Genomic DNA, 263,639 nt, shown 5'->3' with positions numbered 1-263,639 from the left:
GACATTTCTGTCCAATTGTAGCTATTACTCCATGATTTGTGCGAAGAGCATTGTGGGGGGACACAAAAAGTCAATGCAGCTGATGCATTTTAGTATGAAACCACCCGTCCAACAAGCGATGCATCCTTAGAGAAAGTAATCAGACGTAACCTTTTATGAATAATTATCCTGTTTGTTGAAGCGGCGTTCTAAAATCATGACACAATCCTCTAAAAAAATCAAATCCCTTAATAAGAATTGGGATTTCCAACTTTGGCACCAAGAAGCTTGTGTGTGTTTGTGTGTGTGTTAGAGTGTGAGCACTAGAGGACAGTGTTTACCAGACATTAAAATACGCCTGGCACCAAGCTAAAAGCCTGGCACCATTATTTGTTCAGTTCATAGACAGGGCAATGCAGTGGATGTTGACTTTTCCAGGATAAATAAACATATGTCTTGGCACAGCCAAACGCTACCAGAAGCCGTGGCAAGAGGACGCAGTTTATCCTGATAACAAAGGAGGAAATACCGAATAACTGAATTATCCTCACATGTTTGTTAAACAAAGTGCTAACTATTTTTTTTTCACTAGAACAGATGCTACTTAGTTGAAAAATTACACCTTTAAGCAAGAGCAGATTTCTTAGCCCAGAGACTTTTTTGGTGTTATGTGTAGAAACACTTGCAAACTATCAGTCGGGCCATTTAGAGCACTAAGCTGTATTGCTTCTTCACCAGCTTGTATAACCTGACACAAACTGCCTCCTCACACAGACGCAGAGCTTGTGTTCAGGGTGAGACATGAGTGGGTGAGACTTGGTTTATGACTGATGGATATATTTGTCATCTGAAATGTTATTAATAAATGCTTTATTTGTATAGCACTTAAGGGGCAGGGAGCACAAAGTGTTTTCCATAAAGGGCATAGAAAAAAAAACAGCAGCAAGGATGGTTTTTACAAATACCTGCAGTGGGAAATACACGCAGACAACAACAGAGAAGCTGTAAACGACACTTACAGATATATCACAAATGAGTTAATTGAGTAAAATGACTCAGAAAAAAAGGTGATAGCACAACAGAGCTGTGTCAGGGAGATGAGAAACAAGCAGAAACCAAGTAGGTAGACCAAATAGGAATAGTTCTTCAAACTGTACAAAAAATGCAGAACAGATTGACTCCTGTGGCTCATGTATCTACATTTTGAATAAACACATGCAGTAACACGTGTAAATCTCATCCCCTGGTGCCCTACACCCTCTCTACAATGTTCTTTCACTGATGTCAGCCTCTTCACATTTGGCGAGTTTTCTGCCTGTGATTCACTCTGCTAATCATGTTTTTGAAGGCAACAGTCTCCATGACATTATCGCTGTTACAAAGTGGGCACACCTTGTCACAGGCGCTGACAATGACACCTCCCCAGAGCTCGCATCTGTCATCACTCCTGCTGCGTAACCTCCACCAATCTCACATCAGTTTAGCCAAAAGATTTCAGCATCGCCCTGAAGGGGCTTGTTGCTCTGCTCCCTGATAATATTAAGAAGTCTTGCTACTCTGCACTTAAGTTGTTATCTCCTCAGGGAGAGCTGAGGTCTTACTCTTGGCTCAGTACGGCTTTCATTAAAAACATCACCACCATCTTGGGAATATGTTTATGGTCTGGATAATGGTATATTTTGGACTGTTATGTCAATATTATAATGACATGTGACTCCCACGCTGTGTTATTGCTATCATTTCTAATAGCAGCAGTGTTGTCAGCCTCATGGGGGCTCTTTGAACAAACACAAACTGCCAGCTGAGGTCAGATGGCTGAAGTAAGATTTTCATGCCACAGGCTGTGAAAGCTGCAGCTGCTCGTCTCAAACATAGAGGTGGAGTTTTATTTTGAGTGTGTGCAAAGTCTGAAAAGAAATGTGTGCTCCGGAGAGAGGGCTGCAGAGGAGCTGTAAGCTACAGAGAGGTCTGAAGGCCACAGAAGTTTAATTCTATGTGGTACATTCAATCATGATGAAGTGAAACTCTTGGGAGCTTTTTCTATTTCTCCATAATGGAGGATATAGGTACATGGGCTTGCTGTTTACTTTACCTGAGCTACTACACATGTCCTGGCGCTGTTCTATTTTTGAACGTTGTACTTTGGACAGTTTTTGCTTTTATTGATAGGACAAATGAGGAGAGACCATAGACTGTATAAAACATGGACGTAGTCTCACCGACGTCACCCGCATGTTTCTGAAACGGACAATGAAGCACATCGGCTATAGCGGCCACATTGGTAGTGGCAAGGGCTTCGCCTACAGCCATAGGGCACCGGCCGTCACGTGACCCTTAGCTGTGCCTCTTATTGGTGGCGCTTGCAATCTTAATATCCTTTGAACGGCCACATTAGTAAAAAATTCCCCCCCCGTACAGTGGGTGCCAGTGGTAAAATTAGCGACTTAGACAGGAGACATTCTTTGAACCAGACTGTAAATAGGTTAATTTCTGCTTTGAAAATGGCTTTTTTTGGCTTGGTGTGTATGTGACTTCCGCTACTTCCGGAGCCAGCCTCAAGCGAACACTCGAGAAACAGCAGATTTTAGCACTTCAGCATTGTCTCATATTCTCAAACCGGAGGTTGCTGCTTGGGAGAGACAGAAAATGTGGGGCGGAGAGAAAAGGGGAAGACATGCAGCTAATGTTTGAGACCATAGACTGTAAATAAAATGGAGGTCATCTTGCTCGGCCCCAAGTGAGGTCGCCACAAAAACTGCTCCCCCTGGTAGCTGGCTTCAGTATAGGTAAAAAAAAATCCAGCTCCCCAGCCATTCCAGATGGGCTGTGGTCAAACTTTAAAAAATTAATATACCTTGTGGAAATGTTTGTCACATCAGATTGTTGTGGTGGTTTGTAGATATTATTGAGCTGCCTTGTATTCAGATCCTCTTTTTTCCAAAATTTTCTGTTTAATTAGTTTTTAAAGTTAAGTTTTTAGAAACAAGGTTTTACGTCACATTAACGATGACTGACAGCTGCTATTCTTGTGTATTTTTCTCGGGCATTGGAAAATATATTGGGAAGGAGAACCAACAAGTGAAAAAATAATACTTATTTTGTCACCTGACTCCACTCAGATTCTCAGAGTCTCTCATAGCCTCTACTGCTCAGACTCTGGCTGCACAACGGCTGCCAATGGCAGCGCCTGTGACGGGGGTATTTTGGCTTCAAAACCTTATAATGCTAAATGGCGGTGCCATGCTGTGCACTTTATTTACAGTCAATGGTTGAGACTGGGAGTCAAACCAGCAAGTGTAACCAGCAATGCTAACATAGAAACAACACATTGGATACTCAAAATCGCTTGCAAACCTGTATATTTCTAGATATGTATTGAATTCCAAGGCCTTATTGTGCTGAATTGTGGGGATACACCTTTAAAACCACCATAAATTCAATAATTAAACTGCAAAAACAAGCTATACGTATTATCAATAAGGCTGACTATTATGCTCACGCGGAGCCATTGTTTCTAAATTCTCATGTTGTGAAATTTTCTAATCTGTTTTATTATAACATAATGCAATTCATGTTCAGAGCAAAATCAAAAATGCTCCCCGACTCAAAACAAAGGTTCTTTATAATTCAAGACAGTCCATATAATCTCAGAGGTGTCTGCAAATTAACTGTACAAAAAGCTAAAAATGGTATGAAAAGGAGACGTATCTGTATTATTGGAGTTAATTTCTGGAATGATGCCAGAATGGATTTAAAAATGTGCCATTTTGGGGGGGTTTAAGAAAGCGGTTTGTTAAGCTATTTTTGAAGCTTATAAGTGTGATTTATTATCTGTGTTGTCGTTTCTTTGCTTTTCTTGAGGTTGGTAGCCTACAACGCAGATAAGCAATCTGCCTTTGCCTTTCAGTCATTATTCAACACATGACTGTTGATTCTGTTATTTTGTGTGAAATGTCAATATTGTGCACAATATTTGGTGCTGAGCAAAGATCTTAGCTAATTTAGTGACAATGGAAGCACATCACACACACAGTGTGCAGCTCATTGTGTAAGCTAGTGAAACATTGATTTCACTGGAGAGACTTTCCAAACAAATCATCCCCTAAAACTACTGAGTTTTATTTTTGTCTTACTCTTTGATCACTTTGGAACTGAGATCAGCCAGTGATCTGTTATCATCTGTGTGTGTCAGTAAAGAGCAGAGTGTCCCTTTTTGGATCATGGAATGCAAAATTAAAATGAATCCTCACCTGGTAGTGCAGAAAAAAAAAGTCTTATTTTGCTATTTGTCCCATAAATACATATTTTAGCAGAGTAGCTTGAATTAAGAGTGACCATAACATTGCACACATGTCTTTGGACTGTGGGATGATTTGGTATGGGGAGAATCCATGTATGCATGAGAAGAATGTGGACACAGTGAAAAGGCCTGCCCAGGAACTTTCTTGCTAACCACTTCTCTACCCTGCAGTCTCTGTTGAAGGTGTGTTTTATTAAAGCCCCTACAGTGTATATTTTAAGTATTGATCGCCTTGGATGTTTTCACTTAGAAATTAAATTTTTGTGTTAAAAAAAAAATAAAAATCATATTTTGTTATGAAAGCAATAAAAGAGAAAAAAATCCAACAGGGTGAATACTTATCAGGCACTGTATAGATGTAAGCACCCAGTGTTAGTGGTTGAGGTAGAGGAGGCGGTAATGATAAAGGAACTTCCGCTTCATTTTGTGAGTTTGTACACTAATTCTAGGCCCCACCCCCACAGCACAGAAACCTCCTTGTAAAAATTCTGTACATGCCCCTGTGTCCTCAAAGAGTTGTAAAGTTAATCAAGCTCAGTGGTTTATTGTTAAATATAAAATTAAGAGTATTCCTCGGTGCCTGTAAGAAATTAACAGTTTTTCTGTGGCTTGCCTGGAGCTGTCAAAGTTGCAACCTCTGCAGTCTTTTCCGAGTTTTTTTTTTTTTTTAAATTGGATGCTGGAAACAATTCCAGCCTTATTCAACACTTACCAGGACAAGCAGTACAAAGAGGGGAAACATAGCAGGATGTTTGGTTTATATTAGCCTAAATGATACATGGTGGGTCAGAGATTTGAAATATTAGTGTTCCACGTTCTCTGAACAATGTTCTGGTGGATCCATCAGATGATATTTTTGGTTATCCAAAAAGCAATTACATTTTCTTTACGCCTCCAAGATTCTGCAAGATGTGTTTTTTTTTCCTCTGTGGGCCTCTGGATCTTATTTGGGGGTTTTATTAAAGCTTTGTTATTTTGCAGAGCTATAAAGTCCAGAGCACTGGCTTCGTTAGAGAGGAGGAAGCTTGTATACAGATGATACTGTGGAGAACTTTTATTTTCTATAGCATTTATTCTGCAAGCAAGGGAAAGGGCATATATTGATTCAGGGTCTGTCTCTTGAAGTAGGGAGTTACGACAACAAGAACAAAAAAAAGTTGCTACAGTTTGTTGGAGAATTAGGGTTTAAGTTGACTCACAATGTAACACAAGATACACTGGGGAAAAAAAAAAAAAAAAAAGAAATCTTATGTTCTTTTCCTGTTTTCAGAAAATGTGTTTTTGGACTTAATGTGAGACACATTCACCTGATCAGTCCAGAAAAATGTCTCGTTTCAAATTATTAAAAGACAAAATGAGGTCTGAATTGCTTGGAACAATTTAAAAAGCATCTGCCAATTTAACAAGAGAAAAGTTACTTGTATTAAGACATTAGTCTAGTCTCAAGAAACTTGATGAGCAAATTTTCCTTGTTCCATCTGCAGATTGTTTTTACTTGTTACAAGCAATTTAGTCCTCATTTTCTCCTTAATTAACTTGAACAAGATGTTTTTCAGGACCGATCAGGTAAATGTGGCTCATATTAAGTATAAAAAGACATTTTCCTCTGAAAATAAGAGAAAAACACTTGATAAGATTTTCGTTTTTTGCAGGGTATAACATGAGAGCACCATTGTCACCTGCAGTTGTGTGGTTGTCGATGAGCTATAAGATGCTTTAAAGCCAATTAACAATGATCCAATTCTATAATATTTTGATGGATGTCTCAGAATGGTGTCTCTCTTTCACTGCGTAATGCTGTTTCTATGGCTCCTTGTGTACAGACCAGTGTTATAAAATCAATACTCTGTGTGTATTATTGTGTGAATGTCAACTGAATCCTATCTCAGAGCACCAAATACCACAGTGGCTTCACTGGGGCAGCTTTTGCTTCTGTAATATTTTGGGATTATTCTCTGCTCTCCAGAAAGTAGATCACAAATCCATAAACCCTGCCAGCAGCACCTCATTGCGGTGAGGCTTCTTTCAACCAGGCAGAATAAGCCCACCCGAACCCAAACCACAACAATGATGTTGTATCAGGGGTGGGCTCGCCTGCAGGACCGTGGGTGAGAAAAGCTGCTGGATGCACCAAATTGACTGGAGAACTGGCATTGATGAAAGCCTGGCAGTCAGAGAAGTACTCATAGAAAGATGTGCACACTTTCTGCTGAAATATTGACCTGAAAATGTTTTCTGCACCATGAATCTCAGACTAGAAACAATCAACAAAAAAATACTTTTTTGGGCCATATGGAAAAAAACTTCCTGCTGTCACATTATTTGCCATTTGTGATGTAACATATTTTTCACACAAACAACAGTTCACATAAATATGATGGGGTAAGTAGAAGAAAACCCAGAAAATTATATCCAAGTCTGCACTGATATGCTCGATAGAGTTTTATGTTTCAGCTCAATGGTTAAAACTGCAGTTTAACTGTTTTTCTCGCTGCTCTATAAACCTCATTTCCAGTTGCAGCAGGCAGCTTTTTCAATGAAAAGCTCCTCAATAATACTACCTGCCCAGCACAGCAGGCAGACAAAGATAGCTCAGGGAACATTGTTAGAAAGATCAAACAGCTGAAAAGCTGGAAATTTATTTCAACACGAGATTTTTTTTAATAATTCAGAGCTCAGAGGAGAGTGAATATTGGACAAACAAAGCACGGGGACAGAAATGAATGCTACTGACAAGCCCTGAACAGTAAGAATAGCCTAACACTGGCAAAAACAGCCGTATCAAACAGATTAGTAAAGTCTGTCTCGCAAACTGATTTCATTCAGTCAAGTTACCTCATATTGTGTTTGGGCAAACCTTATTACTCCTACAGATTAACTCTACCTTCAGAAATGAAGGAGTGATGGCACTATGTCTTAAACCCACTATTGTCAGAGCCTTTAGTTAGATAGTGGGGAGGTAGCGGGGCTGAAAGTTTGAGTGCAGCAGATGTGCAGGGGCAGCTTTGGCAAAGCAGAGGCAGGGACTGGAAATCGTGCAGCTTAAATAGAGCAACTGATTTGGAGGGAACTTTGTCAGGTGATTATGAGAATGATTCATGAAGGTGAATGTGAAGTAGTGCTGCTCAAGTTTCCTGCATAAACTTCCTCACAAGCCATAAATAGTGCTCATTTCTGAGGTGGCTCACAGAGGCAGACAACATGATTAGCTTAGTCTTGATAAATGCTGATTCAGATTCCTTACTATAAAAATCTGTAATATAGGTGGAGCAGGTGTATAGGATGCTGTCTGTTTCAGAGATTTTTCAAGAGGAGGTTTAAATGCTCTTCCTAGGATTTCCATTGTAAAGTGAACTTCTGGCTGCATATTTGTTGTATTGCGTTAAAAACGTCTATTTCCTTTGAATGTGTAACTTTGACCCAATGAGGGTCATGTCAGAATTTATGAAAAGAAAAGAAGAGAAGTTGAGACAGACCTTTAGCTTCTTTGTTAACAGCTACAATGACCATTGAGTCAAGGCAAAACTGCTATGAAAAAAAACGAGTTATCAAAATTTTTTATACCTGTACAGTGTGTGCCAATAAAGAAATGAGCTATTCAGACCTTGAGATGGTTGCCAATAACTGGTTCCTGCTAAGAACACAACAGAAATGGTCTGATCCATTAACATCATAAGCCTCCATGTTTAAAGATTCCTTTGTTGATTCTTGATATTATGCCATAGTGGCCATCCTTACATCGATGTCACATGATTTGTCTGAAGTCAGTCATGCTCATTAGTCAGCCGCAGATTTTCCAAGACAGTGGTGGAGAAATGGAAGTGATCAAAAGCTTGGCTTCTCTTCACCAAAAAGAATGCCAACAACACAAAGTGCAATATGTGCAACGATACTATATCATGCAAGGGCAACAGCACCAAAATGTTAAAACATTTGTCAGTGCACAGCAATAAATACCAAGAGTGTCATGTCATATTCATTTACTTATAAACTCAATAAAATATTTTTGACACCTTGAAAACCTGTATAGTAAACTTTTTGAAAACAGAAGATTCACAGGAATAGGGGAATTGATAGAGAACTGGATTGATAAGCAGATTCGGTGAAGGCATTGCTATTACTAATCTTATCAATACCCATCCCTATTCGGACCCAACTAATTCTTTGAACCAGGCTTTAAACCTGTTTATTTTTTTCTGTGAAGATCTCATTTTTTTGAATGGGTGTGTATGTCGCTTCTTGTGCTTCTTCAGCCAGCCTCGAGTGGACACTCAGGGAACTGCAGCACCAGCTTCATATTTAAGGACAGACAGTTGCTGCTTGTTCATAAGAAAAAAAAATATGAAAGAAAATAAATAATATTAAGAAAAATAAAATAAAACACATCACACTAATAAAACCGCCCAAGTGACTGCCTGTTGTGGCAGCTCTCTTCCTTATCTGTTTCTCGTAATATTTTCTTTGTACGGTTCACTTGTTGGTCATGGACACCAAACTGTTTTTTTCTTTAGTGATATTTTTACTATTTTTGCTCCTGTGTTTGTCTGGAGATCCTATACGGTCAGCTGTTGGCAGCCTGTAGCATGTCAGAAGCATGCAAAGCCTGATGTTTCCCCAAAAGGTGAGGACGATGTCCTGGTACTCTAGTGTGAGGTAAGAAGTGACAACATCAACCTGTCCTTCCATCCATCGTTATTGGGAATGTAAACTCTATCTCCAATAAGCTGGACAAGCTAGCCATGCTAAGGCTGAGTAGCATTATGCTATTCACAGACATGGCTAACAGAGCTAACACTAGACACAACCGAAAAGAAGTGAAGAGCTTCACCTGCTGTGAGCTGACAGGATAGACAGAACAAACTGCTGAAGAAGCTCAGTCCTGGACCCTGTGGAGGTGGAGGCTGGCTGACTAGAGAATGATGGACAAGCTGTCATGATCTATTTTGTTATGGACCTTTTTACACTGTATAGTTTATGACTTTTGTTATCTTGTATTCCTGCTGTGACTTCTGAATTTCCCCTCAGGGATAGATAGAGTATATTCTTTTCTATTCTATCCTATTCTATCCTATTCTAATGAGCAAATAAATGAATAAATAATGAGTGACCAAATCGTCCTCCAGATATGAAATTTTTACTGTGAAATGGGTTGACTTATACATAACAGCATACAAACTGGAAACATAGGAAAAATGCACATGCAATGTCATGATAACACACATTCTTCACACTTACAGTGACATTTAAATTTATTAATACTCATTTTGTTCATTTCACATAGAATTAGACTCTGAATGTTCACTGGTAATTTAAAGTCAATGGGCCTGTTGTATTCTCGCTGCCTCCCAGATGTGCCCTCCTTGTTTATGGTGCCATGCTGTGTAACGTGTTTTCAAGGGAGTAACAGATGCAATTTTCCCCACATTCAGGGCTGATTGGATAAACATTAACTTGGAAGGCAATACATTATCTTTTGATCGTCCAACTCAGTAATTGTGTCTGATAGCACAGCAGGCTATCAGCTTTAAATATCCATTAGTCTGCCTGGCACCAAGCATTGTCTTTGTAACTTTTACAAGCAATTCAATTTCCACAGAAGCCATGTAGGAGTCATTTATTTTTCAGTGAGGAGACAACAGACATGGTGAAACAACCAGGAGGGGGCACTGTTGATCTTACCTGTGACGTAGAGCTTCCCTACTTGTGGAGCCTTGTCGGCCTATTTTTACTTCTTGTGAAAATTTTATGTCTTTCTGTACAGATCAGTGCTATTCTCTTGTTCCACCCATTTGACCCAGAAATGTAGATACATCCAACAAAACGGGTGTCATGTCAGAAAATAATGTACAGCCTGAGTTGTGCCCAGCACATAGACACAGTCTCTTTGTATCTTTTTTGCACAGAGCATCCTATGTAACTAGGAAAACATCCCGTAAGTGATCTATCAAATGCTGCAATTGATGATTTCCTCACATAAAGGATAGAGGATGCCATGAAGACTCTGCTCCTTAAGCATCTCTGTTCCCTCCCTCTCTCCTTTTCCTGCCAACAGATCCTTGATAATTGAGCAACAGAAAATAGCACTGTGAAAGAGCAGCAGTGAAGTAGCTTTAAACATTCAGCAGCCAAGAACAAAGTCATTCTTCATGCCTGGTCTTATAGGCTCTGTATCCTTTGCAGGAAGAAGGCCACTGACCCCCCCACCCCACCCTTAAGGAGCTGTAGCCATGGAAACCTCACAGTTTATCAAGGTTCTTGGCGGTACAGGGGACTGTCAACTGTAGTTGCACACACACACTTAATATGTACATGTCATTTACAATAGCATGCAAACACTAAATACATGTATGCATTGTTGGGGGAAAAACATGCGCAAGGCCAGTACTCTCATTCTGAATCTGTATCAGATGTCAAGGGAAAGCTTGAACATATGTTCATGAAGAATAAATAATCTTAACAGGCAGATCATATTCTAGTTAGCAGACGTATACACACTAAGGTGAGCATATGGCAGGGCGACAGGGTGATTAGAGATTAGCTGCATGACTGGAGGCTTGTGAGTTTGATCCCTGCATAGTCAGAATTCACCCTGCGTAAGTCATTCAGCCAAACCAAAACAAGATGAAATAAACAGTTTCTCACCATAGCAATGGTTAACTCATTAAAACACAGATTTCCTTTAATGTAATATAAGTACAAAAACTTTTAAGTTTTATCAAACCTGGTTCGTTATTTTTCTGGTCTCACAGATATTTCATTGCTGTTTCTGTTTCTTGTATAGACTTTGTACAAATAAGCAAATCTGCAGCTCAGCCTTTTAAAATACCCACCAGCACCATAAGACTTTAAACCAATGCTACAAGAGATGCCAGCTTTCTACCATATATATGATATATGTATATATATATATATATATATATATATATATATATATATATATATATATATATAGTGATTTGTCAAAATTGATCCACAATGGTCACCAGCTTTAACTGGCAAGAAGGACACATCGCATTTTAAATCGATCCATGGAAAAGAGTTCTGGCACATTTTGCCTGATGACACTGAGGTAAAATCAATTGTTTTCTTGCAGCATACTAGTAAACACTAAAGAGAGTGCATTGGTTTGCATTAGCATGGTTAATGGGACCACTTTTCAATGTGGATATTTATCGATATTAAAACCAGTCCATCAACCAAGGCAACAAAAGTAAATGTTGTGGGCGCACAAGCAGCAACCAAAACCATAAGCAGTGGTGATGATAACCTTTATTTGAAAAACCAAAAATCCTATTCCACTTTCATGTCTCAACAGCATCAGGTTTACATCAAACCAACATCAGTGGCCATATCATTAAAGTATCCTTTCACAAACAGTTGCTCCTAGTGATGAAATTCTTAGAAACTTCTTAAAATCTTAATATTTTCTTGGAATTTGTCTATAAAGTTAAGATGAGAGGCTGGGTAAAGTCAAAATTATTCATACAGCATCTTAGCCCTTAAGAGAGCCCCTAAGTGAAAAACTGTAAGAAGGAGAGAGGAGGACTTTTAAGAGGCTCAAGAGATTTTCAAGCAGATGAGAAAACAGCAGAAGGATAGTAAAATAGGTAAAATACTCTCCAAATAATAAATGTCATTGAGTTAGTTAAATGCTATGAACAGAATTATGCAGTTATTATTATATTTGTTCTCACATTTTTCAGCCACTACCACAACACTAGGATACCGCCCAATGAAAGTGAAGAAGTTTGATAACAGTCTCACTTGGGATTCCTTCTCCCTCAAGGTCAGCCTGTTGTTCTTAATGATGGAACAAAACCAAGAGAGCTCAGAATAACATCAAAAGCTACAAAATGATTAAAACACATTTTTAAAGGGCTAATACACAGCTTATATGTCTCTCTCTGATCATCAATCTGAGCAACCACACATCATGTGCAGTTCAAAAAAAGTAGTTTTTTTTTTATTTTCTTTTGACATCAGCCCTATTCCTGATGTTCACCTCACTCATTCAACAGGTTGTTACATAAACCTGAGTGTTCATTTCTGAAGTCCTCCCAAAGTCAGCTTCTGATATCAACCTAACATCAGGTGTTGAAATCAACCCAACGTCAAGCCATGAGGTCACCCTAATGTAAGATTTAAAGGTCCTCCAAATGCAACATTTTGATACCAATCCAACATTTGGTTTTCAGGACTGCACATCAACAGATTTTGATATCACCCATGCATCCATCAAGTTTTAAGGTCCTTCGACACTTAGCTTCCTGACATGTCCAAGATAATGATGTTATCTCAGCACTACATATAAACGTCTAGGTCAGGGGTTAACTTTGTCCCATTGTCTCAGATTAACATTACCAGCCAGTGTCAAGTTAAATAGCAATCTAACATCAGATGTTGACATTAACCTTACAGCAGGATGTGACGACACTTATGATCTGTGTATTGAGGTCCACCCAAAAATAATTATTGACATTCACATATAACTAAATGTTGACACCAGCCAAACATCAGGTTCTAACATCCTCCACACCAGGTTTTAAGGTCATTCCAAGGTCAGCTTTCTATGTCAACCAAATGTCAACATTTGCTTCAACTTAAGGTTTTGATATAACCACAGTGTCACCCCACAGGTAGGTTTAGAAATATCCCTCACTGTTTTTATTATCATTTCATGCACCCGTTTATAGTACTTTGAGTTGTGCTTAAAAGATTCAGCCAGTTTTACAATGTATTATTATTATTATTATTATTATTATTATTATTATTATTATTATCATTATTATTATTATCATTATTATTATTATCAATGGGCTCTGAGGTCCCCGTAATGTCACTTTTTGTCACCCAAACATCAGGTAAGTGCATCGAACCGACATTGGGTTTTGTCATCAACCCCACATCAGCCAGAGATATCATCAGGACATTGGGTTTTTACGTTTAACCAGCATCATGTGCTTTAATACTTTTGATATCAGGTCACCCCAATACCAAAGCTTGTGGTCAACTTGTAAATATGAATGAAGCGAGATGAGTCAGCTGGTTTTCAGGGCTAAAGCTACTTAGTAAAGCTGATGTTTACAGTGTTCACCAGAAGTGACCATATGATGCAGCTCTTGCACTGTGTACTACTTGTCTCTCTTTTTTCTCTCTCTTTTGTCTCTCTATCTACCACCCCCCCCCCCCCACACACACACACACACACACACATACACACACACACACACACACACACACACACACACACACACACACACACACATACACACACACACGCACACATACACACACACACACACACACACACGCACACACTCACATAATCTGACTCAACAGATTTAGCTAAACTGAGCCTTGAACACATAACAGTGGTAACAGGTATGCTGAAAGTGATAGCAGAGTTCATCTTTCACTTATTGAACAGCTCATCTCGGTGATGTGGTGAAATGTTAGCTCAGAAAATACACTCAGGGATATATTTTGAAACCTGTGTGAAGTATCTCTCTTCATCCCTGAAAGGTTTTTCAGGCTGAATGGTGTTTTCCCTTCCTTGTTGCTCGGTCTTGCATCAATTACCTATAACAGGAAACCAAGCTAAAGTGGGTTTTGTTGAAGGGCTGCACTCCTGCTTTTGATCTCACCACAGACATTGAATGGCATGTTGAATGAAATATAATTGCTCAAAATTGGAGTGTTTTAAGGCCTATAAGAGGATCTTAAGATTGTACAAAATGTTTTGCTGTTGACTCTTTGCCCATATGAGCTATTGAAATCTTTATTGGCATGTCATTGATTTTGCAGTCCTGCCAGATTGGAAGTTACTGTTGATAACTTACAGGTAATAGTTTATATCTGATATTTCAAGCTTAAGGAGCAGGCAATGTATACGGTATTTCAAAAATGCATTATAAAAAGCCAGAAAAAGTACTGTGAAATGATTAAGATACATTTGTCCTCTGCCAGTTAGCTTTACTTGAGTCGCTGGTAATGAGAAGCAGCATAAGAAATGATTGTGTCGACATGTTGAATAACTGTGAGAACTTAAAATTTGCAACTACCAAACAATTAGAGACACCTAGAGAGATGAGCCTAATCTTCACTGTGCTTGGCATTTTGCTGCAGGTCTGCTGCCATGTCTGCTCACAGAGACAGAGGATGATTAAAGAAGCTGCTGGGGAACAAATCAGAACCCGACAAGCTAACTGCAGCTGAACCACCTCACACATTCATAGGATTAAGGTGAAGAAATAAAAACACAGCAGAATTAAAAAGCCAAACACACAGGATCTGTTTTTATAAAAGACACAAATGTCATGATCTTGCACTATTACTTTGGCTCAGATAAAATGTGCTAATAAACATTTTCAGCCAGCACTTGGTCAGTTGTTTCTGAACTTTGGCTTGTGCACTTGCTACCGTGGTCAACATAGGCAAACACAATGCAACATTTGGAGAAACAGGACACAAATTTAGGAAGGATGAAGCTTTAAAACACTTTCAAAAATCCAAAACAGATACAAAAACAGAACTATCCTTGACTCGGGGGAAGATAAATGATATGCAGAAAGTAACTCGAAGAGAAAATCTGAACCTGCAGAATGAAACGTTCAACAACTGCCACATTGAGATGAACAGCTCCAGAATCGAAAAAAAAAACAGATGCACTTTACATTTGCAATCCCATTGTTGATAATGTATAAGTCTTGTGTTGGAATTCAAAATCTGAAGGGCCTATAAGTTCTTTGCCTTTGTCAGCCATCATTTCACTCGCCATTTTGACTAGTTCATTCAGCTGCTTTTACCTCTGTTTGACTCGTCTGTTTACTTTTTGTGTGTAAATGTGCATTTGACTGGCTGCAGTGTAGGTTAGAAAATCTGTCTTTCCAGCAATTCCAGATGGGCTGTGGTCAAACTTTAAAAAATTAATTAACCTTGTAGAAATGTTTCTCACGTCCGATTGTTGTGGTGATTTGAAGATATCATTTGGCTGCCTTGTATTCAAGTCCTCTTTCTTCCGAAAAGTTTCGTTTTCATTAGTTATAGGAGGTTAAAAACAAGGTTTTACGTTAGGTTTAACGATAATTGACAGCTGCCGTTCTCGTGTATTTTTTGGGGGGACTGTAAAATATGTCGGGAGGTAGAGTCAGGAAGTGATTAGACTTTAGAGAGACAAAAAAAAAGATTATTGTCTTTGTCACCCAGCTCCACTCAGATTCTCCCAGAATCCCTCACAGTCTCTACTGCACAGACTCTGGCTGCATTTGCTACCAATGGCTGCACCTGTGACGGGCGTATTTTAGCTTCAAAACCGTGCAATGATAAATGGCAGAGCCACGCTGTCCACTCTATATACAGTCTATGGTCACAACTGTGCGTTGCCTGGTGCAAATCAGCCAGTGATAGTATGCTCCCACAGCAACTCTCAGAATATGATAATGGTAAACAAAAATGAGACAGGTTAAATACACCATTTTATAACCATTGCAGGCACTCAGACTTTAACAGTCAGTTTTTTTCTTTGGCTTCATTTGGCCTCAACAAGAGCGAAAATAGACTTCAAGTGAGACTCAAACCACTCAAAGTGATAGCTGAAATTCACACTGAAAATGCAACATTTCAATTCCTGGTGTCAAAGAGCATCTCAAGTCTTTACTGAACACAAACAGAGACATTTGGTTGGATAACTGTGGATTTGTTTGCACAGTACAGAAAAAAATAACACAAACAAACCTTAATAACAGAACTGATTTGCCGCTCCCCTGACTACCCATAAGCCCAAAGTTAACATGAATTGTATAAACATATAGCATGGAATATCACACACACTGAAGAACAAAGCATACAAATCAGTAAATTTCTCTGATTATAGTATGCACTGATGTTTAAGATTAATGGGCTTGATGCTAATAGACTTGGCTGAAAAGCTCTCTCTGCAGCTCTTCATTTACTATAATGCCTAAAGGCAAACATAATATGCATGCAGTGAATCCTGTTACATCTTCAGAGTAATGTGTGTATGCAAGCTTTAACTGAATAATTGAATGTTTACCTTCTAATCCACTTTTCTAATCCAAACATTCCATGGGCTGCATCCTTTGTGTGTTCACTTTCAAGCTTTTAGCACTTGCTGCTTTCATCATTTAAAGCACAGGATCTTGAGGTGGCGTGCAGAGAGATCTGTTGTTTGCATGCTGTTCAGGACATTGTTTCAGCAAAATGATAAATTAAACACACAGTGATGTAAATGCACATGACAAATAGTGCTAATGCCAGGCACTTTGTTTTGTTTTGTTTGTTTGTTTGTTTTTCAGATATTTCTTACTAGGAAGGCGACATTCATTGGGTGCATCACTTTGTCTGTGGCTGAGATGTCGCCATGTTGTAACATTTTTAACCAACATTCTTGGGCAAAAGGGAATATATTGCTTTTTTTTTTTTTTTAAACCACCACTAGTGTGCCCAAAAAAACATTTATACTGCATATCAAGGAGATCTATGACTTAAAAAAAAAAAAAAAAGGGTTGCTGTGACTCAGGGGTAGAGTTGTTGTCTGTAAATTGGGAGGTCAAGAGTTCAATTGCTCCAACAGTTGTTCAGTAGTGTGTGGATAAGAATTGATGTATTAACTTAAAACTGATGGTTCCCTACAATAACCGTCTCTGCCATCAGTGTGTGAAATGGTGTGGATGGGTGAAAGAGATCAGAAGTGTAAAGTGCTTTGGGTAGTCAGAAAGACTAGAAAAAGCGCTTTATAAGTACTAATCCACTTACCATTGTTACTGACATCAAAGGTCCCATGGAATTGTACAGATTTTAAAAGTGCAGAATAGCCACACGTTAGACACATGATGGTTTTTTTATGGTGCTCACCTGATGTTCATAGCTTAACAACTACTACTACTTACAATAATAATGGTAATAATAATAATAATAATAATAATAATAATAATAATAATAAAATTGACATTATCTTGCTTGCCTCGAAGTGAAGTCACCACAAAAAACGCTCCCCCTGGTGACTGGCTGCAGTATAGGTTAAAAATTCCATCTACTGAACCATCCAAGGTGGGCCTTGGTCAAACTTGAAAAATTGAAAGTGCCTGTGAGGAGTTTGAAAGTGATCCTGAAAAAGTATATTATAGATATATGCCTGATCATGATCCACACTTTAAAATGACATTATCAGCACAAATATAGGTTATTTAGGAATACTATGTAGCTCATACTTTGTAGCTCATACTGTGAGCTTCCTGGTTGGGTGGAGCAGGACTGGGTTGGTTCACGGCAGGTCGAAGTCTCTATGACAACACCACGCCAGCTGACAAAGTTTGGGCAGTGAGAAAAGAGATGTGTTTTCCTCAGATGAAAAGGATTTCTGTGATTAATTATGTAGTGATGATGGATCCTGGAGCCTTACTATTAGACAGTAAAGGGACAAAAGAGCAGAAAAAAGCCAAACAGGACAGTGATGGGAGCGCTGTATATACAGCCCACGCTTAAGGCCAAAGGGGCTATGTTGTTTATGATTATGTTTATTCCAACTATGATTCCAACCCACAGTCAGCAGGTATTCTGCAGTGGTCTGTTCAAATTTGAGTCTATCAATAAAATGAAGAATGAGGTTATGCTAGTTCTGCCTGGTAAATAGAATAGAATAGAATAGAATAGAATAGAATAGAATAGAATAGAATAGAATAAAAAAATACTTTATTCATCCCCGAGAGGAAATTCAGGAGTCACAGCAGCAATCAAGAAAACAAAAGTAAGAAAGTGTATGGAAAGGGCAAAAAGGTCCACAAGAAAATAGATGACGACAGCCCGTTCACCACTCTCCAGCCCAGCCAGTCTCCACCTCCACAGGGTCCAGGACTGAGCCTCCCCAGCTGTCTGTTCTGTCTCTGTCTCCTGGATCCTGTCTGCCCACAGCAGGCGAAGCTCCTCCAATGTGGCGCCGGCGTCTGATGTCAGCTCCGTCAGCCACGTCCGTGAACAGCACCATGCCACTCTGCCCTCCGGGAGCCACTCTGCCCTCCGGGAGCCCCTCTGCCGCTGGGCTAGAAGGCTAGCTCGTCCATCCCACCAGAGATAGATCCCACGTTCCCAACAACGATGGATGGAAGGACAGGTCCACGTCATCACCTTCCGGCTCACACCCAAGAACCAGCACGTCGTTCTCACCTCCTCCTCCTCACCTTGAGGGAAATCATCAAGCTTTACACTAGTTAGCATTGACATGCTACAGGCTGCTAGCAACTAGTTTCACATATAAACAATGCAGCCATGGTTACATGTAGGATCTCCAGACAAACACAGGAGAAAAGCAGTAAAAAAAAATCGCTGAAGCCACAAAAAGTTTGGTGTCTTAGACCAACAATGAACCATACAAAGTGAAGATCCACTCCAAATACAAAGATGACCAAAAAGAGACAAAAAAAATTACAAGAAACGGACAAAGACGAGAGAGCTACTGCAATAGGCAGCTACTTGGGCAGTGCCTAGCAAAGAAAAAAAATAAAAAATAAAAAAAATAAGCGCTGGCAGGAGGATTCACTAACATTACACATTACTGACACATCTCACAGTACCGGGCTGTCAGTGGCGCTACATTCTGACAGCTACTAAACTACTGTATGACCTGACAGTTTGCTTGTTGTCACGTTAGCCTACAGATACGTTGTAGCACCAGGCTGCTAGTAGTGGTATATGTAGCAGGCTACTGAAGTACTGCACAAACATACAATGCTTGCTTGTTGTTGTGTTTCAAACAACAGCGCTATGTAACTGTACTGATAAATATCTTACCTTGTTGTGTTGTGACGCCAGTAAAAAGTGGTTAAAAATTAGGTTTTGTGTCACTTATACCGATGATTGACAGCTGCCGCTCTTGGATATTTTTTTTTTCCGGGATTGTAAAATATGTCAGAACTGAGAGCCAAAAAGAGATTAGACTCTCAAAAGGTTTTTTTTTTTTTAATTCACTCTGCCCAACCCAGATTCTCTCATTGCCTCTACTACACAAACTCTGGCTGCCCATTAGCGACGCCTTTGACAAGGGTATTTTGGCTTGAAAACCATACAATGCTAAAAAATGGAGCCATGCAGTCCACTCTATATATGTTGATTTATGATCAAAATCAAATCAAATACAGGGGCTCTTGTATATTATGGGCTATAGCCTAGGCTTAATCCCCATTTGGTAACAGCTCTGATATTTAATCCCAGCTTTCATATTTACATATTCTACATCCCTTTTTCAGGTTGCTGGTAGAGGATGTTACGCCATACTTAATGCTAAAAATCAAGCAACTTGACTTTGTTCAACAGTTTCTTTCCAGTGATTAACAAAATCCTTACCTCATGAAGTACACTGAGACTGTCCTGTACTGGACAAGAAATACTTCCATGCATGTAGATATACTAATTTAAGGAATAGACTTGGAGCAGTATTTTTCTGGATCTGTGAATGTGTATTTATTTTAGGACTGTATACAACAACGCAGTTACGTCAGCATAAATGAACTGAATCAATAAATGAACTCCAGTGGTCCTTAAGGTGTCAAGGAATAAATACATAATTTGGTTACTATTTGATATTGAATTAAAAGCTAAACAAAAAAGATTTTTATATATATCCTCAAATGGAATTGTCTGTGATAAAGCAGTTGTCCTTTGAACACAATGTACTTTTCAATCATAACAGAATTGTGGTTGCATTCAGACATATTCTCTCAAACATTCAAACCTCATATCAAATACCATTCACTGCAACAACCTGCCCGATACCCACAGAAGAACAGATAGCACAATAAAAGAGAGAACACTATGAGATAGCCGCAAAGCGTGTAAAAGAAAGGTGTATTGTTGCCTTTGTAAGTTGTGAAATGATGTTTTATGTCACAGCTGAAAGTACTGGGTGTGATAAAGCTTGGCTATCAAGAGGCAGCTGGACTGACATTTACTGAATATAGTGGTAATTATTTCGGCCTATTTATAGATCTTCACGGGGTTTATAATACTGTTGATCATACTGTTCCCTGACGGAGATTACTTGGCTCTGAGTCCTCAGCTCAAGCTGCGGTTTGTAAATGATGACAGGCTCAGTTTGAGGTTTTTGCCTCATAGATTTCTATCTGTCATCAAAGGAACTGTAGGGCCCTGTGCTTGGAAACCTTTTTCCATCCATTCACAGTGTTGATCTTTATCATAAATGTGATAAATGTATATATTTGACAGTAAAGCGTCACAGTTATTTGGTCATGATAACAATGATGCTGAGGCCTTGAGAACTCTCTAAGCTTTAAATGGTGTATATAAGTTGCACTACTTCAGTTCAAACTTGGATACTTAATCTTTTATTTGGGGTGAAACAGAAGATATTCATGGATTTAAGGGAAGGGTTTGTTTTTTCCCCTTAGGCATCTTATTGTAACCACTTTTATTTTTTCATACAGAGTGCATTCTCATTTCCCACTATCTCACGCTTCCTAAAGTATGTGTTTATTCCTTGGATGCAGTATATATCCTGGAGCAGAGAAGATAACACACTCACTGTGAAACTTGAGCATTGCACCTTGTATGCCTCCAGTTTATAAATCTGTGGTTAAATTTAGCACTGAAAAGTGGAGAAAGTGTATGATGCATTCAAAATACAGTTAAAGTTGGTGTTTTTGGAGTTTTATTGTTGTTGCTGTTGTGGTGTGAAGTGGACATGGAAGACTCAGTGACTGTAGGGGTCAAACAAAAGTAGTCAGCTTTATACTGTGAAATGGCTAATAAGACCCCAACCCATCCACAGACATAAACATGTTGACACAGAATCAACACTTCCATGGCACCAGACTCTTATCGGCAATCCAAACATTTAAGTTCAAAGTCAAATGAGAAATTAAACTGAATTGTTAAAATACAAGCAGGACTTCTCCAGGAATATTAAAGTTGATCTGTCCTGATCCAGCTCTCCTTCTTAGATTTTTGCAGTTGACAGAACTTTCAGCATGGTTGCTGTTATCACTGCCACTAAATTGACCAGGTGACTTTATTGTGATCATTGTCCTAGAGATGTACTCACTAGCTCTGCTGCTGTTGATTGCAGGTCAGGATCCTTGCGCTGTCTCTGTGTTCTTTTTTTTTGCCTTTCTTGTTGCTCTGACATCTATTCCCAGTAGCTGTCTTTTTTCCACAACTCTCTCGACCAGTCTGAAAACAAAATGTGCCTGACTCTTTTGCATGGTCTGTTTTGATGTGATTTGTGTGATCTGATTCCTGGTGTCACTTTTACTGCTGTAGCTACTGAGGCTTTGATCAATGTTGTGGCAAAAAAAAGAGAAGAAAATTTAAAAAGCAATGACGTCGTATTTTTTTCTAAAGCTGTTCTCCCAAAGTGTGATGCAAATCTGTTTTTTTTTTTTTTTAAAACGCAGACAGATAAAATACTTTTGAGAAAATTTTACAAAAACAAAAAACAAAGAGTCTAGACCTCTGAAGACATGGTATAACCACCAGCGGTAGATGGCAGGGCATATTTGCAACAAACTTTTAGTATGACTGGATCTAAAGCCGCATCTCCCCCAAGCAAACCAGTTCAGTTCATCTCGGTATGGCACGACGAACCATCCCACTTTTTGGGACCCTTTCGGGTCCCAATGGGTGCCAAATTGAACCGATCCACTCTCGGAAGGTGGAGCAGACTGTTGATTGGTCAAAAGAATCGTCACTTACGCCGACAGCGGCTGTATTTCTCCTGGCGGCACACAGACTTCTCTGAAACAAAGCTTGATTGCACTTTGTATCAAAGAGCTACATGACAATCACAGAAAGGACGAAATGCTGCATGTCTTCTATCTATGCTCTTTGTTTATTTATTAGTGGGGTAAACTGTGTCGCGCTGCTACGGTGTCACGCTATTGTTTAACAGCTGCGGCTTTCGGCATCTGGCTTTCACGCTGCCTACCACGAGAGGGCACAGTTTGCCGTGGAAACGCAAACGGGATCAGGCTCAACTGTGTCAAACCGTGCCACACCGTACTGAACCAAACCAGACTAGTTGGTGGAAACACAGCTTAAGTGGGTGCAAATGTATGTTTTATTTAAGTGAAGAGCTCCAAAGTATGCTCCCTTGATTGTGCTGTAAGAGTGACAGGGTTTACTGGGTGATTCAGTTTTGGTGTGTGACAGTGTGTATGTCCTTTGGAGTACATATGTATGATGATGACACTCTGTCACAGAGATCTTCAACGTGAGCTGCAAATCACTTGTTTTATCCTGGATGATTTGATGGACATGTTAAAATGCAGAACTCTAGTCTTTGATGTACAAAACCAACAGCAGTATGAGTTGGATTTGTTGTTTCTTTTAAAAAGCACCCTGCAATTTTGTTAACTACTTGCGTTAACTGACTTTATTACAATTCAGTCTGTTTTCTGTCATTCTTATCTGTTGTTTGTCTGATGGTTGCTTGGTACTGTTAGCAGAACAACAGGTTCCCCACAGAGGGATGATAAAGATAGCCTTGATTCTTAAAGAAAATATCAAAATTACCTGTTATCTAAAGTAAAAATAACAAAGAACACTGAAATTGAACAGTAAATGTGAACACCTTGATCTAAAATATGCGAATGGTCAAAGACTGTGTCAGTAAAAGAAGCTTGTGTACATCTGCATACATTTCCATGTGATGTCAATGTCTGATTATGAACAGCAGAGTAATATAATTAAGTGGGAAGGTGGGAACAGCCTGTTTTTAACGTCATTATTTGAGACATTCTGTTTTCTCTTGTCAGCCCACCGTGTCCTTCATAGGCTTTGTTCCTCAGTCTAACCACTTTCATAGAAATCCACTCATAAAATTTCCATCTCTTCCAGAGGAGCTAACCTGCTAATCTCAGAGGAACATCCTTGAAAGAAGAAGGACTTAAGACTGGGTCAATGTCTTTATGAGGCAATAAAAAAGCAAATCCTAAATCAGAGCAGAAACTCCATAAATAGCAGTCACATGTTAGTGAAGTGCTCACAGTCAGCCTCCTGAGAGTTTAATATTTACTATTTTAACCTTTGCACCACTGACCTCTAGTAAACAAGACTCATTCCCCTCAAGGGAGAAAAACTAATCAGTGGTAGGCGATGAATCACGTTTGATTCTAGCTGAAATTTTTCATGTATATGGATACGTTTGTGAGTTATTTTATTTTACACCTGGCAGCCTGCAAGCATAATTCTGTATCTTGTACACACTTGTGCAGCACACCACCCCCTTTTTGTTCTCTGTGAATTAATACTCATTGTTTCACTGCTGATCTATAGAGACAGATTCTAAAGAGTCCCTTCCTTTGATCCAGAGTTTTCATTATGATGCAACATGGAAATTTCCATGCAACCTCTGAGATCTGAACAGATTTCATAAGGAGGGAATTGCCAGGAGGAGGAGAAAAATGTGATTATTTCGACCAATTTCTGGGTTGCTCTGTGACGGGTTGCTGAAGTGCTCGTGGGCACAAAAGGATGAGGATGGTTGTGCAGCAAACTTGATTTGCACATTTCTATCACATGATAGTTAATGCAACACAAAGTTGAAGCCTGGTTGAGGACTGATGAATAAGACTACATCCATCAAACATCCAATGCATCCAATATTCAAATGTATTCGCTAAGAAGATTATGCTTCTCAGTCTCTTGGAATATTTTATGCTTGACAGTGGAACTTGATTGATTCATGAGACATATCTACATAAAACTAGGCAGTGAGTTTAAATGTTCGGGATTCCCTTAGCTTGTTTTGCTACTGTCACAACTTTATCTTGTGGACCAGGTGGTTGCGGCAGAAAGAAACACATTTGAAAAGCCAAGACAAAGATTTAATTTCAATATAATACAGCTTCAACAGAAACAATTAATTAAATGAGCTGAGTCACAAGGAAGTCTCCTCAAATGTGACCCTACTCACAACTACTTCATCTGGAGTCACACTGACTGAGCTGCCTGAAGTACTCTTCAGAGTGGAGGAGCAGCAAGCTTCGGGACAAACCTTGTAAACTAACACAAACTGTGTCATACCATGGTTTCACATGTAAGGGATAATGTATCATAAGCAGGTTGTCAGGATGGGGAGCAGTCCTGCTCACCCTCAGTGGGTTGCTCTATCCTGGCCACCTGCTCATTATAAATTAGCTCCACTTATTTCATTGCTACTTCTTCAGTACATCAATACTTAGAATACTGAGCATCAATTTACGGAGCAGGTGGCCTAATAGTGTAGCTCCCACTCTGTGAGTTTCACACCACACCAAATAAAGAAATAAAGAAAGAAACAAAAAAGGAATACATTCAAACTAATAGTCCCTTGGGTGGTAGCAGTCAAATGGGCGGCCTGTGTCAAAAGGCTGTGGTCCTGGAAGCAAGAGGTCCAGCTTCAATCACAGCCTGTAACCTTTTGTTGCATTTCTCCCCCCCAAGACTCGCTTATACTCTCCTTCACTTTCCACATTCCTATCTCTCTCAATAAAGGCCTAGAAAGCTTAGAAATAAACTTGTCAGTTTGACAGTCAAAATTGCATCCTCAGAAACAGTTAACTCCATGGCCTTCACAAATTGAGCTTACTTAGCAGTTATTACTCACATCACTCTGAAAAATTTCACTGATGGTGATGTAAAAGGAGGTCAAGACGACCGCATGAATCAGAGCCGCACCTCATTTTCTCTTTGTCAGTCTGTCATTCTCTCATTCATTTGTCCTTATACATAGTCATGCCCTTTATGTTAAGCTATGTGTGCCATCATTGATTTTTGTTGATTTCTGTGTCATATATATATATATATATATATATATATATATATATATATATATATATATATATATATATATATATATATATATATATATATATATATATATATATATATAATTTTTTTTTTTTTTTTTTTTTTTTTTTAAACAACTTGTGACTTCTTTCCAGCACAGTAAACAGTGATGCCTGATCAACATGCCTTTCTGCATGTTGATGTGAACACAGGAAGTCCTACTGTCTGTAGGCAACTCCCTCTCTTTCTCAGAGCAATAGTCTGAAATACTATATTGATTCCCGAGGGGAAATAACATTTCAGTTGCACCCCTTCCAAGAAACATAAGACAGTGACATTTAACATGGGGAGTACAGTAGCAGGAGAAGTGGGGGGCAGCCAGCGTGCCCATGCAGTTTTATTATAAGTGAAACAAATAAATAGATGTAGTTGTGTAAATGTATAAATATATCTCACTCCAGTGAAAAAAAATCTGTTTTTTTTTTTTCTTGTAGCATTATTTATGAATGTAATGATGTCTAATGCGGTCCTTGTAAGTATTTGTTGCATTACAATGACACAAAACTATTTCTCTGTTGGAAAAGGAATGATTGCATCCTTCATAAAATGCATCTTGCAGTTGTCATCTACTCCACACAAGGTTAATTTGGACATCACCTAGAGAAGAGGACCCTCCATGTAATTGGAGTGGATGTAGGGAATAGTTTGAGGAAATGAACAGAATAATCGACCTTAAAAAGAGAGCTTCTTGCTAAAAACACACTGTCCCAGCAAACTGGATGAAAAAGACAAACTCAGAACTGAATTGTTGTACCATACTTGATGTAATTCTACATGGCTGTAAATTATGAACATTCAATTATGTGACTGTGGCCATCACACCCACATTCAAAATTACTGCATGCAGTAACCACACATTACCTTCCTCCTATAACACCTTCTTCATGAGAGCAAAAAATAAAGCTGAAAGAATTTTGGTGTACTTGTGTCCTTCAGTAAGTGTTCTCCCCGCAAGGCTGGATATTTAGAGGATGAAAAAGTGAGCAGAAATGGATTAATTACCGCGGTCACTTTCCACTTGCAGCCCAGGGGACTCGCCGTAGGACTCAAAGATCCACCGAGTCTCCCACTGCTCCCTCCATCTGCCGTGTCACACCCACAGCTCATCCAACACAGAGGCGGATTAGGACTACCCGGCCTGGCTCAGGATGCTCGGAAACTCTTGGAGAAAAAAACAAAGGTGAGGGTTAAGGGTGACACACATAGAGGTGGAGGTTAAAGTGGCTTGACAAGAGCTTTGAAGCCCACTGTTGTGAGTGTGTGTTCGCTGCACCACAGGGTTTGCTGTATCTTTGTCACTAAGCTACCTACCAAGGAGGGAATGTCAGCATGGCAAAGCAATGTCCTCCTGCCTCTCTGAGCCTTGTCATTCACACACTGGGCTGTTTTTTTCCTCCACTGATAACACACTTCATCTCCCTTGTTGTTTGCTTCTACAAGGCTTTTCAGCACATCTCTGAGGAGAGCTGAACATATTGATGGACATTCACGAGTTCCCGCTCTGATGCTTCCTCTGTCCTGCATTGGCACTGACCTGGATTGAGAGAAGAGCACCTGGCAATGTGACCAAAGCTGTCACAAAGCAGCACATCATAGCCCTGTCATGCTCCAAAGCTGCATGAAATCCTCAGAAGAACACAATCACTACTTTGTAAGTGACTGCATTTTACAGTTCAGCAGTTAAAGGACACTTAGTTTCCCGTGACTCTTTTTTTCCTTAATGCTACACTATGACTTTGCCTGGTGTGTTTTGCTTAAATTAGAATTGATGCATGGATTAATTTCCCCTTTTTGTGTATCTTGAATGTGCATGGTTGGATTTAAGCTCAAGTACGTCTAGTAACATTCGAAACTGAACAAATTACCACGGTCTGCATTTCAGTTCTGCTACACATACACCCACATACACCACAGATACTGCTCATGCTAAGCATACTTTGCACACTATACATACTACCAGCACTACCCCTGCCATACATACTTTGCCTGACTGGACAGCTCCATGTTTGCTGAGTGATGATTTCATCAATAACACATTATTGTGGGAATGAGCAGCACAAATAATGTAGAATAAATGTGCTAAATCTATGTTTTGACTTGTGAAACCACTGGAGATAAAGGATCAAACATAAAGAAAAGCCCGCTCATGGTTCATGCTGCATGTTGCTGGGCGCCGCCCTGTTGGCTATGCATGGCTGCCTTTTGCAGCAGCTCTCTCTTCTTTATCCGTTTCTTGTCATTTTTTTCATCTCTGATCATTACTTTGTATGGCTCATTTGTTGGTCATGGACACCAAACTTTTTGTGGCTTCAGTGATTTTTTATTACTTTTTCTCAAGTGTTTGTCTGTTTACATGTGAACTCAGCTGTTAGCAGCCTGTAGCATGTCAATGCTAACTGGTGTAAGGCCTGATGTCTTCCCACAAGGTGAGGAGAAGGAGGTGAGGACGACGTGCTGGTTCTCAGGTGAGAGCTAAGAATTGACGACGTGGACCTGTCCTTCCATCCATCGTTATTGGGAACGTAAGATGGACGAGCTAGCTATGCTAATCCAGCAACAGAGGGAATACCAGATACCAGAGGGCAGAGAAGCATCATGCTATTCACAGGCATGGCTAACGGAGCTAACATCAGACACCAACACCACATTGGAAGAGCTTCACCTGCTGTGAGCAGACAGGATCTAGGAGACAGAGATGGAGCATGACTGAAGAAGCTCAGTCCTGGACCCTGTGGAGGTGGAGGCTGGCTGAACTGGAGAATGATGGACCAGCTGTCATCATCTGTTTTCTTATGGACCTTTTTGCACTTTCTATACACATTCTTACTTTTGTTTTCTTGATTGCTGCTGTGACTTCAATTTCGTTGTACTTGTTACAATGACAATAAAGTTTGATTCTAATAATGTGGAGAACTGAGAGACCAAATGGATCTGTATTTTGGTATGATGTCCTAACAACTCTGATGAAAATGAGCGGTGGAGCAATTTTTTGTATTGGAACAGATTTGACCACACCTCAACTTTAACCTGCCCACAGAACCCCGCTAAGACTTGTTGTTGCTTTGTGGTGGTATGCTTCTCCATCTGAGTACCATCCCAGAAGTAGTGTTTTTGGTGTTGGTGTTTTCCACTGTGAGGGGATGGTTTTGAAGAGCGCTCTCCTCAGCTTATCTTTTCAACATGTGACTGTAGAGGTCATGCTGATCATTAAAAACAGTACTGTATGGTCAGATGTTTAACATAGAATCTGGTAAGGACATCATTTATATAAATAAGAAAAGTTGAAAGAAAAGGTGATAATATAACATTTTTTCTGTTGCAGCTCAGCCTGCTTTTAGAGATGAAAAAGAACAAAAGGTCATGGTGCAAGTTTTAAGAAGAGGACTTCTGAGTGACTGTGATGAATCACCACACTATTAAACCCCTACAGATATGCTGTTTAATACACTCATTTTCTGCTGAGGGATGGTAAAATCATACTTAATGTACTTTTAACAGCTACATATGCTCAGTATATAAGACTGTGTGGGAGGGAAAATGGAGGAAACAGATTTCTTTGTTTCTGTCTCCAAGGGCGAGAAAAGAATGACTTTTGTAGCAGATCAATATAAACTCAGACGTGAATTTCATGGTATTTTACCCACTGCAAAGGTAAAATACTCCACTGTGTCCTCACTGTGAGCTGAAGGCCTCCTCTTTTAGAGAGGTCTCAAAATGGAGCCTCCAGGCAGACTTTGTCAATCGAGCGGTTTGAGTGTTGCCCTCTCTGCAGGCAGAAATCAACTCTGACACACTCGGGCTCCAGCACTCGCCCGGCTCCCCGACGAGTGTTTGTGGCAGACGACAAAAGCTTTTAGATCACTGGGATATTTATTACAGAAAAGGACACTGCAGGTTTTTCTATCTAGATACCAGCCGATGGTTTCACTGTGATGCTGCAGTCTCTAGCTTTGCAGTTTTTGGACCAAGGACCAAGTCGTAAACTATCATTAGGCATACAAATTATACAAAGTTTTCGTCATAAAGAAACTTTCAAAACTGAATGCAAATTTAAGGACAGTAAGTGTCAAGATTACAAAATTGTTGCATGGTAAATAATGTCATCTGTTGTACAAATTACTATGTTTCTATTGTGGATGCTTAATGGGCCTATTGAAGCCAACTTACAGTGATAGGCAGTTGGCTTCATGGAGCCTATTAATTCCTGATTAAAGAAACTTTAAAGGGCACTATCCCACTCATATCATGACCAGTTGTTATGAAATAAAAGTGCATCTTACTTTTTATGCATTTTGCAAAAGAAATACTACATTTTTCGTAATCCGTTTCCATCAACATGCCTGAGGATTTTTGTTACCATTCCAGCCTGAAACATGAAACAGATCTCGAACAAAGGCTATGACTTCACTACGCATTTTTATCAACCTGTGGTCATTTAATTTTTGGGAATTAATTTCCTCCAGAATCAAGTATTGTAACTATCATCTTCAAATAAATAATCTGAAAGTTATGTCCAGACAAGCCAAACCAACTGCCACATAAGCCAGACATATAGTCTTAATGTGACTCACTATTAAATATTATACTGCAGTAAAACTGTGGTAAATCATCTCAAGAGGCAGCTTGTTTTGGTGGAAGGATTTAGTAAAAGCTCTTCAGGGACTGTAAACACAAACGCATCAATATCCATGAAAAAAATATGGATATTGATACGTTTATGTGGAGCTGAACCTTCTCCAGCTTTGAAATGTGTTTTCAAAATAAGCCTCAGAAGACCTGAAAGTAGTTTTGAGTGATCATAGGGTGAAGCGGATAATGCTGTCTCAGCTATCATAAAAATGTGTTGGGTTTGTTGTGTTGGAGAAAATATGTCTGTTGGAGTGCACAGCAGCAGTCACACTGGAGCTATAATGTGAGATATTATGCAGCAAGTGAAAAGATGTCTCCAAATGCTCATCACTGTGAAGTTTGAAACCGTTTCACTTAGAAAGACTCTGCACTGCATCAGATTGCATATTCCACCTCAGCTGACAAATATTGCTTGTGTTTAAGTGGTGGAGGTGAGGTGATATGTTGGGAAAGAGATCTTCTTCTAAAAATATTACAATCCCTGACACACAAAGAGAAGAGAAAGAAGAGAAGGGCAAGGACGGCTGCAGAAACACAGGGAGATAAGAAGCTGTCTTTGGTATAACAGTACACTGTTAACATCCATATCATCCTCACAGCCAACCCAAAGAGATAAAATGCCATTACAGTTTCTATCTGTTCTGCATAAATAGAGCAATGTCACAATGTGCTGTGTGGCTGTTTTCTACAGAAACACTGGGCAGAGCAGTTCCTCCCTCCTCTACAGCCTGTGTGTGTTCATCTCAGGGAGCACTCACCTTTTTATGCTGCAGCTGCAGGAGGAAACTGAACCTGTATTTTTCCCGTGCATGCACCCTGTGGCAGTGTTAAATTCGATGTTTCCACCCTGTCTGTGAAGGAGCGCTGTTTGTTTTGAAAGATTGGGTCGAGACAGGTGCAGCGTTAGATCTCCCTCTTGCTTAAAAAAGAGGATCCTAAACCCCTGGATAAATGATCTGTACCTGCAGAGCTGTGCTTTCTGCATAAACACAACCCCCCTGTCAGACTTTTTTTTTGTACAGTCCCAATCTTGTGCTTGTCAAGCTTGACACAGTTTGATTAAACTTGTCAACACTCTTCTTCTCCTCTGCTCGGCTTCCGACCGGCAGTGGCAGACGCAATCACCCCGGGATGCACCGGCAGGCTGCCACTCACCTCGGGTCAGTCTCATAGCACTGTGCTTTGTTCCTCCTCTGCCATACAGCTAACCTCAGCAGCACTGGAAATACAGTATTATCATATTATTTATGAGGGCCAGCCTTCTGGGATGCACCTCAAGCAGGAATACCAATCTAGCTCTCCTGCTGTCCTGCAACTGGGCCCTGAGCACACACACTTCTGAGTCTTATCTTTAAGTTGAGGTTCAGTGGTTGTTATTTACTTGCTAGTTGAGCAGATGTTGCACACACAATGTAGATTAGGTGAAAATGCAACTCTAAGGGGAACCAGTAATGTAAGACAAGCCTGTTTCTTGTGTTTGAGATTGTCTTGGGTCTCCTGATTCATGGTTAGTTTGCCTTAATATGAGGATTTGGTTTAATACGCCTGTGCTCCACTGCAGCTCCCAGGTGGAAACACAAGGATGTGATCCGCTGCCTGTCTCTGCTACAGACAATCTGCCAGTCTGTTCACTGGGATGTGAAACACAGAGCTTACCCCACTGTTTGGACTGACAGATTAGATTGTTAGCAGAAAGTCATTATTTCCAGAAGGCACACTAATCTGCAGAGGCTGTTCAAGTGTGAGACCTTAACTTACCCTCCAGCCACAAGATATTGTTTCAGAATTCACATTTTTGAATGAAGCAAACAAATGAGATTGAAATGACGTCACCATCTGAATCACATCTTGATGAGCATGACTCAGGTAACTCTGTTAGTCATCTAATATCCCCTGGCTTTTTGTGTGGCAGAGCCTTGGGCTACATCTGATTTTTTTGTGCTTAAACAAGTGATCATCAGACCATTTCATGGTTTCTCTTTTCTCAAAATACTTTCATGTCGAGCCTATTGCAATCCATCAGTGCTAATTAAAGATACAGCCTGTTTAAAATCTGCTATGTTAAAACATTATAAATGCTTCTCTTTGAATCGCATCTGTCTCAGCAAGATTGGCTGTTTGAAACTTCTCAATGACCCACAGTATTGTGCAGCTAATCAGAAAAATATCCCAAGTTTTCAAACATTCAGAGTTTCCTCTGTTTTCGCCTTTGTGAGAACTCATTATGGCTCTGCATGTTTCCTTAACTAACCCGTCGGAGAGAAATTTCACCTAATAAATCTGCCTGGCATACTGCGCCCGTATCTCTCAAAGAGTGATTGCACATGCTCCTGGAGGAAAAAAGGCTTTCAGAGTGTTTCTTTGCATGACAAAGAATAGGCCGAATCTGAAACATTTACACGGCTGGACAGTGGAAAATGAAATGGGGCTCTTTTTTGTTTCTTAGCATAATTCACCACGTCTTTCAAGAAACCTGTACGCAGGCATGATGGATGAATAATACTTTTGCTGGGTGGAACACTACCATTTAGCAATTAAACTCAACATAGCTGAACAACTTTAATGAGAGAAAGATTGAGATAAACCTTTAACAAATCTGTTCTCCCCAACAATCTTCACTCCAGCTCCTCAGCCCGATTGTAACAAGCGTATAACATATGCAGGCAGGCTGCATTCATGCCACCCAGGACTGATAAATATGTTGCAGACACATTGCAGAAATTGCCTCATCCTCCTGTGAGCATTTTCTCCTACTGTCCTAAACTGCAAAATACAGAGAAGCAAAAGGTTGCAGAGCGGGGAGTGGCATCTTGGGAACACACTGGCCTCAGCAGCATGTCTCTTTTCATGCCTCATTCATTCACTTTATCACCTCATTAGACGAATGTGAAGGTGTGGGGGAGAAGCCTTGTCACCCTCCGACGGAAAGGGAGGAGCTGTACTCCATCTTCCCCTCCTCCCTTGGCCCAGTAGCTCCCCCCAGTCTCCCCCTTCGCTTGCTAGCTGCATGTGTGGATAACATTGCTCCAGGGAGAAAGATGTAAACTGCCATTTGAGCACACTTCATCAGGTGACGCGCAGAACACCAAGGTATCACAATATGAGAGTCAGGTACGTGGGGAAACACAAGGACACAGGTCAAAACACAAGACTCTGCATGTATAAATATACAAGCATACTATTTTACTTTTCACCTTCCCTGTGCACATGATGTCTGTAGCATTACAGGAGAGATCCTCGAGTTCTCTGTGAGCCCAATTTTAGAATTTCTTTGATATAACCATACTGCCTCATTTTATGCTTTTAAATCATTGATTTTAAGAGACACTATAACAACATTTAGTCCTTGCCTATGACAGTACTTCAACTTGAGAGTCGATCTAATACTAGAAACTCCTTAAAAGCAGAAGGATTCAAAAAATACCACCATAAGGGGAATACATTAATTGGTGGAATTAACTTTGAAAATATTACACTCTGATAAGGTTGTGAGGGAAAAACCCTGCACACCCAAAATAGAATTTGTCCACATCTATACGACTATTTAATTTGACACGTGAATTACCCCAGTTATTTGTGACACTTGTTTACAGTATATCCACCCAAAGGCTAATGTTGAAAAACCCACCAGAGCTAACCGCTGTAAACCTGGGAAGTCCTTATGTAACTTCTACCAGTATGTGACCTGTCCAGCACATCTCAAAAACCACTGGATCAGTGAAAGGAGCCCATAAATCCCACACACATATATATCTATACTTTTTTTCTTTCAAAAGTGTAATCTTTTCTTGGCTCTCCCTTGCATCATATTTACAGACCCGATAAATTACACAGGAATGGCCGCTATCAACCATTGCTAAACCTGGCATAAAACCCAGTTTTTATTGTCTAGCGTTCTAATGTCTAACAACGATTAAAAACTGAATCTTTCAGAAAAAAAGAGGACTTAAACACGACACATACCATTAACATCTACATATCACCACAGTTTATGAATGTGAGAAACATTTCTATGAGGTGTATGTATGTTTTAAAGTTTGACCACAGCTCATCTGGAATGACTAGGCAGATGGATTTTTTTTTTTTTTTCTTTTACCTTAATTGCAGCCAGTCACCAGCGGGAGTAGTTTTTGTGGAGACCTCACTTCAAGCTGAGCAAGATGATGTACATTATTTTTACAGTCTATGGTTGAATATAATTTTTTGTTCTAGTGGAAATAAATTGGTATTGAACATCTGTGTATCATTATAATAATCTCACAAAAACTGGTGAACTGGCATCGTATTTTTGTTGTATAAGACAATTGTTTTCTTTGACAGAATAATGCCTGCAACCTATATACTGGGATACCAGTCTCAATACAAGTAGCTGCCCAGTATTGGTATTGGAATAACTTGCGTTTTTATTCGTAACACAGTGGCATCATTAAAACTCCCTCAACACTGAAACACTACAACACTAAAATGTGTTTCTCTTAAATAACTAAATGATCATTTGGAATGAAAAAAGGTCAAATGTAAAGATTAATGCTTACAGTTCATCAACCATAAGCTTCTTTAACCAAAACAACATTAAGCCCCTGATGGCACATTCCCAGTAATCATCAACATATACACTGGCATGCTCCGTGTGTGTCTATAATCTAGTTCAAAACATCTGTCTTAACACTGCAAAGTTCCCCTGCTGCCAGATCAGCTCACAGCTGAACGATAGCAGTTGTGAGAATCACATGGAGGGGATAAATTGCACCCACTCCCTGGTTTACAAGAGAACATCGGTCAGAGCTGCCCTGGATACATAACCCAGATGAAACCATGCATATAACACACTCTTACACACTCTTATACTCCAAAGTAGAAAACCCTGCAATTTGTCATTTTTGGGTGCAGAACTGGAATAAGTTTGTACCAAGCAGAAATTACATTTATCACAAGTAGAATCCACTTTGATTTGGGAAAGGTGAGAGGACAAAGCACCGTCTTCACTGTATCCCAGCGTTAGTGTGAAGAATACAAATGGAGTTTTTCATTTTATGTGTCAGGCTCTCACACGGTCAGGAGAGACAGCGCTGTAATGTTTGACTTCTTAGGAGCTCTATCATTATGCTCTGCCTTTTTATTGATTTCCTCTGGCCTTGTGTTGACTTGAATCCCTCTACGACAAATTGCCTTCATATTATTGGGATATAGCCCCGGCACAGGCCACTTCACAATTATTTATTAGATGTGTACTGGGTTTAGATTGCTTTTTTTTCTAGAGAATGAACAATAAGTATATTTGATGAAAGAAGATCCTCTTTCATGTCTGAGTGGTAGCCTCTATGTACCTCAGGCTTTATGTACAAATGAATACACTTACATTAAATGCTGCAAGGTAAGCGCTCCTGTAGGAGTGTATTATATTTATTTGCTATTTCCTGAATAGAGAGAATGTATTAGGGTTTTTAGCATAAGTGTTTTCAGATCTGGTGGCGCTACATTTGCATTTATTGAGTACATTTTTTTATTTTTGTAGCATTAAAGCATCATGCACCAACTATGTCACAATACTTCTCCAAATACTTTAATGCCAACTTTATGAAACTATAAAACCTCAGTTCTCTTTGAAATTTCTGACCTCAAAACCAGATAAGCTGCCTGAAAGTTGTGGTTTGAAAATGCAACACATTTTGAATTGCTTTGGGCTTTCACAGGTTTGTATATATATATATATATATATATATATATATATATATATAAAACAGTCTGTCAGTCTGAATGTCAGCGTGTACTGTATGGATTTTTGGGTGCGTATTGATGTGACACTCATTAAATGTTTAACCTCCTGATCTGCCAAACAGCAATAAAGATATAGAAATGTGTTGACAGGCTACTTTGAATTCATAAACTGTCAAGGCACAGGCATGCCTCAGTGAAGCCTTCCCTTTCAAAGCAATTACACTGAAGCATAACTCGATCTCGAAGAAGATTTCTTTGAATAATTCATCATGTGAAACCATGTTTGGCTTGTAGAGAGGATAAATATCTTTGAGTATGAGAGATGAACACATGTTAAAGGTTGACCACAAGAAGGAACTCGTCCATACTGTTTGTCTCCTTGCTACTGTGGACGATAATTTGCTGCTTTAGCAATCCATTTTTTATTTTCTTATCTCTTTCTTTATCCTTTTACCTCAATTTCATCTCTGTAATTTAACATTATTTGGTCATTGATTTTTACTGACAGTCAAATTAAGTTTCTTTTCCTTGAGACAAAGCTGCCACTGAATTGTTTTATTTAATCATAAAAGTAAATTATCCAAGTATGATGTGAGAAACAACAACAACACTGCAGCTAATGAAAATACAATGATTTACTCATGTGCACCCGCACGTTCTGCGTGTGAAATCCACTCTCACAGTTTCAGTCTCTGCAACATCAGTCGGCATATAAAGCCAGTTGTAGTTCAGACAAAACTGTTTACATTTCTCTTAAAGAAAACATCTCTAAAGGAAAACAAGATGTGTCTGTAAAGGAGACCAAAAGGAAAGAAGCAGAGCAGAGTCACTTTACAAAAGTGGGGACCTGGCTTAAATTTGATTTAACAAAATTCAGGAAAAAAAGTTGAAAGTGAGAGTTATCCCCTGTTCCATGTGTTGCTGTGCTGACCCCTGACCTTTCCGCATACCTGACTAAGGGAAAACTAAAATACATATGAGTAGGCTCAAGTGTTAAAATTGTTTGCCATGATAATTTTTTGTCCCAGGTTCATTTGCCAACCTTGTCCGAGGAGAATCAGAAGAAGATTGGGGGTGATATTACACTAGCTGAGATTCAACAAGCTATAAAACAACTGAGGTCTGGGAAGTCACCAGGAGATGATGGCTTCCCAACTGACTTCTATAAGGAATTTTCAGATATTATAGCACCAAAATTACTTGTAGTTTTTCAAGATGCACTTCAAAAAGGCAGTATGCCACAAAGCATGCATTCCGCAGTGATAACACTAATACACAAAAAGGGTAAGAATCCACAGAAATGTGGAAGCTATCGCCCTGTCTCATTAATAAATGTAGATGCCAAAATATTAGCCAAAGTATTGGCTACAAGGTTGGAGACATACTTACCCAATCTAATTCACCCAGATCAAGTAGGTTTTATTAAAGGACGATGTTCAGCTGATAACGTACGGAGGTTGTTACATTTGATATGGCAGACAAGGAATGACACTGAACCCACTTTTGCTTTTTCCCTGGATGCGGAGAAAGCGTTTGATAGGGTAGAGTGGAGGTATTTACTCAGGACATTACACAGGTTTGGATTAGGCTCCTCATTTATAAACTGGTTTAAACTACTGTATTATAATCCCCGGGCATCAGTATTAACAAACGGGAAGAAGTCCCTGTCTTTTCCCCTATTCAGGGGTACGAGACAGGGATGTCCCCTGAGTCCACTAATATTTGCCCTGGCATTAGAGCCCTTAGCCGCTGCTATTAGGAAGAATATGAATATTAGAGGTATATATGCAGGAAAGACGGAACATAAACTACTTTTATATGCTGACGATATATTGTTACTGACTAGAAATCCTGAAACAGCTGTACCTCATATTCTAACACTGATTGACTCTTTCTCACTTGTATCCGGATATAGAATAAATTGGGGTAAGTCAGAAGCAATGCCCCTGTCTAGGTTGTGTCCACCTGATATTAGAAAAAAATGGAAATTTGAATGGCGTCCTCTAGGTTTAATCTATTTGGGCATTAAAGTTACCCCAGGCTTAAAAAATATCATGATAGAAAATCTCCTCCCCCTTATACAGAAAATTGAAAATACATTACAAAGCTGGACCAAACTTGGTTTATCTTTGCTAGGTAAAATAAATATCTTAAAAATGATAACTGTGCCACAAATTAATTATATTACATACCTAATACCTCTAAGTTTCCCTTCTTCCCTATTGAAGAGGTTCAATAGGTCAATAGACAAGTTTTTGTGGGCAGGCAAAAGACCTCTTTTTAATAGAGCAAAATTACACGCAGCTAAAGAGGATGGAGGCATGAGTTTGCCAAGGATAGACTGGTATCACTATGCTTTCTCTCTCAGTCAGCTATCCAAAATAAATATTGGAGAGGATAAAACTCCAAATTGGGTTTTAATTGAAAGTGAACTCACTAACCCCATACCAGTTCAGGTTTTTATCTCACAAACAGGGGGTGAAATCCCCTTTAAGAACCCTCTATTGGAGTTTGCGAGGGAAACCTGGAAAACATCACACCAGATCTTAAAGGAAGAACCATCCTTCACCAAGAAGTCTTCTCTTTGGCATAACAATTTATTGAAAGTGGATAAAAAAACTATTTTTTGGAGGACATGGGTGGAGGTTGGGATAATTTTTATTGAGGATGTTTTTGAGCATGATAATCTTATGTCCTTTGAGCAGGTGATGATCAAATACAAAATCCCTAAAAAAGACTTCTGGAAATACCTACAATTAAGAAGCTGTATCCTGTCCTTACAAAAAAACCTCCCACTAATATCTCGTACAACAATACAAGAGCTCTTCTTGAGCAATCAGCTGGTTGGTGCAAGGGCATCTAAATTCTATAGTCTTATGAGACAATGTCACCCACCAAAGCTTGAGGGCCTCAAAAGAGCATGGGAAGGCGATCTTGGAGGGGAGATAGTTGAAGATGTGTGGAAGGAAGTTGCATGCTCCTGGTATAAAACATCACGTGAGATACAAACTAGATTGATCACATACAAAGTCATTCACAGAAGTTATTGGACCCCTCTAAGATGGCTAAACTAAAATTGAGGGAATCTGATGTGTGTTGGAGATGTGGAAATAATAGAGGTACACTCATACATATGTTATACGAATGCCAGAGGACACATATTTTATGGGAAAATTTAATTCTACTCCTTAATAAAATATTCAGAACAAATTTGGTTCAGAGCCCTGCACTTTGTATACTGGGTATAATCACAGAAGGGGTGGATTTATCGACCCAACAGATTATGTGGTGTAGACTAGCCCTTATCACAGGCTGTAGGATTATCCTAAGGCATTGGAAAACAAAAACTGTCATCCCATTTAATGAATGGCTGACAGAAATAATCAAAATAGCTAGTTATGAGCAATTAAGTTTTAAACTGAATAATAGACAAGATGTATTTTCGAAAGTATGGGGCCCTTTTGTGAGCATGGTGCTAAATGGCTGAGGGAAAGTAGTTATTACAGTCACATATATGTGTTTGTATATGTTCATGTGTGTGTGCAGTTAGGTATGTATGTGTATGTACGTGTATATGAACGGTGTGTGAATGACTAAGATGCTTCTATAATTTGGGGGACTCCTAAACCAAATATGATGGGATATTGTGAAGTAGAGATTATGAATGCCATTGCCAAGATGTGAACTGATAAGATGGGATGAACACTAATGGTACTTGCCCTGTAAATGCTTGTCTTTATTTATTTACTTTTTTTTTCTTTCTTTCTTTTAAACTTTATTTATTGTATTTTATTATCTTTTTTGCTCTTTTTGTGTTCTCCCCTTTTTTTTTACTGTCTGTGTTTTGTATTGTTGTTCAAAAACAATAAAAAGTGAGTTGCAAAAAAAAAAAAATGTTTGCCATGGGTCACTGAGGCCTTAAATTTTGTGGCATAGGTACAGTTATGGTGACTCAAATATATGCATACATGTAGAAACAAAATTTAAAATGGCATTTCTTTTTCTTTCTACACAACACATGATTCTGACTCCTCATCTGTGAACCATTTCTGAAGCTGTTAAGCTACAGTTGGCAATGACTGTAGCTGGATTACAGCATTTCAAATGACAGAAATTTTTAATTGGAGTGGAGTGATTCTTAAATGGGGGTTCAGTAACCCCGGGGGCATGTGGAAGTACTGCAAGGGGTAACATGACTTTTTTTTTTTCCTTCACAACAAATTGAAATTTATCAAAAACAACTTTATCAACAGTATTACATTGTTTTTTCGATGTCAGATTAAATAGGGCACTTTTTCCAAATTGAGCGCGTTCATTCATGAAATAAACTGTTTGCGTAACTGCTTGGGCCAGATGGCCACTGTCTGTTGACATCAGTTGTTAAGTGAGTGGGCAAAAAAACAAAAGTACAGGTGTTTTAACTCCTTTTACTGTGATCCATCTTGATGTTTTTTGTTTGACAAAAATATATCAGTGTGCTCCTTGGGCCATCAAAGTTACCAGCTGCCTGAATCTTTAATTATCTCTGAAAAATACTGCACAACTAAAGTATAGAATTCGCATCTTCTTTCATTTTAATGTAATTATGACACTGCTAAACCACAAGTATATATTTATTCATGTTATTTTCCTTTATTATTTCATGATATTTTGGCTATACTAGGGGTTACTTTACTGAAATTGTCGTTGAAAAAGGGTACACAGGCAAAACAAGTCTGAGAGCCCCAAATGGCGTAATGAAGTTCGATCTGGAAAATGAAGATAAAATTGGAGACATTGACTTGTTAAACTGGCTTTGACCTCCTCACCAGAAAAATGCATGACCAGTCATGTGATCTTAACCTGCAAGGAGGACCAAAGGCTGATGGTCTGCCAGTCTGCCAAAATTAACCACACTCTGCTAAGCACTTGGAAGTCTTTAACCCACATATTGCGATCCAGTCTGAAGCTGTGTGAAATAAGTAGTGTGCAGTTTTGACTGTTTTCTGAGTGTTTGATTATCTGTCTCACAACAGGGTAAATTGTATTTGAACACCTCAGAAATTAATTGTTTTAAAACACCCAAGCTTTAGACGTTACGGTGAAGCCTCAACAAAATTACATGTCTTTTATTTTTCTCATTTATTTATTTATTTATTTATTTTTTGTCAAGTTAGAAAGACTTAACAGTGATTGACATACAAACATAATAGTAGAATTTGTTCTCATTACAATTTACTATAACAGATATTTACTTAAAGCTATTTCTTACTCTTCATTTTAAACCCATCACAGCAGTCTGACTCGGCTCCTGTCATATTTTCCGAAAAGTAGCTGGGTAATTTCAAGGGTGTCTTTGTGAGCCTGACAGGGTTCAAAAATATTTATGAAATTGTGAATAATGTTATATGATGAGAAAAAGGTGTCCAATTAAACACCAAACAGGTTCAATTAAAGATATAATTGCCTTAGGCAACAAAAAAAGCTGACAGTTGGCAGAGAAAGACTTGAAATAATGGCACAAAGAAGCGGCGTGAGCATTCAGATAAGAAGGCGCCTTATTTAAGCAGTATTGTGTGATCAAACAGCAAAGCTGTAGTTACTTTTTCAGCTGAAGAAAATTGGCTTTTGACTTTTATAAAAAATCTGGTGACAGGAAAAAACTTTTGGCAAAGCTAGAAAATAAAGAAAAATGGTTTAATCCTAAATGTGGTAACACTTAATACAAAGAGGGCTGATACTCTTGAAGAGTTATTTATGGCACGAATTTGCAGCCTTTTGATTTACAAGCAAATGGAAGAACAATTAGTCCTAATGGAAAAACTGTGTTCCAGATCACCTTAGAGTTTAATTTCACATTATGGTTTAAAACCACTCAGAAGTGCTTCTGAAGGAACAATTAAAAAAAAAAAACCTATGAAAGGTGTGCCTGTCAAAGTTATGTACTTTAAAACTGAAGACCTGTATGCTAAGTGGGAATGTGTACTTTGTATTACAATAATAGAACACCATAATAACCAACACTGCTAATGCATTTCTTCATTGAGTGGATGATTTTATACCAAAGAAAAAAAAGATGTTTTTGAAGTTTGTTTCTGACATCCTATGAGAGCTGCATGTATCTTAAAGTTGCTCTTCATTAACAATATAAAAAAATGATCTTAAATGAAAGATACTTTTTGTTCTGTTTCAACATTTTAACCCTATGACCCTCATGATCTACTTCCAGGTGCCTGTATCTCTATTTATGTTAAAGTCTATAACTTTGGTAGCGTACAATATTTCTTGAACCCAATTAAAACCACTCTAATTAGAGATTCCGCTGGAAGTTTTGTTTCAGATCAGAGTGGACAAATGTTTTCATGTTATTGTGTTTACAAAACTCATCTTCATTCTGATCAGGCAATAGGCGTAATGCACAGAAGAGCATGATGTTTATCCAGTTAAAAATCAGGTTTAATGTAAACTTCCAGTTACTGTAGAATGCCGAGGCCACTGTATAATACCAGTGAATGCTTGTTGTCAAAACATCTAAAATGTTTTTGTTGTTGTTGTTGTTGTTGTTGCTGTTGCTGTTGTTGTTGCTGTGTGGTTAATGTTAATGGTTATGTTGATGTTTTTAATTGCAGACTGATTTTTTTTTTTATTTGCAGAACGCGACGACATGTGGTTGTACATCAGTATCCTTTCAAAGACGGAATGACAGCTCTTTCAACCATCTTCACACCACTGTTCTGTGGTGCAGGAGAGAGAGAAAATGAATCTCTTGTGAGAAAGTTATGCATATATGTTTGTGTGTTCAGTGATGAAAGTTGATATTCTGCTGGAAAAAAAAACAAAGTTGCATCAGTGTATGTTCACCATTAGCATATGAATGCTATTTCCAATGTACATGAGCATCAAGCTAACTCCAAGTGCTCTATATCATTTTTGGGATATTTAACGCTTTATAATATGTTAAATAGATTACAAATGAATCTCTTGTGTGAGAGTATTACACTTGTTTGTGTGTTCAGCGATAAAATGTAGAATTTTGCTTGAAAAATCAAAGTTTTATCGTTTATCACTGGCATATCAATTCAGTTTCCCTTCGTAAGTTAGCGTTGCTCCAGGTTTTTATATCGAAGCTCCCAATGTACCAAAATGGGATAAAACCTACATCTAGTACCACTACTGCAATCCCACTTTCACCATGAGCTTCATCAATGTCTGAACTCACCACCTGTCTGGAGGAGATAAAGGCATGCATGGAGCACAGCTTCCTCCAGCTCAATAGCTCTAAGACCGAAGCCATCATGGTCAGCACACCCCACCAGACTAAATCATCACCCATAATCAGCATCTTCTTTTACGGCTCCAACATCCCCATCATCAGTCACCAATCTTGGAGTAAAAATGGACCCCCAGCTCACACTTGAATCACACATCAACCATCTCTGCAAGACCTCATTCAACCACCTCCGCAATCCCGTCCTATCCCTACCAGATGCTGAAAAACTGGTCCATGCCTTTTTCTCCGCCAGACAGGACTACAGTAACGCACTTCTCATTGGGATCCCTAACAAGAGCCAGCAGAGATTCCAATACATTCACAACTCTGCAGCTAGGATCCTGATGAGGTGCGAAAACATGATCACATCACCCCCATTCTTCAATCACTCCACTGGCTCCCCGTCTCCACCAGGATTGAGTATAAGGTTTCCCTCCTCACATGCCAATGCATACATGGTCGGTGACCGGAAATGCCAAAGCAACATCACTCTAATGCGGAAGTGATCTGTGCATAGAGCCTATTATTTCTATTATTTGCAATCATGAAAACAGGACTTATGTCTAGATGTGATTTTTCTTCTGCTTTGAGTTGAGGTCTTATTGCTCAAAACTGATTGTACACTGGCAAGATAATTGCAAACTGCATGAAAACAGAAATCTGTGCAGACATAGCAACAGGAACAATAAAATAGTGACACCCACAAGCTTTTTCTTTTTCGAGCCACCAATAAGAAAATCTTGGTTATATCAGATTTAAAAAGTTGAGCTTGTGTTGCAGGAGTGATGGTTTCAATCATTTGACAACCATATTAATCTCATCATCTCCTGTCAAGCTTTGTATCCTGCCGATATGTTCACTCAGGATGCTTCAATCAAATTCTTTAAGGATTAAGCCTCATCTACTATCAGTGATCAGGGATTAGTGATATAATCTGGTGTTGAATCACACCCAAAGACAGATGGAACGATTAGTTAACTACACTCAAACAGGTCTACAGCAATATTTTCCCCAGCACACAAACATTATTATACTTCCCAGTCAAATGGCCGTAGTTTCACACAGGTTGAACCACAAATCCATGCACTCTGCAGTGTTATTTCTCCTTGAGTGGCAGGCCACATAGAGCAGGGACATCCCTCAGGAGATAGAGAGCATTTCATTTCACACTGGCACGTTCACCTCTATCCTCACCATCCCGCAGAGAGTTCTTAGGGTTGTCAACCATGGGGAAATGAAAGAGGAACTCAAGCTTGTTCTGGAGTCAAAACAACGTAAAAACCACATTTGTGACCACAAAGCAAAGCTGGTAACAAAATCGCTTGGATCTCTTCAGTTTGGATAGTTCATGTTGTATTCCAATGTCCCAGTTCTGTCTCTTGCATCATTTTGGAACAAAATAGCCTGGAATTTTATCACCCTCAAGTAAAGGGTAAACACAGGGGGTATAAAAGACGGCTTCTGCTATATCGGAGGTATAAAACTGTAATAGCTTGTTTCAGTCCCCTTTGTATTTAGATGCAAAAGGTGAACAATACACAGTGGCTTTGTTTGTCTTTGACCAAGTCAGGGTCAGCCATCCAATAAAGCACACATGGGGGCTGGTAGCAGTCAAATAAATTGGATTTTATATGCTTGCCATGAATATAAGGCCCATCCAATCCTGAGTCTATACTCTGCAGTTTTTAGAGCGCTCACGGTACCCCCAGGCTTTTCATCTCCAGCAAAGCTTTGCAGTATCACCTCTCATTATTTCTTCCTGAATCTTCCAATCTAACCAATTCTAGGTAAAATATGACACATCCGTTGTTCTCCCGAGGTTGAATGTGCGGGGTATACTGAGACAGAGTAAAGAAAAGTCAAAGCATTAGGTGTTTTCTTTCTGTGCTATTTATTCACATCATTAGTTCTTTTCGTATTCCCCTTCAACATGCATTCATCTGTTAATGAGCAAGGAAGCTAAAGGTTCTCTTTGTGTCTGGGTACAAGGCTATAGCTTTTCTTTTCAATTATAGACTTTTGTTTATCATATCTGTTAGCATATTGAGTTGTTTATTTAAATCTCCTTTCAGAAACTTTAGTTATTCATTCTGATATATATATCAAAGGCTTTATAGACATTGGTCACAGTTTTTCAAGTGCAACTCAAAGTGTTAGGAATTTGTGATGCTCCCTAAAATGTGACTAAAACAGCAGGGCTTTCAAATCATTTACATCATTAATTAATTCAAAATAATGTAAGAAATCATATTAATTGTTGAAACTGAAAAGCATGCATTGTGAAAAAAATATGATCACATTAAGTACCATGCTGCCAAAACATTTTTAAAATAAAGTTAGCACAGGTGCATGTTTGCCATTTAGCTGTATCACCTCTTCTTTTAACAAAAGTCTGTAAAGGTTTGGTAGCTGAGGAGACTACTTCATGAAAGTTGAAACAAAAATGTTGTCCACATTATCTGGGCCTCCTTTGTGTTGAGACTCTTCTACTACCGAGTAATGCTGCTGTATGTTTTGCAGGAGTATGCAAGATCTTTGAAAAGTGGGATTGTCTACATGAACAAAATCTTTGTACATCATTCAGAGTCAAGGGTGCAGACTTCTCATGTACTATCCCTATCCAAAAAAGAAAAGAAAAGATACATTTGTGTCTTCCTTATTTATATACATTTTCTCATCGCGTTATACAGTTTTAACCAGTGTTTCAGGATGCAACAATGAACTGTGTTCACAGTAGTTTTGAGACCATGCAATGATTTCCACTACAGTCATGTTTTTTATGCACTGCTGACTAAAAGACATCTGTTTAAAGATGATGAAACCTCAAATTGTGTGCAATTTCACAGAGGAAAATAGTGTTTTGAAATTGTGTGCTTGTACAGCCATAAGCTATAAGTATCTTTACCTCTGAGTTACTCTGGAATGCCCATTTTATAACCAGTTATGTCATTAACCTGTATCAAATTATTCTTGTAATGTGGGAGATGTTATTTCTGTTTGTTTTTTGTTTTTTTTTTCACTTATCGCTCTTGAAGCATTGAACACAGTTGTCAGCATTTGGGTTGGGATTTGTGGCCCTGCTTTAATATTGTCTTTATATTATTTTCAATAAAATGTAAGTTTTAAGTGATTTCCCAAACCATCAAAATCAGTTATCATCATATGACAGTGTCATAAGTTTTGGTTGAATTGGGTGAATGAATGAAGAAGAAAAAGCAAAAGCAGACCCATGCAGTTAAGAATTGTGCTACGCTTGCTTCCCCTTCTCTTTTTTTAAAAGCACTCAGAGGAGTTCTGCTTTATTCTGATATGATTAGCTATTGTTTAAAAGCACACAAGCTCATCCAGTAATCAAACGTTCTTGTTTTTGAAGCACATAGACAAACTCCATTGTCTCTCGTATTGGTAAAACACAAAAAAGGTCTAATGATCTACACAAAGATCTTAATGAGAAGCTTCTCTGATGTCCTCTTTGGTATGCATACGGCAGTGCAGGTAGTTAGAGCGGGGGCTCTGGAGGTGCGGTAGGTAATCTATTTCTCTGTGCTAGAAGGTCAGACAGATTAAACCCTGCTATGAAGATCCCAGTTTTCTATGACAGCTGTCTGCAGGGGAGCTGCATGCCTCTAAAACTCAACCCTCAATGAGATGTAAAATGAACTTCCTGTATTCTGGTGTGAAGGTCATGCTTTTGTACCAAGAAGAACAGCCTCTTGACAATCCCTCATTGAAACCAATTCATTTTCTGAGCTTCAAAGGGGTGAAACTGAATCCAAAAGGCTGGGCTGTATAACCAGCCAAAGGTCAGTGAAGCGTACATTTGCATGTAACAATCAGTTAGGATTAGATCTGGTCCAAAACTTGCAAAATCAAGACTTTTGGTCATCCATTCTATCTGGCATAAAATGACATCTTCATAAAAGTGAATTTCAATACCATGTTTCTTGCATTTCTAGTTTTACCCTTAGCTCTGCAATGAAAAGAAATATCTTTTACTCTCTGTGACTAAAAGAGAAAAAAATCTCCCTCTGGTTATAGTTTTTTTTCTTGCACTCCTTTCACTCAGTGCACATCCTGTATTTAAACGCAGACCTCCATATTGCCATCATTTTTCATTCATAAATCCCAGGCAGCACTGATATTCATTGACATGCGTAGAAATATGAATATATTCTGATGGTTTGTAAGTATAGATCCAACATTTTCTATATTATTTTCAAGAGCTGGAGTCGTCTTCTGTGACCTTTGCTGGTTTGTGATTCAAGCTTGATACCCTCCTTTAAAAAAGGCTCAATATGAAGTGATTATGTTTAATGACCTGGGTTGTTGTTTGGAATAGCTTTAAAGGTCACATCCAACTTGGCTTTGAGATTAATTCCCAATAAATTAAATGTCCTGGTGACATTTTGGTTCTTTCTCTGCAAAATTCAAAATACAACTCATAAACTCAAGACATAATTTAACTATGTTGAAAGAAATGAAAGAAATGGGGGAAAAAATGCTCAGTAACAGGTTAATGTTTCTAATGGCTTGCTGTGTGAAATATATGAGCCTAATTGGTCAATTCTCCACCACACGGTGGTCAGTCTTCCACAGCAAAAAAAATAAAAAAATAAAAAAAAATAAAATAAAAAAATCAATTTCTCCCATTAAATAGGTAAAAAGAAAATAAGTCCTACTCATTTCAACTGTGCTTATTGACACTGTTGCAGAAACATTTGTTTCTGTTAGCATTCTTAGTTGGTAAACGTTAGTCTCTGTTTCAGGCAGGGATAAAATGATACAGATGTGAAAGCAGCCTGAGGTTAAAAAAAAACCTCAACCACCTGTGACAGAGGAAGAAGAAGAAGAAGAAGAAGAAGAAGAAGAAGAAGAAAGAAAGCCAAAACATGACTGAAACGTCAACATCAATACTATTCAGGCAGCTCTGTTAACCTGACGTTCTGTTTAACGGACATGGTCAGTTCAATGTGAATCATAATAAACACAGATATATTAATGTTTTAACCTGACTGTGGATTGAAATATTCAGTGAAATGCTTCTTGCTCATCCTGTTGGGATTAAGGTTCTCAATTGTTCATCATACATAACACTTTAGACAGTATTGACTCTGTTTAACTAAAAATAATCAAATAGTGAGGAGAGAAATATCAGCTTAAAGAAGGGCAACCACATGTGCTGCCAAGATATTGTCGAATCTTCTTTCTTGTGATTCTGGCAAAGATGGCATGAGAAGGACTGGACTATTTTTTGCACCACAGGTAACACAATTTTGAAAAACAAACTTTCAAGTTCTACTAGCCTTTAATTTTAGGCTGCTTTAAACACTTGATTTCTCTTGGCTAATTAATATGTTCTGAGGTCTGCTCTTTCTTTGTAGCAGACCTTTGCAAATGAAAATGAACCATTTGCAGTGACACAGCTTTGATTGCAGACTCTAGAGGACTGTGTAACTGATTAAACCAGGAGAAGGAAGTCGGGTAAAATGACATTTTGTTTACTGAGGGAAGAGATGAGAGAAAAGACTGAATAAGATGAAGAGGAGGTTTAAAAATACAGAATGCCTGTGGCAGATAAAGACAGAGAAACTGATTAAATTTAAGACACATGAAGAAAACACTGACCACATCCCAGATAAGACAGTGTTCAAAAACCAGAGACAGACGAACAAAAGTTCAAAACAAAATGCTTTGGGCCACTTCTTATAAGCGGGTGTTAACTTTCACTAATATGAGCAACTGCCAGAAGCAAACTGGTCACACATCATTTCAAATCGATGCTTGGTAGAGAGTATCGGCACATCTGCAAAGTACCTGCTTGAGAGAAGAGGTAAAACTGTAAGATTCTTGGATCATATTGGTAAACAATGTGGCTAAAATGTTAGCTTTTGTTAGCATGCTAATCTAGCAGGCTAAACAACATGGGCATTTTACAAGGAGAAACATCAAGTTACAAAAATGAAGCCTGTGCAGAAGTTCTAAAAGTTGCTGTTCATCGAGGGTCTGCATAAGGTTGGCTGCCGAAAGACCAGAAACCATCTACACAACAAGCTGAAAAAAACATACTTTTACAGCATTATAAAGTCCAGCCTGGTTCAAAAACTGTCTGAAGTGCAAATTTTGCTATCAGCACACATTGTACGGGGATACATTTTTTTCTAACTCAGTGGTTTAGAAGATATTGGGATCATCTGATTGTCCAATCAGACACACAGCTCAGCTCATGTGACTGGCAGGTGCCATATTGCTGTTAGAAAGGAAGCTGGGAAGCCAGCTTCATATATATCCAATATGGCTGCATCCACCAGTTGGCTTCATTTCACTGTTTCAGGAAAGGAGATCGAGGAGACTATGTCCATACTTTATACAGTATGTGGTATTTCCATATTGGATCCTATCTGGCAATCCTAGCAACAGTAGCAGAGCAGGTGAGACCGACTTTAGGTAATCAAGCACTACAATGAAACTTCAACCATTAGCAGTGGTGATGATAGCAGCAGAGCTGAAAAATGTGACATTGCCCTGCAGAACTTACTGAAGTGACATCTCAGGAAACTATGATCCAAAGTTTAAAGGATGAATGCCTTTCTTTCCTCTAACTCAGCTCAAAGCAGCTTCATAAGGGACTAAAATAGTTCTTTTGTGTTTGAATCAAACACAGCTGAACCACTTTTTTTTTCTTTTTCTTTTTCCCTCCTAGCACCTCAGGAGTCACTTTAAGTAAGTTGTGATTTTCAGTTGACCTCATATCAACCTTTTGTCAAACATATTGTATTCTCCACAAGTGTCTTGGGTTGAACACCCTCTTACTCACCAGAGGAGAAATTGCAACACACTTTATTTGTAACTTGTACTTAAGAATGTGTCTTGGAAGAAACAGCGGTTCAAAGTGTTTAATCTTGGCAGAAGCACAAAACATTTATCTGGTGTAAGAAAAACTTTTTGGTATATACAGAGGGGGGCTTTGCCATGCTAGCTCAGACAATCAAAGAAAACAAACAGGAGCTGCTGGTTTGCCTGTGGCTGCTGTTAGAGCAGAACACACAAAAAGAAAAACCTTGGGAGCAGGAAGACAGGGAAACACTTTACTTTCCCAGACACTGATGCTTCTTAGATGGTTTACACTTGCTTTACTCTGCTCACACAGGTATTTCTTCAACAAGTTTAAGTGTTTAAGATGGGATAAATCAAACAAAAGTAATGTTTGATATAAAAAAAATCAGCCTGCAAAGTAGTGTTGCTATTTGAAAGAGGAGCATCAATTATTCTTAAAGTTGGATGTTTTAGTCAGGATGTGGTGGAGGCCCAAGTTTAGTTATTTAGGAGAATGAAAAGTGGACTTTGGATACGTCAGGAGCAAAAAGGACTACAAAGGAGTTTAGGCGCCACCCAGAGCAGGCTGGAAGGAGGCCTTAGAAGGCCCTCAAGGAAAAAATAAAATTAAAACATTTTGGTCTTGGCTTATGGCTAAATTACAACAGTTTTGTATGCAGTTGATCTCCACACCTGATAGGCTGTTGAGCTGATAGGTTTCCAATCTAGTCAATGTGTTTATGTCTGCTTGCTTCACTCTGTTGCATTCCAGCTCTGGTTCTTGGCAATCCAGAGCCCTCAAGAGCAGATATGCACGAGTTATATTTTTTTGCAGGATGCTGGAGCGCAATACATCAACCATCTTGGAGCAAAATGAGTGGAGCAGGGAGTCAGTCAGTGGAGGAAAAAAAGAACAACAAAAAACATCCAGTTTATTAGAAAAAAATGAAACCCACTCTACATTGATGCCAGGTTGTATTTCACTTAACTACAACAAATACTCATAATGAGCATAGCCGGGCGTAAAGTCAACAGGTTGGATGTAGTTAGAGGCCAAAAAAGACAACGTAAACATTGATAAGGAAACACACAACTGCTAAAAAAAGCTCCTTGCCCTTCCACGTGTCGTGGAGTGCCAATGTCTGGGGTGGAAAGAGCACACCTTCCCTTTCTTCCAGGAGCATACATAAAGAGCCAAGTAGAGAGAGCAGAACTAGCAACTAGCAGGAACAGGGCGGGTGTCACTGGCATTGGTAAAATCACAGAGCATGAAAGAAGGTGCTGGGTTGTAGGTGGGTTTCAAAGCGTTTTGCAGGAGAAGCTGCACAAACAGGTTAAGAGGCATGGATAAGCTTGGCTTTCATCTGATAACAGCATCAATGTTCTGTGGGGTGAGCTTCACTTTATGGTTTGCTAATGCTTGACTTTAGCAGTTATCACAGGAAATCTTCTGTCTTTTGACCCACTTTAAAGCTACACCTCAGCCAACTGGAGATGGACTGGACACAGATCCAGAGGAAGTCCAGTGTTGGTGTTCCCCACAGGTAGCAAAATGCTTAATGTTTGCATCACATGTTGGTATCACCTGCTGACAAATGAATAAAAGAGCCAATTGGCATTGCTTTCCTCTGGGGGGACATGTTTAACCATGTGTTGGATGGTACATAAACATAATTTCATGACATCTGGTCCATTTTTGTTCCCTTAAACTTTTATGTTTAGTCATTGTTATTTATTTAGTGGCAATGAAATAATAAGTGTAAAGAAAAGTGTTATGTTATATTCCTAGAAATAACACATTTGGCCGTTTATGACCAGTAAATAACCAGTTTAGTGTTATGACAGTTTCATGTGGCTTCATCCTCTGCTGGTTCCCAGAGTCTCATTATTATGTAGCCTAAAGCATACTCGATACACAGCGGACCACTCTGCATCCAGCCAACTGGGCACTCAACTGTTTCAGACAGCTGCTCCACATTTAAGCAATGAGAATGAACAAGAATCTCCACCATGTCCTATAAAGATGTCAGTAAAGTCTCAGCTCTGCCTATCCTCCACATATTTTGTGACAAGATGAACTTTTCACTCCCTCCCTCTTTTAATTTCGTTTGTCTGCCTGAGCTGTGAATCCTCATGAAAGTTCACGGTAAACGTCGCTCCCTGAGCTCAAAGATCAGTAACTTGCTATATTTAATGATTCAGGAGAGCTTTTGAGCCATCTACCATGTATGAAATGCTGTAGGTGTTGTCTGAAAGTACAAATCAGTTGTGACTCATGAGGGTTGAAGGTTTTGTCTCACATGGGCAGTGCAGGAAAGCAAAGCAAAGGAAGGCTCAAAATAAATCACAGCTGCAGGGCTACATATATCAAACTCTATAGTTCATTCAAAATGTGTTTTGTCCACTCTATGTTGTGCATTTGGACTATGACAGTATGGTACAGTTTGAGGAATATAATACATTACTCTCTACTCAGACAAGTGGCAGTAGTTGAACTGTACCATAATGGAATTTCTTATGTGAAGAACCCAGGGCAAAAGAATGTGTTTTTTCCCTAAGAAAGTCAGACCAGCCTATTTATAAAGCTGAATGTCATAGCTGAGATGCCAGAGTTCTTGAATTTGCTTAAGATAAACTCAGGTGTTCAGAGCACTTTTTCTGTAGTTCTCTGCTGCCATGCAATCGCTGTAATGCATGAACTGTCAGAAAGCTGAAATCTGTGGTGTTGTGCAGTGCCTTCTAAGACTTTGACACATTTTATTCTCTTTAATTGAAATGTCAGCCAAATATAATTAATTTCTTCTCTGTGCATGACTTTGTCTGGTGGTTTTAATTCTATTAAATGAATTTGGCCCCGCTGGAGTCTTATCAACATTGGTTTTTGAAGGCATCAGTGCGGGAAGGAAGTCACTGCGGCGCAACCTCTTGACCAAGAGTGGCTGCTGATAAAAAGTTGTGGAATAGCTTTAGTACTCCCAATGTCACCTCCATGAAGAAATGTAGATCGTAATCTTCATATAGCTATTTGCAGCATGTCCAAGTTGTCTTTATAGCAGTGCTCTGAATTCAGATGCACAAAAAATTCAAATTCACATTTTCCAGCCTTATCATCCATGCAGTGAACTGAGTGGGTGGGTATGTTATGGTAATGTAGTGCTGCATTAATTTTCTGCCTAAATGTAGCCTGGGGGGTGGGGGGTGGGGGTGGGGGGGGGGGGGGGGGGGGGGGGGGGGGGGGGTCAGGCAGAAGCAGGTGGATGCAGAGGTGGAAAAACACCAAAATCAACAGGAGGAGCTCTCTTCGAAAATACCAAATCCAGTACAAAGCCAAATGGTTGATAAAATAAACCATAAATATGATCAAAAGTGACAACATCTACTGTTGTGGTGATAAATATGCAAATGTAGCCTGCACATTGTTATTGAAAACCAAAGCAAGTACTGCTTCTTTGTTTGTCTGATGCTGGGATTGATTTTCATGTTTATTGTAACCAACAACAGAGCTGTTGACGTGTCTGGCTGTAACTTTTGACATCTTAGAGAATAACTGCGATAGCACAAATATGATCATTTTAATTTCTTGGGAAATAGTTTGGTATGCATACCTATGCACACCACTGATGTTTCATCATCACTGGAGCAAATTGAGATCACCTAGGTAAAGATGTTTTCTCTGTAGGTCAGTTACACACACACTGCATAGGCTTTTGCAGGCTGAGGGACAGGGGGAGGAATTAGCATACCTGTATAGGAATGGAATATGTGCTTGATTGTATGGGACCTCAAAACAACTCTCGTTTTTTTAGTATGTTAATAAACGTGATTCCTTTGAATGTGGGATGGATTATCATTATATTTCTGCCACAGATCCCCCTTTATGTCCCGGGCTACAGAGATGCATTCAGTAAAATTGCACAGCAATGGTATTTAGGTGTTTGTTATGATCGATTGGCACACTTCCCGGCAGGATGTCATCCATTATCATAATAGCCAACCAAATCACCATTACAGAAAAATGGCCATGCACTTACCTGCTTTAGGAAACAATAAGCTTCAATACATGGCATTACTCATGTTAAATTAGTTCCATAAACTGAGGCTGATGTAGTGTGTTAAGCTGAACAAAACACTGCAACACCATGCAATAAGGCAGCACATGATGAAAAGGGTATCTCTGATTCAAGTTAATCATTCACTCAGCGGAGTCAAAATAAGGCAGCATATGCTTCAGCAGGCTTTCCCACAACATTAGCAGACAATAAAGACAATAACCACAGTTTGAATGCTGCAGCTAGTCTCCATAACCACTAAAAGTGACACACAAATAAGGCCATTCTTCTCAGTTTTATGCTTTGCTTTTAAAGATGCCGATAACACTGTGAAGTATATTTAAACCTCCAAGGGAAACGTCCACCTCCTGAGAAAAACTTATCAGTTTTTTTCTGTCCCTTTATTCCTTCCCTATTAAAGCAAATTGCATGCATTGATTTCAATGTAGCTGTGAACGACAACTGGTTATGAAAACAGTGTAGAAACATTCGAGGTATCCATTGCTTTAAAAATAGCTCAGACGTGATAGTCCAGTGGCTGATCTCTATCATCATGTTCATAATTCTTGAGGTTATTATGAGTTGAATATTAGAGGCTGCCACACTTCTCCTACCCCCCTCTCTGCACTGGGTACTAGCACTAAATGGAGTCACAGTAATTATGGCTTTCATGCATGGGAAGGTTCATTTTCTGAGGTAACTTGAAGGGCTCAGGGAGAAGAGGAAAAAAAACCGATGTGACTGACAAGGAAAGGATGGAAGAAATGTCACTGTTTTAGCCCAAACCCCTCTGACACAGAAGCCGAATAGAACTATTGATGGTATTATCACAGCTATTAACAGCAGAGGGAGCTTCAGTTGTGCAAATTATGTTTGTGTTTTTGTGAAGATGAACTTTTCACACCCTCTCGTTTGATGCAGCTTGTCATGGAACATTGCTTGTTGACTCATTCCCGACACAGAGAAACGTCCCTTGTAACCTCTGGAAAGTAGCTTCCTGGCTCTCAGTCACGGCTAGGCCTGCAAACAGAAATTTGTCCCAGCTTCTCCTCTTTCCTTCCCCTTTGATAAACAGAATGTATTTTTAGAGGACTAAAGCTGTTGTTTCTGGTGTAAACCAAAAGGAAATGTAATAGTCTGAAGTTGGTTTCTGTGTGAAAAGTGAGGCAAAGTGTTGGTGGGTTGGGAGATGCTCAGCCTTTTTAATTTCAACAGAGTAGCTCCAGACATCACGTCCTGATAACATCACACCCTGCAACCCTGGCTCTATGGCCTCTGTGTTTGGATTCAAAGATAATATGTTATAAAAGTATTTTGGCCCTCTGAAACAAACAAACAAACAACAACAACAACAAAAACAAACAAACAATAAAAGCAGATATGGAGAGTGTGTAGAATTGAGGGAAAAGAATTAGGAAACTTTTGTATACAATTTATAATCCAAGCTGGGAAAAACTTGTAATCTGTGGAAACAAAATATTCCGCAAAGTAAAACATTGAGGCTGTCATAAGGTTAATGGAGTGTGTTGTGTTTTTATATACATACAGAAAATTCATCATACAATGACAATGATAATAATCTTTCTTTGTTTTTTGTTTGTTTCATTTTTTTCTTCTTTTGTTGGTCCAGCTCTCTGACAGGTAGTTTGAAAGATGAAGTAAAGAAAAAGGGTAAGGTGCAGCAGTAAGTGGGCACTGGCAGTGTCTTTTTCAATCATTATGCTAGAGTTTACCACCATACTCAGTCTCTACAATTTTCTCCATCACTCACAGCTAGACAGCGGTATTTCCAACAATTGTTGATAATGCATTCCTCTCTTTTAGAGTGCTAAGCAGATAGCAGTCTTCCTCTTTTGTTTTATTTACAAAACAACTTTTCATATGCACTGAGAGCCACAAAGTCAATGGACATATTTATATTTAAGAATAGATATTTACGTGAACTTAAGTATTAAGTATTCAAAATAATAACAAGTCCCATCTGAAAAAACTGTGATTCAGTTGTCTCAAATGTTGAACTGAAAATTAAGGTTTTCCAGGAAAAAAAGAAAAGAAAGAAGGGAGTATTTGCTGTTGTTGTTTCTACAATTCATGTGTCATGGCAAATAATTTAGTGGCACCACACCAGCAATTTACCTCAAAGAAATGCATGTCATTTCCATGGCTACAGCTGTACAGTCAGTGAAGTATTATGTTGGCCATGTCAGATGGCTTAGAACGGCACAATGCCAAGGGTTAACTGCTGTAAAACAAACTTTGTAGGTCCTCTGTCTCTCTCTTTCTGTGTGCTTGTCTGTGCCCTTGTGACTATGTAGGATATTTGCCCCAATTTCTCTATCTTAATTAAATATCACTATAACATTCCCAAAACCTCCCAAAAGGCACTTTACGTAATGTTTCAAAGTGTTCTGACTTATAATCTGGGGTCTTTTCAAGAGTTTCCTGCGCGATACACCTGCGTCAAAGGCAGTGAGCTCCTTTTCCAAACGCCCTCGCACTCCTTCACTTTCTTATATGGGATAAATTGGGGTTGTTCTCCAGTCGATATCTTTAATTGGTCCTGGGTTGTATCAATACCTTCCGGTTTTACTGCTCCAGCACGAGCCACTGGGAACGGGTTGCCCGGGAAACGGCCGCATGGCAACAGGATCAGAGCCTGGGGGTTGTCTGCTTCTAGGTCTGCTCCCATTTTACATCGCATTTCCTCACTAGATGGTGTGCAAGCCACTGGAGAGTACACTTCCCCGCGCAGTGGGCTCTACATCCAGCTAAACAAACCTGGGAAACTATACGGAGGACCATTTCTTCACGGGGCTCCGAGGAGGGAAAGTGTGGAAATAAAAAGCGTCGCAGGTTTCTTTTCTTTTTTAGCGAACATTATACGCTCTTTTGGCCACAAGAAGACTTGGGAGAAGCGGCAACAAAACCCAGCTGTGATGGACATAATGATTGCGGTGCAGGATGCTTGTGTTTCTGGTCAGTGGCTTACTGCGATAATTCTCAGCCTGTGCTGCTTTCTGCCGTCCTGTTTGCCCGCTGGACAGACTGTGGACTATTCCTCGGTTGAAAGTGTGGTGAGCAGACAAGGCGACACGGCTCTGCTGAGGTAAAAACAAGCTAACACAACTTCACTTTCTCCCGCTCTCACTCACTTTCTGACGGAGTTCTCTGAAGCTAAACCGTCGGACACACGTCCTCTGAAAACAGTTTATCGTTTTAACATGTCTTAATGATACTTATACACACACAGCTTGCAATAAACACACAATAGGCCGTTTCCCTCCATCCCGTCCTCGTTTTTAGCCTGACAGGGGGGCTGGTCGGTGCAACGGGGGCTCGTACGACAAGTGCAGCTAACCGCAAAGTTCTGTAACACACTTCTACTATCCACAGACCACCGAAAACACTCTGTGTGATACTGTGTGGTGTGTTTAGTTGTGTAGCTGCTATAGTGGAAAGGTAGCGCTTGAATTACGACATTAGCACTGTGCATTATCTGTCATTCGCTTATGTTATATCCTTACATCATTTTCACTGTTTCAAAGGCTGCTGGTGCTTACAGGGGGTTTTGAGAAGAAACAGGGTGAAAGAGGGCTCTCTCAAATGCTTCTCTGCGAGTTTTGCTGAACGCACTATGTGATGTCGCAGTTTCAAAACGAGGCTGAAGAGTGTGTTTATGGTCGCGGGTGATCAAAACCGAGTTATTATGGCGGTGACGCTCTCTCCCCCCCTTTCCCCTTCCATCACGTAGGCTACGATGCCAGCTGCACAGGTAGAAGCCCATTAGGACGACATTAACAGACATGGGCGTGGTTTGGGCCAGTTTGAAACAGTAATGTGTGAATTACAGCAAACATAATAACTGCAGGCAAACAGTCAGAAGATGACTACTACCGCAAGTCTCAATATGAGCCCCCCTACCCTTTGTCAATAACAGCTTTCTTTAAGACTTCTGTGATTAGAATTTTTGTATTGCCCTTTTCATTTATTTGGGGAATTTCTAACTCTCTGTTGTTCACCAAAAACAGAAAACAGAAGATGCAAAATCTTTGGAGGGCTGTGATAAAATCTTGTTCTACCAATATCAAATATCCGCTTTGATAGCTCTGAGGGAACGCTGAGGGGGACGGCCCCATTTTAATATGAATTCTGTGGATGTTGACTCTGAGAGATGCTTGGTGTGGCCCTGAATACAGAGCAGCTAAAAGTGTCTAAAGTTCACCTCAGGTTAGCTTTTAGTCACCATTTCATACTTGATTTGTGGAGAGCTGGATTATTTCTGTGGCTAAAGGTCATGAAAAGTGGCTGTGCAGAGATGAGTGTCCAACTACGAGGGTGGTTAAAATGTGTCGGTGCTCTTCACAGAATTACCTCGGCAACAGCTAATGGGTGCTCACTGTTTATACTATGTTCCCCCTGCCCTAGAGGGCCATCTTGTCAAAGAGACTTACACCTCTGCCTGTCACATTACAGAGAAGTGTCTAATACCCTGGTGTCAATCTCCTTTGGCTGTGATCGGAGGCGGAAGCTTTGCCTGAAACCTGATGGTTTATTGGACGAGAGATTATCCTTGCGCGATGAATCAGCTCAATAAACAAGTCCCCACCCCCTTAATAAGGCAACGCTCTCCACCAGCAGGTCATCGCCTCTGAAAAGGCCAACTAGATATCATTGAAACGGATGGAGCAAACATATTCAAGATGCCTTCAATGCCAGGCTCTGAGAGTTGATGAATCTGTTATTCAGCACTTGCTGTCACCATTCATTGGCTTTTTTTTTCTTCTCACTTTTGTGAATGCGTGGTTATCACTTAGCTGTGCTTGCACCTGTTGACCTCACTTAGATTGTAAACCTCTTCACATGCTCAACTTTCCCTCCTGCGTTGCATTTCTAGGCGTATGTTATTGACAGGAAAGTGAGCAGACAAAAGCCCGCTCTGTCTTGTCAAGTCACGCCACAGTGTTTGCGGCTCTTTCTTTTTCTCCCTGTCTTCCTTCTCAACGATCATGAAAACCAGGCTCAAGTGCTATCTATAACACAGACTCAGTGCTGAAAACAGTGCCTGTTTGTTGACTTCCTCTGTTGTGAAGACTATTAGAGGGCAATTTTGCCGTGCCCGAAAGCTGATCCCCGGCTAAAAAATGTGAGCACTCTCAAATACTGACAAACCCAGAAGCACACAATTAGTCACTGCCTCTGGATTATGGAGTAGCTCCCAGGGGTGAGTGGACGCTGTCACATGTTCATTTCCCCCACCTCCTCATTTCTTCCCGCTGCATTACAGCTGCCCTAATTCATGTTGGACAGTGGGCCCACATCAATTAAATGATTCAAGCCTACTGAAGATGAGGAATGGTCCACATGTGTATCATCATCCTTTTAATCTTTCTTGATTACCTCGAAGCTCAGACAATCTCAGCCTCCTACAAAGGCCCCTTTTGTTTGAAATGAGCCGTGCTGCTGCTTCTGCTGCCATAGTGTCGTACATGAGTGAGCTCAAGTTATGCACATATGCTGCATTTTTTTACATACTGGCAGTCCATAGGGAGCGCTGTGTTTAGAGGAGCTACTGATCCGCTTCTTCCCCATTTTCTTTTACAGGTTTCTTGTCGTTTGGACGCGGTTGAATAAACCTTGACTCTTCCCAGTAAATGACTCATCTGGCTATGAATTTAAGGGGGACAGCCAGATGAAAAGACAGTTCCCCGTGCTGTCAGGAAACACAGGGTATCTGTGGCAGCCTCTTCCACACGGATAAGCAGCTGTAATCAACAGCAAAAGGCGAGTGTCTGTAAATTTAGTCAGAGCAGGCTGAGATCTTAAACACAGGCTGCTACCGTACACTTACCATTTGCTGTGCCATTCTTGAACCTTGTCTGTATTTCACTTTCTGTGCTTTGGCAATCAGCTCTTTCTTCCCAGTGAACTATGTATGATAGAGTGAGAGCTAAACAAAGTCATCATGCTTTTCAAGCTACATTTTATGACCTACGTAGACACAAAAAAAGAACCAGCCAGAAGAAAATAGAGTGAAGCAGCACACACAACACCAAGAGAAAGATTGTTGCTTATTTTTGTTATATACTTTGACAGTTGGCCCTCAGCCACAAAACAAAACCTGCACCACAGCTTCTTAGTCTCTGTAACGGTACAAAATTGACCTGTCACTTGTTCCAAAGTCCAGTATTCTTATAAATCTAAAATCATTACCTTGTGTCAACAAGGAGCTTGATGAAAATCTTTCCTGGCTGCACGTTTCTACTGGGGCTGTGCTTTGAAGCCTCATCCAGGACAAAAACGGTGCGATGGATCATCGTCCTCACCTGTATCATTATGGTGGCTCTGAAAGGTCTTGACATTTACCATAAGCACTTGTGCCAGAGACAACATCTAGCTTAAATGGCTTTGTGTCGCTGATTCCACCTTGGGTGCTCGTAGAAGAAAGTACGAAAGAATATTAAGCCCCTGTTCAAACTCCACAGGACACAATTTAAAAGAGGAATTGTTGACTTCCTTAACTCAGCTGAGAGACACTCACTTCATTTTCTGCATTTCATCACTTTTTTAATTAGGCCGCAGCCTTTTTTCGTCATAAAATATAACAACCCTGCTTCATCTCCAGCTGCTGGAGAAGGTGCGCTCCGAACACTAGCTGCCAACGATCAGCAGTTTCATGCGCTCATTTGGGGGGAAACCTGGTTTACTTCTTATGACGCATCTGTGGGCACACCTGACTCTGTCACTGTTAATTACACGCAAAAGTCCTCACGCCTGTTTGCCGCACCACATGTTTAATGCGATCAGTGTTACTGTCAGCGCAATGTTGCTCCCTTTCACAGTCCTTATGCTCACAATCATCCCAGCATCTCAAGGATCAAGTGTGAAGCACTCTCTGTGACCTCATTTTTTAGAAAGGGCGAGACACAGTCAGGGTGCGAAACAATGGATGTGGGGGAGGGGCTATTGTTAGGACGAGACTCCCAGATTAAACCGTCAAGGCCTAGATTTATCTGTTTGTAGCACTTTTCTTGAACAACATGCGTCCTACTGGCCAAAAAAAGCTTTACCAAAGTATTCACAGTTTCATTCTTAAAGCATCCATTCATAGTAGACACTCCTTAGCACAAATAGAAACGAGCCATCAAGGTGACATACCAGAGCAGCAGCTTAACAGACACTCATAGCAACCATCTCCTCAAGACCTCAGGTTAACCTCCAGTACAGCAGTCACTTCAAACTCAAGACTTTTTAAAAAAGTTCTCCCCAGCTTCTGAAAGGAAGTAGCTGAATCTTTTTTAGAGGAAAATGTGTCAAGTTTCAGAGCTGCCAAGGAAAATAAAGTAAAATGACCCCGTGGCCCAATTTAATAACAAGGCTTTTTGGAGAGCTTATCTGAAATTAATCATTATTCATCTCTCAATGAAAGGAAATGCTCTCAACCATATCAGGCTTTTTCTGCCAAGAGGTACAAGGTTAATACAGGAGGTTGAGACCTGTGAAATAAATCCAGTGTTTTCTAAATAGTTAGCTCTGAGATAGCCCCCCAAAAAAACAAACCTTCACAGGTAGAGAAAGCTACTTTTGTCTCAGCACCTTCTAAGATGCTGCCAGAGCTTTTTAGCTTCATGTCATGATTTGTGGCCTCATTTCATAGCTATGTACCAGGACTAAAACATATTAAAAGCCACATTTGCACACTGTAAACCATTTCCAAATGGATTACATTTATAGCTGTCATTTGTCTGCCAATTCAATCCATTGTACTTTGTGAAAATTAAGCATTTCTATTTCTAATAGATTTCAATTAGCACTAAAGTGATTGAGTGCCCCGGTGAATTAAAGCCTAAATGGAAATGCTTTCTCAAGGTAAATCCTTTGGTGAGTAATAGATGCTATGCTGGGTTTTAATGCATCTTTCTAATATTCTTAGAACCACTACCATTATAGGGGATGTGGAAAATGATTTGGGGTGGAAAATGGAGCTCTTTACCCGTTCCCAGCCCTGAGAAACCATATAATTGCAGTAATACTACAGGAGAATCTCAGAGGAGTGTTTTTGTGTTGTGAGAAAGCTGTAAGCCTCAAAATTAAACCTGGCAGAGAGTGACTGGAAAGGCAATAACAGGGCTCTGTATTTCCAGCAATTTGAAGGGAAGTTACTTGAAACTAAATTTTTAGAAAGCGTGTCTACTTTCTATGAAGATTTTTTTTTATCACTGAAAGTTGAGCATTTTTAGAATTTAATTTGAGCTGGATTCATTTTTTTGTCCCCTTGCTATTGACAAGTGGTATGAACACTTTCATCAGGTGTTTTTACAGATTCTCTAAGCAGACGATTCCAATGCAAATTGAATTTCGACAGACGGTATCAGAAGCACGCCTTCTTTTGCCTTTTCTTGTGTATTGATGCCATCTTATTGTGTAAAAGATTAAGCTTTTCTTGTTGAAAGCTCTTCCAGAGTAAATTTCTTTTACCCAGCTCCTTTGTTAAACAGCGTACTGCCGCTTCTTTTCCAAATCATATGCCAACACTTCCACTCTTTCATCACAGAGTGCCGAAATGATTCCTCAGAGCCCCTTCAATTAAAATCCTTAATCAATCAGTTAGCATCTCCTCTTGTTTCATGATAATTAGTTGTGCTTCTCCAACAACATTGCATAATCTCTTCTGTGCCTCCTTGGTTATATCCCAGTGAACGCTGCTCTGCCTCGCATGTCAGCAGGTTAGAGAGGAAACTTGCTGACATCAGAGTTTGAAGCCTGAGTGATGGTGGAGCTTTGAAACAAAGAGAGCAGGCGCAGGGGTGGTACATTTTGCTTGGTATGCTGAGCATGGAAAACACCTCAACCTTTAGTAAGCTTCTGGGGAACCAGAAATTTCCTGTTCAGAGATTTCTGCAGGAGGCATCATCATATATCCTGGAATTCAGCTCTGTGCGGTCCGAGTCAGTCAGTGAACTGATCACGCAGTAACAGTCTGATGCTTAATCTTTCGGTTTAGTCTATGAATGATTTTTTTCTTCACTGTGCAGCTTTTCTCTTACAAAGGGTGGTTGATGTCGTTATCTTTAATGCAGGACCCCTATGTGAGAGCATGGTTGGAGGCTGCAGGGACCACAGGTAAACATTAGGTTGATCCCATGGGTGTAATAAATCAGAAGTGTTGGCACCGTTATCTTCCCGATTCTCTTCAGTGAATTAAAACAGTCTGGTGGGACTTCAGCTGTTGTTCAGGGTATTTTCTTATCCTTTCATGAAATCTTGTAGCTTTGCTTATATCAGACTTGTGCTGTTCTGAGGGACTATGATCTGAAGCTACCAGGGCTGCAGCTATCGAATATTTTGGTATTCGAGTAATCTACTGAAAATCCCATTGGTTAATCAAGTAATCGGATAAAATACATTTTTGTTAAGTTAAAGAGAAGTTATTTTTCAAATGAATTTTTTTCTCTTTAAGAAATAGAATTTTCTGATACAGCATGTCAATAAGAGCACTTGCTTTGGTAGCTCCAAAATTTGTAAACACACTTTGACACATTTTTTGTGCTTTGTACATCTCATCAAATGTTGCGGACCCAAATGGCACCCGTTTCGTAGAATGACCCATTAGTATCCAAACTCCAGAAAGAAGCTAGATTTGTTGCTTGTTGCTATTTTGTATAAAAGGTTGCTTGAGGGGTCTGAAAACTCTCTTAATATGGCCTCAGCTCTATTTGAAATACCACTCTTTGATCTTTTTTAAAATGAAACGATTCCTCGAGGCGGAGAAAATTACTTGAGTATTTTTTGTAATCGAGTACCTCGAAACATTCGAGGAATCGTTTCAGCTCTAGAAGCTACCTTTTATGCTGACCTCACTTTACCTTTAGCTTTGCTGTCAAAGCTTCTGCAATCAAAGCAATACATAAACACAAACAGAATTTCATTGGCGTCTTTAAGCCTTCAACAAATTCAACACTCTTCTGAATATTTTAGTTTTGGTTATTCAAATCAAACACCATAATTTATTTCCAGTGCTTTATTCTGTAAGTCAGCACTTTTTTGCCAAATTAAGACAGATTTTTTTTTTTTGCTGTAATCTGTATTTTAGCACTTTTCTAAGCTTATTCATATGTTCACATTGGCTGCTTTCTCACAATTGATCAGAAACTCCAGCAGCTTAAGGAGCTACATACTGTCATAGTTCATTTGTCTCTATGTTGGCATGGCTAAAGCATTTTAATTGGAGTCACTCTGAGCAGGTTTTTGGGTTATTGTTTTTTCTCTCCCTCCCTCTGTCATCTGCATAATGAGTGTGTGGATTTCCGACCGCTGTAAATGTTTGTTGGAGCCGAGTAATTGGGGAGTCTGCATTGGTAATTATTAGTAAATGGAGAAAGAAGCAGTGGAGCAAATCAATATCACTGAGACTAGGAGACTGGTGCTACCTTTTGTTTCCAGGGGGATCAGGAGTTAAGGCAACACAAGTGTCAGGCTGCATGGAGATTCAGAAAAGCTTCCGTTTATATTACGCTTGGTGATTGTATGCTTCGTGTCATATATGTCTTAGCTGTACAAAGGACATATGGTCTAAAAGCTTTTCAATTAAATTAGTGGCTGATAAAAGACAGCCATAACTGCCCTGTTGGATACTTAGAGCTTAATTGTAGGTTTACTGCAACATATTAACCCCATGCTTTTTTGCGCAGATGGCACAAATGGTTTGTTACTGTAGGGTGATTCAATTAAAGTGAACAAAATCTGGTGTTGTCAGTGTAATTTAAAACACTCTCCTCTGCCCTTGACTTATTATAAGAACACAATACAGTCGTCAGTTACAGCAGGCCCTTCTCTCTCTGATTTAATATCATGTATACATTCCATAATTTAAACAGATAATGAATCTGCTGAAAGAATATCAAGGACACAAACTAAACATAGAAGCAGAAGAACTTTGACACTAATAGGCTGTCAAGCTTTATCCCAGCCACACCACGGCAGGGAGATAGGCTCAATCTGTGCTAATGTTAAACAGTGAATTCATCATCTGCCACTCATTAGGGACTAATTTTAGAGAGAGAGTGTGTGTGTGTGTGTGTGTGTGTGTGTGTGTGTGTGTGTGTGTGTGTGTGTGTGTGTGTGTGTGTGTGTGTGTGTGTGTATGTGTATGTGTGTGTGTGTGTGTGTGCGTGCGTGCGTGTGCGTGTGTAAGAGCGGGAGCTTTTAAGCTTTTCGTAATGGCACTTTGATTTCTCCACACTTCCCTCCTTCTCTCTGCTCCACCTTATCTCAACCTATCTGTCTCTCTCTGTGCAACTCCCTGCTCCTTAATTGAGTTTAAAAGTAAGCAGCCAAGGCAAATGTAATTGTGATCAGGTAGAAAAGGTAAGGCTGCCTTGTTCTCTACTAGCCCCACAGACTACCTCTCTCTGCCTTCAGTATTTAGTCTGCTCTAGAGCTGAAATATATATTGGTCTGGGATTTGACATCGTGATTTATGGGTGTGTAATAGTCAGATTGGGGACAAGAAGTCAGACATGGGACATGAAGTAGGGCAAATAACTCAAATGTGTCGTGCCTCTCCTTTTTTTTGCTGCTGTCACTGAGGGAAACTTGCTTGGCTGTGATTGACTAAACTCAGAAAATTCCCCTCATAACCAAGCACAAAATATTGAATATGTGTATACCCGGTGTTGCCTTGTCCTGGTTAAATAATTATTAACTATTTTTAAATGATAATTAGGCCTGTCACGATAACAAATTTTGCTAGACGATAATTTTCCTAAATATTGCCGATAAACAATATTATTGTCAATATTATTTTGATTTTTTTAAACATTTTTTCATTGATGTAATTATGATAAATGGGATAATGAAGTGAGTATACCATATCAAAAGCAAGAAACTTTAATTTCTTAAGAGTATTTAACTGTAATTAAAAGGTCAGGATCTTTTAAATAAAATAAATTAAACAAAAAATGTAATAAATTTAACAAACAAGAAAGAGAAAAAAAATACAATGAAAATGAAATGGACTCTCCTTTAGAAAAAAATACATGTCAATGAAAATAATTAATACTAATCAAAAACAATAAAAAATAGACCCTGTCTCTAAAGAAAAAACGAAACTAAAAAAAACAACAACAATAAAAACTATAGCTTAAATAAAAGGGAGTTTATACAGTTCCTGAATTGTTTGTAACATGTACTTTTTCCCAGTCAATCCGTACTGTCTGTCAAACATTTTTAACATTTCTGGCTTTTGACCCTATTGAAGAGCTGCATTTCTTTGGCAATGTAGCTGTCTTTGAACGCCCACCATTTGGCGCTTTTATTTCTATTTACTTTGCAGACCAAAAGCCTCAGTAAGAGCGGATTGTCAAAGAACAAGGCTCCGCTGCACCTCCCCTTCTTCTTCGTCGCCACTATTTTCAAACAAATGTGACATATCAGCTCGTTGGTGTTCATGAGCTCACACTTTATTCATTCTGATAAAAAACAAAATATTCCCACACTGGGACTGTGGCAGGCGGCTTAAGAACCGTTATCTTTTGTGCCATCGCTCACATTAGCGTGTGTTTCCTCCTTATCCCTCAGGACGCTTGCTTCAACTCTCTCCGTGTGTACGCGCGAGCAGCCCCGTCGCAAAAGATGCCAAAGATCACATTTTTGACAGATGCTCACGCCGCAATAAATCCGCTTAATCTGCTATAGAACCCATGCACCCCGATGTTAGGAAAGATAGACGTAGTGAGACATCTTCTCATTCAGCCTCTTTGGTCGACAGAGAGGAGGAAAACAAACATGCATGCACGTGTCAGTTTATCGAGGCTGGCAAACTTACCGAGGACGTTTCAATTTATTGTTGGGTTAATTGATTTATTGATTATCGTGACAGGCCTAATGATAATCAAATCTGAGAAATCTGTACATGTTTTAGGAATGTTGAAATGTTTGTTTGTTGACAGTTTGAGCTGGTAGGCAGTTCAGTCTGATATGGCACAGATAAAACAAGCTTCATTACTTGGTGCCATTGATGGATTTTGTGTAAATATGACTGTTGTATATCACAGACTCCAAATGTAATGCTTTGGAAAAGAGGTGTTTTTATTCCCTGTGGTCATTGCTGTGTAGTATAACACACATGGGAGAGTCTGTGCTGTTTTTGGAGGGAGTTTTGTTGCCAGAGCCATCTTTAAAATGCCATATCTATGAAAGTAAATCTTATGTTTGTTATCAGGACTGACATGCTAGAAGATGAGAACATTTTGAGCTTTGAAGCCCTGAGAGACTGAAGTTAGTTATACTATGATATTCATGGACATTACATTACTCCTCTACTGGTATTTCAAAGGCTTGGCAGCCTTAGCCACTCTGCTACTAATTTAGAAGCTTTTGGATCAAGAAAAGTGGAGAATATTTCTCCCCTGAGGTATTTTAACTATCCTCTTTAACTCCATCAAAGTTACAGAACAAGCTTTACAGAACAACATGGATTTAACCTCATCTAGATGTTTTTCCTTATTTCGCTCTGTTAGCATCATGAATGGTGGGATTACAGCGACAAGCTAATTAGCATACAATTTAAGAAGCTCTACGGACAAAATGTATGTGTTGTTGTTGTTGTACTGTACGAAGCTTCTTTACCTCTCATGTTGGAATTTGTTTTCTGTTTTTTTTTTTTTTGGATGTAACACACACTCGCACACAGTTTCATTTGACTGTATTCTGAGAGAACAGTGAGGTGCCATAATAGAACTTCCCTGGGGCATGCAATCAGTTTCCAGCTCCTAACACGTTCTTCAATATCTAAAAACAGCCAGTTGTCTTCGGTGAAAGTGCGCGGGCAATTTCTTTCTCTTTTTCAAACCTCAATCCAGGCACTGCCTTTGATTCCAACAAAATGCCCTCACTGCCTTCCTCTCTGGACTGTGTTTGTGTCACTTTCATTTCAGAATATTCACCCTGGTTTTTGCCAGAGTATTTGCAAATGGCTAGTCTTTTCAAAGCCTCTGGATGATCTTGTCATCTTCTTTTTTTTTTCTTTTCAGCCTCATGCAACAGGCTGAAAGAAAAGAAAAAAACACTGTGTATTTGTCAGGTGAGTTTCTGGCTGTTGTTTTCCATGTCTGGCATTAACAGCAGAGGTACATGTGGAAGCAGGTGCTGTACTGGATGACTTCAGTGGCATGTTCAGTCTCACTTAAGGGAATATCCAGGCCAGATGTTGTATTATGTTGTCTACATGCTGATGCCAGTGTAGCACTCTTTGAAAAGGCAGAGGCTGGAGGTAGTTCTAAAAACAGTTGCTTGAAAATACTGCTTAAACAATAAATTCTGGCTTTTTATCCAATTTTTCCAACACACGCCGACATGAAAACAACACCTGATAAACAACATTACCCCGACAGGCAGACGTGGCCATTCAGACATGATGAGGTTTACAGTCACAGTACAAGCCACTGATTTGTCTGATTTCTGCTCCACAGTATTGACTTTTGAGGGTTTTTTTGTCTAAAGAACAAAATGCTTCTCTTAGAGGGGCGGGGGTGTTTGATTTGATTGTGAGGACTGTTGGAGAAAAGCATCTTATGCATTCCTGTGATGGGGAAATGTTTTCGAGTAATGACAGATCCTTGGGAGAAAGATGTTCTGAGGAATCAGAAGTGTTTACAGCAGAGCACAACCAAGGTTCCTGTCCTTGTTCCCAGTACATGACAGAAATAGTGATTTCAGAAAAGGTTTCGAAGGTCTGTGACATGTTGGTGTCAAGACTTCACACACAGGGTTGTTCATGTTTTTGTTCGTGAGCATCCCAAGTAATGTGTAGAGACTGGAATACCAGCTCAGTGAGACATCATTTCAGATGTGCTTTGTCAATGACATGTTCCAGGGAAACTTGATCTGTATTCAACATTATATTATATTCAAAGCTCATAGTAGGGGGCAGTAGCATTTCTTTAAGCTGGTGTCTGCCAGCCACAAAATGTAGAGGAGATGAAGAGCAGCGGCAAAAGGAGGAGAGGAAGACTTGGAGACCAGTTAGCTAGTTTTTATTGCAGTGAGTGGTTTTAAGTGCAGCGCAAATCATTTTGAAGTAGAGCGCAGATAAATGGAAGGTGCTCTTACTGCACCCCAAAACATTTCCCTGCTACTTTGGGAGTCTTTTGGATTTCTTAAGAAAAAAAAAAAAATCAATACAAAACAGGGTGTAAGTGGATAATGTGTACGCAGACTTCCATGCAGTCACTGAAGACTGAAAGCTGTGTTAACAGACGTTTCTGTCACAGTACTGGTGGTGTGGATTAAACATACTTTTGATGATCATTAGAAATGGATTGCCGATTCAACACAGTATAATTTCGTAAAAGCCCTGAATCCGTCACTACACCGGAGTTTTGAGTTGATTCTAAAAACTAAACAGGATGGTTTGAAGAACCCCTTTATCAAAAGCTCTGGCTGCTGCAATAGACCAGGGTCAATGTGTATTAGCAGACTCACAGTATCATATTTCAGCACTGTGAAGCCATTCAGTTAAGTTTTGAATCTGCACCGTAAAGGATAAGTTCGGTTTATACAGCTTTTACATTGTTAATAGAATGAAGTAGAACAAAATACTCATCCAGAAGGCTTTCCTGATCCAAGCAGTGCTTCAGGAGATATTTTGATCCAAAATTGTGCAGCGGACGTCTGTATAATGGGATCCATCGGGGCATAGACAGCACTGCTCCTAAAACTGCATTAATCGTCCAAAAACTCATGTTTTTCACCAATATGCCATCATGGTCCGCTCCGGGTTAGTCCTCTGCGGCAGTCTGTGTCACTCCAGACAGTGCTGTGTGGCTGTACAAGACCTCTCCTTTCTTTGAGGGGCAAAGGTAAACAAAGTCTTCGCCAGTTCAGAGGTCATTACAGCCACACAGCGCTGTCTGGAGTGACACAGACTGCAGCAGAGGACTAACCCGGAGCGGACCATGATGGAATATTGGTGAAAAACATGAGTTTTTTGGTGATTAATGCAGTTTTAGGAGTAGTGCTGTCCATGCCCCGATGGATCCCATTATACGGACGTCCGCTGCACAATTTTGGATCAAAATATCTCCCGAAGCACGGCTTGGATCAGGAAAGCCTTCTGGGTGAGTATTTTGTTCTACTTCATTCTATAAACAATGTAAAAGCTTTATAAACCAAACTTATCCTTAATCAAAAATGCAGATGCATTCTGGGATGACTCAGATCCTGGCAACAGGCCAGCAGACAAAATTGTGTCTTTAGGTTCTGTGGCAGTTTGTACAGCTTTAAGTTGTTATTTATTGTGGAACCGAGGTTAGGTTTTTCAGCCCTTGTGAGGGGTAGGGTTTAGTAGTTGCTATGTCTGTTTAATCTCTTAAACTCCTTTGATGTTGCATATAGATTGTATCAAAATTTTTTGTTGCAGCATGGTGACAGTGCCGTCTTCCTGTGTGTTAACTTGGCTGCTTGCTTTCCTGGCTAAATTATTCCAAAGATAGATATATTTTTTTTTATCTCAGTTAATAATAGTGGGGATACTGTACACAACTTTATGAATAATTCATGCAAGCATTTCTTTGTAGAGATTAAAAACAGAATAATTCATGCTGTAAGCTTACATAAATGGTTTGAGAAACGGCTAATCAACACGCTGGACCGTCGAATCTAAAGCTATCTAAAGTTCTGAGTTTATCCTCAGAAGTGCCAGCTCCAGCCCAGATGAAAACCGACCACAAAAAAAATTCAAAGACTTCAAATCCATATTATCTCCACCTCCGCTTCGATTGAAACTCTTCTGATTTTCTCCTGGATGTGACACAACGCAGCCTCTCCTGGTTCACTCCGCCTCTGAGGAAGTGACAGGACCTAATTATACAGTCTTGGGGCCCAGTGACACTTAAACATTAACAATTACATAGGAATAAAAGCAGCAGATAAAAGAGGAGAGAATAATGAGGAGAAAGAGGGCACGAGAGAAAGAGAAAACAGAGAAGGGATTTAGAGGAATGTTGTAGGGTTTGCTGATAAAGCAGGCAAGAAATTGAGTTTGCAAGGAGCGAAATGACAGTAATGGCTCTTTCCACTTGTTTTGACATCGTAACCAGATTTAGAGGCACAACATGTATATTTATTCAGGGAGGTTTTTTACATAATGCTCATTGTGCTCGCCAATTGCACATATCAGTCAGGCGTCAGTGCACACCAACAATTCCCGGGCTGTAAGCTGAACCTTTGTCCTTCATTGAAACCCAGAGAACATGCAGCACACTGTTATTAGATGTCTTCCCAACCATATGGTTTGCACGCTTGGTAATTGCTTGCGCGTGCACTACAAACTATTGTGGATGGATTCATGATGTGAACATGCTCAGCTGTTTGCCAAAGCTCTCTAAAGGACACTGGCCTTCTGTTTACTCTGCTGTAACCCTCTGAGCCCTAAATGGATTAATGATCCTGAGGTCGTCAGTCAGTACACAAGGCACTGCTGATGTGTCCTTGAGAGTGGCACTTAATCTAAATAGTGTCAGTTAATATCCATCTTCATAAATGCATTATACACATATCATGGGTTATGTAAGTCACCCTCCATGAAGTCAGGAGAAACAAACAATGCCAGCCCCAGGTAGCACCTTGGCCTGGAACACAGTCCCGGGGAATATCAAGTGTCTGTAGTCTGGATTGCATTGCTTTGTCATTGTTTGGAGTCTCTTTCCTAATGTATTCTGTCACTGCGTTTTTTGCTGGTCGATATAAATAGTTCATCCTGTTCCAAAGGGATACTCATAGGTTCACTCAGCCTGTCAATATTTATGGCTCCCCGTACCCACCGTAGTGTCTGGCAAATGTGCAGTGCACAGTAAACAGGACCACGGGGTGCTGCTGACATGCTAGGGGGGCTTCTGGGCAGTGCTTAATCACAACAGTATAGCTCAAACACACTTCTCTGAGTGGGCGGTTTGCTGAGACCTGGACCCCACATACTCTGCGAGGGGAGTTTGCAGGGTTGCCCAATTAGTGCTGAAAAGTGTAGCAGTGCGTCAGCAGGGAAGTGCGCACCCGAGGAGGTGTGTCATCAATCATCACTCCAGCTCCAGGCCTGTTCCAAACCTTTTCCCAATCTGGCAGGAGCAGAAAGGAGGAGAGAGAATGACAGTGGCCAGCCAATTCCAGGAAAGACAACAGACTTTACTGGAACTGACTGCATTAAAGTAGCTCCGGGCATTAAGAAAAGGCAATTATTTCTTTAAAAGTGCTTTATTTTATTAGGTCAGGGAATTGTAAAACACAGTTTGAACTTAGCCACGGGATAAGTCTGGTAATATTTGGTTGCCTGAGGGCTACCTGCCAGGAGCACATGCTTGTCATGAAGATTAAGCCATGCAAGCCTAAGTAGGAACAGCAAACACACTTGTGTACAGTACTGTTCTAATTTTCTCCCACTCAGAAACTCATCTCTGTCTTCTTGTGGCATATCCCAAGATCTGATCAGCTGGTCACTTTTACACTCTGCAGTCATATAGGGGTGGGTACCGAATTAGGTACTTTTATTGGTACCGGCTGAATTCTGTCAAAAGTACCGGGTATCGATTCATGTAAAACCAAAAGGTACCATGTTTAGGCACCTAAATGCATCCTTGTGACTGTGAGGGAGTGGGAGAGTAGGTGATTTTCCATGCTGAACATGAACACAGCATTGCAAGGTTATATGTTGAAGAATAAATTTGTTAAATTGATTTTTTATTTATTTCATTATTAAACAAATTGATATTTTTTACCACATAAACACAAAAAGTACCGAAACTTGGTACCATTGAGTACTGGTACCGATTGCCAGGAACCAGGCATCGGTATCATATTGTTTCAAATGTGAGAGGTACCCATCCCTACAGTCGTATGATTGTGCCTTGTCTTATTTAAAGCCCCTCTAACAACCTGTTCTTTAATGAGATCTCAGAAACTCTCCACATGCAATGCTACAAGAACATCCCAAATATCAGCACAAGAGAACAGTACCCTACTGATTCAGGGAGTTATTCAGTTTTAATGAACACAGGTGGTTTCTCTTTGGTAGAGTGAGTTATGTCCTTGAAGGGTTGGAGATTTCATACATGGGAACTTTTATCCATGTAGAGGTGTTTGTTATTCAAGACAATGAATGAAGTATTGCTGCCTCTTTTTTTTTTATCATGAATGTGAATGTAATTTAAAAGCAAAAGTGCACATTTCAGTACTTTTAAATTTGAGGATAAAAATATTGGGAATATTGGGAAGCTGCAAATTACAAAGAGGAAGGGTTTCCTTTGTGTTATTATTTTTTTTGATACAAATAGATGTTAAGAAGAATATAGAAAATGACTAACTTGATTCGACCAACACAGAAAAAGAATTAATGGCACTGTTAAGACTTTATGAGTGAACTTGAAATATTGTGACATCTATATTTGCCATTTATATTCTACAATTAAAAGAGGGGTTGACTGGAATTGGTCATTTCAATTAACTGGTCAGATCGGATTTTCTAGAGAGAAGTTCGGTTTATATAGCTTTTACATTGTTTATAGAATGAAGTAGAACAAAATACTTACCCAGAAGGCTTTCCTGATCCAAGCAGTGCTTCGGGAGATATTTTGATCCAAAATCGTGCAGCGGACGTCCGTATAATGGGATCCAACAGGGCATAGACAGCGCCGCTCCTAAAACTGCATTAATCGTCCAAAAACTCATGTTTTTCACCAATATTCCATCATGGTCCGCTCTGGGTTAGTCCTCTGCTGCAGTCTGTGTCAGTCAAGACATCGCTGTGTGGCTGTAATGACTGCTGAACTGACAAAGACTTTGTTTACCTTTGCCCCTCAAAGAAAGGAGAAAGTGGAGTCAGCTCTCCAGAAAGTACAGCGCATGCGTGGAGGGGCAAAGGTAAACAAAGTCTTCGCCAGTTCAGAGGTCATTACAGCCACACAGCGCTGTCTGGAGTGACACAGACTGCAGCAGAGGACTAACCCGGAGCAGACCATGATGGAATATTGGTGAAAAACATGAGCTTTTGGATGATTAAGGCAGTTTTAGGAGTGGCGCTGTCTTTGCCCCGATGGATCCCATTATACGGACGTCCGCTGCATGATTTTGGATCTAAATATCTCCCGAAGCACTTCTTGGATCAGGAAGGCCTTCTGGGTGACTATGTTGTTCTACTTCATTCTATAAACAATGTAAAAACTGTATAAACCGAACTTATCCTTTAAAGAGCAAACAAAGCACATTATATCAACACATTATTTAAGTGTGATTCTTATAAGCTAAAGAAAGCTGGATGTGTAGAATAACATTCATATTTGTGGCAGATCATGGAAAATTCATTGTATTGTGTGTTTAGTCGTTAATTGCAGATACCTCAGATATGCCACGTTATAAGCCCAGACCTCTGTCAAGGATCGCACATTCAGCCTGTCAAATGTTTACACTGCCTCCCTTCCCTCTTGTCAGCCATTTATAACCCAACTGTTCCTCCTCGGTTTCATCGCTGACACATTGTGTGACACTGGCTGCGAGATTTGAAACGTTTCCAAAAATGGGTACTTAGCTCTGTATGGAGGGTATAATGATAATGACAGTTCATCATCATATAAAATGCCTCTCATTTAACCAGCCTTCACACTGCTTTGTCACAGTCTTGACAGTGTCAGTCCCTGCTAATGAAAGCTTAAAAAAATCCTCTCTGAATGTTATCTTTGGGGTATTTTATCATGTCGGAAACTTCTTAAAGCTCCATACTTTCAAATTAAAATTATGGATATACTTCTTGGTGTGTGTGTTCTTTTCTTCATTTTATGTCCTGTGCTCTATGGAAGGGAACGTCCATGTAGAAAATGCTTTAAGATTATCTCCCCTGTGGGAGCTGGAGAGTAATATAATATAGGATATAAGGGGAAGCTGCCCTCACACAGAGCAGCGAGACAAGGGGCTCAATAGAGAGAATATGGTTCCAGATAAAGCCTTTTTGGAATATTTGCATGCTCAAATTGGTATTTTTGGACGGTGGTTTTTGGAGGGTATCTCACGTGCAAACATGATGGGACTTGTGGTCCCACTGTCTGACATCCACCCTTCATAAAACAGTCATCAGCATTAGCCGGATTGTGTAATTAAGTTTTGCCCCTCCATTAGAGCAATATTTCATCACTCACAAATTATCCTCAACAACATTATCTTGATGTTAATGTCCATATGGCGCTGGCGATGGCTGTACCGCTCTCACTGGGTGCAGTTTAAAATGTTATTGCTCCGATGGAGATTTCTCTTGATTAGAGGATAGAAAATGATATGACACCATGATACCACTGAGCCAGGTTTTTAATGCCTCTGTGGTCAGGGTTCAGTATCTTTTAGCCGTGTTCAGAGAGATGGGCTTCATGGCAGCGTGTGCTCTTCATAAACCATTGACTCAGGTGAGAGAAGCATGCTTTTTTTTCTTTTTTCTTTTTTTTTCCTTTTTTATAGACAAAAAGCATCTGTGGGAGAAGAGAGCTGGGATCTTCTGGTAATAACCTCTTCTTTTAACCGACAGTCATGAAAGGCAGGGCTGACCTACATGCTGTAAGGAGGAATCTCACTTTCTTGTTAGTGTGTACTGGTGGGGAATTGAGGTCTTTTTTTGTCAGGAGGTGATACGTTGAAGCTGCAGACTATCTCGGCAAAGCCCAAGGAAAAAAAAAAAAAGAGAGAGCATTGGAGAGCACACACTCTGAGAGAAGACTTGTGTGTTTGTGCACCAGTATGATTGTGTAATGTTTGTGCACAAATGTGTGGGTGTGTGTATCAGTGTGCTTGTTGGAGTGTGTGCAGTGGTGAGTGAGAGGGGGAGGCATTTGGAGGGAGGCGTTGACTGACAGCCCTATCTCCCATAACACTATAGAGCTCCATACATCATTAATCCCTGACAAAAATGAACATTCTGCCCTATTCTTTGAGGGCTAAAAGACCATCCTCTCGGCTTTTCCTGCTGTAAGCCAGTGTGTGTGTGTGTGTGTGTGTGTGTGTGTGTGTCAGTGTGTCCATCCCACATTTTATGTGGGTGAGGATTCACCACCATCTTGAGGTTTCTGACCTGTGCGTTTGGTTCAGTGCTGTTATGATGGATGACATGGTTATCAGAATCTCGCCTTCAGGATGGGGGCTGTCCTATCTTGCTGTCAAGGTCAATGGTTACTAGGCTTATAACAGAGTGGCAACCCAGTGAGCGTGCCGAAACACACCCTATATTTCATCCAACATCCATCAAACCATTTGTCACATTCAGAATGAATGCTGTCGAAGAGAACAGACCCAAGTGAAGGCGAACAATTGGACTAAGAATGAAGATGTTGGCTTCCAACATTAGCTGAGCGTTATGATGATGATGATGATAAATGGACTTGTTTGTATATCCAGAAATAACTTGGTTATATATGTGTTTGGGTCTGTTCTGAATAACAGGCTTGACTGTGCATGTGTGTTGCAGTAAACCTGCGTCTTGGTTATGTCCTGATTAGGACGAATGTTCAGCGCGGGGATTAATCTCTTCTATCAGTCCACAGGGAGCTGATAACAGATTGCAGGCTTTCATACTAAAATAGCATATAGCTTCAAATGGGAAATCTGCTAATTCCATTAAAAAGTTGTGAGCGACTCATCTGTGAGACCAAAGGTGGCAGAACAGGATATTTCATAGCAATTATTTTGACATTGTAGCTCGTGTTGCTTTAGTCAACGAAAATTATGAATACATATCAACGTCAACGAACCTTTATCACGTGACTGAAACGGGAGAAGACGGGACGTGAATGGTGGTCATGTGACTAAAACTATAATTAAATATATAATGTAATATTGTTGACGAATAAAAACGGGACTAAATGTGGTTTACAAGATGAAAACTCTGCTAATATACGTCTTCATTTTCGTTAACCAAAACGAGATGGGACATAATGTCATTGCGTTATTTAGAATCACTTTTATCTTGTATTATTTCCATTTCCTGGGTCTAGGGATGGGTACCTTTCACATTTAAAACGATAAGGTACCGATGCCCGGTACCTGGCAATCGGTACCGGTACTCAACGGTAGCAACTTTCGGTACTTTTTTGTGTTTATGTGGTAAAAAATATCAATGTGTTTAATTATGAAATACAAAAAAAATTCAATTTAACAAATTTATTCTTCAATATATAACATATTTGCAATGCTGTGTTCATGTCCAGCATGGAAAATCACCTACTCTTCCACTCCCTCACAGTCACGAGGATGCATTTAGGTTCCTAAACATGGTACCTTTTGGTTTTACATGAATCGATACCCGGTACTTTTGACAGAATGCGGTCGGTACCTATAAAAGTACCTAATTAGGTACCCATCCCTACCTGGGTCGCAGTTCAGCGGCTGCATCAGGTCGCACTACGCAGACGCAGGCGACGTCACTTCCTCTATCCCCCCACTCGCGCGGCATTATGTGGAAGATGGAGCTACGGATAGTAAAGTATAACGACAACTGAAGAAACAAAGTTTAGTCTGACACAAATTCAAATCAGAGCATCTTCCGTGTCTGGAATTGAATGTATTCTTGAGTCTATAAGGTACGATATCCATGTTTGACTTTTGAAATGGATGAATTAGATAAAATTTTGGTTACATCTACTCCATACTGAGTACTTGTACTTTGGACTTTATTGTTGTTGCAAATTGTGATGAATAACAGACACTACATGCTTTGTTATAAATGAACAAAAGTGGGTTAAGTAGAATTGCATTGCTCAAAAGAGATGAGATTAAAGTACAATCTTCATTGACTAAAACTAGACTAAAATGTCATCAGTTTTCATTGACTACAACTATACAAAAATAATCATGGATAATTCTGACAACAATAAGACTAAAATGCTCAGACTTTTAGTCAACAGAAACTTGACTTGACTAAAAGGAGTATAAATGTGACTAAAACTAATAAAAACTAAAATAATAGTTTGACACAAAGACTAGACTAAAACTAAAATTAAAACAGGTCGCCAAAAACAACACAAATTGTAACAGGTAGAATGATTTTTTTTTCTTTAGTTTATATATGTAAGAACACAAAAACAAACAGTTCATTTAGCAGTTAGGAAAGAAAAAGTATTGAGAGAAGTGTAGACATACTTCTGCCTCACTTTGTCATTTAATACCTCTGTGCTTTTTGTTCTCTCAGAACACGCTCTTCCTTTGTTCCTTTTAACACAATTCTGCAAAGTAAGATTTTTCTCTGCTAACCTGCTGATGGCAATTTTGGTTGATTGCCTTCCAGAGAAGCTGCTCCAGCTACTTTGAATCTCATGGGCCAGTGGGATTGCTACCCATAATTCAGCAGTTTTCATTGTTTTCACTTTCAGTCTTTGGTACAAGCGATGGCCCTGCTATGCCAGAGCAGGAGTGCCCACAGCGGTCTTGTGAACGTGTTTTGTTACATACCAGGATTTGAGATGCATTGAAGAAAAAAAAGGGTATAAAATACTCATACTTTGGACCTCCTCTTCTTCATTGTGTTCTCCTCTTCACTTTTGTCAAGCAAACAGCCATCTTAAGACAAGAGCCATAACACCTCTTTTGACTCCAAATAGATATAGGAACATCAGGAACACAGGTATGGAGGATGTTTTCTGTGTGCCCATTGATCCTCAGTACCAAAGAAACTGAATACCACACTCCGCATAAAATTAAATTCACTAAATTACTTTTCATTTTACTGCTTCTATAAATGTGCCAGTGGTTGCCAGCTGGCACAGCTCCAATGTCACCAGATGTTTTTGAAACCATTGACTAAAAATCTACGGACTGAGAACGAGTTGCCAAAAACTTAATAACAGTGACAAAATAAGCTTTCTGGAATCAGTGCAGAGGCCATGCAGAGCAGGAGAAGAGGCAAAACATTTGTTCACTAATGACAATAACAATATCCACTATTCAGAACATGCCATCATGCAAGCGAGCAGCACGAGGCAGCAGAACCCAGCTGGGCTCGACTGATCAATACTGAGGAAATAAGCTGTTTCTGGCACAAAAAGAAAGAGACTTGCAGAGAGACATTTGGCAAAAGGGTATGAGTAAAATACAATCATGAAGATGGATTTATTGTTGGGAATAATTAAAAGATTGTGGTGATATCACAGCGTTCCAAGACGTAACAAAGAAGATCAAACCGTGTTTGATTTCTACAAGGTGGGAGTGAATATTCATTTCCCTAGGATTGTTTTGACTGACAGTTATTCTCGAGAACATAACCCAGTAAAGTTTCTGCACTTCCTGGTTTGCATCTCTTTGATGCAGCTCAGTGAACATTTGCATTTCTTTCCCCGGCTGCACCTGCTCAACCCTCGAAAACACTCAGAGGATGTTACAAATTGATGGCATAGAAAAAAAAGAAAAACTTCTCAAATCTCTAAACTAGTATTGAAAATGATTTCTCCTCAGGGTCTTTTAGAAAATGTAATACAAACTATATAATTGATTGTATTTTCAGTTTGCTGCTTCTTGCCAACAGCTTTACAGGTTTCTCTTAGAAATGGCCTTATTTGGTGAAATGCTTTTTTAGTCTTCAACATTTTTGATGCAGTACTTTTATTGACCACAAGTGAAATTTTTGGTGCTGCATGATTAAATGCAGTCACATTTCGAGAATGTTTAATTATGTAATCATACAAAAGGCTGCGATTTGTGATTCAAATGGCAAAATGTGTGTCTGTGTTTACAAACGTTACAATCTCATACGCCCATCAGCTGCTCTGAGTCCCTGTGTGTGTGCATCGTGGTTATGGCGGTTGAAGAGAACAAAACAGCGAAATCAAGAATGTCATTAAAATGTTCTTGTTTCTCTTCGACACTGAGCACCCTAACTGGCACGTTTTTTTCTGGTCAATATCAACATTTCAAAGAATCTAATTCAAACTAGACCTTTCATTGAAAATTCAAACTCATTTCCTTTTGTATACTTGTTTTCTATCTGGCACTTTTAAGGTGTTTACCTAAAATCTTTTACTGAAACGTTTATGAAACCAGGAAAGATTTTGGTTCACCTGCAGATTATTAATGATGACTGACACGTGTAAAAGATGCTGCCCCTTCAAAAAAATAATAGAGGGACGAAAAAAGCCATGAGTGGGTTTAACACAGCCGAGCGCTGTTTTAACCAATCAAATGAGCGCCTCTCCTCGCTTTTAAATGCGCTGCGGCCGAGGCGCAGCGTCTGATTGGTCTGACTGATTCCCAGCACCGCAGAAACAGTGTGCTGGAAAGACCCAATAGCGGAGACTGTCAGAGCCGCTGTCCCTGCAGCAGGAGAATGGACAGCGGGGCACATCGGAGGACACAAAGCGCGTCATCGTATGGGCCAGCTCCGGGGACAGATTTAATCTGTTCCTTTGTCATTTATAGGAGTACAAAATGAAGAGACAGTTACACAGCTGGCTTATCCATTCAGAATACTTTTGATCCACCTGCACTCCTGGTTTGTCATCGCCAAATAGCAGAACCTTTGGTGATATACTGTATACTCTCCCGGTGTCTCCGCCTCATCCTCCTTACAATAATGTACTCCATCTTTTTAGATCACATTAAAAATAATGACTAAAACAGAGAAATATGGGAAATCACGAGTAAATCCTGAGTGACATACATTTATTTTGTCTCTTTTTACTTCATCTTTTCTCTCCCTCTTTTCTTTCAATTAAATGAAATGAAGGAAGCCAGATATATACTCAGTATCAGATGTTAAGGCTGTTAATTGTTTGATTGTAAGATGTGCATCAAACTTCCAGCTGCCGTCGGGTTAACTTTCCATTATGACAAACGGCTTTAATCTGACATCAGATGCGATGGGACAATTAATATAGATATAAATGTATATGCTGGTTCAGACAGTTACATTAAATAGTGATTGCTGTGATTGTTTATCGCATTAAAATGTGCCTGACACTCTGGAAACCTGCCTCTGAGGCTTTGTTGACATGTGCGCACGTGCGCCTGTCACCAAATTACAGCTGTGGAGGGTGCGCTCTGCTTTGCGTCGAGGATAGACCAGGTTGGAGCTGGCAAGCTTTCAGCGCACTTTTTTTGCACGAAATAGTCACTGCGCCAACACGAATCTACTGTCACCTACCCCTGCTGCGCCGTCAACTCCCCCTGGCGCAATCACACCCATCTCTGTGCAGACGGCTTACCAAATCGTCAAATTAGCAGCACACGGCGCAGGGTGCGCCAGGCTTGCGCCCCCTGCGCTGCGCCACAAAATTAGAGCCCGATGAGCGGAGCCGCACCAGGAATCAGCAGGTTTGAGTTTTTTACAGCCCAACATGAATGAAGAGAGACTTATCAATGGAGTGGGGCTCAGCTGTCAGCCAGTTTACTTTGCTGATATGTATTTAAGATACTGGATAAACAGGCTGTAGCTAAAAAAAAAAAAAAAAAAAAAAAGAACTGATAAAAAATATACCAAACTATCAGCTGTTTACAGCATTATATCAGTTGTGTACAGGCATGTTGCAAAAAACAAACAAGAGTGCTATGTTGGCTATGGTGCACTGAAAATAGGACTGTTCCAGCTTTAGTTGTATCATGAAATGCAAAACATTTATGTGTTTTCATTTCAACTACTAATAATCTATACTTGTTCATTTATAACAAAACATGTAGTGTCTGTTATTCACCACAATTTGCAACAACAATAAAGTCCAAAATACACACAATTGCACAATTTTGCCAAATTGTCCGGCACTAGAAAATTGGTAGCTTTCTAAAATGCTCCCAACAGAGCATCTGAAGGGTTCTTAGATGCTGCTAACCTTTGCTGTTCTCTTTCAATTCCCTTAAATGGGTCTTCTGACAAAGTAACAAAAACAGTTGTATTGTACCAGGTAGTGTTGTGTTTGCAAGAACTAACAGCGAATGTAGCTCTTAATAGAGAACATAAAAGCTTCCGTTAATGTTGCCTCATTGATCTAGTATTTTGAAGCTTAGAGATACATAAAAGCAGTAATGGGCCGAGCCTCACAGTAAGTACATGTTTTCTTCTGTAGGTCTGCAGTCGTATGATAACTCCTGAGTGAAGTGTTTGAGGGGGAGAAGGTTTCCAGAGCAATAATAAAATGAATGACTTAACCTGAGCACACAAGCAGACAAACATGTATGGGACATGCAATGTCAAAATGGGAAGTGAAGGATTAAAATACCTTGAACCAGGACATCATACACAGTTGTTATCATGTACATTCTGCACTATAACAACAGTGTCATTGGTCAATGGACATTTACAAACAGTCACTGGAAAGACATCTGTGCTGTGCAGAACTTGGCATGTTCATGAAGCAACCAAAGCTCCTGACGATGGAGGCGAAAAACAGCCAGAGCTCTGTTCAGCCATGCTATGCTAAGCTGCGGGTAAAAATAGATTCCATTAAGTCTTGATTTCACACTGTGTTGATATGGCTGCTGCCAAATGTATAGGGTGAGTGCTTGCTAAATATTTCCTCCAAATAGGAGGGTGGCAAGACTGCCTCGGGGCTGTTGTGACACTTCAGCTGGGTGCTGTTTATGTTTTAATGCACAGAAGTTTGATTGTGTCGTCGCATTTTATCAGCGTATTATTTAAATAATTTATTGAATTAATACTTTCCATCCGTCCCAAGGTGTCCAAGCTGGAATTGGGAGCACGAAAAGCATTCTGTCCCATCAAACAGGAAGCGTGTCAATGCAAAAACCCATTAGAAGTGCCCTGCAGCACTTTCCTATTTAACACCGTTTCTTTAATGGGGTTATTCAGTAAACCTTGCAGCCATCTTCAACTAATTGCATGTTTTATAAACTGATAAGGAAAAATCACACAGGTTACTGGCTCCAGCCCATACCTCTTATTTAGATTCCCGCACTTCTGTACCATCCAATTTAAAAGCTTAGCTGACTTTACTTCTTATCAGCTATTTTACCTTCAGCTGGAATTAAATTCTCTCTAAACTGGGTTTGGGGGAGCAGCATTCAGGGAGAACATGACACTCCAGTGCTGTGATCCCAGTCATATGCATGATGAAAAGGAATGAGTCTGAATCACAGAATCAGTTTAGTGTCGTGTTTCTTGTCAGTGTTTGATGAGGTGAGCTTGTTGTATTGTCAGTTCATCCCCTCAAACCCTGCAGTGTAGAGTGTTGTTTGTGTGGATGCTCATTTGCTATTGGCTCATTTGAATGTGTGCAATGTCGGTAATGAGCAGGCAGAACTGCTGAAGCAGAATAATGCCCAGGGAAGGGATGAGATGGATTCTCTGCTGGGTGTTTCTCTTTTTGCCATTATTATCCCAGTTGCCAAGATGCTAAAGTCCTGGATGCTGCAGCAATTTACATTGGCTTAATGAACCTGTTCACTTAGACATGCATCCTCCTGCTATTTGCTTTCACTACTGGCACATGGGGGAAGAAGAAGGAGGCCCAAATCTATCACATGATGGGGTTAAGATAAGGACATCATGCTTTTTAATATGGTTTTAGCCAATTTGGTGCTGCTCACGGTGCATCTGTACATGCTTGAGCAACTTAATGCAGTGATTCCAAATAAGAGGAGAATTATTTTACACAAGTTTTAATAAGTCATGTCTTTAAGGAGATTAAGGGAAAGAGTAGCAGTTGATCAGGGCTCTGGTGGGTTATTGGATTAAACCAGATTTCATATTGTTTGTGCTGTGTATTTTAATCAGCTGTAAGATTATTGTAATTAATGCAAAACTTAATGCATCATTTAGTTTTGTACTGACTGCCAAGAAAACAAAACTTCATTTCTCAAGCCGCACACTGCAGTTAGTGTGGAGATGAGTTTCTACACAATCACACTCATTTCTTGTTCAACACAATAGTATTCTCATTAAGCTCCAACTAATTATGTTTAACAAGGTCACTCGGTGACAAGCAACTGTCACAAAAATGACAATGGGGATTTTGGGAAAAGTCCATGCCCTCATTCGAAATGCAATTATGTCATTTAGAGTGAAATTGTATAACTTTGCATTTCCCCAGAGATTTTTTTTTCTATGTTTGCCGTTCTGTTGTCAACATGAGCAACACATCCCACAGTCAGTTTGATTGCAGTTTCATACCAGATACTTTTCTCATAGACCAAACTATAGATCCATGGCTCCTTGCTGTTTCCACCCAGTTTGTTTCTTAAGTGCATCTTTCATTAGAATTAGATCAGATGTTGTTTTGTTTGTAAAGGTGCAGCCATTGTGTTAAAGGAATTAACTGAGCCTGATAGAGCTCAAATACAAATGGATATGTTTCCATATATCTCATGATCGTATAATGGTCTGGTAATATATTATAGCCTAGTCTGGTGGAATATGCAACAGGAGAGGTTTGAGGTGTTTCATCCACTCAGACATTAGGGCTGGGACAATATGCTATTCTGGTGATTTGATTTTATTATGATTTTTGGGGTGCTGATTCAATTTAAATTGCGATTCTTCAATATTTATGCTTTTTGCAATTTTTTTGTTTACTTTTTTTAACACTAACCTGGCACGCCAGACGAACAGTTTCATATATCCGCCATGGAATTATTTCACAAGTCCATCTGGGTAGCAGCTCTTCCGATTTGTTTTCAGAGGCGGGACTTAAAAAAAAAATCTGCTTCTGGCAATTGGACGACCGTTCTGATTAACACACTCACCACGGACCAATCCACATCAAGCCACGGTATGATGTAGCTTATGTGAGCCGATGCTTCTAAGAAACAATAGATGAACAACTACTGAATCACGAGAAACAGCTGTGGAATGAGTCAGAGCGAAACATTTCACCCTCTGCTGGGCAAAAGTTGTAACTTTTTTCCAAATTTTTTTTGTAAAAAAAAAATATATTTTTTTTTACAAATAATCCCAATTTTGATATTGTCAAACAAAAATATATCAATTTTTGTTTTTTTTCTCCCACCCCTATTGGACGTCCACCCACACTTAATTTGAAATGATCTCGTTAACAGAAAATTAAGATGTCTATTTAGTAACTTGAACCAATGTTAATGCACTTGAAAAAACCCAAAATCGTTTACTTTGACTACCAAGATTTTTATGATGAAGCACTATTTGCTCAGATTGAGACTCAACTGGGGAAGCGTCTCAGTAGCAGAGTTGGGCTGGTTGTTGACGTCATATGATCCGTTCCCCTCTTTATTTATGCATCTTCTTTAGGTTGACATCTCTCTTTAAAAAAACGAACACATGGTCAAAGCTGTGTAACCATGTCACAGAATTCATGTTTTCTGGTCAAGATCCAAAAAGAATACACAGGTAAGCAAAATATCAGCTTGACTTCCTTCTAAGCCCTCAGCGATTTCACTGAACATGTGGGGGAAGTCACCTGAACGAATGCCTGCTTCTCACAGATCCCTGGTCTACATGGATGCCTTCCACTACTCTTTGAAGTTAATTGAGTTTGAAAATGAAAACGATGAAAAACTCACCAAGGAAGCAGGGAACTTATATATATATTTATGTTTTCTGTTCATCATTTACCTCAAATTGTTTGCTTCAGCCTGCCTCGCACGCACCAACCACGGCTCTGGATTGTTTGACCGCCTCTTTAAAACTATACAGCAGTGTTGACACTCCTGGAGGAATTGGATTGTTTTTCACCCTGCTGACCACCACTTTAGTAAGTTAAGGGCAAACCGCCTCTGGGCCTCAGTTGAGTGAGGTAAATAAGTGCCTCTCAAAGCCATGTTGTGCCCCCTGTTGGTTGTCATCAGGATGTAACATTAAGACTCATGGTTTTGACTCTGTTGTGATGCTGTGCTTTCACTGAGTTCTCATAAAAACCCAGCTAGAAGCTCCACACTCTTTCCATTGATATCTTTAAGTACTGTTTTAATGTCTTACTCTTGCTGATGGAGACCTTACAGTGATCAAGGCAATCCTTGGATGAAGTGTTTGCTCTATCAATAAGATCGCTTACTCAAATCACTGTTATGAATCAGAGACCCTGTTCCTGAGACGAACCCTAAGCTGAGCATAATCCCTGCCAAATGGACCGGCGATTAGCTTAACCAAGGACTTTTTGGTCCCTGCCAACAAACAGGCTCTGCATTTAAATCAGAGCTGCATTCATTGAATTTCTTTATTCATCCAACCTGCTGCCGCCTCCTCTCATTCAGAGGGGCTAGCATGCATGCATATACAAGCACAAAGAAAATATGAGGGCTGAAAATTTCACAACATTATTCATTATTTACAGCACTGCTTTTGAGTAATATAAAGGGAAGTTTGGCTCTGAAATCAACTCAGTTTGATCTTGACAGTTTTAAAAAGGCACATACTTACATGAGGCTTCAGCACATCACTTCCATGCTTCATAACTGAGGGTCTGCATGAAGTGTTTCCTAATGGTCCAAGCTGAAAGAAGCATGCCACAACCATTCATGCTTGACGACTTAGTTCTTTCATCCATACTCTGAACTAGTAAATGGTGAAGTACTGCGCAAGTACAGCATGCAAGACCACCAGACAGATAGAAAAGGCTGTCCCCAAACCAAGCACGTGTAAGCACAAATAGGGCATGTAAAATATGACTGTGCCCAGAGGGGCCTCTCCTCTGCTCAATGTATTTATTCCAATATTTGCAGATGAGTGAAAGCAGTTAAGTGCTGTGGCAATTGCTTATTTCCCTTTGTCAGGATGATGAATGTGGTCGCACCTATCGGACTGTGCAGGGGTTCCAACGTCCTCTGACAATGAAGGATTGTCCATTTGTGCCATGGACAGAGCACATCAAAAAGGGTGGATAAAGCCCTGCAGGAAAGCAATAACAAACACCCCCTTGTTATTTTCATTGTTTGTGACCGGGCGATTTTAAGCATGGCATATTCGATGTCATGTGCATACATAAAAGAACTGACATCACCTGACATGACACGAAAACCTGTTCCCCATCAATCAGAAAGTAGTAAAGCTTTTTGGGAAGGATGATGCAAGAAACTGATGTTGATACACTCTATCTTCTTTTAAATTTGTCAGTTTTGAACACAACTGACAAAATATCATTCAAATATCAGTATGCTGATAGATTGTCAACAACTCTCAGTTTTCTTGACACTTCCCCATTTTCGCTGGTCCAAGATTTATTTATTCACACATAATAAAGCACTGGCATCAATGTCTTAATGCATGTTTACATCGTACTTTAGTCATCACATCTCCATGAAGCAAACATTCTTATCCCTAATACGGCAGAGCCTTCACTTTAAAATAGATGGTGTTTTTTTGGGTTCCTGCAAATCAGGCATTTCCCTTCTTCCCTGCAGCTATTTGAACTCTGAAATGTTTTGGGCTGTCAGCGAAGCCTTTTGTCAGAGACAGGCTGTTTGCCATTCAAATTATGGCAAATGTCTGCCTGTGTGTTAAAAAGGCTTAGCCACTGTTTCACCTCAGCTGTTATTGCCTGTAAAGATGCCAGTGCTGGCTCAGTGACTGCACAGGCGTCTGAATGAAGTGCCGTTGTTTTGTTTCTAGAAAACTGCACAACCACTTTGTATCTCAGTGATTCAAATAGTGCTGAATGGGTGCATCAGTATTCACATTGACTTTACAATGATTGAGCTGGGGCCACAGTCACCCCTTGTTTACTATGTAGAAAACTGTATTTAACCTCTGATAGTCTTATCTAAATACCCAACCATGGGCAGAAATAAACAGGATCTATTTTCTGTCCAATCCCACATTACCATGGTCTACATTATGCAGAAGGGAGAATTAGTGAGTGCGAGTCTGTCTCTGAAATTTCAACTAACTGCTCACCATTAAGTAAACTACTTAGTGGTTGTTGTGTCAGGAGTAGTGTGAACATTTAATTACTTCAGATAGTTAGTTTGCTTTCTCCCTTCAAAGCCAGACTCACTCTTGACCTCCCTGTAAACTACTGCCACAGTGACTACAGAACGAGCATGTCTGTCAAAGGCTATCATGATTTTACCAACCTAATACTGAGAAGGAAATGATGGTGGCTATCCACACAAATAATTAGTGTTATCATGGCACTTGATGCTGTGTTCAAACCAAATGTGAAAAAAATTGTCAGGGTGATATATTTAAAGTTGTTTGTTGATTGTTTTTGATTAATATTAATTATTTTCATTGACATGTATTTTTTTCTAAAAGAGAGTCCATTTCATTTTCATTGTATTTTTTTTCTCTTTCTTGTTTGTTAAATTTATTTTATTTTTTGTTTATTTATTTTTTTTTTTTTAAAAGATCCTGACCTTTTAAATACAGTCAAATACTCTTAAGAAATTAAAGTTTCTTGCTTTTGATATGGTGGACTCACTTTATTATCCCATTTATCATAATTACATCAATGAAAAAATGGAAAGAAAATCAAAATAATATTGACAATAATATCGTTTATCGGCAATAATATTTTGGAAAATTATCGTCTAGCAAAATCTGTTATCGTGACAGGCCTATATACATACATATATATGTACTGTTCGTACTTTTCAGAAACTGAATGTGTGAAAGAGTTACCCAAAGGAAGCTATTTAAAGCTTGTAGCAGGGGGCCCAATTTTCTACAAACAAGATACAGCAAAACATCAACATACAGACGGACATAACAAAAATATAGCAGACGATCCCAGATTAGTTATTACATCAGGATGGTAGGTGTGGTGGTACAATAAGTAAATTAATGATACATTGTAATTACTTTAAAAATTTGGCTCAACCATTGCTGTACATCAGCAGACCAGAGGTGTATCTTTAGAGATTCCCCCTCCTCTTGCAGATTCGTCTTTGGGAACTTGTCAATGAAGCAAGTTACTTGTGTGAATTAAGCGAGTGAACACGTTACATGTTCGTATATGCTCAAATTGCGTAATCACCATAGACTGTATAAAACATGGACGTAGTCTTGCGGACGTCACCCGTCTGTTTCTGAAACGGAAAATTGAGCACATTGACTATAGCAGCCATATTGGTAGTGGCAAGGGCTTCGCCTACAGCCATAGGGCACCGGCCGTCACGTGACCCTCAGCTGTGCCTCTTATTGGGGGAGCTTGCGATCTTAATATCCCCTGAACGGCCGTGTTAGAAAAAAATTCACCCCCCGTACAGTGGGAGCCGTAAGTAAAATTAGCGACCCAGATTGGAGACGTTTTTTGAACCAGGCTGTAAATAGATTAATTTCTGCTTTGAAAAAGGCTTTCTTTGGCTTGATGTGTATGTGACTTCCTCTACTTCCGGAGCCAGCCTCAAGCGCTGGCCTTAATCTTCACAGACATATAATCACACAGAGCTAGGCTCAGATGACTAAATGTGAGGCTGCCTTAACATTAGAACTGAACTTAAAATATTGTGTCCTGTTTTTGTCCACATGGCGGCCATCAGAGCGGTCACAACCAGTTGGGTGGTAGAAAACACACATGCTCAGAAAGCTCCAATGTAGCTGGTCTGCAGAGATATGGTTGTGACAGCTTTGCCTGTCTGGGGAATCTCTCTGCATTGAATTCCCACAAGTCTTCTGGCGTTGTATCTCATTACGGGAATAATGTCCTGTAAAAACTTCCTAACCTCTGTGGCCATAGCTGCAGCTGCTGAGTATAGCCTTCTCCAAAAACTGGTTGTGAAGACCTGACCGAGCTTTTCTGGTGTGCAACACCTTTGGCTAGCTGACTCTCATTGAAACATGCATGAAACTCAACACACTGGTCCGATGGCTCAATATGAGATGGGCTTACTTTTGATGACACTAGTTATCTCTACCTGATTATTACATTTCAAAGGCGCTGGATCAGGATCATGATTACTAACATACCACATGTGGTGATATTTTGACCACAGCTTGAGACAGGACAATACATATAACAAGTAACATTCAGGACTTTCTTTGTTCTTTTCTTTAAATAGAAATATACTTTGAGGGAAAAAAAAGAAAAGAGATAACAACACAGAAAAAAGCTCTTCAAGTTGTTTTTGAAGGTTATGTTAGAACAAATCTCCCTGTGGGACTCATTAATAATGCTGCTGATTCTCTAATATTAGGTGAAGGTAGCACAGATGTGGCCTCAACAGATGGTGTCTGTGTATTCTGCTGCAGTTAAACTAAAAATCATGAAGTTGGAGGCAGATTTGGATTACAGGTAATGATTGTTATGGCTTTACAAAACAGGTTCTTTGTTTCCATCTGATTCCTTCAACCTTAACCTTCTTCCATCGCGGTTTATAGAGCTGAGCTGTGGATTCAGACGACAGAGAAGGTAAAAAAAAATCACATATAAGGAGAGACATTCATGCCTTTGTTTTTCATGTTAGCTACAGTGCGTCAAAACAGTCATTTCAGGAACAACTCTTGCACAAACTGTGCATGTATTGAATGAATGTCCCAGAAAATTTTGTTTATTGAGCTCTAATGTTCTCTGAGAAAGTAAACGCCTGACCACTCCTGCAGTAGCAATGGTGGACAGAGCCTGCAATGGTTCTTGTTATGTGATTTCTTGGAACATGCAAGTCTTTCATGACATAATCTCGGCCCTAAATATCAAAATACAAAAAAACATGTTCTGAACAGTGGATTAATATATAATTTTATAAATAAACTTGTGGCATCAAGAACAACATATGTAAAATTAGCTGAAAAATAAGGCTTCCACTGTCAATTTTATTTTTGCAAACAACAACTTTCTGCTGTCTCTTTTTGCTATAGACAAACTGCCTAAAAAATTGAATTTTTATCTCTTTTTTTTATTACTGTTGCAACTGCAAGGCAGTTTGCACTAAGGTCAAAGTTTGTTTTAACGCACAAACCTAGATACAAAATGTGTGAACACTGTGAGCACAGCCTTCATCGTCTCTTCTGAAGAGCACTCTCACACAGTCTAGACGTTACATAAACAGGCTTGTTTGGGGTTTGTCTGCTTTGGCTTGTACTTTGAGCTCTTGTTATTGAGCACTGTAAACTCATCTGTAAAACCCAGCAGTCCCAAGCAAACAGGCGCTCAGTGACTCTACCCCACACCCAGTCCTGACCTCTCCCTCTGACTCCACTTCCTGCTCTCTCCCCGGCGCTCTGCCAAGCTTGACCTGTCACTTGGGTGGTGAGTAGTGTGGGTAAACTGTTTGGCAGCTGAATACCCTGCCCGGCACATACTGATGAAAGGAATCACCTCAGACGCACACTTCAAAGCACAACAAACGAGGTAGAGGACAAGACAGGAATGAAGATGAGTTCATTTACATAAAAGTGCGTTTCAAAGTGTGACGCTAATCAAAATCGTTTCTCTGTTTACAGAATATTCTTGCTTTTCTTCACAGCTCCTAAGGTTAACCTGTGGCACATTTTATTCCAGCTTCAATAAAATAACTCATTCTCAAAAAGTCCCAGCATGTTGACCCACTTTTTGAACTGTGAAGAACTGCTGTCATTTCCAACTAATGCAAAATGCTCCAACTGTCACTGTAGATTGAGGACTATAATTGGCCTTTCTCATGTGCCTGTGGTGTGTGCTTATGCTACACGTGTGGACGTATGTGTTTGAAGCAGTGAAAGTACAAGCTGCAGAGACAAGACAGGGAAAGGAGGGAGAGGGGAAGGCTGACAGGGAGAGGGGGATTAGGAGGACCTGGGCACAGATGGCTGTGGAAGGCAGATGTCCCTGCTGAGCTGTTCGGGGTAGTCCCTGCCAGCTCACAAACGCTAACAGAAGTACGCAGAGCAGATAGGCTACCTCTGAACGGGTGGCTAGATTTGGGAAAGCAGATGCTAAAAAATGCGCCCCATGCTCAAAAATGTCACTAGAACAAGTACAATACCGGAAAACAGCAACCCTCAGCGGGCTTGTGTGAAAATGTATAAATCCTCCAAAACATACATGAAACACTTTGGTTACAGTTTGAGGTGATGAAACTCCAGGTTTTCTCTCTGGTGATTCAACATAAAGTAAACCTTATCCAGAGGGGTTTCTCCTTTATGTCTTATACCCTCTATTCTGTCACATTTTATTGAAACAATTTATCATGAAAGTATACTTCTACAGGAAAACTTTTTGTCATTTACATAAAAGTCTTTGGGACTTGTTCAATGAATCTAAGTTCTGGAATCTGAAGTGTTAGTCACACCTTAGTCTAATAAAGTTTAGAGGTGAAGACAGAGAGGTTCACTTTTCTGAAACTACACTTATGGATTATCAGATGAACACATAAGTAGGGGTCACTTTCTATGGTATTTGTATTATAGTTGGTAATTTTTTTTTTTTTTGCAGCATAGAATTGTGCCTTTTTCAATATCATTCCTACATATTAAAACAGTTGTTGATGCATCAAGCTATTCATCATGATCTAACTCTAGTTTAATACCCTACTAGTAGTGGTGCAATGGATCACAAAACTCACGGATCGGCTCGTTCCTCGGATCAAGAGTCACGGATCAGATCATTTTTTGGATCAGCAAAAAGCAAAAAAATAAAAATAAATAAACAAGTTTTGTCCGTTTATTAAACACTTTAATTATTCAGTTAAATATATAAAAGTAGTGCACAAGGCATATCTTCTTTATAACATAGTTATTAATGAAAAACAATTTTAAAGTGCGATATAGAGGCATTAGGGCTGGACAATTAATCGGATTTTATTCGTGATTTCAATTTTGCCATCTGACAATCATAAAAACAATATAATCGAAGAAAAACAATTAATATGCCACACAGTGTAGATGTATGCAAGTTCAGGTGCTTCATAGCTCTTCTGTGTTTCATGTGCAGCCACAGCGAGTGTGTGTGACTTATGTGTATCAATAATACTGTATGTGCCACTTGCTGGTTCTTTAAAGTTGTGTTTGAATCAGTACTGAAGTTTTTGAATAAATGAATAATTGTGTATATTAATTGTGATTTCAATATCACTTAAAATAATCGGGATTCTTATTTTTACCATAATCGCCCAGCCCTAATAGGCATATCCCCTTCCTTTAAAATTTAACAATGGACCAAAAATCAACTTAAAGTGCAACAGCAACATAAAAAGGCATATCTCCTTTTAATATTGGTTGAAAGACCATTAATAAAGTAGAACTCAAAGGTAAACATTAGAAGACATCTTCCTTGAAACAAGGAGAGTGAAAGAACCTGAGCTTATAATTTCAGATTTTTTTTCAAAAAGACACGCCAGATATAAACAAACAGATATAAACAATATGGAAATGGATTGCAAAGTGAACTGCAGGTCGTCCTCGCTCTCATAATCACTCATATTTACGTTGTTATTGCATAATTCGTCCTGGAAGACTACCTGCGTTTGTTTATATCTGGCATGCCGCGCGTGGACTGATACACTAAGCGGCAAGAGCCTCATAGCCAGCTGTGGCTCGGCAGCGGAGGTAGCACCGTTTTACGACACAATGAGAACTAGAGCCTTATTTAGCTGTGTTTTTGTGTGAAAGTAATGTGCTGAAAATTCTCTAAATAAAGCGTGAATGCAGACCGATATCAGAGTTTTTCAGTGGGAGTCAGTTTATTTGTGTTTTTGGTCAAGTAAAATATGGCCCCGTCTAAGTGCAGAGGAAACTCTGCTCGTCTGCACTCTGCAGACGAGCAGGGCTCGTCTGCTCGTCTGCTCGTCTGCACTCTGCTGACGAGCAGGGAGGAGGTGTGCGGTATGTGCACCCTGGGCTTCTGCTGCACAAAAACACTGCTGTAGGGGTAATTTCTGCCCTAAACCTTGTGATAGGACCCAACTTGTTCCATCCCGGAGTATCACTTTAGGCACGGCACGGTGTGTATGGCCAGTGTGTCGTGGGGCGTTCAAGCTCCTCCTCTCCTCCGCTTGCCATGTCTGCACACCTCCCTATTCCGCTCGTCAAAAGATGTGTGCGGACGAGCACACAGCTTTTTTTTCAGAAATCAATCCGTGGGATACGTGTGTGCTGAAAAGATTACGTGGATCCGAACGGATCACAGATCAATGATGATCCGTTGCACCACTACCTACTAGTCTTATGAACTCCTGTAGCTCTCTTTCTCTTCCCTTCTATTCTCTTCTATTAATAACAAACAATAAGGTAAAGCAAACACAGGCATATAAACAGAAAGACGGTCTAAAATGTTTGTGTACATGTTGGACTTTCTTAATAACTCACCAGCATGTTATAACCAAGACATGAAGGCAGTCAGTGGCACGAAACTAATACACTACGAAAACTGAACTGGTGCATACAGATGTTTGAAGAATGTTATATTTTTTGGAAACTCTCTTAGCAAAGAAAACAAGGACCTAATCTGAGGAAAGTTTTCACGTCTCATCCTTGGGGGCAGTTTTGGCAACACTTCTCTAGCTGCAGTATGGAGATGTACTGTACATGTGAAAATCTTGGCAGCGTCCACCGGTCAGTCACAACCACATCCTCTCACTTCTGGCTATAATGCTGCTGACATGCTGGACCTGCTTTGCCCTTCAGATTTCAAAAACTATATCTGGTTTAGAAGGCTTTTATTTTCTTGTATTCTTGTGTTTTTCTTGTTTCCTCATGAGGCAGCTGTGGCTCAGTCGAAGAGTCAGTCATCTCTCAATTGAAAGGTTGGGGGTTCATCAGTCTCAATCAGCCTCTGCCATCTGTGTATGAATGTGGTGTGAATGGGTGAATGTGACATGTTTTATAAAAAGCACTCTGAGTGGTTTGAAGAACTTAGTCCATTTTTCGTTTGAACAGAAATCCATCTGAAAAGTGGCTCAATCTTTGAGATGAAAAGGGAATTGTCACTCAGTGTCATTCCATTTGGGCTGTGAGAACACAGAAGAGGAAGATTTTGCTGGTAAGGATGAACTGCCAGTGTTGAATAGCCTGCCAGAGTATATTTACCAACCATCTAACCATGTTTTAAAGTCATCTTTGAGGACATATCTGCTTCAATTGATAAGACAGCTGAAAAGAAACAGGATTCATGGGGAGCGCAGAGTAAGGGATGACAGTTTACCAGCTGTAATGAGTGACCTCTGAAAGGTGGCTGGGATCAGCCTTGGAGTTGGGGTTGGGGGTTGAGGCACCTTGAGGGACTTTGGAGTAGAGTCATTGCTTCTTTGCGTCAACAGGAGTCCGTTGAGTTGACTCAGATATTTGATGAGGATGCCTCCTGGATTTATCCCTTCAAGATGTTTTCCTTTCCCTGGAGAAATGTTTTGTCCCACCTTGTCCAGGAATGCTTTGGGAGTTGGAAAGCAAAGCGGAAGACAGCAGATGGAAGGAACAGGAAGCTTGAAGGTTGGGCTTGGAATAAACATTTTGAGTTGACTTTATCATCAGGTTGCACGGTGGTGCAACGGGTAGCGCTGCAGCCTCATAGCAAGAAGGTCACCGGTTCAATTCCCAGCTCGGCTGGTGGGCCTTCCTGTGTGTAGTTTGCATGTTCTCCCCCTTGCATGCATGGGTTCTCTCCTGGTACTCTGGCTTCCTCCCACAGTCCAAAAACATGCTCACCAGGTAAATTGAAAATTGCGCTCTAAATTGTCCCTAGGTGTATGTGTGTGCGTGAATGGTTGTCTGTCTCTGTGTCAGCCCTGTGATTGGCTGGCGACAAGTCCAGGGTGTACCCCGCCTCTTGCCCAATGATAGCTGGGATAGGCTCCAGCCACCCGCGACCCTGAATAGGATAAACAGTTAAGAAAATGGATGGTAGGCCTGTCACGATAACAAATTTTGCTAGTCGATAATTTTTCAAAATATTATTGCAGATAAACAATATTATTGTCAATATTATATTGTTTTTTTTCCCATTTTTTCATTGATGTAATTATGATAAATGGGATAATGAAGTGAGTACACCATATCAAAAGTAAGATACTTTAATTTCTTAAAAGTATTTAACTGTAATTAAAAGGTCAGGATCTTTTAAATAAAATAAAATAAATTAAACAAAAAAATATAATAAATTTAACAAACAAGAAAGAGAAAAAAATGCAATGAAAATGAAATGGACTCTACTTTAGAAAAAAATACATGTCAATGAAAATAATTAATACTAATCAAAAACAATAAAACATAGACCCTGTCTCTAAAGACAAAAACGAACCCCCCCCCCAAAAAAAAAAAAAAAAAAAGAAAAACCCAACAATAAAAAACTATAGCCTAAATAAAAGGGAGTTTATACAGTTCCTGAATTGTTTGTAACATGTACTTTTTCCCAGTCAATCCGTACTGTCTGTCAAACATTTTTAACACTTCTGGCTTCCAACCGTATTGAAGGGCTGCATTTCTTTGGCAAATGTGACATATCAGCTCGTTGGTGTTCATGAGCTCACACTTTGTTGCTTCTGATAAAAAACAAAATATTCCCACACTGGGACTGTGGCAGGCGGCTTAAGAACCATATCTTTCGGGCCATCGCTCATATTAGCGTGTTTCCTCCTTACCCCTCAGGACGCTCGCTTCAGCTCTCTCCGTGTGTACGCGCGAGCAGCTCCGTCTTCACCCCAAAAATCGTATTTTTCACAGATGCTCACTCCGCTATAGATCTGCTAAATCCGCTATAGAGCCTATGCACCCCGATGTTAGGAAAGATAGACGTAGTGAGCCATCCTCTCATTCAGCCTCTTTGGTCAAAAGAGAGGAGGAAAACAAACATGCATGCACGTGTCAGTTTATCAAGGCTGGCAAGCTTACCGAGGACGTTTTTATTTATTGTTCGGTTAATTGATTCATTGATTATTGTGACAGGCCTCGATGGATGGATTTAACATTCCATCATTTCAACTTTGAGATTTTGAGCTTCCATCTTGGGGATTTTTAGTTAGCTATTTGTAAACTCACTCTTGCTGAGTTGGATAAAACAGGGATGATTAAGTCTATGTGCTTCCAAGGAATGCATTCCCAGGTGATTCCCAACTCCCCTATAAGAGTGCAGCAGTGTAAATGACCAAATGATAAAATCCATCTCTCATCCATTGTTGATTTGGATCATAATCATTACCAACAGCGTAATTGATAGTAGAGGTAATCACAAGTTTAAGTCCCATGTGAATGGCCCCAGTCACAGAGGAGACAGACCCTGTTGGAAGTCATTTAGCGTTCTGTTTTCACTCCTCTTATTGTACCATATTTGAAATTAAATGAGGGATAATTAATAGGCTTCTAGGGCAATATAACAGCACCCTAAACTCCACATGTGCTTGTCTAAGGTTTTGTCAGCCGCCCACTTCAAGGCTCACTTTTATTTCTCAAGCTTTATTCACACTACACAGTCCTCCCAGGCTATTGCACATAACCCCCCCCCCCACCCCTCTTTTCCATAGGGGAGGAATTACACAGACATGTATTCATGCTGAATGTCAAATACCAGTCAGCTATTAACAAGTCACAATTGGTGCATCAGTAGGAAATTGTTAGATCTCACTGCTGTGAATGCCGGCCTTTGTTTTTGGGGGACAGCATTTGAGTTTCAAGAACGACCCAGAGGAGCCTCTTACTCTTTGTCTGACATTCTTTATAACTTTTCTGGACAATATTTTCTAAATTGTCAGTCTCTTGTCACGCTGGAACCACAGGGAGGTGGCACTGTGCAGTGTGGAAGCACAGGCTAAATTGATTTGGGAGACGCATTGTTGGTGGTCTTGGCATCCACAACTAATTTCACTCGCCTGGCAGACACCTAAGGGGACAGAGCATCACGCTGTTTCATTCCCTATTTGAGTACCCTCTCTTACATTGATGATACATACAGGTTATACCCATAGATCTACCCACTAGGAGAGCTCTGATAAAATAAAAACACAAGGTTAAATTCCTGTTGGTAGCAGGGTTAAAGGCTTGTTTCCTCTTCTGTTTTCAAACACGGTCCTCCTTGAATTTCACTCGGTGAGGTATCTTCTCTTTGATAGAAGTCTGATAATTGCTAGAAAAATGATCTAAAAAGACACAGTTGAAGGCCATCAATACTCCTTTCTCTGCTTACATATTGAGTGCACTGGCTCAAATCACACAGCTCACTCTGCCTTCAGAGCACACTTGCTGTAGCTCATATTACTTCTCAAACATTCCAAAGCACTTTTGTGAAATTAACAAAAAATGTAAACGCTTGCAGGAAACAAAATTGTGCATTCTTTGCACCGCAGGAGGCCCGGAGCGAACTAAAATAATAACCACAGTGATTTAAAATGTGCCTCTGGCCTGCAGCATGCTTTAGTTCCATGGAAGAAATGCAGACTCATTCATCTTCTGAGTGTTTATCACTGTGACTCATTGCTGTTGGAAGTTCAAATGAGAACTGTTTACCAGCAGATCAGCTCGAGCTATGAGCTCCTGGCCTTTGTTCATTTTTAAAAGAGCTGAATGTGAGAAAAATACCTACAAAAAGTTCTCTTCATGTAGTTATGATAACCACTATATGGTTATCTTCTGATGGGGGTTATAACTCAGTGATACAGAGTCTGTGGTCCAGTGAAGTGCTTTCTGACAGTTCTATTGGATAACTGCAGAATTTGCCTTAGGAAATGGATTTTCAGACAATACACTGTTTGTTAAACAGATAATGGCGCAGTGGACTGCTAAATGTTTGATCTTTCTTCGCCTCACTGGGTTTTGAATGTGACATTTAACAGAATCCGAGCCTCAGTTTTGATGTGAATGTATTATGCACAGCTCATTCACATATTTATAAGGGGGGAATTGTCCAGGGTGGAAAAATACTTGCCCATTATTTTCCAACAAAAAAGATACTCTTTATTCTCTCAGAACTCCAGCTTTTAACTTTTATTCAAGCACTAATTTCTATACCCAATCCACGTTTTTATGCACTCAAACTTGAACTTGCTCAGTCAATGTCAATTCTTGAAAAAAAGGATCAATAACGCAAATTAATCCGCAGATTACTCTTGTAGAGCTTTGAACGATTTTCTGTACATGAATTAGTTTGAGTGGAAGGAGAGCTGTTGACTTATGCTCAAATTGAAATGAACAAATGTAAATTCTCGCCCTTGTGTAGGGCAGATACGAGGGGAAAGAAAGAGCAGCACAAACATAACCTTTCACTATTGTTCATGCAGGAGAAATTACTTTTTCCAGGTTTCATATTGAGGACAACTTTGCTTCAGCTGCTTCCACGCATGTGAAACAAGACAAAAGCATTCAACCAAAGCCATTCACACAGGGGTCACTTCATTTGTATGCACTGGCGGGTAGGAGTGCAGGTGCACCTTAAGGAGACCCAAAGCTGGAGGGGACAAGGTGAGGCTGACAGGGTTGGCTGCAATAACTGCTGTGGCAACAACAAAGTGGGAGCATTGATTTTAGACGTGGTGAGGAGTCCCTCAGTCAGAGGTTCCTTACCAGCGTTAGTTCACGCAAAAATGACAGTGTCAGGGTTAAAAACTCTGAGCAGACTTTTATGGTAGAATAGAACCCAGACAGGGCAAGCAGGAGGTCTCATTTTACCCTCCTCCTTTGTTAAAACCTTCTCCAGCTTTTCAAAACAGGTTGCTACACAAGGCAACCACGACTCAAACAAAATATACCCACCTTAACTGGACATGCTTCTTTATTCGAGTTATCCCTCTAGAGCTGCATCTCAAGCAATGCTACTTTTTTAAAGCATGTGCTGCTATACAGGAACAATGGACCTCAGGCAGCTGTACTTGACCAATTAGAATCAAGTATTCAACACAGTTATGTAATAAAAGATAAAGGACTCAGTGAGCACTAATTCCCTCCACATGAACACAGATTTAGTAGTCTTTTAATGGCTGTGTGACACTTTTTATGCCGTCCTCTGCGTCTGTGATGTTAGGTGTTGGTTTCAGCGTTGGGTCTGTGTGGATTAAAGCTGGCAGGCTTCAGATGTGTCCCACTGGCCACAGTCGACAGGATTATTTTAGGGATTAAGAGCCTGCTGCTCCGTACCTTGGTTGCACAGCACTACAGTATGTCCTCTTTCTCCCTCATTCTGTGCAACAACCAGACACCTCACCCCTCAATAACCCAGCCTCCTCTGAGAAGACATGTTTGGGTTTGTTTATGTGAGAATTACAACTGAACACTTGATGATCCGCAGTTAAGGACAAGGATGTTACAAAAGATGTTTACTTGCTCTTTGTTTAAAATCTAATTTGGTCTCTATCTGAATCACAGTTGTAGGTGTTTGGTGCTTGGACTGATGCCATGCACTCACTGTTTTGGCTTATATCTGTTGGAATCTGCAAAGAGCAAAGAGCTGTGCACATTAATCAGAGAGAGTGGTGATCATTCCTCTCTAAATCAGCCACGGATCTTAACTTGGACACACAGGATCCTAAGACTGTGCTATGATGATGGTGAAAATAATGTTTTTGATGTTAATGAATTGTTGTGGTGTGCTTCCTCAAACATTCTATGAATAAAACATGTGACACATATTTTTTTTGAAGTATAAAGTAAAGGATGCAATTGCTCCAGATTAATGAACTCCAGAACCTAATGTATCAGATATGAAAAAAAACAGTACTGAGTAACACAAGACCTATCTGATGAGAATAGACTGTGAGCTGTATGTAGTTATTAATAGCAGCCTGATATTCATTATGAATGTGATATTTGACATGCCAAACACAGAAGATAGTCTTGTTTTGTAACACAACACTTCTTTGGTAAACTTAATGGGCTCTAATTTCGTAGACCAAGCGCAGGCGCACCTGCCCTGCGCCGGCCTTCGCCGTGCGGACAGGGTGTGACTGGCGCACTTTGCAAGTTTCCTGCAGTGCCAAGAGAGGCGCACTGAAGGCGCAGCGAGGGGCAGGGGTGCGCTTCCATGCCTCCCTCCGCGCAAATGGCAGAGAGGGAGGAGAAAAGCCGTGAGTGGGTTTAACACAGCGAGCGCTGTCTTCACCAATCAAATAAGCACCTCGCCTCGCCTTTAAATGCCCTGCGGCTGAGGCGCAGCGTCTGATTGGTCTGACTGATCCCCAGCACCGTGGAAACAGTGCTGGTAGCGGAGTTAAAAATAAAGACTAAAACAGAGCAATATGGGAAATCACGAGTTAATCCTGAGTGACAAACATTTATTTTGTCTCTTTTTTCTTTGTCTTCTCTCTCCCTCTTTTCTTTGAATTAAATGAAATGAGAGAAGCCAGATATATACTCAGTATCAGATGTTAAGGCTGTTTATTGTTTAATGGTAAGATGTGCATCAAACTTCCAGCTGCCGTCAGGTTAACTTTCCATTATGGCAAACGGCTTTAATCTGACATCAGATGTGATGGGAAAATTAATATAGATATAAATGCATATGCTGGTTCAGATGGTTATATTAAATAGTGATTGCTGTGATTGTTTATTGCATTAAAATGAGCCTGACACTCTGGAAACCTGCCTCTGAGGCTTTGTTGACATGTGCGCACATGTGCGCCTGTCACAAAATTACAGCTGCGGATGGTGCGCTCCGCTTTGCGCCGAGGATAGACCAGGTTGGAGCTGGCGAGCTTTCAGCGCACTTTTTTGGCACGAAATTGTCACTGCTCCAACATGAATCTGCTGACACCTCCCCCTGGTGCTGTCAACTCCCCCTGGCGCGCAGTCACACCCATCTCTGCGCAGACGGTCTACCAAATTGGCAAATTGGCACTGTGCTGCGCTGCGCCATGAAATTAGAGCCCAATAAGTCAAAGACTCCACATTTCAGCATACCTGTCTTATTTTGGCCCTTAGATGGCTTCATTTTTTAAATGATGAAACTTTTTAACAGGATAAAGCCTCACAGGTCAAGACATCCTTCACATTATTTCATGAAACTTAGCAGTATCCAAGCAGTTATTCATTATTAAAGTTTAGATTTACATTTAAGCTTTATTTTGTGCTCTGTATTGAATAAACCTACCTCCTGTTTGTTGATCTCTTTCCACATGTCACTATATATTCAAACTGGGCACTAAAATTCTTCACAGTGCAGTGTAACTTTTACTGTCTGATGTTTAGGTCAACAGTTATTGTGAAGAAGTTATTTTGCACTTTTTTTCAAATTAACATCAATCACTTTGAATAACATCATCAATCATTTTCCATGGAACTACATCAGAACAAGTGCAGGAAGTAGCTTATTGTATCAGTTTGACGGGAGTTGATCTTCAGTTTTTTTCAGATTAAGACCCGTTATCTTCTTTAGAAAAATGAGCAAACAAAAAGGACCTAATGAGCTTCAAAACTGTCAAAACCCGAGTTATTTTCTTTTCTTTGATGCTTTTTGAAGTGTTTTGAAAAAACAAGCACTTAAAATATTTCACCTTGTACTGAAGCACACTGTGATAAAATCATTTATCAGTTCATTGAAAAGCAGTTGGTCATGTTGTTTTTAATGACAGCCTATTGTAATCTTGGGGTGACAGTTATTTTCTGTTAATGATCCATTTTAAGGGCCAAGATGTACACAATGTCATAAATATTTATGCTTGGTGCAAAGTTTATCAGTTGTTGCTAAATATGAGTCATAGCCTTTTCGGGAACATTTTCTGTGTTTTTTGAGTTTTTCCTTAAAGGGGAATCCACTTAAATTAGTTCTTGAGCCTGTACTTGAGCATCTTTTCATAAGTTTAAGGACATGAAGGTGGCAAGCTCTCAAAGTTTGGCATTTCACCATAAAACAGGGAGTGGTATTTATCTCAGCTATTCATGCTCCAATCAGATCAAATGCACTGTGGATAACAGGAGTGCGAGTTCTGAACATAGTGATGTAATGACTTTTCATCTCAGTGATAGCGCCTCCTTGTGGCAGCAATTAATGCCATGTCGCCACAGGAGCAATACTTTTCATGTTTTTTTTTTTGTTTTTTTTTTCTGTTTTAGACCTCTAACAACTTCCTTGGTTTCATCAGTCTTGTTGCTCTGTCTTTTACAAATAAAGCAAAGGATTTAAGCCTTTCTAAAAGAAAAAAAAAAACATGACAGCAGAAAGGGCTCAGATTTTCACACTCGGATCCCACCCAGCCTCCATTCACCAGTGCTTCAACCTCCAGTCAGTCAGTGTGAAATGCATTTTCTCATTTGAGGATTCATTGGACAGTTGAGCTCTGCTGAGGGCACTGAGTCGTTGTGGAGGTTGTGGAGCGTGCAGTGATCCCAGCATCTCTTTCTTTGTGTGTGAAAACAGCTAAAATGGAATGAAACATCTGCCCCTGCCTTCGCGATTAAAGGCTTCTCCTCATACATTTTTATGGCCGTATCACACACTCTCATTATACTCTTCAAAACACTTATTTCAGTCAAGCCTGTTAAGTGGGTGCAGCTATTAACAGAAACACAAAAGCTTTGTCTTTAAGCAGATGTTCCACTACAATGATACTCGGCTGCAATTTTCTGGCTCAGTTCAATACAAAGTTAAATATTCCAGGTGGTCTGCTCAGAGGCTGGATCTTAATTTATGCTTCAGTTATAAAGTGTCATTCAACATGCTGCAGGACAAAATTAACACAGGGATAGGTTTTCTTTATTTAATGGATGGTCAAGTGTTGTTTTATTGGATGATCATAGAGGGGGACTGGGACTTGAGTTTTTCTCGGCCATTTGTTACCTCCTTTCAATTAGAAAAAAAAAGAAAGAAAAAAAAGCAATTTCTGTCTCCCAAACTAAAGAACAGCCTACCGCACTCTGAGTTGTATTTTAGAGAGCAACTTGAATACACTTGAACATATACTGTTCTTTTTATAACATGAAAACAAAAAAAAGTTCTGTCATATGCCACCAATTATGGATCCATCCCACCACTGTGTGTTGAAGATAAACTTACACTTTCTGCTTTTCTTTAACCTTTATTGCAGTTGTGTTTAATTCATCTGGGTGTTGCTGCTAGCTAGCTTGAACATCACCTGACTGTATCTTTATCAGGAATATGTATAGCTAGGCTAAGAAATTATAAATCATGTGTTGTGTCTAATCTGTAACACCAGGCACTGTTCTCACAATACTGCACTGATTTACTACCTGGATGTAAACAAACAGAGCTAACAGATGGCATTTTGGAGATGAAGTTGTACTGATACATAGGCTGTGTGGTTATATGGGGGTACAATGACTCAACTAAACAACATGTAACCTGCAGAGCCAAGTGGTGCTAGCTCTGCTAACTTAGCCACAATTTGCAATCCAATCTGTAATTGTGGTTTATCTACAGACTCTGTTACTCTCTCTGTGTCTAACCCTAATATGTGTTAAGTTTTAGCTAAGAGTACATTGGTTGTGATTTAAATGTATGGTTTAATACCGATGAACAACAATTGCTCTGGGGCATTAATAGTAGTGAAATAACCTACTTTATAAAAAACAATCATACCCCAAATAATACGTGTTGTTGTTTTTGCAAATGCTCAAATTTTAAAATGCAAAAAAAAGTGCTTTTCTTTTCTTTCTTTCTTTTTTTAATTTTTATTATTATTATTATTATTATTATTTATTTATTTATTTATTTGCCTTGATTTAATAGAACAGCTTGAGAGACACAAAATGCACAAGGAGAGACAGGGAGAGAGGGGTAAATGACATGCTTCAAGTTATGCCAGAACTGGAACTTGATCCTATAATCAGTGCAACGTGGGGCACACCTGCTTTGTCAATTTACTGTTGCTTAAAAAGAAATAAAACTGTTGATTGGAGGCAAGCCAAAGTTAAAGCTGTGTTTAATATCAGCAATGTCAAATATATTTTGCGTTAGAGTGTTCAAGTAGAAAGGTAAAATTGGTTTATTGTCCCTGAGACCTGACACTGTGGACCATTACATTTCTGTGGACCATTTCATTGAGGAGCACACTTGTCAAAAAGAATTGAGTATTTCTATGCATTGACTTAAATTTGGTGTCTAGCTGTAGAGCTGAAACGATTCCTGTAATGATTCGAGGTACTCGATTACAAAAAAATACTCGAGTAATTTCATTCAATTTCAAATCATTCAATTTTAAAAAGGATCAAAGAGTGGTATTTCAAATAGAGCTGAGGTCATATTAAGAGAGTTTTCAGACCCCTCAAGCTACCTCTTATACAAAATAGCAACTAGCTACAAATCTAGCTTCTTTTCTGGATTTTGGAGACTAATGGGTCATTCTACGAAACAGGTGCCATTTGGGTCCGCAACATTTGATGAGATGTACAAGGCACAAAAAATGTGTCAAAGTGTGTTTACAAATTTTGGAGCTACCAAAGCAAGTGCTCTTATTGACATGCTGAATCATAAAATTCTATACCTTAAAGAGAAAAAAAAATCATTTAACAAATAACTGCTCTTTAACTAAACAAAAATGTATTTTATCCGATTACTCGATTAATCGATGGGATTTTCTGTAGAATAATAAAATACTAAAATATTCGATAGCTGCAGCCCTACATAGCTGTGTTCTGAGAGTTCCCTGTCCTTCTGTGTGTCTATGAGGAATGGCTGAGGTGGGTAGAGCACACCTACTCTCTCTTTCATGTGCATCCATAAAAAAGCCAAGGCAGGGAGAGTATCAGCTAAGACCTCCAATGGTACGGAGCAGATCAGAGAGCGCAATTGCACAATACATTTCAGACACAAAATGAAAGGACGAGCTGAGCGGAGATGAGTAGCAAAGCTGTTTGCAGAGGAAACAGCAAGAGTCACCACGCTAAAGCAGTTTAAATAGAAAGCTAATGCTGTCCACCGTTCAGGTTTTCGTCTTGTGACTTAATTGCTGCATTTGATGGCTGTGCTCTTTTAGTCCTTTTCCTTTCAGATCTCTGTTATTGCACAATGACTGCTGGATCCATAAAAAGACAACAGCTTGTTAGGAAGTTCACCGAAACAACTCTCTAAGGCTGTTACATGCTTTAACCTGAATGAAGTGTGGTGGCAGTTTTTTTTGATCATGATAAAGGCAGTGGTGGTGGTGGGAAAAAAATAATCTTTGAAAATCAAAAGAAATCAAACTTTGAGGCTACATTTTATCAGCCGTATCCAAGAGAGATAAAAAGTAGAGTCAAAAAGCTTATGTGATATTTCCTTTTTAATGTGATATTAAGAACAGTGGGTCTTATGTGGGGTCTGTGTGGCTTAAAGTTTAAACCCCTTGTGTGTTTATTATATAACTCTTACATAACAAATCTGACACTATACAGGGACACATCCAGAAGTGTATTTATTTCTTTCTGCCAAGTTTAGAGAAAAAACTGCCAGGAACAGCTAGACTGTGAAACATTGAAATATGTTTGCTAGACGAGATCCGTGGAGTCTGTGCCAGGAACAATGTTTACAGTTCAGGGCCCCAAGAATACAATTTTATAAAGCAAATAAGTATCTGTGTCAGACTGACGCCCCGGTGTTAATTATGGCATCTCATCAAAGAGCTTCAATGAGTTTGGCTAAACGGATTACGATCGTCTACTCTTACCAGCTGCCATAGTCTAATTAATGGTTTGTCATCGTTCTCCATTCATGTGAAATTCTCAAACACTAGCTTATCACTTCTTTTTTTTGCACATTGTGCATCGTCACCAAGGTTTGAATTCAACTCTGTTATACGTGAGCCAAAAAACAAACAAGCAGCTTGCAGTGAGCCTGCTTTTTCTGCAGTCATCCGTCAGAAGAGGGGATAAATAAAAGCATCAATTAGTGCAGACCTGCTTCAAAGTGGATGCTCTGAGGTCTGTTGAATAATTAGCTGTTTTTTGTACAAGCCATGGGAAGTCTGCTTCCTGGCGGGCTTTTGGTGGTTTTAGACAAGGGGTTTGATGAAAGTAAACCCACCATAGGCGTTATTTTCGGTCTGGTGATGAACAAGAGACGCGTGGCGGAGGAAAATTCTTGCTGATAGTGTGCCATTCCTCTAGTTGATGATGGAACATATTGCTTTCAATGATACTGTGTTTTCAGTCTTACATTTATTAAGACAGAAATGTCAAAGCATGGATTTAAAAATAAGCTTAAATAATTTCCCCCTCTTAAGAAATGGAATTTAAAAATCTAAGACGAGGCAAATCTCATGAAGCTGATGACTTGAAAAAAAAAAGAAAACAAAGGATTATAATAAATTTAATCCTTCTTCTCACTGGCATTAAGCAGGATCTGTTCTGCCTTACATTCGACAGTAGAAGCAGTAAACAGTGAAGTAAAGTTAACATTGTGATGACACTGACAAGTATTACAAATAAGCAAAGTGAGAAATTATTTAAAGTAGACTGTGCTTTTAAAAATCTCAACATCCTTGAGGGATTTTTTTTTCTAAAACAGTCTGTGCTCCATCAAACTGGTATCACAGGCTGCCAAAATTACTTGGCCTTACAGCAGCCTGAATCTGTTGCACTTGGTTGTCCAACTCATGCCAGAATTCTGATGAGTTTCTGTGTAGTTTCTGTTCGGAGCAGCAGGGAGGAGAGGAAAGGAGGAAGTAACACCTGAGTGTAAATGTAAACTGGGCTTGCTTTGGCTCATGGCTTTGTGAGGAGATACACAGATACCTCATCTGTGCATGACTTCATGGCAGTCTTGTATAAAGTGCATGAAAGCAGTACTTGAGTAAAAGTATAGGTGTTTTATCAGAAAACTACTTTGGTAGAAGTTAGGGATGCACCATATTATCGGCACAATATTGGTATTTGCTGATAAAAGCTTAAACACGTTTATCGGTATCTGCAGATATGAAAATTTCTGCCAATATGCACAGCCGATAAGGTGCTATTCAGTTAAGATTATTATTTTCCATCTGAAAAATAAGCTCCTTAAATAAAATGTAGCACTTCATTTATTTGCACTGCAGAGCTCTGTGTCTGTCACCAGGTTGTTACAGTAGCTCTAAAATAATCAAATGCAACTTGGTTATGTTTAAAAATGCATTGTACATTTAAAGTTCATGTGATCTAAAGAAATTATTTTTCTGTATTTCAATACTGAATGTCTTGAGTTTGAAAAAATAATACATTTCTTATTTATGGTAAAATCAAATGTTTTTAGTCTTGTTTTATGTGTGTTTCTTAAACAAATAAGACCGTCACATTAAGAGTAACATATAAATTCCAGTACAGGATAGACTTAGCTTTCTTTACAGTGAAAAAAACAAACAAACTTGTGATTATCGGTATCGGCCAAAAGAGGTTTAGATATATCGGCATATCGGATATCGGCAAAAATCCAATATCGTGCATCCCTAGTAGAAGTTACACCACCTTTTAGAATATTACTTGAGTAAAAGTCTTGCAGTACCTGATTTTTATTGTACTTAAGTATCAAAAGAAATGTCTTGATATAAAATCTACTTGAGTATTAAGAGTATAAGTACAAGTTTTTTTTTTTTTTTTTTTTAAGTAAGCAGTTCGAATTTTGATTTTGAAATTTATTGTGGCTTCCTTACGGTAAAAAAGACAATGTCCAGGCACAGGAGAAAGAGGCTTGAACTTTGTTAATGATAGCCTGCACGAAAGCTTGCACACCACTGAATCTTTCACTCCAATGTACAAAACCATTTCATGCCAAAACAACCACTGGTGTGCAACCCCATCTTAGGCAGCACTACGGAGTTCACAGACTACGCCACTGTGGTTGACAAGCCCAACAGATGCTAACGGAGTAAAGTTAGCACCAGTGCCTGACGAAGAGGTGCTTCATAATGGCATCTATAATGTGACATGCCCAGACATACAGAATTTATTCTGTAGACTTGGCAGTTTGGTTGACAATAAACTGCCAAAATAAAAATAATATATATATATATATATATATATATATATATATATATATATATATATATATATATATATATATATATATATATATATATATATATATATTAGGGTTGTCACGATACTAAAATTTTCAACTCGATACCGATACTCAAGAAAATATTCGATACTTGATATTTTCGATACCACAAGGATGAAAAAGAAAGAACCTAATATTTAAAAGAAACATTTTTATTAACAAAAAAATACAAATATAACCTCTGTTGTAACATGTAACAATTAACATTACCACACACACAACAAACAGTTGTGTAAAAAGAAAGTTTTAGGCCTGAGGTAGTGCAAAAAATAAATGAAATAAAGACATTTTTACAAAATTTTGCCTGATTTATGCACTGTCCACTAAAAATAGCCCTGAGACCCAATTATGGGCCTCCAGCCACAGGTTGAGAACCACTGCAGTAGTAGATTGTACTTGAAGCTTGATCCTTAAAAGATTGCTCACATCATGAACAATATGTGACCCAGGGAACCTCAGGATGAATTTATCATTAAGAAAACAGTGAGTGAGTGAAAACAGCAGCTCAGATGGACTGATGAACAATGCTGCATTTTGATTCATCAAAAGGTTGACTCCTCTTTTTTAAGTCTCTGTGTTCATTTAAAATGTGCTCATGAGCTATCAAGACACTGTTTGAAATATAAAATCACACACAGTGACTGACGATCTCTCACTGTCTGCTGGGATGCGTGTCTATCTGCGCCTTTACGCACGCCGGCACAAAGAGGAGCGCGCGTACACGGAAAGTGAAAGTTTAAGTTACACAACCATCCTATAATTATGTTTTATAGTGGTTATATGGTATTTCTTGGGGGTTTCTAGTGGGTATTTTACACAACACGACCTCTGCGTCCTCTGTGCTCCTGTGCCTCTGACTTGAGCGTGAGAAATCGGAGGTGTGGCATGAGTGCGGGTGAAACCATCCAAATGTGTGAGTCTCACGGTGAATGCGTGACAGTTGGCAGCCCTGTTTATAATCATTAACGTTACCTCAGCCTTTAATCGCTCGTTGTGGCTAATGGCTGCTCTCCTGTGTGTGTGAGGAGGCAGAGAGAGAGGGACGCAGCGGCTCGGCATCGGGGGTGGGGGGGTAGTATCGATACTTTTGAAAGTGAGTATTGTATCCGGATACAACATTTTAGTATCGATACTTTTTTAAATATCGATACTTTTGACAACCCTAATATATATATAAATATATATATATATATATATATATATATATATATATATATAAGTGCTGGGCAAGTTAACACGTTATTTTCGCGTTAACCCGTCAATCTATTAACGCTGTTGAATATTTAATCGCACATTAGTGCATGTTGTTCACATGCTTTTATTTTGTAAATGTCTGTTGCTGACCGCGGAGGAACCAGAAGTGAAATTGGCGGAAAAACACGTTGAGTAACCAAAACAAGCATGGAGGAGAGGGGCAACGCCACGGAACTTAGAGGCACTCGCCGCTTAGTGTATCAGTCCACGAGTGCCAGATATAAACAAACACAGGTAGTCTGCCAGGACGAAGAGACAAGATGAGAACTAGAGCCTTATGTAGCGGTGTTTTTGTGTGAAAGTAACGCGCTGAAAATTCTCTAAATAAAGAGTGAATGCAGACCGATATTAGACTTTTTCGGTGGGAGTCCGTTTATTTGTGGTTTTGGTCAAGTAAAATATGGCCCCGTCTGAGTGCAGAGGAAACCGGCAGACGAGCAGGGAGGGGGTGTTTGGTGCGTGCGCTCTCGGCTTCTGCGGCTGAAAAACACTGCTGTAGGGGTAATTTCTGCCCTAAACCTTGTGATAGGACCCAACTTGTTCCATCCCGGAGTATCACTTTAATGCCCTGACAGTGGCAATAAGCTTTATTTTGTATTTATATTTTGTAAATTTGATTTGCACTAAATATGTTTTTTTATATATATATATATATATATATATATATATATATATCCTGAGATCCTTCAGCCAAACTGGCACTTTGGCCAGGCATGCATTCAAGCTCACAATGACTTTTGATCTCTTTTAAAAAAGTACTTTTTTTTTTTTTTTTTTACAGCTGCCTTTCACGCCTACATGGGGTAGATTTTTAGTTCTGAGAGGACAATTTCGGGTGAGAAAACAGAATAATCAATAGCCGCTACACTGCAGAAAACATTTTTTATGGCTACTCTGTTTTACTGCGAAATTATGATGAAATCCAAGCAAGTCGTTGACAAGTTGATCACATCACTGGTTGTGGCCCGGACACAGGAGCATTGTGCTTTGCTCTCTCGGCTGCCTCACAAAATATGTGTTAAGTTATTAGTCACTTGTGATTCAGGCAGTAAGCCTCATGAAACTTGAAAGCTGTTCCACACAGGGAGAAAATGCCTTCAAATTTGGTTTTATTTATGTCTTATTAATATGATTTACTGCAGCTCATGGCGGTGTGCTTTCAAATCCCTGGGAGCTAAATTTGCACTTGAAGCCCATGGATCTTATTGTCTGAAAATGATGGATAAATAATCTGTTTTTCTTGAATTATTTAAGATCCAGTGCATTCTTATTTTGTCCTCAAAAATGAGAGAAGAAAAGGAAGTGAAAGTTGCCTGGAGGCTCCTTCAGTTAATCTAGCCGGAGGGTAAGGAACACCGCGGCTCAGGTGGTCAATGGGCTAACTAACCGACAGGTCCGTGCGGACTCTCCAAAAGACCTGGACTTCTCTGTTTTGTTGCTTTTATTACTCTCCTTTCTCCATTGTTTGCCACTTATTTTTCACAATACCTCCAGGGCCGTGGCTTCTGTTGGGGCAGAGCAGCCAGCACTGGACCATTGTCCTCCAGCCACACTCCCGACAGACACTTTCCTGGCATGGAGGGTAAAGAGCTTTGAGGTTGGAGCCAAACTGATTTCCTCGGTGGCTTTGCGACTGGGGCTGGCGCTTTACATGGCAAGCTGAGAACAGCTAAAGAGCTAAACTTGATTGCCTCTTTTCCTGCTCATTATTACAGCGTTTGTCACAGAATATGATGTGATTGTGCTAAGTCCAAACAGAGCTAAAGTGATGTGTAACATCACTGCCAGATGAGAACGGTGATCCTGGCCTCATCATGCTGCACAGTTTACTGACCCATTACAATTAGCTCTGGAAGTGAATGGTGTTGGCCTCAGTAATGGTCACACAGGAAAAGAGTACCATCTATTCAGATTAAGCTGATAGCTGCCCATCAGAAAATTGTTCTGCCTTGACTGGATGTTGAATTTTGATCTCATGCTCACGAGTTGAGTGAGTCTTTCAACGTCATCGGTTTACTTTGCACCTCAGGTCTAATGTCTTCTCAGCAAGTATGTAATGAGTGACTCCGTCTGCTTCCTACATTTTTTTACCACAAGATATCACAATGATTTAACATCACACTGACAAGTATTTGATGCAGGAAACTTTGTTGAAAAATGAGCCTGAAGCATTTTAAAGAAATCTCTAGATGTTCATTAAGGATGTGTTCATCATCATCATAATATTAATAGAAGTGATTACAGCTTTAATCAACAGCTTGGGTATAATATGACAAAACCCACAATATAAGTCAGCATATAAGATGCTTGTTTGGGGGATTCTTCCAGGGGAAAATATGTAAACTGTTTGGCTTTGTAATGATTTCTATTGCTTTCAGCAAATTCCACAGTGTGCAGTTTCTGTGCAGCTGAGTTTCTTTCTTGTGACATCTGTTTACTCGGTGAAAACTGAATTAACTTAGCAAGTGTTTATGTCTTATTTTTGGTAAAAATGTCTGGTTAGACCTAATATAAGCCAGATTCACCTGACAAGTGCAGAAAAATGTCTCATTTTAAGATTTTCAAAGTCAAACATGATGACTAAATTCCTTATAGAGTGGGGTAAGAGAAATATACATGTCAGGCTTCATGTAATAAAAACAATGTCCTAAACAAGTTTAGTTCTCACCCAACTGGTGAACGTTTTTACAACCAGAATACAACAGAAGCTTCTCCAGCCAGGTGCAGCTCTGTTTGTTTTGACTGCTTACATCAACTCACGCTGGCTCCTTCAGTCCTGTTTGGGTTCCAACTAGGGCTGCAACTAACGATTATTTTTAATGTCGACTAATCTATCCATTTTTTTTTTTGGATTAGTCGATTAATCACGATTATTTTGAGTTTCAACCTAATTTGGCCTTTAAAATGTGCAGACCTTTATAATTCAACCTGTGTTGCATTTTCACTGCATTTACCCAGAGTTAGATTCTCACCTCTGATTGGTCAGCCCTGTGTCATGTTTGTTTGTTTGTTTGTCTTTATTTCATTCATGATGACATAAAAAAATATACGTACTTTACAAAAAAATAAATAAATCTCAAAATGAATGAAGTAGGTAACAGGGAAATGAAGTTGTTGTACGCAGTATTGGACAGACTGCTCATTACGTGTATCAATAATACTGTATGTGCCACTTGCTGGTTCTTTAAGGTTGTGTTTAAATCAGTACTGAAGTTTTTGAATAAATGAATAATTGTGTATATTAATTGTGATTTCAGTATCATTTAAAATAATCGGGATTCTTATTTTTACCATAATCGCCCAGCCCTAATATGACGTGTCGACTATTATAATTTGCGTCAATGAATTTTTATCATTGACGTAGTCGATTATGTCGACTAATCGTTGCAGCCCTAGCTCCAACCTGTTTCCTCCCGGCCTGGCTCTGCTCACTATGTTGGTTTGTTGTTGTAGTGAAGTTGTGTCATATAATCTGTGTTTGACATTGTTTTTTTAATATAAGCAAACTGTTCTCCATTAGGGGGCGATATGGGGGAAATATGTCAGGATTCTTCTTCATGGCAGGATCAGAATCTTAATTGCATCATGGTTGTTTTTCATTATGTTTTCAGAACTGTTTTGACCCGCAAACAACATTTTTTGGCCAAATGATGTATAAACCATGTATTTTCGATCCCAAAATTTCTTCTGCTCCAATTTTGCTGCTAGTTTCCTAAATTTTGATAAGTCTTATATAGGGCTGCAGCTATCGAATATTTTAGTATTTGAGTATTCTACTGAAAATCCCATCGATTAATCGAGTAATCGGATAAAATGTTTTTTTTTTTTAGTTAAAGAGCAGTTATTTTTTAAATGAAAATTTTTCTCTTTAAGAAATAGAATTTTCTGATAAAGCATGTCAATAAGAGCACTTGCTTTTGTAGCTCCAAAATTTGTAAACACACTTTGACACATTTTTTGTGCCTTGACATCTCATCAAATGTTGCGGACCCAAATGGCACCTGTTTCGTAGAATGACCCATTAGTCTCCAAAATCCAGAAAAGAAGCTAGATTTGTTGCTATTTTGTATAAGAGGTAGCTTGAGGGGTCTGAAAACTCTCTTAATATGACCTCAGCTCTATTTAAAATACCACTCTTTGATCTTTTTAAAAATTAAACGATTCCTCGAGGCGGAGAAAATTACTCGAGTAATTTTTGTAATCCAGTACCTCGAATCATTAGAGGAATCGTTTCAGCTCTAGTCTTATATCCCCTATGTGTAGTTTGAACTCATGAAGCACCTTTTCACATTCATTCAAACACAGTAGCTGTGACAGGTCTTGGTTTTCTGCAGAATACAGAGCTTGAGCTTTATACAAGTAGCCTATTCACAGTCCAGATGCAATTATGTGAGACGTTACAAGATGTACTTTGGTTTTGTTTGTGCACTTGACAGAAAATGAGATGCCCCTGGGCCTGACTCTGGATGTGTCTGATTTAAATAAATAAAGGTATTAAGGCAATCTTACCTAATTTCTTTTGCCCACTTAGATGGTCCAACAATAAAATAAGAGCTGTCCTCTGGCCAACTATTCCTAACACCATTTGCCATAAAAGAGTTTGCCAAATTAAGTCTTAAAAGAGTTGAAATGTTCAATTTCACTTTCAAAAAGCCTGGGGCAGCACTCATTTAAAATACGACCAAAGTGTGACACTTCAGTCTGTTTGCTTTCTGGTCTTGCACAAAAAAAAAATCCATATCAGCATGGTTTGTACACTTGACCTCAAAACCAACCAACTCTTGCTAAAACAGCTTAAACGTTCTCTAATACAAGGAACGACTCGTCTTTAAGAAAAAACACAACATGCCAATGTCTTTGAGACTTTTCTTCGTTTCATCCTACCTTATCATGACCCCATTGAGATCTAACTATAGCATCTCCTGTCTTTTCAGGTGCTACCTGTTGGATGGGATCTCTAAAGGAGCCTGGCTGAACCGCTCAAGTATTATATTCGCAGGAAATGACAAGTGGTCTGTGGATCCACGTGTGTCCATTGTGTCCAGTGTTGGGGACAAACATGAGTACAGCCTTCAGATACAGAAAGTGGATGTAACCGATGACGGTCAGTACACGTGTTCAATCCAGAGTGAGCGCAATCCACGGCCAAAGCTCCTCAACCTCATTGTAAAAGGTGAGTATGTACAGCTATTGTTGTTCACTGCTGGAGTTGAAACATGTTTGTGTCCTTTTCTTTGTGTGATGGATTTCAGCTGCCTGCACCTTCGTGTGGCATGCTGTCTTCTAAGTGGGTCAGGTGTTCTGAAAGATCCTTGCCGAGCTCTTTTCTTTCAGATGTATGTCCTCCTCTGCCTTTTTTAATCTCATATCTTGTTTGTTCCTTTTTATTACAAGTACCATTTAGCCCACATCATTTCCATAGCGACAGTATTCCTGTGTTGTTCACGCACCTAATGGTCACCGTTGTATCAGGCACCATCTGTGCTTCATGAAAAAATGTCTGTCATTCTGTTACACATGCTGCAAGAACAAGAGCTTGAGTCACTGTGCTTTGTGTAACATAATAAAACCGTATCTTTTCAGCAGAGACATTTCTTCTGTGGAGGCAAACTGACGTGGTGGGGTACATTGTGTGCCTGTAGGCTATGCAACACAAAGTAGAAGCTTGTTGGTGTGAAGGCTTGAGGCAAAGTAGTGTACCTTTAATCAAGTCTCCCTGGGTTTTGTCTCAGCAGATAACAAAATATAACTTGATTCTTAGGACTTTTTTTACTGGCTTTCTCTACTTATTGATATGCTGTTTGAGTCATTCTTTGATCAGCAGCTTTTAAAGGTTTGAATGTCAGCCTTTTACATAATAAAACTTCAATGGAGCCCTTGAGGGACTGTGTTAATTGGGCGTCATCTTGAGGATCTCCATTCCCGCCAAGGTCAATAGGTGTATTTGTGCTTCTCTGGGCATCAAGACGCCTGTTGTGACCACAAAGTGCAAATTGAAGGCAGTATCCTCATTTTAACCTGTTCAGCTAAATGGGTGGTGGCTCAGTTTGTAGACTGGAACATTTGACGGTGGATTAGTGACAGAAAAACACCGACACTGAAAATCCGTCTCCCTAATGCCATGTGCTCTCTCTCTCGATGTTTTTATTCATTTAACCTCGGTTTAAATCTCAAAGACTCATTAAGGCCATTCACTTAGTTTCAATTACACTGAGAACCCATTTGTAACAGAATAAATGCATTTACAACAAACAACAAAGAATAGACAAATAAATAAATAAATATAGTGAAAGTGAAGGTAAACAAGCAAAGAAGTGCAGAGCAATCAGGAGTAGTTACATTCATGAGCAAAGTGGTTTGAAATGATGGGTTTTAATCAACCTGTGGGAAAAAATTTGTTGAATTGTATCCATGTTCTGTAAAAAGAAGATGGAAAATGTCACAGCGACACAAAGTAAAGTCATAACATTTGGAGCTGACCATGTAATCAGATGGGAAACGAACTAATTTTCAGTGTGAATTTAAGACCTGAACCACACGTATATGGATATATTCCTAAACGCACATTTTTCTGTCCAATTGGGCCTCTCAACCACACGAACATCGCGATTTCATTTGATTTGATTTAAACGGAGATTTTTAAAAAAGGATAAAAAAGTGAAGAAATAAAAAAATATCCGGTTGAGTGGATCCATGTACCGGTGTTAAACGGAGCTGGTGTTGACGCGATGACATCAAGCGCCTAGCAACAAGTCACTGTGTTTGACTGCGCATGCTCATAACGTTCTTCTTCTATGGTTTTCACATTTTGCTAACCTGCCACTTATCGGCCAGGCATGGCATTGCAGGCTTCAGAGGCGATCGTTTTCAGTTTGGCCTCTTCGTACGGACAGAGATATTTCTGTGGTTTGGATGGAGATTTTTTTTTTTAAACCAGGACAAAGATATCTGATCAAAAAAATATCCATATACGTGTGGATCAGGCCTAAATAGGGATGTCTGGATCCCTAATACTGGATCAGGTTTGGATTGGCAATTGGCTGATTTCCTCACCCAGTTATTCAAGGTTAGCCATCATTGAGCACAGTTTGCTGCTGAACGCCAATGTGTCAGTATAACTGAGCACTCTTAGTTCACTCAACCCAACCTGGAAATTGTAATATAAATGTTGTGAATTGTGGTTCTGATTAAAAAAATTCTAAATTAATTAAAAAGATAAAAATAAATAATGAATATATCTCTGAGGAATTAGCTCTAATGATCTAAATTATGCTATCAAAGTTGGGTTTAGGTCTTGTTTGTTAGAATGCTCCAGTTAAAAATGGAAGAGTCTTTACTGATTCCGTCATTATTCTGCCTTAGTCTCCTTGCAGGTCTTGGCAACAAAGAAATTCAGAAAATTAATTTTATTTTTTCTTTATTTGCTTGGTTATATATAGAATTCTACACATCTTTATTATTCCAATAAAAGATATATCTACTTTGAGAACCACATTTCCAGCATAGTCCACTAGACATATGCTTAGGTTGGAGTATTAATGAGGTAAGTGAGTATCAGACAACCTGTCTTGTGTAAACATTCTTTATTACCTTCTGTTTTGAAGTTAATTATTCTGTTTGAATAAGTGTGAAAGCTTGCAGTCTCCTCCCACAGCTAACACCTTTCTTCTATCCTGAGCAGATATCAGACGTATTAAAAAGTACAAACCAAATTGCTCTTATTTTGTGTAAAGCTGTGTTTACAATCGATTTCAAAGGAACATAATGTAGCAGTATGCACACTTCCACCCAGGCACCACAGTATTAATAGAAGAGTTAGAGGTCAGACACACTGCTCGTAGAAGTGTGAGCTGTGATGAAGTGCTTGAGTGGAAAACAGCTCTCCAGCTGGTGTTGGCGATATGACATATGGAGTGTGTGTATGAAAATTTTCTTGAGAGGTGTTATAATACCTGCAGTTTGTTTGTTTGGTCGACACCATAATTGAAATTATTTATGTCTTATTTTCAGCCTTCTCAGGCACAAAAATACTAGTTTGTTATAAAAAAGGGAACGAGTCTGAGCAGCAGAGGCATGGTGTTCATAACTGTTAAGAAAACATTAAAACCATAAGCAATAAGCCAGAAAGCAGCTTGCCCTCGGCTCATTTTGTTATTCTAGATTCTCTAAGCTCCTGGCTTTCATACGTCAACATCAATCTTCTTGCCGCGAACTTATAAAACTGAGTGGGTGGAGGCTGGTGCTGCGGTGGGTTTCAGTGTGCCCTCAGTGCCTTTTGATTATTGTGGTTGTTTATGAGGTTGTCTATTAAACTGGCAGGCACTTGGCTTATATTAAGAGAGCAACTCAACTCACTCACCTTGGAAATAGTTAATGATCCTGTCCCATTATCAGAGGGTCACAGACTGAAGCCCCTTTGAACGGTGGAAATAATCCTTGGTTAAAATCCTTGAATAACTGCTTTGCTTTTTGATGAAAAAAACACATAGCTCAATGCCTTGAATATAAAAGCAGTTCTCTATCAGTGCTTGTCAGCTTGTCAGAGACCGGCACTGTTTTGTAGTTGAAGTGACTGTCTGTTAGTGTGAAGGTCAGATGGGCAATCTCTGCCACTGCCAATGTGTCCATCAATGTCCTAATGTCTTGTTTAAGTTCCCTCAAGCAAGCAACCCTGCTTTTGTACACTACGTTCTTTTCTGCCCTCATTTCCTCCTTGTGAGTGGTAATGCCTGTCTGTGAAAACCCACCCACCCAACCGAAACAAATCCTTAACATGAGTGTGTCAGGTGTAGATCTTCATGAAGAAACGGTAAGTGTTAAGGGTTTGATTGGCTTTATTGAAAAAGACAGTTTTCTTGATAAGTAATTTCTTAGTTCTTTGTGGAGAAGTTGGCATATTTTGAAAGGTTAGTAAATGAGAACATAAGGGAAAAAGTGAGCTGTGGTTTTATCTGGTAACAACAGTCATAGTCATTGGTTTTAGGAAAGAAAAGGTTGCAGCCCAGAGGAAAGGCCCAATCTGTGCATTTCACCTAATGTATTATGTTTATTATTATATTATAAATAATAAGTCTAAATGTAAGTCCTGGGACAGTGCCTGAATCCTTCTTGAATAGATTATTTTATGGTACTGGCCATGAAACTCTGTCCATGTCCACGTGTTTGTTCACTGTAATGTATTGCACTCCAGCTGTCCAAACCGGCCCATTGTCCTTCCATTAACACAGTGGAAGTCTTTCCTGATGTTCAGCCCTGAGAGAGACTCAATTGTGCAGTGACTGAGTTACAATTAATGACACAGCCAGCAGAGCTGCTTTGGCTTAAACTAACTGCCACTTTGCCTCTGCTTCAGCTGCATTTTACAGGTGCAGCCTGCCTGTAAACATACCTGTGATGAACGACAGGCAGCTGCCTGGAAGGCAGTAATGGTCACTACAGGACCTTCATGTTTTAGTAGATGTTGGCTTTTTGAAGAACATTCTGTAATGGGAATCCGACCAGGGGTGTTTCAGGTCATAGCAGCTCCTCATCACTGGCCATATGGCCACAATCAAACTGAAGCTAATGTGCCAGCTGTCAGCTCTATAATATGTTTTTGCAATGCCCAGAATTCCTGACGGATGTGACCTAGTGGTGACGATTTGGCAACAGTTTGATACACAAACACAAATTGTGCTGCAGTTCAAATACAGAACACATTGGCAGATTTAGCAAGAGATGCCCAACACGAGATGTTTTGGGGGTTTTATTGTCTAATTCAAAGAATGAGACAATGGATGGAGTAGGGCACTGGAAACGGAGAGCAGGGTGACATGAGGTAAAAGGCATTGGTTTGGATTTGAAACTGCTGCTTTGGACTTCCTTGTGAACTGCAGCTTCTGTAGACATACAGTTTAAATGCAAAGCTACACCGCTGTACTCAAGGAAGAAGTGATTCAATTTGGAGGTGATCCAGAACGCCATCTGGATCCAGGATTCTTTTTAAAGGATTCTTTATCATTGTGAGATAGGGCCGTATTCACTATATGTGTATATAACTCCACAATAAATGATCGAATTGCTTTGCAAAAGAATACAAGACAAGATCATGATACTTTCAAACAGGTGAAAAAAAACGATCCAGATCCTGGCAATATTCTGGGTACTAGGATCCAGAATATGAAATATGTACTAGGTCATCATAGTTGTCAACACTGTCAGGTAACAAATTACCGTAAACCTGCAACTAACACCAAATTGCAGCAGACAGTCTGCTGGGAGTATAACATTAAAGTAGGACTAAAGTGTTGCGTAGCAATCACAATATGCTTAGCAGAGGTCTGCACTCTGAGTGCTTTCTAGTTTTATCCCATGTATTGTGCTGTGAAGGACAGCAATCAAGGCCAGCTCTGGGATGCCCCCCAACTGAAAGTGTAGCATGTTTGATTTCTTGAAAACAGAGTGCTCTATACCAGGGGTTCCCAAACTTTACTCTGCCAAGGCCCGCCCAAACAGCATTAGCTTCTGGCAGGGGACCGCCATTGGAAACCAACAGGTACTGTCTCAGAATATATATAAAAATAATTAGAACAAAATAAAATTGTCAAATTTAAGAATATAGTCTCAAAGTTTTATTCACTTTTGAATATTTTTTACATTTATTTAGACTAGGAGAATTATTAACAAACAAAAGCTAGACTCACACGAGTAGGTAGTTGCAAAAAGGAGATAGCATTGCAGGGCTCTGTCAGCCAAGGTGGGATACTCATTTCTTACATGTAGTCAGCAGTTAGACAGTGAAAGCGCCTCAAGGTTCAGTTTAGATTTTTGGATAGCTTAAAAACAGGTGCAGAACGCCAGGTCGACACAGATCATGACATTGTCATGCTGAAGTTGCAGCTGTCAAACAAAGCACAGTTTGATAGAATTGGAAACTTGAGAATTACGGCACTTTACGTGTTATATGTTGTGGGTATTAGAATAAATTAATAAACAAAACAAAAATAAAAATTAAATTAAATAATAATTAGATCCTATTTTTCCCTTCCCTCCAATTTTCTGGTGCCCCCTGGCGGCCCCCACTTTGAAAAACATGGCTGTATACATCCAAAAGTCATGAGCAGAAATGGTAAAGCAGGAAAGGAATTATGAAGTCAGTGAGACAGGAAAAATTTGTTGAAATCATCAGCAATGTCCAAAGTGACTACCACAGCAGACTGAAATAAGGGCAGTGATGAGGAAATAGCAGACACACTTCAGCGGTCCAGTGAGCATCTGCTGTCAGCATTTCTTGGGTGCCGTTCAGCAAGTCCATCGTCAACGTGCCGGTCTTGTTGATAAGTGGGTACCACTGTGTAGCCTGTTGGTTAAGTCTTGGCACAACTTAATGGCTCTGTGGTCTCCTAATCTGACACAGTGACCATCAGATAAAAAGATTGTGCAGCTTGACCTCAATCCTGTTGGGATACTTACAGCTTTGTTTCACTTTCACATCCCAGGGTGCTGAAGCCAGGAGAACTATCAGACAGTACATCTAAGGCTGAAATAGTGATTGAAATGTTTTTAAAAGTATATAAAAAAGAATATTACTCATCCATAAAAGTGCTGTGCTTCTTTGACTGTTCGCGACTTCATCATCTGTAAGTAATCTTGGTTGTGTGATGATTGTGTCATCTTAATGTGTGACTGTTGAGTCAGAAGGCAAATGGGTCGCCAGCCGTTGAGACGGAGCTGTGATCTGAGTGTGAGCTGCAGGCAGAGAACTTTGAAACACAGATGAGTCACTCCAGCTGATAAATGCCAACGGCATCTTCTCTAACAGGGCGCCGGAGGTAGAGAAAAATTTTCTTCATTTAATCGCCGGCCGCTTTGTCCTCTCCTTATTTATGCACAACCGCAACACATGTGTGTCGTTATGACACCTCCAGAACTTCACACTGTATTATCCTTGTCAAAACTCCCTGCCTTATGAATGATTACCTGTCATCATGCGACTCTTGTGTGTACACATGCTGAAGCCCACTCACGGAGAACAGAGGGATTTCTTTACAGATGAGATGTAGCAGGGGAGCAGCTCTGTCATGTTGCAGAGGCTTCTGGAAACATGCTATTTTTTCTCCTCTGCTGAAAGGAAAAGTAAGACTTCTTTGGGAAAAAAAAAAGCCCAGACACTTTAATCTGGGCTTTTCAGTCCAAGCATACAACATTTATTAATGCTGCGACACGAATGTTACAGTTGAAGTAAAGGGATTTCATGGCGTTGGATCTTTTTGGCACTATTGCTTTGCTCGACGGTGCACCATGCCGAGTGAAAACAGAAAACGGGAGCAAGAAGGGATTACAGCATGTGCAGGGAAATATGCAATGGTCTCAACCCATTCCAGGTGCATGGTGGCGTCTTTGACGAGCTGATCCTTCAAGCAATTATGCTTATCTGAAATTTGTATTTATGTGACATGGCTTTTGTGGATTTGGTCATGGCATAACAGTCCTATCAAGCATCTCAGTATTTCACAGAAGTTAAATAAAGGCTCAGATGTAGGAACAGAGCTGTTGCGGGAAAGTTTTTGAAGAGAAGACGTAATCTCTTCCTTTGATGGCAGAGATGGAAATATACCCAGAACTTTGCTTCATAAATTCTTAAATGCATGAGTTCCTGATCAGTGCTCGACACTCACTGAAAGTTCTGAGGAAAATGTGCTTGCTGAAGTTCATTTTTGATTCTTTTCGTCCCTTTAATTGTCCTTTTTTGTATCAGCAAAAACCTGAACACTATAATACCAGTGAGAAGCAGGGACTCGTTTTTTTGCTGTTGAAGTCAAGAATAAAAGTCCCTTCTCTTTTCTGATCACGACTCTCTGGGCTTTTCCTCACTTTGTCACAACAGAACGCAACAGGAGATCCTAGTTAACAACTCGCTTCTTAACACATGAATAACACGTCGCTATATTTGGTGTGACAGGTTAGATGAGGCTGCGACTGCTCACTCAACTCAGATTAATTTAATCTCTGCATGACATTTGTCCCCATCAGAGGCTTTGGGTCACCTTAGCAAATTAGAAGTCTGCATCTGTGCCTCTCCCTCAAAAGCTTTCTTTGCCATTACACATCGCCTGTGAGAAGTGAAAAAGTGATGATGCACCAAGCTTCTGCACAGCTCAGAGTCAAATGAAGTAAAGAGCACAAGCCAAAAGACTGTTTCTCCCAAAGCACAACCTCAGATCTTGCAGTGGGTCTCTCACATAATCTCAGCCAAAAGCAATAACCATCTGGGCCATCAGGGTCTGTGGAATTACTAAGGGTCTGTGTTTTTCCTGTCAGGTACATTTGGCACCTGCTGAGCAGTTAAACCCTTCCTTTAAATACTCGACTTAACAAGATTAAACTGAATGGGCTCTGCCTTGTGGCTGTGCAGTGATTATTGAATACTGTGATATCAGTGACATCACCAACAACCCTCTGAACTACATCCATTATCCACTCCTGGTCCATATCAATCCAGCTTCTTCCTCCATGTTTTACCTCTCTACTGTACGCCTCTTCATCATCTCAAACACATATTCACCGACCTATTTACAGCTTATCCTGACCATTATCTGATGCAGGATGCAGAGGAATGAGAGATCAGTATCAGGCCCCAGTCGGCCCCTCTCCACATCACATGACTCCCCTCTTCCTCAGACGCCATTCTTCTCCCTCCCTCTCTCTTAATTAAGATTTTAGATGTGATAACGTATTAAATATGCACAGCACCTCACATCTAAGAATATCTTCCCTCAGCAAGGAAGGAGAAAAGAGGCACACTTTTCTCCTACAGTAACTGCTCGCATGAGCTTGGCAATGTGTTTCAAGCTTTTGGATAAAGTGTCGAGCTATAAAAGTCACTCAGGGAAATCTTATCTTGGTGATTGATTTGAATAAAAAGATAACTTTTCCTAACCTAAATCTACTGCTGAACTATCACAGGGCTGTGTATTATAGAAATAACCAGCAGGCTGTAGATTTGACGCTGTAAGGGCTTTTATTTAAGACTCTACATGACCCCCTCAGTGGGATGTAAGGTTAACATTTAAAAAAAATAGAAGGAGAGGCATAATCCTGTGTGTTATGAAAACTCTTTGGACATTAATATGGATCAGAGCGGATCTACAGTGAAAAACTCCTCACCCACGCCCATGGAGTGAGTCAGCCTGGGAAGAGTGTTTCTCAGCAAGAAGTGCAATTGCAAGGGTAAATCTCCAGGTCGCCGCTCCTCTCTTTGATGTCAGGGCAGAGATAGAGAATAATCACAGAGTACGGCATTAAACAGGCCCACAAATCACAGTTTATTCTCAATATGCTCCCATTCTTTCACTCTCATTAATTGCTGTGTGTGTTAAGAGAGATTTGATTTTCTCATGACCGCAGTCCAAAAAACACAGTCCTGTCAGAACGAACACCTTCTTAATTACATTTCTCTCTCGTTTCCCTCTTGACGATTAGCTTTATCAATATTAGAAAGTTTAAGCTTAATTGCAACCTGACACTACCTTGCCCTGTTTTCAATTAAAAACAGATTGCACCGTGTGAACATATCGGAAACACAATTTCTCTCCTAAACCCGAAGTTGAGTAGCTTAATCAGTTTGATATTTAGTCCTTCGTGTTTCATTGAAACTAAACATAGCAGGATATTTTGTCAATAGTGTCTGTAACTCTCTCAAAAATGAATGCTGCTATTAGCTCGGCAATTTACTGTAATAGAGCATAAGTGTGGTAAAAATGAACCACTCTGGAAGCCATTCTCCCACCTGAGTAGCCCTCACAGAAAATTAGACCACCACCCACTGGTGTATCGACTTTATTTTGTAACACAGATTATAAAGTGATTATCGTAGTTCACTCCGAGAGTTTGGGCTTGATCCCATTACCTGGAAATCCACACAGTGCGGTCCTTGTGCAACACATCTGGAGTTCCAGTGTAAACGATTGCAGAGTGCAGTTATTGACTGACCCCAGCAGTTCATCCCCTTTCACAAACGGCTTACAGTATATTATGAGATCTCTGCAGAGAAATATGTAAAGCAGTGTGGACAGGATGGCATGAATTTCATCGTCCTTTGATGCTGCTTTGAAGGATTAAATTAAAACTTTGGCCTTCATGGGAATTTAATACTTGCTGTGTACAAAGCGGAAAATTTTGGTCATCTATTCATACTAACCTCAGTGAGTAAAAGCAGGATATATTTAATAATTACTTTTGACTAAGCTGGTGTAAATACTCTGCACAGATTTGATTGAACTTTTTTTTTTTGATGATGGTGCAATGGATCATGGACGGTCAGTGATCTGATTGGAGCACCCCGCAGTTTGGACCGTGTGACCTACAGATTACATTACAGATTGATGTGTTGTTGCTTTGGTGTCCAACAAAGGAAGAGGGAGAGCTTGTGCATCTGATCTGGAGGGCCCCAACCTGCCGGATCTGAGATGCAGCTGATCGGATCTGATGCTGTAACAGAGTGGAGACTGACCAGAGATGCATCAGGTGTTCCTTAGCCATAAGTAGGGTGATATTTGGAGCCACATAAGGACTGGCTAAAAACACAAGTGGCCCCAGCACAGTCCACAGAACAAGTTTCCTCAATACTGCATGCAGACATTCATGGATGAAGGGATAAACTGACAAGACTGACAGCTGTGCTATTTACTGATATAAGCATACATACCACTTATGAGGGATAAAGCGTCATTCTGCAGCATCTGAGGGAGTGAGAACTTGAGTTGCTCATGGTAAAAGTCCCAGAGCGCATAACGAGCGGGATTATGAGAGTATTTTATTTATTGAGACACAGCAATACAGTTACGCTAATGTTTAAATTTGACTGATGTTATAAATTTGAACTATGTAAAAGGAAAGTTTTTTTTTTTTTTTTTTGTCAAACTAGACCAAACCCTGACCCTCAATCTGTGAACTTATCTGGGATTTGCAACCAGCTGCACCCCTACTTGTTTGAAAGTTTTCACCCCTCCTAATGCAATGTTGTGTTATTACTGTATGTGTGATAAGATGTTCCAGTGTGTGAGAAGAGTATTGTGAATCAGTGTAACCATCCCTCCTGGAACAACTGTGTACTTAGAGTCTCAGTGGAATAATAATGCATTAAAACAATGCAGCCTGGAAGTGGTAGTACAGGGACAGTGCAGAGAGAATATGAGTGTGTTTAAAGGAACAGATTTTCTATTATGGCCCCTGACATTTAGTTAGCTACTAATCACTGTCATGTGTGTGTTTGTGTGTGTGTGTGTGTGTGCGCTTGCAAATCTTAATCTCAGCTCACCTAAATGTGTCCTTTGTCAAGTGTTTTTGCATGTGCACGCTACATGCAAGCATGTTTATGCGCTTTTGTCTTTGTGCCCTCGCATTAATGTGAATCCTCATCACAGAGAGCTGATATTAGCCATGCTTAATTAAAATGAGCAAGGACAAAGGTCAGCCGCTCAGCTCACTCAGCTCTCCTCTCTGGAGAGGGAATAGATGCAACATGAATGGAGAATAACTTTTCATTTAGGTGGACTGGAGCAGTCTCCACAGGTTAAAACAGCTGAACATGAAGGTAGACCTTTTCGGTCACTGTGGCACATTTTTCCAGCACATGTGCTTTGACCAGCAAAGCTCAAAATGTCACTCTTTTCCCCTTTTTTTTGATCTCACATTCACAGTAATCTATTATGGAAAGCTTGATTGCTCTCTGCGTGACGGTTCTGGACCTGCTTCACTCACACAGAACAGCATTGTGATGTTTTTTTTTTCTTTTTTTGTACTCTTTGTGCTTTCAAATGCATGTTCACTATTGTACATGAAAATGGGCTGCAGATTATAGTAATGGGGTTGCTCCAAAGCAGAAAATGTGGACTTTGCTTCCTTAGAATTTTCTTGGAAACACTCCCACTAAAATTATGCTCCTTTTATTCCAGGCCTTTCTCTCTGTGGCTGGGCTTGTGTTTAGATAAATGGACCGGACATTTTTATCTGCTATCAATCACTTCAGTGAGAACAATCTTACATAAATCATAGATAATTTCAACTTCTCAAATAAGGAGCAGCTTTCTGTGAAATGATTAGATAACCTGACCTTTATTTGTAGTAGACCATCATTAAACCTCTTATGTCATCTCTACACCCGAGCTACTTGAATTTCACGTTGAAGCTGCTGCTGTTGTAGCGGTGCCCAGCTGGGCATTTTTGCTCAAACATGAAGACTTGAGAGTTGCTGTGTCTGAAAGTTGCTCCACACTTGTCTTGTTTCTTTAAGTCATTTTCCATCAGCACTTTTCTCAATGCCACATTTTTGTTCCACCCCATTGAATTCTGAGTTGCTACTTGAAAAAAAAAATGATGTTGAGCGGATAAAACTCTAAGTTAAGTAGGCAACAAGTCAGAAGACTTGAATCATGTGAATATGGATACTCACAATAATTCTTATGAGTCTATATTCATTAACCATAGACAGTAAAAAAAAAAAAAAATGGAGGTCATCTTGCTTGGCTCAAAGTGAAGTTGCTTCAAAAACTGCTCTCCCTGGTGACTAGCTACAGTATAGAAAGAAAAAAATCCATCTCTTCAGTCATTCCAGATGGTCTGTGGTCAAACTTGAATAAATTAATACACCTCGTAGAAATGTTTCTCACATCTGATTGTTGTGGTAATTTGAAGATATTATTGGGCTGCCTTGTATCCAGGTACTCTTTTTTTTTTTCTCGAAAAGTTTTGTTTTTATTAGCTGTAAGAGAATAAAAACGAGGCTTTACGTCACGTTCAATGATAATTGACAGGTATCGTTCTTGTGTATTTTTTGGGGGGGATTGTAAAATTTGTCAGGAGGTAGAGCCAAGAAGAGATTAGAGTCTCAAAAAAAAAAAAAAAAAGAAAATTGGGGTGCACTGATTACAGTTTTCTGGCTGATCACCAATCCCTCAACTTTAAAAAGCCTGACCTGCTGATACCAATTTGGGCCGATACTGATTTTTACTTTTTATTTTTTTATAACTGACATCATATACCTTCAATGTTCCAGTCTTATTTTATTAAAAATAATTGAACAATACCTTTGAAACAATAAAATCTTAATGTTTTAACTTGAACAACCAATAAAATGTCCTGAGTTTTAAATCTCAGTGCAAAAAGCAACAATGGCTGGCTGTCAGACATTTACCAGAGGTATATGAGATCAGTTTCATATAAGGATGGGCCAATCACCGATCTCTGATCACCGATCCCCCAAAATCAAGAAAATCGCCACCGATCTATCATCCAGCTGATCAATTGGTGCATGTTATATACACATATTTTTTTGTCACCCAGCTCCTCAGCCCTCCTCAGATTCTTTCTGAGTCCCTCTTAGCCTCTACTACACAGACTTTGGCTGCACAGCGGCTGCCAATGGCGGTGCCTGTGTCTGGGGTATTTTGGCCTCAAAACCCCACAATGGGAAATGGGGGAGCCACGCTGTCCTCTCTATATACAGTCAGTGTCTTTATCAGCAATACTTTTCATCAAATGTGTTAATAAAACCAATGAACCCTGCAGATATTTTATAGGGAAGTGCTGAGTAACTTGAATTTGAGTGCTGATCAAACATTCAAGTCTCAAGTTTTTGGTTAAAAACCAAAGTAAAAAGCATAAGGAAACTGAACAGTTACAAAATAGCTACAGAACAAAACACCTTATGCTGTAGTTTTTTCACATCTCCTGTACCTTTCTCAGCCGGACATCAGAGCTGGTTTCAACCTGACGCCGCACCCCTCTTGGGACTTCTATATTTCACGCTTCACCCCTTGCACCCCTGCCTGGTCATAATACCCCAGACATGTTTCAACGCTCGGCCTGGACAGCTGTTCTCTCATCATGTCTTCCAACCACCCAAAGTACCTCTACCTTAAAACACCCCAAAGCTCCTGAGGCACATTCTAGTAGCAGATGTGAAGTCAAAACATAAAATAGTACATATGCCAAGATGAGTGTATCATCTCGGTCTCTTTCTTTTGTCCCGTACTTACTTTTTCAAGGAACTTATCAGACACATTGTCAGCCCTGGGGACATTTTGGGAGTATTTTCATCTAGAAAATGGAGAAAAAAGTTATATGTGGGCTGACTGACTTGCAGTCACGCGCATTCACATTTAGTTAGGGATGGGCAAGTACTGGTATCAGGTATATGGCCGATACCAGCCTTTTTTCAAAGTACCGGTACTCGCAAAGGCTGCCATTACCAATATGTAAGAAAAAATCATACATCGATTAAGTTCTCCTTAGGGGTGGGTACCTTTCATTTTTAAAACGATACGGCACCAATGCCCAGTACCTGGCAATTGGAAACGGTACCCAATACTACCAATTTTCGGTACTGTTTTTGTGTTTATGTGGTAAACAATATCAATTTATTTAATAATAAAATCCAATTTCTTTCAGTTCAACATATTTGTTCTTCAATATATAACCTTAATATGCTGTGTTCATTTCCAGCATGGAAAGTTACCCACACTTCCACTCCCTCAAAGTCACAAGGATGCATATTGGTACCTAAACATGGTACCTTTTGATTTTATGTGAATCGGTAACTGGTACTTTTGACAGAATTTGGTCGGTACCTATAAAAGTACCTAATTTGGTACCCATCCCTAGACCTCCTCACCATTAGTTGGCCTTGCGTTGCTGCAGTTTAACACTACAGCAAATGCACGTCAGGTCCCGTTTACAACATAAACAAACCAGAGAGAATTCACAGTTTAACTGTTTTATTTTTCACTTTTGTTAATTCATTTAAACCAAATTTTAAACTCAGAGAGAGTTGTTTGTGTTTTATTTTGGACTTAATGGCAGAGTGACTGTGCTGTCTTTGTTCAAAATGATCTGTCACTGTTAATTGAAATTTCATGTATCAAAAGTACTACTGGTGATATCGATGCTCTGTATTGGTGAGTATACAAGAGGGAGCACTCGTAATGGTATCGGTCTGAAAAAGTGGCATCGAACATCCCTACATTTAGTCAGTCTGTCGTTTGCTGAATATACTGAACAGATGCCCTGGCACAAATCACTTACTGACTGAGAGTAAGAGAGAGACTCGAGCTCCTGTTCATTATGTTGAGTGAATGAAGTGTGACTGGTGACTCGCACATTTACCTGCAGTCCGTCAGCCATTCACCGGAGCTCCAGCACCAGTCCCTGTTTTCTTTCTGTGTTCTTTAGAATCAGTGAATGAGTGATATGTTCACTGAACATACCACCACCAGCCATTCTGAGTACGATCGTGGGCATAGCTCAGTGTTTGGTCGTGTTTCAGCTTATTAAATTTTGATTCACAGACAGAGCTGCAGAGAAGTACTGAGCCATTTAGTAAACAAATACTTTGACAAAATCACTTTGCTGAACTGATTCTACTGATTCAGTACACTGAAAAGAATCACCTTACCCATTGCTAACGTGCTCTCATTAGTGATAGAGAAGAAAAACAGATCATCCATCACTGACAGACCACAAGTCTTAGCCATAGCTTCATACAAACCATTAGTGCTTTGATCCATATCTGTTTCATTGTCTCTAAAAACATGTTTACTGCATGTTTTACAACAGTTAGCAGCTTCACCACCCACACACAGCCTTTATCTTCCTTGTTGTTGTCTTGTTTTCAGGGTATGAGAATTACAGTGTGGGGGTGTAACTTTTGATTAAGCTCAGGTCAGGCAGTGAACTGAAAACCAGAATAAAAATAGTGAAATTTATTAACGAGGGCTTTGGACATATTCAGAGTATTTGTTTGTACATGTTTTAAGTCACGTAAGGAAGAAAAGTTTACCATCAGATATGCATTTTGTTGAACTTGAAGTGTGTGTTGTCAGTATCAATCTGGGAACAATCTCAAGTCAGATTTTCCATCAGGTGTCAGGCCGTGGCTGTTCTCTTTCCCAAACAGTCTGTTCTTAGAGGTGTAAATCACAACAGAGACATGGGTTCTCTCGCTTCTCCTCCAGGCAGAATTTATCATACAATACAACCGTCATTAACAGTGGGAGAGCTGCAAAACAGACTTGCCAGGGGTGAAGCATTGGCAGGCATCTCGCCGTTACACTGGCCTTAATTGGGCAGATAAATATCACAGGCTGCACTCTCTGGCCCCACAGCACTGTTGCATACATCACCCTCAACACAGACTGACCATTCGCGGTGGGGGGGCCGCCCGCATGTCTCATCCCTGAAATTTATCTGGTGCCCAAAGTGCAATTAAAGAGTGCTGAGGGATCTCTTCCATCAGTGTGCCGCTTTGACTTGCAGCTGTATCAGAGCCCATTACAGTCATTTGACATCACACATAGGGTAGGACCCTCAGTTTGTGGAGCAGAGAGTCTTAAAGAGACAGCAGCTAAAACAAGGAGTTTCAGACAGGGCCTTACACAAAGGGTTTTTTTAAACACCAGTGTGATAAAAAATAGAGGCTGCTTGAACTATAAATCACAAAAAGCCACTACTGGGCCACCAGAGGGATGGTACAAAGCCTAAAAGAAAAAAGCAATACCCCCACTTTAAACAAACTGCAAGAAGTGACATCTGTATTCTGCAAAGTACATTTTAGGATTTTAATTATGAGTAATTTACTGAATAGTCATGAATTTGGCCTTTTAAACACCCTTAGTGGGCACTAATATGTCCATATTACCAGCACGTTGTTCTATCCAAATCTCCTCCCACCAGCCTGCAGGGACGATCATGAAGAGGAGCAGTTGATGTTGGCAACATGAGAGAATGTGGCAGCTTACACACACAAACGACAATACAAATGCTGCTCACTCGCATTCTTAATGTTTGTGGGAGTGCACAGATGCACACACCACACACATGCACATTTATTCACAAACAAAGGCTCTGAGAATAATCAAAAATCCTCTCCAGCACTTGAACCTTGAATTGTTTGGCAGCCAGTGCTATTTATCCCGGACTTGTGTGACTCACCAATGAGAGAAACAAACAAGGGGAGAGAAAGAAGAAGAGATAGTTTGAAAAACAGCGCACGGATAGGCCTTCAATCCACTGAGAATTTTTCTTCTCCTGATAAATCTAAATTATTTTTCCCCAGAGAAAATATGGCAACATATATCAGATATATGTCAATATTTCAAGGTAAAAGTTCAGTGTCGTTACAAATGGTTTTATGAAGGCAGGACATTGCTCATCCCCCTGATTATGATGGATCCTCAACAAGGCTAAAACAGGACATTCCTAAAGCCACTAATCTTTATGTATCAAGGGCAGTTTAGGAATTATGATCAGTGAAAGTTTCTATCTTTAAAATATTTTTTAAAAGGGTAGGTGATGGATTTTCTGGCAGGATTTTTTTTTTTTTTTTTTGATTATCAGAGTAAATGTGTTAATTATATGAGATCAATAGTACTATGAAGAAACCACATGTTCCTTCTTCTTCTGATTGTGTTGAATTGTAAATGAATGCAATTTTGCTCATCCTAGGTTTTGAAAGGACAGTGTAACATTACTAAATAGTTTGATGTTTTTTGGTGGGTAGGGCTAGGGATTGGTACCAAATTAGGTACCTTTGTTGGTTCTGACCTATTTCTGTCTGTAGAACCAAGTACCGATTCAGGTAAAAACAAAAGGTACCATGTTTAGGTACCTAAACGCATCCTTGTGACTGTTAGAAAGTGGAAGAGGAGGTGATTTTCTATGCTGGACATGAACACAGCACTGCAAGGTTATATGTTGAAGAACTAATTTGTAAAATAGAAATTTTCTATTTATTACCACATAAACACACAGAAAAGTACCGAAAATCTGTGTCGTTTAGTGCCGATACCAATTACCAGGTACCGGGCATCGGCACGGTTTCATTTCAAACGTGAAAGATACCCATCCCTAGGCGATGCTAAGCTGCAGGCAGAATTAGCAGACGCTAGCTAGCAGGTTGATTTTTTGTACTTTTTTTCTTATCCTCCAAAATGCTGGGTAATGATAATTAAAAAGATAATTCACCCCTTGTGCAATCAAATACAAATTATTTCTGCTGCAAAAACTGTCTTTTTTGAATTGGTGCATACATGGGTTGTGTCCGAAATCATTCACTCATTCCCTACTTACCACTCACTATATTGTGAGTGGACTATAGTACACACAATCACTAATATTATACTAAGCATATTCTTGGTAACAGTCAAATATTTTTACAGGTTATTTTTAAGGAAATAAACTATATATTCGTGCAGCAACTTATGCTGTGTCTGAGAAATACAAAGTTCAGTGAATCCATCGCCCACGATTGCCTGTTTAGCGGCTGACATCTGTGTTGTTTGTCTCTCTGCTCGAAGTTGTGAAACATGCCCCCCTTCAAGAGTTAAAAAGAAAGCTAAGTGTTGTTCTCTGACAGTTTTCTAATGTTGTTTCACGTTATCAGTAACCAGTAATCATGCCATCAACCATTTCTTCTGTTTGAACCGCAATGCATGATGGTATATAGTGCCCACATAGTGAGCATCGCCAATACACTACTTTTCAGAATGCATTGTGGGATACATTGAGTGGACTATATAGTGAATGACCGTGCTCACACAGATTTCGTACAGCACTACATAATGGCGTATTCACTATATAGTGCACTATATAGTGAATAGTGAACTCGGACACATCCATGGTGTCCAGTATTCTCAGTGGCAGACACTTGATGAGCTGCAGTTTCACAGCACTTTCACATCGACTTCATTTCTCACAGCTGGAGGTTACCCCTCGACTCCTGCTACCCTGTCTTGCTGATCTGTGCATCACTCCACTTTTGCTCCATTTTGCCTCAGGTGAATGCTGGGACGGTGATTACGTCAATCCAAACAGGTCCATAGCGGCTTACAATGGAGCTGCTTTTGTCTGACAGTGAACCAGTTAAAGTCAACATTGGTGCTGGTTTTGTACATTTTGATAACACATACATAAGTCTCAGATATACAGGAAACAAAATCAAGTTTATGACTCAGTGGCCACAGTTGCAAGTAGCTAGAAAATTCCACTGACGAAGCATTTCTTTTTACCAGCAGAATTATTCCATCACATTTTTGCATCACACATACACTCATTTCTGTCCAGTCAATGGAAATGTTGTGAAGAAAATGGGTTTTATACAACACCTGTAAAATAATTAACGTCTGAATGCAGCTCATTAAACCTTGATGCCTTGAACAGATATCGCTGCAGCAGGGAAGCTGATGTCAGTGTTGAGTGGTGATTATCTCGGAGTGTTCCTGTATGTGCATATGTTTGCATTAGTGTGTGTTTTTCAGCCTGTCCATGACATGCCGACAGAAAGGAAGCAAAATGCAGTTATAACTCTGCAGAATCTGCCCACATTTGGCACTTGGTGGGTGTTGATTTCAGATCCTGCATTTAAAGTGAATAATTTTAGCGACTTGCAGAAAATGAACTTCTTTTTTTTGTGAAAATAAGTAAGCACATCAGGCTGATGTGTTGGCACATCCTCCTGTAGCAGAGAGACGGGGAGCAAAGATCCAGGGGTACAACAACAAAGTCATCGTCATAGTGTTGCACTTTCACTCTGAAAAAATGTAGCTTGTTTGGGTGCTGCTGCACAACTTGGAAGTCTACAGCTAATCAATTTGATCAAGTAAACAGCAAAGCTACCAACAAGCTACTGAGTAATCTAGCTGCTTACTTGCACCACCACTTGTAGCACTGTTGCGTTACAGAGTTGCACTGAAAGCCTTTTGTCTGTCCTGGCCTGGTAAATATTCAGAGTGTAACAATGTGATGAGCACAGAGCTGTTAAAGAGCAGATTCCATCGCCCGCTGAGCCGAGCTCCTTCCTTCAGACTGGCTGTAGCGTGTGTCTGCTAGCTGCCAACTGCTCTCTCCACATTAATCACGACCCGGGTTCTGAAGTTTGAACTTTGACCTTTAGCGCTGCATCAAGGCCCAGCGACAGATGGAGATGGAGCTTTGTGTGCTCACATCAGATCATCCATTTCTCCCTCACTCACTCTCACACAGACACACACACACATCTGAAACACTCACACAAACACTCTCATCACACATGAGCTGAGAGCTGAGATGTGCAGAGGATCGGCCCATAGCAACAGTTGTTTGTTCACCGGCTGATATTTCGACGCCCTCTGACTGTCTCTTTTTTTTTCTCAGGAAACTAAGTGAGTATGTTCAGTCCGGCTGTGCTTATCAAAGACATTTTGTTGCCACACAGCTAATTTAAAATCAGCAATGGTTTATTAAAGAGCAAGCAGAGTGGCCCATGCAGAGGAATTTTGTTTATCATAGACAAGATGCTGCAGCTGAAAGACACTGATTAGTGTGAATAAATTAGAAACTATTGCAAGAAGTGGGTGATAGCTTATCTTTGAATTACATGCCCAGTGCAGCTCTCCCATTGAAGATTAATTGCCTCTCACAAGGTATTTTGAAAAGTTCATTTTCATCAATTGATTTCCCCTAATTCATGAATTCCCCAGAAGTGCATGAAATTGGCAACAAGCTCTCCATAATCACGCTTTCTGCATCGTTAACCTCTCTGGCAATTACTCATCATATGTATCAGTTGTGACATTTGCGGAAGCATGTTATTTTTGCACCATTAGGTCATGACAGGAATATTATCATAAACTAATGGTTAATTACAAGACGAACAAAAATGGTGCTCACAGTTTTCTTCCACTTTTTCTGCAATGAGCAGACCTTTTTTCCGAGCTTGTTCAGTTGTGAGACGTGTTCATCATTTCATCGTTTATCTGGCTGATCCCTTCACCATCTGCTAAGTCTATACACTAAAGCCGATCAGTACTCATACCTCTCTGAGCAGTCTCCACAAGCCGACTGAAGGTTCCACAAAAACAGCCTCGGTGATGCGAAAACAGGTTCACAAAAGACATCAACGACATCCGAACATTGTGAGGACCTTCTGGATGCTTCAGGAAGAATTGTCCTTTTTTTCCCTCTCTTCCTCCAAGGCTATCATCACCTCACCAGTATATTATTGTTACTACAGTATTGAGGTCATTTCTGTTTCAGTCAGAGCCTGGAATGCTGCCTTGAAGCCAAAGAAGTGGGCCAAAGAAATAAATTGAAAGAAGAATATAACTTCGAGGTTACAAGTAAAGTAATGGGCATGGAATTTACCAAAAGACTTCATGCCAGGTGCATTACAGCGATACAGTGGGGTGCAGGTTCTTATTAACACACAGCAACTGGAATAACAAGTAGGTCACACCTTCACACAGAACAGAATCCCACGTCAAAGATGACAATTTGCACTTATTGTACACACTTTTTTCAGAAAACAATCTGTGATGAAGCATTTGCAGTGTTTCATCACCCTGCACTGTTTCCACACCATCATCGGACCCTCAGGCAGATTCCTGCAGTACATTAATAGGGTAAATCACTGGATTCATCATACGTAATGATACCATTATGGCATAATGTTCATCGGCTAATGTGCGCTCGCCGGGAATCTATTTGTGTCTTTAGCCGTTTGCTGTCTGCCACAACTCCCAGAGTCTCAATTCTTTATTAACCTCCCCAAACATCTTAGCCACAAGGAGAGCTGGGAATATGAAGGGATGCCAAAAACAGACAAGCAATAAGGTCTGATGAGGTTTTATGCCTCGGCCCTCTGATTCTGGCACTTAGTCCAGCTCGTGTGCTGCTGCTGGGCTCAAATAAATGGAAAGAAAAAGAAAACATCCCCGAACATTTTTATTGCTTTTTATTATTGGCGTGTTGCTGTGTGTGGGGTGTGTATGTGTGTGTGTGTTTTTCAGTTGAGAATGATTGAGATTGATATGTTTAATAACACTGTGAGAGAGCAGCAGGTGATATTGGTGGAAAAGCGAGAGTGACTTTCAAAGTTTACGTGCTCAGAGTCAAGTGCTGTATGTTAACTGTTGAAAGCATTGACTGCAGGCAAGTTCAAGGACTGAAGCAGGCGCCATGCTGGAGCACATTTTGCATCCCAAAAAGCCAACTTTCACTTTCACTGTTCAGCATTTTTCTGTTATACAATAAAAGTCAGCTGAGGGCAATGACACGATGGTGTAGCAGCCATCTTTACAGAAAAAGCTCACTCACACACTTTGTGAAACAAAAACTCGCCACCAATGACAGATTTCTCTTTTAACTCGAGTGAACCTTCCCCAAAGTTAAGCACTACAAACTGTCTGCAGCTGCTTTATGACACCGCAAATTGAGGTAATCCCTTTGAGTAATATAATCTGTCACTGTTTATGTTTAGTTCCCATGTCTGACACCTAATTAACGGACTGGAAGTTGCTTCCTTTTTCTTGCTGCCTGCAGTGAGGAAAGGGATTTGAAAACCTTAAGGAATTGCTGTGTGGGTACTGTCTCATTACTGAGGTGTATATTACGCTCTGCAAACACAGGTATATTATTATCCATCTGTATCAATGTCATCTTGTGGCGAAGCTTTTGAGGAGATAACTGTTGTTTTCCAAGAAGTTGCACAAAGACCTCCTCAGGATTTTTGCTTAGCATGAAGAAAAGCTGGAAAGTAAAACTCAAGTCCACCCCTTATCCACTTTGAAAGACCAGCATGGTGTTGATAAAAGATTAAAGACAATCTGCTCTTCAATCAGTAGACATCTGTGTTTTAATAAGACCATAAATTGTGTTGCAATGTTCATGGCAGATGCAACACCTTCATCGATCTTTGCGATGTGTAATAAAGGATAATAGTGGAGGAATGGAGGACACAGATTACATCAAATTAAGGCGGATTTTCTCTCTTGTTCTCCCTCTTTTCCTCAGCTTTTACCGACTCCTCTACCTCCACAGCACCCATTCCCCTGTCCATTACATCAAGTGGCCCGGCTTCCCCTCTGCGCTCTAATTGGAGAGCTGGATGGCAGTAGGTTTAGCCAGTAATGGGGTCCTGCAATTGTGGAAGCAGAAGTCATCCTGGGGAGGCCTGTCAGGATTTGTAGAAGAGCCGGGTCTTGTGCATACCACTTTGCAGCACCAGGAGAAAACCCCCTTGCATTTTAATAGTGCAGCTGTAAGCATTTCTGTAATTCAAGGTGGCGTCATTAGAGGCTTATTTATTCACCAGAGGTGTCTGCCAGGAGGGAGATGACGCCTCCTAGATCAGCTGTGGCAGCTCACTCTCTGCAACCTCCTGCAGGGCTGAAGAAGGAGAAATTAGAGTGCGATGGGCAAACACGACAATCATAGCATCGTTACTGAATTAGCACATAAACAAAACAACAAGCTGGATGTTTATGGTGTTGGAGCACGGGGGAACAAAGATCTGCAGTTAAAGGGGCAGCCCGGTCACGACTCTGCCTGCTGATGGAAGTGGTGGAGGAGGTGTAAAAGGGATAATACTGGGCTCTCAAAGAGCAACAGCTGAGAAAAATGAAAGTAATGGACTCGGGAGGCTTTCAAGGTAATGTGTCAAACAAGAAATTTGCAAGTCTGGAGTCCCACAAAGTCTAAAATGCTTTTCCCGGCAGGGATGAACATCTCTGTGGATAATTTGCCCCTCAGACTTGACTAGTATCTCTAACTGGTCTAATTCTAACAAGCAGCTGCTTTTAGTCGCTTTCATTGAGCATCAGCATCACCAAAACATAATCGCCCTGACTGTTAACATTTAAAAAAATGATATTTGCAGCATTAAAGGAGCCCTTTCTATGACCCTTAACTTTGGATCCTCCTGTCTCTGTTTTGTGGGTTGACTGCCTCTTTGCATGGTTTTGGGTCAGCTCGCGCTCACTGTTACATAAGAGATGAAATCTGACACCTGATGTCCTGTGCTGCAGCACTGCTCCTGTTGCATAAAACAGACATTTGAGTTTATAAATTATGTTTTTGTTCATCTACCAGCTCAGCTTTGTTGAACTTGTTTTTATTTTCCCTATGGGAAGAAAATCCCCTCCCTGTCCACTTGCAAATGATCAGTGCCTCTAAAATGATCTATAAGTTATGAACTGCAATCCAGTCCCTGCTAAGCTTAGTTTAACATAAACCCTTAAATGAGGGGAAACATCCAGCGATGTTCTGTACACCACCAATAGATTCTGAGTTCCAGCTCCTCATTAGCATGTCATATTCCACTTGTTTGGTCAGCACAGACACTGAAGCATTGAAACAACAACTCCTGGTTCATATGTCTTTGTCCTGGAGTCAACAACTGAAAAAGTTTTTTGCTGGTTTCCTGGCAGTAACTCTGGACCTAGAAATGATCCCTTATGGAAATATTGTGAAGTTAACTTTGGTTTTTAAATTAAAAATTGCAGATTGGATTTTTTTCTGATGGACCACATACTTGAAAAAAACATGGACATTGTCTTCATGACAGCACTCATTAGATTGTGGTTGATGTCATTGGTTTCTCTGAAAAACAAACAAAAAAAGGTTAATTTACACTGTGCCATAAGGCGGAACATTGTACACAAGCAGGATATAGTATATCTGTATGTGCCTGAGTCTGAGGCTGCTTCTCAAAAGTAGGATCTCAGCTGACCCTTGGGCCCTCTTTCTCACCCTGAGGCAAATAAATACAATATTGACAAGTATCTCATACAACCTGCCTAAAGTCGACAGAAATATCCCTTTAATTGATTATTTCAAATGTTGCAGCTACTTTGTAACTCCATTTTCTGTCAAAGTGGCCCTGGAATTTCAAACAGATTTACGCTCCTGTTTGCCAAATGAAAACCCTCCTGAGCCCTGCACGTCAAGTGTCAATCCTGTTGCTCCTCAGCAGCAATGCTTACAATTGTTGGCTCTGTAGCCTAGCAACAAAACCCCCATTTAAATATAAGGGCTTGTTTAGGTTGATTTTTTTGAAAATGTAAATGAGGAACCACAGATGGCAGATTCTCAATGTTTATGTATTCGTCTAGAGTTCCCTAGAGGTCTTTTAACGTCCCGCTCTATAATGATGATGATAGTCGATGCTTCTTTCAAACAGTGAGCAGTGGTTTGGTGTTCTGTCTTTGTTTCTGCAACATATTAGAGTTGATCCCAAACAACTCTTTTTCTTACTGCTCAGATTTCTTGATCTGGGCTCATTTTTTTAGTATGAATCAAGCTTTTTCACTTGCAAAGATGTAATTGTGGAAAGTAAAAATCTCGTCACAGCTTTTATTTGCAGGTTTCATTGAATCTCACCACAACAGTGTTCAAAAGTGGAACAAAAGCTTTCTATCTGGTGAATAAATTACTGTTCACTTCTGATAAAAGTTTGCCTCATCACATCGACTCAAGTTTGACTGCTATCTATTGATCTTTTCTGCTGTTTCCCGAACCTGGTTGTTATTTTCTGCCAGGGCAAACAGTGTTATACAGTAATGCAGCTGAAGAACGGTAGCTGTGAGCTTAAGAAGAAGAAAAAAAGAAAAGAGAGGGCTCTTCATCTGAACCTTTGAAACCCCTTTCTGTCCCTGCCAGGGGGAGATAGGATCAGTAGACAACCCCAACATTTTCAATTTTGTGCTATCAGACACTGAGGAGATGTGTCAACAGTGGGGTCCTACAGCAAGTAAACACAGGAGTCTGACAAGCAATAACCTAGATTCAACATCACCTCAGGTCCTCTCCCACCCAAGGTCTGCCACTTTCATATCATTCAGATCCAGATCTGTTGATCAAAAACGACGCCTATCCCTCCTCAAAAAGGAACACTTCCTCCTGGTCAGTCCCCGTAGCATTAAGAAACATTCATGGGTCGGTGGTGGATTGATGAATCTAAGATGGGGTTTTTTTCCTTCAGCCATAAAGGATCTAGTATTAATGTCTATAATAACTCAGCATCTTTTTGACTATAGGCTGTTTGCTCATTTTATACATTGAGTGCACGAGTGCATTCAGCTTACTGCAGAGAGGAAGATAGCTGTCCAATGTCTGATTCTCTATCGCTGTGCATTTTTTAAACAGATGGACAACTTTCCAGGAAAAAAAGTTATGTGCATTTTCTCCGTTGTACAATATTTTAGAAAGGCAATGGGGTAAGTTGCATTAAAACCAAAACTAATTAGCCAATGCTGAGTACTGTCATTATTCTTACGGTTTGTTCTTAGCAAAATCCTCACAGTATTGTCACTTGCAACAGAGTGAGGAGGAGAAAACGAGGGCGGCTGCAGCAAAACTGGACAGAGCTGAGTGACAAAAGAAACCATGAGATTAAAAAAAAAGTGCTGGTGGCTCTTAAGAGCAAGTCAGAAAATTGTTGAATCCACTTTTCCTTTGTTAGTTTTTAGCAGGCATCAGGAGGGATCAGAGGGCAGAATAGTTTGAAGCCTCCAATGACCGAGAAGCCATTACTGTAAAGCACAGTCCACTGCAGCAACACTTCCTCTGAGATTCAAATCTTGCTGATTAAAATACTGTCTCATAAGCTTGTATTTGTATATGTGTGTGCGCATGTACCAGTGTGTGTGCTTAAATGACTCTGTGGGTGGCTGCATGTGTGTCTGTGTTTCAAGCAGCCTGAATACTCAAGCTTTTTAACATTGAAGCTCCGGGAGAATAAGTGCAGAGAAACTTGTCGATTATGATCGAAGTGATGTCCAGCAGGGACTGTTGATGAGCTTCCTTCAACAGAAACAAAAACAGCACTCTTCCTTCACTATAATTGCTTTTTTGGGGCTTACTTGCCACCAAACTGGTTCCAGACCAATGAATCACTGCCCACATCTCAATCTGTGCTGAGTGATTCAAAAAGGTCTTCTTTTGTTTTTATGGATTGCAGAGCCGATTAAAAACCTTTGTGGGTGGCACTAAGTGACTGTGGCAAGCTCTGTTAAAAAACATTAGAGCTTGTTATGGTCGACTGTTTAATCTCTGCTCATGAAAACATTTAACTGTGTCTGCGATAGCACACTGAATGTCTGGCTTTCACTGTATGGCTAACATTCACTGAAAACAAACATTTTAGCATCTCTTTTTTTTTTTAAGTGGAAGAAAATTTTCAGCTCAGAGTGGCAGCACATGATTCTTATTTAGTTAGTTAGCTTTCAAGCTCAAACAGCATGTTACGGTCTATCTGCTCGATGGGTACCAGTGATTTTATTTTTTTTTGCTTCAGTAAATCCCCTTTTTATGAAAATACTGTTTGAGTTTGTTGAGTTTACTCTTAGAGATTGCTGAAGTGTGACAGTAAGTCCCTCTTCCACCATGCACTGTAATAGAGATGAGTCATTATTTTAATAGTTGAGTAGTTGAACATTGATTTAAAAAAATAAAAATAAATAAAAGTAGAAAAGTAAAAATAAAACCACTTTTTTTCCATTATGCTTGCCAGAACCTGGCTGTAATGTGGCCACATCTGAAAGCTGTTTTCCAACTGCCAATTGTTAACAAAGCAAGAAGAAAGTATCAATGCAAACAACTGAAAGTCTGGCTCTGTAAGATTCAGAACCATTGAAAATGCTGAGACTTTGTCAGCTGTCAAAAAGTTCAGTGAGAAACTTTCTCAGAACAAAATTGAGGTCAAGCACAAACTTTTCAAGATCAAATTGGTTTACAACACATATGCAGAGAGAGCAAAACACCCAGCAGAAGCGAGGAGGGTTGATTATTCAGTTAATCGTTGAATAGGTCCCAGCCACTATGGAAAAGCATCCTTTTGAAACATGCTTTTATTCATCTGAAAAATGCTTTGTCATCACTGAAAACTAAGTCACTGTGTATTGTATTGATATCAACATATCTGGCATCAATATCAAGATGGAGTTTTGTCCATATCGTCCAGCCCTACTTGAAATCATAGATTGTATAAAACATGGACGTAGTCTCATCGATGTCACCTGTCTGTTTCTGAAATGGAAAATGAAGCACATCAGCTATAGCGGCCATATTGGTAGTGGCAGGGGCTTTGCCTGAGCTGTACCTCTGATTGGGCGAGCTTGCGATCTTAATATCCTCTGAACAGCCAAGTTTGAAAAAACTTCACCCCCCGAACAATGGGTGCTGTTAGTGAAATTAGCGACTCTGAGAGGTTTTTTGTTTTTTTGTACCAGGCTGTAAATAGGTTAACTTCTGCTTTGAAAACTGCTTTCTTTTGGCTTGGTGTGTATGTGACTTCCGCTACTTCCGGAGCCAGCCTCAAGTGAAGAGATTTTAGCACTTCCACATTGTCTCATATTCTTAGACCGGAGATTGCCGCTTGCTTGAAATACCCATTCCCACTCTCTGAGAGGTAACATCTGCCAGAAAGCCATGTTGGCTAAGTTAGAAACCAACAAAATCTCCCAGTGGTCAGAATATGAAATTTTCCTCATGTAAATGCACACATTGTGTGTGTGTGTGTTTTTTTTTTTTTAACTATAGGAAAACTGTAGCAAAATGACATCTTTAACCCAGTAGCAGCAAGACTGTAAAACTACTGCTAATGTAACTAGTAAACTTGCTAGCTGAAAAAAGCACGATACATTCCATTGTTGTGCATAAACGCACTCAGCTGACCAAGCTCATATTTATTGAACTGAACTCACATTTCAGGGGATTCCAGAAGTATCACAGTCGTAGACAATTAGAATGTTTTTTGGGTGGCCGAGGTCATATTTGGCACTGAGCAGGTGTTTAGTATGACTTATGCGTCTAGCAAGTCAGACGTTGTTAGTGGTACCTTTAAAGCCGGCTGTGTTTAACATTGTGACGGAGTTTTATGGACAAGTTTGGACAGATGTTTGTTGCACCTACAATATAATGAGAACATTTCTACTGCACTAGCTAGCCAAAACAATGTGTTACAATGGAAACAATACTTTCTATTAGCTCAAAACACAACTAACAGCAACAAATGCTTTTTTAAATTTGTTTGTTTTATTAAATGACAATTTTTCAGATATTTCAATCTATCAGTGCCATCACAGCATATGTGAATGCCTCAGAACACAGGGTCAAGTAATCTTCTTCATAGAAAGCAATATGTATATATTGCTTTCTATGAAGAAGATTACTTGATGTGCAGTATTTTTAAAGCAGAGATGTGTTCTCTTTATAGCCTTGCTCTTCTGACTCTACCTGAACATTGCAGCAGTTCAAGTGTTGACTGAAAATGTCATCAGAGCAGCTGGAAACTAGTGATTTAAAAGGGAGAGATCAAATCCTCCCCCCTACTGAGAGCATTTATCAAGACTTGCGGACCCAGACTGATTCATGGAGTCTGAATCTAAGGTGCTTCATATGATTTTACCCAAAGCAAGGGGTCATCTAAAAATAGCTTGTACTTTATCCTCTTGTTCCGAACTGGAACATAGGCCAGTCCTCTGGTAAGAAAATGACCATGCCTTACAACATCAGGATGAAGCAGAGGTTACAGATTTGAAATGCTAACCTTGTTTCTGTTTTCTCTTCACCCTCTTTTTTTTCTAGTTCCTCCCAAGATTTATGACATATCCTCTGACATCACGGTAAACGAGGGCAGCAACGTGTCACTCATCTGCACAGCCAGCGGGAAACCTGAGCCAACCATTTCCTGGAGACATATAACCCCATTAGGTGAGTTCACTCCACCTCTCTCAAAACCTATGCTAATGAACAAACAAATGGACAGACGGATGGAGGGATGGATGAATCGAGAAAGGAAATGAGAAAGCATGGACAGGATCAATAGGTGAGAGACTGAGTGTCAGGGAGAACTGGTAGTTATGTTGGAGGAGGAAGGGGGAGGAGCAGGAGATGGATGAGGTTGGATGGATTCATGGCAGGGGGAGGAGAGGGAATGGAGACGTATGATAATACATCCAAGTGAATGTGCAGAACAATGGATGCTGTGTGAGGTCATACAATACTGTTTCAATATTGTGCTGTGCATTCAAGAGAAGAAGCAATAACTAATACATATTTTATTTGTCAGTCACTTTCAACAAACAACTTTTAACCAAACAACAGTCTTTTCTACCTCTTGACTGCTAAAAAGATACAACTGTGACATATGTAGGCCTGGGCCTCGTTCATGTTTTGACATACTTATGATTAGCCAAACATATCTTGAAGTAGGAGATGCAAATATAATCATTTAGCGCGAGTGGTTTATTAAACCTGAAACTGTAAGTAGTCACTGTTTTTGCGTCTATATTTAGCACGTTTAAAAGGCAGGTGAAAACTTGCACATTATTACACACAAACGGATGCAGTCATTGTGGTGAAAGACAAAAAAGAGATCATCTTTCATGTGCGTATCAACATAGTTGGACCATTGTGACTGCAAGCGGGCTTTAACACGGTTCACCACATGCATGAGCACAAGCACACGTACAGCACGTAAAATCCATGACCGCTTCTCTTATCAATCATTTTAAACAGTAGCGAGGTGGTGTTAGAGGGTTGAGTCGGACCAAAACAACTTAACATAAGTCAAAAAGTCTCTAAAGTTGTAGCGGTGCTCTCTGTGTCTCATTGAGCTGACTCTGATGATATCGCGCTTCATGTAAACAGACACTTCACGATCACGAGTAAGGGCTTCACAAGTAGTGTGACCCCTGGCTGTACTCTCCAGCTGGGGAACGGTGCTATGGGGGTGCAATCATGCTTAAGTATGGCATGGTTTGGATGGCCAGTGTGACTGCACCCTTAGGCCCCATTTACACAACAACGTTTCATCTGAAAACGCTAAAACGCTGTGAAAAAAATCTGGGTTTGGACGGAAACGGACTGAAAACGCTGTAGTAAGCATGCCAGGCCTGTAGGTGGTGCTATAACTGTCTTGTCCAGAAGCCGCTTTTGGGAGATCTCCACCAAAGTAGAGTTGAGCCGATCATCTGGTGAATTGGGGAATACTAAGTTAAAAAGTGGAGCAAAAGATGCACATTTTGTTGAAAGACGGTCATCAGAAACAGCAGATAGAGCAGCACAAGCACAATACGGTAGTTCACGTGGATCATAACAACGGTACTGTTGTCCTGTTGCATGCGTGCTCGCGAGGTGGAGTGTGACGTCAGCGTCCACATCCACCAAAAATGCTGGCTTACTGTTTACACGGCAATGGTGTCGGGAGCGTTTTAGAAAAAACCCACTCTGGAGGTCGTTTTCAAAAGTTTGCGTTTTTGGTCAGCTATTTCCGTTGTAAACGCGAGGCTGAAAGGCAACAAAACTTTTGCGTTTCAGCCTAAAACTGTTGTCGTGTAAACGGCTCCTTAGATTGGCACTCTTCCATTTGAAAATTTGACTCTTTGTACAGTAAAGAAACATACATGAAACAACAGTCTGATCCATGGATTCTTTTGTTGATGAAGGTTGAAGTCCATGTGGGAACAAGATTTTTAGTTGCACATTTTTACCGAGGTTGATGAAAAGTGAAATGCTTACTAGCATTGAAATGACAGTTCCTATTACAGCAGGGAGCTAAACCATTGTGTATTATGTCATAGATGAGCAAAGGATGGCATTATCAATAGAATTTATATAGGTGTCTAATAGGAGGAGCAGACCTATATCATGAAAGTCTTTGAATACTGAGTCCTCTCTTTGAAAAGGCATTCCACAGCATTTAACTGTTGCTGCAAAGCCCCCACCCAGCCACTTCCAGTCCTCCCTCATTTTCATATTAATGGATTAAAGCCTGCTGAGCTTATCTGATAGCTGTGAGGATGACTGCATTTATCTTATGGCTGTCAAATCCTCCTCTCTGGTGGTTGGCCTGATTGCGTTCAGGGAGTTTTCAGAAGATGATCAAAAGAGCCGTCCTCAGAGTCCGAGTGGCAGTCAGTCATTCTACTTTGAAGTGTCCGGACTTTGAAGTATGCCAGGGAAGAAATGATACGCTGGTCAAATGAAAGGGCCCGGGACTAAATGTAATCACAGACTGTCTCCCAGCACATCAAAAAAAGAGATCCCATTTGCCATGGGATCTTTCAATTGGTAATTGTAGTGAGGGCGATTTGTCTAAAGGACGGGGTACAACTCAAAGGTTGTAAGAGGCTAATTACCTATTGATGGAATTCCATTAAAACTGTTGGATATGCTGAGCAGTGTGCTCTAATCCCACATGAATCTGCACAGTCAGTTTATGGAAATATTTACTCAAGTTATGAATAAAAGCAGACCTGCAACCTCCAACTGAAATGCTTGGACTAACAATAAAGCACACAAAAGATATTTATTGAACCTTTTGAGAAGGTCAAATGCCAAAGGTGTCTAGAAAAGTCATTCAACTTATATAATTTAACATGAAAATCTGTTTAAAAGTCAACATAAATTAAGTATATCGTACCAAGGTGCATAGCCCATCTGATAAAGTTGGTGTCCTACATACAGAAGCTACATATACAGTAAGGAAAGTAAGTATTGAATGCGTCAACTTTTTTCTCATCACATTTATTTCCAAAGATGCAATTCAAACAAAATTTCTACGAGACATTGGTATTAACTCAAATAATCCACACATGAAAAGAAATCACAATGTTCAGGTCCATAAATAACGATTATGTGGAATTAAGTGCGATAACACAGGAAAAAAGCATTGAACACGCTAACTGAAACTCATCTAATACTTAGTGGAGAAGCCTTTGTTTGCAATGACAGCTTCCAGATGCTTCTTGTATGTTTTAACTAATCGCCCACACTGCTCAGGTGTGATTTTGGCCCATTCTTTGGCACAGATTGTCTTTTAATCTTTAATATTCTTTAGTGCCCTCTGGTGAACCCTTTTCTTTAATTCTTTCCACAAATGTTCAATTGGATTTAAGTCAGGTGATTGACTAGGCTTTTCTAACAGAATGATTTTCTTTTTTTGAAACCATTTGAGAGTCAACTTTGCTGTGTGCTTTGAAACGTTGTCCTGCTGGAAGGTCCAGCCACGTCTCATCTTCATCATCCTGGTGGATGGCAGCAGATTCATATCAAGAATTTCTCGATACATGGCTCCATTCATTGCTCCATCAATTAGATGAAGTTTGCCAATACCATGAGGAATGGAGTCTTACAGGCTGAGCGTCCATAGAAGCCATGGCAGTGGAGTGCATTGCCTATTGTTTTCTCTGTAACAACTGTACTTGCTGCCTCCAAGTCTTTCTGGAGCACTTCCAGGGTGGTCCTTGGCTATATATATATATATATATATATATATATATATATATATACATTTTTTTTTTTTCTTCTGATAATTGCCCTGGCCTTTTAACCCCTAGTTTTAAAAAATTAAAAGGGCATTTTTTATTTAATATGTGTTGTGTTTACTTACATTGCTATAATTAGTGCATTGACTTCTGTTAAAGGCTCTACTGTATTTATAATGTATTCCATGCTTTAAGCATTTTTTATTAACATCATTCAATGAGTTTTCCTACTTTATTTCTTGAGTATATTATGTATCAAACCACGAGTTTTGCATAGCACAGTGGAGCTGTTTCTTCCAGTTATACTGGTTCTGTCATCACATCCACAACACTAAATATTGGCTCATATGTGTAAGAAGTAGCCTAATGGCTCTGGCAGTATTGACATGAAGCCAAGCAGGTGAAATGATTGTAAAGTGATGACATTTTGACATGGCAGCTTTTATTTGTTGGCACTTTTCTCTACAACACTCAGCCATTTTCAGCTGGTGGGGGGGTTCACAGTGTGGATAGTTCTGCTGCAGCAGTCAGTGAAGTTTGACAGAATGATAAATTGCCCTGACTGACTGTCAAGTTCCTATTCCCACTCTGACTGTTTTGTGTTTGCATTTTTTCTCTCTCCTTTCCCTTCCTGCCAACCAGCAAACTGCCAGTTAATAATAAACTTTGTGCATCCAGTGAAGTGTGGCCATAAACTGTTTATGGAGACTATAATTTGGCTCAGTATGTGTGCATATAAAGTCGATGCATATTCCTCAATTAGAGAGCGGTGCAGACTGAAGCAGGCACTTGCACCACACAGATCATCTTTGTTGACATGTTACGGGGCGAACAGCATATGTCTGAATCTCAGTGTGCTTTAAATATTACTGTAGTTTTATGTAGCGGTTTAATTATTAGTGTAAAAATTAGCTTGACAGTGAAGTTTCAGGAGCGTGGGGTGATTGCTCCGTGATAAGTGTGATTATGACTGGAAAGCTTGCTCAAGTCCTCTTATCTGCTGGGGAGATCTGAATGTGCAAAGAGAGTGTTTAATGTTCTCTCTACCCTTGAGCAAGGATTCAACCCCTGACTGTTCTAGTGCTGCGGCTCAGCTACCTGTTAAATGGAATTAATAGGGTACTGCTTAGTTTGTGTGTATCACTGCAATCATTTCCGACCCTGCAGCTCCTTCTCAAGGCTTTTGATGTCATTAGAATATGTTCTCACAGAACTCAAACTAAATAAAAGCTGGATTTTAACACAGAAATGCCATTAAAAGAAGTGCATTGGTAATACTCCTCAGCCGCTCTGTCAGTCTCAATTTGGCTCTTGACATGGCAACTTACTTTACTCTGAGGCTTAGAGTAACGGGGGTGACATGTCAGCTTTTCAGGCTTTTGCCTTGGTGTGAAGCACTGTGTTTTGCTTCCTCACCACTCTTCCATAGGTCATGGGAAGGGGGGAGGAATAGCCTCAAACGTAGTCTGTTGCAGTCTGCTGTGGTTGGGTGGATGGCTGGGCAGAATTGCTTTGATAAGCTCTTTCCATTGAGATTTGAATCCAGGGGATAGAAGTGTGACCTTTTGGAAAGGCTGACTAGAATACCAGAATACATATTTGATTGTTTCCTGTGATAGGACTCAGCTAAGACAGATTTTCCTCCTACTTCCCATGCAGCTACTGTACATATCAGGTGCATACTGTATTTTTGTTTTGGATTCTTGTTTAAAAACACGAGGCAAAGCTCTCCCCAAAAAATATCCCCAGGAAATAGACAGCAGCATCCTTTTGCTCTGACTATTCAAAACAGTGTGAGCACAGTAGCCTGGTCTTGAGCTTCACTTTCTTTGTGAAAGGTACAGAAAAATATTCAAACTTGACTTCATATTGCTGCTCTATACCCTGAGTTTTGCCTGCCAGGCTGCAGTTCTTGGAGTGTGGAAGCTCTTCAAGAGATGCCAGACAAATTTATGGCAGTGTGTTTCACCAGAGATCTCTCATTCACCAGGTTTCTTTTCTCACAGTCTGCAATGAACTGCTACATAGTTCAAGGGCTGACACTTTAGAATGCTTTGAGCACGATAGGAGGTGAAAGATGGAGAGTTAGGCACTGCATTTCAAATATCTGATATCAACAGCTGGAGCCGTTTCTAACACGTCCCCATTCAGCTGTTAAGCAGAGCATCGCGAGCTAAAGAGGTGCTCCATGGGCACATTGCTTTATTGGAGTATCTGTAATATGATGAATAGCAGACCTTTTTTACTCAAATGTGATATTGAGTTACTGCCACACTACACATTTTTAATGGCAGTCAGCAGCCATGAATGATGTCTTTCCAGGCAGCAACTTTTTTCTCACAACCACCCACCTTTGGAAGAGTATGTGAACAAATCTCTGTAGGAGACATTGAAAGAAACTTTGAATAAATGCACAGCTGTGGCCACGTCATCTTTTGATTGTCTTGATTAATCAATAAGTCTTGGTGAAGAAAATGTCAAAGAAAAGGAAAAAAAAATGTTCCTATGACAAATGCCGAGCGCCTGAGGTGACCTTTTCAAATGTTCCTGTTTTGCAAGAAAAAAGACAAGATAGAGTTGCCATCACACAAGCGGTTCATTTAAGGATTCATGTAACATAGGGGAAAAAAAAACGTAGAAATCTTCTGAGATGGACTGAAAAGGTTGTTTTATCATCAGACCACAATTAAGCTCTATTATTCACATCAACTTTGATCATCTTTCTCAAAAGAGAACGAGATTAAGTACTGACTAGTGTTTGTGCGTATTATGTGTTCAGAGAGGAAGAGATCACAGAGGCAGTCCATCTCAGTTTTGCAAAGCCTCCAACATTTGGGGAAGTGGGCAGTTAAAGGTCAGTTGTTGTGCTTGTTTGACTCTAGGTCATTTCTCTGAATTGGTTCACTATATCACAATAAAACCAACCTTGTAGATGTACTGAAAAATACACCTACATTTGGTAATGGCTCCATTTAGCTCCATGCTTGTATCTCATCAAACCACTGTGAATGCATAAGAGAAATGTGTGAAGATAAAGTCTTTTCTGTTCTAAAATTCACACACTGATAGCAGTGTGATAATATTCATGCACTGGCCAAACTCGACAGATTGACTCAATACCACGCACTGCGGATGCCAAGACACTTAATTACACAATAAGAACACATGAGGTAAAGTAAACTGAAAAATGTATTAATATCTGGGGCCAGACACCACTCAGTAAAGACAATACTTGAATGCAGAGAGTGTGATGTTTGATCATCTAGTGGTACTGATCAGGACTGGCTCCGTTAACGCCCCAATGAAGTTTTCAAAAAGGGGTATTAAGAGAAGTCCCTTCGGCCTACATGCATTAAAACTGGTCTGGTTATTTATCATAGGAATCCCTACAAAACATTTTTTTGCACTAACACAAAGCTATTTTAATTTTGAAAATATTTCATGCTTTTATTATTTTGCAGTGTCCATGTATGAACAGACTTCTCTGTGGGGCTGTGTACCATCATCTCCTAACTTGTTCAGCGTACTGCGGACACTTTAAGGAGTTAAATTTAGTAAAAGATTTACAATATATTTTAGGGTGTGGCTGTAGCTTGGGGTCAAACTTTGAAATAAACTAGGGCTGAACGATTTTGAAAAATAATGTAATTGTGATTTTTTTTGACCGATATTGCGATTGCGATTTAGCATTTAGCACTTCTACATTATTCATTTAACACAAGCAATACATCATTATGTAGTATGACCAACACGGCAAAGGATATTGTCAACATATAAACAAGTCTTTCCTGTAGGCCAGGCCTACATGTTATAAAATGAGATGAATTGATATGAATAACTTATCTCTTACTGTTAAAAACACAGTAGAATATTGCCTAAATGATTTAACTTCAAGCCTTGTAGACGTGTATTAAAATTATCAATAATTTCCACAAATAAAATCAGAGAAAGGAACAAAGCACTGCAGAACAAGAGGCCAGATATGAACAATAATCTTAAAAATAAATATCAATCTTCTCTTCTATGAATCTCACACTAAATAAAGTGAAGAACTGTAGATTAAAAACAAAGTTTTGGCTCAACCACTGAATTATGTATACTTATGGATTGCACTTTTTAAATGCACTTTAAAACGTATCTTTTTTTTTTTTTAATTGCAGCCTTTGCGTTTTGGAAATTGCATTGTATTACATTGCGATGTCGATTTAAATTCGATTAATTGTTCAGCCCTAAAATAAACCTACCAAAGCATTGAGACCATGAGGAATAGGACTGACCATTTTTGTGTTATCACAAGGGAATCAACTAAACAGTGCAGAAAAAAAACATTCTGGAAAATTGACACACCTAGTATTTGTTGTGCCTTGTATGACAGACATTTAAAATGTAAGTTTTAAGTTGTGCTTCAAAAGATATGAACTAACAAATTGTTCACTTCTTTCACCTGTGGTACCACAAATTGAAACCGATTGGTTCCTCACAGCTTGCAGCAAGTGTAAAATAATAATATGAATATAGAAAATGGTCTAACTTGAGCTTAATTAAATAAACTGTTTTGCAGTTCTTCTGAACCAACACATTAAAAAGCCTTTATTATTAGCTAAATTGAAACCCTTTTGGCTTTATGCTGCTCACAAGTGCATTTCTTTTTTTCTTTCTTTGTTTTTTTTTTTTTTTATCTCTGTCGTTTTTTCTCATGTTTTGTTTTTCACATAACTGTTTCAATCTGAGTTGTTGTACACATATGTAGATACTTAAAACATGAATTCTAAATAAAAAGAAAATTAAGAAAAAAAGCATTTAATATAAGCTACACATTAGGTGTTTTGATTCTTCAACCCCAGTCTCGAGAAAAATGAGAACTGTCTGTGTCAAACACAACCTTGCACCCTTTGTAACAGCATGAGGATTTGTATTTGAAGACTATCACTGGCTGGGTTCACAGATTGCCCCATCCCAATCCATCATAGACTTTTTAGGGGGCAAAGCAGGAGAAGGTAAATGTCAGGTTGAAGAGTCAGATATATGTGTTCACACATGCACCCCTACCAGAAATTTTCTAAAGTGCAGTGCATGAGAAAGGGGCTACAGTCACACAGGTCTCCCTCAGCCAAGCTAGATCCAGCACCTCAAATTTGTTTTCTCGCCTACCTAACATGTCTAAATATGTCCACACAGAAAATAGCAGTGAGGTAACTACAGGTTACTGAGTCCACAGCACATGCATTCAGACATAACTTCAGGCTCCCTTGGCCCAGCTCCCCTTCCTGGGTTTTTTAGCAGCCTCGGATTGACAGCCAGGGAGCAGGGTAGGGGTTATGTATCAACACTGTCTAACAGCCTCTTTTTCAGACCAGCTCTGCACATACTGTGATTCTACCCCTAGCTCTGGCCCACACCTTGAGTCAGGGCCAGAAGGCAGCAGCACACAATGTAGCAGCGTGGGTTGTTCTCCATTTTCAGGAGTTAAAGGGATAAATTGATGTAGAAAATGCTGCTCTGTGCTATAATGGATTCCTCAGCGATGCCTGCCCTATCTGTGTAGTGCAGCCCTGAAGGAAGCGTGCTCACAGCTCCCTAACACAATGTGGGAAATTGCTTACTGCAACGGGACTTAGCATGCATTGGCACTGAATGTGAAATTAACCTGGCTATGGTTTCTTTAATTTGCTTGGAGTGACATCTCCCTCAGATGAATTGCGCCTTTACCAGGTTGTCAGATTTCTCTCAGCGTGCTCTCTTACCCAGCATGATGTTAGGTCAACTAGCAGTTTTAGTATCCGAACACCAACTGTTGGACTTGTTTTATCTCACCAGTCCTTCCTCGCGTAAACCGTGATGCACTCTGTTTCTTGTTTACCACAGTGTCAAGGTTGAACACTCAACATATAATGTTCTTCAAAGTATATATCAAGGATGTGATTCTTGTTTAATGGTTTGTATGACCTTTGCAGAGCCCCCTTAGTGCTCCAATCAATAGGAATACCATTTGCAGCCAGGGCAGGGTGATGCAACTGGATCTTCTGCGAGGAAAATATATTGGCTTTCATTTATCAAGACTGTAGACTGTAGCCTAATAAGTTTTTCTTTTTTTTGTCCAATGGAAATTGGTCCATTTGTTGCAGATGTAATTGTATAAAACAGCAAGCCTACATCTACTCAGGAAGTGTTGATCATGAGATAGAATCCAGTTCAGACCAGCCATACAAAACGTATTACATGATAAGTAATCCCCTACTTATATTTGCAATGTCAGTTGTGTTAAAGAACAAAGAACAAGAAAGGAAAAAAACGGAGGCAGTCGGTGCCTGCTGGGAGTTTTGCTGGTTGGTGCACATCGACATTTAATGCTGACCTTGTTTGAAGATAAGAAAAAAAAAACAGTCAAGTGAAAAGTGTTAAGCCTTTCAAGACTCACAAAAATCTTATAGGAGGTTTTGATGTATTGTCATCATTCACATTAAGTATCCTTGTGTTTGATAACATTGAACTTAGTAGTTAAGGTTTTATTTTTTCATAACCAAGTCTTTCAGTTCTTCAGCTCTAAAATCTTTCCACGTTTTTCACTTTTTGCTAAGTGGTGAATCTTCGAGGTGTCTTTATTGCTGAAATGCAACAGAATTTGCCTCTGGAGTACAAATTATTTGGCAGTTAAAACAGAAACAGAATTAGTCTTGTCTCCATTTTCTCTCCAACTATAATCAAAGTTGCTCTGTGGGAAGTCGAGCCCTGACAGTGTGTGTCTGCTTGATTAACTTTTTCTTTTCTTTCTTTTTTTTTAAACTAATGATTTACTAATGCTCGATGTTGTAGCTAGTGGGTAATGAGTTCTTCTGATTTACTTGTTATGTAAACAAATTTAAACTGGGGTTGTATGAGTTCAAATAGGTTCATGTTTGGTGGGTTTGGTGGTAACATGAATTAGATCCCAATAGGATGGATACCTTGTGACCCCAATACCAAGTAAAGGGGCCTTGCCCCAGCTTAAAGGGATTCCACTTCACATGACCATTTGCTTTCTGCTAACATTACCGGGTGGCAAGGCAGCTAGGTTATTAGGAATTTTATTGTGGGATTATAATTTTCAAAGAACTTCTAGATTATATTTAAATGTGATTTTGGCACGTTTCATAAGTTTACTGTATGGATTTAGAGCTTTAAAGCCGTCCTTTCGGTTTGTTGAGTGGCGTTTAACCAGCTCCAAGATGTCATTAGAAGTTATTCTTATAGGAAAGACTTCCTTTTTGAGTCTTTTCAAACAGTAATATACATGTCACTGTCAGTGCTCCATTATTGTAATCTGATGCATGCCCGCCACCTGTGCATATTTCTTAAGCCTGTAAGATATAATAGTCACTATTACTCAGACTTGTGTCCCATGATTGTTCCAGTTGCACAGAGCTTTGCATTTGGTGTGTATGTTATTAGAACAAGCCTTTTTCACACCACAGTCAAGACTAGTAACAATCAAATTGTCAACTCTATGCAGAAATGGAGAGTGGGATATATCTTAGTGAACACTGTAGTAACAATTTGTTACTCATAGGTTATCCTTTACAGAAGCTTGTGATGCTTCCTGGAATACTAGGTCACATACTGGGTACTTTAATGTTGATTCTTATGTTTTATGTCTTGCTACTGCATACACACACCCAAAAATGTAGAAAATAATTTGATAACACTTCATTTTGATAGTCTGTCTATTGACACTCAACAAGCTATTAGCGGATAAGCAGTAGCATTTCAACTGCGTGTCGGTTGATGTTGAAATGTTACCGTAATTTTGTGTGCCTAGTGAGTATGTTTTGAAATTCAGATAAATGAGCTTCCCTTCTCTGGTATGCCCTTGTGCAAACTTGTCTGCATTTGGCTGTGTTGATATTTTATAGAGTTCGAACTGTTGTCAACTTTTTGTCTACTCAATTGGATAGTCCTAATCTACAAGATCTACAAATGCTTAGTTAAGAATGCCAGGTGGTACTCTGTTGATCATTGTCTATATATTGACAATCAACAGATAGTCAACGACCTAGTAATTAATATATTATCTACTGATAAACGGTTAATCTAATCAGTAGTTGACAACCAACAGAGTATCAACAGTCAGTCATTCAATGGGTGAGAAACGTTGGAGATCTTACTTCTGACAGATCCATTCAGAGTAGTAGATCATCAGCTTACAAGAAGTTGATGATCTACAGATAGTCAAGTGTCAATTAATAGCCTGTTTACAAAAAGTAAGAGGGGTGGACATTTTTTTGTAAAACGTCGTCAAACTTTGAAATGCACCTTATTGTCCACTGATAGTTGGTTGAATGTATGTTACTTGTCTGTTGAAAATTTACGTTGAACATCTACTGATAGCTAGTGTCAAAAAGTGGACTATCAAGAGAAAGTGTTGCCAATAATTTAACTACATCCAACTCACATTTTAGTAAATAAGCCACACTGTTTTTACTGTTGAATGTTTCTTGAAAGTGTAAGACTTGAGGCCACCCTCAAGAAAACATAGTGTGATCTATGGTGCCATAAAACTGTACATGAGGCAGGATGGCATGAGACCAGCTGCCTTGAAGGAAACAACTTCAGAGTAAATTGAGTCAAGCAGTATCAGGTGAAACAGATGTGTCCTGCAGAGTGAAGTTGTGTTGTGCCTGCAAAAACAACAATTCCAGTTTGGCTTTTGGGCCTCAAAATAAAAGTGCTGTCAAGGGGAAGTGAAAGAACCATTTACAGTACATAGTGCATGTTGGTGTGGATGGTGGTGTTTTAAGGTCTTTTCAACCACAGAAAACTTTTCTTTTTTACTGTGTTCAACAGTAAGCTGACAAACAGATGAACACGAGAAAAACGTGTGTCTGTTTGTCTTCAATATAAACAGACAAACTGTTCTCAGAACGAGTGGGAACATGAACTTCATTTAAGGTCAAAAGTTGTCATCTGTATTTAAATAATGGATTATTTTGGTGTCTATAAGAATCATACTTTATGGCATCAATTTGCCTTGAAAAGCAGCAGGAAAAATATAGACCACAAAAAGCACTGTTCAGATTTTAATGAACTATACTTCTTATAATTCAGTAAACTCCCTCTGGAAGGGCACTCAGAACAGGTCAGGTGGCGGACACAACTCTTCTCTTTTTCTTTCCACGTTTATTGGTCACAGACACAACAAACATAGTCTGTTATAATAAATAGACAAATAGGTAGTAAACCTGAAATATAAACACACAAGCTCAAAATGAATTTGAATAAATTAACCTTCATCTGTGAAACACAAATCCCCCCATTAAGAATAAAAAAAAAAAAACCTCACTCAATGACACATCATCCCAGTTCTGATGATGGATCCAACGAAAATGAGACTTAAAGATTAATAGCACATGGAAATAGCCCTGCCTGCCCCATGCATACAGCACATGATCAACAAGGAGCACAGACTATAATCCAGAACACTAGCATCTCATTGGATGGTACTTGTGAATTCCATTTAAAAGTTTTGTTTTTAACGCTCATTGTTTTTGGACAGTGATTGATTAAACAGGCCCTAATGCAACCAACATCATCCACTGGAAAAATAAGTGATTGATTGTGTTTCCAGAGATATTACTTTTCTAAACACAAGCAAGTCTGTTCTTCTCTTTAGAATTCACTGCATTACACTCAGCCATTTGCTAAATAATATTTGGAGCATCAAGCATGCTTTGCATCATGGGTCAGTGCTTTTGATTTCATTGCTCTAGTAAGAAAAAAAACTAAAGGACACACTGTGGATTTCCACATGCTGTGTTTCATAACGCCCCAACTACAGTTACATTCAGTTGAATTAAATCTACAGAGGACCCCAGAATAAAAACTCTTCCTGGTGGTGGTAGCTCTTTTTATATCCCATCTGAAGGGTAAATACTTTTCTTTGATGAATCACCTTCATAAAACAGATGTCAGAGAGTACAAGTCCATAAAAAATGAAACTAAAACTCATACGGTAATTCTGCTGCGTAAGGTGTATGATTGGTAGCATTGATCATTGTGTACAGTAAACAAGCTAGACACAGTGGAACCACTTATGCTCCACAGAGATCCATAAAAGCTTTGTTTGCATTATGTTGACAAGCATTAAAAGTAATATATCTGATATCAGAGTGGATATAAGAGTCTCTCGGACAGACATACCACATGCTGGTTGTTGCACTTACTCTGAATGCTGTCTGTGTTCACGTACATAAGGCAAGGAGACTAAATGTGAGGGGCTTTGAGGCTGCAATTGCAGAATACACCCATGAAATATTTGGACATTTCAGGGGTTTCCGCTATAAAAAAATGGCACCGGACAACGTGACTGGCAGGTTTTCAATTTACCGGGCAAGCGTTTGATTTCCTGGTCAAATACTATCTGAATTTATTGAGCTTAAATGCTGCAAAGTGTACCCCCGCAGCTTCCGCGAGGCTGGGTATACTTTTCAAAGGGCCCCTCCCTTGCCTGTCAAATTTTGTGCGGACTAAATTTCAATAGAGTGGTAGGGGAATTTATTCAAAGATATGCCCAAAGATCAGGACATATATATTAAGTCTACTCACCTGCAAAGCAAGCCTGCAAAAAAAATCTATTCCTGTTATTAAGTGGGGGTGTATTTTCGATAGATGTAATCTTTGTCACTATACGTGACAAAGCGATGTAAAAACATAAATAATTTGGTACTAGAAACATTTGTAAGTAAAGTTGTGTAACAACCTGAGTGGACTGATTCCAAAAACTGATTATAAAACCCTGCACTGTGCGTCAATGGGTAATGAGGAGTCAAGCAGTGGAGTCCCACGGACAGCTCCCGAATAATGACAGTTAGAATCCGCACCTCGACATTGACTATGACATTTGGGCTCTATAGTGTGATCTGTCACTGCATGAGTGAATAGCCTCATGGAAGTTATATTTTACAAGTCTTCACAGTATTTACTAACGAAATTTGTTAAGGCAACTAATTTGGTGCTTTTAAGGTCATGCCATTAAGTTTACATGGATCCTCACGTTTACATTAAGGGGCAGACTTAAAATGATACAACGTACTTATAAGAATAATATCTAAGCATGTCAATTTATAAAACTTTCTTTTAAAGCATTGGCTGTATCAAATAAAATGAGTGCCATCAACTGACTCAAATGGTTAACGAAAATTAATATTGCACAGCAGAAGCTTCCATTCGGTCCGAAACGACTTTTCCTTTTCTTCTCGGCAGGAGGCAAGACATCATCTGCTGCAGCCTCCGGGATTTCAGCCTCACCACCATCTTTCTCCTCTGAACTATTTTGTTTAGTAAAAAAGTCCATAAGTTTCGCCTGTTTCGACATGTGTCTCCCGCTGTATTGTTGTTGTTCTGCACGCTTTGTCGGAGTAAATGAAACCCGTGCTACAAGTTAAGTACCGCCTGAAAAAAAAAAAAAAAAAAAAAAGTTTTGTTCCACATAGACCAGGCCTATCCATAAAAGATAAGAGGGAATATTTTTCACCGGACATTTTGACTGGTGGAGTTGAAATATGTCGGACTTCGGCAGATTCGGCAGGTAATTACAGGATAACGGAAACCCAGCAGGGAACTCCAGGTGTAGCTTACCGGCATCACTTCCAACAAAACACTAAACTCACAAGTAACATAATGCATCAATTATTCTCTTATTTATACCAAGCTACACCCAATTTGTCTGTACCATGACATATAAATGTTTGATATTTCTACTAGAGAGTTTTAAATGTCAATGAAGATAACATTAAATACCAGTAACAATTCTTTCTCACTCTAAGCCATTCTCAAGGCTGTAATAGCTCATAATGTTGGAAGTGTGATATAAAGTCTAATCTACAGCTAAATAACAGATGATAATTTAAACAATTTGTATTAAACAAGACAGACTCTTTATCCTTCAAACACACATTTAATTTCACAGTGTTACTAAACCAAAAAGAGATTTTATTCTAGCAAACACAAACAGGACTGAGATCATATTATTTTCTGACAGTATTAATTTCTGAGCAGCATTGTTGCAAGAAAGACAGCTGGCCGATAAGATAAACACACACTTCTCTCTCTCCATGCGTCTTTGAAAACTCATTTCACTGTTATTTTGCACAGTATTGGAAAGATTAGATTGTATTCATTTCTTTTTTTCTATTTTCAGGAGTAGAAGTATTAGCTTTGAAGCCTTGCATAGCAGCAGACCTACCTACTCAGTGAAACAGATAATATCCAGTCCCTTTGCAGTTTTTGTAACTCTCTTTGAAGATGTGTTTTTCAAGGTGCAGGTCTCAGTAGGGCTGCTGATCAGGGGATGACCAGCACTGACGCTATGCCAATAACAGTTCATACATGAGGCAAACTGTATAAGTTTAATTCCAGATTAAATTTAGAGCTGAAAACAATCCCTCACTTGTACTTGATAGATGATGTCTGTTCCCTTCGAGGTCTCCAGCTAGACAGAGTGATTTTGACAGCAGCATGCTGTGCCTCTCAATCTAAACCTCTGTTGCTTCAAAAGATATGCATCAAAGCCGGATTTCCCTGGATACTTTTAACAAAAAAAAAAAGCTATGGATGTCTGTTTATGTATACATCACTTCTGGGAAGTCACAGACACAAGCTGGTGAATGACTGAGCGTGGCACCACATTAGCCTAGTCTGCATAAATCCCTGTTATTTTTGACACCAGCCTTACCCTGCACCATTTGATTGCTACACTGACACTGTGCTGCACATCTCCTCCCACATCAGTAGGATTAAGTATAAAAAAAGCTGTGTGCACCCAGTGAAAAAAAGTGCTTCTTCACTGGTGCAAAGCCCAGCCATGAGCCATGCTCTGCCACAAAAATAGAGCCCTTTGTGCTGTGTCTCCATCCCTGTGCTCTCTTGGCATATTAACGGTTCAGGTTTTCAGACCCATCCGGTGCTTGTTTATGGATCTGTTATTCAAACATTTTTCTTTCCTTTGCCATCAATATATCTTTGCCAAGCCTCTTGGACTCCATTGTTGCCACCACGACGGTTTGAGAAGAGACAGGAAAGCTCATTATCGACATTGCCTCCAGTTTCAAGTTTTTTTGACACCCTAGCTTGTAGATAAAAAAGCCACCAGGGTTGCAGAAGAAGGAAGAGGCATTTTATAAGCATTCAGCTCACTTTCTTGGGATATTGGCAGCACAGAATGGCCGTATTTTCACTCCTGAAGACAGGATTGTCTTGATTTTGGCTCCTCTTTTGTGAGATATTGCTGAGTCAGTGGCGGGTCTCTGTGGCTCTCTGAACAATATGTTTAGCTCCGTTTTTTCTTGATTGTGCACTCAGTTTGAACCCTATGCCTTTCAAAAGCATCCGCTCTCTTTCCCAAACTGCTTTTCCCCTTCTGAAAAGATGTATATAAATACATTACACACTGAGCACCACTGAGTTGAAATCTAATTCTGGTCAGGAAATCTGCCAGAGTCTCGCTAATACACATACAGCCAGCTGGGATCCTATAACCACTTATTATACAAGCACACCTTGTCAAATTTGTTTCATTTAAAGGATTCTCATTTGATATTCACCCATCCAGTTATGGTCCCCATCCATTAAACGCAAGAAATCTTGAATTGAAGACAGTTTTATGATCAACATGTCTATGATAAACACAGATGCCAAATGTGTTTGATCATCTGCAGGTGGCTTGTTGACTGTCATTAGCCACTTACGGTTTGCCATTTCAAGGCAGGGTATTTATGTCCCTGTCATGCCTCATCTGCAATGTGTGCAGAGCAAAGTGTGTGTGGAGCTCTAACTGTGTGTTTATGGAGGAAGTGCACCTTTACTTGCCCAAACAACTTAACGTCACATTTTTAGTCTCACAAAGTCTAGTCTCAAAAAGACAATTCAGAATTTTATCACTGCAAGTCCAAATGCTTATCCATTAGCCAGGGATGTAGCTCTAGTACTGAGATCATCCTATACTGCTGTACAACCTGGCCGTAAACAGGCTGACAGATGGCATATTGCATTGCTCTATGGTCTGGCAGTATTTTGATCTAGAAGCTGGGAATAAAGTTGTATGTAGGCTTTGCTGGACCTGGCCAGGCATGTGGACCAAAGGCTGGTAGTGCTGGCTCTGCTAATGTTAGTCATACTTGGCATACCAATTTGACTTTGCTAATGTGATTCATGCCCAACTTAGAGTGTCTCCTTCTTATTATTTTTATTTATTTACTTATTTTTGTTTTAACAGCTAGGAAGTTAGCCACCTAAGAAAAGACCTTTTTTTAACAATCGATGCATCTTGTGCTTCCATAATGCCGTAATACAAAGCAGGTCACACACTAAGACATATGCGCAGTAGCTGTGTACAAAAGGTAGCTGAATTTTGTTGTGGTATTTTTACTGTATTGCAGCCTTTAACTGCTATTCATTCACAACATATAACAAATGTCCCATTTGACTTGTGGTCCTGTTATGTAGTAGCCGCCTCAAACATAATTCTGAGCAGGTGAAAATTTAAAAGGAAATCTGCAGGTATTTGGAGTGAAACCCTGTTTGCCACAATTGCACATAAACTAATGTTATTATTTATGAATTCAGAATAGAATAGAATAAGAATAGAATAGAACAGAATAGAACTTTATTGTCTTTGTAACAAGTACAATGAAATTGCAGCAATCAAGAAAACAAAAGTAAGAAAGTGTATAAAAAGTGCAAAAAGGTCCATGAAAAAAATAGACGATGACAGCTTGTCCATCATTCTCCAGTTCAGCCAGCCTCCACCTCCACAGGGTCCAGGACTGAGCTTCTTCAGCGGTCTGTTCAGTCTATTTCTCCTAGATTCTGTCTGCTCACAGCAGGTGAAGCTCTTCCAATGTGGCGTTGGTGTCTGATGTTAGCTCTGATAGCCATGTCTGTGAATAGCATGATGCTACTCTGCCCTCTGGTATTCCCTCTGTTGCTGGGTGAGCACAGCTAGCTCTTCCATCATATTGGAGATGGATCTTGCATTCCCAATAACGATGGGTGGGAGGACAGGTCCATGTCGTCACTTCTTAGCTCACACCTGAGAACCAGCACGTCATCCTCACCTCCTTCTCCTCACCTTGTGAGAAGACATCAGGCCTTACACCAGTTAGCATTGACATGCTGCAGGCTGCTAACAGCTGAGTTCACATGTAAACAATGTAGCAATGGTTACATGTAGGATCTCCAGACAAACACAGGAGAAAAAGTAGTAAAAATATCACTGAAGCCACAAAAAGTTTGGTGTCCATGACCAACAAATGAGCCATCCAAAGTAATGAGCCACTCCAAATACAAAGATTACGAAAAAGAGATGAAAAAAATGCCAAGAAACGGACAAAGAAGAGAGAGCTGCTGCAAAAGGCAGCCATAGCCAACAGGGCGGCGCCTAGCAACCCTTGAATCCCTTAAATCTTTATTGTCATTGCACAGTGTACAACAAACGTGGTTTAGCAGGTAACATTAACATAGCTGTAAACTCAAAGTATGATGCAAACACGTTATTGACATCCTAGCAATAGTTGGCTGTACCATGATCTAACAATGTAAGTAATGTAAAATATAAGCTTTCTCCAACTTTTGAGTGATAATTAAAAGTGATGTAACAATAGCTTTTAATATCGCCCATTAAAAAGTCAAGCAGAATCAAGGCATAAGAACCCAGCTGCAACACAGCTTGGACAACAAATCAGCTCAAACATCAAGAAAACAAACAAAAGCAACCCACACAATGTATTAACCCCTCATTATAAGAACCCAACAACAAGCACTAAGACCAAAGGGAGGTAAAGAAAGTAAACATAATTAAAGCAATAAAAAATGAATAAGGGGCAGTTAAAGATGGGTGGAAGTGATGTGATGAAAGTCTCCTTCATTTATCTGATGGCCAACCAGAGAAAAAAAACTGTATTTGATCATTTCTCAGCAGTTTAGCCTCCTACATTGAGTAAGCATCAGAAGAAAATGGCTGCTAGGTGAATATGTTCAATGAGAACCCAACCCCCGCCCTGCATTCACTTCCCTGACATGCATTTATTCTGTCCTGATTATTCTAAATGAATTCTGCTTGACACCATACAAAATCTCCTCATTGTATTTTTTCCAGCTATCAGTTCACACCAGCAACACGTTTACAATAAGAATCTATCATCCGTCCCCTCTAACTATAGTATTACACTGTATGTTATTGTTTCTTTGTTGATTGGAGTGGACATGTGTGTTCATAATTGTGCTCCCTCCAGCTGTTCAGCTGCTCTACAACCCTGCTATTATGCCACTCATGGTGCTTTGCTGCTGTTGCTGCCTTTGGCACAGTTAGCTAACTATAAAGCACTGACATGAGCATTCAGCCATCCAATTTGTCTTTCTTCCTGGAAGTAGCTCCTCTTACTGCTTGGTGTGGAGTTGAGTAAATGATGAGTGGATGACTGGAAATACTGCATTATTTCATTTCCTGCCATTGTATCAATGAAAGTAGATCAATGCACTGCTGATCTGATGAACCTGGATATAATGCATCCTTTTCACAGGATTATGCCTGAGAGACAGTCCCATGATCGTGTCCTTTTCACACACAAACCAAACGCTGCAGAAAGCACTGTTTGTATTCTCTGTTTGTAAGAACTTTCTCTCCATTTTTCTCTTTCCAGCCAGGAAGTATGAGAGTGGAGAATATCTAAACATCACTGGAATCACAAGGGACCAGGCTGGGGACTATGAATGCAGCGCTTTAAATGACATCGCCTCTCCTGACACCAAAACAGTAAAAGTCACAGTCAACTGTAAGTGTGTCTCTTTCTTCTCTCTTTGCCACCATGTTTTTTTCAACAGTGGCCTGGCAGAAGGCATAAAAGATAACCTGGGGGGGCGCTTTCAATGACATCCGTGTCACATCCCTGGTGGTTCACCTAAAGAAAGAACACCTTTTAGAAGTTTAAGAAAGTATAAAGCCAGAGTTTGAGGTTTTTTTAATATTTAATGTGAGAATTCCCTTTTTGTCTGTGCATGTAGGTGATTAATTCACACTAAGGAAAGGTCTGACTGTTGGAAGCACTATTCCATTATGCAGGTAATGAGTCTTTCAAAAGTGTAAGGAGACAGTAATGAGAGACCGGGGCATTAATGAATGATACCCGGCTTTAGCTGTGGTGGACACATGGAAATCAGCCGTTATAAGTATGAGCAGGAATAGCTGCTTGACAATTATTACCTCTTTCCTGTCTTCTTCAAAGTGCTTCCTCTATTTCAATGTTATTCATGGAGGTTTCTGCATTGATGTTGTACACTAAATCTCACTTTTGGCAAAGCTGATCAGGCAGCCAGCGACGGAGACAGAAAGAAGAAAGAAGGCTCTCCCTGGCCCAGTTTACTGACTCATATCCTGCAAGCTAATCAAGCAGGTTTTCTAATTCTAGTTTTAAGAGTTGTTTTATTCTCAACACAACTTTGAATCCAATAATACTTAAACTGCATTTTCACCTCCCTGTGTTAAGACAGCTCTCATTCTGACTTCATTATTAAGCAAAAATCTCATGGCCATTATTTCTGTGTAATGCTTGACTCTAATGAGCTGGGTCTGAGTGAAGTTTGAGAGGCGAGCTATTTATAGCTCTACTGGGACATGGGTTTAAGAATGAAAAGTGCTTTGACAACTTGCAATGTCTTTATGTTACAGAACAAAGGAGATATTCACAATGATTTATAAGGCCTGTCATGGTCAGACGCTGCGTTTTAAAGCAGCACAGCAGGGGTTAGGGGGGTTTAGTGTCCGTACAGACAGAATTGATTTGAGGACTTTCCTTTGCTGTCAGACAAAGTCACAACTGTTTGAGCACTGGTCCGATACTTTGAGTGCTGTAGTGTGTGGAGTGTAAAGAGAGAATTTGCGAGTTGCCCGGAGTTATCTGAAGCTGACAGAGCTGCTCAAGTCTCCCTGTCATTGACCCTTTCCCTGATCCTTTATGTTGACCTGCACTTCCACAGTAGAAGAGCTCAGATAGCTTCATACTCTCCTTTAATAATGTTTCAAATTGGTTTATGGAGTCTCATGCCATGTTTTACATAATCCTGTAAGTATAGCTGAGATTCAGTTGCTCATATAAAGGAGATAACTGTAATTTTTTTCCTCATTACTTCTGCATTCTGGAGTGGAAATTGAGTTTCTATATTGCACAAAACATAATTGCAATCCATCACAAGCCCTTCCTGGAAGTGCTATGGGTTATGAAGACTGAAGTACAGAAAGTTGGATGGATATTTTTATCAAAAGCAGCAGCAGAACCCTAAGAGAACACACTGGAGTGAGACTGTAATGCAGTTGATAACCACTGAAAGACCATTATCTCCAAAGTGTTTCTTTTTTAGGAACTCAGTGAAACGGCCTATTATGTGGTCTTGGACAATAAAAACCTTCAGTACAGATTGAGAGGATTTTTTAAAATGTGAGAGAAGGTTCATGTATAATTAATTTTTTGGAAATTCTTATACTTTTCAAAATCTTTACCATACATTTGTAGACAGTGTTTTATCAGAAAGTTCAAAGCTAGCCCCAGCTGGCTTGAAATCTCCCTTGTTTCAGTACTGTGACACATAAATGTCCTCTTTGTGACAAGTCTTTATTTAAATCTGTCTGCAGCAATTAGCTGAGCTGAGCTGACGGGGTAGACTGTGTCTCCACAAAGTGTAAATCTCACAGCTTCCTCCCCATTCATTCATAAATATTTCAAATCTTCTGACAGCCGCTTTGAGCTATGGCTAACATGTAGCTCCATGGCGTCGGACTTTTCTGGCCTCACAAGCACCTCACACATGAAGGGTCCTGTGTTTTATTGCATCTGCTTAGCATTCAAAGTGCTGCGCAACTATGAGACCCGCATAAACAAAAAGCGTAGCTGACATTAAAGCAGCATAGAGACGCTTTAGCTGTCGAAACCTTCCAGTAGCAGCGAGTGGTAGCTGTTTCACAATCATAACTTCAGGATCTTTGTCACGTAGCTTTGTATAGTCAGCGTTACAGCCCCTTATACAATTTGCTGCTTGTGTGATTTATAGGAGTGATGTCCCGTTTCTTCTTGCATGGAAACTTGAATTACGTGTACTCATGTAAAAAATGAAAAGGTGGAAACAAATGAATTAAAGTTGACCTTTGAAGCGCCTGAAATGACCACAGCAGGCCCAACCTGAGCCAGCGGGTAGCCACTCTTCACTGCTCCCTCCTCACCCTGGTGCAGTTTTCCCTCTGTGAAGAGGAGAAAGAGGAGCATTTGGACCCCATCCCAACATACTGTGTCATTCATGCTCCACTGTCACACATCAGGCTATATTCAACCAGCTCCAGGGAGTGCGGGGGTATTGATGAGGGCTCCGTACGCCAGACTCTGAATGAAGATAAAGACGTTAGCTGACAGTGGAGCTTTAACAAGAGAGGATAATTACACAGCAAGAAGCAAGAAATTAACTGTATTAAGAATATTACACTGCATGGGCACATGTTCATACAGCTGTTGTGCTGTGCTTAAAAAAATGGGCACTCAAGTTTGTAAAGCTTCTCTTGGGAGATGCTGCCTGTGTTAGTTTATCTCCGTCAGTAAACAACATAAAATGTGCTTTTTAACTTGACTCCATAGGCTTTAAAATCTAAGGAGTTAACCTAACTCAAGTGCACTGAGGCTTTATATTTACCAAAGTTTGGTTTAATTCATCACAAGGATTACCCCATTCATGGTAAATTAACTTTAGGTAGTAATTTTTGTTAAGTTATAAGTACTTTCCAAAATTCCCAAACATTTCTCAGGTTAGTGCAAATAGTGTGTTTAATTGGGGTGGGAATAGCTGGATTACTCTTTAAAAGGTTATGAAACAGTGCAATTTGAAACAATTTGACAGGATGAGATATGATGGGATACGAAACAGTACAATATGATATGGTTTGATATGAAAGGAGACCATAATGAAAGTTATGAATAGAAAGATACCATGTGAAATCTTATAACTCAAAACAACACAATATGATAATAGTGATACCAGGTTTTTCTGTTTGTCCCACTGTCCCAATAGCTTCACATGATTTACAGCTAAAAAAAATATTTTTTCCTCACACTGGTGCTTTAGAAAAGCCTTAATTCATCCTCTGTCTGAAACACTTTGTTCAAGCTTCTGTCTTTTTAACATCCCCCACCCCACAAACCCCCTTCTCTCTGATTGGACAGTCCTCCAGAGGCAGACCTAGGTGTTAGCAGCCCATAGCAGTACCAGCTAGCAACCAGGTCCTTATGTGAGGATCTTGTCATTTCAGCAAGTGTCATGAAGATCTTGTGAGGATCTCAAGCTCCTGGGCTGTTGTTTGAACAGACCGTTTTGAACAGTGTACAGACAGATTTTAGGGTTCCTTTAACATATGTATACCCTACTCTTTGAAGATGCTGTTCGGAGCATCTGTTTTCATTGCACTCCCTCGCCACCTTGTGGCCAGGAGTCTTCGCACACTGTCATAAATTACTTTTAGTGAGAGGTGTGTTTGTTTTGGAATTAAATGGAGATCGGATCGAAACAAAATTTCTTTGTTCAAAACAACTTTTTACTGGATACCACAGGTAAGGGGCTTATCAGCACAGTTACGTAGCACTACAGTTTGAAACGCGACATCAAACAGACGTTTTAGCAGCCGGCCATATGTTAGTGACATCGTCAGCCCAGTGTTCCAACATACCTGTAGGCTAACGTGACAACAAGTAAACACTGTCAATTTGTAAGTAGTTAAGTAGCCTTAGTCGCACAGCTGGCAGCCCAGTGCTCTAAGACATGTCTGTTATATGTAATGTTAGTATATCCTGTTTAGCCATGTCCCTCCACTCATCTACCGAGCAGAGCTAACGCATCCTCACTCTTCATTTAAGGCTAATTAGCCTATAGCTTGGGTTGTATCACTCTACTGTTTAGCTTTCTTCTGCTCTTCTGTCCTTTTTCTGTCTGACAGTTTGGCTCCTGTGTCCACCATCACTACAAAATTAGTCACAGAAATTGTTTTTGGCAGAGAAAAACAGATCTCTGTGTTTTATCTCTTCTCACTATTCAACTTCATCAACTTGCATGGTTTTGTCATAGAAACCTAGACTTGCTGAAAATCAATCCAGTCTTGGACTCAAACTAGAAGCTAAGAATTAGCAATTTAAAATAACCTGTAACCAGCAATATTGGCGCTGAAAATCTTATTTTAAAGTGTGGATTAAGATCAGGCATTTATTTAGAAGGGAAAATTTCTCCTCACAGCCCCTTTAAAGTAAGTGTTTTAAGTTGACACAATTGTGAGATAAATTAAGCCTCTTTTTCTTTTCCATTCTAATAATCAAGTTGATTGGATGTTGTTTATAATGTAAGAGGCTATTAAGGTGTGCATTGACTCTATCAGAATGTGAGCATTGGTCCTTTGAGTGTCCTCCTTGTTCAAAGCAGTTAAATTAAATTAAGTTGTGAACATCAATCAGTCATGTATGCACTATTTCTCTTTTATCACTCTAATAGGACACTAGAAGAGTGAGTGACACTGACATTTCACGGGTTAACAGTTTAATTAAACACATGTCCAAACAATTTCTCTTTGCCTTCAAAACAATTGCAATTTTTCACTCAAAGTATAGTTGACCCCTGGGCTAATTGCAGATTAAGGCCACTAATTAAAATGAGCAAAGCAAAGTAATGAAAACAAAATTAAGCCCTTGCATGTTTAGAGTTTTAATAACAGCAGAGCTGCCATAACACTAAGCCTGCCATTTGGTTTTCCATGATATGATGAGTTATTCGCTGAGGGTTTGGGGCATTGTCATTTGCCTGCAGGTGTAAAGCACAGTTCATGTGACCTCTGCTTGAATTCCTCTTATGCCCAAGAAGTATGGCAATCACACAGCATTAATTAAATTACTGCCCTTTCTGCACCTCTTGTCTTTATACCTCCGACTATGAATGATCAGCGACTGAATACTTTTATGAGCCAACCCTGAATGATGGCAGTCACCCAGAAGGTCATGAAGGAATCGGATTGGCTGGAAATCCCTGCTTGGTGAAAAGAATATTTCAGCAGTGATTTTACCTGATGAAATTTGATCTCTGACCCACTTTGCAAATTTACATATTCATCTTCACTGCAGGTGGGTACCGTTATTGGCTGAAATTCCTGCTGCACAGTATGACTCAAAGGCATAAATATCACATCTAGGTGGCTGAGTCGGAGGGATGAATGAGCAGGAAACAGCCGTGGAAAAACCTCCGCCTGAGATAAAAAGCCACATTTGATTAATTAATGAAGCCACCTTGTTGTGGAACAATTACAAACCACATAAAGATAAAACAATAACAGGATCCTGTTTCTTTCTCAAGCTGAGAAATCAAAGGTGTCTGACCTTCCTCTGTAGTGTAGCGCGCTCTCTCCCTCCAGAGAGAGCTGTCTGCTCTGACTCCTCCAGATGAATGAGTGACACTTCAGAGTCTGAACACAATCACGCTGCAAGATGGAATTTGACAGTTTGTAGCAACTTAAGTCACATGAGGAAAGTCGACAGACAACCAACTGTCTGCTTGTTCTAAATCTTATTGCTGGTCTGTTTAGACATTTCAGCTATAGGTGTTTGAAATCACACCAGATGTTCTGACTGTCTCTTTGTCACTGCAATAATCACAAATCTGTCACATGTCAATTTGCAGAAAATGAAAGTGTAAGGAAGACAGAGCACTAGGTGCCAAGTTAGCATCATGAGTATTTAAAAATTGAATTAAAGCTGAATGCCATAACATTGACAACTTTCGCTGAAAGCAACAACTGTTTTAGCCGACTAATCATTGATTAACAGAAAACAATTAAACTCCTGTTTTGAAATCATCATTCATGCCATGTTTTTTTCTGTGGTTACGTGAACAGTTTGCTTCACTGTTAGGTGATAAAGAAAGAAAACAAAGATTTAGAAGACTGTAACTGATTAGATGAATGTTGGAAGAGAGATGTCCCAAGTGCCCTCTCTTCTCTAAAGCTTTCTCACCCATGATTCCTTTCACTGACTTTGCTAAAAATCCTTTTCTCCGCAGCCACTGCTAGTTTGCCATGTTTTGTTTACCTGTCACTTCCCGGTCACTGTTTTGCATACACAACTCTCAGCAGCGACAGTAAGGATGCAAGAGGTCTCACCTCACAACCTTACATCTGAAAAAAAAAAGGAAAGTTGTCTGTGCCTGCAGAATGAACAACATGCAGTGGCATAACCAACTAATTATCGACAATCAAATTAATCATTTCTGTCCACAGTGCTGGCTAATTGTTGTAATCCTGCTAGCATCAGCTACAGATGGGAGACTTGTATTTTAGGGTTGTCCATCTGTCTGCATTGGAATCAATATGTCAAAAAGGAACACCATCAAATTTGGTAAAAAACATGAGAATTAAGGATGGACTGATTGGATTTTGGTGGTTGACAGTCTGCTTCACTTTGTTCTCCAAAATTATTACAGTTATTTTAATAACTCAAGATTTCATGTATTTATTATTAGAGCACTGCATTTTTTAGATAAATAATATTTGCTTTTAAGGAGCCAAGTCTGGGCCATTTTGGGAAAGGTAGCCCACTCAACCTTCTTTTATGGCTGAATGTAATATCTTATGGACTGGAGGGAAAAGCCCAAATGTGCTGACTAAGTTTTGCTTCTCTGTGCAGTTGTGAACCCAAGGTGCCTCATCTCAACTCGGTTCTTTTACTTTAACTGAGTGGCGTTATTAGCGTCAGTGTTCCTGATTCAGGAGTTACTCTATTTAGATAGAAAAAGGCCCCTTCCATTCCTAAACAGTATTAGCTTACCTAAATGTGTGCAAAAAACACTGCTGCACAGACACTTTTTTGTTTTGTTTTGTACCTCCACCAAGGAGGTTATGCTTTTTGGGAGAGTTTGTCTGCTTGTTTGTCTGTGAACAACATAACTCGAAACATAATGGACAGATCTTCATGAAATTTTCAGGAAATGTTAAAAATGGGATTAAGAAGAAGTGATTAAATTTTGGAGGTGATTTGGATCACCGTCTGGATCAAGGACTTTTTTAAAGGATTCTTTATCATTATGAGACAGAGTCGTTTTCACCATATGTATAACTCCACGGTAAATGGTCTGATTGCTTTGCAAAACGATACAAGACAAGGTCACCATAATTTCTGACAAATGTGAAAGTACGATCCAGATCCTGGCAATATTCTGGCTACCAAGATCTGGAATATCTAAAATTTACTGGGTCATCATAATTTTCAACACTGTCAGGAAACTAATTATCCTACAAACCTGCAACTAACACCAAATTGTAGCAGACAGTCTGCTGAAAGGGAGTATAACATTAAACTAGGACTTAAGTGTTGTGTGACAATCACAATATGCTTGGCAGAGGTCTGCGCTCTCTGAGTGCTTTTCTAGTTTATGTATTTTTTTATTTTTTGCAGCTCATTTTCTGGCTCATTAAAAACTTGTGCAACGCTTTGTGAATTTAACGTCTGTTCCACACATTTGCGCAGGTTCATCTGGCGCTAAAACCACACAATTCTTTAGTTCCATACTTAAACACTGTCTCAGTCTTTTATAACACCTGTCAAAATGTTTCTTAAGATGAGACTCAGCTTCAACCTACACCCCCCCAAAACACTCTGAGGCGGGTCACGGACCAGAGGGGTTTTAAATCCAAACCGGTTAAAAAATCCAGTTACATCATGCAAAGAAAACTTCAAAGATATACTTCTCTCTCATCTCAAGCATGCACAAAGTTGAAGGCAAGAATATACTTGTGCACTTCATAATATCAATAAGATTATGGTGTGTGCCAGAAGGAGCACATACTACCCAGTGAGAACCCATGTGATCCCATAGGGATGCAGATGTCAATAATAAAAAAGAGGCCTTATCAAGTCTAGATGACAAAACATGGGAGGGGGGTATCTTTTATTCGGGAACCAGAGATTTTGTTATGATAATGTATTTCCCCCCTTGTCCATTGCATGCAATAGAAGCTAATGTAGCTAACATACTTCTTTTAACAGAAGTATGTTAGCTACATTAGCTTCAAAGGCTGAGATTTATACTGCATACCTTATTAAGCATGCTGGAAATCAGAAAAATAGAAGAGGAAAGATTTCTCCTATGATTTGAAAGGGCAAAATTGTAATAACTGTTTGAGCCCTCATATCTTTTAATAAATCTAAACTGTATGATAGGTAGGAGCAGACTTGGATGTATGCTGCAGCTTGGCTTATCGTCATGGCAGTAACTCTAGTCATATCTGAAGATGCGTGTTTTGTTTAACACCCATATTTCTGGAGAAGATGGGTAAAATATCCCCAAAACACTACAGCAGTGTCAGGTTGAGCACATGTCTGGAAGTTTAATTGGATACCCTTGACACACTGGGTTCAACTTAACTTTTTCCCCACATATGGTTAGATGGGAGAGCCTCTGTAGTCTCAATTTTGGCTCCAGGTTGAAACCAGGGCAGGTTTACCCTTCCTCTCCCTCTTCACTTGTTTTCCTTCATAGCAAGGTTTCATTTGCTTTGCAGAGTAAAGCTGTGCCCTGCGAGCTTCCGAGTTTGCCAGCCATTTCTACGCCTCCTTCCTCCCCCAGTAGCCTGCAGCTGTGAATCCTGCTCACATATTCACCAATCATGGCTGCGTTTATAAAAAAAAGACTTCCTCACTTTCTCCCCTGCTTACAGTTATTGTCAAAACCACGATCACTTTTAATTAAATATGAGCATGCACATTAGAGCCGCCATCGTATCTAGATTTCAGAGATACAATTGGAATTCTGGGGTGCACAGTAAATACTTCATATTCTTTACGTCACCTTGTCTTCCGTTTGCTCAAGCCCCCACCACCTGTGTCTGTTTGAAATTCAAGCCCTGCCCTGATAGATACTCCCACAACATTCCCCACTCACCACATTGACACAGTTGTACTGGGGAGTCATGACAATCCCACATAAATAAGACACTAAACTTGTTTACTTGTGGTCAGAAGACACATCTTTACTATCACTCAACATTTCTACATCAAGGCTTTACAAGAGAGTAAACACCTATTAGTGGTTAGCATATTTACACAGCATTAGCATTTTGAAGGACTCTTTACTCACGTTAAAGTTTGCACAGAATTTACATATGAATTTAATTGCATGTATGGATGTTGCGTCTGTCTGCAAACAGACTGCCTGCAGTGGTGGATCAAAGTTAGAAAAAATGTTTTTTCACAGTTCAATGAAATCTATTAGTTTTTTTCAAACTTAAGGCGCAGTGTCTCGGTTGAGCATTTGTCGACAGTTTGCAGTATCCATTGAAATACTGTGGCTTACGATTCAAAAGAGAAGGCTTCCTAGAATTGGATTCTGATCCGATCCTAAGTAGAGTTAAAGCCAGTACCCTCGAGCTGTTTGGATGTAAATCCATCTCTCTACATCTCTCCAAAGCTCTCGTCTTGATTGCTATTTGGATTCTTGCTGCATGTGGGGCACGAGTAAGTGAGCAGAATCCTGATCTTCTGCAGAATAAATGTTCTTGCTTCGGAAACAGATTGACAATCACACACTTATGTTTCAGCTTGGTCTGCAATTTTCAAATCTAAATAAATAACCCTAAAACACGGATAAAAGGCAAATGCCCTTAAAATTGTGTTTACACAGCAGGGGCTGACTCACTGATCTCTCGTTTAGAGTAAATGATATTGAGATTTATATGAGACTATGGCGAGGTCTTCATCAGAGCAGACACGTCATCCTTTACTTAAATTCAGCGAGAAGGTTGGATTTGTGTATCTTGAACCTTTTAGAGCTTCACTGACAAAAGACTGAGCCCCCCACACACTCCTGCATACTAAGCCAGTTATTTATACGCCTTGCGTTGTATAAAAAGAAAGAACACAATGTTCCCTTAGCTATTCTGAATGGAAATCTTAATTAATTAATAAATCTTGGCAGCAGAACCATTCCTGACCGACAAAAAGCAGGACAATGAAGCCCACAGATGGCAGTGTGGAACAGTGTCTCTGTGTGTAAGCTGATAAGTCATGCACTGATGAGTCCATTTCTTAATTGCAATGAAAACTCATTTTCAAATCTGGCTGAAGAGGTAGGGTTATTAATTGATCTTTTAATTAAAAAGCCTGCGTTCTCTGAGTTCTCTTGGCAAACAATAGTTTGTAGCTAAATAAATCATATTCAGTCCTGAAGCACACCAATTAATCATTAATAGTCACATGAGGATTACTGAGGGCACAAGACCTAGGAAAGCCCTTTGCACTAAGGTGAGATTCTCCCTGAACAAACCCTGTCTATTAATATTAGATGGAGAGAAGGTCAGACATTGTATTAATCATTAACATGCCTTCATGCATGTACAATACACGACATCATCTTTGTTTTGGTGACGAGCTCTGCATAATGCTGATGGGATAGAAGTTAGTCTTTGATCGACCCACAATTGGCCATTTGTCACCCTGCAGGGTCTTACAGGACCCATTTTTCTGCCGTGCATGTGCTATTCCTGGACCAAACCGTTACCCCCATCTGGTGGAGTCACCACGACTCGAGGAATGATTTACAGCCCCACCACGGCATTTTCTAGACACTAAATTACCTGGATTATTGGGCCTTCATGATTTTTAGTGCACTACTTTGCATTGCTCTCCAAATCCTGATGGTGTATTGCACAATATATGATGATGTAGCACATGCCAGCAAGTTGAAATTGGAATTATTGGATTGGACTGGATTTTATGGGTGCGATCTGTCTTAAAAGACCTCAGTGCCAGGATCTAAATTGGAAAGACTTGATATTATCGATATGCATATAAAATCAGAGCATTTGGACCACCTACCAAATCACAGAGGTTGTATTTTACATTCTCAAATGTTTTAGAATTTGGAAGCTTTAGCCTTGGCTGGGACAGTTAATAAGACTGAATAACTTTTGAATATTTTGCCAGTAAATCTGGGTTAATGTTCCTAGTTACTCAGTCTTAGAATGACCTCGAGTGCTAGTGCAGCAGAAAGATCATATTGCACATGTACATAAGTAGTTATGTCTTCCTTTGTAGTTGAAATCTGCTTTTTCTTGCCAGAATTTTCATCCAACCTCAATTAGAAAACAGCAATCCAAGGAGACTCTGTGAATCTAACCAGGAAGTGCTTTGACCTTAAAGAAGAAAGCTGTGTTCTTGGCAAGCGGCTGATCCAGTTGGTGATAAATAAAAGCAAACACATCAAAACTGCGTCCTCTTCCAAAAAGGACAACAGCTACATGAAAGCAACAAATTCACACAGGCTTCTTGGCAGTGGTGTGTGTACTCGGCTTCAACATGAGAGACAGTGGGTCTGTGCGTAAGGTTTCAAGTATTGACACACCTGCCTGAGCCGCCATGTCCACTGTCCAAGTTACTGTACAGCCGGACAGCCGGGTCACCCTGCTGCTTTCAGAGGCTTCAGATAATCAATGGCCACACAATGACACCAATGGAGGATTACACGGATTCACTAAGCCTCTGTCAGTCGGCATACTGCATTGATTTTGTCATACTTCTTGTTGACTGATTTTTTCTGTGCTGTGAAGCACTTTTACTATTTTCTCAGCCTGTTCCCTACCCTTTCTAAAGTATTGTACAGCTTTCCTCCAGAGAACACTCTCAAATGCTAACACTCACAAGCTTTAAGGAACCTCTCATTCTTAGCTGCAGGTTGTTGTAATGTTTGTGAAAAGATGCTGAAGGGGCCAGGAAGGCTTTTTTTTGAAGGCTTTGGTAGCTGTTGATGTCTGCTGTGATTAAAATAGATGCAGATCTGAAGAAATCTGCAAAGTTTTACAAGATTTTTGAAGTTTTCAAAGCAAGACTGACTCAGGAAGTGTTCTTACTTTAAATTGGGGTATTTCATAAACACAAGGGCACACACACCCAGCCTGCACATTCACACACACAGCCAGCACAGGCATCTAGTCAAGGTCTACTAATACCCCCCAGCATGGCATCCAACATTTCATACAGTGATAAATGAACAGGAAAAGCCCCAGCATAACCCAATGCTCGTTTCGCTCTCTCAAGTCCTTCGGATTATTCAGCCTAGCCATGGAAGACGGGAAATAACACTGTAATTGGCACACATATGCAAGGACGGAGAATCTTCATACCCTAGTCATACCATGCCGCTCGTTAGGATGCAGAAGAAGGTTGAGAGAAGGGCATCAATCATCACAGAGCGCTGTCACCTCTGTGCACCTCTCCAACATGACCGTACGCCTCATGTACAAACGCTCACATTATTCTTTTTCACCTTGCACAGATCTGTTGCATCCCACCTCATCTATCTATGTGTATTCTCACAGGTTGGTAGACAGCCCATGCACACTCTGGATCCATAATGAAGTATTGTCTTCATTACATTGGAGCTCAAACGTTAGATCTTCGAAAGCATGCTTGTACAATAAAGTACGTTCTTATTTCCTTGCACTTGTACACAGATCTGTTTTATATGGTTAAGTATTGGATTAATTGCTCATTGAGTGGTGTTGTTGGCCTGTTAGTACCTCAGGGTTGACTTGTCCGAGGCAGCATCACTCCATATTGAGGTCATCCATAGGGAACATCTCCAAATGCAATATGAAGGAAAGGTTTTCAGGCGCTTGGCCAAGACCTTCCACTGGACTCGGGCTACAGCCGTGACTGACAGCCAGCTCTTAAAGGCTCATTGTCAGGAGTATAAATATCCACATCTCACTTTCAGACATATCCCAGCAATTATCTGCTAGCTGCAGCATTGACCCAAAGAGTGTAGTTTTTTTACATCTTTCAAAGGTTTTTAATCAGAGCCTATATGACTGGCACAAAGTAATTTTGCTTGTTTTGTCTGTCATGTGGCTGTGGATCTGATTGTGTGTTTAGAACAGTTTTATTATTTGTCTGGATTTTGGAAGGAAAGCCAGGTTTACACAATGCACATTGTCAGATTGAGCCCTGTGTCTCATTCTGACTGTTTTCCCAGAGTTCTCGTCTTGTTGATTAATAGAGTGACAGAAAACCAGTCACAATAATAAATGTGGGTTTGAACCCTGCTGCGCTCTCAGTTCTTGAGAGAAAAGTTCCACTTATGAAAAGCAACACTTTTCTTCAAGCTTTTTGAAAGGGCTACTTTTTAATTTACAGTGCAAAGTTTAGAAATTCAGTATTATCCTAATAATGGTCAATAACTACAAATGTAATGAGAAAACATTTTAATCATATTATGTGCCTAAGGTAACAGCTAGAGCGCTGGATTTTTTGTTTCACCACATATTGTATCTAACAAAATGCCATTGTTGTGAGTCTATTTAACTTCAATTATTAGTTCCAATTCTTTCAAGGCTGCGTAAGTCTAAGCAGGGTAAATATTTAAGGAACAAAAAGGCTGGGCTTCTGCAGAAATAGACCATATGTAAAAGCTGCTTTCACAAAACAGGCAAAGAGATTTACACCACATTTCAGCGCTTGAAAGGAGCCTCATTTTGCATTCACACAACCTTCCTGTTCCACCGAGTCTTTGAACTTCCATTAAGCCATTTATCACCATGCAGTGCAATTCATTTCATTTTTCCTACACTGGGCATGGATGCCCTCTCCCCTCCCCAACCCCGCCTCTGCAGGCCCTGCCTGTTGACTTCACAGTATGTCCAGGATGTCAGAGACACTCAATTTTGATTTTAACCATTTTGTCACCTGTTCTCCTTCTCTTATTATCAGTCAGGCTTTTCTCTATCCTTCCTTTTAGTGTGTTCTGTTCGTAGCACAGATGTTTGCCCTGACTGCTGACATTATTTATCCCTTTTTGTTTTCCTCCAGTTCCTCCATCTATCCATGAGATGAAAAGCCCTGGAGTCGGCTTGGGACGCACAGCCCTGCTAAGGTGTGAAGCAGCTGCTGTGCCCTCTCCGACATTCGAGTGGTACAAGGGCGAGAAAAGGTGAGCCTAGTTTCTACAAAGTGTCTTGATAATTAAGTGTTATCTAAGTGTTGATGTGGAAGTGAGTTGCGACATCACCCTTGGAGTCCAGTGGGTGCAGCTGTATCACAGCTAAGTTGTTTGAAGGTGTTGGTGTTTTTCATCAGTCCTGTTATCAAGAACCTTTTTTTTATTATTCACAAATTTATATTGAGAGATTTTGCACTCCACCCTGTGTTTTCTTTACATTGTTCTTAAGCAATAACCACATCTCTTTTGCTTTTCCACAAAACATACATAAATATGTAAGATTGAAATGTTTTTCTGTACATAAGATAGTTGAAATTGAATGAACCTTTGATAAATTCAACAATCTTCAATCATTTCTTGGTAAATTTCTTCAATAATGTGCAGTCAGTGTCAGTAACTTGAAGATATTGGTGTAAGTACACTGATATGAAAGTAGAAATAGTGTAAGATGTTTTTTTTTGTTGTTGTTGTTTTGGTTTGGGGGTTTTTCAACCCATTTTATCTCTTTTCTAAAGGAACAGTCCACTAATAAAGATGAATTGGCTCTTTCTTTGGGAGCTCCCTGCCTTTCAGTATGCATTTGTGGAATACCAAAGCCTGAGGTGGGAAGAGCTCCCCAAGAGTCAAGGCAAGGGGAGCAGCAATAAAGACATGCAGGGGTATAGAACTAGGGATGGGTACCTTTTACATTTGAAATAATTCGGTACCGATGCACAGTACCTGGCAGTCAGTATGGGTGCTCAACGGTACCAATTGCCACTACTTTTTTGTGTTTAAAAAATATCAATTTGATAAAATTTTAATACATTTTTAATAAAATTTTAATAATAATAATAATAATAACATCTTAAATGTCTTTAATTAAACATATTTCTTCTTCAATATATAACCTTGAAATGCTGTGGCCATGTCCAGCATGGAAAATCAAACACTTCCTGTCCCTCACAGCCACAAGGATGTGTTTAGGTACCTAAACATGGTACCTTTTGATTTTACAAGAATTGGTACCCGAAACTTTTGACAGAATTTGGTCGGTGCCCATAAAAGTACCTAATTTGGTTCCCATCTCCACATAGGACAGAGCAACATTTGTGATAGTACATATGACAATGGTAAAATCAGGAAGTTGGAGTGGGGTGTAGGTGGGTTGCAAAGCAGTTTGCAGAGGAACCAGAAAGACTAGGCAAGCTAAAACTACTTAGATATAATCTCCATTTTGCTATTTGTCAACTGAGTGCATCAGCAGAACTTGAATTTGATGAAATGCTAATTATTCTGATGTAAATAATCCACCAAAGCTGCACATGAAGCCTGTGAATTTTTTTTTTTTTTTCAGTGAGGTGGACTGTGCAGTGTAAAAGCAGACTATGTTTCAAACTGGAATCCAAACTCCAATCAGCCACCCTTCAATTGTACAGATTTTTAGTCAGTGTTTGTTTGTGGACAGTTTCCTGAATGTAAGATCAAGGGTGCAGGCTTAATAGTTTTCTTTTCCTATGAAGTAGTGCTCTTGTTTGTTCCCACACTCATCCGTCCTCTTGGGAGCACCCAAATAAATGTTCCAACAAGAGTCATTTATGCCTCGTCCTCACTCTGCACCCTGATAAAATGTTTGCTGGCGACTGGCTTAAATCATTCGTGGCACATACATCAATCAGTCTGGATTCAAGTGTCAGTTCTTGAATCTAAAAACCAAATTACCCCCATTACCCACTCCTGGTGAGCACAATTTCAATCATCAGCTCACACTGTGCTAATTGTAATTATGGGGTGGATTCAATTTATTCAAATTGCTAAGGAGGCAAGTTGGCATGATTCTAGTCTTTACTTAATTCAAGGACTTGTTTTTTGTGACTTCTTACACGGCTTAATGGTGGTTGATTCATTTTCTCCTCGTCATGAAAAGGACATTAGTATGGGAGCTTAAGCACAGGACATGTGTAGCATCTGTGCAAAATTATCCGCGGCACTGACGGCGGCATTGCCACTTCTTATCTTGCCTCTGTGTTGCTGCTGCTGCCATACCATTGATGCTGCTGCCAGCCTGTCTCAATCGCAAGTCGTGTGACAGTTTTGACAAGCAAATGTTTCCCTTGATGTGTCACTTCTTTCATTCTTCAGTCAAAGTGTTGTGTTTCTATGCAGCCATGGAGGGAGGGAAGAAAGTGTTTCTTTCTCTATGACAGAGGGGAGCATCGACTGGTTTAATGTTGAACTACTGTAGAGATGAGACTCCCGTTGAGATTATCACTGAATGTTCAGCTAACATTTGTTGAGGGTGCCATGGGAGGAGGAACACAGATTTGGGGATATTTGCTGGACATAAGGTCACACATAGTGTTTCAACTGGTAGCGTCTCTCTGAACAGCACAAGCCAAGCTAGAGATCACGGGGAGCCAGAGCAAGGCCAAGATAGAAGCTTGTCTCCTCTCTGGAGGTTTATAATACCAAATGTGAACAGTGACAGCAACAGAAAGCTCACTGATGAAAACAAAGTAAGCTTTAATGCTTTTAGAAATTCAGCTCAGAGCATATGTAGCTGCAGAGTGAGTTTTAATCCCTACATGCTGTTAGAGATCATCACCGCCAACCAAAGTGAACAATTAAATATTTGTCAATTTCACGGCACAGATGCTAGGCACAACTGGAATAGAATTTGTCGTTATCCCCTTGCACCTGCAACGAAACAATGAACGGCAAGTCAAGTGGCGCCCAGCTGGTTCACCTCTGGGTCATTTCTCTCTCCTCGCTGTGCTTCAAAGTGTCTCTCCAAGGCAGACGCAGCACACCAAGGGACAAATAGATCTGTCGCTGAAGAGGGTGATGGAGTACTGTACAATCTGAAGATCCACTAAAGGATGGCAAACATTTGTATCTTCCCTGACTCACACCACTTCCCCTCAGCTGACATTTTCTGTGTGTGGGTGAGAAATAAAAGCTTCATGTGATGCGTTTGTGTTTCTATTCCGCAGGATTATCAAGGGTCAAGGCATCGACATCAAGAACCTCAGCTCCAGATCAGTCCTCACAGTAACCAACATGACAGAGGATCGTTACGGGAACTACACATGTGTCGCCACCAACAAGCTAGGGACAGCTAATGCCAGTGGGCCTCTCATTCGTAAGTTGTCAGTCTTCCTGCTCGTGGCTAACTGGAGTGGTGAAGTGTCAGAGGGCTGAGAGAGTGTTGTGGATGTCCGTGGGCGATTGTGCCCTTCAGAGTGTGGTTATTTTTTGCTGCAGAATCTTGACACTGGAAAAAAATAAAAAAAACTAAAGCCAAAGCCAGTGCTGCTACTGGGTGCCCTCACTTCACCAGTGAAAGTGGTTTCTTGTTCTCTAGTCATCAGTTTTGTGAATGTTGATTGTCTATTATAGTTGCACAGTCTGTACCTGTGTGGGTGGATGTGTGTCTGCTTAAGCAGTTAACATTTGCATGACTACCGGAAAAAAAGACAGCACCTGAAAAAGAAATCCAGCTTTGAGGCAGCATCACAATTACAAAGGCGGCTACACAGGTCAGTGGTGCTAAGTTGAATGCCAAGTAGAGGGATGACTCAGATTTAAAGGGGTCTGAGGGTCAGCTCTTTTATGGTTTTTGCCATGAGGCATCTCACAGTGATCCAGATATTCAGAGGTCAAACTGTTGGTGTGTCAGTGATGGACTGTGGACTTACTTACCAGAAGTATACTGCAGAAATGTAAAGAATCAGAAAGAAATGACGCTTCTCCAAAAAAAAACAAAAAAAAAACATGTAGGCTTCAAACTATCATGGCAGAAAAACCGGGTACAGCTCTGAGATATTAAAGAAGGGCACTGGTGGGAAGCCAGTGAGGAGTCACATCCTTGTCACTGCTTAGAAGGGATGAAACTTTGTGTGTGGGAGATATTGGCGGTGTTATATCCTCCTGTTGAGGGCAGGTAAACTCCATCACACTTTCTACTTTCCACCCTGTATGGCGATAGAAAAAGCAGTGAGAGCGACTGCACTCAGGAATGAAAAGTTTGTGTAAAAAAAACTCATAAAGCCAGCACTTCAGGAGCTTTTATGAAGAATGAATCATTGGAACTATTTTCACTGCATTCACCCAAAGACCAAGTCTGAACCACACATCCAAATCAGCCAAAAAATATTACATGTTAAAACTGCATAAATTACTGTCATGGAAGATTTTTACCATGTGAGAAAATACGGATGTGCAGGTTTACTCAATGATTAAGAGTTCACATCTTTTCAAGTAACCCATTAAGATTACTAGTTGGTGAATAATTCTTTTTATATTTTTCGTAGGTCTGAAATGCCGTCATATGTTGCTCTACTACCAAAAGTATCAACTACAGATCTTAGATGGTCTCTTATGGTGAGGCTTGGTTTAGCAGCATTTGAAAGAGAATATGATGATAGAGTTGTCAGTATGCAGTGTCTGGTTGAAGTGGTATAGAACTACTTGAAGGTGTATTTAGCGGTCTGGGAGAAAACGAGGGGAGAGGTTGTTGATTAAGAAATTTAGACCCGCCTCTCCCTCCATACCCCACCCCTGGCTCCATGCCCGAAAGATGATGGACGTGCATCGTCATGGAAACGACCATAGAAACTGCGTAGCTGACAAACATGGCGTAGGCCGGACCAGCAAATGCTCGAGGATCAGTTTGCTATGATACGTGAAGCTGTATTTACTGCTTTGAAAGTAGCAGTAGTGTGACGAGTTTTAGTCGTATTGTAGCAAAATATATTATGATATTTAGATATATTTTCCGATTAAAGACGTGTGATGCGTTACAGTAGAGAGGCCCAGGTTGTTGAGCTTGCCTTTTAAAGAGACTTGACCCACAGATGTATGACGGATTGGGAGGACACAGTCCTCAGGAAATTTAGCTGCAACACTTGCTGGCTCCAGGTGTTTTAAAGCTATTTCTATCTTTAGCTCGCTACTATTGTTTGGGTTTCATGGTTCTTTGATTGTTGAATGGTGTTTGATGTTCACTCTAATCTTGGTGCGCTAAAGGCGCATGGTTGTGTGCACACCAGAGGGAGAGAAAAGAGAGGGAGGGACATGGCTTTCGTTGTGGTACAGTGCCTTGTATTTGTGAATTAGAACTTTACACAATGGGTATGAATCCAGTAAGGAACAAGAATTTGTGCCCCCCTGCACCTGTCGTAATGCCCCCCTGTTTAATTTTGTCTGACGCCAACTCTGGGTTAGCACACTGCTAAGCTGCAAAGCTGAGGTAACCCTGACTGGTCAGACAACAGTAGCCACTACTTGACTGCCATGATTGATAAAATCACAATAACAGTATATTTTGGCAGATTAGACAATAAGATCAATGCACAATGGCTGTTACTGTTACGTGAAGCACCACAAAGCTAATCATGCTTACCTGTCCAGCAAAAAAAACGGCGACATCCGCGTCCGTCTTCAGCTCTGTTTAATCGCGGAGTTACCTCCACCTTCAGAAAGCCACACCAATGTTGACCCCGGTCTTCCCTCTATTATGGTCATAGACTTTCTTTTTCATTTTATGCTCTTCTGTCCTTTTTCTTCCCCGCTGTTTTTCAGCCATTGCTACAGTTGGTATCGCACTGCTTTCTTACGCTAACTGCGCACGCAACGTAACATACTACCCCCCTCCCCCCTATGTCTGATCTGCGCATGAGTATGATCCGCTCCCTGGGTGTGTGGGGGTGTACCCTGTTTTGGTGGCTTGGACACCAGACTTTTTTTCAACATGCTGTCAGTGATGATATCTTATGGATGGAGAGGAGAAATACGGCGATTTTGACAAATAGTGCAGATTAGACAATTGCTGACTACACCTTTACATAGAGCAGACATGGACATTAACTTGCATAAAGACAGTATCAGCGTCAGCTGTGCTATCTTTAGCTACATTCTGCCAACCTACTTGACATTGTTCACCCTGTTTTACTCTGTGATCCTGTGTTTGCAACTCCTCTCAAACGTCTCTTTTCTGAGTACTTATTAACATGTAGTTAGAATTTCAGTTTGTGTTAAAATGACTTGGAAATGATTTGCTTCACTTACAGACAGCCACCAAATAAGTCGTAGGTGTTTGTCTGGAACCTTCCCCAGAAGGAAGCAGAGTGTGTCCCAGCGGGGAACACTCATCAGTAAAGAAACAGGGTTAATTGGGGACTGAAGTGGCTGGTTGATGTTTCATAGATCGTAAAAGTATCACAGGCATGTGATGTCAAGCATGTTGGAAAAAACAGTGATGATCAAAAAAGATATGAATGGCTAAAATATACCTCTGAGGCGTTTCCCCACAGCACAGCTCAGCAGCTAAGGGCTATTAATGGGTCCATGAACAGGCAAAGAGTACCAGGCTTTTGATTTAGAGCAGCACAAACAGCGTAACATCGTAACTTCCAATATTTCAAGACACATCTCCTCCAGAGGAATGCAGAAGTGCTTCTTACCTTCCTGATCCCTGTACTGGAGTTGTTGGTGTGTGCTTGATATTCCCTGACTGTGAGGCATTTCTCGCTGTACCTGCCAGGCAGCAAGGAAAGCACTGACAGTGAGGGGTTGGAGAACATATTTCCCTCAACGCTTTAGAGAGAGTACGGATGAGAAAAAAGAAACCATTTTAATGTATTCACCGATGAAATATGAACAGGTGAATTAAATAATTCATCAGTTTGCGCTACACCCTCTGATGATAACATTGTCCCTAACAGGCCAGAGACTCCAAACACAAAAAAGATATTTCTGTAGAGTTGGCAATTGTCAAAGGAGTGCTCGGCTCTCCTGTTTGTGTATGCACAAAGAACATCAAAGGCTTGTCTCAGATCCTCAAAATGGATGATCTTAATGTGACACTAGCGAGGCCTCAAAGGCAGAGCGGCAAAGAAACCCTCAGAACAGTCAGAGGAGGCAGCTTCCTGTGCTGCCACCCCCAACTTCTCTCCCTCTCATCCATCCCTTCTCTTTATCTCTTTGTCTGTCTTTTTTCTATCAGTGCTTTGTCTCCCTGATTCTCTTATCTCACTCTCTTACTCTCTCTGTCTTTTGTCCTCTTCCAACCCCTCTTGTATCTCATTCTTCCTCTTTATCACTCTCCTTCCCTCACACATAAAATGTCTTTTCCCCCTCCCCCTCTTTCTGTCTCTCTCATGATCTTCCCTAATATAGAGGAGGCCAATTCTGCTGTCGCTCATAATGAGAAAAGGCAAGCAACTGCCACAGCGCAGCCTCACCAGCACGTTGACGCAAATAACAAAACCCAGAGGTTAGATTTCACCATGGGTGACTTTGGATTGCTATTTTAGACCCAGTCGATAGCTATTGATGAGCAGGATGCGAAAGGGGAAAGGGGCATGCATATTTGATAGAGCGTCATACAATGGGGGGAATTTTAAGCAGCCCCACAATGTGGGTGGTTTGCAGCAATGGACTCAAGTATTAATGTATATACATTAGTTACGTTGGCTCCGTCGATCACACTGTGCATTAGTAATTTCACAAATCCAGAAGGTCGTGTAAGGGTCAGCCCTGTTCAAAGAGCATACTTGAAGTACAGCAAGAAGAAAAAAATACTTAGCATTCAGGCTTCAGTTTCATTAGTTTCTTGTCGAGTTGGTGAAGTTGAAAGGTCCCTATCTCTCAGTGGAGTAACTCCTTTTTTCTTCACCCAACAAAATCGCTCTAAATCAGTCCAGGAATAAGTCCTCCATTACGGCTGATGAGATGAGCTGTGACTGTGGAAGGGCCTCGACCAGGAAAAGTAAACACATTTACCTCTTATCCAAAGCAGACCCTGAAAGAGAGCTGGTCTAGCTTCTGTTTAAAGAAAAAAGAATTCAAAAACTAAATCAACATTCTGGCTGTGTGTACACGTGCGCACTGTGGGCTCTGACTAATTCCTGCATTTTTTGGGAGAAAAGTCGCCCGACTGTGTTCCTACTGTGTGCTATTGTTGTGGTTGTTGACATTTGATTATTCCAGTTGTGTTGGACCACACAGGGGTTTTTGTGCTGTTAAACCATTAGTCAGGGATTGTGATCTCTCTCAGTTAAGCACCACTTTAAGCGCTGTGTTTAAAGCTGTGGTAAAACACAAACTGGATTCTTTGGAGCAGAAAGAAAGCATACAACCACACTACTTTGTGGATTACTCTGAGTGTATTTGTGTGTGTGTGTGCACAAAGCTTGTGCACATAATAGATTTTTCTGAAAAACACAATACCCACTTTATCATCAGAGAATGAACAAATGATAGTGTGGAAAAGCACTTGTCACAATTGTCTGTTCTTTTCAGCAAATGGTAAGTCACAGAGGTGTAATGAATCGAACGGGATAACAGGCTTGAATCACGGCGTAGAGATACTCAGAAACATCTTTTGAGTAGTTTGGTGCTTCTGTAGATGTTTGTTTAATTGTTTAAATCTGCACCAGTGCTGGTGCTGTGATTCTCTTTCGAGCTTTCTTTTGATAATTTCACTGTAACAACAACAAAGTAGATGCAGTCAACGATGAATGAGCTTTTTAAGAAAATTATAGTGCAACATGTTTTTGCAGTTTTACAAAATCAAAGCTGAGAGATGTGAATAAAACTTGTAGTGTGAAACTAGATAAATGCAATTGCTTGTTACTGTTAGATATTTGTCAGCCTAGTACAACATAATCATATGCTATCATTGCCATGAATCAAGCCCTATACTTATATAGACTGGTGTTAAAGTCAGCATGTCTGTAATCACATCTGTGTTCTTTTTATTATGCCCAAAGTTTATGAACTATTAGTGCTGGCTTGTCAAATGTTGCTATAGCATTTGCAAAGCCAGTATGAGCGATTTAGTTGAATTTCCAATTAAAAATGGATGAGTATTACAGTAAAAAGGGCATTTGCATCATAAGCACCAGATAAAAGTTGCTCTTTACAGGCATGGCAAAGTAACTTTAAGGAAGGATGTTTTCTGAGCTTGGTTTGCCAGAAGAATCCAGAAAAAAGGAGAGCAAATAATGTAAACAAGGCAAGATAAAGATTGCATGAACATGGACACATTGAAAAGCAAAACTGTATTCTGGATTAACTGTTCCGAATGCAGTCAATCTTTATTGATTAATACGTATTAAAAACACTTAACACTGCTGTGCTAGTGCAGGTATTTACCTTCAAGGTCTTTTAACAACTTAGACTGCTCATTTGAAAGTGATTTCAGGGTTTGCAGACTCAAACCTTCAGAAAGGAAGAAAATCCAGGAGCTGCACGGTTACAAAGATCGTTATACATACTTGAAATGAAGTTGTGCCTTCTTTTTAATCATCATTCAAACCAAGTTTGTAGTCAGCATAGTACATCTCACCTTGATAACAGCTCCTCTTAATGCTCCGTGACTCAAATTTAAAGGCAATGCATAAGGTTTCACCTGGGGCTACTGCTGAACCACCTATAATATAACATTATTCTTCTAATGGAACTACATGGAGTACTTTGCTGAATAAGAGAATAGGAGAATTGTAGCTGCAGCCTAGCAGAGCATCAGTGCAGGATGTGCTTCTGACAGTCTCTCCTTGAGCTAACATAGACTGTACACTGAAGGTACGCCACACGCTCACCCACGCCTTATGATTTTAGCTGAGGTATAACAATTGCCCAACCGGCAATCCCTATTTCAACTTCCCATTTCATGTGCGAGATGGAAGTGAACTTGGATGAAAAGACTGACGCTGTTCACTCCAATTTTCTGAGGAGTCCTCCAGCTTAATTGGTCAAGCTCTTATCCCCCCCAGCCCACCTCGGCTTAGCCCTGGAGGAGATTTTCTCTGCCTTTACCTCTGCCTTCATTTCCTCCTTTCTCCTCTCCCCTCCTCCTCCTGAGCAGTAATCGTAGGAGACTGATGGGGTAGAAAAAAAAAGAGTTACTCTCTCTTTCTTCGTCGTCCCTCAGGCAAGAGAGACACTGTCGGATAGTTGGTTAATGAACGTTGTGTTCGTTTGTCATGCTTATCAATCACTGCATGTGTAGGTGTCATTTTAACATGTCTCCTCATCTGCCATTGTTGTTGATGATGTTGTTTGTTCCCACACTCTGTGACTGTACCTGAGTCATGCCATACAGATGCAGGAAAATGGGAGCTGAAGGTGGAGCCTGAAATGTGGGTGTGTAATAACAGTTTCAAATGCAGGGAAATGATATTGAAGCCCCGGGAGGAGGCAGTGTGTCGTGTTTTAGCAAGTTGTATTCATCTTTCTGCAAAATGGTCTGTTTTTGTCAACATTTGTCGCAAAAGCAGGTGGCCATATTAAGCTGTTTTCTGAAGCTTTTTAGATGGTTTTTAGGCGGTTTAATTTCCAAACACTTGCATATCAAAATATGCTAAATAAATTAAACATGGTGAGGTTGCAGGGTCTTTTATTTTCTCAAACAGCTCCCTTACAGTGTTGCGCCATTTACCTACCATTTGCACGCCTGCATTTCCATATTCAGGCAATCAGAAAAGACATTAACATCTCCCATTCGCACTGGGACGAGGAAACGTTTGGTGCTGTGGCAGACTGTTCATCCTGCAACCCAGCGTGCAATAGACTTGATACCTCACCCCCACTCCACCCATTCCTGCCTTCTCCTGTTGGAGGCCGGCTGCACTGCAAGGAACCTTCATCCATGGATGACTGAGCACTGTGGATGCCAACAAGATGCTATGCTTTCTGGGCAGCATTAAAGATGCCATAAGATGACGAAGCAATTAGCTGGTTCTTAAATTAACACAGTTTTAAGGCTTGCTATTCACAAGTCATGAAGAGCTGTTAGAGAGTAGTATAACACAGGAAATGTCGCCCCACATTTGCTCAAAAGTAGCAGTGAACATGAACTGCACACACACATAATAGACAACACTCCAGAGTAGCTTTGAAACATCCTCCTCTTACCTTTTTTAATGGCTTTAAGAAAGATTTCTGAAACCCCTCAGCAGAAAAAAGGCCATATTCTAACTGTTGAAAAGATTGTCTAATCAATATCACTGACTCAGCATGTTATTCATTGGGTGCTGCAATTTTTATCCTTTAAAAAAGTTGCCCTCAAAAACTGTGTCTGAAGAAAAAACTCTAAATATTGAATTTCTCTTGACTTTTTGCTGTTGTGCTGCAACTTTCTGTGGATATTTGTTCTCTACTTTGTCTCTGCTATCTGGAAAATGTATCTTTGAACACAGCTTATGCTAAGGATGACTGTACACAAGCTGTACACAAGCTCTCCAGATCTAGAGCCCTCATATTGGCTGCAGCTTTAGTAATGACTCATGATGCTTGTGATGGGCTGAACTCTGAGCAGGACTCCATATAAACACTATTTCAGACGATTTATGTAGTGTATACTGTATCTCTCCCATCACCTCATCTACAAAGAACAAAGCACAGGAATCCACAAAATGAAATAACTGTGAAAACTAATGTGTTTTATCTCGCAAGTAAGCAGGCCTTGCACAACAGCTACTTTCATATACAGTGCATGAAATCATGCATCGCTCTGCTGAAGGAGAGAAAGAGACTAAGTCAGTGTGAAGCCATGAAGGAGAGATTGCATGTCAAAAGATATGAACCGCAGTAACAGACGAGTGTCTGAGAGCTCCTGAAATGATTCACTGCTGAATTCCTGCTGGAGTATTAATCAGATAGCACCCGCCTGCGTGTGTTTGAAGAAAGAACTAAAACAGAAACTGTCTTCGCATATCTGCTCCCCCGGGAGTACTTAATGCAGAGACATTTGTGAAAGGAGAGATGAATTTGACCATTTCCTCACCAATATGCCGAGGGAAAGAGCATATCACTTCACGTATGAAAACTCATTCCTACACAATATCCCCTTCAAGAAGAATGATGAAATCAGATGAAAGCAAATGTTGTATTGTTGTCGGCATAACAGCAGCCTGTTAACAGTGGCACAGTCATGACACAGTTGTTAGAGAGCTTAAGTAAAGTGACACGGGTGACCACAGATGGATGGTGTGGAGGACAGTGCACCCTTTTGCCCTGCATTTGAAGTGGTCATATTGAGTTGCCATATAAATGGATTAAAATGGAGAATCCAAGCAGGCTTCTGCTCTGCTGCATGGCCTAGATTCAGCAGCTCACAGCAGCAACATAAAGCAGTATTTTTATTTTGGTGTGAATATGTGTAACATGTAATCCCTGCCACCATAGTTTCCCTTGTGACAGATAAGCTCCTCCCCGCCACGAGACGCTCAAACAGAGTTGTTTATATCTTGTTAGAAGTGAAGTTTCTCAGCTGCAAGTCTAAAAGTCTCACTTTATGTGTGGCACAGCTGGCAGGAAAAAAGAAGTCTTTAAGAACAACCACTGCATCACGTTGAGCCGAGCTTCTGTAGAGAGAAGCAGCACTGCTCGGCCACACACCCCAGATTGTGCTCCCCAACTGAGTCACTGCAAAGAGCTGGTCACAGCTTATCTGGAAAGAAGTGCTTGTTTATCAAACAGAATGTTATTTATTCATCTGTCTTAACATTTGAGATCAAACAGGCAGCAGTGTTTACATTACAGCGATGTCTTTATACCAAACTGGCTTTAAAAAATTCATGATGCACTAACTGCACAGTATGGGCTCAACTGAGTTTAGGGAAGGAAGTCAACAATTTGGAAGCACTAGTCAGAGAATCATTGAACCATCAATATCAAGTCTGCAACTAGGAATTAATTCCAACCTGGCTATTTTTTCATGTATGCTGATTTATTGCTTAGTCTTTAAATGCCACGAAAAGTTAACAATCACTGTCAGTCTTCCCCAAATCCGACAGTTAATATCTTTGAACTTCTTGTTTTATACTCAGACCCTGAAAAGAAGAAATTATTTATCAGCTCATCATTGAAATTGTCAGTAATATGTTTCAAAGTTGACAAATGATTGATAAAGTAATGCAGCGCCACTTTGTTTCTCTATCCTTATCTTTACCTCATCACTAGCTTAATAAAGATGGACAACGCATCTCCTCCTTCTGGTTGCTCATATCTTGAGCATTTAGGGACAGTGTTTTTGCACAGGGGACAAGCTCTCCGAGCCATCAGTACCTATTATTGTCCCCCACTGATATGTGACGTTGCAATAAAGCACAAAGGCGACCCTAACCTTTTGTGCCACTTTAAAGCAGATACTCACAGTAACAGATATGTCTTTTGTGTGTTTATGTTTTCCCTCCCTGTTCCCCTTCTACTCTGCTAATCTCCTGCAAAAGTTGTATTTTGCAATATACTTATCAGGAGAACTGGGAAACCTTTTTTGCATATGTTTTAATTAAAATGTGTGACCCATTTCCCATCTGTTAATAATAAGGAGGCAGAGTGTTGACATCTAAAGAAACCAGTTAAAGGATGAGCTCTAGATGTTTTGGCTTCACTTTAGAGGAGTTTTCACATCATCCATCTTTTATAAGTCAATTCTTTGCAAACGTATCTGAAAAAAAATGGGACAAATCCCTTAACACTGCTTTTCATCAAACTTAACATCTTAGATTTTTGTCTGTTTATTTCTATATAACATCTGCAGATTCATCTTTATCCCAAACTTGACTGAGTATAAGATCTTCTTGGCTTGACATTTTACACATGAGCTTCAGAAGTAAGATCAAACCAGAGAAGATGTGTTGGCTGCCATCCTTCAGCAGACTCACTCTCTCAATCTTTGACTCACTGGACTGAACATTTCTGGATGTCACATGGCGCCATATCCCAAATGCCACCAGTGGCTTAGCCTGAAATGAGTTCATAAGGTAATCAGATTGAGACACTTAGTTCCCCCGTCAGACAGATCAAAGGCACAGTAAAATTTCCTCTTTTTTAAAGGAATACTTGTTCTTCGATCCGTTCACACAACCTAGAAGAAGGACTCAAAATGGAGAAAAAGACTGTTGTTTATTGCATCACAAATATAAAAGTCCCCCCCCCATCACAAAACCCCTTAAGGGCTTTGGAGCAGCCTCAGCTCTCAGGTTCACCTCATTTTGGGGTATTGGCAGTAACCTGTGCAAATCTGAGGCGAGTGAGGGATAAAACGCGTCGTCTATGAGCATGTGGAGGTTGCATCTTGCCACAGAGACACCTGTCTTTAATGCATGGAGAGGATTTGTCTCCATCCCCTGTCCTTTTGTCCTTGCATGCATTTTTATTTTTTTATTTTTACGTCTCCATTCTGTTAATAATACATGAATGTCCTCTTTCCCTCCCCCTCCCTCTCCCCCCCTTCCCCTCCTCTCCTCCCCCTGTAGCAATTATTGAACCCACCACCACTAGTGCTGTCTCAAGCCCAGGTCAGTATGTCACCCTGCTGTACACCAAAAAAAAATCAGCAAAGAGGTCCGCTACCTCATACTAACCTGAGCTCAAGTCCTCTCCTCCATTTTGATTTCTTTCAATTTGGCTGGCTGCCATGCCTGCTGGGTGTACAGATTATTGTATGTCCTTTTACTTCTTTAATTTGCATTCTTTTTGTTTCTTTCTTAATTTTCTCAATATGGTTCTTCAGCCTGGCTACACGTACCCTTCTGCAGCCTGTGTCATCCCGCCCGCCCTCCTTCCTTTCATTACAACCCCGCCTCCACCACCGCCACCATGTGGAGCTAACAGTAGTGTCATCAAAGCGGCTCTTTCACACAGGCCCCCGGGCCTGACGCTTCTCATTATGCTGATGATGGCTTCTTCTCTCTTTGGCTGTCTCTCACCACCAACAACACCACCGCTCCCCTGCTCCTCAGCGCTACCTAAATGCAGTATACATCAAAGGCAGGAAGCTGCTTGGTGGCAAAGGGCCCTTGGTTTGTTGTTGCAAGATGGAATCTCTGCTGTCTTTGTACTTTTATCACACCCTTTATGTTTCCCTCTTCTTTCCTCCGTGTCTTAATCTTCCTATAACCCTCTTTCTCTCTCCTTTCTCGTTCTGTTCTCTTCCCTTTCTAGAACAATCAGCTGGCGTTCTGCCACCCTCTTTAACCCAATCTCCTGCTAGAGCTGCTGTCGTTGCTACACTGTCAATGCCTCTTGTTCCCCCTCCTCCTTCTCCTCCTCCTCCTCCTCCTTTCCCTCATTGCTGTATTCTGCAACTTCCACATTCCAGCCCAGAGTAATCCCCTCTGCCTGGTCGTCTTTTCCCTCTAACTAATGGTTTTTAGCAAGTGGCAGAATGTAATCTCTCATGCTGGTTACATTATTGTCGCTTAATACTGTTCACGCACACAGAAAGCATGCGGAATTGGACTCACAATGAATTCCAACATGCTCAAATGCAGCTGCACATACAAAGACATGTCACCACGTCAGGATGCAAGCTGAAATTGTTTTGTATTTTGGTATTCCAGCTCTTTGTATTGGCGCCATCGTTTTCCTCCAGCGTCTTATCGAGACACGGCCCTGGATAAGCACATTCTCACCTGCACGTTCTACCTGTCTATCCGAGCCAAATATAATTATGTTGAAATGCTGACTCAGCATTTCAACATATTGTTATCCGGTGACTTTATTAAACTTCTTATTCTTCCGTACGTTTTTTGGACCTTTTCACAGCCTTCAAATTTTGTCCGATTTTCACCGTTCAACTTTTAAACTATTCAGCTTGTTTAGGAATAGTGTGCTATATCTTTTCACTTTTCTAACTATTAAACTTTTTGATTTATTCAGCTTTTTCCAAAAAAATTTCTCTATGTTAAACAGATGGGAAATTTCAGCTCCTCTGACTAAAATCTGCTTCAACTTCAACAAGCTCTAACTTCAGCTTACTCCCACTTACAGACTTCATTTTTGCTTTAAAATGTTCACTGATCTTTCCACTACTGATATCTGTAATAACATTTTTAATATCTTCAACTGTTTTTGAGATTTCACTGTCTAAGCGACACAAACTTTTCACTCTTTTCACCTCTCCTCCTGCTCTCAGAGGGCGGAATGTTTTCAATTTGACTGAGAGAAGCAGCTGCTGCTACTGAAAAAAACTGCCGATTAACCTGCCATAAAATTCTCAAACTTGACTCAAATCAAACAAAAAAGGCTGCTACTCCTTCAACTTCAACTCTTTCTACCTTTTGCAGACTTTGACTCGAGACTCTGTTCACACATTAAACTGGTCCTAATTCTCCTCATCTCATTTACACATTAATCATAGATTTCTGCTTTCTTCTACATTTTTAAGATTTCACTGTTTGGTTTCTCTCTCTTTTTATTTAATTATTTTAACTTTTGTAGGCTGATTTACATTTCCACTGTATCCACTTTCTTTATCCACTCATTGTCTTTTCCTCATTTCTCTTAACATTTTTTTTTCCTTTATTTTACATTTTCAGTTTTTTCCACTTTTATTCAAACTTTTCCAGCTTCAGCATTTCAACGCATTTGCTGCAAGGAAATGCAACTTCTCTAGTTATCCATGGAGATTCCGTCTGATAACAAGTTAAAATAAGCTCAGCAGCGACGAGCAGTTCTGGCATGGCCCTGAACTCTCATTTGATGCAACGCTCGCAGAACAAATGACAATTTCATGGTCCAAAGGAACACCAGTGGTTTCAATCGTGGAGATAGACTCACTCAGCGTCCCACTGTTCTTGTTTGTTCCAAGTTATATTTGAAGTTAATTTTTGATTGCACCCTCACTAAGTGGCTCGGCAGTGGGAATTACTTTAGATCCCTCCAAGTATCTCCTCGTCCCAAACATTGTTTAATCGGGTTTAATGATTTAAATTTAATAGATTATCACCTTTTATTTCTCCCGTGAATGAGTTTGGGATGATGCCCCCAAAACAAGGAATGAAAATTTTGTCTGATGTATGCAAATCAGGACAAATGAAGTGGAAAAACTGATCAATCCCCATGTCACTTGCAGTTCAGTTTATTTATTGAAGGCAAATCACAAGATAAGTTTTCATAACACAAAGAAAACAATGTTTATAGGCATCATAAATCTTTTAGAAGTCACATAGCTGATGCATAATTTGGATAAGATTCAGTCCAGACAGGCCAGGTTTTTAACGTACAGAGTATCTTCTTCTAACTTGGAGCCTGTTCCCTTTGAATGTGTAAAGCCCAAACTGTAGACTCACTTGGTGGGGCCAATGATCAAAAATTACAGCTGTATTACCACTCAGCAAAAACACTTAAATAACTCAAAAGGCACTCTGAAAGCGCAGATATTCACCAAGGTCAACAGTGTATTGCTCTATAATTTATGCAAATTTGCAAGCAAGCTATTATGTATGTCTGGATGTATTTGTTGGAGCCCCAGGAATAATTTGTTTGTGCAGTGGATCTCAATCCATCTAAAATCTCTGGCTTTGTCCTTGGACCACACACTTTCACCAAGTTTTATGAAATTCCAGCCTGCAGCATTTTTTCGGTTGTCCTGCTGACAAACAGCACAAAAATCAAAGCCTGTTATGTGGAGGTAAAAAGCCTCATTGAAGTAGTGTAGTGTTTGTAAATAGTGACGGTAATGCTTTGTGGGCAGTTTAAACCCCAACCACTATACAACTCTGGACAAAAAGCTATGTTTGCCTTGGGTCGTCCATAGCCACTTAATGGCTCTACCAGAAAATGATTGAGCGTGTGCAACAGGCTGCTGGAAGTCAGCAGTAACCTGTGCTCTGTTCTTGGCTGTGGTATGTTTAGGAGGCAGCATACAGGCTGGTGATGCCAGTGGATTTAGTCATGTGGTCCTGCTGGGCTGAAACTGCACAGTCTGTGACAAGCCAACGGGAGGAGGAAAATGATGGATTTGATAACACTGTCCTCAATATTCTCCTCCCACCAGCTCCATGATGAACTCTGGCAGATGGACAGCATATTCAGCCACAAGCTCAGCCCACCAAAGAGCAAGACGGTATGCTTCAGGCGTTCACTTTTGCCCAGCAAGAGCAAGACGTCAGCTACTGTGACTACAGTCCAAGCCAGCTGTGACCCCCCACCCACTCCCATTCAGCTATAGCTGTCACACTCACCGCTCTCATCTTAAACTGCACGGATCCAGACCCATTGGTGACTGAAATATAGTAGTATATAGGTTAAAAAGAAGGTTGTTTGGACACTTGTAGAAAAACGATTCATCCTTGTCAGTTTTACATTTATGAGAATTGTTGTCATAAGCTGTAGCATCAGGCAATGTACATATTGTGGAGGGTAAGATAAAGAAATCAATGCAGCTCTCAATTCTGTACTTTAAATATAAATCCATCGCTATCAGTTAGCTCAGGGTGAGGACAAGACTGCAGTAGTGAAACCTAACAAAAACATGTTGGATGACAAATTGACTGGAAGCTTCCCTCAGCTTCAGCACTTATTATATTTCTAATTTTATTCTACTCGAATAGGTTTTACTCATTCTAGGTGCAGTTGGGGTTGAAATTACTTCCAGTCTTTATGCTTAGGTAAGCCAACCATACCCCATCTGTAGCTAATAATAATATTTTAAAAGCAGTATTGATCTTTTTGCACTCTGACTCTGGTCAGCAAAAGCAACGCGGACATATCCAAAACTACTGAACGATGCCGTAGGGAAATATGTAAAATATTTATTATAATTGGTTGGAGTTGGTGTCTCTTTTGAAGTTATATATTTCAGCCACTGTGCTTTGTAAAAAAAAATTTTTTTTGGATAGAGCAGGAACCCAGTTAAGAGAGCGGGAAGTGAAGTGCAGGAAAATGGGCTGCAGGTCAGAATAAAGTCCAGCCCTCGATTCTCTGATACTTAATAAGTTTTTATACTTTTCAAATGTTTTAAGAAGCTTTTGTTTGAATATGCAAACCAAACTCATTAGCTGTCACTCTTAAGTTACAATATTACTTTAAGAAGTCATAAAATAAAACTAGGGATGGGTACTGAATTAGGTACTTTTATAGGTATCGACCGAATTCTGTCAAAAGTACCGGGTATCGATTCACGTGAAATCAAAAGGTACCATGTTTAGGTACCTAAATGCATCTTTGTGACTGTGAGGGAGTGGAAGAGAGGTGATTTTCCATGCTGGACATGAACACAGCATTGCAAGGTTATATATTGAAGAAGAAATTTGTTAAATTTAAATGTTTTAATATTTCATTATTAAAAAAATTGATATTTTTTACCACATAAGCAAAAAGAAGTGCCCAAACTCGGTACCGTTGAGTACTGGTACCGATTGCCAGGTGCTGGGCATCAGTACCATATTGTTTCAAATGTGAAAGGTACCCATCCCTAAATAAAACCACTGTACATGACTTATTGAAACAAATGTTTACAAAATTACTCAGGAGCACATTTTTGGATGTATATATATATATATATATATATATATATATATATATAAATATGTATACTTTTTTTTTTTCTTTTTTTTTTTTTTTTTTTTTTTGCTGAAGGGCCAACGATCAATTCCAAACATTATCCCACTAAATATTAGACGTCTGATCAATGGGTAAAACATTTCTTTATGGGGTAAGTCGGTTCAAGACCAATTCTGGACATCTACACAACGTTCAAATTAGGTCAGCTTTTTGGACGTCTAACCATGACCCCACTTGGACATGAATATGCAGTTCAACATCTGAATGTTGGCTTATTGGACGTTGGACTCCTAAGCAGGAGTGAGTGAGGGAGTGAGTGACAATAGCTAAGTTCATGGGGACTTAGCTTTGGAACTGGAGGGGCGCTGGTTCAAGGCCTGGCTTGCATAAAGATTTGTCTTTTTTTGGGTAGCTCTTATACAGCGGTACTGTGGAGGTCATGTATAGACATTCAGTAGACATTAAAAAATGACAGGGAAAGGATTTGTACATCTCTTTGCGCTTTATCACAATCAGTGATACTCCATCTGCAAGAGTATTTTTAAGTCACATCAAGAGCCCTAGCTATAAACTCAACTATTCACATATGTGTTTCACCATTTTGAATGGAATGACTGCATTTGGGGCTGCCAGTCGCGCAATGGTTAGCGCTGCAGCCTCACAGCAAGAAGGTCACCGGTTTGATTCCCAGCTTGGCTGATGGGCCTTTTTGTGTGGAGTTTGCCTCTGTGTCAGCCCTGTGATTGACTGGCGAGGGGACACCCAGTCCAGGGTGTACCCCACCACTCGCCCGATGAGAGCTGGGATAGGCTCCAGCCACCCACGACCCTGGACAGGATAAGGGGTTCAGAAAATTAATGAATGAATGAATGACTGCATTTGTTAACTCTCTTTATTCTTTAGATTGCGATTCAATTCAATATCGATTCGATTCGATATTGATTTAAATGCTTCAAATATTGGTTTTTCATGCCCCATGTGAACATATGTGGTGTGTCACCTCATGTTTTGGAGCAATAAAACAACCCAAGTGTCAGACTTTAAAGCTGAAGGATTTGGCTTTATGTTGCTGCTGCTGCTTTGGCTGCCATTTTTTTGTTGTTTGGTCTCTCGTGGCCCTCGCCCACACAACATGAATAACACGCACACTCCCCCCATTTGCCAGGGAGATAAATTGATTGAGAGGATTTGCTGAATCAATATTGAATTGGGTGAGGCAATATTTCGATGCATCAATTCATCAATATTTTTACCCACCCCTAAATGTCTTGCTAGTTTTTGTGCGTTGTCTTCGAAGTTATGAAGTAGCTCTGTAAAAACCAACAGTTTTAACAACCCTGTAAGGTCTTATGACTTGCTAATGAAAAATGAAATGGCAGGGGCTAGAGTCATCCCTTGTTTGGGGTTGTGGTTCAGCTTAAAACATTGGTTCGAGGTACTGAGCAGCATTCCCAGTGACCCTAACATTAGCATGACAGAAACTGTGACAAAGCAAGCTGTATGAATTAAAAAAAAACACTTAAATTGTATACAGTATCTTGTTTTTTGACTTCTGACGCTTGGTTTTAACACCTTTGGCTCAATAGCATCCTTCCCTCTTTGTCTTACCTCATCACTGTCATAGAGCTCATCTCACACAGGAATAGAAACCATCTGCTGTTGCTACTTGGCAGATTATTTATTTACAGAACTGCTAAAGTTTATCCTGCCTATGTTTAAAATGGTAATATTCCACAGTTTTGTTGACAATGAAGATCATAAGCTTGTTTTATCTTTAGCATATGGATTTGTATGTTTTTACCTAAACATAAAGCACTGCACCAGTACTCTGTAGCAGCTGGCTCAATGCCACGCTGTCATCCCAAAGAAATGCAGATCTGTGATAATAGCTTCTGCTCCCACAGGCTTTCACGTCTGTTTATTCCAGCAAATCACTTGACAGTAGAAAAAACAATGTTCTTAACACTGTTCTGAGCCCAATTTCTTGTTATTGCGAGACTTGGTGTGCACTCTTACTGGTTGAAGAAATATTACATGCATTATACATAATCTGTGTGACTCTCTGATTCCCAGGTGTCATGTTAACTCCCAAATACATAAAATTCAGGCAGCCTGAGTGGAGCTAAGTGAAGATGATCGCTCCCATATTACTGGTTATGGCGCTCACTTTTCATTTTGGATGATTAGTTTCTTTTTTTTCCCCTGCAAAATCTGATACAATCAGAATTAATTTAGAAACTGATGCTGTCATCTTTGAAGCCCTGACCATGAAGCACCAGAAGGAGTAAAGTAATGAGTCTCTGAAGGTTTATGTATCTTGGTAACATTGTGCATTTAAAAGAATCCACGACAGAGCAATCTTTAAGGGCTTTAAACTGCCAGTCATGGAGAGTGTATTGAATTTTTGTTCTTAGCTCTGCTGTGGACAAAAAGAGCCAAACTAGTTTCTGTATAAAGATGTTATAAAACTCAAAGTATAACCAGCTTTATGAAGACGATTTCCTGATTGATTTAAAGTGAAGCTGGGTCATATATCTCTCTTTAGTCGGGGTCCAGAGCACAACATCAAAGAGATAATCTACCTTATTAAGTATTCTTCTCAAGTCCTCCAAAAAGTCATTCACTCAGCTCCCTAAGGCCCAGAGAGCTGTGTTAATCAAATTATTTTAGTGTGCACCGAAGCTTCTTTAATCAAAGGAGAGTGAGCTAATTTATGTCTGGAATCAGGGTAATGTCTTCTTTGGAAGACAACTCTAAACAAGGTTAGCTTGTACTTTATCTGATGTTGGTACAAGTTGGACCCTAAGGCACATTTTGTTGATATTACACTGTGCAAGGCCCTCTCAATAAATAAACAACTTTGAAATTTTCTCTTAAGTTCTAAATTAATGGTCTCTCTTGGCCGTCACTTTGTAAATATTTGTCTATTACTGGTAGAAGCTCATACGTACATTTAAAGTGTTTTTGACTCCATGTAATGTGTTTCTTTGGTGATTTTCTCACTCTTGTCCTAAATGAAAAAATCTTGTTACATTTTCTAATTTTAGCCTTAATACATAATTCATCATTGGCTGTGTTCATCAAAGTTTAATAACCTTTGGACTTTTTATCATAGCTCTTTTAATGTTAGGCTTCATTGGGGATTTAAAGTGATAATGGTTTGAAGTCACGTGTTGAAACAAAAGTTTTCAGATGTTCACCCAGTTCAGCAGAGGCACTGCATTGTGCATGAGAAACTTGCAGATTGGTTGCAATCAGCTTGTATTGAAAGCAAAGTGACTTTAAGATTCACTGTGTTCCCCTTTGTTTCAAACAGCATCTTTACTTTGACTGTTGGGACGTTGTCAATATGGTGTCACTTCAAAGAAAAGCTCTATTTCTAGGCATATTTCAACATAAAAGCCAAAACTTAAGAGCCTGTGAACTTGAGAAAATAGCTCTCATATTTACCAATTCACAGTTTCTTTTACACATTGAACTTGCAGCTCATTGCTCAAAGACAAAACAGTAATGCATAACCAAAGTTTTGTGCACAGGGTGTCCTGCAGCAGTGCATTCAAGCAATTTTTAAAGTGGCACATCTGCTGCAGCTGGTTCAAATTGTCTATGCCATTACAAATTCATGCGTGAAAACAAAATACCAGGACATTCTAGATTACTTGATATACTTGCAAAAGAGTTAAATATTCACCAGCTCTCATGTAATGAAAAACCCTAAGAATGTTACAGGTATCTCTGCCTTTAAGGCCCAGTAATAAGTTTCTGCTGCCACAGCATGTCCTTAATTTCCATCAGGATTATTCCTGACATTGTGCAGGGAACACTAAGTATCAGTGTTCTGATACTTTTAGATTGATATTGGATTTCTTGGATGTCATTGAATGAGCCGCATAGATCTGGTTGTCCTCCGTTTCACCCCAGTCGCAATCAATCACACGAATCCCTGTCAATCAGTGCACATCACCCGTTACGTAACACTATCTGCATCTGCTCTTTCCTTTTATAGCAAACTTTGCTCACATCCCATATGTCTTTTTTATCTTCCCAGCTCAACGGATAAGCAGTGTGACACTATAGAAGTGTCAAATAGAAGTAGGAACTAGGAAGGTGTTTTTTTCCCCCTCATACCTTAACTCTTAACTTAATTTAAAGCACAGATTTTGTCCCTTCTCTTTTCTTGCATCCCTGGAAACCTAAAAAACTCCACCCAAGCAGCTGTATCCAAAACAAAAAAGACAGTGTGTGTGTGGTTTTGCAGATGCTGAAATCTTATGCAAAAAGGCTTCATCATTATCTGAACTAAGCCAGAGACCTTTTAAATCTCTTTTTAAACCAAACAGCGACTAAAAAAGAACAGTGTTAACAATGCTAATGTATACTGTGCTCTTCCACTTCTGTAGCCTGAAGCACTAGCCAGAAGAGCTCAAGTTGAGCTGCGTCAAGTGGCAATTACAATATAGCCACCAATGTGACTACAGACTACTCGGGTTGTGAGTCACCCCGGGCTAATGGCAGTATAAATACTCTGCACTTATGAAATATTCAGTAGAACGGCACATCTCCTGCTGATAAGCTTACGTTACGTTCTTGTCTGAGTGGGCTTGGTTATGTATCTCTTCAAGGACTGGTCTACAGAGCTAAACTGCTCAAACAGTCTTGACAGTAAACAGTCTTGTCTCTTTTTTACCCAGCATGCTTGGTGTCCGACACACTGAGCTTCCCACAGATAATCCATTTGGCAGTGAATTTTCTACCAGCCTTATCAGTTATAAGGTGGCAAGATCAAGAGCTCCGCTAACCCTCCTCTCGCCTCTGCACTGCCACCTCAACTCCTGTCCCGTATAGTTTGTTTGTAGATGATATGCTGACCTTCATTTTCACCGAGTGATAACTCTCCCAATCATCCCTGGAAGGGCCTGATAAGCAGATGGCATGTCATCTATCATACTTGACCCCTAGATCCCAGGACAGTGTAAACAGATGAGAGATTTTTGTCCCATGGAACTGGAAGCCTGTAAGCTCTCCCAGTCAGAAAAACATGCTACAGTAGACTGGTTTGAAGAAATGAAATGACATTTTCCCTTGTGCTTCAATAACCAGAAGCTTCCCATGACTACATGCACAGAACCCCTCAATTTGCACTCTATGTTACAGTATGCATCAAGCACTAACTTGGACCAATTTTCTAATTTCATTGCACTCCTGCGCTCTCCAGGATGGTTGCCGGAAACATCAAAGTGCACCAGTGTTCCCAGAGTTCATCTATCAACAGTTCCCAAGCTTCTCCACAACATTTGCATTTACACTCTATAACAGCATATGTTTTCTGTTAATGAAAACCATTATTTCTGATATTCTACTAACAAACAATGTGATTGCCTTATGATCTTCTGTTTCCTCTATGTAATTCTGTTTAATGAGTATGAATCAGGGAAAGTGTTATTTTTGCCATTTGGCTGATTGGTACCCAGTTGTTTGTGTGATATTAGTCATTATGGGTTAGATTCTCTTTTGCTGTGGCTGCTTGGATTTTTATTGCAGTGCCCTGCAACACATCTGAGTGCTAATTCTGATTAGTTAAATGCAGAAGATACAGACAATAAAGCTGATTTGTTTTATCATGCTGGGGAGGGTTGCCAAGACAGTGTGATATCTGATTCTTCTTATTGGCTTTGGTTAATTAATCATGAAACAATCAAGACACGCCTCAGAAAAAGGAATATTTGAAATAGAATTTAAGACAGAAAAGATGATTGATCCCGTAATTTGCTGCTGTAAAACAAACCAAAGTCTAGTTTTATGTTCTGCTATATTGCCCTCATTTTAAGACACCACATAATAAGGTGTGAGATGAATTAGTGTAGCATGTGCTAGTTGCAGACACAGACAAAGAATATGACGAATATACGCACAGTTGAGTGTCCAAATAAAAGGAAACTTCTGCAAAAGACAGAATATAGGGTAACACTAATTAAAAGGCCAATCAATCTTTTTCAAGACCAATCGTAGTGAAACTAGTTTCTAATGAAGAAAAACATTTATAGAATGTTGTAATGGCAAAACATACTCTTTTTTTAATTGTTTTTGAAAATTAAATAGTCACATATTATTGAACAAAATTTGATCATGTGTAAATGAAGCATTTACAGTATCAGTATTTTAATACCATTGTAAAATACCATGTGGTCTGTTGAATGAATAATGACAGGCATAACTTTAATCATGTTTCAGATACAAACTCATAAACCCATTCTGTTACTGGGCTCACCATCTTCCCACGTTAGACTTTGTGACACCACACCTCTTAATTATTTCATATTTGTTTAATATCTGCTTTATTGAAAAAAACTTTATATTCATTGTGCTCCATAACCCCACTCCTGTTCTTAGTTCACACGTCCTACTTTAGTCAAGTTTTATCATGTCACGTCATGTTTCATTATTCTAGTACTGAGGTGTCAGCTGGCCCCAGACATGAGGGATACACTTGCCTTACAGACAAGTGGCGCCATCTATAGTAAAAAATACTGACATATAGTTAATTAAACTTATAACCAGATGAATTTTAAAGGAAAAAAAAAAGTATTTTATTTGGGTCAACATGGTAATGATAAGGAAAGTGGGTTAATAATTGTAGGGATAGTGATTTGATATTACTACTCTGGTTGGCCTACTTTCATAGTGTGATGCTAGTAGCAGTTATGATTGAAAACCTTCTCTACAAGTACAAAATTCATCAAACAATAAAAAAAAATAATCTGCTACTAATAAAGAATCGACCACAAAGCATCAAATCTTCTTACAGGTGATGCCTTAAGAGAGCTCAGAAGAGGAGATTATAAAGGATTGTTTCCCACCTCTGCGGCAATTGTTCTACTTAACCATGTGGTCTAGAGCTAATAAGCTTACTTCCTGGTTTGGATCCAAGACAGAGCATTGTTTAACAACTAAATATTCACTCATTTACTGGACTAAATAAAATAGAGGTCATTTATTTAGAGGCTGAAAACTTGGCGAATGCTTTTTTGTTTTTGTATTGTGTTTGTGTTTTCTTTGTAGTGCAAGGGTTGCATTAAATCATGTATTATGTGTCAAATCTCTGTGTATTTGGATGATGTTTTTCTGGGAACGCCTGATTTAGCCTAAATAGTTTATCTGAACATCTCTTTTATTCAATAAAACATCCAGAAAACATTTTGGGCTAAGACCCTCATACTTCTCTCCCTTTCATTTGTAACCATATAAACAGATTATTATCCATTTTTCATTGGCTTTACCATTCACTGCTCCTCTGTGCCCCCTGTAAAGCTGCTTTCTCAGGGCTGCTTTTCACCCGTTTGTCAGTCTCAGATGTAAATGACCGTGCTGCCATTCTCCCCCTCGGCAGATTATTATTCTACTTACCCCACATCTCCCTCACTGAGCCTCTCTGCCTCTCTGTTTCCCGCGCTCCCACATGCACCGCTCTCCTTCTCTACCTCTGATTATCTCTCCCACTTCGCCTCTCCTCAGGAGTGTCGGCCATTAAATGCAAACCTGGTCGTGCTGTCAGTCCCACACGCACACAGAAGCAGCACACACAGAAACCTTAATAACTGTCTCCAGAAGAACAAGAAAAACTATTTCACAGATTTCACCAGCTCCTCTGTTTATCTTCCATGGATATCTCTCAGATATTTATAAGAATATAGGCAGCAGGTATTAAAAGTGAGACCTGTCAGAGCCTTTTTGTGTTATAATATGTGCCTGGAAATCTTCCACCTTTAATGTGTTTATTCCCTCCTCTTACTTGAGTTTGTGTTGCCTGTGCTGCTTTCATCCCTGCTACTGTCACCCCTGTATTATTTTCAACCCCAGCCTTTTCAGAGTCTGACGAACACCAAACCTCACACATCTCAATGTACCTGGATAATCAAAGCACATTATGCATTGAAGCAGTCCTAGGTCTATGACATCATTCCCCATTTTTAGATGTTGTAGCTACAACAGTTTTTCAGAGCCTGCGTTCTTGTTGTGCTGAAAGCTTAGAAAATAACAAGTAAAGAGCACAAAAGAGAATGCACTGTTAAAAGGCCAAGTAGAGGAGGGTTTTTTTTTAGTCAATTCTAGTCTTTACCTAACTTTAATTGTCTCTTGCGTCATGGCTGCCGGTGTGATTAATAAGATGATTCAGTCGAAAAGATGAGTTTTGGTGCTTTTACAACAGACAGCAGTCTGCTTTTGCTCTGTGAGAGCTGGAGCAGAAAATGGAGAGTCATTTCCTTTTATGGCCACGAAAGGCTGCTGTACGGATTCAGTCTTGGTCTATAATTGAGACACCAGGGTATATTCTCTTTCTGGACAGACTCTAATGGTTAGTGCATTAAGGAGGATGATTGAAGAAAGCCACACACTTACAGTAGAGGCTGTGGTAAATCAGAAAAGATGGCTTTTTGGCCAACTTGTAGATTGCAGCTGGTTCCCACCGTGCAGTGCTTTAGGTTCTCTGTCATCTCTGCTGAGAGCACTCTTCAGCAGAATTAAATGGGTGTAATTTTGAGGTAAAAGAGAGAACACTTTTACTGGTAATGGAGAGACAGCTTTGGACATGTTGTCATTGCCCTTGGAAATGCAGTAAATGCACTCTTCAGGCCTGGCTGAGTTGTTAGGAGGCTCTCAGATTTTTGTATTCCTCTCATGAAGGAGGGGGAGCTGAGGCAGAAGCTTTCATTAAGACATCAGCTGGACTCTGCATATTCACAGACCTGCAGGTTCAACGTGCTTAGCCCTGCCATATCTAATAAAGCCCAACAACAATCTTCATTTTAGGATTCATCTGTCCCTCTTTAATGAACACTCTCAATTATGGGATAAGTTTTGTTAGTTTTTATTGACCAGAAAGATTCTCAATCCAAAGACATTAGGGCAATCTATTCATCTTGTGTTTTTAAGTTCTATGTGGCTACACCTTGACGAGTTCAGTTCCCAAGATAGAATGTGCTATCTTATTATTAGCTAAGCAGGACAAAATATCTAAATACAGCTCAGTGACAAAATGCCATACAAAAAAATAAAGTATGATACAATACAATACCATAAAAAATTGAAACAATATTACACCATAGTGTTGGGATAGATACATGTCACAATCCCTGTAGAGAAAAGTTTATTTTGCTGATACCCAAAGCTCCCCCATCATAGCATTAAAATACTGTCAAACACTGAGCATTTAACACTTCAGTCAAGAAATTTACATTTCTGTCCATTCCCCTGGAGCTCTATTTGTGTCTTGGAGTGTAGGGCCAGGGCAACTTGTTGTGAGGATTCCTATATATTCATATATGACAGCTGTGTGCCAGCAGATTACTGGTTTTTCAAGCAAATGTGGCTGTGGGGATACTGTGTCCTTGTTGCCAACTATCCTTGTAATACTTGAAGAGCATGACATTTCTCCTTCTCATGTTTTTAAATCTTGAAGAGACAGGGTGCCTATATGTCACTCCATGATAAGTGTTGGGAATTATTCTGTAATTAATTTCCTAATTTCAAACAAACTGACTCTGACAGCAGAGGAAGTCTGAGGGGTAAAGATACAGTGACTCCTAAAATAACCCTTCAAGAACCCTTGCACCCTGATGCTGAACAAACAATATTTCCTGGTGATTTTCCTGGTGATTTTTTTTTTCTATTTTTAGAACCATACAACCCACAGCGCAGTAAAGATCTGTTTTATCTGCATTGAAACAATGCAGATATAACACATCTAACAAGGAAATGTGTCAACACCCATTCAGTAATGTGTACTTGATTGCCGTCAGCCTCACTTTATCCTAGAGAAGTAGACAAACATAACAAAAGTGTTCATTCACTTTGTCTTCACCTTGCGTACCAATTGATCTTTAACTCCCACTAACCACACCTGCATGGAAATACCTGTCAGTCATCATAGATGTGACTGTATTGGCTACTTATTTGTATTTCATGCGGCCTTGAGTGAAACAGACTCCAATCTCGACTTAATCAGATCAGCCTGGGAACAAACAGCACAACTCTAACTGGATTTGCTTCCTGCTTTGTATGCGTGATCATACAGGAGGAAATGCGATTGAAGGTCTCACTCCTGCAGTTCTGCAGCTCCTGCAGAGATTTTTGAATGACTCTTGTTGACTTCCTGCTCTTGTTTCACCTTCAAAAACATTGTGCTATTGATTGTGAGGATCAAAACACACTGTTTTTATGGAACAGTTTATTGTCCAGCGTCTCCTCAAATCACACCCCAGACACCTTCCCCTCGTCTTTTCTTTAATTCCTTCTTTACTTCTTTTGTCAAGTTTGATGTGTTCAGTGTCGCCCCGCCGCCCTCTCAGGATGAACTCTGCGCCTGGTGCAGCAGTGCTGCTGCACAGTGTTGTTTTTACTCTGGCAGACAATTATCTCTGAGACGCCTGAACAGAGAGAGCTGCTACGACAATTTCCCCCTGCCATTAAATCAGTCTACACTGCCCATAAGCCTCCAGATGACACACACTTTTCTATGCACCAAAACACACTGAATCACACGCCACAGACTCACAGGTAACCCCTAAGCTTCTTCTTTCTTTTCATTACTCTCGTATGTATTCTATTAAAACTTTGTGGACTTGCACACGCGCACACAAACACACTCTAACACACACCACTTCAATCACTGTCATGAGCTGGAGGAAAAACCTCTCAATCAGCCTAACAACAGATGACAGTATCTACAATAAACCCGCCATTAAAAGCTGAGCATATGCATCGCCTTTTTCTCTCTGTTTACCACCAGAGCCTTCACAATCTTTTTATTGACAAACCACACCTTGAAGACTTTGGAGGTTTTTAAACGTGGTTAGAAAAGGTCATGACATTCAGAAATGGCATTCTCTTTGGGGGAAATGGCTTGGATGTCTGGCCGTTAAATAAGGTTAGCTTTATCGGCTCGATTTCCAAGATGTTTGGCCTCTTTAGAGCAGCCGACCCTCTGCTATTGCTACAGGCTCTCAGTGCAGGTTGGGCTGGTTTCTCTGTTTGTGATACATGCTTCTAGATGCTAATGAAGGGTGTTGCACAGGCTAGCACACACACACATGCATAAAGTAGCAGTGCACTGCTGTTTGGTGGTGTGTGTCTGGGCGTGTGTGTGTGTGTGGGTAGTGATGCATGCATTAGTGGCGTATAGCTGGAGGGTTATTGCTGTCAGTTAATGATACTCCTCTTCATGCACACACACAAACACTTTCATGCATCGTGCTCTGCTCTCCGCTATCTCACTTCCCTCCTCAGATCCTCTCATGCAGCCCAGGCACTGAAATGCAACTGCTTCACCATTAAGCCTGGGAGGCCCCAAACATTAACCATTAACCCTTTAGTATTCCCCTGGCCTTGCAGCTGATGAGTTATTCAAGGCTTTTGACAAGGATCCACCCTCTTTACATTCACTAATGAAGAAGAAAGGTCAATGAACACACTCAGAGATGCCTTTGGCAAAATAATCTCGGGACTCAATACACAAAGGCCTCTGATGTGATAAACGCCCCCCTTTTTTTTGTCAGAGTCCCTTCTTCCGGCTGTTTGAAACAATCAATTGGCTGAGCTCCTCACAAGCCAAAGTCCTGTCACCACTGACACTGTTAATTAGCACTGAAGAATCCCAGGCGCCTTTCGTCTGAGCACATTTGAAACGAGAACGAGCGGATTAGAACATTTTGCTTTACATTTGTTATTCCTAATGCCATCTAGCATGGGGAGATCTTAGCGATGGTGGGTGGCTCCCATTGGGCTCCCATCTACAGATCTGCATCCCAACATGAAACAGCACCAAAATGACTGGAAAGAAGCTCATGTGCCATCTAACAAGAGCGGTGAGCAATCCTCGAACATATCAGTATCAGAGGGAAATTCCCTACTCCAATGGCAGCTCATTTGCTCTACTTTAATATTTATGCCACTGAACTAGACTTTAACAGTGTGTTATTGGGTTTATTTTTAGACTTTGAGATAATTAATGGATTTGAAATTTACAAGAAATGCCTGTCTTTATTTCATACCAGATCAAACCCTGATCTTATTTGATCTTACCAGCAAAAGCATTCAGAAGCATACACTCTGCTCATTAATTTGGCATCTAGTTTGTTGGGGTTTTTTTGTTTTTGTTTTTTATTTAAATCAGGAAAGGACTACAGTGTCTTGTATCCAGCTTTCTATTTAATCTATAGCTGTTAAATACTTGATAGTGATTAATCCGAAGTGATAAATATACTGTATCAAGTCAACCCTCTGAAAAGAGTCTAGCACATTCATACTTCACTCATTCATACTTTACTTCTTTACTTCTTACCAATAACAATGTGGCAAAAACATTGGTTTCCAATAAGTGAACAGTATAAAAAATATCCTTGTATTACGGTACTCAATTTCTCTTAGCAGTCAACAGCAGAGAAAAGAAGTTGAGGTTAGTAAACAGGGCAAAAACAATTGACATAAGGAGCCGGGTGAAAGAGGCATTGACCAAACTTTAACAGCTACAGGAAGGATGGGAGGGATTGAGGCCAATATAAATGATGTTAGATTTATAATAGTTGGGTTTGAAAAAAATGCTGTTTGCCTACTATTTTTTAATTAATTAGTAGCATTGAGGCAGTTTGTGAGGGGTGAAAGAAGGGTAGACGTGATTGTTCTTTTGGAAAAAGTAGACCTGGGTATCATCTGCATAGCATTGGAATTGTAGTCCATAGCAACGTATGAAGGGGAGCATGTAAAGGATGAACAGAAGGGAACCAAACACTGATCCTTGGGGGCCACCATATCTAACAGATGTTTATCTTAATTATGATTTCTAAATGCTTGTGATTCATAACTGTGAGCTAAGGGGCTTTATTGAATTCTGGCTCTGTAGCCCCAAACATCACATGACCTCAACAGTTAAACCTCATTGATCCATAGCAGTTCAAGTGATATCCAACATCACAACTGTTGCATGCTGTTAACATACACTAACACCACAGTAACAGAGGTAGTGTGGGATTTGCAGTTATTTATAGAGATGTCTTGAACTCCGTCAGTTGGTTGGATCAGAATTAGGGGTGCCGAAAGCTGTGTTGAGGTATTTAACATGCATGAAATGTCAAGTTTAGTGTGATTTATGACAATAAAGGCAAATCTTTCATGAAAAATAGATTGTCAACTTTCACAGGAATAATCCTGCTCAGTCATCTCCTATGAGCCTCTATGCTTGTGTGTCAGTGTCTGTGTCTGCCTCAACCCCCTCCTCTGCCCGTATGTTGATGTTTTGGTTGTTTTCAACCAGAGCACAAGTGACGTTGTGTGTTGTTGGTTGTGAGTAGAAGAAGCTATCAGATAAGCTATAATAGTGAAAGTAGCAGAGAAAGAAAAAACAACCAAAGTGAAATGAAACACCATCTTCGAAGAAATTCTTACTTCATCTTGTCTGTATCTTGAGTTGGTAGCCTGGTAACTGGAGGTAAAATGCACAATGAGGGAGTGGTAATGCAAAATAGCGTCTCTTCATGTTGGGAATTTGTAATGCTAAGTGGGAGAGCTTGTTACGTTGTTATTATTCTGTTACCTCATATTTTACATTATCCCTGATTCACAGGAATATTCTGAACATAAAAACTCTATTTTCTGAGGGTTTAGAACTGAGTGACATGCTAACACCTTGTTGGTCTTTGTCCTTTGTTGAATGTAATAGTGTGAAAGAAGATCTTTTAATTGTTCAGATTCTAAACTAGAAGAGTTGGTGTCCACAGACTTGTTCAAATGTGGTTTTAAAGGATTTTGTTTAACTAATTCTGTCTACAAAGTGAAAAATTATTCAATTACAGTCTACATGTAGCTAAACAATACTGGACTACCAGGAGACAGTCATCATGAATCACCATAGAATAGCTGGCTGAAACAGAGGGTCGTTTGTCACTTTAAATAATCTCTGCATTTTCTTACTGTAGGTTTGCTGTAGACAGTCTCAAATGTAGGGATTCTTGTTTACTGAACAAGTTTAGTTATTGTTTTTTAACATCCAGTTTTTAATTTGTGTGGATTTTTTTCTTATCAGTTTGTTGCACACGTTTTGATATGAAAGCAGCTTTCCTTTAAACCTTTTTTTCTTTGTCTGTGAAGAGAGAGTGCACATTCAGTTCATCTTTCAAAGCTTTTTTTCAGCAGGCAAGCTGAGTTTATGTTTCAAAAAACCAATAAACCTCTTCAGGTGTTGCATTAAAAAAACAACCTGAAGAGTCAGGCAAATGATCTGCAAACTTTACTGATAGCTTCCAGCAACTGCAACCGGAGAGATGAACTCTGTTATATTGAAAGGAGATTCAAATCAAACGGTTGTTCTCTGATTCCTTACCTTGAGCTCTTCTTTGTGGAGCCTCAGAGGGCTTGAGTCCTGTGCAACATGGATCTGTTGAATTGAATTAGCTGCAAGTTACCAGCACAATGTGCAGATTATGCTTCTCCTCACACATCAGACAGGATGTATTATCATTAATAGAGCAGCTCTGTAAATGTAATCCGGTTCTTATTAACCAATTAAACAAAAAATTTAACACTGCTAATGAATTCCATCATTATTTTCTGGACAGATGGTGTTAACTCTTTTTTATGGCTACTGTGTGACCCTTAACATCCTGCCATAATTGCCTTTAATGGTATGAATGTAGTATAATCGAAGTGACATTTCCTGTGCTCACATTCACTGTCACAGAGAAGTGAGTCAGCTGGAAGATGAATACTATATGCTAATGTAAATCCATCCGCTGTGCTTTCAGCTACAAAGGGAGGTGTGTGTTTTAACAGGTGTATTGATATTTGCAGTTGCTGGTACCCAGCTGAGTTGAACCAGGGGTCAAATTGCCGGTCCAATTTGTCATTAAATGCAGACTTATCCCCTTCAGTGATTCCAGTCAATAATATTTGACCTCATGTGGAAAAACAGGGACATAAAGGTGAGCCAAAGAGTCGGGGCTGCAGCCACCAAACACAGTCCTACATCAAAGGAAAGAGCATGTGACACATCAGTGGTCGTAGTATTTTTTTTTCAGCCATGAAAGCTGCGTATGGATGGTGTCAGTGCACACAGAGGATAAGCCTACAGAGGGAAGGCTTGTGTGGATTTGGAGTAAGGTGGGTGGTAGTTGGGGATTTTGATGGAGGAGCAGATACGGATTGAGGGCTTTTTTTTAGATTCTGACACATTTCAGACTGGGGTGATATTGCCTGCCTTTTATTCATAACATACAGACATTTATTGTCACTGAACAGAGTGCACACAACCCAAGCACTCCTGAACAGTCATCGACAGCCTGGAATGCACTCAAATTGGATGTGTGTCTCACTTTACTTTCAAATGCACCCATCATTTTTATTTGGCAGCGTTTTGTGGTGCACCAGAACACCTTGACTTGACTAATCTAAAAGTGTTTCAATTTTTCTGAAGTGTTCATTTTACTACTCTACATTTGAATGATAGCTGCAGTTCCTTGTTATTTTTCAGCTCAGGGTTTTACATAACAAAAAAATGCTATGTTTTCAAAACAGAGTAATGTCAAAAATACAACCAGTGCTATTCATTTCTAGATTTGCATTTCTAAATTTGATTATTAGTGCATTTCCATATTATATATCTTAAGTATATAGTTCAGTTTTTTTGAAGTGGGGTTGTATGAGCTCTATGTGACCACTAAGGACAATAGATACAGTAGAAAGTTGTCTCCTCTCCCTCAGTAAGACACAAACTGTAATCGATGGTGACGAGGAAATAGGCGCTAACAGGGAGAGACCGTACCAAATTCAAAGGCTATTTTCTCTGCCTACAAGAACTGAAATCAAAAAGTAATGCACTAGCGCTGCGCGGAAGGACACATGACCAGTTAGAGCTCAACCCCACTTCAAAAAAACTGAACTATCCCTTTAAATAGTTGTACTTATATTTGGCAGTCAGAAAATTACTATTAAATAAGATAAAGTTTCATTCAGTGGATCTTACTCAGAACTGACAATACTAATAATGATTATAAACAGGCAAACTAAAGTTAGTTTTCCATTTTGTTAAATTAATTCATGAAGTTTAGTGTACCGGTGTGTGGAGTACAACCAAATATATCTGTCCAACAACCTTCACACAAATTAAAAATTTAACAGCTTTTCTCATTATTTCCCACTTTAACATTTCCTCTTGTTAAATTGGAGCAGTGAGCTCAAGTTTGCCCTGTCAGAAATATCTCAGGCAGCTCCTAGGTCAGTGAATAAGTGTTAATGTTGGAACAAAATGTGGAAAATGTTGATTGGCAAATGCATAGTTGTGTCATGACTCTGATAGATGGTTGGATATTATTGGGCTCCAGTTCATTCGTTTTCTGTATTGTCAGTCTAGATCAGGGATCTCAAACTCGTGCCATGGAGGGCCAAGAGGCTGTAGGTTTTCTTTCCAACCAAAAACTCCACCAGCTGATCTCACTGATTGCCTCACCTTCAAGCAGAGAGCAGGGACTAATCAGTGCTATCAGCTGGTGAAGTTCTTGGTTGGAGAGAAAACCTGCAGCCTCTTGGCCCTCCATGGCACGAGTTTGAGATCCCTGGACTAGATTTTAGTATTTAGGATTGCTCAAAAGACTCTCACTATACACCACTATGTCAAAACTGGGATACTGGTTTGAACAGCCCATGGGGATAAAGCAAAGCAGCCCACTCTTACTGTAAAGGTCTGTTTTCACTTTTATTTCAGGGCACAATATCAAACATTTATCTGACACACTTATTCCCTCCTTCTGTGTCTGCCCTCTCAGCTTCTGATTGAGTATCCCCATATCAGTCCCTTATTTATACCAATGCTTGTATAAGGTTTGATTGACTTATCAGCATTAATTGTGACAATCAACAACAAATGCAATGGTCAGTCGTTGCTTTCTTGGGCTGCTAAAACAGATAGAGAAGATGTAGAATGCTGAGTATCCAACATTTAGCACCAAACCAAGGCCAGGATAGAACAGAATCCTGATCTGCATTTGTTGATTCTCATTCTGGAGGGTCATTTGAGTAGCACTGGTTATTTTGAGTTTTGCTTTGTATTTCTAATGTCCATGTAACTGCAGCAGACACGTAGGAGGAGATGCTTGAAGGTTGTCAATGTTTATTTTCAGTTCTGAGACCTTGAGATGTTAACTACTTAACAGATTCCACAGTGTGTAAATTAGACAGGAAGGTATTCACAGAGCACTCAGTTTAGTAATGTGTTTTTGAAAGGAAGTGCTTGTACTGTCTCTGTGCTGCTGCAAAAAAAATCTGTTTCTGAATCAGCGGGGCTCACTTCAGGACAGTAAAGCTTTCATCTGAACCTCCCGCAGGCACTCAGCGACAAGGTGGGGAGCAGAGACTGGGGTGCATTCACCGCCTCAGGTCCTGTCTTGGCATAATAAAGGAATATTTCATGTGTGACACTCACACAGCCTATGGGCGGACACCATCTAAGGCAGACTTTGAGCCTGCAATAATTAACGTGAACATATGGTGTGTGCCTCCATTGAATTGTGCATTCCCTTACACAGTCTCATCTAGAAATAATCCACTGCACATGCTAATCACTTGGCGATTGATTTGGCCCTTTTTGGTCCAACAATTTCTGTAAACCACCGGATTGATCTGAGAGAAATCAATTAACAGCTCAGGGTGGGTAAATATGAGGAAAAAATATGGATTGCTGTGCATACAGTACGGCTGTCTGAGCACAATCCGGCTGCAGCTCGTGCAAAGAGGAATTCCAGTCAGGTTTGACTAGCCCCAGGTGAACTGTGATAACCAGACAGTCTTCACTGATAGACTTATCTCTTATCCATCAAGAGGAAAATGCACTTAACCCTCCACATTCAAGCCTGCTGTGTTATCAGCCCCATAATGGAAATTGATAAAAGAGAGCCGTCTTATCATAATCCCACATACATAACAGCGGGGAATTGCTATTTTGGGAGGCTACGGGCAAAGGAGACGGCTGGATCAGAGGGGGCAGGAAGAGAGGGTTGCCTCCTGGTTGGAGATCAGATGTTATCCAATGCTGTATTGATGGCGGCAGCTCATGGAGACCCGAGTAGCTTCAGTTTGTCTTCAGCATTCCTCACAACCGGCCAGATTGTCGCTGTCGTCACTGAGGGACGCAGTAGTCAAGCAGCTGCTGACTCAGCGAAATCCTTGGGCTTGCAGCAGGGCTTGCACAGAAATAAACCTCTGATAAGCATTAAAAAGTGAGGGAGAGACAAGGGGGCATGGGAATTATTAAAGATAGAGGGAGTGAGGGACCTACATATGAGAGGGGAGATTGTTATAGAGACAGAGAGAGACGGGGAAAGGGAGGCTACATGCTGACTCCATTTGTTTGCGTCCCTGTGCATTTTATTAAGCCTCTAACATTAAACAGATTTAGAGCGAGCAGCCAAAGTCATGGAGTAATTATGCTTTTGGAAGTGCTGTGATTAAAAAGTGCTCGCCTAAAGTATCAATCCACACTGTACAGCAGTCTGCGTTTCTTTTTTTGTTTATTCCCAGAACGTGCTGATGTGGATTTACCCTCTAAATTTAGAAGAGGAGGGGAAAAAAGCAATACAGGGAAATTCATAAAACATTTTAAAACCGGAGATTTGTCCATCAGGCGTGCATATAAAGTACATCATTTGCAAGCTCATTGATATCCTGCATAAAGCATGTCCTTGAATTGATAGGAGCAATAAACATACGTTAAAGGTCACTCTGAATTTTGGATTTTCTTCCAGTGGCCAGACTCATTACTTCTATTTTCTGTTCAGATATAAAAATGCACGTTTACTTCCTGTTGGAGATGGAGAAGAAGGAGAAAGAGATGTGAGAAGTCTAGATTAATAATGAAAGGGAACAGTATCTGTGCAGAGAATGTCAGAAATGTCTTCTCTGTTGGGATTCCGTCCTCCAGCTCCCGCTGTGCTGAGGACTCTCTTATGTGTCCGGATTCCCCACAGAGGCGTTGATTAAGTCAAACTGAAGGCCGAAGCCTGCCTTGCAATCGAGAACCCCTAGCTCAGTCAGTAAGCTATCAGGTGACCCGTCTCTCTTGCGCACTTGCTCCCCACTTAGATCCTGACGCTGAGAGGAGCTTTTAGAGCCTGGGCTACAGCGCCAAAAAGGCATTCTGCGGGGTGTTGATAACCGGCAGGTACCAGGATGTGCAGCGGGGGAGGGGAGAAGTGATGGGTGGGGTGAGGATAGCAGCACAGGGAGGCAAAAACGATCTCTGAAGGCCATCTTATTAATGGAGGCTTTTCATTAGTCCCACTAGTGCAAACGATTGGCGGGGCTAATGAGCTTGAAGGTGTGTGAGTGTGTGTGCGATGGAACCCATGGAGAAGGAGTGTGTGATGATCATTGTGAGAGACCAGTATGTTCACGTTTTGCTTGAAATGTGTAAAAGATGATGTGTTGGCGAGTCAGTTTTGCTCCATTTCAATATGGCTGACTGCTACTGGCAAGAGGGTAGGAGATGAATGGTGGAGGGGACGAGTGAATTTCACTGTCAGTGGATTGAAGTGAGGTGAAGCATGGAAAATGTCTTCATCGCTGAAGTGTTTGCACGCTCACAGTGTGTACGTACTTAAAAGCCGATAAAGCGAAGCAAGCCCTTTTTAAAAGCGCAGCATCCCCGTCAGATGTCACAAGCATTGTGTAATGCTCCATTTAGACTCCTCACCGAACACAGGCCCCCCAAAAAACTGCTTTTTGCAGTGCTGAGTTACAGACACCCTCAGAGGTTGGCGTGAACCTTGCATGTAGAGGGATTTAGCCCGATTTACAGCGTGGTGTGTACAGGATCAGTTCTGGCTCAGGAGTGTCTCATGCTGGCTCTCTCTGGGGAGTGGCAGAGGGAAGGACCAGAGGCCACTGATTGATGGTCAAGGACACCAAACCCCTCCCTCACACCCCTCCCCCCAGCCTGGAGGAGCACATCTCTGAAGCTGCGTCCTCAGGGGGATTGGGATGCTGCCTGGCTGGCTGCCGCCGTCTGCATGTGCTACTCGTGACAGCCTGCTCGGAAGATGTGACCAACTCAAGGGATGAATAATCCCCTGAACGACAAGTGAATGAATTGGACACTCAATACAACACAAAAAGGTTGATGTGCTCTCCTCGCCTCACATGTGCATTAAGGAATATGTGTAAACGTTAAAGCTGGGGCATATAGGATTGGGATTTCCGAAGAGATTTCCTCAAAGCTGGCGTGGGAGACAGTTTGAGGGCTGGCAGGAGGGAGGGAGAGGAGCTCAAACTATTACCTAATGAATGATGATGTTCAGTGAATTACAGTACAGTTCACAACACTCGAGATGGCACTCCACACAAACCCTGACTTGAGTGTCACTGCTGCATATTCCATCCTGATTCATTATTTGTGTCAATAGTGTCTGAAGTTCAGGACCTTAGGATTTGTTGTGCATATGATATGCTGTTGACAAAGCTACTGATGGAGGTTTTGGAGGGAAAAGGAAAGAGAAGTGAGACAGAGAGTGTGGCACTTACTCCCAGAACACTATTTAGAGCAGATGGCTTCAGTCCAGAGTCAGAGAAGAGATCTAGGGATTGTTATTTTCATATGACTCTCGCTCGAGCTGGGGAGGGCTCTGCTTTTTTCATTTCAATCCGCTTGCAAAACAGTAATTGAAGCGTATCGCTTTCATCTCCACTTATCTCTACCACTCCTCTCCCTTTGGAGCGCTGCTTGTCTTCCCAGCGTCTTGACACTGTTGGTTTCTCTATGATATATTGTCTGGGATTCTGGTACTTCATTGTAGCGCCGTGCTGATGTACATGGCAATTAAATTCAAACCCCAAAGAGGTAGAGCTCAGTCACAACTCCCCCCCAACACCTACCCATTACTACTCCTCCTCTGTTCTGCCCGCTGCTGCTGCTGCGTCGCTCTCGCGCCTCTTTCAATCACTGTCTTTTTTTTTTTCTTCTCTCCAAGCTCTCTTCACTTTGATTCACCCTTCTTCTCTCCACCAAATCTGTCTTCCCTTTCCATGTCTTTCCCCTTCTGTTCCCTTCATGTTAATAAGCAGAGTAATGGCGTTGCGGGCTGGTTGGAGAGTTAATTAAAATGGCAAGTTGCAGCCCACACAGTCAAAACAATGGAGGGCCCTGCTTTTCACAGTGACACATGGAGAGGTTAAACAAGCCCAAAAATCAAACTCTGTGAGTGGGCAGGCCTCGACTAATACCACCCATCCCCTAATCCAACTCCACTTAACACTGAGGGGTCTTTTGTTACACTCTCCAGCCCAGTCAACATTAGTCAGAGCACAGATCCAGTAATTACCTCCCAGGGCTGCTGCATGAAAAAGCAGTTGTGAAGATATTAATGTGATTACTGCAGCATTTTCTGGGCCAGAGTTTACACTGACACTGATCACACCAGAAACCGAACAAGTGGAATAGTGACATCTGCCTATTCCCCACCCACCACACACACACACACACACACACACACACACACTTATACACGCGCACACACGCACACACACAGAAAATGATTCCGCGAGCACAATGCTGCGCACTCAGGCTCCAGCATCAGTGGGCCGGCTGAGCAGGACAGGAGCTGTTGCCATGGTTACCGTTTCTCGGCTCGCTCTCACTCTCTCACAGCCCGGGAAAAACTGTGTCATTATCCTGTACTTTGGATAGGAGAAGAGAAAAAGAGAGAGGGAGAGTGAGGGGAGGGATACAAAGGAAGAGAATGAGGTAGAACGGGGAGACAAAGATAGAAAAGAGGCAGAAGAAGAAGAAGAGGAGGAGGAGGAGGAGGTGGGGGTTAGGCAGTTCACACAGGCCAGCAGCGCAGCTAACACACACATCAGCCAAATTTGCACTCATTTGTGCTCCTCTTTTCACTTCTTCTCCTTTTTTTACTGCCAGTGAAGCTTTAGTTTTCATTCTAATAGGTAAACAGCTTCAGTAGTGACAAATAATTCTTAAAGGTATCAGGTAAAAGCAGCACTGTGTCAGGTGATAATGGGATGTGAGTCCCTTTTTCTTCCACTCTCCACCGTTCTCTCTGGCATCTCATAAATTACCACCAACAAGCTATTATGGTGGCAAAAGAGATCAATCCCTGCACCATTGTGTTTATTCTTACACACCAACAGCCATATGCCACTCTAATGACTCCCAGCTCCAGTTCTTGTCGAATAAACACACGGCCAACAATGAGCACTGCACAGTGGGATAACGATGTGCAACTTGGAGACGACTCTGACACCAGGCAGACTGAGAAAAGGACTTTTCATGTGCAATGCACGCGTGGTTATGTAGTTTGTTTGCTTTGCCAGTTGTGCAACGTGAGGTCCACATCATAGGAGTTACACTGTGAACTAATTACATGGCCGTGTAAATAGAGGCACCCTGCTGATATGGACTGTGCACCACATGATTTCCCCTGGTAGAGCAGAGCCTGTTTGCACTGCCTTGCTGTGCAGTGTGTGTGTGTGAGTAGAAGTGCGTGTTCAGGGTTGCATGTGACCTGGACAAGCAAGGATAGGTGTGCATGTGTGTGTGTGTGTATGGGTGTGTGCGAAGGGGAGAGGATGTTTGTAACTGCGAGGTGTGCTTTATTAAGCCACTAGTGCCCGTGTGTGTGTGTGCGTGCGCGTGTGTGTGTGTGTGTGTGTGTCTCGTGGCTGAGTAGCCCTTCCAAATGAAAGGCTGCCCTCTCCCTCCCTGCCCGCCTGACGCAGCTCTCCAGAGACACCTGTTCATATTACTGTGGCTGTCTGCTGCTCAGAGAAACACAAACAGCACACAACAAGCCGCCTTCCAGAAGAATGTGAAGAGGAGCTCGAGCTGCTCTCTCCTTATTCTATATTCTCTTTCTTCTTCTCTAGTATCTTTAATAAAAGTGCAATAAGTGACACTGTAACCTTTTCAGCAGTGCTTTTAATTAAATACAAAATCTGTGTACAACAAGAGGTACCTGCACATCAATTGGAGAGTTTAATTCTGCTTAATCCAGCTTGTCCTTTTCATTTTTGATTTTAATTTTGTCCTTTTACTTCACTTTTAGATATAATGTTAAAACAGGTTATTTTTCGATTAAAGATCTGGCATTATGTTATATATGTTTTCAGTTTTTCTAATTAGTAAAGAAATGTGTTGTAAATAATTCCACCCACTTATTTCTATCACAATCACAAAGGCTGATTTCCAAACCACTTTTTACGTACTACTTTAGATTGTAGATTGTAGCTGTACGCAAAACCGCTTCTTCAGCATTTACGTATGATTTTAAAGTTGATGAGATGAAATTAAATGATTTTCCACAGTTAACTGTGAGATCAGTATCACCTCTGACGACAAGATTCATCAGTGTTTCTGTCGTATTACGTAAATGTTAATCTAACAGACCGTTAAATGTTAGCTTTGTAGTATTGTAGTTGTACTGGTGACTCAACAGGTGGCAGTAGTGCACCTTAAACTGAGTGCCACACAACATGCTGGACAAAAGAACAATAACATTTGCGCCATGCATTGTAGGACATGCAATATGACTGGTTAGCTGCATCCTGAGGTTTTTGTTATGAATCAGTGTGACATCCTGCTATTGTTTATATATGGCGTACTGCATACTGAAGTCATGCTGAATCAGTATGTACTGCTGGGGTAGTGTGCAGACCACAAAGCTCCAGGGCCCTTAAGATTTAAGAGAAATAAGCTTTTCAGCTTGGATGGATCAGCAGCCTGTTGAACAAAACATGATTTAATATTGATGCAATTGTTTCGAGTGTCAATGTTTAACTTGTGATTTATTCCATTTAGAGTTGTGTCCAGTGGGGTCTCTTGTCAAAATAACCAATCTATTTATTTAACTGTTCCTCAAAGGCCAGAGATCCCACATGAGCTTCACTCATAGTTTGATTCATAGGGCTGTAGAATGGCCAGAGAGGTAAAAACAAAAACGTTTGTGCTGTAAACCACTGGACAAAACTTTCAGGGTAGAATAAGCTATGTAAATCTGTTATATAAATATTATACACATAGTTGGGTCAAATTTCCTCTTCTTTAACTATTTTAAACTTGACGTTAAAAGTTTGTTGTTTTTTTTTAAATACTTCTGTTTGTCTTTCCTTCAATGAGATGTTGTGTTATGTTGAGCTGTTGGTCGCCTGCATCTCAATACTACATTTACCACTGTTTACAGTAAAGAGCAGCTTCAGTGTGGTGAAATACTGATTTCAGTTCCAAAAAAACTCGAAACAGCAGCGGTGGTACAGTAATTGCAGTTTTTACAGACTCATTTGAAAGCGCCACACATAGCAAATGACGGTGCTGCAGATTGAAAGTGCAATCACAACTAATCAGAGCCTCTCTTGTTTCCTGCCCACAGCGCCCAACACTGCACCCTATGGGAGCACAGGAAGTGCGTACGTCCCGCTGGCCTGCCGGTACCTGGTCCTGGCCCTCTCCTCCTTCATCAGCGTGTACTAGCGAAGGCCAGTGCGGACACAATGACTGTCGAGAGCATTTATGAGTCCTTTTTGACACTGCTGATGGCTGGAATCACATCTGGTACAGTTTGTTGAAAAGCCGTTAGGGGAACAAAATCAGCGTTACTTTGTGTGGGGAAGTTTTTTTTTCTTTGCTTTTTTGGTGAATATTCTGTCATGTAAATACTATATTTTTTTTTATTATTGTTATTATAATTATTATTTTCTTTCTTTTCTGATGGATTGAACACCTCGTGATCAGTGCTAACCTCCTGCCCTTCCCCACCTCCAATCATATCGAAGCCCCCAAAAACAAATTACTTCCACGCCTCTTTCTCATGGAGGCAATGGCGCAAAATTGACATTTTCATCCATTTTTGTACATGGCTAAAAAAAAGGAATTGTGCCAAGTCTCTCAGTACACAGAATAACCATACCAATGTTGTATTGAATGTATTATGGGTTGTTGAACTAAAGGAAAGACATTTAGATTCCTAATAGCTCAAATTCTGATTATGGAGTGTGCTTAAAAAATAAAGGAAAAAAAAAAAAAGAAGAAAAAAGGCGGGGCTTTTTAAGGACCTTTGTTGTCATAAGTACTCAAGTAGATGGATGAACAGTGTTGAAGGTGTGCTTTGTTGTATTCTGAAATGGGTCCTTCAGTTACTATGCCTGCCAAACACATTTGATCAGGCAGCCGTCAAAGTAGCAAAGTAAACTGTATTGTATCTTTATATTTTAATATAGTGTAGGCTTTTGTTTTGAAGTGGGACCAGCTTTTTCTCATCCGTCTACTACATTAACACAGCTCATGACTCTGTACAGTATGAAGGGAGGAACATCGCTGCCCTATGTTTACATTTTCTTGAGAATATAAATACTACAGTGTATATCCATATTTTAAACATTCATGAATGTTGCAAACACAGTTGCTGTTGAGAAGACAAGTTTCAACCTTAAAGATGCAGTTTGAAATGTGTCACTTCCAGTGAACATCTGAGCCGGAGAGTTTTGCTGTATCATCCTCACAGCTGCACACTGTTGGCCTCTTCAAGGTTTGGCTTCAACCTTTGGCTTGGTACTCTTCAGAGGACAGATTCTGGGAAAGCAGTATTCTGCAGCACAACATTTTATTTCTTACTTTGAAGTCTCTTATATCCTAAGTAAATATATATATCTATTTTCGCTGTACCCAATAAACATATGGAGGTTATACAGAGAGACAAAGGCTGTTAGAATATCTGGAGAATTAGCCAACATGTTTGATAAAAGTATGATAATAGAACATGTTTCAACTCGTATCTGAATCTTGTGTTAATAATGAGAACACAAATGAAAGCCTATGAACATGCTCATCACAACATCCATGGCCTACGGTGCTAAATCAAAAAGCTAATCAGTGTCCACAGGGCCAGTGCACATCAAGAGTAGTAGAGAATAAATTAAAGCATGATGCTGTTTCATTGAGGTAAACATGGTTTTTACTCACAAATATCAACCTTTGATCAGAAACAAAGTCGTCATGCTTTACATTCTGAACATTCATTCTCCGATACCTTCAACCCACCCTGAAATCACAGACACTGTACTGTAATGCCTTAATAGAACCATAGACATTAAATGATGCTCCTTTAAAGGGAAACTTCTAGAAGCTATCAATCAGTACCACTCATTTGTTTGACATATTTCAGATTATTGAATGTCCATGATCCAGTAGCTGACTTATCTTTTCAATTCTGCTCAGTGCAAACAAAATTGTTCTCCACATTCAGCTCTCACAGGTATTCTGAGAAAAGCCAGTTGCATCAGCTGAAAATGCAGTATTTGTCGTTCAGGTTAACATATTTGCAGGTCTTGTTAAGATTTGAATTGTGTTTCATTTTGCCCCCCGAAACAAGGGTATCCTGGAGAGTACCCGAGTTCACACAGTATTTTCACATGAGTGAACTTGTAACTGCAAACCTGTAGAGAAATAGCCATCGCAGTTAAAAGACTTAAAGCACAAACACTGTTAGAACTTTTACGTTTGGTGATGATTTGTTTTAAAGTCTGCTGAAGTTTTTTTTTCTTTTCTTTTATTGTTTGTACTGAAGTTGTTCTCAGCTTGTTTTACAAATTATGAAAATACTGCACCGTATGATCTTGTTTAAATGTTAAGGTATACTGAAATGGGTCAAAGTATATTTATTCTCTTCCTTTATGAAACAATGTATAAAAAATAGATTTGAAACATGTAAAACTGGATATGTGACATTTATTTGAATGGGACACAGTTATGGCATAGTTTATAATGTTGTCGGGTTCATTTAGATGCCATAACTGTTGTTGATTTTTTGTCGGATGAGTACATTAAAAAGAACAATGTTTGCAATCAAATTACCTACTTTTTGAAACAGAGAGGGTGTGAACCAATATAACAGTATTATAGATCAGAATCGATGTGTGTATATTTGGAGAAAATAGGATACCTTTTGATCTTTAGAGCCAGTGTGTAGTCCTAGTTTTCACACACTTGCGTGTTTGACGATGTGCAGAGAGTATGGTTGTGCTGCATGTCAAAGTTAACCTGTGTTTTTTGAGGTGGCCATTTTACAAATATTCATACTTTTTATGAATGGAGCCAAATGTTTGGTTCTAACAGCTGGTCTAAAAATACATACCTCCTACAGACCACCAGGCTATGTTTGTTTGTGATTTCTTTCGACCAACTTTGCTGATTAACTTAAAAAAAAAAAAAAAACTGCTGAGTCATGATCATTTTTGTGGCACTTTGGTGACAGTCTGGATTCATGTTGGTTGCTTGTCTGAGCAGTTAAGACCATGCTAATATTCCATATGAAATGTACTGGATGTTGATTATTTTCAATAATGGAATTAACAAGTCCCTTTTATCAAACACTATTATTTGCAATAAAAGTCTTCATGTTACAATATAAACCTTATCTGACTCAATGAGCAATCAAAGGGGTTAGTGTTATGTCTGGGGCAGGGGTTCAACAATGTCTTTCAAAAGATACTAAAACCTCCATGACTCCATTTATCCTTGTTCATCCGTACAGATTGATCTCACCAATAGCTGTACAAAACAAAGTGGACGCCATCAGACTTCACCCTCTGATTTGAGACTGCTTTCTGACCTATTATTTTCCCATTTGCTGCCTCTCCAAAATAAAAAATAAAAAATCCCAAGTTTGCCCTTTAGCATACCACGCATCAACATCTGAACATTCTCTATTTTATACAAATTAATCTCAGGCTTTACACAAGAGGCTTTAAAATTAGAAATTCAGACTATTAGTTAATTATGAAAATGTCTAATAAGGAAAAGATTCAATTGCAACGCATGATCATGATGCCATAGACAACTCTAGTTTGGCCTGTCTTTGCAGCCGCTCCAGTCTCCCTCTGCTGGCCATGAAAAGAAATGCAGTTTAAGGAATTTCTTTCTCAGACAAAGGGAAATGAGCACATATATTTTCTCAGCTGAGTAACAAAATGAGCAACAAAAGTATTTTACTGTTTGGTTACAAAACCAATCAATTCACAGCAGGTTAGTGACTACAGCTGACAGATAAACTCAAAAATTCTTAGATCAAACTAAGAGAAACATCACATACTAAAAAAATAAATCACTTTAATCATTTTAAAATGATGCTACACAATATCTTAAGCTGACCTTGTGTGACATAATTAAGAGTTTGTTTCATGTTGTTTACTTTTTGTTACAAGACCACAAATTTAATTTATTGTTTTGTTTTGTTTTGTTTTGGGGTTACAAGATCAATGAAAAAAAAAAATGCACTGGTTTAAAGTGACCAATAAACAAATTCTGTAACATGCTCTTTAACTAACATACTAATCGATCAAATCTTAAGTGAAACAGTCTTCCCCCTGTTTAAGTAATCCAGAAAATTAACAAAAACTTTTAGATGCTTGGTAGTTTTTATGATCACGGTGCTGGTTGTTGTCTATAAAGGGTTCTCACCTCACTTTTTTTTTCCACTGTATCAAACATTGCTTAGACTGTTCTTCGTGCTCCAGGGGACGTACCTGTTACAGTGTAGCCTGAGTTATTAAGCCATCTTAATTTTACAGTATCATTCATATTTGATCCCCTCCCTCTGTCCTCAAACGCGCCATAAAGTCCTCCTGAGTCCAGATGGCCCACAGTCACAGTACATACAGTTGGATTATCTCTGTTTGCATTGCATCATCAGCAGCATCGCCATCATCCATAGGAGCGTGTCTGCCAGTGTAAATGATCTGGAGATATTTACACACTTAAATCACTGCTTATCTCAACCAACAATGCATCTGGGGACTGAGCATACCCCCCACCCCCCCGCCCAGCAGCAGCACAAGGCGTCACGTCTCCTCTTGACTGAGCACACTCTTGACTTTAACGTCCACGGTTGTTTGACCTACCTCGTAAAAAGTTCAGTAAAAAGAGTTGTGTTGATGTAAAAGCTGAGAGGAGGCCACACCTCCCACCTGCAGAGATCACTGCCTCGCTTCACGCTCCCAGCACAGAAAACTCTCCATGTTTAAATTTAAGATAAGAGGATTTTAAATATTCATGCTGGTGCGTATTATTCTGGCCCCCACAATCCCCGCCCTGAATTTTTAAATTGTCAATTTCAAAGCAACCTCCTGCTCTCCCCCTGATGTGTCAGACACACACTGTTCTGTTTGAACGCATTCATTACAGGTTTGTTGCATAATGAAAGAAATCCTGTTTAAAGTAAGTCTCAAAGGGGGACACGTACTGTACTGAATGTGCCTTTAAAGTACTTTATCAAACATTACAAACTTTTGTTTGGTGCATTAATGCCACAGCAACTTTAAACTCAAAACTTTAAAGTGATTGTGTACTTCTCTTCTGACTGCTTTGTCAGTTTTTTAACATCAGATAAACACTTAAATTTAAATGTACGGTAGAAGCAGCAGATTTAAAAAAATAATTCCTTTATCTGTGTATTTAAACTTATTTGATTAAAGTGGATTCAAAATTAGGTTGTACATAAAACTATGCTGTATAAAAATCAAAGACAGAGCTCAATAGTGTAAACTTTATCATGATGATTAAACTAATCATCATAACCATAAAATTAAAAAAATCTATGTCATCATTTGTAAGGCAGTAAATGTAAGGAGTCTGATTTTTATTTCATGGATGTATTCATTTTTTGAATGGGCAGATTTGTTGGTTCTCTGTGACTGACACACAGCACTTTTTCTGACATTATCGAGCATGTTTCTACAGCAGAAAAAGGCAAACATAGAGCCTAGATCTAGGATGTTGTTTCTCTGCAGATGATGCCTGACTCTGTTTTCCTGTAAGAAACATGATAACAGCTTTGATTCTGTGTTGACAGCAGGTTGAAGTAGCATGTACAGTTTCAAAGGGATAGTTCTCTATGAGGTAGAAGGAAGAGCGTGTTGCATCAGCTAATAGAGATTAAAGAGGGGGTAATGTGTTTTTTCACAGGCTTTATACTGTCCCTCTGGTACCCCTGAAGTTCCTTCGCATGATTTGCTACTTGAAAAAAAAACTTTTTTCTCCCACACTGGTGTTTTAGAGAACATGTACTTCAAACTCTTAAAGGGGTCCCTGCTTCGCAAACCCCCTCCCTCTGATTGGCCAGCCTCCTGAAGGCTAATTGGACGCATAGCAATAGGTAGACCTTGGTGTTTGAGGCCTACACCTCCGACGTGTCATGAATTATTTAAGAGATCCTAATGTGATTACCTGATAAATCTGGCAAGGCTTGCGGCGATCTTGTGCTAAACTTGAAAAATGGACCATTTCAAGTTGTTTACGGATTCAGGATCTCTACAACATCTGACTATGTCGCATTCTTTAAATCTATTTTTAAAATATGGGAAACCATAGTACCCCTTAATTAAACTCTGAATCATCTGTATAGAGTTTTTTATTACATAGAAATTGGGGTTGTAGGACTCAAATATTTACTTTCGTTGGACATATAGTGACTCATAAAACCCTGTTTTAATATGAACAAACCGTTAAGGCATACATAAATCAATCATCACAAAACATCAGACGAAAATCTTTTTCTTTTTCTGTATATTTTCTGCAAATGAATTGATGCAAAAAGATAAATAAAGACCGTGTATGTGCGGGTTACAGAAACAATTAGCAGGGTGTCACAGTGTTGTTTGCCTCTTCATTGAGGTGTCTGCACTCAGTATAAACATAGAGGAACGAGGAGGTGTTGAAAACTTGCCGTCAGTGAAACCCTTCCTGTGCCTTTGTCAGATTTCACCGGGGGAATGTGTCTTACTAGCTACAGGCTGGAGCTGCTGCCGGGCTCCTGCAGTCGCCATCCTGCTTTCCTGAACAGCAACTGAGAATAACAAAAAACTCTGTTTCTTGAGTGCTAGCATTCAGCTTGGTGGATATGTCTAGTGCACAGCGGGCAAAAAGCTACAAGTCCTGTAAAACCAGGGCAGGAAGATGATAAAAAGGTTGAGATATATAAATATATATATGTTATTTTATTTTATTTTATTTTATTTTTTCTGGGTAGCTTGGCTTTTGAGAAGTTATACTTTTAAATGTCAAAGTGGAAATGTTTATATTTATTTTTGTCTTAAACATTTCAATCTATACAGAGTAATTTTTGTCTGGCCTCACTCCCAATTTTCTCTGAAATCTCTCTGATAGTGTGGCAGCTGCCAACGCAGACAGGCCGACGTGCTTTTTTAAAGGGAAGTTGCATCAAGTATTTGTCAACCTGTCCCTCATTATTTTCACTCAACTGGAAAATAAGTTGCCGGGCGATGATGCAGAGCGAGAGATAATGCCAGGGTTTTAAAGCATGCTATCTAAGCCAGGTCTCTCCATGATGCCGACGACTGAATCACACCGCCAAGTGTTTTCTTTCTGTCTCTTTTTTTTTGTTCTTCCTTTGCGCCTGTGAAGCTCCCGGGCAATTGTCAGTCTTCATGAAGGATTGAACAGAGTTCCATCAGAAAGGATGTCTTTTGACTGACAGTAAATGTAATCCTGCTTTATTTGTTTTCATGCCTCAGAAGGCAGATTAGGCATTGTTTTCTGTACGCTGAATGACACAGCAGATCAGTTCTTTGTAGCACCAGTTCATCATGTGTGTGTGTCTTCTTCAGTGCTGTGTTTGTTTAAATGGAGTGAGAACAGGTATGAGGTGCAGCATTTCTTCAGTTTGCTCCCGTAATTTAAACACTCTTCCTGATGACATTTTCTTTTCTATTTACACTAAACAGGAGTGGAAATTGTAACATGAAGGGGGCTTATTTATTTCATTCTAAAGATGAGTTTGCTTTTTATTTTTGTTTTATTGAAATCATCATGCTGAAAAATAATATGATGAGACGTGTGGGATAGAAATGTTTACTCCAATGTGTCTGAAGGTCCTTTAGCCACCAGGGATGTAGTTGTACATTTATAGGCTCTAGATCACTGGAATGATATATATGGCTTTAAGTGGCATTGATATAACAATATATTATATATATTATATATATTGATATTTGTCAAGAAATAAGAAAATCCATGTACTTTAATTACTTTGAGCTACATTGTGTATAGCACGTATGCAAGTCCCTTCTCATCCTGTTTGATGTGATTTTGTAGCAGTGGTTTGATACTAATAAATGGCAGTTGATGATGGAATTGTCGATGGTGTTTGTGTTGAACTGATGTGACCGTTACAGCAGCAACATTCTCAACGCTGTCGTTCTTTTATATGTGTTCAAAAGGAGAATGAATACACTTGCTCTGAATCGGAGCTGGAATCAAGATAATTAATTCATAACAACGCGTTTGAGACTAAAAATATCCAAGTTGTTTGTTTAATGAGCCGATCCTTCTGTGATTCTCTGTGTGGCTGCAAGGAAAGGAGTTCCTTGTTTTGTAAAATGGTCAGCATTTAGCATTTTTTTTTGGAAAAACAAAAACCAAAACACTGTTTTATTTTTTCCTGATTATTTTCAGCAGAGTTGTATCATTTTTATTAAACTTTAACTCTGTGACATTCAGCAGTAAAAAAAAAAAAAAAAAAAAAGTTAATGTGATAAAAAAAACGTTTTGATTTGTTTTTCCTGGAATGGGTCATCAAGAGGAGTAAATCAGGGGCTAAAAGATAAAAGAGAAACTGATCTGAGTTTAAATGCCTAAAACAACCTGTGGCCCCATTTACCATGGAGGAAAAAATAGTGATTGGATCTGTTTTTAACACTACTTTTCTTTATTCAAGACAACCTTTTACCAAATTCAAAGCTACAGGGTAATATTTTATCAACAGTTTAGTAGTGCTACTGTCTAAAACGTGACAAAAAGTAAAATTTGTATACCCTAGTTTATTAACCAGCTAAATTTAAAATTACTCACAGTCTGCTGTTCTGAGACATGTCTGACATGTGTAACATAAGTGAATCCTGTTTATGTTCTACCAGCACTCATCTACCAAGTAGAGCTAATGTAACCTCACTCTTCATTTTATTGACAGACTCTCAAGTTTGAACAGACCACTGCAGAAAAACTGCTGCATGTGGGTTGGAATGAACATTATCACTAACAACCTTTAGCTCATGTTTTTAGCCTTTAGCCTGTGCTCTATCACTCCCCCATTTCGCTTTCTTCTGCTCTTCTGTCTATTTTCTTTTCCAGTGTCTACCATCACTACAAATTTAACCCAAGAAATAATTTTCTGCGAAGAAAAACACAGCTCTCTCTTCTCTTCACCATTAAACTTCATTGGACAGCGTGGTGTTTTCATTCTAAGTGCCATAAATCAGTCTGGTCCTGGACTTCCTGACCACAGATACAAATATCAATAGAAATAACCTGTTTTGGCACTGGCAATCTCATTTCAAAATGCAGATTACAATCAGGCATCATACAGAAGTGAGATGTTTTCCAGATCACTCAGAAAGTCCTCACAAGGACTTTAAAAAGTGTATTGGTGAACTGCAGATTGACGTACTAGTCTGTGATGATCAGCAGTAGTTTAGTCAGATGTCTTAGAGGTGGATCTGACAGTCACCAGCTCTACAAGTTTTTGTAGCTAATGTGAAAACAGGCTGTATGACTTATTCCTCTCGTTTAACACACTGTTTGGGGCATGTTCATTTTGATTCAATTCACTTTGCAAAGGTTTAAGTCAAAGGAGAAAGCAAGAAGGCTTTCAGGGAATAAATTCCAAGCCAGTGCTGGTGACTGGCAAAATGACCTCAAGAGTGCAATCCAGCCTTGTTAAATCCAGAATAAAACTATTTTAAAGAAAGTGTTGGTGCATAGTGAACACACTTACATAGCAGCATTGCTATCTAGCAGATGTATCTAGATTGAGACACAATAAAAAAACTGAATTGAACTTTATTGTAATTGTAACAAGTACAATGAAATTGAAGTCACAGCAGCAATCAAGAAAACAAAAGTAAGAAAGTGTTTAGAAAGTGCAAAAAGGTCCATAAGAAAATAGATGCTGACAGCTTGTCCATCATTCTCCATCAGCCTCCACCTCCACAGGGTCCAGGACTGAGCTTCTTCAGTCATGCTTCATCTCTGTCTCCTAGATCCTGTCTGCTCACAGCAGGTGAAGCTCTTCTAATGTGGCGTTGGTGTCTGATGTTAGCTCTGTTAGCCATGTCTGTGAATAGCATGATGCTACTCTGCCCTCTGGTATTCCCTCTGTTGCTGGGTTAGCATGGCTAGCTCCTCCATCTTATTGGAGATAGATCTTACGTTCTCAATAACGATGGATGGAAAGACAGGTCCATGTCGTCACTTCTTAGCAAACACCTGAGAACCAGCACGTCATCCTCACCTCCTTCTCCTCACCATGTGGGAAGACATCAGGCCTTACACCAGTTAGCATTGACATGCTACAGGCTGCTAACAGCTGAGTTCACATGTAAACAATGCAGCCATGGTTATATGTAGGATCTCCAAACAAACACGAGAGAAAAAGTAGTGAGAATATCACTGAAGACAAAACCAGTTTGGTGTCCATGACCAACAAATGAGCCATACAAAGTAATGATCCACTCCAAATACAAAGATCACAGAAAAGAGATGAAAAAAATTACAAGAAACCGAAAGCAGAGAGAGAGCTGCTGCAAAAGGCAGCCATAGCCAACAGGACGGCGCCTAGCAACTAGGTGTACTACTTAACAGTAATATGACTTCATTGGTTTGTGGTTGAGATTATTAGATTTGACTAAATTCTGAAAAGCCAGGATACACAACTTCTGACTACAAAGGTGTAAACAAAGATATCTATCTAATATTTGCTTGATCAGAGATGTTACAGTCCTCTACATATTGGTAAACTGGGTGCTGTTGGGGGCTCCTTTGTTTCTAAGGAATTATGATGTTTGGCATTATTTTTTCACCCTATCAAACTGATCAATTGTTCCACCTGGATGGCCTCCTCACCCCCTCAGCCCTCCTCTTAAGCCCCTCTGAAAACCTGTCACAGTGACAGCATGGAGTTTGATGTGATGACAAACTGTTAAATCCAGCGGCTGAACTATCGACTGGAACCACAGAGTGAGGACAGACAGATCTCCTCAGGGACCTGAGCTAAGTAGAAGCCGCTCTACTCTCTAATTGCCACCCTCACCCTCACCCCTCCGCCCACCTCCTCTTCTTGGCAGCCCTGTGTAGAGTGTTACGCTGTGCTGATGAACTCGACAACACTTTGGTGTTTCAATATTTAAAGCCCATGGAGACTGTCAAGATAATGCACTGCACGACAATAAGCTGAATCAACTCACACAACAGGTGTGGTTACAATAACACGAGAACTAATTACAGGCAGGGCCTGAGCTGTTGAAGCAGTCACGAACTTTCTTTCTTACTTTTTTTTTTTTTTTTTAATGCAATCGCCCGGCCTCCTGCACCCGAGAAGAAAGCTGGGGAGAGAGCAGACTGTGGCTCAGAGGAGAATATGCAAATATGAGGAGATGGAGTTTATGATCCAGAACTACTGCTCAGAGATGGAGCAATACGTGACGGCAGCTGAAGACAGGAGGAAAGAAAGAAGCTGGAGATTAGTCGTGAGATAAAAATCAGAATAATGAGACCTGTGTCTGTGACAGATCCCTCTTATAACGCAGCAATTAGGACGACTGGAACAAGCTGAATGTCTATTTAGATGACATTAAACTCTCTGATTTCTCACCTGACGAGGAAGCTTGTAAGGAAAAAAGTATTTGTTGTATTTTGTTACTTCTTACTGACGACATTTGAGTTGATACATTGAAAGTGCTGTCTTGGAAAGAACACACCCAAATTAACAACAAATACATTCTGAGAGGAACATTGTGCTGCTCAGATTAGATATTTTATCTCATAATGAGGAAACACTGTAACTGACCGTATCTGCCGAGTCCTCAAAATGTTAATGACCCCATTCGAAACTCGTCTTCTCTACTGAGGCGAAGAAGCTTGATGGGAGCATGACCTTATTTAACCCCTCTCTTTCTGAAAGTCTCTCCAGTTCCTGATCAAGTGTTCCTCTCATCCTGTCAGAGGATCATTCTTTCTAAGCAGGGCGGGCTGTGGGCAAACTGTGACTCTACCCCTCTCTTTCTCCTTTTATACGCCCCAATGAGCAGCAGGAATGCACATGTGTTGTTTCAAACGTGGTGTGGCGTATGACATGATGAGATCTATCAGCTAACACATAACAGAAAACTGCAAACTGTATAATCAGTAACTTGAGGTAAAAACTGTAAATGGAAACTGAACTTCGTATCTTGCCAGTGGACGTCTTATTTCACTGTTTTCCAGACATTTCTGATCAGCCGGCAGCAACAAACGTACAAATGTTTGCCAGCATGCCTGTTTGTTGCCACTGCTAAACTGTACATGCACTCAATGATATTTTTCTCATTTATCTTACAACCAGCATCATGTGCTGGACTCAGGCTGGAGCAACCACTCTGAAACCATTATACACCCTCGTTGAACAATCACTGAAAACTCTGGATAAGAAACCAAGGAGCTACCACCACTGTAACGTTTAACAGATATGCAGACAAGCGTTTGATGTATAAATGAATGAATGATCAAGCCCCATCACTTCAACAATGTATTTTACTCTACAGGAACAATCTCAGGGAGACCAAGGCATCAGCAAGAGGAGACTGCTCAGTTAAACTTAGAAAAACTGCATTTGGACAGTCTGCATTTTCAATCACAAAAGCAGAAAACTGAAACTTCCTACCCATATTAGAGATTGTACAAGCCTCATTGTTTTTTAAAGATAACTGAAATTACAGCTCAAGGAAAAACAATCATGTGATCACTGATTTAATCCTCTGAATGCATTAAAGTAGAGACAATGAAATATAAGTTTAGATGTGTTGGGGTGTGAGGTGTGATGGACTGTTGTTGAGAATGTATTGTTAAAATGCTAGTTTGTTTGTTTGATCATTTGTATTGTGTGTTGTTTTACAGCTTCCTGCCCAGGGACCACAGATGGAAAGTAGCTCTATAGCTAACTGTGGCTTGGCATTTTTTTTTTTTTTTGCATGGTCTCAGTTAGAAACTTAGAAAAGAAAAGAAAAGAAAAGAAAAGAAAAGAAAAGAAAAGAACATGAAACAAATTCAAATGTCACTGAATCAAATAAAATAAAACAAAACAAAACAAAACAAGACAAAATAAAATAAAATAAACAATAAATAAATAAATAGAAATACTATGACCAAAAAAAAAAAACAAGTTAAGAAAAAATGTACGTGCTTCAATTTTGAAGGGTTCATAATGACGGCTATTCACACTTTTGGAGGTGACAATGCCCTGTAATGCTAATGGACACCCAACACTTCACAGATAATAAAAAAAAAGTTACTGTTCGTTTTCATATGTTACTGGCCATGGCTAAACACAGGTTCAACACAGATGTTTTTCTTATCCTGAGGACAAATGAGGGAACGACCTCAGTGTGCTTTGTGCAGGGAAGTATTGGCACAAAAAAGCGTGAAGCTATCACAACATATGAGGCATTTTAAAAAAAATAACACACTTCTCACAAAAATAAACCTGTCAAGTACTTTCGATGAAGACACACAAAAAAAGTGTCTTCGATCTCAGAAGCAGGTACTACTAGGTAACACATCTTATTGCTTAGTTAAAGAGGCCTATACAATTGCAGAGGAGCTTATTTCACCTGAAGCTATGGATATAGTGAGAGGTGTGTTCGATCAATCCATGACAGATAGAGAGCAGCTAAAAAACTACACCTCAAATCACACTATGAGTCAGTGAATTAATTTAAATGCAGCCTCTTGAGCGTTATATTTTCCTCTCTACCTTTGCGCTCTGTTTGTTTTTGTTTATTGTTAAACTTGAATTTTGTGTTCACAGGCACACAGTGATGTTTAGTAGTATGTCGTGTTCAAACTGCAACATGTTTTCGTCAGATAAATTTGAGATGTTGCAAATTTTCCTTGATTTGGGTCAAGACCATAGACTGTACATAGAGTGGACAGTGTTGCTCCGCCATTTATCATTGTACGGTTTTGAAGCCAAAACTCCCCCGTCACAGGCGCAGCCATTGGCAACAGTTGTGTAGCCAGAGTCTGTGCAGCAGAGACTGTGAGGGATTCTGTGAGAATCTGAGAGGAGCCTGGTGACAAAAATAATATAGTTTTTTATTTCTTTTGACAGTCTAAACACTTCTTGACTCTACCTCCTGACATATTTTACAATCCCCGAAAAAAAATACATGAGAACGGCAGCTGTCAATCATCTTTAAATGTGACGTAAAGCCTTGTTTTTTACATTGAATAACTAATGAAAACAAAACTTTACAGGAAAAAGAAGAGTTGAATACAAGGCAGCCAAATAATATCTTCAAGCCACCACAACAATTGGACATGAGAAACATTTCTATGAGGTGTATTAATTTTTTTAAAGTTTGACCACAGCCCATCTGGAATGGCAGAAATCTGATTTTTTTTTATCTATGCTGCAGCCAGCCACTAGGGGGAGCAGTTCTTGTGGCGACCTCACTTCGAGCCAAGCAAGATTAAGTCCATTTTTTTTAACAGTCTATGGTCGAGACTTGTGCATAAGGAGTGAAGGTTTGTCCCAAAGCCAGACCATTTGAGAACCACTGCATTAAAAAAAAATCCCTTTCTGGGTTTCAGATGGCTGAATCCTGTCCCAGCTGCCCTGAAGAACAAGGTGGGGTATACACTGAACAGGTCAAATAACCATTCACGCACACACTCACTCACACCTATGGGGCAATTTAGGGTCACCAGCCAACCTGATGAGTATGTCTTTGGGCTTAGAAAGAAAACATGCCAGCTCCACACTAATAGGCATCAAACCAGGGACTGTCTTAGTGTAAGCATCCAAAATCACAATGTACTGAGTTATCCAAAATTACAATGTGTTTACTGTTGTTCATTTGTTCGCTGTAATTTATGTTACAAACTCTTGATTTTCTTGTAACACTCTTTTTATTACTTTGTTTCACAATTTTGATCATAAAAGATTCTACAAAGACAGCAACCAGTGAACATGCTGTGTTAAAATGCAGGGGAAGGCTTTTGAAAAGGACAGTCAAAGAAAGACAGGAAAGAAGAAATGCAGCGGTCAAGGCCTGGAGTCGAAGCAGCATGACAAGAACTGTAGCCTCTTTATTTGGGGGTTAAAGTAGGACATCTACTCCATCATGCCATCTTTCTCAACACGAAGAAAAGCAGTACTTCAATGAACAAAGTAGCTTTTGTTTGTTAAACTCAGATCTCAAGGGACTAAGGATGAGTAGTTGTCAGAGTTTTCAAATGTCCCGAGCTTTAGGTCAGGTACATTTCTAACCATTTACTCTCTTGAAACACAATATGAGGAGTTTTTGGTTGGTTGTGAATAGATACTGAAATGAATGATGATGTGCCTTTGTGACCTAAGACACAAAGGAAAGCTTCAGAGAAAAGAACGTTTATCTCTGCGTAATTATTCTGAATGCCTTCACAGCGAGCAAACAGGAAGAGCCTTTGTTCACATTTCCATTTTCTTTGATCACGGAGGTCACCATAGGAGCCAAAGAATTGACTCTACATAAAGTTAGTTATCCGTCATGTCGCAATTGCTGAAACAAGCGAGACGTGGAGTCATATTTCATGGTTCCTGTATTTTTGAGAGTGGGTGTATATTTGCATTTTCTGCATTTCTATAGATCTTCATAAAGTGACATGAGTGCATTATTTCTATGTTTATCACGTGGCCACTGTAGCTAGACTGTTACCATGTGTGTGTTTACTCACAGTAAACACGCGAGGCGTAGACATATTGCCAGCGCTGCAGTAAACACGTAATCAGTGCGCACACTCAGTTTCATATAGATGTAGTAAGATTCAAACACGCGGCGCTCGGGTGGCTTACATAACCATAAAGTAAGTCTGTCGGGTGCTGTCATCAAAAAGTGTGCCTGCAGCCGCCTTCTTGAGATGAAAAACAAATGAAACACTTTGAGGCTGAGCCGGTTCCTCTCCCGTTCTGCAACTCCATCTGTCACTCCCGGCGACTTATTCTGAGCAAGAGCGCCTTCCTGCATGACCTCCATCACAGCGCGCAAGATGAACGAGGTGGGTCTGGTCTCTGTCCTCTGTCTTCTCTGTGCCAAGGCAGCAGGAGCACTGAAGCATCGAGAACACCTGCAAACTGAGAGTAATGAGGCAGCGGGCCGCTCGGCCGCCCATCCTCCCAGCTCTAATCAATCCAGTCTGCCATTAAGGGGACCAAGGAGAAGTGCAGCTAGTTAGAGAAAGTTGCAGATTCATTCCTCCGTGAAGCTTTGTCTGCACTCTGAGAGTGGTCATCTGTAGTATCCAGGAGATGGTCAGTAGTTTTATGTTTTTACATCACAGTGATCACACCTGTGGCTTTATTACACCTTTTCAGCAGGAATGAACCAAACGTTTCTTCCAAACTTTGGACGTCGGAGAGACATGCAGACCACGTCAGTATTGGGTCAGTCCATCGAAGACCATGTGTAGACGTCACAGCAACGTGAAAAATAGGTAAAAATTTGGACATCTAAATCTTAGGTTTTTTGGACAATGTATTGACGTTCAGCATTTGGACATCATTTGCAGAACAAAAATGGATCCAAACATTTTTTGAGACGTTAATCTGACTTCCATACCACGTCTGAAAAAGGCGTAATAATACGTTAAAGAGACGTCATTTCAACGTCACAATGCGCAGTGTCAACACTTTATTTTAGAGGTCCGCAAATTTCATCACACTTAGGTAATAATTAGACATTTTTTCTTATTTCTCTGAAATTAGCGCATAACTTTTTAAAAATAATGTCCAAATTTCTTGTCACCAGTCTCATTTGGTAGGTTACTGTTTTTTTTTCAGTTTCTTTAATATCAATTCCAAATTGCAGAGTAAGAAGGTGATGATTAGCAAATAATCACTTTGAAATTAAATCACAACCCACCACAAAATGTTTTTGGAAGTATCCCAATGTTTCTGCTATTTCCAGAGAAGCAGGTGATAAATGGCTGCTCAGTTCTTAAATAAAGAAGTTAGGTTCATTGTTTCCTCAGATAATTAACTTTGAAATGTTAAGTGAATAATTCAATTTCCCATTAAGCAGTTGATAGTTAGCTATTTGTTATTTAACTTTACCAAGTTCTTTAGTACTGAGTTTGTTGGTATGCATAATTGAGATCACATGTAAAATGACATACCTTTATGATTAGGCCTATAATGTTTTACACGATACAACTGAAGGCTTCAGATATGATATTCACCAAGAATGGGGTTTTAAATTGGCCTTACCTGATTGTGATAGACACTGGGAGTACAGGTGCATTGCAAAACAGAAGTTATGTGCTAATAGTAGTTGCTAGGCGCCGCCCTGTTGGCTATGGCTGCCTTTTGCAGCAGCTCTCTCTTCTTTGTCCGTTTCTTGTAATTTTTTCATCTCTTTTTTGTAATCTTTGTATTTGGAGTGGATCATTACTTTGTATGGCTCATTTGTTGGTCATGGACACCAAACTTTTTGCGGCTTCAGTGATATTTTTACTGCTTTTTCTCCTGTGTTTGTCTGGAGATCCTACATGTAACCATGGCTGCATTGTTTTCATGTGAACTCAGCTGCTAGCAGCCTGTAGCATGTCAATGCTAACTGGTGTAAGGCCTGATGTCTTCCCATATGGTGAGGAGGAGGAGGTGAGGACAACGTGCTGGTTCTCAGGTGTAAGCTAAGAAGTGACGACATGGACCTGTCCGTCCATCCATTGTTATTGGGAACATAAGATCTATCTCCAATAAGATGGACGAGCTAGCTGTGCTAATCCAGCAACAGAGGGAATACCAGAGGGCAGAGTGGCATCATGCTATTCACAGACATGGCTAACAGTGCTAACATCAGACACCAACGCCACATTAGAAGAGCTTCACCTGCTGTGAGCAGACAGGATCTAGGAGACAGAGATGGAGCATGACTGAAGAAGCTCAGTCCTGGACCCTGTGGAGGTGGAGGCTGGCTGAACTGGAGAATGATGGACAAGCTGTCATCATCTATTTTCTTATGGACCTTTTTGCACTTTCTCTACTCTTTCTTACTTTTGTTTTCTTGATTGCTGCTGTGACTTCAATTTCGTTGTACTTGTTACAATGACAATAAAGTTTTATTTTATTCTATAATTCTATTATAATTTTCACCAAATTCTCGTGAAATTTTAGGGTTAATTTTAAAGAGATAGGAATAAACTTTGTCTAATTATTACCCAAGTGCGATGAAATTTGCGGACCTCTTAAGTAAAGTGTTACCGTTTCTTCTTTCTCGTCTAAACAAACAACTGTACGAATCAAAAACCAGAAACTCTTGTTAGCGCTGCCAAAAGAGGCCAAACCCTCATTTACCTGTTCTGTGTTTGAAGCTCTAAGGTGAAATAAACCCCGGCTGCAGCCTTTTTAAGATAATGCTCTAGATTTCTAATGAAAATGTGTTTAAAACAAGATTTTATTTAAGCACATTCAGCACACATGTTTAAATGCAGAAGCAGGGCTTAGCGCAAGTCATGACGCACTTCCTTAGAGATTATACTGTCCCCAAAACCCTCAAGCAGTGGTGCTTATGTCAATACAAGAATGATGCATGCAAAAAGATGTTTTTCATTCTGACTGAAGCGTCCGTCTTACCTCTATTCCACCCCTTCAATCTCTTCAAGTCTTCTTCTTTGCATTTTCTATTCTCTTCCTGCCAGCCTTCGACACAGGAGCCAGAAACACTCTGAAAAAAGACACGCCATCACACAGTGAGTCTGCCCCCCTCCCAGAAAAAAACAAAAAAAACAATCATGCCACCATGTCATTACCCAACCACAAGTCTCTCAGAGCAATCACATTCAAAGAGCATTTTTCAGGAGCTCTCTCTCTACTGCACAACTGGTAAGCATGGCTAATGGAAATTTAATCAGCAGCGAGAGAGGACAGCAGGCATAATGCAACAGATGATAAATAGAAGAAAGATGCAAATGGTATTTATTTTCGACAGGCCGCGCTGACAAGCCTGATAATGCCTCCTCATGCAGTTTCTCCCTCAAGCTTCCCTTTGATGGCTGTGAAGTGGTATGCACCATATTTCACAGCCTATCATTTATGGGGAGATTGTGTTATTCATAGAAATGTTTTCATTTTGTCATGGCCTCTCTTGTCAGGGGTGCCCAGGCACCATGGAAGTATAGGCCCAGATTAATAAAAAGCAAGTGTAACAAACCAAAGTTAAACATGTGATTGCACAGTATGTCTATATTTTTAAGAGAAGATATCGATCTGTTTATTTTCCTCCCTTGTCTTAACAAAGTTTGCCAAGAGATGAGCTCAGACTGCTCTGTGACCTCTTCCTGCGATAAAACGGACTCACGCTGGTTTATTTTTAAGAAAGTGTCAGCAGCACGGCGTTACTTTAGATGAATCATGCATATGCAGCCTACTCAAGATGTAGATCTATGTATCGGCCTGCACCCACTTTGGACTTCAACCACAGTGAAAAAGTGATTCAGAAATCTATCAAGGGACACAAGTCTAACTCCTCAATTTCCATTCCAAGTTTGTTTAAGACTTTTTACCTCGGTCAGTGTGACTACATTACAGACTGCAGAGTTCTGCTAATGCTGTATTAATGTCACATTTTATTGTGTAACAAATCACCTTTAAAACTGCAGCACTAAATTAAAATTTGGCAACAGCAGCCAAGAATTGGGAGTTCACCAAAAACATCCACAGCCTTGAAACAGCAAAATAATCTTACAGCAGTTGCTGCTCCTGAACTCCATGAGCAGGCGAAGTTTGGTCATGTAGGCCAAATTTCTTATTTCTAAAACAACAAGTGTAAGGAGAGTTTATGTTGGGATGAATGAGTGAAGGGCAGCTGAAGCCTGGATTTGCCTAATGCAAAGTTATTGAAGTGATGAGCCTATGATCAAGGCTAGTGAATAACCTGGCAAATGAGCAACTTAGTGCTTTCAAGCTAACAGAAAGAAAGGAATTATGTGTTTAGGAGACTATTTCTGTATCATAACTACTTCTTGGCAATAAACCATATACTGTTGGAAATCCTGATTATTTCACCTTTAAATGAAGGCACACTTGAAAAAAAAAAAAAAAAAAAAAAAAAACATCTGTGGAATAACCACCAAGCCTGAGTTTGTAGCTTACAGCCATGATATTCTCTGCCATTGCCAAACAGCGTGCTGCACCAATTCCCCTCCAACCACTGTAGCAGTGCCTATGCTAACAGGTGCTGCCGGTCAGGTGCATATCAGGTGCAACCCACATACTCAGGTCCACTGCTTATCCCACAAATGCATGTTCTTTACCAGAGTGGCTCCATCTAAAAATGAGATAATCACACCTCTTATCAGTGTAATGTGGCAGGCAGCACCTGAAGCTCAGAGCTGCTCTTGAGCGCAGCTCCCTCTGACCCCTCCCTCCTCTGATCAGGTCACGTTATAAAGGCATCTGGAGCCTTTTGTACGCCTCTTGTTGCTGCCTGACTGCTGCAGGTGTGAAATTGTGCCCTGTTGGAGGAGGAGGAGGAGGAGCAGCGGCTCTACTCCAAGCTCCTCCCGGATAGCCGAGCTTCTCACCTAAGGGAGAGCCCGGCCACCCTACGGAGGAAGCTCATTTCGGCCGCTTGTACCCGCGATCTTGTTCTTTCGGTCACTACCCAGAGCTCATGACCATAGGTGAGGGTGGGAACGAAGATCGACAGGTAAACAAAGAGCTTCGCCTTCCAGCTCAGCTCCCTCTTCACCACGATAGACCTGTGCAGAGTCCGCATTACCGCAGACGCACCGATCCGCCTGCCGATCTCTCGCCCCATCCTTCCCTCACTTGTGAACAAGACCCCGAGATACTTAAACTCCTCCACTTGGGGCATAGGCTGGCACAAATTACAGGATTCTCCAACCCTTCACACATTCAGAGACCGAACGCTTGATGATAACAAAAGATGGATCGCACAAGATCTCTCCCTTCTGATTTTATAGCGTGTGGTGTGAACTCCGGAACAAACCACATACCAGCCGATTCTTCGGCTGAATATCTGTTTCTCTATACTCAATATTCCAAATCTTGTGTGGCAAAACTTGACTTTAGTGTAAACAAACAAGACGGACGAACAGGAAAAAGTGATGATGGTTGTTTTCAGCCTTTAAAACACACACACAAAAGAAGAAAAAGGATTATCGAGAAAGTTGTTGAGATGGAGGGGATATAGGCTGTATGAACAACAATGCAAGTTGGAGCTGACAAAGTTGTTGCAAATAGTACAGATGTATTTCTTACTCCTCTTCGGTCGGTCAGCTGAGTCAGCTGAGTCTTGATTGGCTTTGCTTCGGTACATGTGACATTGCATAGTGTACCTGCTCAGCTCCTGTAGGAGCGCCACACACATTACAGGATTTTTAGTTGCATGTATATTATCTAAGATCTCTCAATCCGAGGCCTATCGAGAGGCTATGACTGGAAAAAATCACTCTTGACACACCCCACACCACAGGAAAATCACACAGGATGTCAAATGCAGACATCAGACAATCGAACCTTTGCTGGCTTTGATTGTAAGGGGGAGATCCGGACAAAACTCAGCCCGATTATCCTGGAGTGTGTACTCCACCTTACTTGGATTTCTTGTTGTCTAGTTCAATATGGTTAAGTTGGGGGCTCACTGTAGTTTTTAACAATAATTTTATTAACTTTTGGAGAAGGCCTGTTTTATTTCTTTTTTAAATAAAATACTCTTTATAAAATACTCTTGTTTCTGTGTTATTGAATCGTTTAACTTTATCTCTTTCTTTCACCCCCTGAGGTAAATTATCAAGTTTTGCTTTTTTTTTTTTTTTTAAATTAAAATGGTTTTTTTATGTACTTTGAAACCCTGTCTCTACCGTGGTCATTTCTTACCTGTGTGACCTGGTTAAATGATAATGTGTTGCTGTTTACTTCCTGGGATGAAAGCCCCCAGGTGATGTTACTGGTTACTGAGGCTGTACAAACTTTAGATACTGTACTCCACCCTGCCTTAATAAGGTGAATCATCAGGAATGATTGTTCCTAAGAAATCTACCAAACATGAACTGTTACTGTTTCAGAGACTTTGACCAACCAGACATTTTAACCAGCTAACACACAGAAACAGAAAGCAGCATTACGGAAAATTCACACCACCATAACCTGCCATCCTCTCTGCAATAGAGAGCCAGCAGCTATCCTGACTGCAAGCATGGGCCGCTAAAAATATACACACCTGTGACAAACAATCAACCTGAGATGTTGAGGATAGCAATTTCAACTCGTTTTCTCCCCTGCCATTAAAGGTGTGACTTGATACAAATAGTCATTGCTTCATGAGCTCCTCTCATTCTAAAGTCGAAGTCTTGTGCAGTTCATGTACCATCGAGGAAACAGCAGCCACTTTACTTTGTTACACAGAAAACAGAAAAAAAAACATCTGGTGTGTCTTTTTACAGCATGTCTAGACAGACTCAGCTTGTTGTTACTCTATTCCTCTCAGTTACAAATTCCTTTTATTTTCTGTGACAATGCTGGAATAAAAGTTGCGAGGGCTTTGTTTGCTGAATTCCTTTTATGTGAAGAAGAAGCAACAGGAGATGTTGAGTTTCGTGCCAGCAACATCTTCAAGTCGCCCTTTGTAGAGCATCACAAAAGTTGTGTTTACATTGAGCATTACAAAATGCTGTCAAACTTTGCCTTAGCTTTTTAGAATGCATACATCTTTATGTGAAATATTTTCTGTGCTTGATTACAGGCTGCAGCATTTCCTGTGATTGATTATTTGGATGGAAAAGGACACTATAAAAAGAAGCCATTTTACACTTAAGTAATAAAAAGGCACAGCAGACATAAACAAATAGTTTCCTGAACTGGAAATGATTTTTAGGATTACTTTTTGAGTGATTTTTTTGTGTCTAAAGAATATTTCCTGCCGGTGATGAGGTGCAAACTGGCCAGGCGTAGTCCTCCACGTGAACCTGTAAAGTGGTCTGTGAAATGGCTGCAGATCAAACTGTGACTTTTTAACCTGAGACACAGACTACACCGTGTTATTTAGCTATGAAAGGGCTTCATTGTACCTCTGAATTGACATGCTTTCACACTGGTCCAGCAGCTATTGTGGTCTGCAGCACAGGTGCATCTGTGCCACAGAGAAACACAGCCTGTTATTAGCACTAATACAGCTGTCAGGGGAGCTGCAGGACTGTTACCTACTCTAGAGTGCACAGGAGCTGCTTTACCTGTCCCTCTTTGAAGTTTCTGTTCTTTTTTTCCACATGAATCTGGCTGATACTGTGTTGTCAGTGAAACTGTACAGCTGTAGAGAGCAGCATCCCGCAGAGGCAGTGCTAATCAAGCCTTGTTTTGGTCCTAAGCAGCGAGCAGTTGGACTTAGCTGAATAGCGTCAGAACTGTCGACACTGTCACACATCTCTGTGAACTGGCAGCCCATGAGAGGGAGTAATTAGATGAATCCTGGCACTGAACACAAACTGTCTCCCTGCCTAATATATTATGATCCAAAAATTGTAAAAGCACAGGGAGAGCTTTGTATAATCCCAAAAGTGTTGAATGTATAATATGTTAATTCTCTTGTGCACCTCCATAACTGCCTACGTTGAGAAAACAGAGCCATTCATTTAGCAGCAGCTTCCAGCTACATGCTGCTGCAGATTTCTGCATTGACAGTGATGTATAATCTCTCATAAATGCCTAAGAATTAAAAGTAATAAAACACCTCCCTCACTCTAGCTGGGAGACATACTCCATCACCAGCAAGCATCCACATTTTTTAATCGAGATGAACTAAGTGGGACCTACACAGCATATTGGTCTGTTAACAGAAGCGACACGGAGGGAGCTTGCTGCTCGATGTCCTGCTGAGATAACACAAGTTTCTCCATCATATTTTTTCCCTCTTCTAATAACAGCAGAGGCAAAAACAAAACGTTTGCAGGACTGAATCTCAGACAGATAAATGCAAGTAAACACACGAGTCAGTGCTATCACCGATCGCGCCACTCCACATCTTGAAAGCCTTTTGTGTACTTTATCTCTTACTTTGTGTTGTCTCATGCAAGTTGCTTAAAATGTGACTTCAGATGTCAACACGGGCCAAGCTCGGCTCAGAGGGAAATGATGGCGATAATTGTGTTTGTTGGATGATTAAGACTGTTTCAAAGTACAAGTTGTGCCTCTGTGCCTTGGTAGCTTCCTGTTGATTAGAAAGTCATCCATTTTAATGGCTTTTTTTCTCCCTGTGTTAACTAGGCGACTCTCTATACAAGAAAATAGCACCCAAATGAATGGCATGCGATTAAAAGGGGAATAATGGCACAAAGTAGAAAAACAAAGGAAAGAACAAACATGCAGACTAAAAGGCTCTGGATATGGAGATTTACAATCTTCTCAACATAGAAACATTGTCAAAACTGGTATTATGTTAGATGGAAGACTATTAATTTTGAAACAATAAGTGCTGTGCTCAAGTACACCAGCTTTATGAGATGGATATGGATACAGTGGTGCTGTTTTTGCTTGTTTGAACATATTTAATGAAGCTCTTAACAGATGTATTATTAAACAGACGAACACAGGGATGGTCAAGTTGCTGCAGGAAGTATTCATATGATGAATGAAAGAGGGAAACCAAAGAAGTCTTTTCTTATTTTATCAAAAGCGAAAGTTTGATTAGTTCATCATCAGCCTGTGGTGATGCATGTCAACTCAATGAGGTGAAAAAAAACATATTTCTGCACCAGTGATCAGCTGTTTTGTCACCACAAATCCCCCCTAAAGACATGACTTTAACACTTTGAAGAACATGTTTATCTGACATGTTGGACTTTGTCACTGGTTTGGGTGAGAACATATAACATCAGTATGTGGGTGGCCTGGCCTTCAAAAAGTAAGTGTGGAGGGTTTGTTTTGGTGAAACGGAGGAAGGCCCTGTGCTGTCTGAACAAATCCATTACCTGCTTTTATCAGATAAAGAGCGCAAATGGCTCCCTCAACATCAGAGCTCTCCTTGTGACATCCACAAACAACCCAAACTATTTAGCAACAGATACAAAGGGTCCATATAGTGTAGACAGAAAGAGTCTTTGATGATAAGTGAACAGGATCTTTCTTTTTCCTGAAAATGTGACTTAACCAAGCATGCCAGATAAATTTGCAGTTTTATTTATTTTCCATAACATGAAAGTTTTTGTCAGGACAGTGTAAACAGAAGTCATTGAAAGAACAGACGTGTCCAGGTAGTGTTCTGAAATGAGGAAGTGACTATAGCTCTCATCCTGTAGCAAAAGTCTTTCATGAACTGTGAAAATTCTTCTATCATGAAGTTCCTGAAAAACACTTCATACTAGGGATGTTCGATTCTACCTTTTTCAGAATTACACTAATACAAGTACTCCCTCTTGTATACTCACCAATACCAAGTATCAATACCACCACTAGTACTTTTTGATACATAAAATTTCAATTAACTGTGGCTGATTATTATGATCAAAGACAGCACAGTAACTTTGCCATTAAGTCCAGATATAAAACACAAACAACCCTCTGAGCTTGTGATTTTTTTTTTAATAAATTAACAAAAGTGCAAAATAAAACTAACAACTGTCAGAGTTTTAGTGTTTTTTTTTTAAATAAACTTAAGTGCAAAACTAAACGGTTTATCTGTGATCTGCCTCTGGTTCAATCATAGACTGTATATAGATTGGACAGCGTGGCTCCGCCATTTATCATTGTACGGTTTTGAAGCCAAAATACCCCCGACACAGGCGCCACCATTGTAGCAGTTTGCAGCCAGAGTCTGCGCAGTAGGGACTGTGAGGGATTATGGGAGAATCTGAGTGGAGCTGGGTGACAAAAATATATATGTTTTTTTCTCTCGAGAGTCTAATCGCTTCTTGACTCTACCTCCCGACATATTTTACAATCCCCGAAAAAAATACACGAGAACAGCAGCTGTCAATCATCGTTAAACGTTACATAAAACCTTGTTTTTAACCTCTTATAACTACTGAAAATGAAACTTTTCAGAAAAAAGAGGACTTGAATACAAGACAGCCAAATGATATCTTCAAATCACCACAACAATCGGACGTGAGAAACATTTCTACGAGGTGTATTCATTTTTTAAAGTTTGACCACAGCTCATCTGGAATGACTAGAAAGACAGATTTTTTAACCTATACTGCAGCCAGCCACCAGGGGGGAGCAGTTTCTGTGAAGACCTCACTTCGAGCCGAGCAAGCGGACATCCATATTTTTTTTTACAGTCTATGGGTTCAATCATATTGTCTGAACAGGACCTGGCACTACATTGCCGTGGTGTTAAACAACAGCTATGTAGTGCCAACTACTGGTGAGGAGGACTTACTCAATGTAAGATTTTTTTGCTTTGAGTATCGGCTGCTTGTATTGGCAGCCTTAGAGAGTACCCATACTTTGAAAAAAGGCTGGTATCGGCATGATACCTGATACTGATGTCAGTACTCACACATCACTACTTCATACAGTTTTTTTTTTGTTTTTGTTTTGTTTGTAACAAATGATGAAATAAATGCCTGAAAACATTTTGAAAAACTGAGCTTTGCCCACAAATCATTCTTCCAAGCATCTCAAAAACAGAGTAATTTACACTTGCATTAGAAACGTACATCTCATTTGTTCATAGAGAGACTACAAACAGCTGCCAGCTGAGACTCCATGAGGTTAGTCATCTTTGCCAACATGTATTGTAGCACCTGGCACAAACAGCTCCCTGAAAACATCAGTCATAATTACACATCAATTCTGTTCAAGTAAAAGAAATGAGACACGTTGGGAGTTAATTACTGAGATAAAGAGGTGTTGGAAATTCTTGTGATATCATATACCAAGGCCAACTGTTTGAGGTTTTTATGCTAAAGTAAGCTAACTAGCAACTGTCTGTCACTCTATAGTTACAATAATAACAGCATATTGAACACTTTTTTTTTTTTTAGCTAACCTCTAATTAAATCAGAATCAATTAATTCCCACATAATTCAACAGATTCTTATGTGTAAGATTCAAGACTGTTTTGAGTGGGGTGGCCCTCCTTTAGCAGTGACTAATACAGGGGGCAGCAATCAGTATGAATCAACACACAAAAGTATGAATATAATTTATTTACACTCACCAGATCATATCTACTGTAACAGCTAATATTTATATATCATACAGTTGCTTCAAAATGACATCTAAATTATTCAAGCTTAATTCATAAAGGGTTCATAAAGATGTTTTTCCAAAGTGAAGATCTCATGTTGAAAAAAAAAAAAAAGAGCAAACTGCGTTAAAGCTCCTGTGAGGAATGTTGTTCATGTTGATTATGTCTCCCCCTGCTGATGAGGTAAAATAGTCTTATCCTGTACACACAAGTGGTGACTTTGGAGGAAAACAAAATCATCCTGGTTTATATTAACACTCAGTTAACTGTTGATCATCTCATCTGACAACATTACCCTCTGGACAGAGTTAAAGGCATTAACAGTTACAGTACAGATACTGCAGGACTTGTTGCTGATGCTGTGGTCCAGAAAGTTTTTGTGACTTATAAAAAGACATCACTCATTTGGTCTTTTTCACAACTGGCAATAAATAAGTAAATAAACAAATACATAAAAATCCTTACAGGAGCTTTAAGTGCACAGAAAGCAATTCACAATATGTTTTAATACAACAAAGAGCTGATTTTAAAATTAATGGTCACATCTGATAAGGCAAATAGCCAGTAATAATTGAGTATTATAAGGTGACACCTTGGGTGACCAATCAAACTTCAGAGAGGGCTGCGTCACCTTTCTTCAGTGTTCAAAAAATTGTGTTTTATCACAAAGCTATAATTTTTAGTGGGTGACCTCTTGTGGCTGTAAAAGTAAAAGCAGTTTCCCTTGAAGACAAAATTGGAGATGTTGAAAAAGTGATCAGAATGTGACCACTGGAACGGTTGATCTACATTTACTCCTATCACAGTTAATATTTTTCACCTCATTTTGTTTTAGTTGTTCATAAAGGAAGCAGCAAACAGCACTTTGAGGGCACATGCTATTTCTTTTTACATGTTGGCTTTAATATCCTCCTTCCATTGTGAAAAAATGTGTTTTGAAACTCACAGACCTGACAATGTCTCTGCCGTGTTTCTCTCTGAAACATAACTCTTTCCTCAGAACGCTTACCGGCATTTTGTGGGCAGCGATTGATCCGAAGGAAACGTGTGGAGACGGTGGGCTGAAAGGTTTCCCGCATCCTTTTGCAGAGACAGAACAATCCCACGTGGGAATAGTGTGTCCTCCCCCTCTGTCGTTCCCATCTCAGAAGTCGCCAGCTCTCCCTCAGGAGAAACTCGAACAGAAAAACAAGGCGATTAGAGAAGCAACCTGCAATACAAAATGACTCACCATGCAGTTTACCTCCAGACATGGGCTTTTATACCAGCTGTAATTCTCCTCCACATACGCTCTCCCTCGCTTTGTCACAGAACTTGACATTTCCAAGTAATTACAGGTGTTTCTCATTACTGGCTGTCTGAGTTGGTTCCTATTTTCTCTTGACACCAGCATATGTTTAAAGATAAAACATCATTTAATTACCTCTTGGCTTTCATGTGAGGATATGCTTGTGTTGTAACTTTTCACCTGGGCATATGGGTAGCTCTACTTTCTGTGTGAAGTCTTGGATGCACTTGTGTCTCAGAGCTGTTTCCAACAAACACATCTCGCCTGGTTGCAGATTAGGCATGGTGAATTACAGATCATCCTATCCTCAGTCTGATCTCAGTTCAGGCAGCACTCCGCCTCTGTTTGCATGTTTTGATCTCTTCTCTTAAGATAGGCTGATAACAGTAAGAAATGAAGACGTTAGCACAAGGTCTACGGGTGCACAACTGCCCCAGAACACCTCCCAAAGTTGGTATCTTTCCCATCTCCACATCAGGCATCTTTGCTGAAATGTCACAGATATGACAGGTGATAATTTACAATGGCAGCTTCAGGGCGGAGGACGGCGTGCTGGCACAATACCCATCTATTACATCTCTCTAATGTTTGTGTGTGTGTGTGTGTTTGTGTGTGCTTGCATCTCTTTATGGCACAGATAACAGGCGGATGTTGATTTTAGCACTGTCTTAGCGTCTGGCATTCATCTCATCTCTGCCTGACAGCCAGTTATGAGCTCTCTCCAAACACGTCATTGACAAGTGTCTTAGGCTGCTTGAGTCTCCTTGAACTGAGAATAAATGACTGTGTCCTCTTGAAAGCTTAACAATAGAAATGATTTATACTGAACAAAAGTCCTCTCAGTGATTCATAGTGTGTTGCATGTATAGCTATAGCATTTAATGCATAAACAGCTGAGATATAGAATACTGTTTTATTTTAGGGAATGAACTCTGTGAGAGGCCTCATGACAGCAGCTAGAACTAATCATTTCAGACAGAAGCTATAATGTTTAAGTCTCTCTCTTTCTTATTTCAACGACTGTATGGGAATGCATTTCTTAACCCTTTAAAAGTAGGGTCTGCAGGGTTTTCCTAAAAAATAAAACGTCAAATTTTACAGGAATAATCCCACTCATCATCTCCTACAAGGCTTCTATACATGCGTGTCAGTGTCTGTGTCTTCCTCAACCCCCTCCTTAGCCTGTGTGTTGATATTTTGGTTGTTTCAGGATGTTTCAAGGTGGAGAAAGGAAAATACAACCAAAGTGAAACAAAATGCCAAACAGATAAAGCTTTTTCCTGAACAAGGGTGAAGCTTGGCTCAACTTTTGGGCACTTGAAAAGCAGCACAGGATGAAGAGCGATGCAAGTTAGTATGTGTCAAATACCTGTGATTAGCTTGTGCTAACATGCTAAGTCTGGTGCATGACTCTTGAGTCTTTTCCATGTGGAAACGCATTGCTGCAGGTGGTTTTTGGGCTAGTAAGTGTATTCACATAGTCAAAGTTGGAGGCTGTGGGTGTGTGCTGCCGCTGGCACTGATCCAAGGAGGAGGAGCCAAGTTTGAAGTTGTGTTTACTAACAAGTGATGAAAATTCCTGCGGACCCTACCTTCAACTTTCACTTGTTTTAACCCTTTAACTTAAACTTTTTTTAAATGCAAAGGGTATGAAGTCCTTTTTTTCCATTAATGTTCCATTCAAGAAAAAAATAATAGTTATGAGGGGTGTGTGTGAAATGGAGCTGTTTTTCTATCCGCTTTGGCCTAAGCTCTTCGCTGGTTTCTGAATAGGCTGGGAGTTACAGTTTCAGCACTCAGCTCATCTTTGGACTTTTCACACCAGTGTGATTGGTGTAGGAACATTGTCTGATAATCTCAAAATGACACACTGTTTCCTTTTTGGAAGGGCTGGCTTGACTGCTATGTGCTTGATGATACAAATAAAACAAACTGCACAAGCTAACAAGCTCAATATAGTTTTGAGCTTCCCTCACTTAAATAGCAGACTCCCTCAGCAGTTGGTGCCATAAAATAAAAAGAAAGCCTGATTCTGTTTGATTTATGCATCAAAAATATTTAAAGGGCACCAGCATCACATAATTGGCTGTGTTGATGCCTAGCAGACAGCTAGCATCACCCACTTGTCACTCAATGCCAACACTCCTCTTATTATGCATGACTTAAGATTCAAGTGAATGAGTCAAATTAAAATGTGTCACCTTGTGATAATGGGAAGGAGCTATAGATTTGAGAACAGTGATTTGAACGAAGCTGTGAATATGATCACAACTCTGCTGTAAAGGAACAAGGCCTTCAATTTCAAGCACTTGCCTGAAGAGCCACAGTTTTCAGCTGCTCTATGTTGCCTATGTCTATGTATCTCTCAGCACTGGAGGTTGTCGCTTAGTGTGCCGCTATTTATTCCAGATGAAGAGCTCTTTTTGGCGTAAAGGGTGGGACATGTCTACAGCAAGCAGAGATAAACAGACTCCTAAAGCTGGCTGTGCACTCTTGAACCTGCTGTCACCTTTCATAACACACACACTACCTGAAATCTGTGTTCTACAAATGTGCATTTGCATACTGAAATTGAGGGGGTTGATATTTTCCAGTATTAGGGTCGCTGTGAGACACAAACAAAATCTGACACAGCAACAAATATTATGTCAGTTGTAGTCTATTCATGTGGCTTATTTGCCGTGAAATGAGACAAAAAAATGTGTGTGCTAAGTGTAGATTGCAGAAGTCAGAGCTGCAGTGAAGTATAGCTGCGTGATTTGCAAATGTAACTCCTCATAAAAACAGCCTCTGCTCCACATTGTGGTATTAAGTTTAAATAAAAGACAATTTGAAGGTCAACTCAATTAGCCTACATCCCCTCTCCAAATTGAAAACCTATTTGCATTTGTGTTTCAATACTCTGAAATCAGCCAGCTGTGGAGGATTTGTAATGTGTTCGTAGGTGCCAGGGCTTGGATATTTCTTAATTACAGCATAATTGATAGCTAATGTTTCGTGGCAGGCAGGAGAGTTGTTGTTAGTGGTGCAGTAGCATGAAAAGTAGAGGTAAAACTCCACTACGCCTGAGCAGCCCAAGTTATTATTTCATTAGACTTTGGGATACATGTATGGAGCTCTGATACAGGCACACCAGCTATCAGGCTGGAAAATCACACAGAGATTGTGTTTACATGGTAATCAGCATTCAAAGTGCACGGGTCATGATCAGGAGAATTAATCTAATTACCATTATCATTATTTTATTATCTGATAAATTGGCTGTCTTGACAAATGCTCCCTGAGGAGACACACATGGAAAATGGCAAAGTGCAAAAAGTCTCTAAGTGGCTCCACCGGCGTGATCAAATTAAAACTACTTTGTCAGTCATGCCTGGGTATACACATGGGGCAAGGACGGTGTGAAATTGAGGTTACAGTACAAATTCAGACGAGCATGAAGAAACTTCTTTGTAAGGTGATGAGTTAGGAAAATTAGTTTTCTCGTTTGGCTTCAAAGTGATTAGATCTACCCAAAATGTGAAAAAAATGACTTAAATTAGGGCATGTAAGAAAGTACCTGGACTAGAAATGATGCATATGACCATTTCATTGAAATGTAGTTGCTAGGAAACACCTCAAGTCAGGGTTTACTCCCCGCCAGCTGTTGCCATTAGAGCACAGCACAGCAGGAACTGGCCTGGACCCATTTTACAGACAGTTTGAAACCAGGAAATTATCTTCAGGTTGTAAACTCTAATAGATCAGAGTGAATGTCTCATTATACGGATGGAAGGTCAAGCTTCCGCCACACTTTGAGCTTTTAGTTAAATTAATTTAAAGAAGCAATTTCCCAAGCAGTTGAGTTTGTCAGACAGTCCTTTCAGACACATTAATACGAGGATGGGCAGAAAACAATGACATACAAAGTCAGGATGATGTGTTCTATATTATATCAAGAATATGATGAGAAAAAAAATTCAAGTTACTCTGAATTTTTTAGTTTGTGTTTCAAATTAGATATAGGGTCAATTAAACTTAGTTTGAATGTTGATCTAAGTTTCTTTTATAGCAGATTCTCACCTGTTTTTTTAAATTCCTCAAGCCTGTCTATGGGTACACTTAGTTTTATAAATGGAGAGTATACCTTATTGGAACAAGTTGATTCAAATGGGACATTTGGATGAAATCTGCCTTTTAAACTTATTTCTTAGTAGCCATGCTTAGATGACAACAACTACATGCAGCAGATACTTTCTCCACCCTCACAGTCCCGACTGAGTTTAAAATCAGGCGCATCAGTATTGTAAGGCTGTGCCTGTCAAATCACTCCAAAGATTTTAGATATACCTCGAACAATGGATTTACAACAGAGGAGCACTCTCAAACAAATTGTTTGTTGTTTCACAGCGTATTGCACCAGCTTCACCATATTACCATTCTACCTCTGTATTTGTTTCATGCACAGACTGATAGCAAGGGTTTGACGCACTCAGTGACGGGACTTGAAATGAAAGAAGTGAGGCTTTGAATCTCCAAAGGAGTGAAAAATATTGGCTCTAAAAAATGGGAGACGTCTAAAACAGCCACTGTGCCAAACTGTTACCACTGACAGGTATTTGTCAGACAAACTGTGCAACTGTGTTTGTCACCTGGACTGCACCCACCAGCCTGCCAGGAAAGTGTTTCATCCTCTCTGGTTAACAAAAGGTTGGTGCTTACTCGAGCTTTACTAGCAGACCATGTTATGTGATTCACACCATTGCTGGGGATACAGCTCTAATCACAGACCCTAGAGGGCTAACTGTGATCAAATCAATGTGCAGGAAAAACAGGACAGACAAAGCTATTAGCTCCAACAAAAAAAAAAATCAGCAAAAACTGAAGATTGTCAATGTAGTATGGGATCTGGTGGTTTTTAAGAGAATGATTAGAAAATAAAAATGTCCCAGACTCCGACAATGATGAAGCAGGAAGGTGCTGTGCTGATACATGCAGTTGTGTTGACCCTATATTACAGGGGTGGCCAACATGTGGCTCTTTGCCTTTTGGTGTGCGGCTCTTCAATCCATTGATAAAAATACATATGTATATATTGTTATGAAAGGTGGTGTGCCAATCAATCTAAAATATTGATGGACTGATGCCAACGTTGGGATCAGTTTTGATCAATACTTGGGAGACAAGACTTATACTTTAGTTTCGGTTTCTCTTCTCTACATGCGCTCCTCTCAATTGCTCATAGATAGATAGATAGATAGATAGATAGATAGATAGATAGATAGATAGATAGATAGATAGATAGATAGATAGATAGATAGATAGATAGATAGATAGATAGATAGATGGAACTCTGTCTCTTCTGCAGTAAAAACAGAAATTTGTCTTTGACATGGCTCCAAATACAAATTTAAACACACTGACAAACAATAAATATCACTTTGAAAATTGGAAATGTATAGATTTTCATGTCATTGATGTCAGAGAGGAAGTGCATTTATAAGACCGTGTGTGATGTGGCTCTTTGTACAACCACAGTAATTTCTGTGGCTCTTGGTGTCTGATTGGTTGGCCACCCCTGCTATATCACGTCACAATTTATGGAAAGGTTCAGTTTAACTTGAAAGCACTTGAAACAGGCTTTTTGAACTGGCTTTATAACAACATTTGTCTCCTTTCAAGAATGTGTAACAGAGTAACAAAAACATAAAGCTTTGTGCCAAATCATGTCACCATTGTCTTAAACAGGGCTGTCCAATTTGGGGCACGTGGGCCAAAGTTGGCCCGCCAGGGATTTTTTTTTCGGCCCGCTGCCCATGTTTGAATCTTTATTTTATATATGTACTTTTAACTACCATTATTTTTTTTCCACTGCCAGCAGTCTGACTTTCTCATTCATTATTCATTAATTGTTGCACTTCCTCTCCTGACCACATATTAACACTGTGTTACATTGGGAGTAGGGTGCCACAAGTCCCGTCAGTCCATGATTTAAGAGTGAAAAGTTGCAGGGTCATGGCTGGGATGGAGTGTATGAGTCAGTAGCACTTGGACAAGATAAAGTTAAAAAACAGTTGGGGACATGAGTACTCTTTTTACAGAAATTGATTCCACAGCGGTATACCTAATATGTAGGCAGAAAGTTGCTGTTTTAAAAAAAAGTATAATCTTCGTAAAGTAATGTAATACAGGAGTCATTTATAGGGAAAAATGATCTAAAACAGGTGTCCAGTTTTATAACTATCGTTTGGGTATTAATTTTACACAGTTGTGCTATAGACATATTTAATATCGTGCACTGCAACATGAATGTTTAGTGTTGGCCGTGACTCTCCACCCTGATTCTTTTTTAGCCCTTTAATAAAAAGAATTTGGGCACCTTTGGTATAAAACATAGAAAATGAGATCTACCTCTATTTATTGGCAGCTTTTAATTCAAGCACAGCTGAAAACAGGCAGAGATATGGGAAAAAAAGGTGGGGGTGATTTGCAACAAAGGGCGATGGATTCAAGTCAAACCAGGACTATGATATGGATTGTGACTAGAACTTACTGTTTTACCTCTTGAGCCAAACCTCTTCTGTCCTTGTGCTCTTTGCTATGATGTACAGTGAAACTGATCTGACTTTGCAGACAGCAGTGAACTCTGGGCCCCAACTTCCTGCTGGTGAGAAGCAACTTTCTTCATACGAGAGAACAGCTCAAGGTCGCACTGTCTCACATCTAACCCCATGATGAAAAGTGAAAGCAGGCATTTAAGCAGCTTATATCACCTGGATAGGCTAGTTTACAACTGGTTTGAAGATAAGTATCTGTATAATTGAGCATTAGAAAATGTTGCTCAATCCACAAGACAGGTGAAAACAGCTGGAAGCAAGGCTTTGTGGGATGGCTATCTACATCCTTGCTGTAATGGGAGTTGCTGTGTTAAATGACTCTGGATGAGTTAGATGTTATCATAGCCACTTGTTCTATTATCTGTGTACATATTGTTTCACTCTGATGGGAACATTTATACAAAACTTTGGGTTCTAATAAGATTCCTGAAAATGCAGCATTTACAAGTGGAACCAGAGGCATTGCTAAAACAGGGTTTTTGTTTTATAGAGACATAATGAATCCTTTCATAGTTTATAATGGAATGAGCAGTTACCTCTGACTGCTTGCTGTTGTCTTCTGTGTGCTTTATTTTTGTTTGTTATGTGGAAGTGTCTGCAGCCAGCGGCCGGTTAATGATTTCAGGGCAAATGTGTAAAGTAAGAGATGACCCCTGCCCTCACCTCAGCTCCTCCTCAGCATCTTGACATAATAAGCAGTCAATCGCACTTGAACACTCTTCTTTTCACTGCTTTCCTCGCTGTATTTTTAACCGCAGGATGCCTTGACCTGTATAACCTGGCAGAAAGCTGCTGACTGACAGCATAATTCATAACTGCCCATAATAATTGGTTTATCTGTGGCCAGTTTGGAGCACAGAGGAGAAATGGCTGATTAAAAACAATAACAGTGAGCACGCAAATGGAGTAAACAGTCTGAAAATGTTCCCCATCATTCTGCTCAGCTGTCTAGACAAGAATCAGAGCTGTTTTTATTTGAGGAGTGAGGGCATGCTGCTACTGCTAACAAGCAAAATGCGTCACACCAGCAGTGTTTTGGAGGGTGGCACAGTCGCAAAGCTCTGTGTATTTGTTTTTTATTTTACACGTTTATGCCTGAGCTTTTATAAAATGACACCTCCCACATGAATTCACCTTGCTCAAACAACTATAAACAGGGATAGTACCTCGCTCAATCTTCATTTAGGGTTGACTCTTGTTGCAGCCTCATCTTTCTCACTCACCTCCTGTGCTGCTATCAAAACGTTAACAACCTCTCCACCTCCAGTCACAGGACACAAACTAAATTAAGATTAGTTAATATGAAAAGCTGGAAGGTGAATTTATTCCAAGAAGTGCCTTGGTGCAGCAGGTTTTTATTGTCTTTCTTTCATTGCTTTTCAATGGGAGCACATGGTGCAGCTACAAATGAGCTACAGGCCTGTGGTACATCTAAAGCCTCTGCTTCTGCGTTCAGTCGTGGAAAACGCAGATAGTAAATGATCAGAATGAATGATATATAACAGTGTGCTCTGTGGATGCTGATATAAGTGGGATACGAAAACAATGCAGCCTATCGAATAAAGGGTGCAGAGCAATAGATGTCTGACAGATATAGAAATGTGTCAAGGCACACAGTGCTGTCCATCTCTCCTCTCAACGCATGAATACATAACAAGTTCAGTGGATGTGTCAGCCATGACTGAAATAATACATTGTGCATGGTTTATATTTACAATGTGTCATTTTAAGACAGAGGCACTGCATCTGCTTCAGTACAAACATCCCAAGGACCTCTGCATGTGTGTAGGAAACTGATTGTAGACCTATTCCATATACCGTAAAATTTGGCGTGAAAGAAATTTGTGCAAGAGCTGCACACTTTACCAGTGCAACCAGTATACTGGAATATAAACCAAAAGCTGCACAAAACTTGCTGGGATACGTAGTGATAAGGGCATTTGTTATCAGTGGTAAAGAAAAAAAAAAACTTTGTGGATCAACCATCATAACTGTTGTACCAGACTCACATTCAATCTTTTTTTCAGAGACAATTCTGGTATATTTTCTCACAGACTGTGGGGTTAAATTGGCCTTCAAAATAAGACTTAAAGCCAACACAGACACACAGCTGGCTCCAGATGCTGTTCCCTCAAAATTCATGCCAAGTTGCCAGGGAAAAAAACTCTAAAAACTAATATCAAGCAATCTGCTGGAAACTAGCATTTTCTGCCAGAGGGTAAGTCAGCCTCACACAGGGAAGCAGGTTTTTTAATCATTATCACTGTGTATCTCAATTCTTCAGATCAAGAACATGGGAGGGTGCTCACAAGTAGAAGCAGAGGTTGTTTGTGTGAGGGGGACGGCTAAAATTATTCTCACAGAAATTTTGTGATTATGTCTTATTTTTTTTAATCCTGTTTTATCTGGGTTTCATTGGTTTTGCTTCTATTGATTTATTTCATTGCTTGGCTACTTGAATTATTTGTTTTCATTGGTTTTTACTGTCTGCTGTTTATTTTTACCTGTTTTTACTGGTCATTGTGAAGCACTTAGTTACTTCTATCGAAAAGTGCTATATAAATAAAGAATTATTATCATTTGTACTATTATAATTATTATAATTGTTGTTGTTTTTATTATTATTATTATTATCATGATGATGATGATGATGATGATTATTATTTTTATTATTATTATTATTATTATTATTATTATTATTATTATTATTATTATTATTACTATTATTATTATTATTGCTGTTATCATTAATATTATTATTATTATATACAGGGTGCAACTTTGGAAAAAAAAAAGAAAACATCCTTTTTTTTGTGGTAAATTCACACAGACACGGTGAAAAGCCAGAGTTTAGGAGGAAATGTTAATAACATCTGAAATGAAACAAAAAAAAAAGTTTTGGATTAGCATCACTTTATCACATTTTATGATATGCCTGTCACGACTTTGTAAACTTTGTTCACTTGGTCCTTTAACGTCCAGTCTGAAAGCTAGACCTGACCTTGTTTGCAGCCTAACCAGATGTGGTGTAAATATACAAAGCCTCTGGGGTAAAAACAATAAAAGGGGATTTGTTTTTGTGAAGAAGAAATTATGTTTGTAGTGGTGAAACTTAAGAAAAAAAAAATCTGTTTTGTGATGTATTTTTTAAGCGTACCCCAACTGAAAACCTTTCATTGATGTAATTTTTGACAAATTTACAACAAAACAAACCTAAATTTCACCCATTGCCTTTTTTGTAAATATCCAATGCTAATGTTACCAAAAAAAGTACTCTCAAACTAAACAAGCTGTGGCAGTTTCATTATGGTGAAGGTTGAGGAGGTAAAACTCTGGATCAAGGAACGGGAATGATTCTTGAAGAATGAATGTCAGTTTAAGGGCTGTGAAAGGATGCAACAAAGACCCTGCACAGGAAAGTTAAAAACAAGACAAATAGTTACTGATCAACTTTAACCCCTTCACTTTCAGCGTTACAAAAAACAAGCATGTGCAGCATTGGCACAACAGATTAGCTCTGGAAATAAGGAAGCCAAAAGTATAAGGTAGCGATCTGCTCATTGTTTCTTTCTAAATAAAATAAAGAGGACTTTGTGCACATAAAGACGTCACTTCCATTCTCCTCTAACCAGCCCCACTGTATAATTTGAAACATTAGAAGAAGAAAGAGAAGCTGAGCTTAAAAGAGTCACACATTATAAAAGTCCCATATGGAAACACGGAGGGCAGATACCTCTGCAGGAGAGATTGGAGTAATCAAGGTATTCAGAAAATCACAATAGGGCAACAAAAGAAGCAGCCACGTGTAGCAGCAGATGTGAGAGAAGTTCAGCTCCTCAATTTTCTCAGGACAAAGCAGCCATTTATGCTTTGTTCCACAGAGGGTACATCAGACTTGAGCAATGTGACTCTGCCTGAATAGAATTATGGGTATTGTAGTTCTGATAAGGTTATGTTGAGCTTGTCTAATGTAAGGACACTACTGTACAAAGGTGTGTGTTCTTGTTTCTGGTTTTACTTTATTGTGTTGAACTGCTGAGTCAGCATTTCAAAATATTGTTTTTCTGCTTTATTTGTTCTTCTTCTGTACGTTTTTTGGTACTTTTCCCAGACTTCAAATTTTGTCTAACTGTGGACTGTAAGGGTGTGGAGGGAAAGTGTGCTTGTAATTTTCACATTTCTTACATTAATACTTTTTAAATGTTCAACATCTCCACATCTTTTGCCCAATTGAAATTAATGGAAGATTTCTGCAGGTCTGCTTAAAACTGTGTCAACTTTGAGATTCTACAGATTTGGCATATTTCCACTTTAAGACTTAACTCTTGATTTAAAATGTTCATAGAGTTGTCCCCAGTTTTTCTTGTTTTCACTTTTTAGTTGCCCTCTACACTGTTTAGGATTTCACTGTTTAATCACCACTACGTTTTGGGGGTTTCCGCCACAAACTCAGCTGTCACAGTGTGTCACATGACCAGTCAGAGTGTAGGAGCTGCTGAGACAGACGAAACCTCCTTAAAGGGATAGTTCAGTTTTTTTGAAGTGGGGTTGTATGAGCTCTATGTGACCACTAACAACATTAGATGCAGTAGAAAGTTGTCTCCTCTCCTTCAGTAAGACACAAACTGTGATCCATGGTGATGAGGAAATAGACGCTAACAGGGACAGACGGTACCAAATTCAAAGGCTATTTTCTCTGCCTACAAGAACTAACATCAAAAAGTAATACCACAGTTTAGGATTACGATACATAAAATATTTTTTAAGTGCATTAAGTCTTCGGAAATATAAACATTTATCCGGACCTAACAAACTGGTCATTTGTCCTTCCGCGCAGCGCTAGTGCGCTCCGTCCCCCCTCCTCCTTTCAGCTGTAGGGAATGTAAACAAGCTGTGCTTCGGGCGCCTTTTCCATACCATCTGTAGCCGCTCTTCTCTGTGTGCTCCGGTTCATACAGGTATCCCTTTGGTTCCAAAGTGAATGGAACTTCATCGTCGCTGTCATAGTCACTCATTTTGAATTTCCTACGCTGCCTCACAATCCTTAGAGTACAAACAAAAGAATTACGATACTTGGTCAAACTTACACGAGGTTATCACCGGCGCTCGAAGCATAGCTTGTTTACATTCCCTACAGCTGAAAGGAGGAGGGGGGACGGAGCATACTAGCGCTGCACGTAAGGACACATGACCAGTTAATCAGGTCCAGATAAATGTTTATATTTCCGAAGACTTAATGAACTTAAAAAATATTTTATGTAGCGTACTCTTAAACTGTTGTATTACTTTTTGATTTTAGTTCTTGTAGGCAGAGAAAATAGCCTTTGAATTTGGTACTGTCTGTCCCTGTTAGCGTCTATTTCCTCGTCACCATCGATTACAGTCTGTGTCTTACTGAGGGAGAGGAGACACCTTTCTACTGTATCTAATGTCCTTAGTGGTCACATACAGCTCATACAACCCCACTTCAAAAAAACTGAACTATCCCTTTAACAAAGTGCCAGAAAATGCTCCACAGACATGGTTTGTATATCATAATGTAGGAAATATTCACCTCCACCCCTTTAATTTCTTTGGAAACCTAACAGAGGGACAATTTTGGCTCAGACAGCTTCAGTGCGACAGGTGTGACACAAACTGCTCCATCTGAGTTAGAATTGAGGATCAGAGAAGCGATCGATTATCTCAGGAGCCCTTTTTCAAATTGTGGTGGTGTCCACACTTTTTACTGTACAGACATAATAACACCTACTTGCAGTCTGATTCTTTAACTGATTGCTAGTACGGTTTTTCAACAGCAAGAGCTGTGTCAGATCCTTGTCTCACCTAAAAATAGAGTGCTGAAACAGAGCTGAAGCTGAGCTAAAAATGGTTAAAAATTTTCGCCAGAAACATATCAAAGAAATCAAATCTTACTTTTAATTATAGTGGCCTAGTTGAAAGGTTTTTCTTTTCAATAACGTAACAACCAGAGTTACTGAGAACAACCTGTTTTACATTTTCACCAACGTATGCATGCCTGCTGTCAGGACTATCAGTATGCTATAAATTATGCAGTATAGATGTAGATAACCTAGAAGCTGCTGCATCTGCACAGAGATAATTTCCATCTCAAACCCTGAAACATGTAAACATGTTTGTGAAGACACTAAGTCAGCTGATCTGTAGATGGTGTTGATCATTTAACACCAGGTGCTGCCCGCTGAACAGCCATCAGAGTCTGTACAATGTTAATTCAGAGAAACACAGCTAAAGAACAAAAGCCAACAAAGATAATTTCTCAGTGCTTTTGTGTGCTGACGCTTTGGTGTCACATAGTGATGGGAAATGAACCAATATTTTGCACACCCATATGTATGGTTCTGCACAGCTGGCCTGAGAGCAAGCTTTGCAGGCCATTGCTGGGTCCCACCTGTTCTACCCATAGACTCCGCCATTTACCATTCAATGGTTTTGAAGCCATTATACCCCCGTCACAGGTGCAGCCAGTGGTAGCAGTTGTGCAGCCAGAGTCTGCGCAGTAGGGACTGTGAGGGATTCTGGGAGAATCTGAGTGGA

The 263,639-nt window shown here is 39.9% G+C and overlaps 1 protein-coding gene across 2 annotated transcripts; it reads left to right on the top strand.

Moving 5' to 3' along the window:
* Positions 1–56,161: 56,161 nt before the first annotated feature.
* negr1 (neuronal growth regulator 1) lies at positions 56,162–225,371 on the top strand. 2 transcript variants are annotated; one of them, XM_074667973.1, is made up of 8 exons: positions 56,162–56,699; positions 114,501–114,739; positions 143,941–144,066; positions 164,294–164,425; positions 178,514–178,634; positions 181,616–181,764; positions 192,890–192,931; positions 222,335–225,371. In XM_074667973.1, exons 1-8 carry the CDS (start codon positions 56,530–56,532, stop codon positions 222,433–222,435), a joined length of 1,080 nt encoding a protein of 359 aa, XP_074524074.1. In that variant the 5' UTR covers positions 56,162–56,529; the 3' UTR covers positions 222,436–225,371. The 2 variants fall into 2 exon arrangements, with proteins under 2 accessions (XP_074524074.1, XP_074524075.1); XM_074667974.1 differs by lacking the exon at positions 192,890–192,931 and having other exon boundaries at positions 56,171–56,699.
* The last annotated feature ends 38,268 nt before the right edge of the window (positions 225,372–263,639 follow it).

Source organism: Halichoeres trimaculatus, unplaced genomic scaffold (assembly GCF_033239565.1).
Source record: "Halichoeres trimaculatus isolate MK-OKI-2021-1 unplaced genomic scaffold, fHalTri1.1 fHalTri1_scaffold_4, whole genome shotgun sequence".
Lineage (NCBI taxonomy): Eukaryota > Metazoa > Chordata > Actinopteri > Labriformes > Labridae > Halichoeres > Halichoeres trimaculatus.
This window is presented reverse-complemented; position numbering and strand designations above follow the sequence as displayed.

Coding starts and splice junctions, on each gene's coding strand:
- negr1 (XM_074667973.1), top strand. CDS start 56,530: ATGGACATAATGATTGCGGTGCAGGATGCTTGTGTTTCTGGTCAGTGG. Junction 164,426..178,513: donor AGTAAAAGTCACAGTCAACT/GTAAGTGTGTCT, acceptor GTTTTCCTCCAG/TTCCTCCATCTATCCATGAG. Junction 181,765..192,889: donor TGCCAGTGGGCCTCTCATTC/GTAAGTTGTCAG, acceptor CTCCCCCTGTAG/CAATTATTGAACCCACCACC.